General features: G+C 47.9%; 4 protein-coding genes across 12 annotated transcripts; all 4 read right to left on the reverse strand.

Moving 5' to 3' along the window:
* Window positions 1–2,258: 2,258 nt before the first annotated feature.
* On the reverse strand, window positions 2,259–30,933 carry SAMHD1 (SAM and HD domain containing deoxynucleoside triphosphate triphosphohydrolase 1). The gene is made up of 16 exons (XM_066198736.1): window positions 30,669–30,933; window positions 30,527–30,593; window positions 24,961–25,033; window positions 23,462–23,622; window positions 21,646–21,761; window positions 20,059–20,129; window positions 19,156–19,311; window positions 16,452–16,552; window positions 16,245–16,353; window positions 15,564–15,655; window positions 14,143–14,258; window positions 10,510–10,649; window positions 7,421–7,510; window positions 5,762–5,866; window positions 5,310–5,447; window positions 2,259–4,208 (listed from the first exon to the last, which is right to left on the reverse strand). Exons 1-16 carry the CDS (start codon window positions 30,931–30,933, stop codon window positions 4,086–4,088), a joined length of 1,923 nt encoding a protein of 640 aa, XP_066054833.1. The 3' UTR covers window positions 2,259–4,085.
* Window positions 30,934–38,133: 7,200 nt separating this feature from the next.
* Window positions 38,134–64,461, reverse strand: RBL1 (RB transcriptional corepressor like 1). 3 transcript variants are annotated; one of them, XM_066198789.1, is made up of 22 exons: window positions 64,330–64,461; window positions 64,091–64,224; window positions 62,904–63,104; window positions 61,521–61,585; window positions 61,301–61,429; window positions 61,036–61,196; window positions 60,244–60,293; window positions 58,408–58,591; window positions 56,826–56,992; window positions 54,819–54,931; window positions 54,179–54,282; window positions 53,496–53,633; window positions 51,782–51,946; window positions 51,475–51,610; window positions 49,576–49,842; window positions 47,175–47,353; window positions 45,179–45,355; window positions 43,738–43,809; window positions 43,469–43,553; window positions 41,585–41,751; window positions 41,010–41,174; window positions 38,134–40,258 (listed from the first exon to the last, which is right to left on the reverse strand). In XM_066198789.1, exons 1-22 carry the CDS (start codon window positions 64,459–64,461, stop codon window positions 40,088–40,090), a joined length of 3,162 nt encoding a protein of 1,053 aa, XP_066054886.1. In that variant the 3' UTR covers window positions 38,134–40,087. The 3 variants fall into 3 exon arrangements, with proteins under 3 accessions (XP_066054886.1, XP_066054883.1, XP_066054885.1); XM_066198786.1 differs by lacking the exon at window positions 64,330–64,461 and having other exon boundaries at window positions 47,175–47,299; window positions 64,091–64,143; XM_066198788.1 differs by lacking the exons at window positions 38,134–40,258; window positions 41,010–41,174; window positions 64,330–64,461 and having other exon boundaries at window positions 41,719–42,494; window positions 64,091–64,143.
* Window positions 64,462–67,946: 3,485 nt separating this feature from the next.
* CHD6 (chromodomain helicase DNA binding protein 6) lies at window positions 67,947–162,090 on the reverse strand. 6 transcript variants are annotated; one of them, XM_066199162.1, is made up of 38 exons: window positions 162,003–162,090; window positions 124,252–124,307; window positions 112,302–112,795; window positions 108,647–108,785; window positions 107,959–108,108; window positions 105,087–105,152; window positions 104,572–104,630; window positions 104,111–104,228; window positions 102,894–102,980; window positions 102,540–102,674; window positions 102,123–102,244; window positions 101,258–101,501; window positions 100,652–100,828; window positions 98,919–99,062; window positions 97,884–98,139; window positions 97,218–97,428; window positions 96,522–96,717; window positions 95,842–96,006; window positions 95,270–95,449; window positions 94,432–94,542; window positions 92,949–93,151; window positions 92,368–92,567; window positions 88,745–88,904; window positions 88,069–88,158; window positions 87,017–87,120; window positions 86,296–86,425; window positions 85,994–86,054; window positions 85,290–85,347; window positions 84,423–84,642; window positions 82,259–82,467; window positions 79,622–81,169; window positions 78,876–79,024; window positions 78,392–78,598; window positions 77,301–77,747; window positions 76,483–76,671; window positions 74,581–74,700; window positions 73,429–73,533; window positions 67,947–71,452 (listed from the first exon to the last, which is right to left on the reverse strand). In XM_066199162.1, the coding sequence occupies exons 2-38, from the start codon at window positions 124,282–124,284 to the stop codon at window positions 70,562–70,564; spliced, it is 8,178 nt and encodes a 2,725-aa protein (XP_066055259.1). In that variant the 5' UTR covers window positions 124,285–124,307; window positions 162,003–162,090; the 3' UTR covers window positions 67,947–70,561. The 6 variants fall into 6 exon arrangements, with proteins under 6 accessions (XP_066055259.1, XP_066055258.1, XP_066055260.1 ...); XM_066199161.1 differs by having other exon boundaries at window positions 102,525–102,674; XM_066199163.1 differs by lacking the exon at window positions 124,252–124,307 and having other exon boundaries at window positions 102,525–102,674.
* A 24,025-nt stretch (window positions 162,091–186,115) lies between these two features.
* Window positions 186,116–250,673, reverse strand: RALGAPB (Ral GTPase activating protein non-catalytic subunit beta). Of its 2 annotated transcripts, none has more exons than XM_066199259.1 (30): window positions 250,488–250,673; window positions 243,944–244,156; window positions 243,058–243,260; window positions 238,877–239,040; window positions 238,034–238,220; window positions 233,533–233,664; window positions 232,202–232,380; window positions 229,737–229,885; window positions 229,416–229,632; window positions 222,141–222,342; window positions 220,197–220,364; window positions 219,316–219,430; window positions 218,932–219,079; window positions 216,067–216,131; window positions 215,764–215,896; window positions 213,747–213,868; window positions 211,558–211,740; window positions 209,359–209,510; window positions 207,567–207,754; window positions 205,317–205,423; window positions 203,556–203,708; window positions 202,735–202,944; window positions 201,609–201,767; window positions 199,526–199,691; window positions 196,711–196,833; window positions 195,852–195,988; window positions 194,573–194,681; window positions 192,145–192,223; window positions 191,571–191,719; window positions 186,116–189,987 (listed from the first exon to the last, which is right to left on the reverse strand). In XM_066199259.1, the coding sequence occupies exons 2-30, from the start codon at window positions 244,124–244,126 to the stop codon at window positions 189,794–189,796; spliced, it is 4,476 nt and encodes a 1,491-aa protein (XP_066055356.1). In that variant the 5' UTR covers window positions 244,127–244,156; window positions 250,488–250,673; the 3' UTR covers window positions 186,116–189,793. The 2 variants fall into 2 exon arrangements, with proteins under 2 accessions (XP_066055356.1, XP_066055355.1); XM_066199258.1 differs by having other exon boundaries at window positions 213,747–213,880.
* Window positions 250,674–287,375: the final 36,702 nt, after the last annotated feature.

Genomic DNA, 287,375 nt, shown 5'->3' on the forward strand with positions numbered 1-287,375 from the left:
TCCCACCCAGAGCTCCATAATCTGTTGCCGCTTGCCTCACTGACAGGGTTTAGCCTCTATTCCTGGGGGCTGAGACAGGTCTCCTCCTCCTCATCCACCGCCCCTGTCCAAGCAGCAGAACCAGCCCCACAGAGGGATTCCAGGCAGGAGTGGTTCACGGGGTTCCATGGGAGGACAAGGGCCTGTCTGGTTTGACCACATCTGATGTATTTGTTGTGGGAGCACAGCTGAACATCCAGCTGAAGTATCACCCCGTGACCTCACCTTATGCCAACCCCTGTCCCTAGATCTGCAATTTTGTGAGGCCTGGATCCCATGGAGCCCCAGCCCACAGTGCTTTACACCCACACACCCTCCCAGCCCTTGAGAACCTGTGCTGAACCTCACTAGCCATTTCCCCGATGATTCCATCTCCCATGGCCAACCTGTGCCATCTCTCCTGCAGCTGGCACTTACTCCTTGCAGCACACATCCACACAGGCTGGGAGATTCACGGAGAAATAGGTGGGGATGGATTTAAGAGGACAGACAGGATTGTGCAGGGCTCAGGTAGACGCTACACTGACCAGCCCTATTTCCAACACAACCCTCTCATCTCCCTTTTCTCTCTACCCTTTCATTCTCTCTCCTCCTCCACCTGCAGAGTGCCACTGACCCCCTCCACTGTCCCAGACCCCCAGTGACACATGCCTAGAGCTGCCTGCAGCCCTTCAGGGCACCCGACTCAGGGCACTTGGCCCCTGTGCCCTGGTGCCACCCAATGCTCCCTGCTGAAAGTGGCTGCCCACCACCATCCCCAGGGGGACCTCACCCTCATGTCCATCAGGACCCTTTCCTATTCCCAGCTCTGCCTCACCCCTTGCCAACACAGAGCCCCTAACTTCAGGCCCATTTCACTCTTCTGCCAGTAGCACTGGGGTAGGATCTCCAGCTGGGTGAGGCTGGAGGCACCTCTGGAGGTCACCTCGCCCAGCCCCTGCTCCATCAGAGCCACCCAGGGGCAGCTGCCCAGGATGTGTCCAGGGGGCTTTTGAGTCCCTCCAGGGATGGACACTCCACCACCTCCCTGGGCACCTGCACCAGTGCTCAGCCACCCTCCCAGTGCAGAAGTGTCTCCTGAGCTCGGAGGGCCCCTCCTGTGTGTCACCTTGTGCCTCTGGCCCCTGGGGCTGTCCCTGGCCCTGTCCCCTCTGCAGCCTCCCCCCAGGTATTTATCCCCAGGGGTGAGATGCCCTGAGCCTGCTCTGCTCCGGGCTGGGCAGTCCCAGCTCTCTCAGCCTCTCCTCATGGCAGAGATGCTCCAGTCCCCCCATCACCTTCATGGCCCTGTGCTGGCCTCTGTCCAGTCTGTCCCTGTCTCCTCTACTGGGCAGCCCAGCTCTGGGCCCAGCACCCCAGGGCTGGCCTCACTGGTGGGGAGCAGAGGGGAAGGGTTCTGTACCTGTTGACAACACTCAGCCTAAGGCAGCCCAGGACACCACTGGAACACTCAGCTGAAGGAGTTGCACATTTGTTGGCTCATGGTGAACTCCTGGATCCTTTCCTCTACACTGCCTCATGGGTGGGTGGCCTCAGCACATCCTGGTGAAGGGAATGACCCTTCCCAGATGCAGGACATTGCACTTCCTCTTGGTGATCTTCAGGAGGTTCCTGTCAGACCCTTTCTGCAGCCTGGTAAGACCCCTCTGGTTACAGCACATCCATCCCTCTGGAGTACCAGCCACATCTCCCCATCTGCAAATGTGCGGAGCGTGGACCCTGTCCACCAGAAATGGGTCTCTGGAACTGGACCCAGCACCACCCCTGGCCTAAAACTTGTGCCACTGATAACCCACACTCTGAACCCAGTCCTCCAGCCAGGCTTTGGTCCAGCCCTGCCTGCTCACCCAAACACCATTTGACAGCTCACTGAGGCTGACACCACCACTGCTCTCCCCTCAGCCCCTGGCAGAGTCATCTCAGCACAGAAGGTGACCAAGTTGGTCAGGCATGACTTCACCTTCCCTTCCCCAACAGCTGGAGCAGCATCTAAAGCTTCCCTGGCCCCTGGAGGTGGCCACTGTCCAGAGTGTGGCAGGGCCAGGTGGCTGCACTGTGCACGAGGAGCAGTGGGATACTCCCTCAGCCCCGGCCCCACTGCCTGTGAGATGTGAACCAAGAACTCTTCCAGAGGGAAGCTCTTCCACAGACAGCAGGTAAGAATATCTTGGCTATTTGGAATGGTATAGTAAGACCATTTTTAATAAAATCCACACACTGCAATTTTTTAAAAGAATAGTAAAATCATAATATATAAATTTATTCTTCAGTGAGGCTCAGATGAACGCTGAGAAAAGGAATGCTCTCAGAACTTAACATTAAGTATAAACTTTTGGTTTAACATAAGCAAAAGATCTTTCCCAAGTATAAAGTGCACAGTTAGTAACAAATTAAAAGCAAACCCAATCAACAAGAACAAAAATATATCAAAATGATACTTGATCTTATGCAGACAAGGGAGATAAATGCCTTCACTTTAAGATATTGTTTCTTGAGGAACAGTAAGTTTTTTAAAAGCTTTCAAAGAGGTCACAAGCCCTGCTAACCAGTTACCTGGTTCACCTGCAGACCTGAAATACTGTTAGGCAGAAACAGCAGAGTTTACACCTTCAGACACATGAGCACAGGTACGTAAGAAGCAGAAGTATATTGATAATCATTTTCCCTCCCTCTAACAGCATCAGTTCTCAGGATAAAAAGGGCAAAGGAGACATGACAGGAATTCTGGAGTTCTCTCACAGCACCTTCCCACTGGGTTATTTTTCAGGACCTTACTCTGGCCACCCACACCTGACTGCCTGAGCCAGATGCCCAACCCTTCTGTCCCCGTTCCAGATATAAAGGCCACAGATCGCTACAATTCCTGAACACTACTGAACATTTTGTGTTTTTAGTTTTGTGGTCAGACTTTTTTAATCTTTGAGGTTTTATTTAATGAAAGCAGCCTTCCTATTAGACCTGAGTAAAAGATGAGAGGAAAATGATCTTCCTCGGTCACTTGTTCAACAGCACAGACATTCAGAACACTCACACCAGTACTGCCAGTAGAGGAAAACTGCAAGAACCCTCACAGATCTACAAGACACAGAAAAACGACACAGGGATGGCCATGAGATCCAGGAGAACAGGGCAGGGATACAAGAATGGAGGGATTCCTGATGAGCCTGTCTGCCCAGTACAGTGTAAAGCAGAGCCAAGGTGCACTTGGTGCAGGACGGGCAGAGCAGGGCAGAACCGTGCTGCCACTGCCCTCTCTCCACACCTGAGCCTTGGCAAACACCTGGGCAGCTCGGCCTTCCTGCAACCACTCACACCACTGGCTTTTTGAGCAGTCTTTGCAGGACAGACAGTAAAAAATGTAACATTCCATGCATCAAAAGTACACAATAAACAATAAAAGGCTGCATGGCACTGCAATGCATTGTTACTTCAATAAAAATTGTGGTCACTTGTAGCAAGAGGCCTGCACCAGCTTTTTGAATACCAGAAAAATAATCTTTAATTATCAAAACATTCCCTTCTCCTTTTTCTTTTTTTCCCCATGAAATAATTTCGCTGATTTTAAAGATACCACCCTTGGTAATTTCCTCTTGACCCCACTGTATTTTCAGAAGCATACTGATCCCTCTCTTCCTCAGACACTAAGAAAACCCCAACCCCCCAAACACCCCATCAAACCTGGGTTGGGATTTTTTCCTGCTAAGTCATGCAATAGCACAGCTAAGGAAGGAATCAGGACTAGACAGGGTAGTAAAATCTTGTAATAGCAATGAATTGCAAATTTTAAAGTTACTCTTGCTACACAGTGCCAATACATTCAAAAATAAATGAGAACTGAGTTTACTCTGTTGTAATAGGTTGTTTTTTAGAAGTCCATCTGGAATATGCACTTTAGGTATCTACATTAAAACATTCTGTATTGCAAAATGCATTCTGCATTGTTCTGTGGATTCTTCCAGTCCATCCAACCATCTTTTAGAAGAGTTGATGCTCAAATTTACTCATCTTCTGAGGAAGCAGACAGAACAGTGCCAAAAAGAAACCTGTTACTCATCAAAAGGAAGTCTTTGTTTGCAGCTGGGTTCGGAGGCTCTCCTATGTTCATCATCTGTCACATTATTCCAGGTTTTCTTCATTGGAGTTAGATGAGGAGCCACAACATCACCATCCTAGTATTAAAATTCAGGAAACATTAATTCACTTTTGCTTTCCATTCTAAAGCAGAGGAAAAACAGCCCACTCTCAGGTTTAATAGGAGAAAATCAATCCAAGGTCCCAGAATCTTTTAAATCAATAAACGCTGATGACTGTGCATCCCAGGGCTGGAAACTGCTGCAGTGAGTGGTAGGGAGACAAAAGTGCCCTGCCTGAGAAGGCATCACCATTGGCAGTCCAGTTCTTCCCAATTATCAGAAAATCTGGAAGGTCAACCGGCTGTATCCTGGTCTACAAACAGAATCATTAGAGTGTTTTCTCTGATGTCACCACAGTACCTCATTAACACTGCTGCAATCAACCTACCCTTGGTGCTGGGATGTGCCTTGCACTGTTTGAAACATGCAAGGCTGGTACAGCAGCTGAGGCAGTGGGGCTCATCCCAGTCAGATACTGCTGTTAATCTGTGCTCAGGAATTGCCAACACAGACGATCAGCTGCCTAAGCTCAGAAATCAGCTGGTGAGATGCACATTGCTGTGCTCTGCAGCACGCCAGGGCCTGCAGGGTGGATGTGCCTGAACCTGAACCATGTGCTTACAGGACACAACCACACTCTACAACCAGGGAGAGCTGTAGCTTGATCCATTTGTAAAAAGCCCTTCTAAAATTAACTGCTCTGAAAGACAGATGCCAGAAGAATGACGTAAGAATGGACTTTACACATTTTCCATTCCTGCATCCTCACCTAGGAACACTTATCTCCTGGGTGGCCTCTTGTGTTTGAGGATGCAGGTCTTTCCCCAACCGGGTCTAGTGGAAAGTGCCTCTGCCCATGGCAGGGGTTTGGAACAAGGTGATCTTCAACATCCCCTTCCAACCCAAACCATTCCATGATTCTGTGATCCTATGGTATTTTCAGGCGTCTCCAGCACTACTTCAGTGAAACCAAAGCACCCCCAGATGGGAGCCGTGATAAAACCAGGGGTTAGGTGAGTGAGTGAGTGCCTCAGCCACAAAGGCAAGGCCTGAATGCCAAACTTCTTAATGAAAAAGCAAGCTTATGGATGAAGATGATGAGCTCTAAACAAGAAACTTAGTAAGTGAATTTGTTACCTGTGGTTTGGTGAAATCGTTCTGCATACACCACTGAACAAAATACTGTTTTGCAGCTGAAATGATATGTGGATTCTGACTTTTGTAATAAACCCGGACAACCTGCTCCATAAATATTATGGGTAAAAGCTTTGAAACCTTGGAAATAAAACAGAAAAAAAACTTTAGCATTTCTTGGAATACAAATGGAAAGCAGTAAGCCCCACTACAGTCCATGAGTTTTATCCAAACCAATTGTGATATTCAATCTCTCAGTGTATGCCAATTAAATACTGTTCATAAGCAAAGTCTGTCAGGGTTCCAGATTGTCAGAGTACAACACACACTGAAGACCTGCAAGGCCATGGATCCCACCACCTCTCCAGAAATCCTGCACGAACAATCACACAGGACTGTGATCACTTCCATTACAGGTGGTGAAAATGCTTTTCAGAAGGAAAGTAAAAACCTACCTGCTCTTTACTGATTTTGACTGCCTTGGAAGGATCAGCCTTGCAGTAGAAGTGAACCTTATCAATTGGATTCTGTTCCTTCATTCCATAATCCATGCTGATAACCTTGCATATAAAACAAAGAAAATGGCATTTGTTAATCTTTGTCTTTAGTTTTCTCACAATAAACACACACACTCCACTCCTGAAAATTACAGTAATCAAATGAAACAGTAATTAACAAATTATTACTTAAAAAAACCCCTGGTATTTGTATTTTACATCTTTTCTCCTACCCCCTCTTGCTCTGATGCTGCCAGGTGGATATTCACATTTACAGTGACCAGCTCCCAGTTGTGGTTGGAAACATTAGTTTCCAGCACTGGAAGCGGACTGGTCCCTTGCCAGCCTGGACCCCCAAAACATACACCCCACAGAGGCTGCAGCAGATCTTAAAATTATAAATATGAAGTTTAGACAACATAATTCACATTGACCCGGTACACCAACATTTCTGTGGTCAGCAGGGACCCACTTCCCTACAATTTCAGTTTGTGGGATGGAAAAAGCCCAGGCAAATTCTTTAAAGCTCAGTGACTTGCTACAGTCTTGCCCAGTGAAGTGAACCTTCAATGCAAGGGTGCTTTAGGAGCGGCTTGTGATGCACTCCATGGAAAGCCACTTGCTCTTCCCAGAATGAACTGAGAACAGGGATTAAGCTGTGAGATGCTGCAGACTGCCCCAGCTCCCTCCTCTGCCTCAGGCTCCCTCCCTCCCACCACTGCTGGCTGCAGACCGGGGCACGGCAGCAGCTGCTTTGTAGAGCAGACAAACCCCAGAAGTGCCTGCTAGGCATCAGGTGTGCAACACCAGGAGCCTGGAGGTCACGGTGCCTCTTTTCCTTCCACTGGCCCCACAGGTTTCCTGCCTTCCTGACCCATCCAGTTGTAGGAGATACAGGCTGTAGTTGAATCACCCAGACTGGGCCTCAGCGCTGAGGCTGTAGGAGTTTGTGGCGTAGATAGAAATTCAGGGCCAGGAGTGTGGCGCAGTTAGAATTATAACTTAAGGTGTTGGCAAGGGTCAGAGGGTTTTCTAGTAGTTAGCAAGTATAGTAATTAGTGTGGACAAAGTAGCTGTCTTAAGAGTTTATCAAACAATAAGTGTTTGCATTCTTCTCTGTGCCGTGTGCCAATGAAAATTCATCTGTAACTGTAAACTGTGTAGTGTATAAAACCTGCCATCTTTCACACAGTAAACGGAGAAATGTAGCATTAATCATATTGATCAGATCTGTGTTTTGCTCTTGCCAACTTCCCATCTTTATCGGGGCTCCCCTGCGACTTTCATCCAGTGGTCCCCAGGCTGCTGCCATTGGCATCCATGTATCAAACCCCACGGGTTTCCCCACTGCTCCTTGTTGGAGTGAGGACAGTGACAGGAGAGCCCATTTGTCACCAGGAGCAGTGTACAGATGACAGCCCAGTGAGGCAGCCCACTGCCTGCCCCAGACCCTCCCACCACAGCAAACCTCCCACGGGAAGCTCATTGCCCTCAGACCCTCAAACTGAACCAGGCCTGCAGCTACAGACACCCTGTGGGTTTGTTCTTTCACCAGGGTACACAAGGCCCTCTGTGATTGAGAAGTTTATACTTGAACCCGCTCTGAGAGGTGTTTACATCAACTACGAAATTCTCAGCCTTTAGCTCCACATCTGGAGGATCCTTCTCTGGCTTGGAATTAGCAATGCTTTCTGCCAGGCCATTACTCTGAAAGAAACCAAACCAAAAGATTAACTCAGTAACTCAGATTACTTTCATGCACTCTCAGGTCTAGGTCAAGGCAACACAACATGTGACACGGTATGTTTTTAAACAAAACCTTTCAATTCTTCACAGCTTAACAAGACTCTTGCAGCAATCTGGTTTTTTGAATTACTGTACATCATAGCCATTAGTACAAAGCCCAGTTTTTAGAAACAAACCAAGCTTATGCAATTGAGAAGACCCAAAATCTGCCAGTCTGTGGAGGAGGAGCTTTACACCTGAGGATGGGGCACAGGGAGAGCAGGAGTGTGCCATCCAGAATGCTGAAGCACGAAAGCAGAAAATAAGTACTGTCAACCAACTGTTTTACCAATATAAATGTGTTGCAATTAAGTTCCTCCAAGTTGAATACTAGACATTTTCACTAACTTTTTAAATGAAGGGCTGCAGGATCTTATCCTCTAATAAAGCTTTTATATATATGCAATAAAACATTAAAAAACCACAAGAGACAGACAACCACAAAAACAAAAACAAACCCACAAAAAGTACTTCACTAAAGTACTCCACAAAAGCTGAAACCCGCAAAGAGGTTTGGTTTGGTTTTGGCCCCAGGGGAATATTCCCTGCTGACACTTAAGCTAATGCAAAGCAGAAGGGCATGGTTAGATGGAGAACAGTTGTCCACTGAAATGTGTGAGTCCTCATTCAAAGGCTGCGGCCTTTATTTAGGACCGCTGTGCTCTGGGGAAGATGCAAGGTTTGAAGTAGCAAGATTTCCTGGGAGCAACTGAGACTCATGGGAGTGCAGCCCAGGGCAGTCAGGAGACTGTCCAGGAGGGAAGGAATTCAGCTAGGAGCAGTTGGGTTGTTTTGGGGTTTTTTTGCTGCTGATTTGTTCATTGCAGAGATGGGGAGGCTGACAAGCAGAAAATCACACACATTGCCAAGCTGAGGCATGTGTGTAGTTTGTAGTGACTCAAGAAACCAAGGAAAGGTTTATTTAGACTGAGAGTACACTTGGAGGAAAACCTTGCCAGGGGGGAACTGGCTTGAGGCAGCCTGTTTGTAACTATTTCTACTCTGTAACAGAATGTATATGCATTAACTTACTTCCTATCTTTGCTTGCATCCTTTTGAAACTACCTCTCTGGTTTGCGTTAACTGGAAACTCAGCCTGAATTTAAGAGCTCTGAAGCTGTTTGGAATTTTCCCCCGCCTCTGGCCGGTTTGAGGACCACAGAACTGAATGGGGCTGGAGCAACCTGGTCTAGCTGAAGTTGTCCCTGTCCATGGCAGGAGGTTGGATGTGGACCCGGTATTTTCTGAGCCTGAGAATTGCTGAGCTCTTCCCAAGGGGAACTTTTCAACAGTTTTCTTTTTCCCAAAACAACCTTGTGTAAACAATATTCCTTTCCCATAACAACAGGTGTTGTTTGCTATTTCTGTTACTTAGCCAATGGAGAGGTGTCAGTCCCAGGGACCAATAACATGCCTTTTTAGCGCAGCGTGTTATAAAAGGGCTGAATGAATTGTAAATAAAGCTTCTGATTTCTACTGCCTCCTGACTGAAGTCAAGCATCTTTATTTCATGTCCTACTGTGACAGTTGGACTGGATGGCCTTTAAAGGTCCTTTCCAATCCAAACCATTCTGTGATTCTAAACATAACCCTGTGGTGTGTGAAGGAGCCGAGCAGACACAGCTCTGTCTTGTGCAGCCACTGCTCCCCTCCAGCACTGGGAGGAGGCTGAGCCTCTGACATTCCTGCCACAGGCACCACAGGAGGAAACATCCTCCCTCAACCCCTCAGCTGTGCACCCCGAGTTGCAAAGCACTGGCTGGATATCATTATGGTACCAACAGTGACCCAGTCTCCCTTCAAAACAACACCCTGGATACGACAAGATTCAATGCCTCTGGCTGGACTTTCAAAATGAGTTTTTCCTTTCATTAATCAAGCTTCTAAAAGGAACTGTTTAAAGGTGGAACTCAGAACATTTGCTCTCACACCTGTCTCCTTATTTGTTGGGCCACCTATGCCAACCTTCTCCTCAGAAGGGCAGAAACTTGATAATCTATGTACAACCATTTCATGTTTGCTTTCATCTATTTCCTCCTGCTTTTGTAATACCAAATCTTTAAACACTACTTTTTCTTAGAGAAAGAACACAAGCAAAACTTCTCTTCAAACAAAATGATGAACAGCTGCATCCAGTAGTCCTTTTCTAACCTTATTTTTTAGAAGAGCTGAATTATTTTTATGAAGGCTTTCTAGATACAGAAATCCACTTCTGGAAATCAGGAATAGAAATTCTTCACCATTATGGCTGAAGTTTGGGGATAAGTCACTGATGATGTGAAAACACAGTATAGCACATTAAAAGAGCTAAGCCAGCTGAAGCGAGCGCTCATATATCATTATTTTGAAATAAGACAACAGGAATTAAACTGCTATCTGCTTTGAAAAGCACTCATGAAAAAGACTGGAAAAAGTACATGCATGCTCATGCTTAGTATAGATTAACACCAAGAAATTCAGCAGCTATTATTCAGTTAGATATTTAATCTCAAAGCAAAGCACACAAATTACAATTGAAAGCAAATGTGTTCCTTATTATTTTGAAATTTTCATGAATATCAAATGATGGAACAACCTTCTCAATCAGTGGACTGTAAGAGTCTTTCATAAAATTTTGTATTTTTCAGAAAAGTTTTTCCTGAAAATACTTCTGCAATAATCAGCTTCTGAATTTCTACCTGTTGCCACTCTTCTGACTGTTTGTGGATAAAACTTTCCCCAATTTCTTACATGTTTCATGGCTCAGCTACTTAAAGATTGGAGGAAAACTTTTCACTCTATTTTTCCAATAGCAAATAACAAAAAAACAAAACCCATCAAACCAAACAAAGCCCACATGGAGATAGAGAAATGGATGGTCAGCAACTTCAAGAACATTTTTATGGGGACAGAATTCGGAACCTTCCACTAAAGGACATTACCTTTACAATTTCCTTCTTTGATTCAGGTCGAGTCTCCCCTAAAAACTTGTATAATTCACGTCGTTCTATTTTACGCAAAATTTCTCGTGCCTCCTCCAGTTCTGGATGACTTGAGTGCAGAATTTCCAGGTAGATACAGTCTGCCAAAGTTGCATTGATTTTTGTTACGTATGTCACAATCCAGTGTCACAGTAAAATGCACAAACAGGGCCAAAGGTTAAAGCAACCAGAAAAACTGCTGGTTCAGGAAAGACACTTTCATGGAATGACGGAACTAAGTCTAACAATAAGAACTCACAATATTATCTTAATTATCATTAGATTCACAATGGTTGTTGGCAGAAAAACTATCTCAATTCCCACTCTGGCAACATACTTCATTATTTCACTAGAAGTTACTTTCTCCTCTTATTTAGCTAGTCTAGTTTAGCAGACTATCTTGAACTCCACCACTAACTAGCTCAGGACATGGGTACTCTGTCTTGTAAAATTAATAAAGAATGGCCATTAATTCTTCAGGTTTTCTCAGACTTTGGATGCCAGCATCAAAATCCTCCCTCTCATCTCCACACGACAGAGACACATGCAGTGAGATTCTCACCATCAGTCGGAGCAAGACAGAGGTTTCTTTTGATGTGGCTTCAGAGCAGAAAGGTTATTTTAGGCTGTGCTACAGACTGCTGTTGCCAGGATGCTTCTGACCTGATCTACACCCCACGACTGCGTTCCCTGGCCAGGAACACCTGCGCAGCTTTCACACATGCTGCAAACACAGCCCTGCAAGAGCCCACTCAGAGCTGCAAGCGACCTGAGGAACTCCCAAAACGTTCTAGAACAACTTCTGAGTCATGTACCAAAACACCTTCAACTGGTTTAACGGACAAGGTCAACCAAAGCCAGGAACTTCTCCATGAGGAATCACAGACCACGTCTCTTCAGACAAAGAACAGATAATGCAGGGGAAATAAGAAGCCCATGAACATCTTCCCTGTGCAAAAGCAGCAGTGACAAGGAATGCTTTGCTGTCTCAGCCTTTACTAGAACTAGGATTTGCTGCCAAATCAGGAGGTAACACATAAAAAAACAACCGTGGTTTTTCACCCACCATGGAAGAAAGCCAGGGAACCCTCTGCTGCAGAACCTCCCAGAGGTTCATCATTTGAAGAGGTCCATAACTGGACAATTTCACAGAAGCATCACTCACCTGGGACTGCTGAAACAAGCTTCAGGAGTGTCCAGGTTGCAAGCACTTGTCCTAGTTTAAAGGACAGATGTCTGCCAAATAAGATGGGAACCTCCCTTGGAAAGGAAAATACGACCCCCTTCCCTCCAAATTATTATAACTTTGAAATTACAGGGCTTTCAGGCAAAAATATGGGAAAAGGAATAGCAGTTCTTTATATGTGTGTGTGTGTAACAAGGCAAACAACCAACAGCCCCGGCAGCAACAACAAACAGACCCAGAGACCCAGTGCCAGCCGTCTCCCGGCCGCAGGCACCTTCCCCTTTGGTGCAGTTCCGGGCACGGCCGGCAGGGGCGCTGGTGGCTCCCGGCCGGGCAGGGCGGGTGCGATGATTCCCCCGCGGCTGCAGGGGGCGCTGTGCCGCGAGCTCGGCCGCTCTCTCCACACGGTAACGGCGGGCGGGCGGGCTGGCGGAAGGGATGGACAAGGGGCTTCCTTTGGAAACTCGCGGGAAGCTGCCGCTCCCGGTGCACCTCTGGACAATGAAAGGAGCTGTAGCGGGAACCTCAGAAGCAGCAAGCTGGAATGGCAGAGGCGGGCAGACCCCCGGAGGCATGGAATCAAAGTGCAGCACGAAGCCCCCAGTGGTGGCAGAAGCAGCGAGGGCTCCCAGCAGGCACGGGGTGTCGGCTACAGCGTCCCAAAAGGCCCACAGCAACGCCAGGGAGCAGCGGGGCTGGGCAGAGGCAGCTCCCACCAGCAGCTGCCGCAAGCAGCCAGAGACGCTCCCTCTGCGAAGGGGGAGGGGGCCGGGGTCCCCTTCCCAGTGAGGTCGGGTGTTGAAAGGTCCCAGTTCAACAGCTGCTCCTGCGAGCAGAAGCTCACCCAGGTAAGCAGAAAGCAGCGCAGGACAGAACTCCACGGTGGCAGCAAATTCTCCCCACAGCAGCTGCCTGCCCATCTCACCTCTGATCCCAAGGGCGAGTGAGCGAGGAGCTGAGCCCAGCCCCTCATCCCCCAGCCAAAATCTCCAGGTATCTCTGCACTTCCCAAGAAAAAGCCCCTCAGTTCATAGATGGTAGCAAACTGCACCCTTCCTCCTCCTCCTTGGCTACATCTTTTGTCTCTCTTAACTATGTTCCCACCTCTTAGGCAACAAATGAGAGAAAATTCCCTGAGCGAAAAGAAAATAAAGGAAAAAATCGAACCTTCCATAGCACTTAGAGGCAGGAAGGAGGTTTAAGAGAATATACTCGTCCTTCGTGCTCCGCTGTACATCTGATGCTGGTACATTCCTCACATCACTCTCCCTGCTGTTCAGCCCTCCTTGCTGAACAGATGGTCCTTGCTGTGGCAGACTGTGAGAGGCTGGGCACAACCCTGCCGTCCTTGCCCTGAGCTGTGCTCCTCACCAGGTACCAAAGGTAAGTAGGTAGTTACAGCAGGACCTGCCAGGCCAGATGGCTCCCAGGAACAGGCCCAGCCCAGGAACAACTTCACATCAGTTCTTTTCTTTCTGCCCAGCCTTCCATTGCTCAGCAATGCAATTCACGTCCCCCAACAACTGCCCCTCAAAGCCAGCTTCCCTTGTCCTGCCCTGAGCAGAGGCACACAATGACAGAGGGGACACACAGCTCCTCACCACAGCAGCAGGTGTATGGTCAGACTGCAGATGGCTGTGGCATAAGAAGAACTGCCACCAGAAGGCCTTTAGCATAATAAAGGCTAAGGCACACAGGATTCTCTGCAACAGTGCCCTCAGGCCCTGTTGCTTCATACATGGACCAAAAATAGAAGTTTTTTAGTCTCTCTGTTGGCCAGCTAAGGTTTGGTGATGGAAACTCAGGAGAGTTGGCTTGGACGTCCTGGTGAGCTGTAGCTGACAGGTGCTGCAAGAGCGGCCAGTAATCAAGAGCAGCCCTGAGCAGGGCCTGCAGCACCCCTGCCCTGCATGCACAGAGCCAACCACAGAGCCCTGGAGCAGTAGCTCCGAACACAACCAGGGGAACACTGGGGCCCCACAGCACAGACCAGGAGAGGCAGGCAAGCAGGGCAGCAACCCTGAGATGCCATGAGAGCTGTTTGGAACCTGCTTTGGGAATAGCTTCACAGCACAACACACATTCAGTACTTCACCTGACAGAGCCACCTGTAGTATCATTAGAGCTCACATCCCACTTGTGACCAGTGCAACAAACTCAGGGCACAGAGGTGGGACCTTCTAACAGTGCTGAATCTGAACGCAGGTGGAACATAAAGTTGGTGCTTCTTTCTCTTTCAACACAGAAGCGTTTTAAACTAAAAGGTCTTGCTCTCCCAGCAAGATTTGAGAGCACAAGCATTAGACAGGCCAGGCCTGCCCCAGCTTCTGTGCACAAAAACAGTAAAAACAGCATTTTACAGGTTCTCATGCTCTTTTACTTAAAAAAATAATTCTGAGACCTCATACCAGTTAGTTTAGTGTAGGCTTCCATGTCCTCCATTGCTGTAGAAATCCGATACACTTTTCCTCCAGAGCCTCTTATTTCAAAAAATTTGTCTGCTTTTTGAAAGGCTTCTGTTATCCTAATTTGAGACAAAATTACAACTTTAGCATTATATAGTTTTGAAACACTGCACAGGTCAACAGGCAAAATGAAACAAACTAGTATGTTATAAACAGAAGACAACAGATGAAACTGTATCCCCAGCACACAGCAGACACTGATCACTGCAACATCTTGTCTCCAGGCTGTCACTGCACATTCCAACAGAGATTTACTGAAGACAGGTTCAGAACAGAATGTAACCTTTAGATGATCGAGCAAATCATCTTTGTTCTGTTTCAGACTCTGTTTACCATCACTGAGACAACTGCAGAACCCTGCAAGTGACATGGTCCCTCAGCTGCAGCAAGGCTTCCTCACAGAAGACCACACCCTTTTACAGACTCCTTGCTTCCTGAGTTAGTTGAGAGAGTACAAAGCATTGTAAAGGGAAAACATCACAAACACGTGGCATTTTCAGATGGGAAAATATGATGTTCTTCCAGATTTGCATGTACCTTGGTGTCATTTCCAGCTTGGACGCTCTTTTGGAAATTGTTATAATTATAGGAAGCCAAGAACTGAGGTTTTCTAAACTAAAAAAATGTGTTTTACTCATCATATGTAGGTATGGTCAAACCTGAGGATTTTTAGTCTGAGTTTTAGAGGATCCCTAGATCAGGAGCTGAAGTCTATGAAATGAAAGCAATCCAAATCACTCTTGTACTGTGTAATCCTTAACATCCCTTTTTACCAAACTCAACAAACAGTTACCCAGCAGACATGACCCTAAGGAAAAAATATTTGGGGATACAAGTATTTCTGATTCTCAAGAGAAGTAAAAAGAATAATGTTATAGGGAAAATTCTACAGACATCAACAAGAGAAGTAAAACAGCAGGTAGCCAGCTGAGTTGGTCGTGAACAAATCTTGCATTACAAACACAAAGCCAGGCCTCAGCTGAGCCACATGAGCCCATTCGTGACTTCACTCTGTTAGTAACCTTGCTCTAGTAACCAGGCAGTTCGAGCTAAATGGTTTCTAACTTCGGCAGTCAGCAGTTTAAATGGTTTAGGCAGACCCTGGTTCTGTGCTTCTTCAGCCCTTTAGTAATTTTCCTCTAATTTAATTCTACGTAGAAGGATGTTTCTGTCCTCCTCTCTTTCTGTTTGCTTTGCTAACCAAAGCCTCTATGGCACTCTAAGCGTTAAATCCTTTCACAAGAATCAGAAGTGGCTTTTATGCTGTGTCACACCTTCTTGATTTTCTGAATATTCCAAATGGACATGGACTGTTCCAAGAATTTAAAAACAAATTGAAAGGAAGGAAAGGAAAATATACTTGCATTATTTCAATGATGTTGCCAGTCTTATGCTGGTATGCTCTCCGGTGCAGACAATTCCGGGTGTGGAACATCTCATACAAATTTCCAACTTCCTGAATCAAAAAAACCCTAACAGCATTTACTTTTGCCACTGTCTTACTGGGAAGATTAAAACAATCAATCAATCAATCAATCAATCAATCAATTAATCTAATTAGTTGCCTCCTCCCATTCACAGCATAAAGCAGAATGATTACTATTCACAATTTCCAAATTTTAAAACTGGCTCAGGACACCGTAAGAGAGCAAATTGCTGACAGTGACCCCAGGCAGCCTGGCACTGAAGGGGACTCCTCATCCCTTTAGCAGCCCCTCACCACAGCCACATTCACTTCCTGTCCAGCCAACTTGCTGACAGCAGACCTGGAGCAGGATCATGCAGATCTGACAGGTCTGTAGAGTCTCCCCTGACAGGATCTGCCACAAATCCTTTCAAAGAGTAGTTTGCTCTGCACACCACCCCCCCCCCCCAACCCCCAAAGAGCAGCTTGTGAGAAAAACTTTCAGAGCAGCAACTACTTCTCTCCCTCTTGGGAGAGAAGGGAGCACGGGGCAGGACCCTGAGGACCCCCAGCCATGGGGTGCAGCTCCTCTGTGTGCCCCCAGGTGCTCTAACCCCCCCAGACTCCACTCGCTGCTCACCTTGTCACGGGTACAGATGTGCTTCTGGTTTTTCACTTCACAGACCCGAGTGAAGATAAGCAATCGCTTATAGTCAAAATTATTTGGGATTCCAAGATGATGGCAATCCCTAGAAATATTCCACAGAGTGTTTAACAATATGATCATTTTTGTACATACAGTAGCATTTTGTCAATGGGAATTCATAATAAAATGTAAGATCTGTACCTTGCAAAATAATCCCACTTGTCAACATCAATGCCATTTTTTTTATTGGCTACGATCTCATAGAGGAAACTTTTCTCCTTTGGTCGACCACGGTAGGGCCACTGACAGGGGAACCAGGAAGAAAAACATCAGAAACAACAAGAAATTAAAGTGCACCAACAATGTCAAACAGCTTTTTAAAGACAGTGGGAATACACTTTGACTTTGCTTGTGATAAACATCCAACACTGAGGTAGTGAAGAACACAAGGACAAGGAAAGAACTTCCAGAAGCTATCAGGCTTTAGAAATCCACAACAGGGCCTAAGAAGCTGTCTTCTCCAAATCTCAGGAAGAATAAACGCCATAAACACAAGTATTCATTGCCCATCATTCTACTAAAGGAAAGCCTGCAGCTTGAAATGAAAAAAAAAAAAAAAAAAAAAGCGTATATCAACAAAGAGGGGAAATTTTGGAATGACTAATTTCTCAGGGAATTAAATACACAAACATGTCACTGTCCTGCAATCTTCTGCAATCTACAACTTTACAGTATAGAACAGAGTTTAAAAACACTTACTTAGATGTTTTAAGCAAAAATTGTTTGATAGTCAGCTACTTAAACTCCTACCTCACAAGGGACAATTCAGCCATAAGGCAAACAAGAAATGAACACCAAAACAATAAAAGGTGCACATTTTCAAATTTAAAGATCCTTCACCTAAAACAATGCCATAAAGTGGCCTTGAAATTCTGAAAGTGGAAAACATTGTATGCAAACATGGCTTCCATGCTACCTGCACTACAGAAATACTAAAACTGATGTGAATAGCAATGGAAACACATGCAAGCAGCAGGAAAAAAGTACATCATGGATAAAAATGATCACAAAGAGCTCTGGTACTACAACATGTTCAGGACACTTCATGTCTGGTGCCTGAACATTGTCCATGTCACGACAGAGGCCTGGACCACAGTGCACAGCCTGCCAGTGCAATCTGCTGCCTAACACCAGAAGGGTGCTGCCATGTATCATGTGTGGCACTCCTCTTCCTGGTATCCTGCTGGAAAATAGGCACAGAATCCAAACAAGGCAAACCAGGCATGGGGAAAGAACCTGGCACAAGATGAATGCTAGTGGCAGGCACCAAGGTTTGTGTGCAAACAAGCCCAGCAGGATAAAAATCAGCTTGCGGATTTTGTAAATTAACGTCTTCTTCCTGTAGGATCTCAGACTCAATTTCACTATGCCAAGATCCTTGTATTTGCCATGAGATTGCCACCTACTCCCACAGCAGAAAATAATGAGCAAGAGTGAACACTTGTGAGTTACTTGTTTGGGACTACATATAAATTCTGATTAGGACCAGATTGTCCTGGCAAATCTCCCACTGACTTCAGCTGCTACCTGTTCTTTACTCTGGTGGCAACTGAATGAGTGTCCTTGAAGAGATGACAAAAGCTGTAAAGTGTAAAACAAGGGGAGAGGAATTAAGTCTTTCATAGAGTTGCAATGATTAACAACCACCATCTCTTCTTGCTTGCCTCTTGAGGCAACTCAATTTCTTCAAGTCTTATCCCCGCCTCTATGTTTGCTGGTGCAATAAATCCAAGCATTTTGCTACTGTCATCAAAGCCGTTGTGGCTCCGGCACCTGGGCCAGGCTCAGATTGTCACTGCCTCATCGCTGCCAGTGCCCAGTGTCATTATCCAGACTGGGGGACGCCTCCTTTACTCCAGGCCTAGCTCCCTCAGCTGCTGCTCATCATACTTGTGCTCCAGACCCTTCCCCAGCTCTACTGCCCTTCTACACTGCACCGCAGTGTCTTTCTTTAAGTGAGGGGCCCAAAACTGATCCCAGAACTTGAGCTGTGGCCTCAGCAGTGCCCAGCACACAGGCACTGTCACTGTCCTGGTCCTGCTGGCCATGCTATGGCTGGTACAGGCCATGTGTCATTGGCCTCTTGCCCACCTGAGCATATCTGGCTCATTTTCAGCCACTGTCAACCAAACAGCACCTCTTTCTTGCCTAGTCACTTTCCAGCTGCCCTGCCCCCAGCCTGTAGCAGGACCCAACATTTGGCATTGTGGAACCTCATATAATTGGCCTGGGCACATTGATCCAACCTGTCCAGATGCCTCTGTAAAGCCTTCCTGTCCTTCAGTTAAGCATGACCTGCATTTCCTAAACCCAGGCTGGCCAGGCCTGATTCCCTGGTTGTCCTGCACTTGCTGCATGATGGCACTTCGGATGATCTGCTCCATGACCTTCCCTAGCACCAAGGTCAGGCTGACAGCCCTGAAGTTCCCCGGATCATCTTTCTGACCCTTGTACATGGAGTCACATTTGCTGATTTCCAGACAAATGGGACCACCCAGGACTGCAGGTAAATGATGGGAAATACCTTGGTGAACACTTCTTCCAACTCTTTCAGTACCCTTGAGTGGATCCCAGTCACCAGTTAGGTTCCCTAAATACAAGTAACTTTCTACAGCTTTCCTCAGACCTGGAGGCTTTTGGGTAAGAATTCTCAGGGAGCTGTAAGGACATTAACACATCTGCCAGCATTGTAAGAAATAAACATAACACTCCTCCAGCATCGTGACAAGATTCCGAGAACTTCATGGAGCTAGAAGTAACATATAGCAGAAATCAAAATTATCTGTTCTTTCAGTGAAATAAAGACATTTCTTGGGATAACCACAGGAGCAGCACACTGACTCACCGATTTCACACAAGCAGTTTCATCTATAGGCCCTCCTATTTGTTCCTTGATGAAGAACATATCTTCCTCCAGAACAAGACCATAAAACTTCATTACTTCTTCAAGTTTATTGGAAGTGATCAAATGCTCAAACATTTGAACAGAAGCAGTTTCATGCTGTGAAAAGAACCCATCCAAATATTGTATTACATAGTTTAAGCATCTTTCCTGCAGTGTCACAGCTTTACTCCAAGTCACCAGCACTGCCTAGCAGGGCACATGGGCAGACCTGGGTGCTTTCCCAGTCATTTTGCATTAAACAGAACAGGAAATCACCTGGTCTACAGAGTCCAGAAACACACTCTTCAGCAGAGAGCTGTTAATTCTGTGTGTTGACAAACAGCAGCAAGGCAGTTACAATGCTAAAAGACCAAATAATCAATTTGGCTGTGTAAAAGATAAACCAGTTTATTAATCTGATTTTGCCAAGAAATTATAAACAGAGAGAGGCAGAAAAGGACTTTATTGCACAGTAATTCCTGAAATTCTGTTCAAAATTTTACAAAAATGGAAGGTTTGAATTCTAAACACTATTGAATATCCTGGCCTTGGACTAAAGCATTACACCGGAAAGGAAGCTGCCAGTTGATATTTTGCGAATGTAAAATATATTCTGCAGAAAGCTCTCAATACACATTTTGAGGCACAATGCTGGCCAAAAATGATCAGTGCAGCAGTAACAAGGATATCATCACAAGATAGGGAAACAACATTCTGATTTTCAATTAAGCCATCAAAATGATGCAATAAGGTAAGGCCAGATGACCACTATAGCCTCACAAGCACTGGAACCCTTGAAAGATTAATTATTGAGCCTCTAAAAATTTCAGGTTTGTATTTTTATTTTAATAGTGAAAAGCCTACCTTCCACTTCAAATCTGGACGAGTGAGTGGAATAAATCTTCCATCAAACATGTGTGAAAATGGCCCATGACCTTAAATATAAAGATCACACAGGCTTAGTCTGAGACACAGTTGTCAGCAAAAATTTCTTGAGCAAGCTTAGGATCTGAATTCTCCTGTATTTGGCTTTTCTTGACATTTCACAGAGTCTAAGACTGGTTTGGTTTGGAACAGAAATAAAAGATCATCTCATTTAGACTCCTGCCATGCACAGGGACACCTTCCACTATCCCAGGCTGCTCCAAGCCCTGTCCAACTTGGCCTTGGACACTTCTGGGGTGGGTCAGCCACAGCTTCTCTGAGCAACCTGTGCCAGGGCCTCCCCATCCTCACAGGAAGAATTTCTTCCCAGCATCCCACCTAACCTTGTCCTCTGTCAGTGGGAAGCCATTCCTCCTTGTCCTGTCACTCCAGGCCTTGTCCAAAGTCCCTCTGAGCTCTCCTGGAACTCCTTTTATGTGGTCTAAGGCCCCTCTGGAGCCTTCTCTCCTCCAGGCTGAACACTCCCAGCCCTCCCAGCCTGGCTCCAGAGCAGAGGGGCTTCAGCTCTTGGTGCATCTCCAAGGCCTCCCTCCAGCAGCCTCCCTCCATCCTTATGTTGGGGCCCAGGGCTAGTGGCAGCTCTGCAGGTGAAGTCTCACCTGAGCAAGGCAGAGGGGGAGAATGACCCCCCTCACCTCTGCCCATGCTGGGGATCAGCCCAGCACATGGGGGATTCTGGGCTGCCTCTGGTCCTGCCCAGCCTCTTACCCACCAACACTCCCAGTTCTTGTGAGGGCTGCTCTCAATCAAGTCTCTGCCCCTCCAGCCTGTCCAGGTCTCCCTGGATGCCCCATCCCTTCCCTCCAGCATGTGACCACAGCACACAGCTTGGTGCTGTTGACAAACTGCCCAAGGTGCATGGATCCCACTGTCCCCACAACTGACAGAGAAATCCAACAGCACCGGCCCCCACATGGGTCACTCATCACTGGGCTCCACCTGGACATCGAGCCTGCAACCACAACTCTCTGAGTGCAACCATCAGGTAATTCCTTATTCATCATTTATGAGGAAGACTCAGTTATAACAAGTACACTTTCCTAAGATACCTGGAGTACTACTGCACTTAACAGCCAGTTCCAGCACCTACACCACAGGCAAGTACTGCAGCAACACTGAGAATATTAATTACTCTGTGTGAGCTCTGAGGAAAAGAAATAATTATTAAATAAATGTTACAATTTCTGAAAGGAACACTAATCTTCATACTGAAATGTTTTAAGAGACCTGGAGAAATCACAGAAGAAAGTGGACCCTTCAGCCACTGAGGGCAGAACTCTAAGCACCATTTGGGAACAGGACAAAACACTAGCTAAGAGTGGCTACAGAGCCAAGTGGAATTGTCTCCACAGATGTACTCCAGAGCAAACCAAACAGATAAAACCTGTCTTGGAATATGGCCATGCACTGAGCAGACCAGAATAGCTCACAGGTTCTGTCCTCACAGCCAGCTTTTCATCCTGGTTAGCATTCCAAGAGCAACAACCCATCTTAGTTGTTCCTTACCCAAATCATGACAAAGCCCAGCAATTTCTACACAGAGGATGTCTCGCTGGGTTATATCCAGTTCTGGTTGTCTCTCTTTCAGTGTACGAACCAGACATCCTGCAAGGTAGCCAACCCTTTTGCAGAGGGAAAAGAAAGAAACATAGCAGTGGTTTAGGATGAACAGAAAAAGAGAAGTTCTCCTATTCTATTCTGCTCCATTAAGTCACAGCTCTTGTCTGAAAGGCAGCATACAAGGAATACCCACATCCTGACCTGCAGAGAATCACAAACTTCTTTCTGTAGTAGAGTTTTAGTCCTCTGAAAGCCAAAAAGCATGGGATACCATGCCCAAATGGGATACCATGCCCAAAACACAGAGACTCTACAGCATCCTGCAATATTTCATAACAAACAACTCCACAGTAGCTGTGTATGGGAACAGCACTGCACCACTGACAGAGAGAATCTTGAAGCACCTCAGCTTACATTGAATCCTTGAATTCCAGTCAGGGCAAGCTACAAAGGTCCACAACAGTCACCAAAGTATTTGGTACTTTTTTCAAACTGCTGCTTTAATAATAGCTCATGACAATTATTTCTCTTCTTCTCATTCATTTTAGATTTGAGATTTGATTTAGTCCCATTTTTTGAATGGGACCCTCTATTCTCATGACACAAAACCAGCAGGAACAAATACATGGCACATACTCCTGTAAACTGTTTATAACCTCTGCCCCACTTGCCTCAACAGTTCCCCTTTCAGAACAACTTAAAGCAAGACAAGGCTTTCATGACAAGGTAATAAGTTTCATTAGTCCAATTTTCACTGTTTGATGGCTTTTTACTAGACTAAGAAGCACACAAACTCACTTCTTCTATTTGTAACACTGCAGAAATATTTGAAATTACATACCAGTGGAGAACAACTGTCCAAAATTTAACTTGATAGATCACTGGAACTGTTCAAAAGAAAAGTTGCTGATACAACTGGAGTTTTCAGACTTCTGTTGTGAAAACTTTGTTTGTATTCAACCATATTTCTGTCTTTTTGGCTTACCAGATACAATCAATCCAGGCTGCCACATTCATATGACCCTTTTGCAAACGGCCATTTGAATCTCATTACAAGTAAGCCAGATCTAATCCACAAAATTTCAGCACCAACAAAAGCAACTTTAGGCTGGCTAGATCACCTGAATAAAAACCACTTACTAGCTTAATTTCACTGCCCCTTGAGATATACCCTTTAAACATGCTGAAATTTGGCATTCACCAGCTTTCCTGAGGAGTATGAATGACCGAGCAACACTCTATGAATCCATGCATCCATCATATTTCTGCTTAAGGGAATTATGCAGACATCAACCTGCCACTGATTGTATGAAGCACAGCTACCCACAAAGGCAAACATTACAGATCAAATGGGTCTTCCTGTGCTAGATGATGAGTGGAGATTACAACTGTCTGGCAGATCATAAGAGTAGCTACGGTATACTTACTAAGTTTATGCTTTAAAACTTGTACTTTGACTGGGGGAACATAAAGCACTTACAGTTTTTAGCTACCGTTATTCTTAGAATAATAAAGGGTGGGGAAGGAAATCTAATATTAATTAATCTTGTAGGTTTGTTTATCTGTCTTTATTAAAAGAAGTTCAAGGGAACAGCCCACAATCACACAGCATATCCAGGAACATTTGAGACCAGAACGCTCCCTCAGCAATTTTCACCCACGCTCACACAGCAGTGCCCTCCGGCTGGCTCTCCACAGCAGCGGAACCAATTTCAGGGATATCCAGATGCAAGAGATGCGTGTGCCAGAACCACCACCTTACCCTAGGGAGTGTTCAAAGCGGTTGTGAGAGGCTCCCGGAAAAACAAAGTATGTGCCACCCAGCTGCTTGATGTACCGGAGGCGCTGGAATTGAGGGGTGTCGATGATTCGAACAAGCAGGGGATGCAATTCAATGTGCCCATGAATAGGATCGTTAAAAACCTACAAGAGAAAAACAAACAACCAACCAAACAACAACAACAATTTTAAAATTTGACTTTGAAAAGAAACAGACACCAAAGTAAAGGGTATCTAGAATGGTCAGGTATTTGGTGGGAGAGACTGTTCATCTTCTGTAAAACAGACATATCCTGCCAACCCTATATCAAGATCTATCGCAGAATCATAGGATGGCTGGGGTTCAAAGAGACCTTGAAGATCATCCTGTTGCAACATACTACCATGGGCAGGGACACATTTCACTAGACCAGGCTGCTCCAAGCCCTGTCCAATCTGACCTTGAACGCTTCCAGGCATGGCGCATGCTCAACCTCTCTGCACAACTATATTTATCCTGGAGAACTACTCAACCTTTACACCAAAAAGATAAAACTGCTTATTTCACATAGCAAGAGAAGGTCAAAATGCCTAAAAAAATGTTATCTCCATCTGTGCAATTCCAAAACTTAACGTGCGAAAATTGCTGTCTTTATTAATCTGCTATTCCAATTAAAGCAGGATACTGCAATGTATGTCTGAGATATCCATTAAAGTGTTTGGTTTGATACTGTTAATGTTTTTAAAATCAAATGCAATTTTGCTGAGTGGAAATCATGACTTACTTTTTTCTTAAAACAAGGTGCAAATCCCCAAGATGACTAAAATATGAAAGAAATATTTCCTGATAAGCTCATACTTTTAGAGACATCTCAGTAACTACAGGGACTCAGGAGAGAAGGTGAACACATTTAATCTTTAATCTTTGCTGTCCAACTGCAGGCAAAACCATTCCATCACACATGTATCTTCATAAAATACTGAGGCAAATAAGGTTTTTCTGTGCTCTCTACCTTTGGTCACTGAGCTGGGAAGGCTGTAGCAGATAAGCAGACTGCTACAGAATGTGCAGTCCTGGCCCCAGTTAAACCAACACAGACCACTGGGAGAAACAGCTGGACACAGGAAACAGTGAAAGTGAGGAGGAGTCTGTTAACCCAGGCCTGGGGAAAAACTAATAAAATAAACCAAGGGGAGGCTCTACACAGATGGATGTGAAAGGGGAATTTCTCCAACACATGTCAAACAGCTCTTCTGCTCATTTAATCCCTTGCAACCTACAGGTGCCCACTGAAAGCTTGCACATGATGATTCTAGTATTTCTTCTATTAAAGTGGTTTTTCACAGACCACCACTACCAAGGGCCCAGAGTTTGCTGCTGTGCAAAGGAAAGGCACCAGCTGGCAGCACCTAGCCAAGAGGGGCGAGGCAGAGAGGAGGAACAGAGCCCTATGCAGGGCTTGGGGCAGGACCTGACCATGGTGTCGCCATAGCATGGGTTACCTTCATCAACTCCATGTGCTGCTGTTGCAGCTGTGTCAGGCACGCCAGCACTTCCAGTCGCTCAGCTGGACAGCTGGGAAGGAAAAAGAGACACTGAGAGCAAAGTCTGCAACGCACGTCCCTTTACAATTTGCAGCACATATAGACTTACTTATGCGAGTTCACATTACTTTAATATTCCTTGACAGAAGACTGCAACTGCAACTTTTTCAGAAAAACACTGACAGCATTAGCTACACAACATGTCTGTAGAGCAGTCTAAGTGCTTCTCTGTGGCAGCCCCCCAGGCTGCCACAAAGGGGATCACTCTCCCTCGGAGGATGCACAGCGCACGAGATGTTTTCAAGGTGGCAGGCCTTGCCCTCTGCGAGGTCTCTCTAAGTGACTCCCCTGTGAGTTGTGGCAAGGTTAACTGAAACACTCCCATGAGTTTTTGCTGCAGAATGCAGATTGTTCCTCCCTCATTTGTCGCTTCTCCATTGGTTTATTTTGGAGCTGTTCATTGATTGGTTGTTTTCCTAATCCATGCCCTGATTGGTCTAAGTTCTTGTTCCCGCCCTCAGACAAGTGTATAAAAGTCTGCTCCCCTGAGCATCTGGGTTCCTCGGACCCCAGGAGCTTCTGAATAAAGAAGACCCTAGGAAAAAAGAACCTGTCTTGTGTGGTGCTTCCTGGCATCACCTGACTTTCCCCTGGACCAAGGCTGCCTTGGCAGCCCTTCACAAGAGAGCTGAATCACTCTCCCCAAACTCGAGAGTGCCTGTGTGCCTGGCACATAGAGTGCCTTGTTAAAGGCGCTTCTGCCAGGGACTGCAGCGGCACCTGAAGGCCCACTAGGCTGCGGCACTTCTCCCACTTACACAGAACTGAGAAATAAACCCACCACGAAACTGATGAAAAAAATTGTGTAAGCCACACCTGGAGTCCTTTAAATATGGGAAAGACAATGTGCAGTTAATAATTGACATTTATTAAGGATGCAAAGCTTCCTTAAACTAAAATGTCAGTCACAACAAATGATTTTTATACAAATTTCTTGCAGTTAGTCAACTGTGTATTAGTTTAATTTTGTCAAATTAACTTGAATTTTGCATAAATTAATTTCAATTCCACCAGCCAAACCACTTCAGTTTTGCTGGTGGAGTTGAACAAAACATGTTCTGATTTTGTTGAGACTGATTCTTCTATTTTGCAAAGAAATTTTGCTGTCATTTTAAATAAAAGATTGAAGGTCCCCTTCCCAACACAGAGCTAAACTTCCAGGGCAGATATTCTGCTGTAGCCACAGCAGTCTAAGAGCACAGGTGGGACAGCTCTGGAGAGAGACAGATAATATGCTCTATCACACCTCCTTTTACTAACTCTGTCTGCAAGTCTTGCCCTTCAGCTAAATGTTTTCAGCCTCACTATGACAGCAAATACTAGCACGAGAAAATACTTTTTCTCCAGCAGTTAACCACCAAGATCAGTTTGATATCAGCCTTTCAACAGAAAATTTAACAGAAAACAAGACTATAAAGTGTCAACTATTAGGAAAAAGTACTGCTTGATGCACTACCTATTCTCATCCAAATAATTTAATAATTCACAATCACTAAAAATATTAAGGGCATGAGGTTTGAGCTGTTGATCAGCAGCATTTCTCTTAGCCACTTGGTATTGCTTTCCCTAACAGGGAGCTCCTGGGTTGTAGCTGCTGCTCGGACTGTGACAAGGCAGAGCTGGGGAGCACCTCTCCTGTGCAGGCAGGCTGAGAGAGCTGGGGTTGATCAGCCTGGAGAAGGGAAGTCTGCAGGGAGACCTCACTGAAGCCTTCCAATACCTTAAGGGGACCTATAAAAAGAGGGAGAGGGACTTCTTATAAGAGCAGATACTGTCAGGACAAGGGGCAATGGTTTTAAACTGACAGAGGGCACGGTCAGATTGGGTATTAGGAAAAAACTGATCCCTGTGAGGGTGCTGAGATCCTGGCATAGGTTGCCCAGAGAAGCTGCGGCCACCCCGTCCCTGGAAGTGTTCAAGGCCAGGTTGGACACGGCTTGGAGCAGCCTGGGGTAGTGGAAGGTGTCCCTGCCTTGCATGGTCTGAATGAGATGATATTTAAGGTCTGTTCCAACCCAAACCATTCCACAATTCTAAGATGAAAAGCACCCTTGGTGATGCCCAGACCAGCATGTGTTCCATGATACAACTCTGAGAGGAAAGAAATCAACATTGTGACCAGCAACTATTAAACTAATATAATGAATGCTTCTAACAACTTATTTTTCACACAAAATGAGCCAGGTTGGAAAAGACCTTTGAGATCATCAAGTCCAGCCTATGACCTAACATTATGTAATCAACTAAACCATGGCACTGACACATTCAGTCTTTTTTTAAACACCTTCATGGATGATGACTCTATCGTGTCCCTCCTGGGCAGCCCATCCCAATGCCCAATCACTCCTTCTGTTAATGATTTTTTTCTAATGTCTAGCCTAAACTTACCCTGGCACAGCTTAAGATTGTGTCCTCTTGTCCTGTCACTTGTTGTCTGAGAGAAGAGACCAACCCCCACAAGGCTGCACCCTCCTTTCAGGGAGTTGTAGAGAGTGGTAATGTCTCCCTGAGCCTCCTCTTCTCCAGGTTAAACAACCCCAGCTCCCTCAGCCACTCCTCATAAGGCTTGAGTTCCAAACCCTTCACCAGCCTTGTTGCCCTTCTCCGGACATGCTCCAGCATCTCAGCATCCTTCCTAAATAGTGGGGCCCAGAACTGGACACAGCACTCAAGGTGTGGCACAACCAGTGGCCCAACCAGCACAGGGGAAGAATCACTTCCCTAGTTCTGCTGGCCACACTATTTGTATTTTAATATGAATCACTTCCCCAAACCCAAGATCTCCGTTCAGATCTGTCATAACCACAACCCTTTGTGCCCCACACTGGGCACCAAGAAGGATTGTGGTGGATTAACCCCAAACGGGAACCCAGTCTCACACAGCCACCTCACTGCTCTGGTGGGATGGGGAGGAGAATCAGGAAAATGTTAGACCCTGCATGCTGGATCCTGGTGTGACCAATTGCCTGGATGCCCCACCTTCCCTGGTTTTGGTCCTCCTTCAGACATAAAACAGCTGCAGTGCATTTTTCCCCTGAAGTCTACAAGGTCAGACCCCCCTAAGCAAGACAAATCCTGTTAACACAGGGAACTGTAGTTTTCCAGGGCTCTGCAGGCAGAATTCCTCCAACAGCTAAAGCAGCATTACTGCTGGCTGCTTGGAAATGGTGACAACTGGCACTTCCTCATGCACTCCCCTCCCTGCTTTCTCCACACGCTCCTTCATGCCACAAGTCACAAGTACAAGAAAATCCCTTTCCTCTTCTGAGGAGGTCAGCCAGACAGCTCCACTCATCATCTGTGTTTAGCATGCAGCACACTACACATGACACGAAACATCTACTGCCAGCAACATGAGAACACCTGGGAAACCCACTGAGGTGCCTCCAGGCACCACTGGCCCAAGCTCTCACCTCTGAACATCCAGGAACTCGAGGAACGAAAGACATGCATTAAGTAGTGGCCTGCCACAGAGAAATGATCGAAGTTACCGCAGGACAGTGTGCCATGGACAGCAAAAGAATTGTTCTTAGGGCAAAGTAAAGATGTATACAAAAAGCAGAACGCTTGAGCAATTTCTCATCCAACTTTCAACCGTTTCAGCTTAATAGAAACAAGATGTCAGATCTCACAGAAGGAACTTATACAAAGTCAACAGTATCTTATACAAAGAAAACCCACAAGCCTGTAAACCCATCACCATCTGCTCTCTTCACCAACTGAGAGCTCTCCACAGCCTTGTGCCCCCATCACCTGTATCCCACACTGAGGGACTCCTGGCTATCCCATCCTGCTGCCCATGTTCAGCACTGACAGTCGCTGACTCCCCAGACTGGCTGCACATGTCCAATGTGTCCTGGATTGGACACTTGATGCTCCTTCCCTGCTAGAAGCAATCAGCCTCCTGGCAAGTCCTAAATAAAACTAGATACCAGCTTGTCATTTCAGTCAGGCAATTACCTGGTACTTCAGCAATAAACAAAGTCCTCAGCTGCTTTCTAGGACATCACAGCATTTCCATCTGCATACTTCAAACAGCTGCAGTTAAACCCCACCCCCACAAAAAGAGAAATCAAGAATACCTTAATGACTCCAGCCAGCATGTCTTACCTTTCCAAAGCACAGCCCTTCTGCCTTGTCACACTGTGTGACACCACCTCTTTATTCTCTTCCAATACTCACGCCCAGACACCCGCCCTTTCCCACTTCCCCTTTGCATGCTGATGTCTCAATAAAACAGAGAAAGAGACCTTCACCCCCAGCACAGCATGAACTCTGATTAGTTTTCAGCCAAGGACCCAACACCAAAGTGCTCTAACTCCCAGCAGAAAGCACAGCTCTGCACTTGTGTGGACCTACCAGATTACACACCCCAGCCTACCTCAGGGCCACCAACCACAACATCAGCAAACAGCTGGAGCCAGCAGGTGGGTTTGGAGACAAATTTGAAGGAAACAGTATAAACAAGGTTAACAAAGGAGCAAAGAAAAGACATTACAAGATTAAAAACCACCAGGAAGGATGTGGTGAGAAAGCGGGCTCACACCGCAGTAGAGGAATGCAAGAGAGGATCCCCAGTGGGGCAGAGAAGGGGCAAAGGGGCCTTTCCAACACACAGAATAGCAGGACAGATTCATACTCTCTGTTGTTTCAGAAAAACATATTCACCATCAGAAAGATTACAAGGGTTTTGGGACCAGTCATTCCCTCACTGCCGGGAACATCCTTTACACACTTTAGAACAGTATCCAGTGTCCCCGTGTTCGCACCAGGTGACCACTACCAGCCGGACTGCCTGCTCTGCACTGCTCAGGGCAGTGGGGACTCAGCCAGAGGCCCCTGTTCTACCAGAACACACAACAACACTTCTTTTTCCATAGCAGCCCACGCTCCTGTAGGCACAACAGAGAGCCAAGTCCCAGCAGCTGCTGCAAGGCTGACCTGTCGATGCCCTGGATTTCTCCCAGGGAGACGGGTGACACTCGGCCTCTCCTGAGCAGCACCTCCCGCTCTGTCAAACATCGGGCCCGCTGTCGTTCCTGGAGTTGGAGCAGCAGCAACTTCAGGCAGAAAAGTAAGTTCCCGTCAGAACCCCTGGAGCTCACTCTTGTGTTGCCAGCAACACTCCAAAGCTCACTGTGCTACCCAGGGGGTAGCAGGTTTAATTTTCATTAAGCCTTTTCTAAAAGATCGAGGTTTTTGCTTCTCACGGTTATTTGGGCAGCGAGCGACCGCGCCGTGCTTGTGCTGGGATCAGCAGGGAACGGGAAGTGCTCCGAGGGTCGGGGATGAGCCCCAGGGTGCCCGTCCCCCCCGCACAGCTCCGCCCGAGGCGCTGGGGGCAGCCGCCGCCCAGGGCCGCGCTGAGCCCGGCTCCGCGCGTGGGCCGCCGCTTCCTGCGGGCACGGCCCGCCCGCCGCCACTCCTGGGCCTCGGCCCCCGTTTCCCCGCGGGCGGCCCTCACCAGACGCGGATGAGCTCGGGAGCGCAGGCCGGCAGGTCCAGCAGCATCCTCCCGGTGACCCCGCTCTCTGTGGGAGCAAGAGAAGCGTCAGTGCCAGCGGCGGGACCGCACGTGCCCCGGCCCCGGCCCCGGCCCGCCGTACCTCGGAAGCGGCGCAGCAGGCTGGGATCGCCCACGCCGCAGCGGGAGAGGTGCTGGCAGAGCCGCTCCGTGTCCCACAGCCGCGGGTCGCCGCGGTCGCTGCCGGGGCCGGCGGGGCAGCGGGGCCCGTCGCACCGCGCGCGCTTGGCGGGAGCGCCCGCCGGGCTCCCCATCCCGCACCGCCACCGCGCAGGCGCCGCCGGCTCCAGGGGCCGGCGCGCTGTGACGTCACCGCCGCTCGCGGCCCCTCGGCGGCGGCTCGGCATGGCGGCCGGCCGTGCTGAGGGGTCGGGGGGAGCCCCAGCCCCGGGAGGAGCCTCCGCCCGCCCACAGAGCTCCCCTCACCTCGCAGGGCGGCAGGGTCCTCTCTGGGGCCCACCGATGCACGCTCACCGCGGCCACTCGGTGTGTTGGCGGCGGCCCTGCACTAGGGGATTCACGTGGACTACCTGGAACCCTGCGCCGGCACTGCCTGGTCATCCCAAATCCCAGCCATCATCACAAACGCCAGCTGCCGCATGCTGCTCCCAAAAGAAGTGATGCCACAGCACTGCTGCCTTCAAACTGCTGAAGGCACCCAAATCTTGAACTCGTTCAAGATCTCATTCCCAAGACATCAAGGGCCATGGAAACGGCCTCACCACAGGTGCCAGGTGCCCCATTGCTCCCAGCCATGGTAACGGAAACCACAGCCATCCCAAGCAGAGATACATGGGCTGATTTTTCTGATTTTTACGTATCTTGTTCTCATGTCATGTCCCAATATCCATGAAAACAGCTCAGCTGCCCACGGCCTCTGAGTGCCTCAAAGGCCCCAGAAGGGGCCTAAAACTTTGGCTCCCCATTACAGACCCCACAGAGCAAGGCTGGCAAAACCCCTGCTGCCTTGATCCACCCTGACAGCCTTCTCAGAGCTGTGTCTGCCACGTGTGGCTGCACGTGGTGCCCAATGGACGAGACACTCTCACCAGCGCAGCTCCTAGGGGAGCCCACGCACTGCTCCCAGCAACCCCATGGACTGAGGGGGTGCCAGGCACTCCTCCTTGGGAAAAGCCTGTTGCTCCACTGCCACCACCAGGCCCAACAGGGACATCCCAGAGATCGAGACCCTTGGACACCTTCAAGCTCCCTGTGTGACCCAGCAGTTCTATGATGCCCAGCACATGCTGTGCTCACTGCGATGCTGCGTGGGCTCCCACGGGGAAGGTTGCAATTCATCCCTCAGCAGTATACATACATGTGCCCTCTTTACATGGTCAGGTTTGGGAAACAAGGAGGGCAGTGGTGGCCTCTGTATATCAACGCCCAAAACTGTTTCTGTGTTGGGCAGAGCTAGCTCAAGAGGCCTTCAAGACAAATCCACTGTGGCACAGCTGTCGCTGGGAGGGAGGAGCCACAGCCTTGCAGGCACCAAGGCCAGGGAAGAAGGAGGGGCAGGAGGTGCTCCAGGCACCAAAGCAGGGAATCTCCTGCAGCCCATGGTGCAGGCCATGATGAGACAGATCCACCCTGCAGCCCATGGAAGACCCCACACTGGAGCAATTGGACATGCCCTTGAAGCTGTGGCCCATGGAGAGCCCACACAGGAGCAGGCTCCTAGCAGGAACTTAGCTGTGGGGAAATCCCATGCTAGAGCAGGGGCAGAGTGTTGGGTGGAAGGGGCAGCAGGGACAGAGCATTACAAACTGACCCCATCCTCCTTCCCCATCCCCCTGCAACACCTGCACAGAGAGGAGGTAGGATAGTCAAGCATGAAGTTGAGCCTAGGCAAAAAGGGCTGAGTGGGGAGAAGGTGGTTTTGGTTTTGTGTCTCATTATCCTACTCTATTTTTAATTGGAAATCAATTTATCTTCCTCAGTTCCTGTCTTTTTCCCATGATGGTGGCTGGTGAGTGAAGTCCCTGTCTCTATCTCAAAGCTGTTTTGTGGTATTTTCTCCCCACTCTGCTGAGGAGAGGAGGTGAGAGCATGTCTGAGTGACCTGGCAGCCAGCCACAAGCCAGCACAATGCATGTCTGGAGTTGCTGTGTCCTCCTCCCCACTTCCTTCTCCCTTTCAGATGTGTAGAGGGGAGAAAAAAAAATTACTGCAAAACCTCCCATCATCTTAATAATAAATAGTTATTTCTTTTCTTGAGGTCTCTGTTTCTGAGGGGCAAAGCTCACATGCTCTACTGTCATGTTACAGTAATTTCCTCTTGTAAGCAAGCATGCTGTTTTCTCACTTCTTGGCTTTCGTTAGCAAAGAACATGTAATGTTTGCTGTCTAATTTTCATTTGGCTGAGAGTCTCTCTCCATCCCCTCTGGGTATCTCAGCTGAAATGAAACGGGTTGAGCCCCACCTTTTTAGAGGAAACTTTTTTCTTGGAAGCAACATGAGGAGGCAAAACCAGGCAAGATCCATTAAGGAATGCAACCATACAAAATAAGTTCTACCTTCTCCATTTCCTCTATCCTACACAAGTGACACACAAATGTCACCAGGGCTTGCCCTTTTAGGGAATAATTGATCACCAGTCCATTCTTGACTTCTAAGCAGAGTCAAAAACTGCCCTACATATAGCTCTACCTAAATAAGCTTTTTGGGAAGAGGAAGGAGTTGAAGGACACACATCCTATCCACAGGCCCAATACATCTGGAGAGCTTATAATTTTTTTTTTTTTAAGGGAGCTCATTGCATTTGTGGCCTGAAAAACAGCAAGGAAGGATTATCCTCAAAGAACAGGACATCTGTCTTGGATACAGTCACAGTAAGATGATACGAACACACGGCACAGCAAGAAGACAGGGGTTATTAGTTTCACTCTTGGGTTGCAGGAAAGAAAAAGAAAAAATACTGCACTTGGGTGTTGTTCTGAATAGCACAAATTCCTTCATAAACAAAACACATGAAGGGAAAGGAGGAAAAAGTTATTTTTGGACTTGTTAGTGTGCAATAGAGGTGACCTGAGTGGCTGCCCATCCCTGCCTGCTGCTGTACACAAAGGAAACCCAGTTATCTCTGCGTAAGCAACATGGCACATAAACTCAAAATTATGCCAATGAGTCCCCTTACAAGGGTAAACAAAACTCAAGGTACGTGGTCAAATTATGGCTGAAGAGGAATTATTCCTTTTTCACTTTACAAGTTTCTTGTAGCACTTCCCTGGTGTTCATGGCTAAGATTGGAAGGCACTTAAAACCTTGTTCCAACTGCTCCCGCCATGGGCAGGAGAGCCCTCCTCTAGACCAGGTTGCTCAAAAACCCATCCAACCTGGTCTCAAACACTTCCAGGGTTGGGGAATCCACCACTGGACTGATAGACTCCCCATTGGTAGACTCCATGAAGCAGTGCTACAAACTTGCTAGCAAGGAACTGAAAAGTTCACAGCGAAGCCACTTGTGACTTGGCACCAGTTTGGTCCACAGCTTCAGCTGCTCGAGCCCCATATTTACACATCAAGTAGCTGAAATTTGTGTGACTAAACCCTTGCAGAGCTGTTTTTTCTGTGGCCGGGAACCACGAGGGATGATATGTAAGTGAAGACAGAGAAGGTCCTTGCAGTAAAGCTGCTGCAGCCCAAGCTCCTTGTGCCTCAGCTGAGAGGCAGCATTGGATCACAGGAGCACTGCTGTGGTATTCATGTGCAGGGGAAAGTGGGCTTCCTTAAACCAAATGTTGCCCACTGCCCAGCTGTACAAACCTTCAGGATGAGATACCACATGAGCCCTGTGCCCCATCAGCTCTGTCCAGCCTTGTGGCTCAGATGGAGCCAGGGCAGCATGAGCCCAGGCTGCAGGCGGGCTGGGAACCACAAGTGTAACCTGCCTCTGATGCATCTGTCCTCCAGTGCCCTTCTGGTCACTCAAGGAAGTTTAAAAGTTTTAGGAGTTTGGCATCGTGTTCATCTGAGACTAGTTTTTCAAGAACTGCTACTTGGGAGATGAGTTATGTGCTTATTGCTAACCTTGATTATTGTAATGAAAACAATCAAAGTGAATAATCTCTGTTTACTCAGCATCCTTGGCCTTGTGACACATTCAGCTTCTTTCATCTGAGATCCCAGCATTGCTTACTCATTTACAGTTTCTTCATGGCTTCATATTGTGTCCCCAGTTTCAATTTCTACCACTCCTCAGACATCAACAAAACCCCTTCATGAGTCACAAAACAGCAACATAACAAGAGTAATTCCTAACGGGAAATTAAAGAGAAAATCAGTTTCAATTCCCTGAGTTGTTTAATTGCAGTTTAACCACAAATTTTTCTTGAGGCTGCATCTTAGTACAACATTTGGGATGTGGCAACCGATTATTAACATAATGCTTATATGTAAAGAGATAGCAGCTTTTTGGTATTTTCTGCAGGGGTGTTAACAGCCTTTTGAATTTGACTCTCTAGAAAGCTGAGCTGTAGTAAACGTGGAAGCCTTCAAATCCACTAAGCATTAAGGAAGTGATATTTTCATTTGAAGAATTTGTGAAATCCCTCACCCCCCAGCAGACAGGATGGTTTCCAAGTCTGGAATACAAGAGCCTAATTTCTGAGTTCAGGCTGCCCCTGATGCTGTCCCCTTGCTGGCAGGCTTACCTGCAGAAGAAGTTTACAAAGATAAAAACCAAAAGCCAGCCAGGTTTTCACAGCTACAACCTTCATCATCCCCTTGCCTGGTAACTAATCCTTGGGTAAGATTAAGGGACAAACAGAAAAACCAAAGCTGGTGACTCCCATGGGCCACCCAGCCAGGACCATGACACTAAGTAACATCTGTTAATCACCCTTGTCTTTGTCTGACTTCAACTTGCCAGATGTTAACAGGGGACACCATACAGCTGGCACAAACTAGTCCAGAAAATTACTAAAATACTTGGATAACAACTTTGTGGGACAGGTACTGAGGGAGCCGACCAGGAAAGGTGCCCTCCATGATTTGTTGCTACCACAGAGGGTATCTGGTAGGTAAGGGAAGTGGCAATTGGTGCCCATCTTGGCCACAGTGACCACAAAGCAATCAAGTTTAAAATCTCTGATGACAGGAGGAAAACTTTTTGTCAGCAAAACTTCCACCCTGGCCATGAGGAGAGCAGAGTTCAGGCCACTCAATGCATTAAGTAAGGTTCCCCGCGGAAATGCTTTTGGAGGTGCTGGGGTCCCTCAGTGCTGGTAATTTTTTAAGCACTATGCCCTAAGGGCACAGGAACAGGCAATTCCCACATACCAGAGGTCAGGAGGTGAGGCAGAAGGCCAGCTTGATCAAGCAGGGATCTTCCTCTGGAGCTAAGGCAAAAAAAAAAGTATGGTCAGTGTGAGCAAGCTTGGTGACAGGGGAGTGCTCTGCCAATTGGCAGGGGCAATTTAAAGGACACAGACATCAATGGAAAGAATGGTCTTATTTTACTATGAATATTAAGGTAACACAAAAGTAAAATGATACAATCAATAAAACTACACACTCGGCTTTAGCAACAAGCAAAAATAAGCAATGTAATGGACCTAATAATTGCTATAGAAGAGGAAGGATAGTGATGGAGAAAGATACATCTCCTATTGCCTTAATACTCCACCATCATCCAGAGTCCACCGTCGCTGGGGAGACCTGTTTCACAGCAAGGACCTGGAAAACCCTTCCCAGCAACTGGGAAAATCCCACGCGATGCATCCACCCATAGGTGAGGTCTCCAAATTCATCTGAAAAATGAGTCCAGCTTTTATAGGCCCAAACCAGCAAGTCAAAATGACTGGAGTATATTTGTAGCGCAGAAACACCTGGATCTGATAGCACTTTTCCTGATCAGTCAGGGCCAGGGCTTGGCCACGGCCAAGCCCTCAGCTGGAAGGACCTTCCCCTAAAATATCCACAAAGAAGCCTCTATTCATGTCAGTTGGGAGTTTCTTAAAATGATACATTGCTTGCAGATAACTACACAAGGTTATGTGAAAGTTTCTAAAGCAGCCAGTTTGGTGCTAAACAGCTGGCATAAGCATCTCAGTCATCTATTTTTAGCTAAATAATACTGATGGTGTTAGTGACATCGCGCCCAGAATTCATCCTGTAAGTCAACTCTGGCTGAGGCCTGCTGCTCAGACCTAAGCACATCAGGGAAGAACACAGAGAGATAGGCAATCACCAACCACATGAAGTTGAACAAAGAATAGTGCCAGCTTCTGCACCTGGGACTGGATAACCCTAGGTGTCCAGACAGACTGGGGAACAAGAGGCTGGAGAGCAGCACCACAGGAAGGCACCTGGAAGCTTGGTGGAACAGGAGGCAGCAGTGCCCCAGCAGCCCCAAGGGCCAGCCCTGTCCTGGAGGACATCAGGCCCAGCACTGCCGGCCGAGCAAGGGGCGACTGCCCTGCTCTGCTCGGGGTTGGCCTCGCCTCGAGTCCTGAGGATAGTCTGGAGTGCCTCCAGGTGTGGATATAAAGCTAATAAAGAGCACATACAGAGAGCTACAAAGATGGTGAATGGCACAGAGGGGCCGTATGAGGTCCCTTGGTTTGTTCAGCCTGGAGGAGACTGAGGTCAGCCCTTATCAGGTCTGAAGCCTCCTTCCGAGGGGCAGCTCTGATCTCTGCTCCCTGTGACCAGGGACAGGACCTGAGGGAATTGAGCTATGCCAGGGGAGGGTCAGGTTGGACACCCGGGAAAGGTTCTTCCCCGCGAGGAGGGCTGGGCACTGAACAGGCTCCCCAGGGAATGGGCACAGCCTCAAGGCAGCCAGAGCTCCAGGAGCACTTGGACAATATTCCCAGGGCACAGGGTGGGGAACAAGATGATCCTGAAGGCCCTCTCCAAAGCAAGCCGTTTTATGATGCTATGATTGTTGGGGTGTCTTGTGCAGGGCAAGGAGTTGGATTTTGATGATCTTTGTGGGTCCCTTCCAACTTAGAATATTCCATAATTCAGTGACTCTACAAATTACAGATTAGTCTTCTAAAACGAAAGCTGTGGCAACAAAGAAGTTATTACAGCCGAGTCTGCACAAATTGGCCTTTTTTTCCTCGTAGAGCAGATGAACAAGTTACTTGAAAAGCTGAGTTCATGCCAGCTTTATGCTTACCTGGAGCAACAAAATCAGCATGACACCAGCTGGTACAGGTCTGAACCTGTCCAAGGCTGGTTCTGAAACACATCTGGGAGGAAGGAAGCCAGGACCTTGGCTGGAGTGCTCGGAGATGTTGCTGCAGGGTTCTCTCCCTTTCGGTGCTTTTTGGTGACTTCATACAATGACTCCCCTTCTCCCAGAGTCCACACCCGACTGAAATGCAAAACAGTAAAGAAACCTGTGGAGGAAACCTCAGACAAAACACATGAAATGTCATGAATTCTAACAGAAAAAAAATCTCAAAGAAATCTGAGGGAGCATAAAAATGAGGAAGGTCTTAGATATTACAGAAAATGCAGATAGAGGGCATTGTTTAATGAACTAGCACAACACAGCAACAGGAAATACAGCAACACAGGACACAGGTTAAAATACTTTTTAGTAGTTTATTATAAAATACAGATTTACATAGGAAGGCACTTTGAAACCGTTACAAAATTTCCATGTAAGCTATTGTTTTAGCTGTTCAACAAGCCCAAAATAGTTTTTAGATCACATAAAAAGGTAAAGAATTCTGAACTGCATCCAGTTGTAGTACATTCATTTTCCTAATGAAGAAACACTACACCTGACAACAGTTAATAAGGATCTTGGGTCCATCAGTTGTGTACTGTCAGCGAAGGCAGTAACAGTGTGGGGAGCAGAGACTCCAGGAGATCTAACCCTAAACTCTCATCACACAATACCGTGGAAAGACTGATGCTGTCATGCCTAACCGCATATTTCCTATCCAGAAAGGCTGCAATCCTCCACTTTCTATCTCAAAATCTGAAGACAAACATTAAAACTTGAATAAAATTAAAGGAAATTAAGTATCTACATGAAACCTACTCTATTTCCTCATACTGCAGCTCTCCATAGGCAAGCACCATTTTTTGAAAGTAAAAAAGTTTTTTTCAAAAATCAAATATTCAAGTAGTTAACAACTCAAAACAAAGTTTGTAAACTTTCAACTCCTTGCTGAGTAGTGTCCCTGCACACCTACACTTAGTAATCGATTTCTCCTTCATCACTGCTGATTCGATTCATTAGCTGAGGCTGCTTAAAATCACGGCACTGTTCTCCCCTAGAGCTATGGATCTCACAGCACATATTAACCTACCCAGCCAATGAAGGGAACAGAGCCCCTCAAGTAAGTCCTATGTAATAATTTTTTTTTCCAAGTTCAGTTACACAGAAACTGAAAATTAGAGTGCTGAGAAGTTTCTCTATGGCTCTAACATTAAATACAATTATAAAATAAGATCAAACTACTGATTTACAGTAATGAGTAAACCCTGACTTTTCTCCATTTTGGTAAAATAGATCCTACCAAATCCTTAGCGTTGAAAGCTCAGTCACATGAATTGGATCCAGGAATTCATACTTTTCCAGTGAATCCAAACCTTCAACAGCTATAAACCCTCACACATACACACCTCCTTATGTGATGGGCTTACACTAAGTGTAGATACTACACAACAGGCTAAAGGTCTTCAGGAAAAAATAAAAGTGATACAATTTATTAAATGAATATGTGCATTTGAACAGTTTTGAGATGGCCGAGCCCCAGCTGCTGATTTCAGCTGTAACTGTATTTCCTCACGGGTAAGCTGCCATCCGTATGAACAGCATTCTAGGGCAGGCTGCTCTGTGGCTTCCAACATGAAGCACTACTGGCTCAAGAGAAAGGGAATTCAGGCTCACAGAATTGTATCTCAGTGCTTTACCAGAGTCCAACCTAAGTCACCACTAATTGTATTTTTAGATTATTGCCTTTATTACTGCAAAAGCTACAGATATATGTCACAACCTACATTTTAACAGAAGTTCTGACAGTTCAAAACTGCTCAGCTCTTCCTGAGGCTAAATAATTAATTTCTTTTCTCTCCAGTTACTCCACAGTAAAATAATGCATAAAATTCTATATTCTTTTCAAATAAGGCACTTTGCAAGTTTCTTCTCCAAATACCAGAAGTTTGAGGAAACTTCACTAATTTCACTCATTACTTTATCACTCTTATTCCAACAATAAAACCGGTATTACAAGCTGAGTTACACTCAGTACTCACAATGCTCCAAATGAGGCTTGAGAACATCCAGTATGGCTTTCACAGAACACTCTTTTGCTAAAACAGCTCAGAGTAAGTTATAGCACAGTGTGGTCTTTGGGAATGAAGATCACTGGCATTCCCTACATAGCTCCTACTTTTTGCACCCTGTGGAAGTCAGGTTAAAGTTCAGTCTTGAAGGAACTTGGCAGTTGTCTATATACAAAACCAAGAAATAAATAGCTCAGCAGCTGTATCCAGCTCTGTAACTTAGAGATCCCACAGAAAACAGAAGTTTTTTAGTGATTTGCTCTTTCACTGACAACATCCTGCAGACGTTTTAGTAGAACATCATCATTTTCCTGGCAGAGTCGCTTTGTGGGGGATTCAGTGTCACTGTCAATTGTTATTGCTCGCTTCTTACTCCTGTGTTCACCTTGCTTTATCATATTGTTGATGTCCTTCAAACTCTGCAATCAAGACAAAAATAATGACTTACTCTGACTGCAGTAAAACATCCCTCATTCCCAAGCAGGATCTCTGTATAAAGAAAGTTTCAGTTTACCTTTAGACATTTTAGGAAGTTTACCTAGAACTTTCCATACCCTTCTGACAGTGATTGGCTCAGTGCCAAGAGAGAAGAGCCTGTTGGACCTTGTCACCGTTCCTCAAATCCTGTACCTCTCCCTACTGGCAGCAAGCCAAACTGTCCCTTCTAAAACATTAAGTATTTAGGAAGGAGCACAAAGGAACCAAGGGACTTTTTGGAGTGTTTCTATCAGGGTGTCATGTCAGAGGTCTTCTCAGACACCTGTGCACAGCTTTTCTTCTGTTTTCTGTAACGTTTGCTATTTTTCATTTATTAAACCTTTTACTTTACAAAACACCTCTGAAGAGCAGTCTCGCTACAATTATTTTAAGCCAATCTGCAAGGGCTGGACCCTCAGAGACTGATACATTTACACATGGCTCCCAACACTCGGGCCACCTGTTAAACTGTATCATCTGACTCCCCATCGAGCTTGCTCTATGTCTGAAATATCAGAGAACAACAGGTTATCCTGCACCTTTGAGTGCTGGAGTCTACATACAGAATTCTACCTTTCAGTGCAAAGTGAGATTCATTATAACACATCAGAACTGCACTAGACCACATCCCAATTAGGAGACTAATTAACCCTTTCTGAAACTGATCGCTTTCAGCCTTGTTTTTTTCTCTACCTTGGACGGGCTGCCATTGAATTTGTAGAGCAGAGAAGTTCGAGGTGTGAGGCAGGCGCCGTTCTTGTGAGGCGACACGTACACAGAGTGCTGCTGGGAGATGCGCCGGGGAGACACCGGCTGCTGCCGGATGCTGGGGAACGGCGACAGCGGAGGCGCTTCCATCTGCAAGAGAAGACACGTCTGCACAGCCGCTCAGTCAGAACATCCTGAGGGCACAAACTTCACAGAAGAGGAGATTAATACACTTCCAGGCCTTCTTTAGAATATTTAGAATATGTGACAGTGAAACAACAGATCAAGCAACAGAATTAATCTTCCAGATGCCTTACACAGACAGTCCACAGGCATTTAGGCAAATAGGTATGGCATCGACGTAAAGAAGCTGGAACTGGGTTTGCAAACTGAGCACCATCTGCATTTGTTCTTTTGAAAGGCTGTTAAAGCAAGTGCTAATACCAATACCTCCAACTATCTGACTTGACCCACACCAGGTGACAAGACAATTATTGACAAACATTTAACTGCCAGGAAAAATGACTCTGTGAGTATTAATTCCAAAATACTTTACTTACCACATGATCCTGGTTTGTGATATCATACTTCAGTGCAAACGACTTTACTCTTCCTACATAGACTGCATTGTAAAATTTAATAAGATCTCCTCTCTCCTCTGTTTCTGACTCACTCGAGTTCTCTGCTGCAGACCGTCCCAAGGAGCTGCCAGCTTTCACAGATGAGTCTAACAATAAGAGAGCTTCAGATTTCAAAACTACAGCATTGACAAACCAGGCACTTCAGAGTTGAACTTATGATGTCCAGCTGGCAAGAACTTGTCCATAAATTTACCAGTCAATGAGAAGAATTCAAGAAATGCGCTTGAGCCAGGAGCAGGGTACGCTGCAGGTGGTTATGAACATCAGGAGGAGCTACCAATTGCTGTGAGCAGGCTTGTGGGTTACGGCTAAAAAGGCCAGTATCAACCTTTATTCCAAACTTGGAAATAGTTGTAGCAAGAAACTGTAGCACAACTGACCCCTTGTTCCATGCTTATTTTGGGGAGTGGTAAAAAGCCATTACTTGCTCTTAAAACTAAGTTTTAAGCAGTCTGATAGCTCCCAGCTTTTGGCTTCTCTGAAAGTCTCTTGTGATCAGCTAGCGAAGAACAACTTGGTGCTCAACTCAGATCTGCACCAAGGCAGTCATAACATCATTTTTTTCAGGCATGTTCTGTGGGAAAGGTGCAGCCACACAGCAAGTGTTGTGTTAATGTTTGCTCTCCCTTAATAAAACTGACGTGCTACTGAATACAACCTTCTATGTCTCCTCCATTCTGCTGTCTGCCTGGTATAATAGAGCAACACACAATAGTCTCTGGCAATCAGTGCTCTGAGACAAACATCAAAAGCTCCAGCTGAGACTTATAAGTGACTCCTCTGTCTGTCTGCCTTCCTTCTCTCACAAGACAAGCACAGCTCCTGTGAACTGGTGTCAAAAGAGCGGGAGTTAGTACTGTGTAAAGGAGATATGAGTCCATAAACTGAAGAAAGTCTGGTAGGAAAAGCCAGTAAAGAACATTATAACCAAGTATATTTGTCTGACAAAATACCAGAGCCCAGTGTCACTTTAGACACTCCAAGTCATCTAGTAGCTCTGGAGGTGTCAGATAGGATTTAGATGAGATCAGCACTTTCCACGACCCCGGTAGAACCCTCAACAGGCCTTTAAAAATGGCTCTAATACTCATTAGGGCAGATGAATCCCACCCAGTGGGAATTTGCCACAAAGAACAAACTAAATTCCATGTGTATCCTGGCTACAGATCTGCACATGGGTTCATTTATGATCTGCTCTGCTCATAGGTTCATACATGGGCTTGTGATCTCTCACTTTCCTGACATGTCACTCAGAACAGGCAGGGCACAGTTCTCATGCTTTTCTCAAATACTACTCTTATCCCTTTTCTTCTCTTACCCAGAGCAAAGAAAGCATTACCTATTTTAAAGAAACCTGAATATAAGAAAATGGTGGTCCTGGAGAGTTAGCATTTTTATTTTCTGAAACAAGTTCTCCCCACTTCAGTCTTCAGAATAGGCGCTATTAAAAAAAACCCCACCATAATATTTCAGGTACTGTTTCTCTTCATTCTTTTTTTTTATCAGCATTGCCGTCCAAGAAGAACTACAGTATTACTGACATACTAAGGAAATACTTTCACCCTGAGCAACCAAATTTAAGTAAAAGATATTAAACATTCTTTCCAACTAGGAAGTGTATTTTCCATATCTAATACACAGGAGAGATACTTACAAGATGGTTACTTTTTCAACAATACATTTATTTTCCTTGAATACACTAAAACCCATAAAACTCGCTCCACTTCTTATTACTTGACAGTCCAGTTCTTTAAAAGCCCCAAGTATATTATTGAAAAGAGCTGATTCCTTTGCTGTACTCACCTTCTGTCATCTCCGTATCTGGGTTTGCATTTTTGTCCAATAGGACATCATCAGAACTATTTCTCAACAAGACACTCCTATAAACCTATAAGACACCAGGGAAAAAACACTCTTATCAAGGAAAGCAAGGAAGCCAGGAGACTAGATGAAATCCAACTGAACAGGAACAAGTATTACACTGCAGAGGATTTGACTTCTCTTATGAGCACAAAGACTTCAAAAACCACCTCTGAGCTCTACAGAAAGTAAAGGCAATACTACTGACTTACATGGCTGTTTGCTTGTGGCTGATTTCTGTAACTTTTCATTATGTCCTGAAAAGTTCTTTCCTCTTTGGTTACCTGGAAGAGAAAAGGCTGTTGAAGACCAAGTGCAATCATGAAGACTGGACTGCTCAGGTCCAGTATGTAGCTTTTTGAGGAGTATTACTATAAATACATAATTTTAAAATTTATCTCTGGTGATGAGAGCATGAAAACAACAAAGATTTTTCTTGTTGAGGAATTCCTTGTTTCTTAGCTACTAAAGCTTTTTGTTGCTTATGACACTTATGCATTACTCCTTTCCAAACTTTTCTTCCAGTGACACTTAAAATTAAAAGAAAGGAAATATTATAAAGTCAAAAATGTGTTTTGTGAATTTGAAACTGGATCCCTTAATTTTTCTAAACAGAAAGTGGGGAAATCCTGAACAAGACATTAGGCAGGTATGTACACACATGCAATTTCACCTTGTTTTTTTTTATTTCAAAATAGCTCATTTGTTAAAGTGCTTTGTTTTTCACTCATACCTTTGTAATTTTAAGAGCAGACAAGAACAATTTTTGTACTAGGAGCCAGGAGACAATGTATCAATGTCTCTGGCTAAGCTGTCAGGCCTCACACTGCACTGGAGGCAGCACTCAAAAGCCTGTATTGTAAAAGAAGCCCAAAACAACTGACAAATTACATGATAAAATACAGAGCACTGACTATTAAATGGCGAGCCTAACCCATGCTGCAGTTAAGAGCACAGGTAGTCACAATTTCAACATCAGTTTCCCTCCACACATAGTGCTCCTCTTCATTTGCTCTCAAGAAAAGGTAATCCAGCCTCCTGAATTTTGTGTCTCAATTAGGCTTGATGGACACTGTAACCATCAGCTCAAGTCTGAGTCAAACCAATAGTCCAGCTTCATAATCCAATTTAACACCACCTTAAATTAAAGCTGGCAAATGGAATAAGAAATCAAGTACAACAGGCCACCACCTTAATTCTTCAGCCTGAATCATCAAAAGCTAAAAGAATTTTTGGGAATAGAAACTATCTTACGTAAATTCGCTCCAGCAAATTTCTGCACCTGCCTAATTCTGTAATTGTAATGGAATTTTTAGTTCGGATTACAGAGATTGTCAAGATGATAAATGGGACAGAAAACAAACACAGGGCAATAAGACCACACAGTGCTTAGTCTGTGTCAACCAGTGCTCACTGTGAATGCTCTCAAGGAGAGAAGAAAAACTGTTGAGAATTTCCATAGACAAGCCAGTGAGCTAAGATAGGCAAAACAAGGAAAAAAAACATACTGGGACTTCATCCACTTCTAAGAAGGATCTTCCCCTTCGCCCAGTAATATGACAGGAATGAATCAGTCAAACTGTAAAGGCTGAACACACCCGATGTTTTCAACTGAACATAAGATTGCGCAAATTTCTTAAAACTACATGTTACCTTTGCCATGATATAAAAAGCACAGAGGAGGAGCTGGTCCAAATGCCTGTCCTTCATAAGATCAGCACAATGAACCAACGTGAATTCAAAACATGTCCATATCTTCCTGCGCAAGTCATTGGAAACATCCAGTTTTAAGCACAGATCACGCAAGCGCACACTTGCCAGATGATACACCTGGAAGGAAAAGACACGCAGTAAAGAGTGAAGCCAAACACGCTTATCCTGGCCTGTAGAAGTAAAAGACCTCAAAGCAGAGCTACTCTATAAGGGCCACAAAGATGATTAGAGGGAATGAGAGAGGTCTGGGAGGGTGGGGGTTCTTCAGCCTGGAGAAGGCTCCAGAGAGACCTCAGAGCTTCTTCTGTTGCCTGAAGGGGCTCTAGGAGAGCTGGAGAGGGACTTGGAACAAGGGTGCCAATGGCTTCCCACTGCCAGAGGGCAGAGTTAGATGGGATATTGGGAGGGAACTCTTCCCTGTGAGGGTGCTGAGGCCCTGGCATAGGTTGGCCAGAGAAGTTGTGGCTGCCCTGTCCCTGGAGTGTTCAAGGCCAGACTGGATGGGGCTTGGTCTAGTGGAAAGTGTCCCTGCTCATGGCAGGGGGTGGAATGATTTCATCTTTTAGGTCCTTTCCAACCAAAACCATTCTGGAATTCTGGGATTCAAAGACTAAGCTGTCCACTCTTCAGCTGTTGAATCTCTAATACTTGCAGAAAATCCACCTAAAAACATTATGCCTATAGCTTCTATACCGTATCCCTCACTAACTAATTAGGTACTTTCTTCATGTTGGAAAGCAGGAATTGGTAGTGTCATTTTCACTTGCTCTATTGAATGGGAGCAAGAAAGGGAAGTAGGGAAAAACTATCATCGCGAGTATGATGACCACTGTAAATGGAAGGTCAGAATTTAAAGACAAATGTAAGTCAAGGTTTTAGTTCTTCTGCATAACTAAGGAATTATGTTGCCTATGACATGGTTAGTCAAAACACGGCTACACCTGAAGCACTCCCCAGATGAGAGCAGAACTTCCAAAATGCAACATTCCCAACTGGCAGGTGGCTGATCAATTCTTAATCCTTTCTCAGAGGAACTGCCTGTCACTGGCAAAATTAAAGAACCAATAGTTTAGACAAAGGATGTGGCTTACAAGTGTTTCCAGAAATTATTTTTTGTTTTAAGATGTACCTAAAGATCGTTCATAGTAGAACTTCTAAAGTTCTCTTGTATCTATACAGATACCCTCTAAGGGGAAAACCTCTGAAAATAACTTGCCTAGTAAGAAAATAACAGCATTAAAAATATCTTCTATTATTTTTGAGAGAGACAAGTTTAGGGATATATTCTTTGTAGTCATCTAGACCAAAATATCCCATTTCCTCCAAAGACCCCACACAAAATTCACACTGAAAATGAAAGCAACTAGAAGTAGGTCATCTGAAGTTTCTCTGAAGCACACCCAGTTCCTAACTTAATCTTTAAAACCTGCATTATTTCAGACTCATTCTTTGTAGAAACCTTTAGCTACTGTGTTATTCATCACTGCTTTCTGAGCTTCTGGCCCAGCAAGACCAGCACTGCTGGGTGGACTTAAAAGTGGCAAAGGAGCATCTCCAGATGCTGGATCCACAGCAGTGCTGCTTTGAACGAGCAAGGCACAGGATAATCATCTCATGTCAGATCTGTCTAAGCCTTGCAAACGTGGGGCAATCAAAAGAGCCAAGAGAAGTAAAACCGGAAGTAGAGTATGCTTTTGATATTTATTTATAGAAGCTCCTAATTAAAAAGAAAAAAAAATCTTATGGATGGAAAGGTAAAAACTGGACTCTCCGCAACACTCAACATCTTTTCCCCTCTTCTTCAAGGTATGCAAGAACTGCATGTGCCAAGGGAAAGGCACATGAAGACTGAAAGTAATGGGAACTGCACAGGGAGGCAGGATCCAGCATGGCCACGAGCACAAGTACAGCACCACTTCTGAGTAAGGAGACTCACCTTCCTGTAGAACAGTGCCAAGGAGCCCGTTCTCTTCGGTTTGCTGGCCGCTGGCAGCTGCAGGTCTTGTGCTTGGTTCCCAGGAGGGTGGCAGGGAGCCTGCTCATCCGCTTTACATGCCTGGCCTAAATTAATCGAAATGGGGATCAAGGTGATTCCACCCATGTCATTTGCAATACCTGGAGAGAATACACATATCCAGATATAAACTGGTTGCTCTCCTCATGCTGTAGAGTCAAACAGCAAATCAAACTCATTTATAAACATTTGATACTAAAGACATCTCATCCTCTGCACTACAGTCTAAGAAGACTGTGCGTCAAAGTCTTCAGAAATGGTAAAAATTAGATTCCTGGTAAGGTTTAAAAGGAGAATCTGAATGACCTGTTCTAAAGCTTATCTGAAAGTACAAGGTTTACAAGCAATCACTGTTTCTGTATTTGGTTTTCCAGTCTTTTGGGGGAAGGTGAGCATTCTTTTTTTATTATTATTATTCTTATTGTGCATAATTGGCATCATATCCTATACAGTCCTCATTAGTTTCCTCAGTAATCAAAATCTCTTGCTGAAAATCTCCTTAAACATGAGTAGTGCAGAATTTTTCTTTTCATCTTGAACTATAGACCCAATTTTTAAATTAAGAAATGGCTATAAACTCATTGCTCATGTATCATTTTCAGAAATATTCAAGTATCACCTGTTAGGATGCAAACCCCTCAGGGTCCCATTCACACAGGCTCAGAAGTATTCAGAAATGTGAGGGCCTTCTACAACAACCCAGCCACTCTAGTTTTCTTTCAAGACCCCAGCAAGCCCAACAATCACCCAACTTCCACAAAACAGAAGTCTCACAGTATTTTGCTACTGTTAACATGTAATCCTTATTCAGATGTTCCAGAGCCTTTTGAGCTTATAACAGAGCAAACTAAAACAAATTGCAGTAAATCATTAATGGAGCTGAGAATCAAAGTACTGCTGAATGAGTGTGGTGTAACTAGGAGGAGCACAAACTCCATGATCTTTTCTTCAAGAGGAGAAATCCTCAGTGTGTTTTCCAGGAATCAGATGCCTCCAAGGAGATTATGTCAAAAAAAAAATTTTAGCTTTTTAGTTGTTGTTGGAGCTTAGGATTGCTCCATTTGTTTTCTTTCTCTCAGGGAATTTTCTCCCATGTGTTGTCAAGAGACAAAAAATTGTACTTAGGAGAGACAAAAGAAGTTGCCACAGCTCAGGGGAAGGGTGGGGAAGGGTCCAGCTGGCTACTGTCTTTACCTGGGGGGTTTTTCTCTTTGGAAGGGAAAAGATACCTCAAGATTTTGGCTGGGTGGTGAAGGGCTGGGCTCAGCTCCTCACCCTGTCTTGCTGTCCAACTGCTGTTCACTGGGGGCAGTTCGCTGCCACTGCTGGAGCCCAGCCTGGCACTGCTTCTCCAGCCATGGGTGAGCCTTTGCTCATGAGTGCAGCCACTGAACTGAGACCTTATTGGCACCCTGCCTCATTGGAAAGGACCCTTGCCATCTGTTTGGATGCCTCAGGGGAGAAGACTGGGACGCTGACCCCCAACCCCCTCCATGAGGGTGCATTTCCCCGCCTGTGTGAGGAGACTGCCGCCCTGCCCAGCCCCAGTGTGTCTCTGCTCTGCTCCGGGATTTTTTGCTACACCACAGCCCCCACCCCTGCCTGCTGGAATGCCCCACAGCCTTTGTTGCAGCTGCGGAATTTCTGATACATCTTGTTTACTACTCCAGGATCTGCTCGTGTCTGCTGTTCCAGCTGCTGCTCAGAGGTTCCCACTACAGCTCCTTTCATTGTCCAGAGGTGCACCGGGAGCGGCAGCTTCCCGCGAGTTTCCAAAGGAAGCCCCTTGTCCATCCCTTCCGCCAGCCCGCCCGCCCGCCGTTACCGTGTGGAGAGAGCGGCCGAGCTCGCAGCACAGCGCCCCCTGCAGCCGCGGGGGAATCATCGCACCGGCCCTGCCCGGCCGGGAGCCACCAGCGCCCCTGCCGGCCGTGCCCGGAACTGCACCAAAGGGGAAGGTGCCTGCGGCCGGGAGACGGCTGGCACTGGGTCTCTGGGTCTGTTTGTTGTTGTTTGTTTGCCTTGTTACACACACACACAGATGTAAAGAACTGCTATTCCTTTTCCCAGAGCTTTGCCTGAAAGCCCTGTAATTTCAAAGTTATAATAATTTGGAGGGAAGGGATATTCTCCATTCCAAGGGAGGCACCCACCTTCCTTGGCAGACACCTGTCTTTCAAAACCAACACAACTGTTGTTGACAGAGTACCTGGTTTTTCAGAAAGAAAAAGCAATACGCTTTCAAGATGCATGGTTGGTCTAAGCATATCTTAAGAGCAAAGAAAACATCCTAGTAGAGATGAAAAACAACAGTAATTCCTACCATGCAGTGGGATAGTGACCTTCTGTCTTGCTTTTCCTGGTCCTGGAGTGGTTGTCATGGTCAGCACTGTCTGGGCAGGAGATGTGGACACGTTTTCAGCACCAATGCTTGATGCTGGAGCAATTGTCAGCTTAGTTCCTTTCGCTGAGATTTTTTCCATCTGCATTTCTTTGGGGCTGTCATCTCCAAAGAGCCTTCTCTTAGCACTTCCAGCTGTAGGAGAACTGTAGCGCTCATGAACGGAGATTGGAGACAATGGCTGCATGTCTGGCATGTCAAAGAAGAAAAAATAAACCCAACAAAACCTTAACAACAGCAGCTTAATGGAAATACCTCTGCAGAGAAGGGGAAAGGATACCTTCCAACTACGCCAGCAGAGATCACTTGTAGCTCAGGCCTGCTCGCGGAGTTCACTGTTCTGAGGTGATAATAACAAGATCTACAGTCTGACTGACTCCTTCTGCAGTCACCCCAGACAGGGCAGTTCTGCCATCAGGTATCACATGGAAGTTGAGCAGCCACTCTGATCCACAGAGACTGAGGAACACACAGGATCACAGCTACTTAATTCAGTTAGCCTAGCAATTAGTAATATTTGCAAGTGTTACTCCTGTGAACACATTCCTCTACAGGAACCCTGACCACATTCCTTGGACATGCTGTCTTCCCTGTGTGCTGGCTTTTAAACTCTCTCTAAACTGCCCCCAGTCAGGTGACTCCACCCTCACACAGCCCCCGTTCCTCTCATGCTCTTCTGTTGCTTTCTAACATTTACTCCAGTAGTAAGCCTGAAGTACACAGCACTAACATAAAGTCTTCTGTTCACAGGCTTTTTGCATTTCTCCTGCAGTCTATGACAATAAGAGTGACAACAGCTTCCTATTTCCCATGAATCAGAAATTATCTGGATAACTGGCCAGGTAAGATTGACTGGAGACCTTACTTCTAACTGCCAAGATGGTTCTCTTGGTACCAAAGGTAAATAAACATTTCCTTCCCCCACCATCCTCCAACTGAATTTAGGAGAAGCCTCTAGTACCATATTCTCATATACAAAGCTGTGTCTCACACAGTCTCCCCCACATGTAAGACACCATCTCCAGTCTGGCTCCTCTTACGTCACTGAACCCTAACACTTACAGCAACTGGTTGTACATCCCCTTCCTAAGGAGTATTTAAAAAAAACCACCAAACAGTCTTGTTTGTTGCCAGACAAACACCGAAGGAGACAACACGACACAAGTCGAGACAACATGGACTACCAGTCCATGGTGCACCTGCAAGAACATATGGACCAGTGTCTGGGATACAACGAAAGCAGCAATTCCTAGCTAGAGAAGGACGCAAAGGAAACAGCAGTGCTGGCACTGCTTCTGCACCCTCACTGTCAGGAGACAGTTCTGTGTGAGATCCAGGGATCTGCAAAGAGCAGTTGTTCAGAGGACAGAACACTGTAGGCACACTGCAGAAAGCAGGAATAAATGTAGCTCTGTCATTACATTAAAAAAAAGGTTACCTAAAATCCAGTCAATCTCACTGAGCATAAACTAACAGAAAGCAAAAAAAAAAAAAAACAAAAAAACCTGCTCAAAAAATTTGAACATCAACGGACAATAAGTAATTAGATGACAACCCACCTCAGAGTAAGATCACCCTGGCATCAAATCAGCAGCAAAACCTACTCCAGTCCAGAAAGGAAGCACAGTCACCACTGTCTGCTGCCAGTGAGTGACAGCACTGGTTTGACTGGGTGCATCTAGACCTTTGCTTGATCAAATAAACTTCATGATTCCGAACACTCAATTCAGATTCAAGGTTGCTTTTTGCAATTACAAAGAGGTTTAAAACCCCTCTCCCCAAATTCACACATTCAAATAATATCAGAAGCCTTAAATGTACCTCGTCTTAAACTCCCACCAAGATCTGTCCGAACCTCTTTCACTCGAGGATGAATTATGGGAGACAACGGCATCATGGGCAAGTGCCCAAACCCACTTCCTCCATTGCTGGCCTCAAAATTACTGGGAAATATTACCTGAAAAACAAGAAATGTCGGTGTAAGATAACAAATTAATTTCCCTTTGTGACAATCTATTAATAGAAGATTTTCTGCAGTAATGGTCTCATTTGAACAGCTTTCAAAACTGGATAAAAAAAGTGAGAAAAAGAACATGAATTTCCTAGTAAAAGGAATGAGATCACATACTTCTTCACAGGTTGGGACTTTGTTTTCTGAGGCCTCAAGTGCTTTCCAGAGTGCTGAGTTCCGAGTCCAGGCCAGACTCTCCAGAATCTGTTCCTCTATGCTATTGAGGTGCTTCACCATGTCTCTGGAAAGTCCTTCCTCCGACCGAATCAGCACTTCAATAACCTGATGGCAATGACACACACACACAGAGCAATGCCACACTGCTCATGTTTAACACCATCAAACTGTTATTTATTTAAGGCTCCTGGTCAAAATGTCAACTCAGTTTGAGCTTCAGCCTCGTCCTCACATCTTCATCTTCCCCAGCCCTCTTCTGATCCCTCTGTTTTTAAACCCCTTTCCCAAAGCAACCTGGGAGCCAGAAGAGGACAGTAGATACGGCATCAGCGCAGAACAATCATGGGGTTTTTAGGGCCCTCTCTCACCACTGCTAACTGTGCACACACAGCACTTACCTGGGTGATGTGATTCAGTTACAGCTGCTCAGCAGGGGATGTGACAGCCCCAGCATTTCAGCTCTCCTTCCTTGCAAACAAGCAGCCCATAACATGAGGAGCTGAAAACCACTGCTTTAAAGTTAAATTTAGGAAGCATTGAGAACCCTTAACATGGACAAATGGGGGGTGAACAGAGCTGACTGATCCCCTGCAGTATCATATTCAGACACAAGATCCACCCTGTGTTATTCCTGTCAGAGGAGCATTCAGCCTGTTTTTCTAAACCTCCAGAGATGGAAATGCCATAAAAGTTTCCTGGAAGATCAATTGATATGTTCAGTTATTCCTGCTACAGAAGGTACACCAGAGAACAAAGTTACAAATAACACAAGTCTCTCTTGTGTGAGACCTTTGCGATGGCAATTTCTGTCCAAATAAGAGTGCTGCAAGAATATACATTGAATAGGTGAGAAAATTCAAATCAAACATAAATATGTTTCACAAAGTTGGATGTGCACCAGTTTTGATGGAGGCTACCAACAGCCACAGCAATACTGACAGATTTGCTACAGCTCCAGCACTGCCCTACAGATGAGGAGTAAAGGAAAAACAAAGGATAGAATGTGAACCAGCTTTCCCAAAGGCTTCCATTTTTTGGTTGCTGTTATCTAAACAGAACTACTTGATTTATTCAGAACTAACCCCAGTAAGCTGCAAGGCATCCAGCAAAAACCGGAGGCATATGCATAGATGATAAAAGGATTGAAGCAGTCAAAAATCAAGTTACACTGGAAGTGGGGGAAATGTGGTTATACAGAGAGCAAAACCAGAGAACACCCTGGTATTAGAAAGATACTCTATGTTCTGTTACATAAAGGAACAAGCCTGTGATAAGTAGTAGTGGCCAAAGGCAACATTTCAGATCTGTATCTGCTATTTCAGAACTACACTGTAGTCAATAAATATAAATATCAAGAAAAAATATATGCTTGAAGGCTTTAGTCTAGTAAAAGTGGATGAGCAGTATGTTACAGCTCAGTACTGTTAACAAAATGGTTTTTTTTCTTTATATTTCAGCTTCAGCTTTGGCATTACACCTTCCAAGCAATACATTTCAGGGCAGCCAGCATTTAGAACAGGCCTAATGCACAGTTATTATGAGTCCTTGTCTTACACAATTCCCTACAGAGGAAGAGCATCAACCTCTATTGACTCTCAATCCAGTAATATGCCATTTTTAATACAGATCCTGTCGTAAGCCAGTGTTTATTTACCTTATAGAAATAGAATGGCCTGAGGTCAAGAACTTCAATGATCCAGGGGAAGGTGCGAGGGGAGCTGTAAGCGAAGAGCACAATCTCCAAGCAGCATGCCAGGAGGGAGCGGTGAAAGAGATCCTGTTCCAGGAGAGCCTGGAGAGACACAGAAAATGCCATTGGCCTCAGATTTGGGAAACAGAAGTTGAAATTTTGTGGCGCTAACACTACACGGCTTATTGTTGAAAAGAAGCTGGCTTCTTCTCCCATCCACCACCTCCTTTTTACAGGGAAGCTGAGGAGACCAGAAGTAGAGTAACAACACCAAAATTACTACATTTTGCATGCTATGGACAAATGAACCGGCCTCCTTGCTGTGCATCATAGAGCGGAACAAATGCAGTGCTGCCTAGCATGAAGTATTGATACTGATCATTGAATAAAGAAGAAAATAAAAGTTATCTGTGATAACATAGTTGTGATTCTAGAAGGCAACACATATTCAGATGTTTAGTTGAGACAGTTATATTGGTTCAAATAGTAGAAGAAAAATACACTTTGGCCGCTCCCATGTATTTCCCCTTTTTAGTATTAACAATATACACAGGGTGCTTTACAGTGCATTGTTCTGGAACTGCCTGAAGATAAACTCCAAGAAACAGTTAAAAAAGTGTTCAAATCTTTCACTGTTCTTTACTTACAGTCAGATCCTTCCCATGCAATCTCCGTGTTTCTTGCACCATTATAGTCTCCAAGATTTTATAGTACAAGATCTCTGCCAGTTTTAATCTGTTTACAGCAAAATCTGAAATTTAAAATCAACAGCGATGAAATCCAATGCCACTGGCACAAACAGGGTTAAGACTAAACTGACCAGCACCTGTCCTCGTCCAAAATAGTAGTTCATGTACATACAGACTTTGCAAACAAAAAAAAAAGTTCAAAAATCCACCGGTCCCAAGTACAGCATGAAATTCCATAAATATTTTAAAGGATTATTTATTGTAATAACTTCTTGTGATGTAATTTTGGAATAATAATTTTCCTATTTGCTTTCAGTTTCCTTTAAATTTTAAAGCTAACAAGAATGCAAGTTTTCACTTGTTAAGAGTTGCTTTTCCATGGCTTCTTGGTTATCCCAGTTTGAACTGCAGCCTTGGGTTTACTCTGCCATACACTTTTATTCTTTACAGTGTACTGTTTGACAGTGGCAGTTATCTGCTTGGGCATATCCTGGGATAAAATCAGCTCCACTATGTTAAATACAGAAAACAGTGTAGGCATGCATTCTGTTTGCCCTGGTTTAGTATTTTGAAACACGCCACGCCTTTCACTCCATACCTATGTGAGATCCTGGCTGCTCATCCGTTGACTGAGTGTAGCTGCAACAGAAGGTCTCACCAATCTCCTTCACTCTGCTCATGATGCTTTCCAAGGGGTTGCGGGCACAAGACCTGAAGCCAAAGGCAAAAAAAGCCTTTGCATAAATTAATATCCAGTTAAAAAAAATAAATATCAAGAAATAACCATAAACAACCATAAAACCAAAATAAAAAGATAAGCCAATTATACCGAGCGTTCCTCATCAGCAAGAACCCACCACAAACATCAAACATAAACATGTATTGTGTCCTCTCTTCCTAACAGGGCCAGGGAGGATACGCAGATCCTGGAACAAATGCAGGAGAAAGCAAGAACTACAGCAGCACAGTGAGGAGAAAGATGAACCTGCCAGGAGTAAGGATGCTACAACAGGAAACCAACCAACCAAAGGCACTCATGACACCACACAGGCCAGGCTCAGTTTGAGGGAGCACAGAAAAGCTCAGAGGGAAGAGGCAGCAGCATCTTCCCATTTCCTACCAAGACTGGGAGAACTGATGAACTCCACATTGTCACTGTCACAAAAAAGGGCCATAGTATCTCTGGCTGGAGATCTCTTTCTGAATGCTTCTGAATTTTCCAGCAACTCTGTTTTAGAGGACAGTGGCCTGTGGCTGGTGTCAAATTAAGACACTAAACTACTCCGAAAAGCTAGAACTAAAATCAGCTAAGGTTTCTCTTTGAACAAAGCTTTCTAATTAACTTCAAAGCTTTTTCCATGGAATTTTCATTTTAAAAAGAAAATACTGAACAGCATAGAATATTACACAGTCCGAACTACAGTTCCTCCATTTCTTCCAGGGACACCATATATATACGGCAGTGCTTGCTGAACTCGTATCCAAGATGAGCAAAGTACTCATCACAGCTCTTGCCAAAGGTTTACTCAATTCCTGTTCCCATTTTAACATCTACCTCTCTCTTGACAGTCTGGTTTATGATTTGGAACAAATACATGCTTTATTAGAGATTAAAGACACATTAATGTCTTAATTGTATAGTATAAATAGTATCAGTCCTTACAAAAAAATCAAAGAAACATTCAAAACAAATGCATCCCACAGAGCACAGCTTTAAACTTAAGAACAAGTGCTAGCAAAACTTTCAAATTTACATAACTCCAAAGATGAGAACAGTAAGTAATATTTTTCACCTGTTTATGATGGTTACTTTAAAAGAACATTGGTTCTGCACGTCAAATATTAGGTGCTAATACTAAATGTCCATTTTGATTTGTAAAGATACACCTGGGAGACCTTATACCATAATACAGCAGGACCTTAACTTGGAAAAATATTAGGCAAACACCCAGCATCTTTACAGGTATTTACTATTCAATTGCTCCTTTTTATGAGCTATGCTCAGGGAAGAAGGCAGTAATCTGAAGCGTGCTGAGGGAACAGCCACCTCAACATCCCGAGTGGGAAACATGGCTGCTGCTATTCCAGGTCAGTAGTGACAGTGACCAGGGTCACTGTGAGGCTCATCCTTGTGCCATGGGGTTAGACCAACACACCTAGTAGCGTGAAGGAAAAATGGGCAGCCTGTAGGCTGCTTTTAGTTTTATCTTCCCAGCTGAGGGCAAAGACTGCAGCTTGTTCACCTGAACACTTCCGCCCTTCCTCCAAAACCTCTGCCAACATGGTTATTACCACATCTTTCAGTTGACAAGTACTTGTTTAAAATGTAAACAAACAAAAAAGGCATTTGGCTTTCAAGCAGACAGACAAATCAACATCAGCAAAAGCTGCAGTTCCATTAACACAATGGTGGTGACAAGTCACATGGGAGGGTGTGTGTTCAGCCACCCTTCTCCAGACCAGATCATCTAGAAAACAGAAGATCCTTCAGCAAGAAACAATACAGGAGCACAGACCAAAATATTCTGCCCCGAAGAAAAAAAAAAAAAAAAAAGCTAAAAGATGAGTTTCTGAGTCAATGAGCAGCTGAAGTGGACATACTCACTCAAAAATAGCTGTAAGTTGTTCACTTGGTGCATTTTTCAACCCAGCCACCATGCTCTGCAAACGGCTCACACTCTGTGTGGCCGAAGCCACAGGAGTGATGGTAGCTTCCTTTTCTCGCAGGTATCTTCTGCCAGTCAGGGGAGTTGAAGGTGCAAATGACCTTTTCTGTCAGACAGAGAAAAATAATAAATAGAAATCAGCCAACAATCACCTTCCAAATGAGCATCTCCTGCAAAATTCCTTCAAAGATTAAAATAACACCACTAGTAAAACCACGTGAAGGCATCATCGAACCTGTGAGCTCAGAAGTGACTAAAAATGAGCCAGTTTTCCCAGGACTCCATCAATGTAACAAATCTTTGAGCAGCCAGAAATTAACCCAAAGAGATTTTACAACTAAAACACAGTAAAACAAGACCAAAAATTTTAAAACCTGTAAATTTTTAGGCTCATTTGAACAGCGAAAATACAGCGTGACCAAGAGAAGCACACGTCTCCATTCTCAGACCCTGATTGCATCAGCTGGGTGACACAGGGAGTAGGTGGTAGAGCTGCCCAGGAGAGGTTCACAGGAGAACATTCCCTGGGAAATGGGCCTCCCTTCATCGAAAGGATGAAGTGGCACTGAGCAGATGGAGCTGCGTGGACTGCGCTTTACCTATGTGTATCCTGCTCTCTCGAAGTGACACAATGAAGTTTTTGGATTCAATTACCTGAACTGACAACATTATGAAGATACAAGGCAAATAATGAGAAAAGGTTAAGCCTGCAGGCATCACGCATGAACAGTGATATTATCATACTACAGAAACTGAAGCCCAGCTTTAATAAAACCCATTCCAAACTCCCATCTTTAATTTGCATGAATATGAAATACACTTATATTTGGGAGAAAAGGCCAAGACATATGATTCATTTACACTAGCACCAGCATCTTGGAATAAGAATTCTTCTTTTTAATTGACATGTAAATCAAACAGCATATGGTTCTTTCACATAGCCAGTACTATTTTCCCCTCATCCAAGATTAAAAAGTAATCAAGCAACTGTTTTCCTGCATGTCAACTTCATTAAATACATTTTACATTTTTAGACATACTGAAACATTAACTCTGTTTATAGGCTACTTTTTGTAATGAATAGAGGCTTTATTGAAGTTTATGCACGAATCTTATTTTCCGTAGAAGAGCAGGAAAGCTGACTTTTCCTTTCCTAATTAGGGAAATAGTGGGAAAACAAATTAATTCAGTGTCATGGTATGATTATGGGGTATAAATGAAGCTTGATCAAAACAAATATCTACATATCTGGGTATTAATTACTTACTGATTTTTCTTGGACAAAGCCAGACCATACATATGAAAGTGGTCTCATTCTGTTTAAGGAAGAGTTATTTGAAAAATTCCACAAGAAAGCAAATACCACCTTTTCTCCATAGCAAGACAACACTGAAGCCTGTATTCACTATCTTCCTCTCAGGAAGAAGAAATTTCAAGTCATCTCAACGATTCAAGGAGTGTATAAGGGCGGGAAAACTTGAAAGAGAACTTCAGGTGAGCTTGCCATGTTAAATGAATCACCTTTTCAAAATGCTGCTGCAGATGACACTCCATGTGAGCTCTTGCTGCCGTTTTCTCTCCTGGCACATCTGCAGGGAATTTTCGAGTACCAATTTCTTCTTCAGCTTCAGCTCCCAGGAAAACTCTCTCATCAAAGTCACCCACGGTCAGAACATACTCTTCATACTCTTTATTCAGTGCTTTGCTGAAAGAGAAGCCCAGGTGGGATACAAAAGGTTTAACTGCTGAAGAAACAAAGAAAGTGCCCCAGGGATCACAGGTACAACCCCAAACCAACACAGGGTCAGAGTTCCATGCTCTGGATAGCAGTGCTACTCCCACCTCCCCAGTCCTCCCTGCCTGCCCCTGGACCCAAAACCTCTCCAGGATCACTGCAGGAATCACTCTTCCACCAGCATTTGGATCTCAGTAGGAAAAGAGAAAAACCAATTTTGTTTTCATGCCAGTTGTGAATAAACCAGTGCGGAAGTGCTCAGCTGGTCAGAGGTTAAATCTGTGCACACACAGAGCAACCAAGGAGAACTGCACCCTACTCGCTCAGCTGGATTTCTGGGTTTGCCACTCTGTAGCCCATAATTTTCCTAATGGTGCAGAGGAGGGGGAAGCGAGGAGTTACCTGCCTGGGTTTTATTTCTAAAACCATCACTGACATGTGAGACCAAACAAATCCTTCATATTCTTTATTCCAGCAAAGTCAACTGGAAAAAAAGGAATATTTAATGCCCCCAAGGTTGCAAAGCTTTAAACATATCCTTGGGAAGTAGAATGGAACTTCTGGATGAAAATCAGAAATGGTTTGCATCAATAACCCTGCCTGCAGCTGGGCCAGGAATGCAGTTCCAGCACATATAATAATAGAATTAAACAATGTATTCATGACACAAGCAACCCTGTGATCCCAGAGGAAACCTGACTGTATCACACGTTTAGCTGCCCCATGTCTTTTAGGAAAAAGTAAAAGTTTGTGGAAAGTTGGACAAAAAAATACAACCCAGAGATGCTTACAAGCGTCAGACTACTCACAAAAGAACAGGGAGTACAGTAAAATTCCATCTGACAGTGTTACTGAAGGAATACTATTAATTTTAAAGTAGAAATACTAAGAGAAATTCCATGTTCAATGATCAAAGAAATGAGTTTATATCTAAACTGAGGTATTATCTGCATTGTTAAATAAATTGAGTCTTTGCACAAAATTCCCAAAGCAAAGCAGCAAGTTAAAAGCTCACAAACAAAAGGCAAAAAAAAAAAAATTAGTAGGTATTTTAAAAAAATATTAAAAAAAACCTGACAAGGATTTTCTATAGTTTGCATTTAAAGCAGCTTTCAGAGTTGCATTCAAAGTTTCTGAAACAACTACACTTGCCTCCCACAGAAACTGTTCACCTCTTTTTTGTGGTTTTGCAACTGTTTTTTCCTTTTGAGTCCGTCTGCCCAGACTTAGATCCACAGATTTATACACTCAGTTAGAGATAGAGAAATAAATTTAGAGATTTCCCTATCTGGGCATAAGACATGTCTAGAAACACGTGTGACCTTTAGAGACAAGGTTATGATTTGCTTTACATTATTCAAAGGTTACAGTTGCCAGAAAATCAGAGCAAGCAGGAAAAAACCTGACATCAAGAAAGAATCTCTGCAGCTTGAACTCCTGACATCGACCACACCTTGGATCTAGAAAGTGTTTCAGCCAGAGAGCAGCTTTAATGGTCAAATAATCAAAACCCATTAGAAATGGCAAGACAAAGGAACAGGAAAACTGAGATTTAGAACACAAAGGCCTCTGCTTTAGACATGAGCCAAGCCCTATGATTAAGAACAAAATCTGTAACTTACCTATTTTCTGTGAAGTTGCAAAGATCCAACAGACAATCTCCTTTTAAGATCTAAGAATAAAAAGCAGAAATAGCTTAGATAATAAAATCAAAACTGTTTCAAGTTTGAGGGCATGACGGTTTTAGTAAAAAAAGGAAAGGAGATTTAGGTGCATAACTGGACTCTCTGCCTAGACCAAAGGGCTACAGCACCATTACCAAGACAGAGTACAAAGCCCAACTGGATCCAAGCTCCAGACAAATTCACTGCTCAGAGCCAGCCCTGCAATGTGACATCTGTTCACTGCTGGGTTAGGGACTGACTTGATGAGCAACTACAAAGAAGCTTCCACAGAGCTTGGAAAACATTTCCAGGATCAGAACTAGACAGGACAATTTGTACATCCGCAACCTCAACCTCTCCTTCCAAAGCATTTTGCTCAACTTCAAGACAAGCAGCAGGACCCACACTCCCATGACAGACATCCCATACGATTATTTCACAAGGAGATCGCTTTTTCTTTGCCTGAAGAAAGCACCATCCTTCATGACTCTGTTTCACACTGCCAAGAAAGGAAAGCTAAGATTCTTCACTGACACAAAAAGCTGAAATAGAGGAGACCCTACAGCAAACAGCATTAAAAGTATCAGGGAATTCTGCTCCTGCTAAAACACAAAGAAAACCTGAGCCAGCCTGAGTTCCTTTGCTCATTAACAAGTTCCTTTGCTCATTTCCTTTCCTCTCCCCTGCGGAACCTGTAGGACTTAAATGGTCTTGAGACTACCACGTGCTCAAAAAACTCACGAGATGTACCTTCCTATCAAACAGCTTTGCAATGTATGGTTTGAAGTAGTGCTCCTTTATGCCTTTTGCTTCCACAAGGAGCCCGTCATGCAGCTCACAGAGCATGGCAATGATGCAGGGAGGATCCTCAGAGGCTTTGATCTCCAGAGTGTGGAATTCCACTGGTAAGCCTGGGAACCAGGAGGAGGGGGAAGACAACCAACTTTCAACTTCTTTTCAAATGAGCCAAGAGAACAAAGCACAGTTGATTGTAAATAATCTGTCCCCACCATACCTTTAAATGACGGATTTAGCAAATCTCTTCTGTGTGGACACAGAAGGACATTGGCAAAAATCAGGTCCAAGCAGCACAGAAGTAAATGATAGGAATTTACTAAATCATCTCCAATCATACGGAAATTACCTTTAAGAGACAGCACATCATGTCAAGCAACACAACAGAAGTTCACAGCTGGGAATGTATACAAACCATGCAGGCAAAGCAAGCAGCCTACCCTTAGTGTACACAAAGAGAGTCCAGCAGAAGTTGAAGAGATCTTTGATGCTGCATGGCACCCGCCTGACAACGAGAAAAATGGGGGGAGAAGTTACTCTTCAGTTCCAGGAAGCCAAACCTTGTTCTACAGTACAAATTTCATTCCATTTCCCTCCTCAAAAGAACAGCTGGAGCTGCTGCCTTAATTCCACACTAAGGCACAGTCTAAGCTGTATGTCCTGAGTTCAGCTCTCACTGCCTGAGAGACAGTGCCTGACCTGGCTACACAGTGTCCTGCACACCTCCACAAGTTCCCGACCCTGTTTCCAAGCCCAAGGCTGCCTCTGGCCTCTGAGCCTGACACGCTATCCTGCTGGTGTCACACCTCCCCCAGAACCCTCCTGCAGCCACAGGTGGGGAGGTGACAAAGGCTATATATATTCCAGTGATGGTTTTTCCAAAATATTTTACTAAAGCATCAGCCATCCCTTCAGTACAGGCTTGTACTACAGCTCAGCTGCTGACTCCTGTTTGGAGCAGAACTATCCAAGCCCATGGAGCTGGAAGACCAAGGAAGACATGACTCAGCCCACAGAGCAGCCAAAGCCATGGTGGCACCAACCAATACTGCTCTGAGAAAGGAACATGAACACAGCAGCTCCCCCTGCACTCTGCCTGTGGATGGGGAGCTACACTGGAGCATTGGACCAGAACAATTATCCATCCTCACATCCAGAGAACCCACATGAACTGACAAAAACACCTTGCAGATTCACAGCTTGGTTCCCTCAGACCCAAGGTTCCATTCTCACTACAAAGCTCTCACAGCTACATATTCTTGCAGGAAGTATGGACAAGCTCCTTCCAATAAGGCAGATGCTCCATGTGTGTGTGCAAGATGACACCACACGTTCCCAAATTCGTCATAAAAATGAGCACATCAGCTGTAACTTCCTCCCATTTGGTGTTCCCACTCATCTGGCAAGCATGGCAAACACCTGACAGTGTGGAGGTCACAGGGATGTGACAGCCCCCGAGCAGAGCGATCATGGTGTGATACCAACCCACTGCCAGCACTGTGCCAAGACAAAACACTCCTGTGCTACTTCAGCTCTTTCTGCTAAACGTTTAAAGAGCTGATCCCACTGCAGCTCGGAGCTACCCCACCTCATGGTACCGCTCCCCACCACACCCTGACATTCCCACTGGGGGACAGTTCCTCCGTTACAGCAGCTGGATGTGAAGCCCAGATGACCCGAGCTGCACCCACCGGGGTCAGGAGCGGCTCTGCATTCACTGCATTTCAGAGTCAGAGACCCCACCACTTTGGAAATTAATTTTCATAAACTCATATTGGGTGTAACTCCTTCCAGGGAAAAGTTACATCGAATCTAAAAAATACCTCTGTTTCCTGCTTCGATGCGGTTTGGAGGTTTCTTCATAAGGGTTTTGAAATATATCAAAAAATATTGGTTCAAACTTCTTGAAAATCACGGTTGACACTTCAAAATTTCTCTCCAGCCTCTCAACTCGTTCTCGGAATTCCTGGGGCAGGTTTGACATGTCCATCCATTTCTTCATTTTGCTAAAAAACTGAATTAAACTTAAAAGAAAAAAGAAAAGTCTGCTTTGAGCTTTAACTAACTTCCATTCTGAAATTTTAAAATGCCAAAATGCAACATATTTACTCCTTTAATGACTGACGTGATTACTACTGTAAGTTTACAACTTATTTTGATATGATTCCCAAACTGCATATGTTATCAGCTGTTTGCTCTTCATCACGCTGGGGTTTCTCCTTGACTCTCTTTAAGGCATGGGAACATTAATTTGATGTGGACGCTGCCAGCATGGCCGTGTAGAGCAGGGCAGTGGTGGACAGCAAAGTGCACGCGCTGCTCTGTGTGTGTTGAGGTGGAGGCAGGACAGGCAACAAAATAAGCCAAGAATGGATGCCTGTCAAAGTTACCTGCACAAAAACCTGTCAGCTGGGGATGTAAATAACCGACGCCCCCTCCAGCAGCTCAGCGGGGAGGGAGGGAGGTCTTTAAATGGAACGAGCAACATTCCGGCTCCGTGTTTCCAGGTCAGAGCCACAGCGACAGGGGAGCACAAGGTGAGTTCTGTGATCACCAGTGCTGTGTTCCCAGAAAAACCAACAGCTGCCAGCACTCCGTCGGGATTTGGCCTGAATCCTGAGTCAGACACACGCTGCACCGGGATGGCACGCGCCGAGGTGTTTGCGGTCTAATTAACTACAGAGAGAAACAACTGGCATGTGTAGAACTGCTGCTGGTCGGGCATAGATGTCTTCCCAAAGGCTGGAAGTTGGAAATTACGTATTTGCATCTAATTTCCATCTGTAATAAAAGCGAATTTACTGCTTTTACCCCGCCGCGGCTGGCAGCGCTGGGAGCGAAGGAGCGGCACCTGGATTAGCGGCTTGGGCAGAGCGGAGCAGGGCGCTCCCGGCGCTGAGCGCTCGGCCCCGGCAGGGGCCGGCCCGGCGGGCGGGGCGCTCACCTGAGGCGGGCGGGGCGCTCACCTGAGGCGGGCGGGGCGCTCACCTGAGGCGGGCGGGGCGCTCACCTGAGGCGTGCGGAGCGCAGGATGCGGGTCAGGGAGACGCCGTTCCCCTCCATCGGGCTGCTCCCCACGGTGGGCACGCGGCTCCGGCGGCAAGCGACGTACAGCGCGCAGACCAGCCAGTGCAGCGCTTCGCCCTGCGGGCAGGGGCGCCGCGGTCACCGGGGCAGCGCCGCGCCCCGCGGGCTCGGCCGGGGCGGGACCGCGCCCGCGCCCGCCCCCGCCCGCCCTGCCCCGCTCACCTCCAGGCTGTACGTGCCCCGTAGCGCCGTGAAGTCGCGCAGCGCCTCGGCCGCGCTCGCCGCGTCCAGGTTGAGCTCCCGACAGAGCCGCTCCACGGCGGCGCCGGGATCGACGGCCCCCGGGCGGGACATGGCGGCGGACCGCGCGCCAAAACCGCCGGAAGCGCGGGGCCGCTTCCGCCGCGGGGAGGGGGCGGGGCGGGGGCGGGGCCGGTTCCGCCGCGGGGAGGGGGCGGGGCGGGGGCGGGGGCGGGGCCGGGAACCCGCGCGGGGGCGGTCGGGGTCACCCGGGGTCACCCGCGGTCGCCGGGGGTCCCCCGTGTGCCAGCGGCCGCTCGGTGCTGGCGGCTGCTCGCGGCGCGTTTCCGCGCACGGCTCCGGGCCACGCAGCGCCCTGGGCCACCTGTGGGTGCGGCGCCTTCTCGGCGGCCTCCGCGCCCCGCGCACGCCCCCCTGCAGGGCCGGGAGCCGCCCCCGCTCCCGGGCCGCGGCCGCGCTCCCCGTCACTCGTGGCGCGGCCCCGCCTCGACCCCGGGCGAGGCGGGTGGCTCAGCGGTCCCAGGTGCCGGTTCCACTGGAACGGGCGCCGACGGACGGAGCCCCCTTGGGAGCGCTACGTGGCCGTGGGAATACCGCCCGCCCCCGCGGGCAGGGGAGCGGCTCCCGCACCACTGGAAGGGGCTGTAGTCACGCAGCATCCGCAGCGCTGTTCCGGGGATAGAGAACAGGGCTCGGAAACCCCCTGTCGCTGGAGGACGCCTGAAGCAATCCCCCTCCTGCCTGGAGGGCGTGGGACGGAGAACACGCGGAGCGCGCCCGGGGCGGGCGTGGCGGATCCCCCTCCCCGGTACCTGCGGTGATGCGAGGATGCTCAGAGGAGCGTGCGGGACCCGGCACCGCCGCACCCGCTCATTCGGCAGCCCCGGCCCCGACCTCCGGCCCCACTCACAGTTTCCGGGGTTCGTTTTCTTGAAAATGCCTTTTTGCAAAGCGCAGAGATCAGTTCGTGGGATCTGCAGGCTGGAGGGGCCGCTCCCTCACCGAGAATCAGGTCAGCTCCACGCTTTCCAAAATGTTACTTTCAATAAAACCCAGCCTTAATCCAAAATCTAAATCTGTTTGGAAAAAGATTTGCCATAAGAGCATGGAAAACTGCCTGTCATGAGCAGACAGGAAATGTGTTTCATTTGGAGTAATGAGGCTATGTGTCCCACAGGCTTATTTATTCCTTCTGGACCAGAGATGTGTCTTCCTCTGGGTCAGCCAAGCTTTGTTTTTTGTGCATCTCTTCCTCTATCAGGAATCTCTGTCCTTTTCTGGAGGGGAAAAAAGTCACTGTGAGGCTTTCCTTTAAAATTTTGTTTTCCCAAAGAGTAAAGGCCATTCCTGTACAATGTCACTCTGCGCTATAGCACAGCCAGCTGAAAAACTCGATAACCAATGTTTGGCAAGAGCCCAGAGAGAGGAGAGGCTGGAGCATCTGCCATGGCTCTCACTCCCTTCAGCTGCTCCTGCAACAGGTCCAGGACACTGCTCTTTCTTGAATCCCTCTGAAAGCTCATGCTGGGCTTGCCTGAACTGCGTTCAGGCAGGCTGGGACTGAGTTCCAAGTTACACCAGTAACGTCACATTAGGATGTGACCACTGGCAGACCACTGGCAAATGGAGCCAGGTAGTGGTGCTGTATGGAGTTGTTCATGAATTAAAATCCCACTGGAGGGAGAACAAGGCCACGTGGGGTGTGGGACTGATCTTCTGCTGGGCTGAAGCTCTTGCATTGTTTTATACCTTTTGAGGTGGAATCTTGATTCTTCAGGAATGAGTGCCACCTATGGCACTGCACTGATGGTCTCCAGCCAGCCCTGGGAGCACCGTGAAACAACCAGCATCCCAAAAAGCCACATGGGAGGGTGAGAGTAAAGTTCCTAGGCTTTTTGTCCAAATGTACAAAGCACACTGTGCAGATTGATGGGAAGGGGATTGAGAGAGAAGGTGGCTTTCTCTTCCCCCCCCTTTTCCAGAGCTGCTGCTCTGTGGGTGGCTGGGCTGACTCCTTTCCTGGCAGCACTGCCCATCTGTCCGGTGCCCATGGCCGAGCTTGGGTGCCATGGGCAGCTGTGCACTTGCACATGGGATGCGAGGCATTTGGGCACTTTACCTGCAGTATAGTGCCTGGAAACTGCTTTGGGGTTGTAAAACGTGAGAAGGTTCCTGATCTCGTGACTCAGCCCATGCTCCAGAGTCCTGGGGCCCATGTGGCTCCTGAAGAGGTGAGGAGTAAAACTGCATCGAAAAGCCCAAGTTTTATTCAATGCAAACCAGATGTCATTAGAGAAACTGCCTTCCGCTCACTGCTGACCGAGATTTCCAACCCCAAATCCTTTCTTGTAACTGTCAAGAGCCCAGAGTGAGGACATCTGCCCTTGGGATATGTAAAGCTCCCCCAGCTTCCCCTCAGTGCTGAGGAAAATTCTTCCTCCCTTTTTGTGACCATAACGGGAATTAGAGATCCTGTCTAAATGTGTGATGAGACTTCTCTGTGTCCTTTCAGATAAAAACCAGGCAGTGACAGCAGTGGGGATGTGCAGCTGTGCCTGTTTTAGTCTCTCACAGTCCGGGAAGGGGCACCTCTATCCTGTAAAACACTACAGGAAGCAAGCCGTGTCGACGGTGCCAATCCTCCACCACATCCACTCACTGCCACCAGCAGGTAGCACACCTTGTCTGAAGAGACAGACACTACAGGCACCACTGATGTGACAGCCCAAAGCCAGCACATGCTCCTCCATGGCCCTCCTCCTGCAGATTCTGCCAGCAAATATCCTGCATTATGGATGCCAAGCTGCAAGGCCACAGTGTGTGAAGCCAGAATTTAAAGGGAGACTCTGGAACTGGAAATTCCTAGTTCATGCTACCATTTTGCCAGTCTTTTCTGCTGGGTACTTTTTTTCTTCCCCAATGAAACAACAAAATACCAGGACAAGGTGCTTACGTAGGGCAGGTGAAGCAGTAAAAGCACTGGCTTTACTTAATGTCTTTCTTCCTGGATCTTTGAAGAATGGAGCTGCTCCTGCGCATCATTCCAATGAAACACTGACGAATGCCTGCTTTGCTAAAGCCTGAGATCCTTACATGGAAATTTAGGACGAGCATTTCACAAAGCTTGGAAGGGCAGAAAGCGCAGAGAGAGGAGCCCTGCAATCCCCGTATCCCATCTGCTGGGAGGGGCTATGCAAGTGCCAAGGGGTGTAACCGCTTGGGGAGTGGGAGCGTGTGTGTTGACTGTGGAGGTCTCTGGGCTTCCACCCACCCTCGTGGAAAAAGCAGATCAGCAGAGAGCCCTTCGTGCATCCTCTGTGCTTAAACTGGCCCTGGAGCTTGGGCTGCTCCTGGCATCTCGCAACCCATGTGGGACATGAGTTCCCCCGCGCAGGCAAGTTCACCCCAGGGTGCTGTGAGAGCTGGGGGTTCAGCCCCTCACTGCCAGCAGCCTGACTCAGAGTAACACACAGGGCACCAGGAGCAAGCCTAGAGCAGCGACCAGGCCACTGTTTGCAACAGCTTCTCAATGAATTTCTGCTGAGAAAAAGGCAAGTCACGTTTATCACTGAGTCAGGTGAATTAAACATTCACATATATTTGCTGAAAAAAAATTATATACATCTGTAGCAAGGCTCTCCCAAGTCTGAAAGATAAGCATCATCTAGTCACTAAATTAAAAAAATAAAAATCTGACTTTTAAATCTTTTTCTTTTTATCCATGTTCAAGAGCACAGACAGTTTATTTTGTTAGCACATTTGGTGAAGGATGTATGTGTGTGAATAGCCATGAAAACTGGTGAAAATTTGGCGTTTGTTTGGGATATGATGGAAAAGAAGAAGCAGCCAGTTAACGCCTTACAGTCTAAATAATCCACAGAGTATATCGGGGTTGCAAAAGGGTCACAAAGTAGCAAAGAGAAGCCTAAACACCCAGAGACATAGCATACATGTCTGCTAAGGAAGAACAAGGTATAGAACATGCTGGCTAATTAAATAAATTTCACTTCAAACCCTGTTCCTTATGCATGTAACCCTGGAAAAACCATCCCATAACAAGAAATGGACTCGGAAGAGATTTCTGTATCCATTCACAGTAAGGCTTTGAAGATATATGAAGTTTTATAGCATTTGTATTTTAAGGATTTAGGGCAAGTACATGTTCTTCCACTGAATAAAAACAAAGTTAGTACTTAAAAGGTTCAAAAATATATCAATTGTGACTTTTTTTTTTTTTTTACATAAATAAATTATATTGATTTTGGATTTAACAGCTGAAAAAACCCTTTCTGCTTCCACTGGAGGCAAAAACTGAACAAAATGTTAGTTAAATAGAGATAGCAGCACTTCTAAGAAATCTGTCAATAGTGATACAGTATCTATGCTACAAGAATGTTATTAAATAGAACACAATTATTGGGGGGGAGGAGGATTGCATTATGATTGGCTACATACTTAAAAAAAAAATCATCCAATCCAGTAAGGTGGGATTAAATTCTGTGAAAATATAAACCAACTGGTTTTTTGACCACGGGTAACAGACTTCTTTGAGATGCTAATTTTAACATGTACATAATTTATAATCCCAAATGTATAAAAGACAATGACAAAAAGCATCATAAATAAATAATGCAAACTGAAATAGTTATGTCAAAACATTTGGACCATCTGATAAATTAGCAAAACTGCAACAGAAAAAAAAAAAGTAAAAAATACAGTAAATTGTGACAACCAAGTGTGAAACTGATGAGTAGCACACTCCAACTCCCTCCAGCCTGCCCTTCACTCACCACTGCACCACTGTGGCTTTATTCAATTCTCAGACCACGAGCTGCAAGTAAGAACAACCCCAAGTGAAAGAAGAATTAAAAGAGTGAGGGGAAGGAGAAATCCGAAGAGTTGCCTGTGGAGTCATCTCAGTACCCAGAGCTGGAGCAGGGGGCCAGCAGTATTAAAACCCATCCATTTGAAATGCAGATGCTGAAATCATTCGGAGGACTGGAAATACTGTTCAACAGCAAACGGAATGGGAAGAAGCCAAAGTCATCTCTTCACAGTCCACCACTAGAAAGTAAGAAACTCAGGCTCTGAAAGTCTCAAGGGTCCTTCTCAGAGGACTCCCCAAGGAGGGAAGCTGGCCTACAGCCTTCTCCGTGTTTGCTGAAAGAACGTTGCTTCTGTGGTAAGGAGTGGGAAATACAAAAACTCAGAAAGCCTCAGTGTTCATATAAGAGCATTAAAATCAGTGTGGTCTGTTCACGGCTGGAAAAAAATACCTTTAGAGCACCTGTAATGCCATAGCTGAGAACTAACGCCAGAGAAGGAGAACTGAAGACAAGCAGAATGATGAAGGAACTGGTTGCTACAGGTACAGTAACCCCAGAAAGTCATGCAAGTGTGCAAAACCTTTCCAGCTCAAGCTGGAAAGTTCTTGTAACTACCAAGGAAAGGGCAACTAAACTCCACGTAACATAAAACCAAACATTGATTTTAAAAAATACAAAAGAATGTCTACATCATTTTTTCACTCTGCAGTTTGTCTCCAAACCTTTGAGGTGGGGGTGATCAGGAAATTATATCACTACCAGTTATGCTTTTCCTTTCAAAGAAATGAATATATGCATTTTCAATCATTAGTTATATACTTCTGTCTATACTACTATTCTAGTAACCATGATAAAATAGGGAAATACTTTAAATCAAAAATACACATTAGCACTTACTATAGCTGTGCTTTTAGCCCAAATACAGGCTTTTTCGTTCAGTGTCACTGTAGACAGAAATACCCTTATCTGTGTGTTAGACCAAGAGATAAACACTTTTCTTTTGCTATTGTTTTTTGCTGCTTTTTCTTCTCAAAGGAGTGAGCAATTTGCTGGGGGGTGACCAAGTACTCGATTTGCTATTGTCGGCTGGGATGATCGACTGGAAAAACAGAATGAGAATTCAGTGCCTCCCGTACTAGCTAGACAAGACTGTTTATCTAATAAAGTGGCAAGACCCTGCAACTATTAACATGTAGTATCATCACCAGTTTTTTTCTGACAGGGGAATTAGGTAGATAATATTACTCATGGAAACACAGGTTTATGAAGGTGGAGTGGGGTGAGAGGGGAAGTAACAAAGAGTTTATGGGATAAGAAACTCACAAGCCACAATCTTTTTGTGTTTTTCTTTCAATGAAACAAAAGTTCTAATCGGTATCGTGAGCTGCTTGGCGCTCCTCCTCTGCTGGTCCGTCCTGCTCCTTCTCTGCCACCGCTGGCAGGCTCTGCTCCACACAGTTTTGACTATTTGCAGCTTCTTTTTCCGGCAGCGAGACAGTTTCTGGCTCTGGATTTGCCAATTCCCCTTTCACTTTCTTCCTCTTCCGCTTCTGGCTCTCCAGGTTTGCTGCCTCTGAGTGCCTGGTTTGCTGGATGCCAGGCAGCGCCATGCCGATGCCAGGAGAAAGGAACATGGAGGGATAGATCAGTCCAGGCGACATCCCTGGGATAAGAAATGGGTTAAAAGCTACAGGACTACTGGTAGTTATTGCGGATTCTGTCTGATTAGAAAATGAACTAGGACCAGGCTTATCTTCAGCGAGAGGTTCTTTTTTCCCATCCTGGCTGCCCTGTTTCTCCTCATTGCCTTTCTCAGTGCTGCCTGTGCCACCTTTCGTTGTGCTTGTTAACGAAGTTGGAGCAGTTGCAGTGCAAGTTGTCGTCATCGGGGAGTTGAGGAGTCCTCCCACACCGAACATCTGGGGTACGGTCGCCATGCCCGGCAGCATCATGGGCAACATGCTCAGGGTGCTCTTCACATCCTCACCAGCAGGCACTGCTGCAAAGCCAGCAGGAAACCCGACCAGCCCAGTCAGAGGGATCCCTTGCATATTTCTCATGTTCTGAAGTCCCACTAGATCCATCCCAGCAATTAGTCCATTCATGAACAATGGTCCCATTCCAGAAGAAGAATCTGCTACAACACCAGGGCCTTTAAGGAGTTCACTCCGTGGCCTCCTCCCTCTCCGGCGTGGCCCAGTGTCCCGGAGCACAGGCTCGGTGAGGATGCGATTGAATTTGTTTTCCGGTAAGTAGCCCTGAAAATGAGACATAACAGAGAACACCCGACAGTTACTACTGCAGCAAAGGGAATCTGGCTTGTCTGTGCCCACATCTGTGTCCCAGATGGTGTTGGCACAGAAATATTTGCCTACATGATATGGAATTTGAGAGGTACACACAACTTTTCCCCAAGGGATGCTGCCAAATGCAAAACACCCTTGCTTTGCCCTGGCAGGATCCTGCACTCTCAAATGCTAGGGAGGGGAGGAGGAAGCGTGTTTTTACCCTGTTTTTCACCCAGCCCTAAGCACCAGCTGCTCACAACGCAAGAAGCACCAGGGCAGTGTGGTATCAGCCGCCCACTCAGCTCCCTACCCAGCTGTAATTGTGCCTTCAGGTGAAAAACTCCTCTTTGAGATGGGAAGGGCCAAATTTTCAATGCTCTGCAGGACAGCAAAGCTCATGGGATGACACGGAGAGTGGGCATGCTGTCTGAGGAGTTCCTGGTCAGAGCTTCACGGAGATGCCAGGGAGCATTCAGAAAGCTCATCTGACAGAAGAGACATGGGACCAAAACCCAGCAGCCAGAAGTGGGTGAGACCATCTGGCTACACAGAGCAGTGTGGGGGGATCCACAGCACAGCTTAACATTCCCTTTTTCAGCATCCTCAACACAGACATTTAAACATTTCCCTTCGTAGTTCTCTTGGGTTTCGATATCACCACTCTTTGAACCATTTGGAATAATAAATTTAGATAGGAAAAGTATTTCCTGTTGACACCTGTAGTGCAGAAACATGAATCAGATGCGCCTGGCAGTCTGCTCAGCACACCACCTGCCCAAGGAGGGAGAACCTTCTGGAAGCATCTTCCACTAGCATGTGGGAGAAGCTACACGGGGCCATGACTACCCCCAGGCTCTGCGGGGCAGCCAGCCCCAGCTCCTGCTGGCCTGAGCGCCCAGAACAGCCGGTCATCCTTCTGCATCCCTCCCCTACCAGGACGGGTATGCATTCGCAAAAAGCTCAGTGTTGATGGGGCGGAATGGTGATGGGATGCAGCCACTGGAGCAGGGCACAGTGGAGGTGCCCAGGCAGTGCCAGGCACACAGTGGTCTCTGTGGCAAAGAGTGCCCCCTCAAATCAGGGGAAGGAAGAGCTGTCAGCTCGCCCAGGGCTGGCTGCCCGGATGGGGCCCTGATGCCAACTTGGACATGGAGTTGTTTGCTGGGCAGTGGGACAGACCATGCCAAATCTCCAGTGCTAAGGAAAAACCAATTTGAGAGCAGTACAAACCTCTAAGCCAATAGATTCGCCCTCCAGCCCTCTGCAAGGGTGTCACACAAACCACTGCAGCCCAAAACCAGGCAGTAGGTGAGAGCGACTGCAGGGAGAAGTCTGGATCAGGCCAGCCTGTGGGGCAGGGCGATCTGACAGTGCTGTGTGTGCCAGAGGGAAGAGCGCTCCTTCTCCACAGGCCCTGCCACACCGGGACAGGGACTGGTGGATGGACAAGGTGGATGAATGTGGCACAGGAGGCTCCGTCCTGCCCCTCTCCCTACCTGTGCCTGACCCTTCAGGTCTGGTGACCTGTGGGGCCTTTGCTGGGCCCGCGGCTGCACAGGCAGAGGTCACAGGAGCTGATGAGAAGTGTCAACTAGAGGTGTTTTTGAAAATTTGACCCATGAGAATGTTTTGTCCACAGCCTGCCGTCCAGCTCCTAGAGCATTCCTCTTGCTCCTGCTACCCTAAGCATCCCAAGGCTCTCCAGCCAGGCATGCCGAGCCCCGCGCCCGGGGCGCTGCCCCGTCTCTCTGTGGCCCGGCCACAGGGCTGGCGCTGGCATGGCCCAACCTCCCGCTCTGCGCCAGTGCTGCAGCCAACCCCTCCCACACGCCCAGCCCAGGGCCTGCCCTGCAGCTCCCAGGTCCTCACTGGAGAAAGGTTGTGGGGATGGGGAGGGGAAAAGAAAAGATGACATGATACAGATTTCTCCGAAAGCTCTAACTTACTGAAAGCTTAACAATGTCAGCCCAGTCAGCTGCAACAGCATACTCCAAGTTTGCATCAAGCCACCTTGGCAATTCCTTCAATGCTGGTGCCGTGGCTCCCCCTAACTATAAAACACAGCAGAAGGATGACCTCTATTGCAGAGAGAGTTATATAAAATAATACAAAAAATATGATTACACTTCCCCTAGCTTCTTGCTTTGGGCTGCAATTTGGCTGGGGTGGAGACTCTTGCCTGGCTACACTTGCCTTTCTGCAGGATTTGGTGTGTGCCTGCTGCCTCCAGACAAACAGCTCAGGGAGAAAAGGCAGGTTCAGCCTCTGTGGCCCAGCCCATTGCCCTCCCAGGTACCAGTGATGGGGACAGAGCTTCTGTAAAAGCCATATTTAGACCTGGCAAAGTCCTCAACTCACCCAGGAAAGGCCAGCATGGGGGCAACAAAGGGGAACACAGATGCGACTGAAACAACCTTTCTGCCTCACTCTTTAGTTTCGCTTTTAGATGTGATTAATGTCACATCACCTTCTGACCTTGTACAGTCCTGGGTGTGTTTAAGAACTAAATTTCGGTGCAAAGTACCCCTGAATACCCCTTCCTGTTCACCGAGGTGAACATCATTGCCTTGGAGATTAAACTGCAGACAAGTAAATCCAAGATCCTTGCCTAGAAAGCAAGAAAAAGCCCTTCCAACCCTCAACTTTCTACAAGCCCAGCAGTGGGATGGGTATTGGTGTGTTTTGGCCTGTACCTCATAAGGAGGAACAAACCAAAGGTATTTGCATGGTAATGTTACAATTTGTGGCATATTGCAATGAACTCAAGGGGAACAATCAAATCCAGGACTGGAAGCACATGACAGGGCTGTACTGAGTGTGGCTTTAAAGTCAAAGGCTGTATCCCATTGCAACTGAGGGATCCGTGCCCCCTGGCAAGGATGGACACTCCCACATCCCTTACTTCACACAGTCACTTATTTCACACATCTGCATGTCCCTGGGCACACGTGTCACAGGATAATGTAGATTAGAGACCTATTCCAGACTTTTGTCTCATCCATAGGCTTCTCTGGATTAAATCTCCCCACAGGTGAGCTCAAGGTCTGCTAAGCATTTTGGAACACTGAGGGCAGAGCACAGAACAGGCCTTCGCTTACCCGCCGTCCGGTACCCTTATGTACCACTGGCACCCGCTCCTCTCCCGTCAGGGCGCTGATGTCCAGTTTGTTGGGGTCCTTGCAGCGCTGCCTCCTCTGCTTGGGCTTGTCTGAAAAATTCTGGAGTGTAAACAAGACAACATTAATGAGACTAGGTGGCCTAATGAGCCTGGCTGGCTACAAGCCCTGCAGGAGAGCAGCATGGATGGGCTCCCAAGGGACAGGGAATCCCTGCAGGGCAGGGACGGGAGCAGCACCAGCAGCACAAACTGGTCCCTGCCACAGGACCACCTCTCAAATGAGCAAAACAGATTTTTGTAGATAGAAAGGGGTCTCCAGTGTACCCCACTTAAGAGTGCTCTAGCCCTTTCTAACTCCCCTCCGCTCCTGACACTGCAGGTTCTTATACATGCATCTGTAAACAGGACACTGCATACAGCCAGTAAAGAGAGAACAGGTCTGTGTGTGCCACTTGTGTCACTCTCATACAGCCACCTCCTTCTCACCAGCTCAGCTGTGCTGTGCTTCCTTCCTCTTTTAGCTGTTTTCACCACAGAGATGCTGCATCATGTTTCTTTGGGATCAGAGCCCTCTGGAACCGCAACCTACTGAGTTACAGCCAAGTCATTGCACACCCACTGCATGCACCAAGCCCCACTGTTGATGTGCCTGCAGGGAAGGAGCATTATAATGAACAACTTGGATAGCACACATTCCTGAGAATCAGAAAAAAACCCTGAGTGCAGTTCATCCTTTGAACTGAGCTACTGCAGTACCCAAAGCCTCTCTCGATCCATCCTACCCGGAGAGAAGAGATACTGCAGGGCTGGCCTGAGCCACTGGGGGCTTGCTTCACCAGAAGGCATGGTCAGACTTGGCAAGCTCCAGTATCTCCCTGGAAGGCAAGCGTGTTGGGAAGGAGTGGGAAGGCACCTCCACACCTGCTCCTGCAAGTCTCGCCCTGGGCACACAGCTGCATGTGTCTCTCGACTTGGAAAAGCAAAGGCCATCCTGCTGAGCAAATGTTGGGCTCCTCACCTCTCATCTCTAGCAAGTTTCAAAATGCTAATGTCTTGCCTGTACTCCAAGCTTCAGGAAATCCCCGCCTCAGGCACATGATCCTCCAGGACCAAGATACAGTCTTTTCTGTTTTACCACCACATTTCTTCCTGCTCTGTTTCGTGGCCTGTGTTCTGCCTACTACATGGTCTAACAGGCTGAATAAGCTGAAACCTGTAGCAAACCAACCTGTGAAACCAAGAAGTGGAGGCTTATGAGACAGCACAAAGAATTAAGACAGACTGTGCACCTCACTCTGAGCCCCTGTTTTCTGAGAGCATCCACGGCCACACAGCCACAGCCTGTCATCTTCCAACACAGCCTCTTTGGTCTGGCTCTTAAAGAAAGCAGGTTTCCTCTTGCCTGGGAACCTTTAGTACAACAGCACTGCCTAAAATGACCCCAAGTGAAAAAGAACAACATAGACAGACCTTGAGCACCTGAAATCCATTTTCTCACCTCTGTCCCCATCCATCCCTGGCACTTCTGGAAGACACTGTGCATTGGGCAGATGGATGCACTGCAGCTGGAGAACCAACTGTGGGCAACAGGGCTCAGCTCCTGGAGAATGCCAGAGAGGTGCATGCCCAGGGAGCCCTGAGGGTACTGACAGTCCCCCATCTGAGAACGTTTGTGTTCTGGGGGAAAGAAGAGTTCTCCAGCAGCAAGTGCTTTTTGTTGTTGTACAGGGGAACAGCGCTCACATCTTAAACGTGTCATGAATCCCTGAGCAGCCCCAATGAACACCACAAACCATGTTACAAGAAAAAACCCAACACAAAGGGCAACACACAAGGCAGGCACACACACACAAACACACGTGCCATTGAAGGCTACCCTTACTGTGCCAAAGCTTGGAACATCGAGTGTGTAGTCAGACTGCTGCCGGAGCCAGTCAAGGAGACTCTTATTTGGGACAGCCTTCTCTTGGCTGCCTGCAGCTGGGACTGGCTGTGGAGCTGAGGTAGCAGCAACCGGCCCATCAGGGAGGGGACTGTTCTGAGGGGGCTGTGGCTGGTCTTCCTGAACATCCTGCCGTGGAAGGAGGAGCAGGGAGAGCGCATCAGCAGCGTGCGGTGATGCATGTGCACCCCAAGAAGCACAGCTCCCAAAGCCGGTCATCTGCTCCCATCACACAGACTAATCCATGTACTCCCAGTGCCTCTTCCTTAAACACCACCCACCACATTACATTTCCACTCCATCCCCAGCACTGGTGGTAGGGAGGGCAGAGAGAGCTGGGAGATGCTTCTGAACTCACAAGAAAACACTCCGAACATCAGGAAGACCAACTTCCCCTCAGATCACTCCTTAAAGTGGTCTAGGGGCACTGGTCTTGCTCCATTGAGTGAATCCCAGGACAGAAGGAGAAAGGGTGCAGTAGGATCTTGTCTTTCTCATGTGCCTTAGACAATTCCTGAGGTGGGACAGCTGCTTTTGATAATGCTTAAAAGGATTCAAACAGTCCAGAGTGCTGTAAACCAGGGGGATAACTTCCCTTCCTCCCTGTAATAATTTGCTCCTGCCTGGTCCTGCACAAACCAAGCTGTTCTGGAGGACGCTGGGCAGTGTCATGGGCAGCAGAGCTTGGAAGGGAGAGCTGGGTCATGAAACAAACTGCTGACTCTACTGGGTCCATGTGAAAGGGGGGAGCAACCCACCTGCAGCCTGTTTGGAAGAGGCCTCTCCTTCAAGAAGATGAGGTCCATCCCCTCGACATTTTTCCTCCTGCCCCGTCTCCTCCTCATGGCAGCATCGTCTCTTCTGAGGCTGCCGTTTACAATCTGTCCAGTGACAGGATGGATTAATCCTGCCTGTAGGATGCCAGACAAGTCCATGCCCAGTGAGCTCTGGAGGGCATTCACGGTCCCCAGTTTGGGCATGTTTGTGTTCAGTGGGAAAGGAGAGGAGTTCCCCGGGGACCCATCAGAGGCTCTGGACAAGTCCACTGCTGCCTCGCGCCAGCCGTTCAGCACAATGGGCGGATGGACATGGGCTGCTGCCAGCTGCTCCAGGCTCCTCTGTTTGGCATCTCTCTCCATCTCGAATTCATAGGGTCTCCTGTGCTTCCGCTCGTCTTTTGCAAAGGCAGGGCTCAGGAAACCTTCCTGTGTGTACCAAAGCCACAGAGGGTTACAGCTGCTGTTGCCCTGCCCAGGGACCACAGCTCCTCACACCAGCACTGAGCTAATCATCCCTGACTCTCCAAGCAGGCTTGAGAGATGTCCTTTCCCTGGGCATATCACATCTCTTTCCCTGTGTGGGGACGGTGCAGGAGCACCCTCGCACACACTCAGATATCCCAAGCTGTTATAACCACGGCTGCTCCGCCGGCTGCTGGGGACCCAGGCCACCAGCTTCTGTCTGTCCAATGTGACTGTTTGGGATTGGGGCACTGGGACTTTGGAGCTGAGGACTTGACAGGGCAGTGATCCCTGCACCCCTTCCTCTGGGATATCAGCGGGATGTCCCCTTTGACCATGTCAGGCGCTCCAGCGCTGACTCTGGAAGCACCTCTAGAGCCGCAGAAGCTGTGCCGTGGAGCTGCCAACAGCAGCTGCCTTCCAAGGAGGGCAGCAGAGCGCTGAGGAGCACTCACCAGGGGCTATCACCAGGGGACCAAGTGGCGTAAGCCGTGTATTATACACCCCAGCTGGCACCAAGGGGCCCCACTTGGGAAACTCCTGAGTATTTCTGGGCAATGTGTCACCTCAGAGTCCTGAGCCTGTCCCTGCCTGAGGGCCCCCCTCACCTTTTGTACCCGTGACATTAAGACCCCGTTACTGAAGCTGGGATCAGGGGCTTCTGACTCAGTGAAACTGCTCCTGCTGCCGGTGTTGCTGGCCACGGCTGGGGCTGTCAGCAGGCTCTGTGCCTCAAACTGCTGGCTGGAGGAAGGCCACTTGCCCTTCAGGATGGCGTGGCAGATGTTGTCAATGCGACTGATGATCACACGGTCCTGCAAACAGAATTGGATGGTGGCAAGCTAAAACTGGAATGAGTGACCTGTGTATGACAGCTCAGGATTAAAGTCAAGCCCAGTCCAGGTGATCTCAGCTCAGCAGGGAACTGCTGCTTTGGGGGGCACGCATCTCCATGGCACAGGTGCTTGGGAAGAGCACCTTGGCCAGAGCATCCAACGAGGTGTGCAGAGGAGCAGGAGGCAAATCTGGAGCTGTGTGAGCCAGGGCTACCCAGGAACACTTTGATACAAACTGTGCTCCCTTTAACCTCACCTTAGGCCACTCAGAGAAGGAGTAAAGTGTCTTCTCCTGCAGCAGCTGGGCAATGGTCGGTGCCCGGGCATCCTGAAGATCATCAATCTCCCCGGGCAGGACAGAAGCAGAATCCTTGTTCTCTTCCTCCAAGTACTTCCCTGGACCATCTAGAAAAGCAAGGGAAAATAGAGCCCACCACCACCCTGCCTTTCTCCCCATTTAGAGGTGGGGAGCATCTCCTCACACATTCCCACCCCAATGCCCAGCTGGCTCCACAAAGTCCCAAACAGTCCCCAAGAGTCTCCAAGAGAAGCAGCAGACTTGGATCAGGGCAGGCAGCCCAAGCTACTCAGGAAGAAGCATCACTCCCCAGAGATGAGTTTGGGGGGCTTGAATTGCAGTAGCCCCCCATTCCTGACCATTGCCAGGTGGGCAAGAAGGAGGGCACGTGCTTTTCCAAAGGGAGCTGGTCAACAGTTCCCTGTGCCAGAAAGGGAAAGGCATCCTGCATTCCATGGCATGCTCTTAGCAGAAGGGCTGCTGGGGCTCAGCACGGAGAGTTCTGGTCAGCTCTGCTGGCAAATGCAGCCCCCAACACCTTTTGCCCTCAGCTGCAGCAGCTAAAGGGTGCTCAGTTCCTACAGATGGGAGGCCACTCCACAGGCCGGCCAGCCCCAAGGTTTGGCTCTGCAGGGAGGACAGCAGGTCCCTCCCACCATAGCCAGAGATGACTTGTCAACCTGAGGGAGCTCTCAGGACCATACCTTGGCTCTGGTTGCTGGTGGCTTTCTCCCCGTCATCTCTGCTCTCACACTCTTCTTGCTTTATGCCCTGAGGCTCAGGGTGCGCGGCCTCTGTGCAGCCTGTCTGCCCCTCAGTGTCTCGGCCCAAGGGCTTCCCTCTGACACAGGGCAGCTTTGCCTCCCGAGGGCCCCCCTGAGGCAGAGGTGTGGGCAAGCAGAAGGGCTGGCTCTGAGCCTGGCCCAGTGAGTGCTGCTGGGTCCTCTCCTCATTCAAGCCACAGTTCTCCCTGCCCTCTGCCCCGGGGTCCCCCAGCCCCAGGGATTCCCTCTTGCCATTTATGTCTTCTAGGCAAGTGTCATTAGGTGTGGGGAGACCAGAGCTCTGCTCCTCACCCCCCAGTTCATGAGTCTCGGGGTCACAATCAACCCTGGTCCTGGGACCATTCAAGCCTTCCATGGTATCTGCTGCTGCCTCAGAGTTATCATCATCCTCTTCTTCCTCCTCATCTTCCTCGCTGTGGCTCTGACTTGGTCCTGACTTTGCCTCCAATCCTTTCTCCTGCAGCAGACTGATGAACCTCTGCTCAGGAGGAACCTTTAGTTCATAGTTATGGAGACTGGGACTGTAGAGCCCCACACTTAGGACTCTTTCCATGGTACCATGCTCGGGCAGCCCTGCCCCCGGGCTGGCAAGTGCTCCTTTCTGTTCCAAGCCTTTGCCGAGCTTGGCTGGGGCACTCTGTGAAGGATTGCTGTCGGGGGTAGAAGGTGAAGGCTCAGCTTCTTCATCATCCATTCGGTCAGAGCCCACCTGCAAACCCTCTAGAAAGGGAGCCTCTCTCATGGCATCTGCATCACAGCTGGACGGATCCTCATCCCCCTCCAGCTTGCTCTCCGAGAGTTTGGCAACGCTGCTTCCGACATCTGTGCAGCTTGGGCTGTCCCTGGCAAGGGAGCTCTGCTCACTGGGACAGGCCTTCTCATCGTACATCATGCACACCAGTGAGTCCGGCAGCGAGCTCTCATCGTAGTTACTGGAAATGATGTCCCGGACTTCAGACATGAATGTTTCACAGTTTGCGTCCAGTGGGCTGCCCCCAGCCTGGGACATGGTGCTGTCCATGGTTTCTAGCTTGATGTGACTCTCGGCTTCATTCTCCAGGGTTTCACAGGTCTGGTCCATCTGGCTGTACACGGGGGAACTGTAGAGTTTGGAGTTAGACTGGTAAAGGCAGCACAGGGTTTCTGGGCCTGGGACCCCTGTTCTTTTATGCTGGGCATAGTTTCTGTATGCGTCTAAAAAAGACAGCTGGGGGTCATTCATGATGTAGTAGTCAGTGCGGTTCAGGCCGTGCTTGGCGGTGCCAATCAGCAGGTCCCGGTCGTGTTTGCCACACTCCCACCACACGGGCAGGTAGAGGCTGGGCCGGCACAGCTTGAGGCGCTCATGGAGCTGGGGGCACTTGAGCACCTGCTCGCGCACCTTCCGCAGCAGCTCAATGCGGTACAGAGTCCTGGCAGCACGCTCTTCCGTGATGGGCTCCACGTAGATGTCAGGGTCTGGAGGACCTACAGTAGGGACAGCAAATCCAAGCACACATTATTTGGGTTGGCAGGAGTTCCTCAGAAGCAGTGACGAGCAAACTGAGTTTTAACCCTCGCTCATACTGCAGGTGAGATGGGGCCAGTGCCTGCAGCCACTGTTGAGGCCTTTTTTCCCAGTCTCAGTACCTTCCAGTCACGGAGTAAAACCCCCTGACTTGAGCAGCTGGATCAAAAGTGGCACCAGCTGCAAGGATTTCAGAGTCTTGTCTGAGCTCTGCTCCATCATCATCAGCAGTGCTGGAGCTGCCTGGACCGGCAGGCGGAACAGCTCCTGGCACTCTGAGCCTCTGGTAGCCCTTCAGCCCATTGTCAAGGCAGGGCAGCTTGTGCAGCTCTTCTGATGAGGAACACCTACCTAAGGCACAACGCACACACACAAGGAACTGTGCCTAAGACCAGACTCCGTGACAGATCTGAGGCAAAATGTTTTCTGCTGTTGTTGGAAACAAATAGCTTTGTGCCTAAACAGCCTCCAAGGAGATTTTCATCTGTCATGTTTCATCTGGTGCCAATGCAGGGCCTCTGCAGAGCACGCAAAGAAAATGGATGCTCTGTGCGTTAGCCAGGCTTCCCGAGCCTCTTGCAGTGGATCCAGGCTCTGTTTACCATGCAGCAGAGCTCCACAGTCAGCACAGGCATAGATGGAGTGGACTCTGTCCAACGGCAGCAGAGGGATGCTTGGAGTGCAGCAATACAGCTCACCCAAACATCCCCCAGCTCTAGCATGGAGCTGTTGCTTTGTGTGTGCTGCTTCTCTACTTGTCTCTCACATACAGAGGTTGCTGTCTTGGACAAAACTAGCTGTGATTTCCTGTGAGAACTCCAAGAGATTTGCAGGAGTCCACAGGGCTGCTCTACCCTTCCACTGTGCCAGGGAGGCACTACATGGTGGGGACAAGGCAGACTGCTGCAAGCTCACGGCCTGCCTGGCATCTCACTGCTTCCAACTGTCTCTGAAGCTCCTCCCTTGCTCTCCTGCTCCACAAGAGCAGTGGGATCCCTTCTGCATGGACCTACCATTACCCCTCCATAGGCCATGCAATTTTCACTCACCATCCTCTTTCCACAAAGGGAGACCACAGACATTCTTGCACATGGCCACAAAGCTGTAGAAGTACTTCTCCAGGCTCTCATCCGTCTTCTTCTCCAGTCGAGAGATGGCTCGGAACTGGGTCCAGTCAAAAATTTTTTTCTCTTGGTCATAGATAACCCCAAAGGAGGAGACAGTGCGGTAGAAATCTGCCTGCTCCCTCCTGGTCCACCTGAGGAGCAGGGAGGAGATGGGAACACCACTGAGACACGTTCTGGGCCCAGAACAGGCAAAGCACCAGGCTACAGAGAGCACTGTCTAGTTACTGACCAACAGTTTTGAGGAAGGTGTCAGGAGGGGCACACTGGGGAGACCACCACAGCCCATGACGCTCTGCCCTCTGGTGCACAGGGAGGAGCAGCAGAGGCCATGGGCCCTCTGGCTCTCAAATCACTGCTGAAAAACTCTTCTTGGCTGTTTCAATAAACCCCTGACTGCAGCTCTGGGCTGTGCTGCCAACATGGCGCAGGCTCCAGCAGCTTCTGTGGAGGCACAAACTCATCCCATCTAATCCCTTCGTGTCACATCAAGCCGTTCTACTTCCATGGAAATGTCAGTTCTCTGTACCAGGAATTACAGAGGAAAGATATGTCTCATCCAGCCTCTTCCAGAAGGAAACTGAGACTGGGGCGTGCTGCTGTAAGGGTCCCAGTAACAAATACCACCCACCTTCCTGTGGACTCCTGAGTGTCAACCCCTCCCCACCAGAGGAGAGTGGCAGAGGTGATGGAGGAGTTCAGTTACAGTGCTCTTAGAACACAACTTTCATGCTGGCTTGGACCCTCTGAGCTTTCATCTTGTGGGGACCACTCAAAGGACAGAGATGGTGAAGTGTCCTGGGCAAATACAGCCCCAGGCAGAGCCCAGAGAAACAGCCACGGAGAACAGACCTAGGTGGACACAGCAGGGCAAGTGCAGAAAAAGGGGAGCACTGAGGCCTGAAGAAAGCTTCTGGTCAAATCTCAGCCTCTGAATTGCAGCTGTGAGCCAGCACCAGCAAGCAGCTGAGACATGTCAAAGGAAAGCAGACAGGGTGATAACACCCACAGCACTCTCCAAATGCCCAAAATACACCTGGGTGAGTATTGCCACCCCTGTTCCCAGGGGCTGCAGTCATGTTTAATTTCAAAAATGAGAAGAAGAAGAAAGTTAATAAATATATTAATGATCCAAATCAAGGAGCTCAATGGTCAATTTGTCAACAGGCCTCAAATTAAAGGCTAGTGGAAAATTCCTGTAAGGCAATCTCCCCTACAAAAAGCCCAGAGAATTAAGGAGCAGGAGATACCGGGCTGCTGTGATGTCCACACACAGCCATTGATGCCCCCACCTCGTAGAGGGGATGATACAAAGAAGTCCAGAAGAAGAGGAAAGGGAAGGTGGGCTGGAGCAACTTGTACACAAGGAGGCCAAGACCAGAGCACAAGGCAGCACACATACCATGTGGTGTCCTGCGGCAGGGACAGGTTCACAGGAGGCTAAACCATTGAGGGCTGGTCCCAGTCTCAGAGTGGCACGGGAGACTGCCAGCAACGGCAGCAGAATCACCCTGTGCACACCCTCCCAACGACCGCAGCCAGCCACTCAGGGTGCTGGGACACTCCCAAACCCCTCCCACTTACTGCAACACAAATGAAATGGGAGCCCAGCACAACCAGGATATGTCACCACTGGGCTCCAGAGGCCACGAGCGGGAGGCAAAGCCAGTGGTGCGAGAGCCACAAGGGTTGGAACGGCACTGCTCACAGGCTGTGACAGTACTCATCTGTCACCCTCATCCACAGCGTGTCCCAAGGACACAACTCCCCTCTGCTGAGGCTGTCCCCTGGTCCAGCACACACTGGATTTGACCCTGAAGAGCTCTCCCCTCACTTCCTTTCGGTGTCACCACCTGCTACCCACAAACTTCAATTTGCAGTGGAGGCTGCTCCTTGGCTGGGCTGAGCGCTGGAGCAGCAAGGCTCCCACGGCTCAGAGCACATTCCCTGCCCAGCAAGGACCCATGTGACTCCATGCCCTGGGCAGCTGACAGCACAGACAGCTCTGGTGACATTTAGCTGGGTCAATTCTGGGGGCCAAGGAATTCAAGTGGGCTAAATCAGCTTTGTAAAGGCTCTGCTGCTTTACCTTTTCTGCATTTCTTTGTTCACCGGGTCCATCTCAGAGGCCCTCCGGAACATCTCATCCTGCAGCCAGTAGCCATGGTTACCGGGCACCAGCATCTCAGTGCGGGGAGGTAGCTCCTTGCGGTTGCAGCGCTGGTAGACGGTGACAAGTCGCCGCAGTCTGGCCGTGAGAGCAGACGAGACAGGCCAGCAGGATCTGTCTGAGTCAGAGCCATCCTGGGCTTCAAACATCAGCAAGGACATTAGTATTTAGCACACATGAAAAGCCACAGGTTCCCACATCCTCTGGCAAGCTTCAAGAGCTTCCTCCCACCTTCTGCTTCCTATGGGGAGCAGCAGCAATCACAGTCATGAGTAGGGGGCCATCCCTGGGCCTGCTGGCTCACAGCCTCACCGTATTTTAGCTTCCTTCAGAGAGAATCCAGAGTCCCCTGAGATCAGGGTAAGAATGATGGCTCCAGGCCATGCATGGGAGAAGACTGCAGCTCCCTGCTCAGCAGTGGGGCCAGCCAGCCCATGGCATGTGCCAACACTGCCCACTGCAGAGACCTCACACACTCATCTCATGCAGGCAACTGCATGGATAAGAGGAGGCTAATGGCTTCCAGTCACCCTGGGGCTTTGGCTGGAATCACTCAGAACCCTGTCTCCCCTGCCACAGGACCCATCCACGGGTCACCTGTGAGTCTGCGCATGAGAGCTTCTGCCCAGGTTGAGCTGCCTCACCTGCTAACACAGAGCAGTATGCCCCTCCAGCCCAGCAACGTGTTCCTCCCACCAAGCAGTGTCTGGGGTAGCACTCAGGCTCGGCTGTGCCACACCAAACCCTGGGAAGCCATGGACCACACTGCAGGAGACATGGCCTCACCTGCCGCTGGCTCATCCCGCTTCTCACTGGCTTCACCCACCCCAACAGCCACGATGTCCTGCAAAAGGAAACGATCAGAGAGGGCTCAAGCCCACACAGAACCCCCTGCACCCACAGCCCACCCATCCTTGGCAGGGTGCAGGGAGGTGGGATGGGCAGGGCTGTGTGCCCAGTGCCCTTGGGCTCCAGATGCTGTGGCTGTGCTCAGCAGGTGGGATCAGAGGTAACAGCTCAGAGAGGCCATTTTGGGCCTGGGGGGAAGGATCACCACAGTGACAGAGGCTGTGTGACTGCCTCCACTGTTCAAACAACCCCTGCACTCTCCTGTGCCGTCCCATTCCCTAATTTTCCTCTCCCCCAAGACCATTCCTTTTGGAACATTCCTGACTCCTCTGCCAGGGCCCCACGTGGCTCCTGAAGCCAACCAAGACTGAGAACCAGCATTCCTGGGCATCCCCAGCCCTCAATACCCCTCAGCTCCCCACGAGGAAGATACTGCCCAGGTCCACAGGTAACACAGAGCAGCAGAGCGGAAGCTGTGCTCCAGGGACCAGAGGCAATGCACACAGGATGGGGCACACACAAGGCAGACCAGCCATGCTAGCTCCCTACTGCCCTGCAGCAGAGCTGATGGAGCCAAGCCTGCACTACAAGGCAGGCTGGGCAGCATCAGATGTGTATCAAACACTGTGAATCCCACTCACCTCCTGTTTCGACAGCCCCTCCAGCTTTTCTCCACTGCCCTCTTCTTTTTCCACGCTTCCCCTAGGTGAGAGAGTGAACAGTTCCTGGTAGTGGCAGCACAGCCCCTGTGGCTGTGCCAGTTCTCCAGCACCAAGAAGCGAAGAATTGGAGCTCATGTCATCACTCCACCTATTACTGGGAACCAGCTCCCTTCTGCCCTCCCCTCTACATGCACAGAAGCACAGCCTGCTCCCTCCCTCCACTGCATCGCCCCAGGAGCGAGCCAGGCTGCTGTGAGAGCTTGGCTCCATCCCCTGCCCACCTTTCGGCAGCATCCTGTGCCCCATCGCTGACGCCCTGCTCGGCAGAGAGCAGCTTCTCATCTGGCATGCCCACCTTCTCCAGGAAACACAGTGCGGGGTCCGCCCGCATGGCGTTGTACCGCTCGTAACCTGCCACGCCATCAGGACAGACAGACAGCACAGAGCAAGGCCTGAGCCTGGTTCACAAAAACCTCCTGCTTCTGTGACACAGCCCCCCACCTGGCTCTCACTCCCTCTGTGCTGCCGTGAGAGCAATTCTCAACCCCAGAAGTTCACAACACTTTCTCAAAAGCTGCTAACGGCTCTGCGGTCCCTGGGCAGCAGGCAAAGGGAAGGTCGGCCTCTCCATCCCACCCAGCAGCAGCACAGCCACCACGAAGGGTGCAGCTGGGGCAAACAGCCCCGTTGTCTCCTGGAAACCACACCAGGACTCCATGACCAAAAGATCTACGCCTTTCTACCCGCCCTCACACAGCAACTGCACAGTGCTCCTGGCAAACCAGAGTCTACCACGAGATCTGGCATGGCCACCCTGGGCACCATGGGGTGCCTGTTCCCCACCCAAACATGCTGCTGGCACCTGGGGAGAGCTCTCCTGGCCCTGTGTGGCTGTGGAGCACGACCACGGCTCTGGCCCTTGCACTGACATGATATCCCCTCCAGTACCAGAGGCAGTCATTCCCTCACACACCAGCACCCACCAGACAGCTGGGTACACACCGTGCTTGAAGACGCCGATAAGCAGGGATTTATCAGCTTCGGCATTCCACCAGTCCACTGGGATCTCCACATAGTCAATGTCTGGTAGCAGCACATCCAGCTCCCTGTGGCAGACATGGTATGAACACCCCTCTCCCGGCTTCACCAGACACTGAGGGGCACTGGGCACTGCTCAGAAGGGACAGGGAGAGGCAGGAGCCACCCACTGCTTGCTGGCTTGGGGACAGCAAATGAACACTGGCCTGGGACCCCGCCATGACAAGGTACACATTTCCCCGGAGTCAAAGAGCTGGAGCTTGCTTCCACCACAACCTGCTGCCCTCCTGCTCCTCTTTCTCCAGGGCAGTGGGTGTCCCCACCCTCTCTCCCCTCCCACCCAAGCAACACCAGAGGACTGAAGATCCCATCTGACCCAAACAGCATCTCTAGGGGTAAAACACTTCACACCCACCAAGCCAAAAAAGAACGGTGTCTCCCCACATACACTGGTGCTGATGGAGCTGTGCTAGGGAAGGCAGCAGGCCCTACTTAGGGAAATTAAGCTTTAAAGCTCAGCATATCACGCTAGTCTGAGAAGTACTGAGAGCTGAGTCTTTGCAGAAAGGTCAGGAGCTGCCAGGCTGCAGGCTCAGTGCTCATTACAGAGCCTGTGGGTCCCACTGTTCCCAGCGCTAGGAGGGACTGCAGGCCACGGCGATGGGGCATGCTCTGCTCTGAGGCCTGGCCCTGAGACTGGCAGCAGTCTCTGTGGACTCCCACTTGGATAAGGGCCCATTTGTCAAGCAGCACACAGACCCATTTTCCTGCAGGGTGTCCCTGTAAGTCCCCACCACCCCCAGGCTGGTGCTATAGTCTCAGAGCTGCCCCAGCAGGGCTGCCGTGGCTGCACTCTGCACAGGCACGGTGGCTGCCTGAGGGTGAAGTTTTGCCTGAGGAAGACCTGGGGTCTGATTCATCTGGAGTTGCAGGGAGCCCAGATGTGGCTGGGTCAGACACCTGTGACAGCACTCAAGCCCAAGAAGCCTCGCAGGGGTCCACTGTAAGGTCCCTACCTGGCAGGGGTCCCTTCGAAGGCTTTATCCGCAGCCTCCCCCAGCACTTCAGCCTTCAGGTAGTAGAGCATTCGCACCCGCAGCAGAACCCTGTCCCGGGCGGCAGAGAGGTCAGCAAGGCCAGCAAAACCTGCTCCACACCATGCTTTCCCACGCTGAAGGACCCACTTCCATAAAGCAGGATGGGCAGCGACTACGCAGTGTCATGCCACACTGCCCAGCCCTGTGACCTACTGGCCAGAGGGTCGCTGCTCAGGACGTGGCTTCCATGAGCTGGAGGGGAATGAGGGAGGTCCAGCAGTGGGAGCATGGTGATCCTTTGTGGGCTGGGAGCCCTTCACAGCTCCCTCCCACCCTCCCAACACTTAAGGCCCTCAGCCCACTGTCTCCATGTGCCAGTGTAGGCCCCCACAAGGGGGAACGGTTTTAAACTAAAAGAGGAGAGATTTAGATTATATGCTAGGGAGCAATACTTCACTCTGAGGGTGGTGAGGCCCCGGCACAGGTTGCCAGAAAAGCTGTGGCTGCCCCATCCCTGGAAGTGTTCAAGGACAGGTTGGACAGTGCTTGGAGCTTGGGATAATGGAAGAAATCCCTGCCCTCAGCCAGGGTAATGTAATAATATGTTCTTTAAGGCTCCTTCCAACCCAAACCACTCCATGATTCTATGACTCACTTGTTGCAGTGTTGTTTGAGGTGCTTCTTGTAGCTGTCATCATGGAGCACCACCTCGGGGTTGCAGGTGGCGAGCCAGTCTGCGTTCTTTATCTCAGGAAGCAGCATCTGGTTCTTTGTCTTCTTCCCCTTCCTGCCTCTGGGCACTGGTGCTGACAAGCCTGTAACAGCGAGCGGCAGCCAGTGAGCAACACAAGCACCACTGGCACAGCCTGGCACTGCCACCAGGCACCTCTGGTGCTGGAGGCCGGGTGGGGCATCAGAGCTGGGAGCTGGAGGAGCCCACAGAGAGCTCCTAGCTGCAGCCTGGAGAGCCAAGGAGAGGAAGTGCACGGGACAAAGGCAGAGCATGGGAGAGTCCATCTCTGTGATAAACTTGGGGATCACCACAGAAACTGAGCTGCTGTGTGTTCTCAGTGCAGTGCTGAGCCCAAATGATTACATGGCCCCTCGATGAGTAAAAATATCACACAGAAGGGATGAAGCATGGAAGGGACCTTGGTCCTCGGTGTCTCCAGTAGAGACACGAAAGAATGAGGCAGGCAGCAAGAAGGTCAGCAGGAAAGTTCTATCTTTAATTTTCTGACTCCATCTTATATATAATTCTTTCAGAAGGCACAAGATTGGCTGCATAGGTTGCCACCTCTTTGACCTCGTTGGTGAAGACCACCATCAGTCACCTTTCTCCTCCCAGAGAAGAAATGTGTAAACAAAAAGATAAATTCTAAAAATATACATTGTCTTCTTGAAGCTGCGTGAGAACAAAATGCAAACTCTGAAAAGCAGGCAAAGTTGGGGCGACACCTGGGCATAGCCCTAGGAGACTTACTTAGACACTACAGCCACCTCTGAAGGTCACTGTATGGGGACAGTTATTCAGGACAAGAGTTTAAACAAGAAGCTCCCAAATGATCAAAGAGCAGCAGACCTGCTGATCTGATCTGTAAGAGCTGTTTTCTTATACCGTGCATCTGGAGCAGGGCTGGGGGGAACTGGATCGCTGCAAGGGGGCTAAGGTACCAATGGGAAGGGGAATGCAGTCCCATCTGCCTGACAAAGATAAAATGAGATCCAGTGGCTGGAGAAGAAAAATAAACACATTTCAACCTTGAAATAGGGTGTGAGTTCACAGCAGAAAGTGGAAACAACTCCTGGTAGGGTCACTGTTGTTTGGAATCTCCAGAGAGGGATAAGCTGCACCCCCCACACCGGGCAGCTGCTCTTGAGGTAGGAACTGCAGACATGAAGGGGAGAAGGGGAAAGGATGCCTGAGCAGTCCCATCCCATCTGTCTGGTCTTGTGACACCAGTGAAGAAGAGAGAGCATCACCATGTCATAAACTCCTGCATAAAGTCTGCAGCTGCATGACAGGACAAGGGCTGTGGCCCAGCTGGCTGCTGGAGGCCTGCAGTAAGCACCAGGCCTCCTGTCCCCAGCACTAAACTGGCCTGATGAACTCTGGGCAAATGCTGCTTCCTCAGCAGCTTGGCCTGTTCCAGGATGAAAGGCAGGATGGTGCTGGATCAGAGCAGAGCTCTGAGTTGGACTGTCTGGGTGCTGTGCTCACCCCTTTTGATCACATGGGTGTGGGATTGAGAAGAGCTCTGGGATGCCATAGCAAGGGCTGAAGGTTGCTGTTCCTCTCTGCACATCAGGAATGGGGCATGACTTGCCCAGTCAGCCCTCTGCAGACATGAGTGGTACCTGAGGCTGCCTGGGGAACCACAGCAGTTGCTGCTGAAGAGCTTCTTGACTGAGGAAGGAGCACTGCTCTGCACTGCAGTGTTCTGCTTCTGCTCCTCTCCAGCTTCTGACATCAAGCTGAGATGTCATTGCTCCTCTGGCCCAGACAACATAGAGGTTTCACAGGTGGGAAAAGCCACTCTAAAGAGTTGATGGAGAAGCTCCTGGTCGCTTTGCTGGTCAATATTCAATATTCAATATCAATATTCAATATTGCACTAAAGCAATCCTGACCCTCTGCTGAAACCATGGTTTGTTTGTTACTTGGCATTATCTGAAACAAGCCCACTCGTATCAGCAGATTTGCTTCTGACTCTTGCTCTGTTCCCCACAGCAGATTTCTCAAGACCATTCCCAGCTGCTCTCAGGGCAGGGCTGTGGGGCAAAGAAGGAAGCAGGACTGTCAAAGTGACTCCCATTGCAGGAGGTGACTGGAATAACTTATGGCAGCCACCAAAAGCCACATCCTTGGACCTCATGCTGCAAAATCTAGTTGGACACTTCCAAGCAGAAGGAAATCATGATGTTGGGTTTTAAGCACCAACTATGATGCACTTGGCACTCAGCAGCATCACTGTTCTAGAACAGTCTTCCCTGTGCTCCACCATCTGGGAACAGAAGTCCCAGGTTTCAGCCCAGCTCCCTGATGTTAAAAGCAGTCTGGAGAGTTCCAGGCCCCCTCACTACTCACCTTGTGCCACAGATCACAAGTACAGAACAAGCAGCACATGGCTGCTGGGCTCTGACTCCGAGGGACACTGTGGCTTCCCCCAGCCCTACTCACCTGTCCTAAGGGCCACAGGATCCAGACACTGTGCTGCAAGGTCAGCCAGAGCGCTCTGGAACAGCAGACAGTGACCACGTGTCCCAGGCCACAAGCCCAGATTCAGGGAGCCAGCAGCCACTCTGTGCTCACAGATTAAGACCAAGGCCCCATGGCTGCCCCATTCACAAGATGGGCTCTATGACTGCCCCAGCCCCAGGGGAGTCTACAGAGAGCAGGCACTGTGCTGCAGGTGGAGACCAGTCTGGAGTGTCCATCACTGAGCCAGAGATAGAGCAGGGCTGGGAAGCCTCTGGGTGACCTGTCGGAAGCTGAGGATACACTGGGAACTTCTACACAACAGAATACAGACACCTCTAGCCCACAGATGCAATTACAAGTCTGACACGGGACATGACATGTGAACCTCAGACACACTGCCTCTGAGTAGAGAGAGCACAGCAAGACCCAGGACAACACAGAGTGAGAGAAGGCAGCACCACCTAGGGAGCACTATGCATTGTGTAAGTCTCAGGACAAACCAACACTGCCCACCAGGGCAGGCACTGCAGACCAGTACTGTGGGACAAGCACCATGACAAAGGGAAACAAAATCACAAAATCACAGAATATTCTGAGTTGCAAGGCACCCACGAGGATCATTGAGTCCAACTCTTAAGTGAATGGCCCATATGGGAATCAAACCGACAACCTTGGTGTGAGATGCATGTGCAGCTGCACCCCCAGCTTTTCCTGGTGCAGCTGCCCGTACAGCCCAGAGGCACAGGCAGGGTCCTGCACTGTGTCCATGCTGTGCCCCGGGAGGCCCTGAGGGGCAGCCTGAGGAATGCTCATGCCCTGAGTGGAATCAGCACCCTCATCCCTATCATGCCCAACATGTTCATACGGTCACCGGTGCTGACAAGCTCATTGCCCAGCATCTCCCTGCACAGGGGAACGACGACGGTCGTTTCTCCGTGCAGAGAGAATTGCAGTGCTGAAGCATGAACACTTGCAGACTGCTTCCATCAGCTCTGCTTTGAATTCTGCAGCCTCAGTCCCACAGGCTGGCCCAGGGCAACAGGTACAGATGCAATGGCAGAGAGAACACGCAATACCTGAGTGATTCTGCAGAGCCTGATTCTGGCCGTCCTTCGTCGGCGTGATGAGATCCCAGATAAAACTCTTAATCTTCTCATCCCCCTTGTAGTGTTTGACACAATACACCAGCAAGGCCCGACAAATCATCTCCATGTCCTTCTCATTCAGGTGCCACTTGAACCGCCCATGGGTCAGGATATCTTTCCAGCGTCCCCAGCTGAAACAGCAGGAACACAGAGTAAACACACCTGTGCAACTAGAGACCTTGCTGGCACCTCCCTCCAGGAACTTCTGTGGGGGCACAGCCCTGCCAGATCCCCTGATGGATGTTTTGCCCACATATTACAGGAGCAAAGAGGGAGAGAGGCTGCAGGACTAGGGCAGAGGCAGGAGCAGACTCTGGAAGTGCCAACTGCCAGCTCATGCTTCCTCCTCCTAACTCTTCCATCCCAAACATTTGCTTAGAGCCCAGGTCACTGCTGGAAGGAGGCAACACAGCAAGCAGGACAGACAGGAAGCAGCTGGTGCAGCCAGTGGGCCACATGGGCACTGGGGCAGCTGGAGGCTGTGGTTGTGCTTTCACAGGGGTGAGACTCACCCAAATATGAGCAGGTTCTTCTCCACACGGAAGCACTCAGCCCGCAGGTACCGTCGCGTCTTCTCGTTAAAGCGCCGCGAGCGTGTGGGTCGCTCATCTGAGTCACTGTCCAGCTCAGAGAACTCCATCAGCTCATCCTCTTCGAAGGAGTTGTAGTGTTTGGTTTGCTTCCGCACCCGGGGTCTGTCGATGACCAGGCTCTCCTGTGACGGACAGAGCAGAGGGCGTTCTCAGGTACAGACAGAAACACTTGTATGTGCTCTTCTGGCCCCTGTCACCTGGGCTCTGTTCAGTCTCTGGCTCCTAGTTTGTCAGTCACATTCCCATGGTGAAGATGGAAGGCTTAACATCACCTTCCCACTTGGATACCTGCTTCAAGTTACCTGTGTGAGTTCTGCCTGCACAAGTGACAACTCCTGGCCAGCACAAAATTCAGCCTGACTGACGGCGGGCTGAAAATCAGACCCTCTGTGCCCAAACTGCTGATTGCCAGCAGCTGACTCAGCTCTGAGTCACTCCTGGCCGTCTCCGCACTGCCTGCGACAAGGGCTGCGCTGAAGGCAGTGTAATCTCTGTGTCAGAGGGACAGGTGGGCTGGAACAGGAAAAGCAGCTTCCAAGAAGGTGCAGGAAGGAGCAATATGAAATTAAATAGCACGTATCTGCCCCCTCTGCTTACCCCACCCTGTTGGATGAATTAATGCCATGTAAATCTGCCTGGATTTCAGGCACATAGGACATACACACAAACTCTCCTATTGCTCCAGCTTGAGCAGTGAGCTTTGCAGAGCTGCAGGGCCTCCCTCCTGCTGCTGTCTAAAACCATCTCTTACAGCACTGCTGCCTTAGCTGAAATTATGGCAGCCCCAGGGCTGCACTGGAGCCAGTGGCAGCACCCTGTGCCTGATGGAGGAGCTGGAAAGCTTGAGCTGCAGCCAAGCTCATCCCCTCAGCGGGGCCAGCAGAGCATTGGGACCCCATCTGTCCCCTCCTGCCTCTTGACAGGCAGAGGGACCAATCTGCCCTCATGAGAGGCAGCAGAGGGGCAGCTCCAATCTCTGCTCTCTGTGACCAGGGACAGGACCCATAGGAATGACTGGACCTGCATCAGGGAAAGTTTCTTCCCCCAGAGGGTAGTCAGGTACGGAACAGGCTCCCCAGGGAATGGGCACAGCCCCAAGGCTGTCGGAGGTTTTTGCCAAGAAGCACTTGAACAATGCTCTCAAGCAGAGGGTGGGATTGTTGGGACTAGTTTGAGTACAGATTGAGTACCCTGAAAGATCAGGGAGACCCAGATCACCATGTGGCTGAAGAAATCAGGGCTTTAGCCAGCATTCGTGGGTCAGTCTTCCCTTGCAGTAATTCTTCATGCCCAACACAAACCTCTTCAGGAGCCCAGAGGAAGCATTCAGCTCCCACTTGGACACCAGGCCACATGGTGTCAGATCAGTTGAAGGACACATGGGCCACAAACTGCATCCTACCTTTTCATTCTTGGCATCTGTATCGAGCTCTGCTATCTTGGCCCACTTCTGCCAGAAGTTGGGGTCATCTAAGGAAATATCCGTTCTGTTTCCTGATGCTACAAAGCTGGCCTAGGAGAGAAAGAAGAGGAGTGAACAGGGTGCAACCCACCATCCGGGTGTGCTTTCTCCCATACAGAGATCCCCCACTCGCCTGTCTGAGTGCACGGTCTTGCTGCTGAGGGATGTTACACTCTAAGCTGATATGTGCCAGAGGATATGATACACTCTAAGCTGATATGTGCCAGATATGTTTGCCTAAGGGAGCTGAAGCCCTCTGTTCTGCAGTCATGCCTGACCCACTGTAAATGGAGCCTGGGCTGTGCAAGAGGAGGAGGGACAGATAACCCTTAGTGGCCCCAGCAGGCACCAGCCAGAGCAAAGCACAGAGCTGGCTCCTCAGGCTTTATCTGGGGGTTTTGTCAGGCCCCACAGCACTCAGCTTCCATGGCACAGCAGCACCTGGCTTCGGGCACCATGCAGGTGCCCCGCCACCCTGGGGTCCCTACGTAGAGCCAGACCTCATGGCTGAACCCTCCCAGGCAGCCTTCCATCACCTGCCAGGCTGGTGGCCCCTCCTCAATGCTCTGTTGACCGCCAGAGAGACAGGAGACCACACCAGCTACAGTGCCCCAGCAAGGTCTCACTCCTGGGCACAGTGGGACAGCAGAGCTTGGCCTCCATGTGGACATGTCTCCACACACAGGTAGGAGGTCGGCTGACCACTACTCCCCTGCATGTTCCCCTTCCTCCAACCCCAAAGGAAATCCCCCTTCCCTCCCAGTGGAGCACAGCACACCTTTGCAAATGTGGACCCCTTCCCTTCAGACTGGATCGTGATGGTCTGTGTCCTGCGCTGGAGGATCTGATCAATGTCTTCCTCACAGAACTTCGACCCCTCATCCTCCTCATCCATGAGTGCGCCATAGGCACCCTTCCGCAGCAGGTCCTCCACCTCCATCTTGGAGAGCTGTTGAACCTGCCCAAAGCACAGGGGCATCACCAACCTGGCCAGCAACCATGACCACTGCACAATAGGAGAAGGCTCCTCTCTCTACTCCAGGAGAAAGGGCCCCAAGCCAATCCAGACTTGATGCTGTTAAAGCAAAGAGGTCACTTCAAAACTCTTCCTGAAGGACTGTCAGGAATTTCAGTCCATGTCATCCCAGACACAGCATCACATATTCCCCATCCTCACGGTAGTGCAAGAACAGCCTGGCAGGCTAAAGAGCAGCAGTACGAGTATGTGGGACTGGGCTCTCCTTCCCCAAAGCCTGCCCAATCTCTGCTCTGACCTGGCAGTGACTTGCAAGAGGAGAAGAGATCTCCTGCAGAGGCTCCCTGCAGGCCCTGCTCCAGCAGCCAACCTACCCCATTGGTGCTGCCCTTGCGATTGATGTCCTGCAGCACAGCTTTATCCAGACCCAGCTTCAGGCTGGCCTTGTCGAACATCTCCCGCTCATAGGAGTTCCTGGTGATGAGGCGATAGACCTTCACGGCCTTGCTTTGCCCGATCCGGTGGCAACGAGCTTGAGCCTGTCAGTGCAGGGGGCATGGTGTCAGTGCAGGGAGCCCAGCGGGGTGAGGACTGTGCGGCTTGTGGCACCCTGCAGCATCAGCATCTACACTCACCCACCTGACCCACAGTCACCTCCCACCCACCACAGCACCCTAGCTGACCTGGCAGGGCTCTGGCACAGCCTGCACAGCTGTGGAGCAGGAATGGGAGATCCCGGCACGCTCAGGCAAGGACACAGGGCTCAGGTTGGAGCCTTGGCTCTCTGCAGATGTGGCACACAACATTGTACCCACTCCAAAACCAGGCATGGACACAGCGTGGCCTGCTCTGTGGCCTGTCTGTGCTTTCAAAACCACACTGCGATCTCCCCCATGTCCTGTTCCCTCTGCCCACATTCCTGCCAGCTATCCTGGTACGGCACCTTGTGCCCAGTACAGCTGGTGCTGCTGCCCTGTTCTCCCTGCATCCTATCACAAGTGATAGAACTGTGCCTCAGGACCTCCTGACAGCCTGGCCCTGCCCAGCCCATTACCTGCAGGTCATTCTGTGGGTTCCAGTCGGAATCAAAGATGATGCAGGTGTCAGCAGCGGTCAGGTTGATGCCCAGCCCACCTGCCCGTGTGCACAGGAGAAAGACAAAGCGATCCGAGTCGGGCTTGCAGAAGCGGTCGATGGCAGCCTGGCGCAGGTTGCCGCGCACCCGCCCATCAATGCGCTCGTAGGTGTACCTGCTCAAGAGGAGGGAGAGGGTAGAGTAGAATCACAGTGGGGCCTGAAGAGGCTGCAGCTTTCAAATCCCTTTCTGCTTCTTCTCCCAGGCTATGTGGGCACACCAGCCAGGACTTACTGGCAGGGCCTGTGCCCAGGTGGAGGCCCAGGCCCCATTAGCCTGGGTGCACTGTGGTTGTTCCCAAAAGTTGTGTCTCTTACGATGACAAAATCATCACAACCCCATGCATGGTGTATGGATATGGGGCTCACGGGAACCAGGACCAAGGGGAGGATCTACTTCCACCTGGTCACTCTGAGGACTAGCCCTAGACTACACAAAATGAAAGGTCTGAGCTGCTCTGGGGTCTCCGCACCCACCAGCAGCAGACGGTAACTTGGATCCATCGGTATGTGAGCATGGAATAGCAAAATCCCCAGCCTGTGTTGTGGCCACTCCGTGTGCAGTGCATGGAGGTACTGTGAAGGAGCCGTGGTGAATGCTGGAGCCTGTACTAACCGTCTCTGGATGAGATAGTCTTCAAGGATGTCAAGGCAGCGCACCATCTGTGAGAAGATGAGCACCTTGTGCCCACCAGCGATCAGCTTGGGAAGCAGCTTATCAATGAGAACCAGCTTCCCAGCTGCCTGGATCATCGCCTGCAGCTGGAAGTCAGGTGCCTCGGGGCAGTGCGTTTTACGGAAGTCTTCCAGGATCTTCTCCTCTGCCCCTGCCAGGTGAAAAGGGATGTGAGCTCTTGGCAAGGCTGGCAGTGCAGCAGCCCAGGGCAGCAGGAAGGGACCACATGAGCAACAGAACCCATGCAGTCAGAGCTAGGGAGGTTGGCTAGAGACCTCCTGCAGACCCTCCACTCCTGGGACCGAACTTCTTCAGGGCTCACATCAGCCCTTGGCAGAAAAAGTCAGGTTGGGATGTTGGTCCTGTGTCAGAACATCCCCAAACACAGTGAGCCTCAGGAGACCCTGAGGTGCCCATCAGCAAGCAGCCCTTTGAGGGAGCTGGGCTGCCTGGGAAGGCAACGGGGCAGAGCACTGCCACACCACCAGCAGACGGCACCAGGCCTGAGCTGGGTCCCCAGCTGGGCAAGCTCTGTTGGGAGAGAACAGTAAATGTTGCAGAGATACCTGTGTGTCCCCCCACACAACTCCTGTGCACAGCCCTCACCATTGATGAGGTACGGATGATTGCAGCATTTGCGCAGCTCCATCATGGTATTGATGAGGTTGGGCATATTGTGCTGGTTGGCACCCTTGGAGAGAAAGGAGAAATTCTTCTCCAGGATGGCCCGGTAGTATTTCTTCTGGATATTGGTCAGCTCCACCTCAATGATGGTCTCCTGTTTGGGTGCCAGATTCTTCTCTACATCATCCTTCAGCCGTCGCAGCATCATGGGCTTCAGGATGGACTGCAGCTTCTTCACCTGCAGAGCAAGCGCAGACACTCACTGCCCTCCCTGCATGGCAAGCACATGGGCCCAGCAGAGGAGAGACTGGAGAGCAGAGAAGACTGGAGCCTCCCCACGCTGCAAACCCACTACAGGTGATTCTGGAGCAGCTGCTCAGGAGCCAGCCAGGACAACTTCAGGGGCTGGAGTCCTTGGGGCAGGCATGACCAGTCCCAGGCTATGAACTCCCCATGCCTCTGCTGCCAGAAGCCTTAGGTGTCTGATGCAGGAGGAGAGCTGAGAGTTTGGATGGTAGCCGAGATGGCAGTTGCTTCATGCATCTGTGCCTGCTCCCAGAGAATGACAACTTTTGCACAATTTCTACATTCAAAAGGCAGTGGGACAGCCCAGGCAACTAAGCAGCTTGCCATGACCCACGTTCAATGAGAGCTTTGGAGGAAGGCTCTCCAGGGGAGCCTGACAGGGTAATTGACACATGGACTTGCTGACCCCCCCCCCCCCCCCCCATTCCCCCTGCACTGTTGTTGGTCTCAGGGACAGACCAGGTGGGAGAGGCAGGTGAGCTGTTCTACCCAGACATGCAAGGGCAGCAGAGAGTCAGTTGGGAGCAGACCACTGCAGGGATGGGTCTCCTCTCCCCAGAGCAGTGTCACGGGCTCTGTAACAACTCTACTTCTCCTGGTATGAGGAGTGCTATCCACTTCCATGAAGCACATGTCTGAAAGCATGCCTGGTTTGGTCACCAGTTGCCCCAGTGGCCTGTGCTAAGTCACCGGTATCATTCTTCCAGGTACCTGCTCCTCTGTCTTCAGGTCTCCAAACTCCTCCAGGAAGGCTGTCTCTGAGGGGAACTGCTGTGGCTCCAGAAAATTTAGGAGGCTGAAGAGCTCCTCTACCGAGTTCTGCAGGGGGGTCCCTGTCAGCAGCACCTTGTGCTCCTGGGAACACACAGGAAAGAGGTTGAGGGCTCAACCCCATTAGCTGGGGTTGAAGGTGTCCCAAGAGCACAATGTTTTTTGTCTTCTAGCCTAAGAAGCACTCTGGGTGCACACAAACACACCTGAGAGGCTTCCCTGGCCACAGTGACAGTCCTGACCAAGCCCCCGCCACACAGCACTGTCTTGTGGCTCCCAGGATGCTCCTGTGCACATGTTCCAGTCCAGCTCTGTGCAACAAGAGCCAAACCCAAGATCTCACACTGCTCCCAGGCTTCAGCCCTGCTCCGGCACAAGACCCTCAGGTAGGGCTGTGCTGGCACTGGACAGGGATGCTGACAGAGCCCAAGTTTCTGTGCAGCTGGGAGCAGTATGTCTGTCTTTGGAGCTCAGACAGAGCAAGAGGAAACATGGCCCTGAGCCATGGGACACCAAGGGGCAGCAGTGGCCTGCTGCTAGGGCCAGTCTCAGCAGGGTGCTCCAAAATCAGCAGGGGCTGGTAGTACTGTGCACTGGGAACAAAGGGGAGCTTTCCTTACAGGTTCACCAGGTAGGTACATGTGCAGTATAAGGAGATGGGGTCCAAACAAACCCCAAGACCTGGGGATGTGAGGACCAGATGACCCCTCAAGGAGAATGCTCTCCCTGCCATGCCTGACAGCATAGGCTCGGGCTTCAGGCACCACCAGGTGCTGGTCCTGGGTGCACCAGCTCCTCTATCCCAGCACTGCCAGAGCCTTGGGCTCACTACTCAGGCTAATCCTCCTGCCCAGTCTAGTGCAGGAAATGACCTCAGGAGTGGCCAGCTAGGAAAGAAGGGCAATTGTAAGGTGGGAGACTCCCACAGGACTTGTACAAAGGAAGGTGATGGTTTAGAAGGGGAACCAGTAGCAGCCCTGCTTTGACCCAAGCTCACAACCCAGCAGGGCCCTGCACAAGACACAAAGTTAAGGGAAACAGCAGGGTCTTTTGGAACTTGTGGGAGTCATGAGACTAGTTATTTTAAGAGGCCTGGCCCAGCTACAGGTGAGTGAGATGGAAGCTGGATACAGCTGGAAGATCCAAAAAGCCTGTTGGCCCTTGGTTCAGCTAACAGCAGCACTGCTTTTCCCAGGGCTGGAAAAGAGCTGGACATCAAAATGATTTCTCAGAGCAGCTCACGGAGCCCTTTGTTAACCCACCCCTGACATGGACTGGTCCTATGTTTGCACAGCAGTAAGAAACCAGCTCGAACACTACAGCCCTGCCCAGTGTAGGGCACAAGGCACACCATGCCTGCGATGCTGTTCAGGGCTGGCCAGCAACTGTCCCCATGTGCTGCAGCAGCCCACACTGTGCTGCAAGGCTGGGCAGGGCTCTGGCAGGGAGCACCCCCAGATGGGAAGGCACAGGGGGAGTTAATATTCCACTTCGGCAAAAAGAAGTTTGTGAGGGCTGCAGGGCACCAGTGCCCCATCCATCAAGGGGCCTCCTGGATGGTTTTCCTCCTGCGTGGCACAGGGCTTGAGCTGCTGACAGTGGTATCTGACTGCTCAACACGGCCATCTCCAGCCCACCCTGCTCCCAGGTGAACCCAGGCAGGACATGCTCACCAGGGCCATGAGCTTCAGCCCCTCCAGGAGTTTGCAGTTCCTGTTCTTCAGGCGATGTGCCTCGTCAATGACCACACAGCGCCACTGGATCTTCTTCAGCTCTGGGCAGTCCGCAAGGATCATCTCAAAGGTAGTGATAACCACCTGGAACTTGAAGATCCCAGGGAGAGGGTTACCCTAGGGAAACAGAAATCAGACTTTGAGTCTTGCAGGGTGGCAGGACACTGTCAGACCTCCTGTCTGACAGTATCAGTGTGAGCATCTGACTCTGAGCTGGAATTTCCCCAGCTCTCTCTCAAGCATTGGGCAGGTTTCTGCAAGCCTCCTTGATGGCCACAGGCTGTGTCCCTCCAAATAGACACGGCCCCAGGGCAAGCACATAGGCCTGGACAAGAACCAGGGCTATGCTGCATCCTCCCCGTTCTGCATGAGTCATGCCTGTTCACTCATACACAGTGCAACTTGAACCCATGCCAGCAAATGGGGCTGTAAAGATCACTTTTTCACTCTCCAGACGAACAAGCTCCACAGGCAGCTCAGTGCTTCCCAAGTAAAGGAAGCCAAGGCTGGGGGACACATCCTGGGAGAGATGTGTGCGTCAGTCACCTGTGTGTCCCTGTACACCATCTCGTACTGCTGGATCATCTGCCGGCTGATCTGGCTGCCATGGTACACAATGGCGTTCATCTCCGTCCAGGTGCGGAACTCCCTCTCCCAGTTCGTGATGGTGGAGAGAGGTGCGATGATGAGGAAGGGGCCATGGATGCCCATCAGGAATATCTCTGAGAGGAAAGTGATTGACTGGATTGTCTTCCCCAAACCCATCTCGTCAGCCAGGATGCAATTCTTCCTGCAGAGATGGATAGGGTCAGGTCAGTGTGGCTCTTGGGGGCAGAAAAGACTCTCACCAACTCTTTGATGGGATTTCAGGCACACCACCTCTGTCCACACTTCTCTGACCCTGCAGCACAGAGCATGGAGGGACTCTGATATAGTGGCCCAAATCTGTCTGGGTAAACCCGCCAACTTCTTATAAAATCATGGATTCAAAATCAGCATGAAAGATGCTATTTTGCAGGTACACACAAGCCAGGGAAAGATGCATGTTGTGGCCTGCTGCAGCTGAGAGGATATATATTCCATCCTGCCTGCCACACAGTGGGTCACCAATAGCCTGGTCAATACCAAAAAAACAGGTGTATGTTAGAACCATAGCTAGGTCCTATTACCTCCAAGACTCATCAGCATTGACCAGGGAGAAACATTCCTCAAGACTCAGTTGCAAAGCTAAAGCAAATCCACTGTTTCTGGCAGCTGCCTGCCATCTCCAGCACTTGAAGGACCCAGTGGCTGCTCTGTCAAGCCCCTCTTCATCAGCTCTGCTCCCCAGCTTCGCTGTTCCCATGACAGCACACACAGGGCTTGCTCCCAGCAGGACAGCTCATGGCAGCACTAGGCTCCGGCCCCTCACCTGTTATACCAGTTAAAGAGCAGCCAGTTCATTCCCTCCAGCTGATACTCCCGCAGCTGGTTGCTGTTCTTGTACTCCCGGGACTTCTCCAGTTTCTGCCAGGACTCAGACGCTGGGCGCTCCTAGGAGGGGACAGCAGGAGCGAGGTCCATGGGAGATGCTAACGCCCAGTGAGGCCAGATCCTGCTGCTGGGGCTGCACATCAGGGAAAACACTTCAAAGCAGTCACTGACAGCTGAGTCACAGCAAGGGCTTGGCCTCTGGAACCCACCCTCACATCTCCAGAGGGGAGGATATAGGGCTTGCACTGCAGCACCAGGGACAAGGTCAACCCTCTGGACTGTGGCAAGACACAGCCAGTCCCTGCGCCCAGGGCAGCGAGCTGCCAGCCGGGTACGTTACCTCAGGGTACGTTACCATGTGCTTGATTTCTGGAGGGATTTGGAGGGCTTCAAACTCTTTAATCTTCCCTGGGTCGACATCCTCCTCCAGCTCCCAGGTGCTCTCCTCATAGGGCAGCGAGCACCACTTCACCAAGTAGTGAGTCACCTCCTGCAGCATAGAGAGAGACAGACTCAGAGACAGGGAGGGCCAGCAGCCCTCCATCCACCCTGTGCCAAGGGTTCTCGGGGACAGGAAAGGCTGTGCAAGGGAAGGCTGGGAAGGCTCAGGGTGCTCAGAAATGACCCACAATGTACGCCATGAGGCCAGGCCTCCTGCCAAGTCTCCCTCCTTCCCTCTATGGGGCAAGTAAGAGATGCAGCTTCTCACCTCCCCAGTGTCAGGGTCTTTTGTGTGAGCCACCTCCAGAATTCGATCTACCTCCACGTAGTCCGGGTTGAACAAATCCTCATCAGGCTGTGATGGCAAACAGTAAAGCAGAAGGTAAGTTCAAGGTGATTCCAAGGTTAAACAGATGGGTACAAGTAAACAGCTGCGGGGCATCTGTTCCCTGGATGCTGCTAGCTGTGTGCAACACACCAAATGCCCCGGACACAGGTACAGACATCTGTCTCTGGGCAGGGAGGATGCAGGAGCCCGGCAGAAGGCAAAGCTTTCTTTGGAGCAGTCACATGCTCTGTGCTGCCCTTGCTGGGAGGCAGGAATGTCCTCTCCAGCCTATCTGGCCCCAAGGTACAAGTCCTATAGTGTCTGCTCCAGCTGATGTGCAGCATCCAGAGCTGTGACAGCCACAGTCCATAGCACCCAAGGAACCCCAGGGCTGCAAGGAGTGACATCTTGGTCTCTGTCTCTGCCTCCCTCTTGGCCCACCTAGCATAGGCCTTGGAGAGACACGGCCTAGGGCTTGGGAAGGAGAAAAATCAGGCTTCTACGCTCACATCTCTCCAAATCCCAGTTAGTTACAGGAAAAGTGCATGTGCTCCTTGCTGAACCATCAGTGGTACAGAGTGTTCCAACACATGATTTTTTTTTTTTGCGTCCTGAGAAAGACCCCAAACAGACTTGTGAGTGAGAAATTTGACACACACCCCCAGCTTTCCAGCTACAATGGAGAAATTTTCATAGCCTACTGGCCTGATTTACACTTGTAAGGGGCAGTTTGAGGAGATCCAACAACTACCTCTGGAGCAGCAAGTTAAATTACAGAACACCTTTCATACTAAGCAAGATTTATCTGCTTATAGAACAGAGCAGGCAGGAGCTCCCCTAAGCCCAGATATTTATAGTTCCCTCTCTCCCACAGCATTTCTGCTCCACCACAGAAGCACCTCCAGCCCTAAATGCTGCCCCGCCTCCCATCAAGCAACTCTTCCAGAGCTGGCAAGTGATACTTGTCACCCTGCTCATAATTCCACCAGTGACACTACAGGTGTCCAGGGCACAGTCATGGACCCTCAGCTTCAGCCTTGGTGCCTTTGGGCCTGGAGATGGACTGGTCTCAGCAGCCAGGTGTCAGGGGCAGCTCCTGGCCTGCTCAGCCATGACACTGGGGTCAGGCACAACTGCTCACTGCGCTCCACTCTCACCTCTGTAAAAATATGTTTCATCTGAGCCTGCTTGTTCCGGAAGCGCTTTATCTTCTGCGAGATCCTGGGGTCTTTCTCCAGCTCCTCCAGTGTTGCCCATTTACAGTGGAGGTAAGAGCTGCAGGGGGGGAAAAAATCAACAACACATGACCAAGAGGCCTTTGGTCCCAAACCCATCCACCACACGGAGCAGCGTGGATCTCCCAGCGATCCAGAGAATGCCCAGCCCATGCCTATGCCACCCCAAAAGGGGAAAGCCATACCCCAGGACCACGCCAAGACCAAGCACTGAAGCTGCAGCAGCATCCCTGCTTCCCACCACCACGGTGATCAGGAGGACAGGGGCAGGAAAACAGGGATGCTGGGGCTGCAGCTAGGGATGGGATGGAGGTGGGAGCACACAGTCCTTGCTCCTGCATGCACAGGGCCCACATAAAAAAGCACCACAACACTGCACGTACAAGTTCCTGTACTTGACGTAGAACTCCTCTGTCTCAAATGCCAGGCCTCCAGGATGAGCCTGAAACCAAGGAAAGGAGAGTAAGTGACAGTCAGAGGCTGTGCAGAAGCTGGGGGGGGCATGCTCAGCCATCCCCTGCCTGGCCACAGGCTCCTGGGACTGAGCCCCAGGGATGGTGAGGACAGCCAGGCACTCATGCTGCTGCTCTGGAGACACAGTAGCCCTAGGGAACATGATGTGAGACCACCCTTAAGCATGGGGGACTCCAACACCTTCTGGGCATCAGCCCAGGCCTGACTCCTCTCCAGAGACTTTCCGTGCCCAGGACAGGAGACGCACCACACTGATCCACAGCTCAGAAAGGTGCCAGTCTGAGCATATCCCAGCACTCCACCACCAAGAGCAGCAAGAGCACCAACTGCTGCAACAACTTATGTCCCTGCTGCACAGGGCAGACAGGTCCCATCCCTCCTCTGCTCAAGGACTTCCAGCCCCCCTGACATCTTTGCCACTCACCTCCTTCTGCACCATCCTGGAGGCAAGGATCTTCTCAATGATATTGGCATCATCCTCGGGAGGCTCCTAGGGACAGGACAAGAGAGCTCTGTTTTTCTGGTTCATCATGTGCCCCTGGCACTCTCCCAGCACAGAACAGCTGCTTGCTCCTCTCTCAGTTCCCCAGACAGGCAGACAGAGTTGGCACTGGGAGCTGGGAAAGCTGTGCTTGGGGAGCCCTTGCTGGGTGCGAGAGTGTAGGTGCTGCCACTTACACTCACCCTTTTCTGTCCTCTTCAAGTCAGCCAGGCCACAGAACTGTTGGGTTTGCTGTGCGGATCCTTCCAGCTACACCAGGGCAGCCAGAGAGGGTGGAAAGTCTCCCAAAAGAGAGGAGGGAGCTTGGGGCACCTTTGCCCATGGACTCAACAAAGGAAATATGCCAAAATATTCCTGCTCCACGGCACTCCTCATGCCACATTCTGGTCATGCCTTGGCAGTTATACAGCCCCACGGTGCTGTAAGGCCCCAAGGACCTCAGGAGAGCAGGCAGCATTATCTGTCAGGCCCTGCCACATGTCACCTGCACACTACCATCTGCCTGTGGCCACAGGACATGGGCAACAGCACCTCACCCCACCACTCTCCATGCAGCTCTTCCTGGAAGGCTCAAAGTACCGCCTCCTTCCCTCTGCAGGCTTCTACTGTCCCCAGAGATTCACCCATAGATCCCTCTACTGGGACCCAGGGGCTCCCAGCACAGCCTCTCTCGCTGAACACAGGCTTTGCTGCAGGTGACCCCAATGCTGTCCTGCTGCCAGCTCTGGGGAGGTGGAAGCTCTCCTGGCTGTGGCTGTGCCAGGACCAGCCACACCGAATGCCAAGGGACAAGACAGCCAGGCTTGTGCCTGTCTGTGCTATAGAGAAGACACACAGAGGAAGATTCGGGGGAGATGACAGCCACCAAAAACGTGGAGCCTGCTTGAGCATTAGAAATATCAGTTCTGCTTTGGCTCAAAGATAGTACAGCAGAAAGAGGAGCAAAGTGCAGAGCGGAAAGCAGAAGGACTCTGTTCATTCCCTTCCGACGGATGCAGAGTATGGACCAAGGCAAAGGAGCCCTGAGGCGTCACTCTGCAGACTAGAAAGTCTCAAAGAAAGGCATGGGGCAGCCTGGGGAAGGACAGACAAACAAGCCATCCCACACCACTCACCTGAAAGTGTCTGAGAAAGCCAAGACCATGCCCAGGGCCACAGCAGCCCTTCCATCCCCAGCGCAGAGGTGATTGCTGCCTTGTCACTGTTCTTGAGTGCACGGAAGGATGTTGAACCCAGCATCACAACAGAATGAGCAGGGAACAGCAGTTCTGCCTGGGCCCCTCGGCTGCCATCTGAGGCCCAGAGCAAGATTTCTGCCCTATCTGGGGAACTCTGCCCTACACTGGGTTAAGAGAGCTCAAGGCAGCATGCAGAAGTGCTCCTGCCACAGTCACTGTGCAGTGCCTGCTCCCCCATGCCCAGACATCCACCCGGGCACTGCTGGGCTCTGCTTGACCCTCCCACGGAGGGTTTGTGTGAACATGGCCATCACACCAGTCCAGTGCCCTGGTGCTGGGAGCTCCCATGCTGATCCACAGCCCTTAGACAGGCTTCCGCTGGTCTGTGGCTCATCGCTGGCTGCCCGAAGGCTGCTGCAGGAGCCCTGCACTGCCCAAAGAGCTGTTTAGGACTATGTCCAGGATGCAGGAGGAAGGCTGCAAGTCCAGGCCATGGAGAGAGCAGTCCTGAGGTCGCAGCACTCACATCCTGCCCTGCCTGTCAGTTCCAATCTTGGGAGCAGCCACTGGCAGGCCCAGCTGGGCAGGCTGGCCAGGCCTCAGAACCACCACCTAGCCTGGCTGCTTTGGACATCAGACTTATTGACCCATCCGGAGCAGGACAAACTGAGGTGGAAGTTTACGACTGACAGGAAACAGGGTGGGAGCGTGGTCACATGCCAAGGGCAGCTCATACTTGCTGCTTCGAAAATCTCACTTGGAGAGACGATTGCCAGAAGCCCAGCTGGGACACAGCCTCAGGCAGAGCTGAAGCAGCACCGGCAGTATATCCTGTGGGTGTGTGGCAGCACCAGGCCAGGCACGGATCATCAGGTCAGGGCTTATCAACAGAGCTAACACCCACCAAAACCTTGAGGGGACTAGACAAGGTAACAGAAACACCGTGAAAACAACTAGTGACCGTAATTAATTTAAGGTGGCAGCTTTCTTAGTGACCAGAGAGATGGAATTAGTTGCAGGATCCAACACACAGTCACAGACAGGCAGGAAGGAGCAAGCAGCACCCACCAGGAGCCAGCACTGAACCAGCGGGCAGAGGCAGAAGGATAGCAAAGTCCAAACTGCAGTAGCTCCGGGTGGTCCCTGCCATGCTGCCCAGATCTCTGACATGCTTCCCAGCAGATCAGCTCAGCTGGCAAGGGTCAGGCTGGCATTGCTACGCTCTAAGGCACTGACGGAGAGCAGCAATGTGGGCAGAAAATTATGACCTGGCTCCTACAAAGCCCTCAGCTGGCAGGGACAAAATAATAATCATCATGGACAGGAGCTACAGAAACCAAAGGCAAAGGTGGGCATGGGCAGTGGGTAGGAAATGTCCAGCGGCATGTCACATTCCAGGGGCCTTAGTCTCCAAGCAGAAGGGGGACAGTTGGCCAGCACACCTCTTGTCCATCTCACAGTTCCTGAAAAGCCAGCCTGAACTCTCCCAGACAGGCATTCTCTCACCCCATCCTTTAGCTGGGACCCACCACTTCCTCAAGCCTCAGCACTGACATTTTGGGATACCCTGCATGAGGCAGATCCCCCACACCCTGCAGTCCCACACCCAGCACTACCTCTGCCTGCCATGCCAGAGTAGAGGCGGAGAGTGCAGAGGTTCGTCCAGCTCCCAGCACAGCAATTGTCTCTCCATCATCATCCACAACCTTGAAATCCAGGTCCTCGTTGTACTTCCTCCTCTTCACCTGCCGTCCTGAGCGTCGTTTCTGTTTACAGGATGAAAAAATGCAGTGCCTGGAGGCACGGGCAGACCAAGTACCCCCTCCTTGCTCAAATGGCAGAGAGAAAGCCCCAGGGCTGCCAGAATTCCTTCCAGACCCTCCCCTGCCGCAGCAGGATGGGGGTGGTTTGGAAGAACAGGCACTTCTTGAGTTGCTGAGATCTCCATGATGACTCAGAAAGCACCATCAGTCCCCAAGACGTGAGGCAGAGGAGCCCTGTAGAGAAGCAGGGCATACAGCCCCCAGGCTACAGGGCCAACGTGTCCCCCTGTGCAGTGCCAGGAAAGAGAGCTGCCCAGAGCTGTGGTGGAGAGGGACACTTAAGGCTGAAACACGCAGGGCCCAGGTCAGCAGTGTGCACCCAACCTTGGGCCAACAGCTAACTTCAGGCTGATAGAAGCTGACTACACTACACTGCTGAACATGCTCTCTGACTCCTGTGCCCAGAGGCCTTTGTTGTGGTCCCACTGAGAGGTAGCCAGGATTTCACTCACTGGTAGCCAGCTGAGAGCTTTGGACATACCTGGCTGTCAGCTGACTCCGCAGACTCCTCTGGGCTCTGTACAGATGGGCTCAGGAGATCCTGATCCAAATCCAAACTGTTCACTGGTATCTCATTTTTCCTCTTCCCTTTTTTCTTCTTCTCCACAGGGATGTCTTTGCTGCCAAGGCAGACCAACAGTTAGATCATGTCCTGGGGATCTCAAGAGAGAGACAGCAGGCACCCACACAGAGCACTGCCTCCACCCAGAGGCAGCTCAAGGCTCTTGGGACCTCCCCCAGCACTGAGGATCCCCAGTCGCTGATGCTCATTAAGCACACCAAATGTTTCTCCATCCAGTTCCAGAACACTGGGATGAAAGGGTCCAGCTGCCCTGCCTGCTGTGGAGGTTGGGTGCTCTCACCAGCCAGGGAAACAACCCCATAGGGGCTGTAGGAGCTGGGGCTCATGGGGTCTAGCACAGGCACAAAGAGGCTCTCTCCACTGCCAAACTCCATATGCCAGGGCAGCAAGGCGCCTGCTTGGATCACAGCACTCCCAAACACACCCTGTGCTGACCAAAGTCAGAAATAAAGTTCAGCAGCTCCAGAGGCAATCCATGTCCTGGCACCCTGGAAACAAACCTTCAAGCCCAGTCTGAGGAGAACTGGCCCCACTGCTGGCCACCTCCTGCATGTGCCACAGAGCCCTGCCACACCCCAGTAAACCTTTACACCAAGCACAGTTCATGGTTTGTATTCCTGAGTCACAGCACTGAGCCCCCTCCCGGGGCAGCTGAGCAGACTGGTGTGAGCCTCCAGCTGGAGGGAGCTAAGCCCTGTGCTTGCCACAGACACGGGTGGATGTGGATCCAACTCCCACAGGCGCAATGGCCCGTCACAGCAGTCACTGCCAGCTCCAAGGGCCCACTGGGAAGCTCTGTCCCACCAGTCAACTGTCCTCCATGCTCAGGTCACGGAGGAGATTTGGGCTCTGCTTCCATGAATCCCACCACCTTCCTGAAAAACATGGAAAGACAAGCCCAGTCCCACGGCATGTTCTCAAATGTAAGGGCCACCTGCACCCCTGACTGCACAAGGAAAAGGGACCAGGAAGCACCACGGGTAAAAAACAACTGCTCCCAGTGTGCCAGTCCATCCTTACCCTCTGCAAGAAACACTGTTAAGGGAATGGCTCCAAAGAGCTGGTGCTTGTCCCAGGGCTGAGAAATGCCTCCTTCCTCACTTCCCGTCCCACCATTCCTTCCCTCCACATCCCAGATCTGCACAATGGCAGAGGAACCATTAGTTTCAAAGTGATGCCAAGGTTCTAGCTCCATTTAATGAGAAAAAACCTCTGCTTGTCTGTGACTAGCAGAAAAAAAAAGAGTAAAAATCTGTAGTTTAGGCCAAAAATGCCCTGGCCATGCATACATGCCTAAATTAGAGGCCTTGAAAATGCTGTGCGAGCAATAACTCCCAAGATATTGATTTGTAAGTCACAATTAACAACTGCTTCATTCATGAGTCAGTCATTGACTATGATTAGAAATAATTTAGAAGGAATTATGTCACCATTATCTGCCACTTAGAGGACTCCCAGCAATCATTCCATCCGCAGAGAGTACAAACTAACTAAAGCCTGCCGCTCGCCTCTCCCCTCTCTGTGCAGCCAGGGCCCCTCAGGCATCTCCCCAGCTCCACGTGGCCATGGGGCACAAGGGAATACACAGCCGTGCTCTCTGCAGAGCTTCCACTCTGACATGCATGGCCATCCCTCACACAGGGGGGTTTGCTGGTGGCTGACCCAGAGCCCAAAGCAAGTCTGAGAAAAGGCTCAAAGAGGGGCAACAGAGGCAGGGAAGTTGTAAGGAGGACCCAGGGGTTGGACTTTCCAAGCGGCAGAGCTGGAACTAGGTCCTCCTGGAAGGTGCAGATGAGTGGGAGGAAGTACCACAGGCTCAGGCTATACTGCGATAGAGCATCAGGAATGCAAAGAGCTTTGTGGAGCTCCCAGATTGCCACACACAGTTTCTTCTGGTTGCATGATGTGTTACAGGGTTATATTACATCGTTTAGTTTGCATGAAGCGGCCTCTTCACCAGGGCTCTGCTGGTATCCGGCACAGCAAGTTGGTTGCCTTTCAGCCCCCCGTGGTATGCCCAGAACCTGCTCTGCCCACATAGGAGAGCCAGGGTTTCCAATCTGCAGCTCGGGGTTACCCTGCCATGAGCCCCATCTCTGGCAGGGGGATCTGTCCGTGGGCTACTCACAACAGGCTGCACAGGCACGGGTTGCCCTGTATGTAATAGTCAGCACGCTGCGAAGGTACTGCTGGCAGCCGAAGGACCGACAAGAGCCATGAACGCCCACAGAACCACAAGCCTCCACCGCCTGCTCCTCCCCTGGCTTCCCCTGCTTTGGTCTGGTCCCACAGGTCCCGCTGCAGGGCCAGATCTCTGTGAACTGCCTATATGGCAGGTCCTTACTGGTGGAGCAGAAGTGTCACTAGGAAAATCTGAGAGTTGCATCCCTGATTCCAGGACCCTTCTTGGGGCCCAATGCTGCATTCACATGGGCTTCATCCTTCTCTTCCTTGTGTGCAGCCCTCTCCTTCCCTCTCCACCTCTATCCCTCTGCTGCAGCCCTCCTTGGTGCCTGGAGGAGCCTTTCCCTCACCCTCCCAGCACTGTCCACTTGATCCACCCATTCCCATCTGCTCTGGCTCACCAACCCATGACGAACACCTGCAGAGCCCCAGGTTCAGGAAAGAACACAAGTGACAGCACTGCATGGCTCAGGGATCCACTGGGGACATGGCACCCAGCTCTCGTCCTGCTGAACAACCCACACCCTCCTCTTGTCCACAATGAGCCCACACCACTGGCCACCCCAGTGGCAGCTCCACAGCCATGGGCTCTCCAGGATCTGGCTGACAGTGAGTCCTGAAGGAGTAGGGCTGTGGAAGACCAAATGACATTGGTGCTCTTGAGACCTGCTCTGCTCCCTGCACACATTCTCCATTAAAAAGAAATCAGAGCTTCTGGCCAACCAGCCTGTTAATTAAAAGGCTGAGGAATTACCAGAGGCGGCGGCGCTGGCTTGTGCAGTACAAGACAGCCCTCAGGCCTCCCCCCACTGCTGGCTTTGAGTGCCAGCACAGCTCCAGAGCTGCCAGGAGGGACAAGTCTTCCAGGAGAGGGAGAGGGGATGGGATGCACTCCACCATCCTCCCAAACCCGAGCCAAGGGGAGGCAGGCTGCTGCCCTGGGTGTGCACAGACCCTCATTTGCACAGAGTCCAGGGCCGAGTTTCTCTCACTCACATACCCTCTTGCCCAGGCCCCAAATCATGTATGACAGGCTCTCTGACACAGAGCACCGCACTGTCCTGGTGAGACACCTCCCTAAAGCCCCTTTTGCCCCAGGACACTCGACACAAAGGCCAGACCAAGAAGAGGCCAAGACTCTCTTGTCCTCTTACCGATCTGGAGTCTTGCAGGGCCTCACCCTCAAAAGAGCACCTGCCTGCCCCATCTCTGCATGGCCAGAGAGCTCATCCGGGCATCCCAACCCGCACATCCAGCCTTCAGACCAAGCGCCCTGCACACCCAGGGCTGCTCTCTCCCAGATGCAGCTACTGCAAGCCCACAGTCCTGTCCAGAGCAAGCACGAGGTCAGGGCCACACCATCACCCACCTGATCTTCTTGGGTCTTGATCTGGGGGCTGGCTCAGAGCCACTCTTCTTGTCTTTAGGCTCCTTTGGGGCTTTGGGTTCCCGAGGTTTCCGGGGCTTCTTAGCCACCTCCCTCTGCTTGGGCTCCTTCGGCTTCTTAGACTCCTTCACCTTTTTAGGCTCTTTTGGTTCTTTAGGCTCTCTCCTCCTCTTTGGTTTCACCTCCACAGCTGCTTTATCTACCCCTTCCTGCTCTCCGAGATCCTTTTTCTTCCGTTTCTTCTTCACCCCTGTGCCCCCACTGTCCTGCATCCCGTTCTGGGTGCTGGTCCGCTTCTGGGGAGCCCCGTTGGGCTCCTCCTTCGGGCACTGGCACTGGCCACCTGTGTTTGTGGCTGTCACCGTCACCTGATGGGGCACCTTGTCCTGCTCTTCACTGCTGGCAAAGGTGTCCTGCGTCTTGCACTCCCAGGCCGACGACATTGGGGAGAGGCTCAGTGCTTTCAAGCTTGGCGGCTGCGGAGAGAACACAAGACGACAGGTGAAACAAATGCCACAGTTGTAAACAGCAGGTGCTCCGGGGGAATCACAGCCCCACGAGGCTCCAATCCCCAGTGCAGCATGGCAGCATCCCTCAGCATTTGGGAACTATGGCTAACAGCCACCATGAGCAGATGCAGCTCAGCATGAGGAGCCCCCTTTCTCTGCCCAACAGAGGCTGACAGACAGATGCCTTTTGGTTCCCCCCTAGCCCACGCAGGTCCCAAGCAGAGGTGGCTGGCCCCAGTGTGTGCCCCAAACATTGTTCTGCCTTTGATCAAACACTCCAGACTCCACTTGGCTAAGACAAGAGCAACCTGTGCATCCAGACACATTCTGTTGCCCAGAACCAGAGACTGTCCCAGTAGGGCAAGGAGATGGAATTAGGGATGCCTTGCAGCCTACAGAAACAAAAAGTGGGCTCCCAGGTCCATCTGGGGCAGAGCTTGAGGCAGAAGAAAAGGGTTCACTGCTCCTAGGAGCTGCTGGGGTGCCAGGGCTCCCTCCAGGCCAGGACAGAAGAGCTGCTTTTCCTGCTTCAGCACTTTGTTTCCCATGAACTTTCCAGCAGTGAACACTGAAAGAAATTGAGCTGCCTCCTAGGTGTGCTTGGCCTCAGCAGGCATGACCAGACAGCAGCACTCAAGGGCCCCGCTCTCCTCAAAGCAGCAGGAGTGCCTGTGGTGAGGGTCCAGGCCCATTGTGCAGCAACCTTCACTCCAGCAGAGCAGCCCAGGCTGGCAGGGCTGGCAGAGGACAGCCCAAGAGAGGGAGCTGTGGGTGACAATTCTCCATGGGAACCAGAAACATTCCTTGCAGCAGATACCAGAGCAAGAGTGAGCAAGGGATGCACAGAAGAGCAGGCAGAAGCACAGTTGTGTGCTGCAAGGATGGGGACAGGAATGTGTCAGGTTCCATTTCAGCTGCTGTACCAGTCAGCTCCCATCCCCAGCACCCCAGCTCCTCCTAATGCATAGCTCAGCCATGACCAGAGGGAAGCAGTGGCCACTGCTGGACTTGATCAGCACTAGGGAGCTGACCAAGCCCAGCAGCACAACAGGCTGGAAAGCTGGTCCTGCAGCTGGGGGCTGGTGGCTGGCTGTACCAGGAGACAAGACACGGGCCCTTCCTACCAGCCTAGAGGTGTCAGCTCCTCACAGGGAAGCAGTGGGGCAGCTGGTGTGTGGCCCAGGAAGTGCTGGGCAGCAGGGACCGGGGCAGTGCTTGCCCCACCACCTCACACCCATGGCTGCCCCAGGCCAGGGGTGCTGCTTCCTTCACAAGCCTTTCCCTGGGGCTGAGATGGAGGTGCCAGTGCCTCTGGCAGCAATGCCCTGGCTCTGCAGAACCTCGGCACCATCAAATTCCTCAAAGCTGTGAGAGAGAATGCAAATCTTTACATCTTACAGGCTGAGGGCTGGAGCCCATCCAGGGTTATCTAGGCACAGGGCGCTCTTTAACACTCAGACTTCTGATTTAGATTAGATGGAAGCATTAAATGAAATAGGCTACAAGTGGAAAGGCTCCTGATGCCCCTGCAGCCACCCATGAGTGGGCTGCAGGCTTGGCTGGCACCGGTCTAGCAGGCTGCACCAGCATCCCTGCCCACGTGCAGCTGCCTCCAGCCCTGGCCCCTGCTGCCATCTGCACCAGCAGCCTGGGATAGGGCAGCAGCCATCCTGCCACACGCACCAGACATCACAGGGCATCTCAGGAGTTAAAGGGAACCTATTCAGGACCAGGAGAAAATCAGCAGTGTTGATGCTACTTCTGAGGCCATTGGATGTGCAACAGGATCAGTCCCAGCCTGTGCACTCCTCAGCTCTTGCAAGATGGGGATCTGCTGTAACAATTTAGAATCATACAATGGCCTGGGCTGGAATGGACTTTACAGATTATCTACTTCCAACACCCTGCTGTGTACAGGGACAACTTTCACTAGACCAAGTTGCTCAGAATCCCATCCAACCTTGACTTGAAAACCCCCAGGGATAGGGTAGTCACAGCTTTTCTGGGCAACCCCTTCCAGTGCCTCATCACCCTCACAGCAAAAAATTTCCTCCTAATATCTAATGATAGGTATATATCTATATACCTGTATTTCCTCCTAATATCTAATCTAAATCTACTCTCTTTCAGTTTGAATCGACTCCTCCTCGTCCTGTCACCATATGCTCCTGTAAAAAGTCCCTCTCCATCTTTCTTGAAAGTCCCCTTTAGGTAGTACCCCTGATAAGGGCAGTAGAACAGAACAGCATTTTACTCACTTGATAAGGATAGTAGAACAAAACAACATTTACTCTTGTCAAGGACAGCAGAACACAACAACACAGCCTTATATAAATAGATAAAGGACGTAACTTAGGCAAACAGAAGTCATGCAAAACGCAAGCAGGATGCCAGCTCAGCTCTGCAAGGCTGACAAAGCAGAAGCTACACAAAAAAAACGATACTGTGTTTACTCAGAAGTGGGGGTCAAGGAACAGCCACCTAAAATGGACACCAAAAGTTGAAGATGGACCCCAAAGAATCATGGAAAGACTTCTGATAAGACATGCAACTATGTAAAATAAAGCCAAGGAAGTGGAGATAGCTAATGAGTATGTAATCAGTATGTCTGATAAAATCCCTGTTCATCCAACGCTTACCCACTGGAAGAGAGGAAGGATCTCCCCAGTGACCAGCAGGCAGCAATAAAGAATGCCTGCTTCTAATACTCAAAACTGCTTCTAATACTCAAAACTCCAGACAATTTCGATATCACTCCTTTAGGTAAGCCCCCTTTAGGAACTGGAAGGCTGCAATTATGTCGCCCCTAAGCCTCCTCCTTTCCAGGCTGAACAAACCCAATTCTCTGAGCCTTTCCTCCTAAGGGAGGTGCTCCATCCCTCTGATGGACTTGGTGGCCTCCTCTGGACTGGCTCCACCAGCTCTGTGTCTGATGCTGAGGACTCCAGAGCTGGATGCAGCATTGCAGGTGGGGCCTCACCTGAGGGGAGTAGAGGGGCAGAATCCCCTCCCTTGACCTGCTGCCCACTCTTCTTTTGATGCAGCCCAGGACACGGTTGTTTTCTGAGTGCCAGCACACATGGCTGGGCGTGTGCAGCCTCTCATCCACCAGCACCCCCAAATCCTTCTCATCAGGGCTGCTATTGATCTGTTCCTGCCCCAGTCTGGACCGATACAGGGACTGATACTTGACCCACACTTCCTTAAAGATCTGCCAGCTCTGTTCCACTCCCTTGTCCGAGAGTGCAGTGTCCCAGGGAATCCCACTGACTATCTCCCTCAAGAGCTGGAATTCTGTTTCCCTAACACTCAGTGTCAGCACCTTGGCCTGGGATCTCTGTGAGCATCCTGTGTCACAGCCTGCCATGTCCCAGAAGCAGTGCTGGTCCCAGTCAGCAGCGACTGCCTCCATCTGGAGCAATCAGAAGCCTCTGGAGCAGGCCCTGCCATGAAGAGGCCATCAGATGCCAGCACATGGGCAGAGAAGGCAGGGAGACGAGGCTGCATCCCACCAAGTGCTGCCAGCCCAGAAACCATACTCCCAAAGCTGCTTGGTCTGTTTTGAGGGGGAAATGCTTCATGTTATGCTACGGAAGCCCACAGAAAGCTCTGGCCATGCATGTAGGACTGTGCTGCCAAGTACAATCTGCAGTGAGAGCTTGGCGCACCGCCATGAGCCAGGGAATGGGTTTTTTCTACTACCCCTTGATGAGGTTCAGTTTATCCTGGCTTCTCGTCAACAGGAAAAGTCTAAGAAAGCAATGCCAGCTTGTGCTCCTGCATGGCTCCAAAGCACCCTTGCTGCTTTGCCTGCGGCAGCCCGGCTGGCTCCTCATGGCAGGCAGGTGCTCACTGTCCCCGGGCAGCCGTTGCCAGAACATTGGCTGCTGCCCCTGTGCTGCAAGGGAAATCGCCTCTGCTTCCAAACGGCAAGAGCCTGAAGGTCTGATGTCCCACTGATGGGGACACAGCATCCACTGCAAGGAACTCTGCTGCGGCAGCAACCTCAGCCTGAGTGGCCTGAGATACAGGTGCCCATGAGCCAACAGGCTGCTCACTGCTGTGACTGGACTACTGGCCACTGTGTCTGCAGCCATGGCCAGCACCGACATACCATCACACTCAGACCCTCCTTCACAGGGGAAGAACACACAGTAGCAGCAGGAGCCTACACCTGGCAAATCATAGCCCTGGGACATGCTGCAGCAGGGCAAGGCAGGTGGCTCTGGGCTGCTCTGGACCAGCCAGGAGCAGCTCTAGGCAATGCTGACCCTGAGGGGGCAGGAGTGGGGCAGGGCAGGCAGTATCTCTGTACCCCATCAGCCCAGGTTGGTGCAGTGACAGACTGCACCCACACCACAATGAACCCACCTGTAAGCTTGGGTGCCAAAGCACCTGGGGCATTCAGTACTACAAACTTATAAGGTATTGGGGAAAAACCACTAATTTTGGTTAAATCCTGCTGTCCTCCTAAGTGGCTTCTACTTCTCAGGGTGTGAGGGTTCTCCTTGTCACACGCTCTATACAATTCAGTTTTGCCATCCTCTCCCTGCAGAGCTCTTTTGGCCCAGCTAAGGCATAGGTGACAAGTCACCCTCTCCTTGCAGGTGGGCCAGCCCTCAGGCCACCTGCCTTATCCTGCTCAGCATTTCTTCCAACCCCACTGGCTATGGGGTGGCAATAGGAAGCACATAGTATCAGAAGTACCACAGAGTAGTTAGTAGGAGGGTTTCTGCTCTCTTCCTTTTCCCTTTACAAACCACTGAATGCACCCTGGGACAACCTGTAGGCAGATGCCAAACTCTGCAGTGCTTTACTCAGTCCACAGCAGTCTCCTCCAGGAGCAGGGACAGCCCACAGTAATGGCACACGCATGCCTGGTTCTCCCATACTTTACTGGGCGCATCTTGAGGCTTTCCTCAACTTTTCAGCCTCCATCTCCATTTCAGCATCTCAGATGACTGCAGGAATCAGTCAGCACCTTTCTTCCCTGATTTGTGCTGTGAAAGCAGCAACATCTTCCCTGTACTTGGCTTCCTTGCCTTTAACCATTCAGTAATTCACAGAAAGACCTTTCTTCAGGATAGTGCTTCACGTGTTCACAAGCATTCGGTGAGAAACTTCCTCAGCTGCCAGTTGGGAGTCCATGAGCCTTGCACCAGCCCTGTGACTCAGTTATCTTTAAAATCCCCAAAAGATTGCAAGGGCTAACTCTGTTTTGCAAAAGTCATGTTGACTATTCACCAGTGTAGTATTTTCAGAAACAAAGTGTGTACTATAGTTTCTAACCATTTACTCAATACCTAAGTGAATCTATTGACCTTTAGTTTCAAATTTACTCCCCTCTCCCCTCCCATGGCCCTAACGGGTGATGGCCCCAACACTATTAGCAATTCCCAAATCTCACAATGTTTCTTTAGAATTCCTCAGTCAAAATGGGTGGCTTATGTTACTTTGCTCAAAAATGTCTTTACCACATCCTTCAAGGGCAACCCTCTGATGCCTCTGGCATCAAGAGATGGCTCTGGGTAGAGTGCCTATTTGACTGAGCTGTTCTGCCAACGCTCAGTTTCCACAAGCCCTCTTTTGACTTCACCATATTTACTCTGTGACTCCTCTTAAAGGCTTTTTAAATCCTGAGAGAGTTGGAAAAAGATTTGTTAATAGACTCCATGTCTTTAGTAGTTCCTAATGTGATGGCCTACCTTGCTACAGGGGTACTTACTATCACTTTTTAAAACTAAATAGAAACATAATTTTCCATTCAACTGCCCATTCTACACCTAAGCAAGCAGATTTGTTGCTCCTGGGTATTTTGGAGGGGGAAGAAGTAAAGATGATGACTTCCAGATTTTGGTAGATGATGCCCATCTCTGAACTTCTGGTAACCCAATCAAAGCAGCCTCTGCTTCCTCAGAACATTTTTTATCCCTAGAACTACACCTTTACACTATCTCTGAACTGGCTTTTTTTTTTTTTTTTGTGATGATTGTAATGATTTCACATTTCCACAATACACTACAAAATGGGGAGTTTTATTCACAGAGGAATCTTCTGTAAATTACATTTCATACAGTCCTTCAGCATCAGCTGGAGCATGAAGTCTTGTTCCATGTGTCTAACTACTGTAAAATAGAAGGTCAGGAGAAAAAATGTTTAAAACCTCCTCAGAGAGCTGTGGAGGCTAGCAGAGGGCACTTATAATTGCACGACCCCTAGGGCAAATGCTAGGGCAAAGTCAAGGTCAGGGTGGCCCTTAATGCTGTGGTGTGCCTCCTTAATTTAAAATTTTGTTTCATTTATAGTCTCATTTTGAATGCCAAGTTTTTATTCAGGATTTGGGGGAAAACACTACCAGGAGGTGGGTGGCAAAGCAGCCCATGCCCCTGTTACTTGAAGGGCTCCCTCTCCTCTCCCAAACTGCTGAGCCTGTGGGATGCATTGGCTGCTCTAGCCCACAAAGCTCACACAGAACTCCCAACCCTCTGCAAGCCCCCCAGCAAAGCTGGGTTTGCAGGGATGTGAAGGGACAGTTTACAAACTCCCCATGGCACATGCACGGGAGCTGAGGAGCAGTGAAATTCAGCAGTCTTTTCCCCACACCTGCTCAGGACAAGGCCAGTGGGACTGCCTGTGGTGAGCCAGGGACAAAACCCGCAGCCTCACCTGCCTGTGCCAGGTACCCGCAAAGGGAACAACAGCAGAGAAGAGGAAACTCCAAAGAGAAGGTGGGGAGGGGAAGAAGCAACATCTGCTGCCCCATAAAGGTAGCACTGATTCACACAGCTTATGCACTTTCAGCAGCAGCAGTAATAATAAAAGTAATATTAATAATAAATAATAATAATAGCAATAATAATAACTGTGAGAGGCAGGAGCAGAGAACCTCCTCTGGATCCACATGGTAGACGTCACATGGCAGGACTGCCAGTAAATGTGATGGGGATGAAGGAGATGTTGCATTTGCACTGCTGGGTGTTGGAGCCTGATCCATACCCAAATCCTGCACTATCCCATGAGCTTGGGTGTGGGAAGGAGAAAAGACCAAAAGCTTCATGCCCACCCCATAATCGATCCTGCAGGCTTTCCTCTCCAAGAGCAGTGCTCCCATCAGGGCAAACCTCTTACACAGCCTCAGGATCTGAATGGCAGCTCTATCCAGTAAGGAGGCCACAGAGGAGCTCTCCCAATGGTCACAACACCAAGAACAGATTCACCTACCCTGGCAACCAGGCTCAGATGACATCCAATACAACACAGCCTCGCCAGGCAGTGTCATGGCAGCCAGCAGAAGTGGCCATGCCACATGCCACCTTGCACCCAAGTGCAAGCCCTGACAAGCAAGCCTCGTCAGCTGCAGGCTTGGCCAAGCTTTCCTGCAGCGCACCAGGAGAGCTCTGCAGAAGCCTGCATTTGGGTCTAGGGCATGCATCAAAACCCCACAGAGATCTGTACTGTATGTGTCCACAGGGACCCTGACTGTAGGGGTCACCAAAGGTTTCCTTGCTCTTTAAGCAGAGACTGATGCCTGGGGACTGCCCAGCAGCCCCACTGCCCATTTCCCCCCCCAGCACTAACTGAAGCCACCAGCCGGCCTGCCACTCCAACAGCAGCCCAGGATGGGCACCAGGACACAGCTCTGCCTCCCCGAGATGGTCAGGCTGCCTGCCACCAGCCCAGTCCGTCCACACAGCTGGTTGCAGAGCCCAACAGGAGCAGAACTGACAGTTTCTTTCACACAAAGGGTTTTGGCAGGCTGGTGAACCAAACACTCCAGCAGCCCCATCTCCACCAGCGGTGTGCACAGTATGGGTTGTTGTGCTCTGGTTGCTCAGTGTCTGCACCCCTTGTTTCCAGCTCTTAATACAATGCCTCAAGAAGCTAAAAATATACAAGTGCCACCTTCCATCATGTCTCTGAGCAGGTCTCTCTGCAGTCGCCATGGGATGTGCGTGATGGAGGTGGGGCCTGGCTCTGTTCCCAAGATGCTCCACCACGACGCAGCTCTCAATAACTACAGCTAGGAAGCTCTGACTGGGCCAGCCTTGGCAGTGGGCACGAGTTCTCACCACCCCAGCAGAGGGAATGGGTAGGGCAGAGGGCAATGCTGCTGCCCTGGGCTGTCCAGGCTGTCCTCCCCACTAAGTTCTCTCTAGCAGGGAGGAAAACCTGTGCAGCCCTTGGAGTCTGGGGGAGACCCAGCACTCTTGGCTGTGAGTGCAGAAGGGCACCCAGGCAGCTCACTGCTCTCCCCACCCTTCACCCTCACTAAGCAAGTGCCCAAAACTCCTCCACGCACTCAGCACCGGAGGTCATCAGACCCGGCAGTCTCACCATGACAAACAAGAAGTACACAGACACAGCCTGGGACAGAGCTACAAGTGCCCTCCGGCTTGGACAGCCCCACCCCCTCGTGCTGGCTCCCACTGCTCCAGCCTTGGAGAACTCTGGTAAAAACCCCCAACTGCATTTGCAGCACATGAGACAGCAAAGCTCACTTTCACATACACGGACTCATAAAATTCAGGAAAATCCTTCATTTTATGCAGTGAGTGCTGGAAGCAAAGGCAAGCAGAGCTCTCCCAGATGCTCCCAGGGGCCTCCCTCTAGGAAGGGCTGCCCAGCAGCCACAGGGTGCCTTGCAGCCCTGGGCCATTCCCCACTGCCTCCCACTGCTGTCTGCACACTGCAGGGGATCCAGCCAATCCTGCCACTTCCAAGCCCAGGCTGGAAAAGTCAAAAGACCCCTCCAGGAGAAGGCAAAGGGGTCACAGGGCCTTCCACCTCTGTCTCCAACGCAATTCTGCTCTGCTCTCACAGTCCATGCCGGATGGGAGCATTTCCATGGCTATAGAATAAAGAGATTTAGAGGCACTGTGGGATAACTGCATTTATTTCAGTTCATTATTTCTCTGGTTATTTAACAAGTCAGAGTTTGGTAGAAATAAGGAGTAGAAGACCCTTCAGTGCCCAGAGACAAGCAGCATACAGACAGGAAAGGCAGCCCAGGGAGTGATGGTGCTGAGCCTTCAAAGGAAATCCATCACTTGTCATTGCTCTTGGGGGTAAACAGGCACTCCTGTCCCATCTCCAACAGCAGACAAGGCACCCTGGCATGAAAACTTGTAAGTCATGAGACAAGTGACAGGTTTCACGAGTTAGTCACAGCTTGGTGACAAATGTACCAGATTTTTGTGCATTACTAAGGAAGAAGAGCTGTGGAAACACAGCCACTGCCTTTGCTAACAACAGCCCTGCAGACGAGTGAACCAGCTGGAAGCGCCCTGTACCCCAACCCATCATAACTGGCACAGGAAGAGAGGCACTGCTGCAGGGGGCACAAAGGGAACACAAAGAGGAACTCCTCCCCAGACAGCCCACTTCAAGACCCCATCTCTCCAGCCCAGGTTTCCTAATCCACTGGCAGTGGATGTAGGCAGGACAAAGCACTGGCCTAGGGCAGCCAAGGGCTAGAGAAAGGAGAGAGCACATACAATACTTTCTCCCCAAGGCAGCTGGCAGCTCCCCTGCCATCCCTCATCGACATAAAGGGTACCAGCATTTTGCAGGCCTTTTCATTCTTGGGCCTGATCCTACACCCACATAATGACCAACATGGAGCTTCTGCAGGTGAGAGGCTGGCAGGGAAGCACATGATTTTTGAGAGCCTTGGAACCACATAAGCATCTCATCTTCTCCAGAGAGACTGTGCAACGGAAGGCAACAGCCCCCCTTGGTGCAATGAGAACTCTGTTAACAAGGTGTGGGCGCTCCTGAGCTCAGCTGCCCAGAGTGATGTGGCATGCCACCCCTTGCTGGTTTTGCCCCTAGTGCTGCTCATCAGAGCATTACAGGGAGTCACCCACCCCTTCACCACCTCAACAGGGCACTCAGAATGCCCTCAGGAGCCCTGCTTGGCCAGGCTTTCTTACAAACACTGCATTTGGGAATGCTGCACCCCACCCTGTGACATGCTGCAAGGTTTGTCCTACACTGCTGCTGGCTTAGAGAGCTCAGGAGATGAGCAGCTGGAACTCTACCCCTCCTTGCTCACACCACATGCTTTTATCTCCCTCCCAGATTTTATCTGCAGCAACAGCTGTAGAAAACCATTTGTCAGCTGAGCCCTCTAAAAATCTCTAGATGGTGGGGGAGGATGGTTTTGCTGTGCTTAAACCCCATGTCATTTCAGTAATCCCATTTCCAGAGCACCCAAACCTGCTGTTTTAGCCCAATGAGTGGCATGAATTTCTTACCTGGGCTTTGCAGACAGCAGAGAGAGATCACAGACCCACAACCCAAAGCACCCTGCTCTCCTCCAGGCCTTTGCCGTGCCCCATCAGGAGCAATCCAGCCATGCTGGTACACAAGAACTTCCATGATCCTGTCCTCCTCCTCACTTTGAGGGTGGCTCTGCTTCTTCACAGCATCTATAGGACACGCTGCTGAACTCATTACTTCCTACAGTACTGGTGCTCTGAACACACACCTTCTAATATCTGCAGTATTTGCCTTGCTGCAAGCCCAAAACAGCACACTGACCTCTTCAAAACACTTCCCTCCCTTCTTCCTCCCATCAACCTATCACAGCAGTGTGATCTGGGGTGCCCTGAGCAGCACACACTGCTTCAGAGATGGTTAGAAATGGCACAGGCTTGTGCTCTCAAACAGATCTATCCTTTAGCTCAGTGCTCACTTTAATGGTTTCCCATTAAAAGCAGCACGGACACAAATCAGCTCCAGGCAGACCAGTTTTATACCTCCAGCCATATTTCAGCCCCGCAGGCAGAGCGATACTCCGTGCATGTAACAGGTCTTCTCCCGTCAGCAGAGTGCCAACGGTCAGGCTCTTTCCCTGCACACAGTTAATACAGAGACCACTGACTCATAAATCTCCTCTGGGAGCAGCAGGTTGTTATGATCCAGTGCAGCAATCCAGAAATGACAGCTTTGTGAGACAGGATTTCTCCTGAATAAGGGAAGAAAATTCCCCCCCATCCAAGTTCTCACAGCCCCCAGACATGATCTTCTGGAACCTCCCAGCTGCTATTAGTCCTGGGGTATCATGTTAGTAGCAGCAATCACAGCAAACGTGGTTTTGTAATGAGATTACAGCAAGAACAAATACTATGGACTTTGAAACAAAAAGAAGGGCTGTTTCTCCACTGGGGCAGCACCAAGTCAAGAGCATTTCCACTAATGAAGATAAACCCCACCTTGTCCAATGGCCCCTTCAGGCTCACTCACGCTGGAGTGCAGCTCAAGTCAAATTTCAAGGAGCTGAGTTGCACCCCTGCCTGGAAATTCAAAACAACACTCCCCCAGCCTCCTTCGCACCACACATCAGTCGCAACAATTTCCAAATGGAACATGGTCCTCAGGCCTTGACAGCGGAACTGGGAGAAGGAGAGAGGGTCACAAACCTGCTTTTCTTTTTTCTGTATTTTCATTATCATCAAATCTGGGATGAATGTTATTTCTGCAAGACACAACACAGAAAAAATTCACAATGACAAGACTGCTGAATCTGAAGCACTCCATATCTTTCTACTCACCCCTCCAGGAGGCTGAGCCTACCCCGGGGCTGCTCAGAGCAACAAAGCTGCCAGAATGAAACTCTCAGGGACAAGCTTGGGGACATCTGCTCTGCTGAGCCACGGCAAGAGCGTAACCACAGAGCCACAGCTCAGGGCTGCCTGAAACCCACTGGCCAAGACCAACATGGCAGCCACAGTCTCGGCAAGAAGAGGCACGTGTGGGGTTTGCACAGAACACACTCCAACTCCTCAGAGCCCCAGGTATAGTCCAGGCCTTGCTGAGTCGGACACTGGCAGCCCTGCAGCAGCAGAGGGAAGAAGTAAACAAACCAGTCTCTGCCAAGCAGCAATGACAGCAGAAATAGACTAGAGAGGATGCAGGAACTTGACACGGGCTGCAAGCCCATGACCACGGAAGAGCTGCTGTGGGGAGGAGGATGGGGCAAGGAAGGATGAGATGAGCCATGTCTCCCCACAAGCAGCCCCAGGTGCAGCGCTGGGCTGGCTGTGTCCCCAGGCCTGTGTCCCTGCAGCAGAGAGGACACGGCATGAAGTGGCACCCACCTTGCAGCTCATGGGCAGGATGAGCTGAGGGAGGGGTCATTTCCAACAACTCCCCCACCCCAGGCCCTATCTGAGGGGCTGCAGTTGCAAGTCCAGCTCTTAGCAGCACCTTAGTGCCAGGGGGAACCAGGTCCCCACATTGTCCCCCTCCAGTGGACCAGTAAGGGGTCTGTGGCAATGCAGCACCATGACAGCTCTCTGGGGCAAACAGAGTGTTCCCTCAGGCTCCCTGCAACCGTGGCTGTGGTCCAGCTTAGCCAGCAGAACTTTTTAGCTCGTGTCTGCAATGGCCACAGCTCCCAGACACTGCCAGAGCAGCTAAACCCAAACACAGAGGAACAGCACCCAGCACCCCCTCGCAGGCTTCATGCACTCTTAGGACCAGGCCAGATGGTGAGCTGACACGCACATGCCTAGGCCTGATTTGTCTGGGCACCGGGCATAGGTTGGACACTGCCAGAGGCAAGAAAAAGCTGGCCTCACCGTCTCCCTCCCACCAGTGCTGTGGTGGCAGGAAGGCCAGGAGCAGCCCCGCCACATGCAGGGTCAGCATCAGAAACAGTGCTGATCCTGGGTGCATGGGGCATTGCTGCAGCTCCCCAGGATGAACATGCTGAGCCAGTCAAGAAGCCAGGGTGAGGTCAGAGTCTGTGCCCTGCCCACTGCAGCTTCAGTCACAGTATACTCAACAGAGCTGTCAGCAGTAGATCCTTTTCGGACAGCCAACCCTCAGCAGTTGTCTGCTCCACAGTACCAACAGGTGCCAAAGAGCTCAGAAGTATCTGACAAGTGTTTTAAGACAGAAATCCCACAAACACCTGCCTCGACTTTCCCTTCGGTACCATGCAAACCCCACTCCATGAGACGTGAGCCAGGCTCACTGGCACAAGGGTACAGCTTGCACTGCTGCCAGCCCACAGGCCGGCCCCAGTGACCCACCCATACCCCCCCAGTCTATCCCTCCTGGCAGGAACACCAAAACCCAGCAGGTCCTACAGGTGGGCAGTGCACAGGCCAGCAAGAGGTGACCAATTCCGCATGCTGACGCTGGTCCATGGCTCATGGAAAAGAAGCAAAGGCTGCTAACTCTGATCCTGGCCACATGGCACAGGTCAGGCCATCCTAGCCCATACCTAAGTCAAGCCAGGTGGGAGCAACGAAAGGCACAACATGAGCAGGGAGGAGTTTCATGGCATCTCTGAACAGGATGGCACAGGACTTCTTTCTCATGACTAAGTGTCTTGGGGACGGTTTATTATCCTACATAATTTTGGGGGGTTTTAATCTGTTTTGATTTGTGGCCAGGGTTGGCTGCTATCCATGCCCCACCCCCAGCCTTCTTGGCTCCGGGACTATCACCATGAATGGGAGCCAGGCTGGGGTTTCCAGAGGGAGCTGGGGGTGAGGCGAGAGGCACTTCTTCCTTTTTCCGCATGAGCTGTTGGACTGATCACGCAGCTGGTGCCTCTGACCAAAAATCCTACTGTTTCTTTTGGTTTTTGGTTCTGTTTTTTTTTTTTTTCCTTCAGCACTGTGATTAGATTTCCCAGCTTGTTTTTTCTGCTGCTCTGCTGTGGGAAGTCAGGAAACAATACATGCGGCACCAGGACACAGGAACACCCTCGTTTTCTCGCTGAGGACTGGCCCCCTGCACAGCACAGATGTAGGGACCAGCCAGCACTGGTGAGAATCCCACAGAGCCTCTCCCTTGCAGTGTCCAGGAGCTGGGCTGCTGCTCCCCAGCTCCCCCCGCCATGCCCCTGTTCCTGCACTGGCGTTTTTAGCTACACTTTTTACCCTCAACCTGCTGGGAGGTCCCACGGTCCAGCTGCAGCTGCAGAGTTTCTTCTACCTCTTGCTTGCTACCTCTGGGTGAGCCTGCTCTGCTGCTCCAGCTTGTTGCTCAGAGGTTCCCGCTACAGCTCCTTTCATTGTCCAGAGGTGCACCGGGAGCGGCAGCTTCCCGCGAGTTTCCAAAGGAAGCCCCTTGTCCATCCCTTCCGCCAGCCCGCCCGCCCGCCGTTACCGTGTGGAGAGAGCGGCCGAGCTCGCGGCACAGCGCCCCCTGCAGCCGCGGGGGAATCATCGCACCCGCCCTGCCCGGCCGGGAGCCACCAGCGCCCCTGCCGGCCGTGCCTGGAACTGCACCAAAGGGGAAGGTGCCTGCGGCCGGGAGAAGGCTGATAGTGGGTTTTGGGGAGTCGAGTAGGGTTCCAAAATTTCAATATCTACCATTTATTGAACTTTGTTCTTTCTTTCTTTTTCTGTGCCTTGCAGGGACCCTTACTTTTTTGTTAATAAACAGGATTTTTTCAGTTTCATTCCCTGGTATTCATTTCTCTCACTGGCAGAAGAAAAGGGAGTTACTGAAGCCCTTTCTCTTTAGAGGAAATGCCCATTCTAGGGTGTTTTCTCCTGAAATTTGTCTCAAAACCAAGACACTAAGCCTGTCCTGTACAGCCCCTCCTGTACTGCTACAAATATGTCCCAGAACAGCCCAGAAAACACAGGGCTAAGCCAAGCTAGAAGACTGCAGTATAGGTGCTCTCCAGGAAGGACCACGCAGAGATTTCAGACCAAGTGGGTGCAGCAGCTCAGAACAATCCTGCTGGGCTCCAACAGTGAGCAGTCCCATCCCAAGGGTGTGCTTGGAGCCAGATGTGTAGGAGACTTGGGTTTGGTTCATTTTTCACAGTGGTCTCTGTGCTGCAGGAGGCTGCAAGGTGCTCAGTTTACCCCTCCTTGTCAGCAGCACAGGAGCGCACTGGTCTTCCCCCACCTGCCTCAGCTTGTCCCCCAGCAGGGCCTGCCAGCACCCACTCAGGTGAGCTGCTCCTACCCCAGCTCTACTTCCCAGCCCTTCCCTCACAGGTTTTAGAAACACCGTATCATAGAATACGCTGAGTTGGATCGGACCCATAAGGATCATCAAGTCCAACTCCTGGCCCTGCACACACTGCCCCAAGAATCCTGTCATGTGCCTAAAAGCATTGTTCAAATACTGCCTGAAATCAGACAAGCTTGGTGCAGTGACCACTTCCCTGGGGAGCCCGTTCCAGTGCTCAATCAATTTTCTGCTGGAGTAACCCAGAAGATGGATCTGGGGCACTCCAGCTCTTGTGGGAACTAGCACTCTTCCTGCTCTCTGCTTTCTTTCCATCATCAAAAGGCTGTGAAATCCCTCAGAAGCCTGGCAAGGCATGGGATGCTTTCTGCGCTCAAGGAGGTCTCCCCACTACCACCTTGCCCCGAAGAATCACTCTGTGACACTGAACTCTAAGTACCTGGCATGCTCCAAGGGTCTTTGCAGGCCAGCCAACCTGCTGCTCCCAGAGCAGAGCAGAACTTACACCACTCAAACAACTTCCAGGTTGTAAGCCGAGCCCTGGCACCTAGCATTACAACTCTAAGGCGCCTGTGCATGTCTCCAGGTTATACAGCTGTGGGTTTAGCACCAAGACAGAACCCAGCAGCACAGGACTCTCCCACAGCAGGAAAGCAGGACACTGGTAGCATCCATCTGCACCCCTCCTCCGGGAACCACTGCATCTCACCAGTGCAGCTCTGTCCACCTCCAAAGCCTGGGGAAAGGCCACTGCCAGCCCAGAGAGACTGGGGGGCATCTGTAGCCCTCTGCTCCTATCCAGCAGAGCTAAGGTCCCACATGGAGCACCCAGGAGGTTTCACTGAGACCCAAGAGATGCCAGGGAAGGATAAAGGTTCAAACACTGTCTGCACAGCAGCAAAACTTCTGGCAAGCTAAGGTCAAGATAAATACTTTGCTAGACGTTCCTCATCATGGGGCTAGCCCAGGCTGGAAGTCTCTCGTTGGATGGCCCACAAGAGGCCTATCACTCAACTCTAGGTTTTCAGGGTGCTTATTTTTTTTTTTTTAATAAATAATCAAATGAAAAACCATATATTGTGCATCACATATATTGAGTGCTCCAGCATGCTCATTGCCTTTTGTAGTGTTAGCTCAGGCACCTGCAGCAGCTGGATGAGGGCTGGAGGATGCTCAAACATTCCGTGCTGCAGTGAGCGGCTCAGTTCTGCTGCCTCCAGAGCTCAGCAAAGGGCTGCAGGACCCTGCTGCCACCAGCCCTGGTGCTGTCACACAGCCCTGGCCCCTGCTCCCACGGGCTGCTGTTCCAGCACCCCCCACCTCTTCCTTCCTAGGCACCCAGCACTCAAGTAGGGGCAAGATCCCAAGCAGGCAGCACTGGGCTGGCAGGACAAAGGCTGCAGGCAGGGAAGGGGAGCCAGTTGTTTAGAAGAAAGAGCTTTAGCCTTGCTTCATAAACCTCAGCAGCAGCAGGCAACCAAGCACAGCTTCTTCACCAGGACAGGGGGCAGGGGCTGGGCTATGCCACACATCCAGTGCTCCCAAGAGTGACTGTGAGGGACAGGGATTTTCCTTGGCTCTCCAGCAGAAAGGAGAGCCAGAGCCCCGCTGCCAAAGCAGCCATCTGCCTGTAGCCTGACATTCTTCTTCCCAGGTGTACTGGTTTCGCACAGCCTGGTTCTTGGTAGCTGGGGGGCCACAGAAGCTGCTGGAAGCTTCCACCATATCTGGCAGAGCCAATCCCCGATGGCGCTGAAGATGGACATGCTGCTGGCCAAAGCTGGCCTAATTAGTGAGGTTGATAACACCTCTGTGATAACAGATTTAAGAAGAAAATCGAAACAAAGGCACACAGTTTTATCTTTTAGTTCGAGAACCGGAGGAGGTGAGAACATGTGAGGGAAACAACATGGTGACACCAAGGTCAGTGAAGAAGGAGAGGGAGGAGGTGCTCCAGGCACCAGAGCTGAGATTCCTCTGCAGGCCATGGCGAGGACCATGGTGAAGCAGCTGTGCCCATGGGGATCCACAGGGGATGCAGAAATCCATCCATAGCCCATGGCCATCCACAGGGGATGCTGAGATCGGTTCACAGCCCATGGCCATCCATGGGGGATCCAGAGATCAACCTGCAGCCCACAGGGGAGGTGCTCACACCGGAGTGGGTAGATGCCTGGAGGAGGCTGTGATCCAGTGCGAGGCTCAGTGGAGAGACAGGGCCCCTGCTTCCAGGCTGGAGCAGCCTGTCCTTGAAGGACTGCACCCTATGGATGAGTGACCCACGTTGCTGCAGTTTTGGGAGGTTTGTGTGCCCATGGGAGTGACTCATGTTGCAGCAGTTTTGGGCAGACTGCTGCTTGTGAGACTGGAGTCACGCTGGAGAAGTTCATGGAGAACTGTCTCCCGTGGGAGGGACCCCGTGGTCTCACAGAACAAGGACTCCTCTCCCTGAGCAGCGGAAGGAAACCTCAAGTGATGAACCGACCAAATCCTCATGCCCTGTTTCCCTGTACTGTCAGTGGAAAGAAGGGAGGGGTTTGAGGGAAGAAAATGCATTTTAAAAGCTTATTTTACTTCTCATTATCCTCCTCTGGCTTTGTTAGTAATAAACTCACTTTATGACTTTAAGTTGAGCCTGTTTTGCCCTTGAAGTATTTCTCTCGGTCCTTATCTCAACTCTTGAACCCCTAGTTAATTTTTTTTTCTCTCCTCTGCCCAGCGATGGCAGGAGAGGGTGAGCAAGCAGCTTTCGTGGGTGCCTGGCATTGGGCCAAATGATGTCAAACCATGGCACAAGGGCACCTTTGGACCAGGTTGTGGGGCAGGATAACCTGCCCACTCCTAATATGTGTTTTCTCCAGGGTGTACAACATGACTCATGAGTAACTTTTCCCAGGTTGAAGTCAGCATCAAGGAAGGTCTTCTGCAGTTCCCTGACTATGACAGGCTGCAGACCACCCTTGACTTTGGGGTTTACAAGAGGCAGCACAGAAGCCCAGCCACTAGGAAAGCAAAGCAGGGCTGGCAGCACTGGCACACAGCAATGCAGGAGGAGCTCTTGTCCAGCCCACTGGCATGCTCTGAATGGGCATCAGGACCAGGGAAGACAAGAGCACGGGTTAAAGATAGGACATGAGACAGCAGAGCACAGGAGGGGGTGTTTCTCCCTGACCAAAGCAGAGCAGCCGCTTCTTGGCACAGACCTTTGTTTCTACTCAGACCCACACCCACAGATAGCTGCGGGGGACACAGCCAAACCCAGAGCAGCCCCCTGCACAGCGCCCACTCTGATACCAGCAAGAGGCAGCTACCAGGCCGTGTGCCTCCTCCTCTCAGAAGCAAGTGCCACCCAGAGCCACAAACAGCCACTTGCCCTTGGAAGGGAAGTGCCAAGGAGTTCTCACAACGGGCCACAGCCCAGGATAGACTATGCCTGAAAGCACTAAGCTCAGGCCACAGCCAACATTGGACAGTCAGGAACAGAATGGGCAGACCCCCCTCTCTCTCAAAGAGCCAACAGGAGACATCTGTAGGTCTTTTTTCTTCTGTCTGTGCCCAGCTTGAGCATACCAAGGTCTACATAGGCATTACAGGCATTCACGCCCCATTGCTTTCAGAGCCCAGCTGCTTGGCACAGCAAGTACTGCAAGAGACAGACCAGCCCCGGAACAGGGTAGTTCCACATTCAGCAGTGGTCCCAAACCAGCAGAAACATCTTCTGTAGGCTCTGACCTCTTGTTCCAGCTAGCGACAGGCACAAAACCGTATCACAGCCACCATACATCCATGTATTTCCGAAGAACTGAAGCCATCTGTCTAGATAAAATAAGACTGAGATATCAGCTAGATCCAGAGGAGACAATTTAACCTCTAGATCCATTTCATCTGTTCAAGGGTAGGAAGGCACTACAGAGACACCTGGACAGACTCAATCAATGGGCTGAGGACAACTGTGTGAGGTTCAGTAAGGTGAAGTGTCAGGTCCTACACTTAGGTCACAGCAACCCCCTGCAGCTCCAGGCTGGTGGAAGAGTGGCTTGACAACCATTTGGCAGAAAGGGACTTGGGGATGCCAGCAGTGTGCCCAGGTAGCCAAGGAGGCCAGCAGCAAAAATAGTGTGGCCAGCAGGACTAGGGAAGTGACCAATCCCCTGCACTTGGCACTGGTGAAGCACCTCGAGTACTATGTTTTGGGCCCCTCACTTCAAAAGGGGACAAAAGGACGTTTTGGTTCTGGAGCATGTCCAGCGAAGGGCAACATGGCTTGCGAATGGTCTATAAAAAATGTTCTGTCAGAAACAGCTGAGGGAGCTGGGTTTGTTCAGTCTTGAGAAGGCTCACAGTGGGAACTCATAGTTCCCTCCAACTCCCTGACAGGAGGTTGTAGTGAGGTGAGGAGTGGTCTCTTTTGCTGTACCAGCAGCGTGAGAACAAGAGTAAATGGCCTTAAGATGAGACAGAGGAGATTCAGATTAGATATTAGAAGAAATTTTTTCACTGTTAAGGTGGTCAGGAACCAGAAAAGTTGCCAGGGAGGTGGAGTCACTATCCCCAGTATTTAAGAAGGGGCTGGATCAGGCACTGGGTGATGTCATTTAGGGGTTACAGTGGTAGTGCTGGGTTGGCCATTGGACTTGAGGATCTTAAAGGTCTCTTCCAACTTTGATGATTCAATGATTTTAACCAGGATACCCACTCTGACCATGTGCAAAGTCAAGAAGAGGGCCTATAAAGCCCCTACAGGTGTCAGGAGAGAGCGCCATGTCTCCTGCCTGCACATAGAGCTGGCCGCAGAAACGGCACCCTGGAGAGGATGGCAGCACCCCAGGTCCTCACGAGGCCCTGCTCCAGCTCCCAGGCTGACATGCCATTCCAGTGTGTGGAAGGCTCCTTTAAACTGTGCTGGCAGGGGCTGGAGTCACTGTGGACAGCTGTGACCCCAGACACCAGGGAACCTGCAGCATTTTACACACTGTACTATTCATAATGCTCAGCTGGTTGAAGCATGGTGTTAATAATGCCAAGGCTGTGGGTCTGATCCCTATACGGGCCATTCCTTTAAGGGCTGGACTCAATGATCTGTGTGGATTCCTTCCAACTCAGAATATTCTGTGATAATCCTATGGAGCCATCATCTCATCCCATCATTTCCTAGGGGACAAGCTGGACAGGAGGAAAGGGACACAATCATGTCTGCGTGGTGCTGTGGTCTGCTTTTGCCTGCTGCATACAGGGCATCCTGCCTGGCCTCAGAACCAGGAACTTGTCCATCATCCTAAAGGGGAGCATACCACCTGCTAAGGAGCACCATCACACTGGTATGGGGATATATATGAACAGAGAACCCCACTCAACAAGCTATTTCCATACTAATTAAGAATTTGCAGATTAAAGAGAAATTCTAATCTCAAATGAGACAGCCCAATTTTCTAAATAAGCTTATGGTTTTCAGAGGGAGACCAACACGTTGTCACTAGCACATCATGCAAGTGCTGCAGGCTTATCGCCACAGTCACAAGTGGAGAGTTTTCATTCTCCATGCTCAAGTTTTTATGCTTTTTTACACCTTTTAACTGATGCATGCCCCACCTCCATGCTGAGACACCCCTGCACCAGGCAAGCATCAAGCACTTTAAGCAGCCAAGGACAAGTCCTCCATGAGGCCACAGCACAACCTCCTCTGCAAGCCCCTAATGCCAGGCACCACACACACATGGTAAGCACACCAATGCAGCACACGCTAGCAGGCTGACCATGCACTAGGAACTGTCTTGTTGCATTTCAAGAGAAGAGCAAAGCAGTGCTGAAACATGTGCTTTGTCCCTCCTCATGAGCAGCCCAAGTCGCTGTGGCACAGCCTCTACACAGCATCTGCTGCTAGTAATGACGTTTTCAGTTACACAATTTGAGGCACATCAGGTTACTATTCTCCTCCCTTGGATTTATTCTTCTGAAAGCACAAGCCATTCCTACACCAGACCGAGTCCACCATGCCATTATTTCCTCTTCCTCTTGCCTGGGCTCCTCCAGGAGTTGCAGTATCGGTGCAGAAGCCAAGAACATTATCAGAAATCCCACAACTGAGCCAACACCAATCCAAGACCAAGCACCGACCATGCATTCTCCCTCTCCTACCAGCCTTCCCATATGAGTGGCTAAAGTCTCCTCTGCAGCTGGAGGACAGATTTTCCCAGTTCAAAGGCTGAGGCACACTAACATGTGCTCCCAATACCCTGTGGACACGCAGCATACTCCAGCCATGCAGCCCCAACACCAGTACCTGTCGTGGGTTTTGTATAATGTCGTGGGTTTTGTAAAAAACATGCTATTCTATTCCATCTGGGTGGAGCAGAATTGCTTATCTTTGCCCAAATGGGTCAGTGTCACTTATCAGATGGTGGAGTGCTACTTATCTCTCTTCATTGTTTCACTACTCCCATGGGAATATCTTCTGCTAATGAACCATTAAGAGCTCATCAATGACATGACACATTAAATCGTACTATTGTAAGATGCTCCACACAAAGAGGAAAGGCCAAACCATCCTAACTTAAATAAAAAAAAAAAAAAAAACCACAGTGCCACTCAGTATCCGGTTTTCCACCAAATCCCTAGAGAAAGATCAGACCCATCTCACCACTACTAGACCCTTTTTCTTCAACAAGACCACCTCTACTCCAACAAAACCACATCTGCCACTCCAGAAAAGCTTACTTTAGACTGCTTCCAACACCCTGACCAACAGGGTGTCAGGTTGTATTTCTGACTCTGTCAGGGTTTTTCTAGGATTTCTTGTTTGTTTGCTTGCTTATTCCTCTGTACTACAACATCTCTATTTTTATATCCGTAATAAAGAACTGCTATACCTACTCCCAAAATCTTTGCCTGACAGCCTTTTAATTGCAAATTTATAATAATTTAGAAAAGGAAAAAGAAGCTTACACTTCAAAGGAAACTCCAATCCTCCCTGGCAGATACCTGTCTATCTAAACCAAGACAGTACCACAAGCACTGTGAAAACAACCACAGTTCTCTGTGAGGAACGATCTCCTATATCCCATTTGTACATCCAGCGCATGTCCTGCAGAGCGGTTCACCTCCGTTTTCCCTCAGAAATGGGAGAAGATCTTCTCAATATTATCTTAAGAGGAAAAGGGGCACTGAAAATGAGCTGACAGCAAAGGCACAGAGAAGCCACAGTGGCTCTGACTAGTCAGCCTGTAAATGGACAAGATCTCCAGGGCTTCAGAAGAACTTTTAACAGGCACTGCAGAATCATTGCTTACCAAGTCTGGAAGAGGAGGTCAACATATGAAGAAAAAGGAATAAAGCTCTAGAGTGGTAACAGGGATAACAGGGTAACAGGGATATATACCCAAAGGCATGTGCAAATTACTCCCCTCAGGCTGGCTTAGCCCACAGTGCTTGCAGGGCATCTGAGCTGGAGCCTTGGGAGTGCAGAGTCTTGGCCAGGGTGTGCTGCATTCAGCACCCTGCATGACATTAACTCATCCACATAAGCAGAGACATAGGAACATGCCGCCTGGAAGCCACAGCACATGGGAGGTAGCACTGCCTTTTGGAACTGTCACAGACAGCTGCAAGCAGCCTCAAGGACTGTCCAGGACAAAGCCATCACAGATGGGCCACTGCTGAGGATGCTTTACAAGATCATACCTGACAGAAAGACAGACTGCCATTGCCTATATCCTGTTGCATGCCAGAAGGAGAAGCGGATGCTGGCATGAAAACCAAAGTGCCTTTCCAGACTTTCCACCATACGACGTCTCTACATCAAAGTATCCAATTTCCTGTTTGCTCAACACCACCTACTGAGAATCTAGCTCTGAGCAAACAAAATGCACACTTGTGCACTTACCCTCAAGTGCAACCCGACTGATGCATGTACTGGGCAACATAAGCACAGCACCAAGGACTTCATTTGTATGTGCAGCTGCTACAACACTTTTAGACAGGAAACTTGTGCTCCAACAGCCACCCAGCAGAATGAGAGCACTCAAATGAAGTCAAGCCAAGAGATGCTCAGAGCACCCTTCTGCCCACATGGTGGGAGCAGGTATCAAGTGGATGGCACCCAAGGAGTAGCTGGATTCAGTTTGGAGCACTACAAACAGGTACTAATATGCACTGCAAGTGCAGCATCCTGGCAAGCAGGACTCATGGCTGGTAGGACTCATTGCTCCTACAGGGTCCTGCTCTGTCCTGATACCTGCAGCACCTTGCTATCACTGTCCTGGGTGTCCCCAGGTTGCTTCAGCAACCCACAACAGTGTACACTTCTGCAAACACAGCCTCACACGTGCCAGGCAAGGATTTTACAGCTACATAAGCAACACAAAGCTATGAAGCATGGAAATGAAACAAGAGGTGCTCGGACGATACCTTGACAGCATCAAACCTCCTCAAAGAGTCCAGCTCACATGGGCTGCAGTTCTCGCACCTTCCTCTATTGCTCTAAACCACTATGTTCTCTTGAAATTCGCTGCCCGGGTGATACCCCAGCCTCAGTTCATGATTCTTCTACTCAGACATCTTCCAACAGGCAAGCTATGGCACCATTCAACACCAAAGCCCCTACTGGGGTCGTCGATACGTCACACAGCAGGGCCCTGCTCCTCTGTGCTTCAGAGTGCCTCCTCTCCCAGCTCTGTCCTGAGCTCCTGTGAGGGACAGTGCTGGAACAGGAAGCCTGGCTTTCTGCACCTACCTTGCTTCTATCTTAATATTGCTTTGTATTTTTATTTCTATCCTGTATAGGGGGCTAAAAAGAGCAGACAGGCAGCCCCACGGTGCAAAAGCAGGAGGAATGCTGCACATGACAGACCCCAGTTCTCCTGCTGCTCTGCATAACCGTGTGGGGGCTGTGCTTTCGGGAAGGCCAGCCTGAGATCAGAGAGGCCTGAAGGTGGAAGAAACACAGCACTCGCCCTTTCTGCATTCAATCCTCAGGAAAATCCAAACCCAAAACTCTGCTTGGAGTGATCAGCAACTCCACAGCACATCCAGTGCTTGCAAGGGCTGGCATGACTGAGCAAATGGGGCAAATTCAGGAGGCTGGGGAAGGCTCCGAGTAATTGGTACCCTAAGGAAAAGCTCCTTGTGAGATCAGTTTGTCCAGCATGAGGGTTGCTGGGACACACTGCACCTCACTTCAGAGCACATTGCTAAGAGGAGGTACCCAGCACTACCAAGAACAGCTTCCAGATTCTTTTCTCCAATTGTGCTTTCCCAGTGAGAAAGTATCCCTGGCTTTTTAAAAAACTTCTGGAAGCACATCCCTGGCCACACTGGCTGCCCAGAGCAAGGACCAGCCCAGGAGAACATTTCACAGCCCCTCTGTGAGTCAGATTAGGCAGCAGAGTTACCACAGCATCAGGTTGACCCAGCACACTTTGTTCTCAGATCCACATTTGCCCCAAGAGTAGAACATGTCTGAAATACCACTGCTACTGTCTGATCTGAGAAGTTCTTGGGTCACACAGCAGGCTGGGTGAGATGCATCTGTGGCAGCACCCTCCGAGCAGGTCCCAGTTTCCCCATATGCACCCACTCCAGTGTGTCCCACATGATCACTGGCATTGCATGTGAGGTCCACAGAGAAACCCCCAATGCCACTGTGACTATGAGCCTGCAAGAAACATTGGAAAGTCACAGTGCTGGAAGCAGGAAATCTAAAACAAACTGCCACAGGACACCAAGGAATTCCTAGTATGTGGTTTGCAAAAATAGTTACAATGCTAGCATGCCTGCAGCTTGTCACAGCATGGAAAAAACAGCTCTTCAGGGTCCCACCTGGCCCACAAACAGATCTCAGAGAACCTCAGACACATCCCACAGCAGTCTCAAATCCACAACTCAAAAAAATCCCGATTTAATGTGATACGCGCTTTTTTGGCCAGGTTTTGAAACTCTAAAGACAACAGAATCTCAAACAATACTCTCTAATATTAATTGAATTTACATACAGCATAGCTAGCAGTCTGTAACCACAGCAAGTAGCATTCATTGTTTTGCTACTTCAGTCTGGCTGGGAAGATGCTGCAACACACCCCTCCCTGCCTGCAGACTGAGAGTAACCAGAAGGAAATCCTGAAGGATCAGCTCCAGCTGCACAAAGCCCCCAGACAAACACTAACGTGTCAGCCCAACAACCCTACGTCCAAAACTGACAGTGTTTAAATTACTGCAGAAGAATAAATAATTTCTCATATTGTCTTGGGTTCAATGCAAGATGTATTCTATTTCCCAGCTGTTAAAACTGGATGGGGAGGTGTTTCTTTCCTCATAGCTCTGGGGGAGAGGGGCTGGATGGCTTCTGTTAATGGGCCAGCTGTCAAAACCAGGTGGGGCAATGTTCTTTATGTCTTCCAAGACCCATCCTCCCTCCGGGGAATATCTGCTGTTAATGGGCCATTAAGGCTCACCATATGACCGATAAAATTACATCATCCCATTGTGAGATGCTCCACCCAGTAGGAGGAGCCAAGCATTCCTACCTGGATAAAAACTGAGAGTCAGAACAACAGGACAGCTTGTTTTCCACTAGACTCCCAGAGGAAGACTGGACCCATCTCAGTACCACTGGACCCTTCTAGAGGATCATCTCTACTCCAACAGAACCACATCTGTCACTCCAGGAGGACTTATTTTGGACTGCTCCCAACACCCTGACCAACAGGGTGTCAAGTTGTATTCTAACTCTGTCAGCATTTCTAGGGGGTTTTTTTGTTTGCTTGGGTTTTTTTTGTACTACTACATTTGTGTTTTTTAATATTCCTAGTAAAGAACTGATAGTCCTATTCCCATATCTTTGCCTGAAAATCCCCTTAATTGCAAAATTATAATAATTTAGAGGGAGGGGGTTTACATTCTCCTTTCCAAGGGAAGCTCCAGCTTTCCCTGGCAGACACCTGTCTTTCCAAACCAAGACAAATATTTATCACCTTGTATGATAATGACAGTGAGCTGTGTGTGAAGCTTGCCCAGATCCAGATCATTTTGGGAATGACACCACAAGTGAGCCTGCACAGGTGGGGATGTGGACTGCAGGAGAAGACCCACCACAGCCAGCCCTGCACTGAGGGCTGCTAACAGAGCTCCTTCCAGAGCCCAGCCTGGGTCCCCCAACCCAGGACCCTACCCAGGCCAGCTGTTAGCTCTGAGAATAGCTCAGATCAGCTACAGACAACCAGATAATTGTCCTGGGAAATGAAATACCAACTATTTTCAGTTTTCTGGGAGCACTGTTGGGCCAGGGGAGGCAGGGTGCTGGCTACCCAGCCTGGGGGGAGGACAGCTTGACAGTTTGTTATATCCTCTTATTGTTGCTTATCCCAAGGAAAGGAAAAGGTTTCCAAGAGGGTTTAAACCTCAGACTTGCTTTTTTAAAACCATTTTCCAGACTGCAGTTTTTATAGGAAAATATGAAATTCGCAATTTTTCCACCCGAGGCTCAATCCTGAAATTTCCCACTCCTTTTTGCCGAGCAGCAGAGAGCAGGTGCAGCCCCAATGTGACGGGAACACAGCACTACTGGCCAAAGCTCTGAGGAGCAGCCTGGATCAGAGCTCATACCCCTCATCACAGGCACTCAGCAACCTGCTTTTGGCTTCCATCAAATCTTTGTAGGGTACATCGAAATGCCATATGATATCCCTAAAACTGTTTTACAGGCTGAAAAACCATTTGTCTTCATAAAGAAGCTCCTTTATGACAGCATGAGATGTCAGTTCCAGACAGTGCTGCCTCCACACCAGGGCAGCAGCAGAAGCATCTGCTGCCCACCTCTCAAAGCAGCACCTCACCCTCTCTCCAGAAGCCTGATGTCTGGGGTGCCCATGGACTTTGCTGTGTTTCAACCACACCATCTCACATCTCAGGAGGATATTTAAAGGATCACCTGGAAACACCCAAAATGAAAATACCATGGTGAAGGTCTAACAAGCACTATTAACTGAACTGTAGGTGGCTGTTCCACAGGAAAAAACCTGCCCAACAATGCTGCATGCTAGTAGCAATGCCATAATCCAAATCCGAAGCTTGGATGCAAAACTAGGAAGAGCAGCCAATCTGTGCTAACATCCTTCAACAGCCCTGCTGATGAAAGGCATGGCTGCCTGTGGGAACTGACAGTGGTCAGAACATGGATTCTTGAGCTCCAGGCAGTGGCTTGAAGCCTGTGGCAAAGTAGAGTACAAAACTCTCTCAGTCTGGCCTGCAAAATCATAAAGTGGAACCCAAAACAATCCTTGTAGATACCATCCTCCTGACACCTTGCGTTTTTCTAACTTGTTGTTTACTTGTAAGAAGACAGTCGAGAGGTGTTGCTCTAAATGACCTATCATATTCATTGTACTGAAACACTGTATAAAAAGAATCTGTCTTTCAATAAACTTTACTATAATGCCTTCCGAAAAAATCAAAGTTCCATGTATCGTTACTCAGCCGTCCTGAATCGTACCGATAAGCTGCCTGGCATCCTTGTGGAGCAAATGAGAAGGAAGGACAAAAGTAAGTTAATGTTGCCGAATCCCTGTCTGACTGACTTTGAAACAGCAGTTTTCTGACTTAAAACAAAAAAAATCCAGAAATATGCACATAAAACTTTAAGGAACCCCGGCTCAACGCTGTTCTGCATCACTGGCCACCCTGGGGAACAGGTCCTCCACGTGCACAGAATAGCTGTGGGAGTGAGGCTGTAACAGCACTACCAGGGCACAGAACACCTGGCCTGGGAGAGGCCACCCCCGCCCAGCCTTGTCTGAGCTTCAGATGTGAAATTAAGATTAGGGCTGATGGAAAGCCAAAATTTATAGCTCGAGAGGGGCCAGAAAGGGCCCACTAGAAGAAAGAAGGGGCTGCTAAAGACCTATGCTTGCAGACACCTTCCTGAAGAATGCCCTTGGCAATAAGATTAGAGTTGGGGTGATACTTTGAGACAAAGTCCAGAGCTGTAGCTGAAGCAGGGCTGCAAAAGTACATGGCAGCTTCCAAGAATGCTGGGCTGGGAGAAAACACTGGTCCAGGAAATTGGTAGAGAACTTCTCTACAGTTTCTCAGGAAAATCAGGGCCATGGCTGAGAAAAAGAAAACCCAGAGGTGCTGAGGCAGCAGAGCTCACCTGAAAAAAAGAAGCAACTGCATGAGGCCTCACCTGGGAAAAAGTGCCCCATTAGGAAAATGTCTGCTTAGCTAAGGCTCTGCTGGAAAACCAGCATCGGGCTCCAGAGTCTAGCACTCATGGGGCTGGAAAGGGAAGGCAAAAGGTAAAGAGGCTGGCCTGGGAAATAGTTTGGAAGGTTCCCTCCAGTTCAGCTGGAAAACAGCTCAGGTCAGGGTCTGGACTGAAAGGAAAAGTTACACCATACCTGGGGAGAGGGGCTGCCAAGAGACCCATGTGAAATACCTTTTGCCAGGAAATAAATGGCTGCAAGCCCTTCCTTATATCCCTTCCTCACAGCCCACAGGCAAAGACGGGGTCAAGCTCAGACACAAAATGCCTGGTGTTATTGCTGGAGCAAAGCTGGAAAGCAGCTGCCAAAGACAAGTGAGAGCAGCCCAGAGTCCCAGGATGAGCGAAAGCTTCGGTGTGAGCCATGTGTTAGGGGTCTTCCCTGCAGTTCTTCACAAAAAGTAAGAGGCTTGAGTGAAAGCCAGAGCTTACAGCTGAGCCAGGAATTCAAAAGCGAGCAGGAGCTGGCAGGACAGCTGGGCTGGGTCAGTTTTCATCCAGGCAATGGTTGTGCAGCCTTTTTAACTGCTCTGTGGAAATGAGTGTTAGTGCCAGGATTAGGGTTAGGGCTGTGAGAGGGACAAAGCCTAAAGCAGCACTTGGACTATGGCAGGAAAACAGCCGCCAAGACACATATGCTGGAAGAACTCAATCTGGCTTTCCACCTCTAAGGCTCAGATGGAAAGCAAGAACAGAAAGCTAAGGCTGACAGGAAGTGAAAGCTTAGAGGTGCATTTGAAACACAATTAGAAATGGTATGCCAAAGATTATTTTAGTTTGTCAGGAGCCCTTGTCTAGGAATCACCTTTTGTACAGCAGTTCTTGTCAAAAGGTTCAGCTAAAAAATAAGGTTCAGAGTAACACTGATGGACAGAAGCAGCTTTGACATACAGCTGAAACATGGATGGCAATGGGCTGCCAAAGGGAAGTAAGAACCTGCAAAGACTGGGACTTAGAGAAACCTTTGGTCTGGAAAACAGCTCAGCAGCCTTCTCTAGAGTTTCCCCAGAAAGGAGGAGCTAGAGTTGAGAGAAAGCCTGGAGCTGCAGGCAGAGCTGGGAGGGGGCCAGCAGAAGGAAATGGTACAAGACCCATGCTAGAAAAAGTCTCAGGTCTGCCTACCCGGCTTCAGGGCCATGTCCACCCATTCCCAAGAAAAGGAAGGCTAGAGACAGGACTGAAGGATGAGAGCTACTGTTGGAGTAGGGCTAGAAGGTGGTTGCCAAATGCTTGGATGGGGAGAAGTTTTTATCTGTGCAATGTCTCTGCAATGCCTGAGGGTCCATGTCTCAGGCTCAGGAGGAGAAGGAGGACAAGGCTTCAGAAAAAGACATTTCTCCATTTAAGTCAACACAAAGCCTGTAGGGGTTTATCTTGGTTTGAAAGCATCTGCCAAGGAAGGTTAGAACTTCCCTTGGAATGGAAAATATGACCCTCTTCCCTCTGAATTACTGCAACTTTGAAATTACGGGGCTTTCAGGCAAAGCTCTTGGAAAAGCAATAGCAGTTCTTTATATGTGTGTGCGTGTAACAAGGCAAACAACCAACAGCCTCGGCAGCAACAACAAACAGACCCAGAGACCCAGTGCCAGCCGTCTCCCGGCCGCAGGCACCTTCCCCTTTGGTGCAGTTCCGGGCACGGCCGGCAGGGGCGCTGGTGGCTCCCGGCCGGGCAGGGCCGGTGCGATGATTCCCCCGCGGCTGCAGGGGGCGCTGTGCCGCGAGCTCGGCCGCTCTCTCCACACGGTAACGGCGGGCGGGCGGGCTGGCGGAAGGGATGGACAAGGGGCTTCCTTTGGAAACTCGCGGGAAGCTGCCGCTCCCGGTGCACCGCTGGACAATGAAAGGAGCTGTAGCGGGAACCTCAGAAGCAGCAAGCTGGAATGGCAGAGGCGGGCAGACCCCCGGAGGCATGGAATCAAAGTGCAGCACGAAGCCCCCAGTGGTGGCAGAAGCAGCGAGGGCTCCCAGCAGGCACGGGGTGTCGGCTACAGCGTCCCAAAAGGCCCACAGCAACGCCAGGGAGCAGCGGGGCTGGGCAGAGGCAGCTCCCACCAGCAGCTGCCGCAAGCAGCCAGAGACGCTCCCTCCGCGAAGGGGGAGGGGGCCGGGGTCCCCTTCCCAATGAGGTCGGGTGTTGAAAGGTCCCAGTTCAACAGCTGCTCCTGCGAGCAGAAGCTCACCCAGGTAAGCAGAAAGCAGCGCAGGACAGAACTCCACGGTGGCAGCAAATTCTCCCCACAGCAGCTGCCTGCCCATCTCACCTCTGATCCCAAGGGCGAGTGAGCGAGGAGCTGAGCCCAGCCCCTCACCCAAAAACTTGTGGTATCTCTGCCCTTCCCAAGAGAAATCCCTACAGCCAGCTGCACCTCTCCCCCCCCAATCTTGGCCACTTCCTTTGTCTCTCCTAAGTTTCCTCGTTATCATCTCTTAGGCAACCAAGGAGAAAAAGGAGAAAATTCCCTAGGAGAAAGTAGAAATAAAAGAAAAATCCTAACCTCCAACATGGTGCCAGGCTCCTGCCCTCCTTCATTCAGGTGCAAAGGCAATAGAGTACAGCAACAAACAAAAGTTTTAAAAATCAAATGTTTGTTTTCAGAGGCTGATGGTGTACTGAGGCTGGCTGAATTTTTACAAGGACAGATAAAAGATCAAAAATCTGTAACCTCTTTCTCAAAAACAACACCCATTTTTGTTGAAACCTTAAAAAGAGCCAGCCTGAGGCACTGCACAGATTTGCACTGCAAAACAGTGAGAGCTAGACAAGGATTATTCCAGCTGCACAGAGGAGCTTCATCATAAAGTGCACCAGCACCACCTAAAATTGAATTACATTAAAACATATCTTGCGGAAAGGAGCCGTAATTAGACTGGCTCACAAATCCAGCAGTCCCCACAGCCAGCAAGCTAAAAACAGCATGCGTTAACAGGCAAAGAGGACAGTGCCCACAGGTTATGTATTCCAAGAGCAGCAAAGGGGATGCATCTGCACCATTCAAGCTGTTCTCAGTTTACATTCTACTTGCCTTTTAGGAGACTCTGGTCTGGTGGTCTCTCACATCTCAAACTCCATGTGGTTTTTGCAGTGCATCCCCCAAAAAAGGCTACATCCCCAGTGTAATTCCATTGAACACCAAAATACCTGACAAAAAGGTGTTCCTCCTTGTAATATAACACATGCACACACGTGAGGGTGAGTCAAACAGGACCAGTTCTCAGGGTCCCAAAAGGACGACCACTTTGGGGGAAATGATGCAGAGAGGTGAAGCTTGGATTCAGTGGTTGGGCCCCTTGAGACAAGAAAGACCTTCAGGGAACACGTCCAGAGTAGAGCAGCAGAGCTGGGGAAGGATCTGGAGCACAAGGCTGATGAGGAATGGCTGAGGAAGCTGGGGGAGATCAGCTTGGAGAAATGCTCCCTGGTACCAGTGTGGAGCCAGGTGGACTCTTCCACCAAACAGTAGGATATGAGTAAATGGTCCCAAGTTGCATCAGGGGAAGTTTAGGTTAGAGATTAAGGAAAAACTCTTCACCAAAAGGGTTGTCAAGCACTAGCACAGGCTGCCCAGGGCAGTGCTGGAGGGATTTAAAAGATATGTGGCTTAAGCACCTGGGGACATGGCTGAGTGGTAGCCTTGGCAGTGTAATGTTTACAGTTGGGCTCAATGATCTCAAGGGCCTTTTCCAAACTACTTTGATTCTGTGATTCACAGGAAACCATCAAACAACCTCCAAAACCAGTAAGGCATATGGCAAAGTCAGGGGTTACCCCATCTTTCCCTTGGGGACACATCCAGACTTGTTTCAGCCTTTCCTTCTCTCCAAAACACGGACATGTTCCCAAGATCCCCAGAGAACCACTGCCAAGGACTGGGCCCACAGATGAGTTCAGACGCACAAAATTCAATCTCTGAGTGCAATCTTTGGTATTCTCCCATTGCAGACTTCCACCAATATCCCTTGAAGCATTCTTTGTCTCAAGATGTTCCAACAGCCCCTCAGTCACGGACACATCAAGGCAGTTCAGAAAGGAAGTTTTATTCATAGCTTTTATCCAAAGAGCAACTTTCATTTCCTGAAGGGAAATCTCATCTGCAGCACAGTGAGGAAGGTGGGAGTCAGCAGCTCTGAACGCAGTTCTAATTTTGTTTTGCCTTTACTTCCAGGGTCTGTACTATCATCAAGCTCTGTCCTCCCTTCTCTTTGATAGTTCAGGTGTCCCCAGGTCCCCCAGCACAGGTGTTCATGTCCACATGCCTTGGCTGCAGCTCAGAAGCTCCCCCAGGCCAGCTCAGCTCCAGAGCTGCTCTGGGGCAACATGAGCACAGCCCTGTCTGTCCCCCCAGGTCATGTCCATACATTTGTCACCAACAGGCAAAAGGGCCACACACCCAGACAACGCAGAGGCCTCAGCATCTGCAGAAACTAATGGCATGTACCTGAGAACACACTTTATGCAGCACAGCAGCAAAATTTTTTACTTTATTACAGCACATTCCTGCAGCACAGTGCCATGTACAGTTGCCTGGAAGAGGCAGGTGACAGGTTTCTTCAAAGGGGAGAATGCACCGACTTTATCTGTGGAAATAGGCTGCAGCTAGGAAACAAATACAGTTAAAACAAAAATCAACACCCAAGGTCCTTAATGATCCCCTTCAGAAAGGCAAATAAAAAGGGGCATGTGGCTTTCTCTAAGCACAAAAGGACCTGGGATTCAAAAAGGAGCAAAGCTCACAAGCCACCTCTGGAAGGACAAGAGGCATCCACAGGCCAGTGTGGGCATGTGCACCTATGTGCCAAAACCACTGGTGATAACCCATGTGGAAAACCTGCCCTTTCTTTGCCCTTGTTAAATAGGAATTTTGCACCCAAGTCCCTCCAAAGCTGTTGCAGCAAAGAGCAGAACTAGAAAAAAGCTTTGGACACTGCAAACTTGTAATCAGGGACACACCACTACACAGAATTCCAGAATGGTTGGAATTCAAAAGGGATCTCTCGAGATCATCTTGTCCAAGTCCCCTGATAAAGCAGGTTACACCTTGAGCAGGTCTCAGAGGATTGTGTCGAGGGAAGTTTTGAGTATCTCCAGAGGAGACTCCCACTCAGTACACTTCAATTCCTATTTTCAGCCCATACCTGTGGCAGACATTCAATGCGAGAGACCCTGATCCTCTGAAGCACAGCAAGCTGGGTCCAGTGGAATGACACTGCTGAGGTGGCAAGGTCCTCCAGCAGATAGTTTTCCTGGAAAGTAAGGGCACACTGCCAGCCAGGACCACATAATGACACTACAGATACACAACACTCCGCAAACACAGATTGGGGTCCATGCCTCAGCTGTCCGCCCTGAGCTAAAAGTGCACTTAGTGGAAGGTGTCCCTGCCCATGGCAGAGGGTTTGGAAATATATAACCAAAGATTCCTTCCAACCTATTCTACGATTCTTTGACTTAGACATCAGCAGCTTTTCCAGCTACTTTTCCTACACGGCAGAATGGAAGCACCCCTTGGTGGCTCATCAGTGACATTCAAGAGGAACAAGAACCTCGCTCTTCAAGCTGGAGATCCCTTTGCTTATTACAAACCAGACAAGTGCTCTAATACAGTACACCTAACTTCAGGCATCCTCACTGATCCCCCGAACTACCTAGCACTAGCCCACTGGAGATGTACATTCTCCAGAAGGACCTTGTCTTCCAGCTCCCTGCAGCCAGAGGGCTTCCCCTTCTTCCCAGGTGCAAGAGCAGCACCTGGCACACACAGAGCAGACTTGTCGCCCTAACTTTGCTTGCTTTTCAGAGTTTGCATTTTGTTCCCACACAGCTTCAAGAAAACAATGTATATTTTTAGAATTATCTTTTTGTTTACACATTTCTTCTCTGGGAGGAGAAAGGTGACTGGTGGTAGTCTTCACCAACGAGGTCAAAGAGGGGGCAACCTATGTAGCCAATCTTGTGCCTTCTGATGATTTTGTATAAAAGATGGAGTCAGAAAATTAAATGCAGAACTTTCCTGCTGACCTTCTGGCTGCCTGTCTCATTCTTTCGTGTCCCAAAGTGTGATACAGGCTCAGGGAGGGGAGGTGCCCAGGACAAGGTATCACTGCAAGCAGCTCCTTTGAGATAGATGCATCAAGAAGTGATGCATCTCCACCTATCAGCAGACTTCCAGTGATGCTTCCTTCAAGTGGGGGGATGCAAGCCTCGCTCACCTTCTCAACATCATCGAGCCCTTCTCTCTCCTCCCTCCTGTAGGTCTGATGACAAGAAGGATCCTTTAAAAATACAGATGTTGAACAGGCACAGCACTTTGTATGCAGCCCTGAAGGACAAGCAGGAAGATAAAGAATTCCATAGCCATGTTATGAAATTACTGATTTTCAGACAAGCAGGTCTGCTCTGCTGATGCGCCTCAAGAAGAGCTGCATCTCCCCAGTGCTTGGGCACAGTTTGAAGAAGAAATCCGTCAGGGGTGCCAGGTCCAAACCTGCTGCCCAGGCCTGCAGGCCAGTAGCAAGCTTCTCATGGATGGCAGCTAGCCTAGGGGAAATTGTGTGGCTCAGCACTGCCTTGTTGCTCTGGTACATGAGGATGTACTAACCTGCCCTGACAAACACTGGCAGAGGTCACAGTACAGACTGATGAGAAGTCTTAGAAATAAGAACTGCAGGCAGCTCCCACAGACACAACACAAGGGTCCTCCTCAGCCCTGCCGGACATAAGGCAGCAACAAAGGGCACCAGGCAACAGAGAGCTTTCAGTAGCCTGTCTTCCAAGAGTCCTGGTCTGTCTTTTGCTCCACACTAATCCCAGTGTCATCAGCAGCTGTCCTTGTGTGCTCACACCATTCTGGAGTGGTGGGGACACCCCACTGCCTCACATAAGCTGCAGAGTAGCTCTCTCAGGGAAGAGAGGCTACTCCAGCCCTGGCTGCCCAAGAGTTGCTCTGCTCTCCACCACCCGCTGTCATTGAAGGAGCAGCCCTTGGCTCAAACACAGAGTAGTGTCTCATGCCTGGTAACAAACCCTACAGCCTTGAGGAAAGGAAGTAGCCAGTAGCCATTCCCTACCATACAGGGATGATGTGAGCTGAGTCATTCCTCTGTCAGTGTCAGGCATCACATGGGGCCTTTTGTAGAGCCGAGACATCGAAACGTTGCTCTGGCAGGAGCTCTCAGACTCCTGACTCGAGGTCAGAGGCAGAGGAACAGCCTCAGCATCTCATGGTGTACCCCGTCCCAAAGCCTGGAGAGCCTCACACCAGCTCACTGACCAAAGCATGTCATGCAAAATGGGATCAGAGTGCAGCGTGTAAGGGACCAGTCTTACAAATGAGAATCATTCCCAAAGGAGCCAGGAAAGGTCCCTGCATCTGCCTGAAGTCAGCTGAGAGACGTAAGGACTGGCCATTGCTTGCCAAGAGGTTTGCTGCGCTCCCCTGCTACTCCTGGCCAATCACTAAAAGACCTACGGAGTAGCAGATGACAAATCAGAACTGAGGATCTGGGAGGCTTTCCCAGGCAAGCTGGAACAGAAGGCCCCAGGCCCTGGCAGCACCTCCACATCAGAGGAACCTCCTCAATAGCTTTGCAGTTGGTAAGGCAGACAGCAAGCCCAAGGACAACCAAGCAGGGCCCAAGCATCAGCCACCCTCCCCACCTGATGCATCCACGTTGCAGGTGAGCAGCAGTAAAGGACTCACAGGTCTGGCTGGGACACACCAAGAGCAGAACCTGGAACCTGCACTGTTCTTCTTCTGCTTGGCTTGACCAACAGTGTTTTCTGACACCAAACAGCAGACACACATCTGCAGTCCTCTGGTGCTGTTTGAGCCTTGCAACCTTATCAGTTCCTGTTCCTAAGCAGGGCTGCACAGGCACATCTCAGCCAGCAGAGCTGCCGGAGCTTGAAACTTGAGTGTCTGCTGCAATCTAGAGGGACTCGGGGAACTACATTCCTGAGGGCTGCATGGAAAAGAGGCTCCGCAGAAACATCTCCCTGGCAGCAGATTTAGAGAGGTGCTCCCATCACTCGGGGAGTTCCAGGCAAGGGAGACACGCACTGACAACACAACTGCCTGCAAAACACTAGAGGCAGAGCTAGGGGAGGGGTGAAAGAGAACCACAGCGCTAAACTGGCACTTCTCTCCCTGGCTCCTCCCCAACAGCTCTTTGCAAGTTGAATCAGGGAGGGCTGCACGGTCCAGCAAAGCCTCCTCCAGCGGGCAAAACAGCAACCCAGCTGGCTGCTCCTCCACAGCACACCCCATCACCCGAGAGCATCTCTACAGGATACTCTCTGAAGTAAGTACCCAGTCCCCGTCAACAGCTACCTGTCTGCAGCCTGTCATACAAGCAGCCTGGCAGGCAGAGCACAGCTCTCCCCCCCACAGCCTGCTGCAGCAGGGTTTGTTTACGTGTCTGCAGCTGCTCTGTGCCTTCGCCATGGGAATCCAGGCTGAAGCTCCATCCGTGCCGAGCGAGAAGCAGCCTCACCGCACAGCCTCGTGCAGCCCGGCAGGCACAGGGCCGCGGGGGGTACGAGCCCCTGAGCCCCTGGAAACGGGTCTGCCGGAGTGGCGAGCTGCATTCCCAGCCTCTGCAGTGCCTCCCCCACATCCTGCCTCCAGCCCTCCGCTGGGGGTAGAGAATGCCAATCTCGGCTTGTAATTTTTCCAAGTTAAAAATAACCAGTAGTTTAGCAAGAGAGAAGCAGCAGCAGCAGCAGCAATGCAGGGGGCTGTGGAGTCTGCAAGCTCACTGCGAGGCAGCACGGCATATATTCCCCTTCCCAAACAGACGCTGTGGAGAAGCAGCTTCCCAGCTCTGCTCACACAGCTACTGAAAACAAGATTCCCTCAGCATCCCATCAGGAGAGGCTTTGCCAAGCAGCCAAGCGATCTTCATTTCAGAGCTGCCGTAACACTCCATGGCACCGTGGGGGAAGAGGGCACAGGCCCCTCACTCCTGAGCAGGACACACAGCAGGATGAAGGAAGCAAGGGGAAAAAAGGGAAGTACACAGAGGTCCAAATAACCCAAAGTAAAGGAGCAAACATGCATCAGGTAGGTACACATGTCCAGGACAGGCAGAGCATCACACCAACAGCCAGGCCCAAGGGACACAGCCATGCTGCAAGCAATTTTCTGTTCTCAAAATATTTTAATCATTAAAAAAAGAAGGCAAGGGAGGAATGAACTGTGTTCTCTGAGGGGCCAGGAAAGCCCAGAGGTCTGCTGATAAGGACACCAAAAGCACATAGCAAACCTGCAGTACCTTCCCAGGACATCCAGCTTTGCCATCCCACAGGTGAACAAGCAACAAGACTTTGACAGGCAGGCAATAAATCACCACAACCTCCTTGCCACTTGCTCCCTTGGAAAAAAGGAATATGGTGATGCTGCACAGCATTCCCCTCCAAAAAGCCTGTTCAACATCAACACTCTGCTCCCAAGCTCTCAGCCCTACAGCGACAGCCACGTCAGAGACCCCGGGGAGACACCTGGGCTCGTGCCAATGCCTGTCCACAGAGGATGCTCTGTTGGCACCCAACAAGCAAGAATGCACACGCAGGCTGGATACAGCCCCCGGTAACGCAGCTTCAGTCAGCTGCACTTCATGACTCTCATGACAAGCTCATGTGGCAGAACCAGCAATAGCTCCTTTTTGGAGGGTTTTCAGATGCAGCTCCTAACCCAAGACCATAACCACAATGACCTTCAGCAGCTGCACAGTGCCAGAGGGCTGAGAACCGAGAGCTCATTCAGAGTTCAGCGAGCACAGCAGTGAACAGGGACCAACAACAAAAGGGAAGAGAAAGCAGCAGAATGGTTAAACCCCCTTCAGTTTCTTCAATGAAGGCACATCATGAACACAAAGCCATGCCTGGCCATTCAACATGCACACAAAGATATGCACTCCAGCTTGCTGCTAAAGAGAGGAAACCACATCTGAGCTCACCATAAGGTGTATTTCTCTCATCACCTCCATGAACAGCCCAAAATGAGGGGACACACTACTCCCAAGTGGCACAGGAGTTGCAAGGTGGCTGTCTGCAGAGCGGGGACAGCCCCAGTGTCAGCTGTACCCCCTTCTCCATCATGGGGATGCACCCAGCATCAGCTGGGAGTCCTTTCCCATGTCATCATCCTGCTACCCTGGTATGCAGGAGCTACCAGGAGCAAGATAGGTTTCTCACACCTACTGTGTCTGTTGCCTTCTGATCTGCTGGCCAAGAGTCTGACTCCAAACAGTTGTCCATAAGCCTCAGGCAGTGGATTTTAATCCTCAACATCAGCAAGGCAAAAAAAACAGAGGAAAACCAAACCAAATCTCTACAATGCAGTACCTATGCAGTCAAGGGAGAAAGGAGACAGGCCAAGGTTGCCCAGGCTTGTAGCTGGCACCTAGCAGGCTGGCCTCCCACAGGAGTGACCACCCTCAGTGCCAAGAGGCACGATTTCATGTGCACTGCTGTGCAGGAACACATGCAGCACTCCTGCACACCACAGTGGTCAGCAGTGGCTCCCTGCAGAGCAGTATCCCACCAGCATGATCCATGTGCCTTGTCAAGAGCATCCTCAGCTCAAGCTCCTAACACATTTGCAAAGCCCATTGCATGTCACCCATGTAGCACTTTCCAGACCTCTGCTACCCATTAAATACAAACATGCTCCAGTGTGGCATCCAATCCAGGGCACCACACAGCCCAAATTAACTGCCCTGTCTGCCAAATCTTAATAAGCCATTCCTCCATCATCAGTGCCAAATTTTCCTTCCACTATTCACCAGCCCTAGCATGCTGACCAGCAAGCAACAAGAAAGGACATGAATGAAGTGTCCACGGAACAGATAATGACAGTAGCCATAAAGATTTCCCACTTCTTCCATCACACTCCCAGCACCTAATTTCCTACTTTAAAATAAGAAAAATGTAATATCTGTATCCACATGCTAGATGAGAATCCTGAGCTTCAGAAGCCAATAAAGCCTATGTCCAAGTGTCACTTGCACAGCGTCCTGCACAGCTCTCCCACCCCTCAGGCACCCTTCTACAGGCCAGAAGCAGCCACCTCACAACCCCACTCCTGGCCTGTGGGAGTCAGAAGCTCACTGCTCACAGGAGCTCAATACAGTGGCATGACCAGCTAGCTGGCAACCAAAAATATGCCTGGTGGGCAACTTCTCTTAGCATGGGACAGTCCACCCAATCTGCTACTCCACAAGCCAAGGCAGGTGTCCTTCAGCTGCCAAGGAGGCTGTGGAAAGCCTCTGGTCAGAGTGAGAACAGAACCCTAGCTACATTTTAAATAGAAATGGGCAAAGAAGCTCTGAGGACACATTCTTAGTGCTGGAAGTAGGCTCTCTTCCCTGAAGTGCCTGGCGGTTACCCCTGGGTCAAGAGGGAATTGTAGGCTTAGCTCCTGCTAGCTTCCTGGATCACCAGTCATGAGGAGCCAGACTTCCCAGCAGTGTAAGAAAAAAGCCTCTGATGAATTACTGGGCTCAAGGGAGCACAGGGGTTACTGTCAGCTGCTTCAGAGGCTTCATGCATCAGGGCAAAACATCCAGCTGCTCTCCAGCTACCAGGAGGGATATAGTGGTTTCAGCAAAAATCAGCACCCTGTGCACTCTGCACATTTTCCTGCTGCCTTTTGTGCCTCACACACAAGTGCTCAAAGCTTCACTTAGCTGTCCAAGTCCATCTCCAAGGTCACTGTTCCTACAAAGATGCAACCAGGCACATAATTTAACTTTTATTAGTAAGAGAGGTGTACGAACGCCAGCCCAACCAGTAGGCCTTGACAGCTAGCCAATTCAAAGAACATTTTATAAGGTTTGAGAGATTTAAACCAAACTGCACCAAACTCACACTATCCCAAGGCAGACGGCCAAAAAATGAGATGGCATTCTTGAAAGTACAGATCTTCTTCTTTTGCTGTTGTTAACATCCTGCACAGCAAACTCAAGCTGTCAGAAAACAGCTTTGCCACACTGCAAACAGTTCCTCAGAAGCAATCATAACCCTTTGTGCCTCTATTTTCTAATGCTAGAATAGAGACAAAAAATCAACATTGACATCAGGACTACTGAGAAGGTGAAGAAAACACAATACACCTCGAGACTTGGCTGTAGGCACATATGAAGGACACATCTGACAACCTGAGCAGATTTCATGTCGAGAAGGCACAGCAACCCTGGCCACAGCCCCACATAGTGATGGAGACCCCACTGCAGAGTCCAGACATGCTGAAAATCATTTCTTCAGGAATTTCTGGCAGTCTGCTCCAGTTGTAGCTCCCTGCCACAGACCTCCACAGTGGATCACTCTTCCCCCTGCCAGTCATTCACCTGATGTCCCCACATCCCCATTTGCTCCTGTTATCTGCTGACTAAGATATTCCCCATTGTTCTCTTGCTATAACCACAGTAAAGAAAAAGGGTGAAAGAAAAAGTTGGTACCCTCCTGCTTCATGTAATGAGTAGCCCACGGAATGTGTCCAAGAAAACACATCCAAGGAGCTGAACGAGATGTGGCCAAATCACCAGCAGCTGGGCCACAGTTACAGAGTTAGCATTTTAAGTATTTCCAAGCCCTCACAACAGGATGGACACCACTGCTTTACCAAATGCCTCATCTGAGCACAGGTGGCAGAGTAGCAAGGGGTGTATAGTGCCTAAAGGGAGCTCAGGGCCAGCCTTGCTTTGCCTTCCATGGCCACATCTCAGACCACAGCTTGTGAGCATGGGCATTGAAGGCTGAATCCAATGTACATCTTAGCGTGTGATAAGTGAGCAGCACTTCTTTGGGCCAGGCAGCACTGCACCCTGGTCCTAGGGATCTCAAAAAACAGGTGATAAAGGAAGCTCAGCTTGGTCTGTGCCCTCACACACAGTGAAGGCTGGAGGGCATAGAAGCGATCTCCAGGAGCAGAAGGACATTTTGCTACACTGCTCACTCTCCAAACAGAGGACAGCTCCAACACCAGCTTACACAGGCCCCTTGATTGATGCTGCCCTGTTGGGGAAGAGCTCCTGCATCCACCCTGTCCTGCTAGCACTGCAAACCCAGGCAACCCACTCCAGGGCAGGGCAGAAAGGTTGGCTGGCAGACCCCTGCCTGCAGCAAGGCCAGGTACTGGGGGAGCCAAGCTGTTCCGCAGCACCCAGAATGATAACATCCCAAATAACCATGGTCTGACAGTTTTTGTATGCGGTAGGGAGGTCCCACATCTCATAGCATCTGTACTGCCTGGACACCCTAACAAACCTAGCAAACCTCGCTCCAAAATAGCAACAGATAAAATCTGCTGTGGTCCTGGCCTGAGAAGGTATTTTGAGAGAACGGCCTCCAGAGTTCAGATGCCATCTATAATGAGACATTCTTCTCAATCATCTGTTTCCTTGCATTTGTCTTTTACACCATCCCAAGAAAGACTAAAATATGGGAGGCTGAGAGCAGTGCCAAAGAGAAATTCTTTGATTTCTCTTGTGCAAATGCTTGGGGTACAGTGATGCCAGCTGCTCAGCTACAGGCAACGCTTGGCTAGCCCTTTTAAATGGTGAGCATACAAAGGCCTGCCCAGACACACTTCAAGTGAAACGCTACCAGAAGCACATATGGAAAGGTAACCCCTTCTTGCCTCTGCTCATAAAGCCCTTTAGTTAGAGACCAGTTCAGGGAACCATGAAGAGATCATCAACCACAGCTGCATGAGTAGGGAAGGCATGGGCAGGAGGGTTTCCTGGCAGAGGAAGCCAAGCCACTGTCATTCATGCTGGCTGCAGAGTCCCACCTTTGCAGAATACCTTTTTCCAAAGAGAATTGGAAATCCAGAGCACACCAAGCTTCTTCCAACAGCACACAGGCAGAGCTGCTGTAGATCTCTCCTGGACTCAAGCTGCATTTGTTCAGGGCACAAATACAGAAGATGCCTTGGACACTCCTGGCCAACCAGCAGCATCATCATGGGGTCAGTCAGCCAGCAGGCAAGCACATGGCAGCAGCTGCATCAAGCTACCAAGAAACTCTTGTCCCTGTTTGCCTGCCAGGTCTGTAGACATCGGTCTCCTCTGACATGTAGCAACGTGGAAGCCAGGTAATCCAACCCTGGACAGAGCAGGAGAGCACAGTTCCCACATACCCATGTCCCAGGCTACTCTTACTGCACATACCTGTCCAAAGTCCAAACCAACATGGTTTCCACATCTCCTCTCCCTCTATACTTGGATAAGCCACTCATATTCTGAGCCCTTCCTTCAGCAGGCATTGCTGGAGGAATAATCATGCAACGAGGTCCAGAAATCCACTTCTGCTTTGTGTCTGTTTCCCTCTTGCAGCTAAGGGTGACAGAAAGAGCTGGAAGTAGAGCTGGATCCAGGAAAGGGTTTAAGAACGCTGTCCTCAGCCCTAATGCCATGCTCCACTCAGCAGAGCAGCCAATGGAGAGCCTGTCTAGAAACCAGAGAGCAGTATCTGCAGATAACTGCATTTCCACACAGCATGCCCTGTCAGATGTGGGCACAGCTGTACGTATTCAAACACATAGCTCCTACAACCTGCACAGTCATACCCTCAATTCAGAGCCCTTGAAGAGGGCTCTGAATTGAAACTGCAACTGCCAAAGCCCCAAGGAGCCTGTGCCCACAGTGACACACTCCTTCCTTTGCCTTCAGGATTCAGGACCTTGGTCCTCACACTCAAAGCATAATGTGACACTGGCCTAACTCCAAGCCAGCAACTTTATTCTCTGACAGAAACTCTCACCCTCCAGGAGCAAGGAGGTGGAAAAGTCACTGTGACTGGCCCACAGATCTGCAACCGCAAACCTCAGCAGCTTCACTGAAAGCGTAAGCCTTGCTTCAGCCAGCCTCCTGCAACATCACTGCAAACAGAGCCCAGTCTCTGTGTCTGCGGTGGAGGAGAGAAACCTGCTTTTATGTATGCACCAAAGTGCATGCCGGGAAAGGCTCAGATACTCTGGTGAGGGGCACCCTGCAGGGACTGAGAAAGATCACTGAGAAACAGGGCTTTGCTTGCCCTGAAGTAACAAGCAGAGAAGCATACAAATAGGAGCAAGGGGCTGTGCATTCGCACACCTCACTGCACTCCTTCTGAGGCTAAGCAAACACAGGGTACAGCAAGGATGCACCAGGCATTTAAAGAAGTCATCAAAAATGGCTCTTTTCTGATCCTCAATTAACAGACATCGAACACTTGAACTTCATTTTATCTAAAGTATATTCTAAGTTCAACCAAAGCAGATGAAAGACAGAGGGTTAAAAGTGCTCTGTGCATAAGACCTAGAGAACTCAAGGCAGTGGCTCACACAAAAATAGCAGCTTTCACAGCACATCTATAACAAAGCACTAATGTTTATTCTTGTATCTAGGACTAACTAATTCTGCCTCGATGCACATAAATAACAAGGCATTAATATTTCTTAACCAATATTTCACCTATCTATACGTCAAAGAAGTGGAAGTCCCCTGTAACTTTGCAGCACCCTCGTTCCTGCATGTAGCTCATTGTTAGTGCTGGAATTCACCTTCCAAGGCAGCCATACGGTGTAAGCTGAAGTGCAAAATGAAAATACATCCACAAAACAAATACCTATTTCCAGTGCAATAGGGAGGGAGCACGACTCCCAGCAGTGGTTGCTAACGGGGCGTGGGGGGAGGCTGGTAGCTAAAGTCCCTCAATTAGCTAAAGTCCTGCTTCTACCTTCAAAGAAATGCAAATGAGATCTCCTGGAGGAAGAGGTGGGGGTCTTACATCCCAGGGGGGTTTAACACTAAAGGCAGTAAGTTCTTTCTCCACACAGGTCCACTGACAGTCACAGGGACACAGCCTCCCCCAGCCGACCCCACCAGGGCTTTGCATAGGCTTTTGACTGGGGACCCCACACATGCCCGTGCCCTTCCTACCTATTTTCCAGTGCCAGGAAAATAGCTCCCAGGCTGCAATTCAAACAAGTAATTTAGGACCAGGTCAGACAGTGAATGAAACAACCTTGCCCATCCACTACCTGTCCCTCCCTTGCAACAACGGGCACGTTAACAGGACATGCAGCCAGTTCTGGGGCCTAGAGTAACCCCAGCCTGACCCTTGATACAGTCTCCTACTCTAATAAAAAGCAGGGCTCCACAGATTCCACACTTTTATAGAAACATTTAGAAAATACTCTAAAAATTGACACTGAAAAGCATAACTTTTCCCTGCTTTCAGCACAGTCACCCCAAAAGGAAACAATGAATTACCTGCATTTCAACCCGGATTTCCCACCACAACTGACCCAAATGGCAGAGAGAACCAGAAAAACGTCAGGAAACTTCACCAGAAGAGATCTAAACTTAATCTTATCAGGAAAAACACACACACAAAAAAAATCCTAAACACCACAAACTCCCCCTAAAACAACCAGCATAAAGTTGGGGAAAAGGCGTGCCTGCAGAAGGCATGCTGCACCTCAGAGCACAGATGTTCATAATATCATGAAGGAGCATCCCTCAAGGGGAAACCAGGGGTGGAAAATATGATGGGCACCCCATGGCCAAGCCAACATCTCACCCTCACAGTAACACCCACACTCCTTGAACCATTCCCAACACGCCTCTGCAAGCACATTTCCAGCGCCCACACAAAAAGCTAAGAGGGACTGGGACTTGGTTCCCATGCTTCTCATTTTCCTTTCTGGACTGAAAAAGTGTGTTTTGCTCCTGTTAGAGCAAGATTTATACTCAGCACAGGCTGAGAATGCCTTGGAGACAACAGGCTGCAGTATGGAAACAGCATGCACCCCTCCACCTCAAGGCAGTATTTCCTCCACAGAGAGAAGGTCCTCACACAAAGGATGGGTCAAAAGCTCCCATGACCCCCACCTGGTGCTAACACAACCCAGCACCTCTCTAAGCACTGGACCCAGGGGCAGCACAGTGCAGGAGCTCTACACTCAGGCACAAACGCTTCCAGCTTTTAGCTGACTTCCAAAAGAGCCAACTGTGCTCAGGCATTCCCTAGAGAACAATCATAATCTCTCCCCAGATATCTGCCGGGGACTTCCCTTAACTATTAAAGCCCAGCCACAGTGTCTCAGGTATACCCTAACTCTTAGGCTGACTGGACACATCCAACATAACAATGCTAAAAATTATTAGCCACATATTGGCGGATTGCTACGCTGCATCCCAGATTTTCCCATATAAGGGAAAGTTGAAGGCATTGTCCTATCACACGGAAAACATATTGCACCAGCCTGAGATATTAGGAACAAAATCAGTCTCCTCATGCACAAGCTGACACCCAGAGAACTACGTTTCTCCCCTTTTGCTGCCAGATTGGTCAGCTTTCCCCAGCTCTGTTATCCCACCAGGGGCTGGAGGCTGGGAAAGGCACTGCCCAGCGGGGCAGTCACAGTACGGTGCTGCACAGGGCCCAGCACTTCCTTAGAGGATTTAGATCCCACCATCACCATGACTGGCAACACAGGCACTGACACCTCTCCCACAGTCAAGGGTAATTCTGTTTTCATGGGTTTTTAGAGTGCTGAGAACCCACCACACAAACGCTGCATGTCACTAACATTCTGCTGCAGCAAACGTCGCTGCCCCACTGCTTACAGACCATTCACTCCGACCATCTTCCCTCCCCTTGACAGCGCTTGTTGGCTTAAAACAACCACTCTGCCTCTGCTTTCACAGACCAGGGTAGAACCACCAACACCAGAGGCCGACTCCATAATCCAAAGCGGGAAACTTGGAATAAGCAAGGAGAAATGCATTCACTGCTACTTGCAGGAGCAAAGAAACAAGCCCTCTCAAGTGCCCCAAGGCCCAGTGAGACATCCAACCACTGAGCATGACAATGTCTCTTTAAGACAACCTCAGAGCAGCCTCCCCACGCATGCCTGCTTTCCAGATCCAACACTGGAGCTGCACTCCCGCACCAAGGGCGCACTCTCAGCACAAGGCTGATCAGCTCTTCCCCCTTAGTGAGGGTAAGTTTCTCCTGCTCACTGATGAGGACGATATCAGCTCTTATCTGCACAAAGCCCAGACAGGCCAGGACACCGGAGCAAAACAGAAAGGCCCGCTCTGGCAGCTTCTCAAAAAACAAGTCTCACAAAGTCACCCAGCTCACAAAAACAAGTTCACGTGCTTGTCCAAAAACCTCTTGAAACAACACAAACCACTACAGTGAACCTCTTTATATCATCCACCTGTAAAGTTTGGAGAAACTCTTGATAAAATATTAAAGATCACTCAAGGAAGACTAGATCTTAAAAATTACTGTGATTATACTTTTGGGGTGGAGAGAGGGGCAGAGATTTACTTCCAGCTGAAGAAATGCAGTAAAAAGCACTCAGGAAACTAGAAACTCCTCTGAGAGCCTCATCCACCAAGCCACTAGAAACCAACAGACCCCCAAAACACCCACAGCACTGAGCCCTGAGTCTAACATTGGAACACCTAGGGCCAGCTGCTCCAAGACAAGCAGCATGGTCCCTCCATGCAATGGAGGAAGAGGTAAACTCAAGCCATTAAAAAGGCATATGCTACTAAACCAGACAGCAGCACTCAGAACACAGTAACAAGGCCCCTGAGAGCACCTTCCATGGGAGATGTGCATTATTCACAGCTGCATAAACACTGCAAGAGCTGCCTTAGTGTCAGACTCACACAGGGTACACCCATACTGGCCTGCAGCAAGGGGCTGCAACTGCCTCCTCAGGGACAGGGCAGCCTGTGTTTCTACTGGCAAGAATGAGAATAAAGGAACAGGCAGGAATAAACAGCCATGGCTGCAGGGTGGGCTTCAAACTTAATCGAAGTGCAAACAAACCAAGATCACTCATTCTCAAAGTCCTCTCCTTGATTTCAGCTTTCGTTTGAAGAATAAAAACATGTACTTTCAGTTCTGCTGCACAAGGCACACACATGCACTTTGACAGGATCCAGTTCTCCTAATTACTGCATTTTTCCGCTTGAAGCACTTGAGGGGCGACATTCAACGAGCTTCACCCCCCTGCTGTCATGCTGCCCATCTCTTCAGTGAAGGCAGTGCAGCAGTACGTCCAGCACCCCTGAAGGACCTGCAAGAACAGGCAGCTGTACCAATTCAGAGACATGGGCTGAATTAGCATTCCCAAAGACAAATTTCTACTTTGCTGTGAAAGAGGAAGCAATTTTCAGGAAAGGAACCCAGGGGCAGCCCTAAACTAAACCAACCCAGGTCAAGGCCAAAAGCCTTGGGAGAGAAATAACTTATTTACTCCAGGAAGAATTTACTCCTAGAGCAAAATACGCTGTTATTGCTGCATACTTCAACAGTTTGACCAAAACTACAATTTCTCTGCAAGGGAGCACAGCAGAGTTCCTGCAGGAAGGAGGTAAACAAGGGGCAAGGAGAGCCAAGACAGCACCCCTTCCCATACCATCACCTGAACGGGGCCCAAAAGCAACGGCAATACTTCACAGCAGAGAAAACGCTCTCTGAGAGCTCACTGTTTCCTCTCCTCCGCCAACACTCTAATCCAACTAACTCCACAGCACTTAAAAAGATACTCTGCAAATAAAGGGGTCAGGGATAAACATCTAACAAGACAACAACATCTGTCTGCCCCCCAGGAGCAGGGATGCCTGTGCCAGCTGAGGGCTGGAGGCTTCTGTCCAGTGCCATCGGACACTGCACAAGCACAGCCCGTCATCTCCGTCTGTCTCCCCTCATTCTCCAACCCCAACATTTGCTGCATTTCCTGAGCAGGACGTAAACAAGAAAAAAGACTGGGCTTTTGGCTAGAAGCATCCCGACTCCCTGAAGAAACAAGGCAAGCATTTTTTCATAGCAAAATTACCAAAATACTCTACCATATCAAAGGCCAGGCAGAACCAGCTCTGCACGTGCTGAGGCAGCCTTCCTAACCCCGCGGTCCCCGACTTCACTGCGAGTTCAGTGTAGTTGTCAGCAGGCCAATCGATAACCAGAGGGAGACCCGCTCTCAGGCGGATGCACCCCCGCAGCAGCAGCCCGAGCTGACGATTTCACTTCCTCCTCCCGTATTGTTTGCGTGCGTGTCTCTCACAGCCTCCATCCTACAAACCTCATTGATCAAGGCTAAAATCCACCTCCATCGCCAGTGAACACCACCGGCGAGCGCAGGGGAACCCCACAGAGCAGCCACCGACACGCAGCGGGCGCGATGACTGCGGCGAGACGCGGCTCCGCCGTGACTGCGATGCCTCTGTTGTGACATGGCTGCGATGTCACAACTGATCCGCGTCTGCTCCGCGCGCAGCGGGACGGAACCGCGGTGACAGGGACGAGCCCGCGGCCCGGCGCGGTGGGAGCGGCCCTTCCACCGCGTCTCCCCGCGCCCTGGCTCGGCGGGGCCAGGCAGCGGGCGGCCCCGCGACCCGGGGCCTCCAGCGCGCAAAGGGACCCGCGCCCCACGACTGCCAAGTTTAAAGACTTAATTAACGATATTCCTGAGCACCGCAGCCGAGATGCCGGGGGGAACTGCGCCCCGCGGGGCCGACTCCGGCACCCTGCACCTGGGGGGGGCCGCTTCCCCCTCCCCGGCCGGGAGGAGCCTCCGCGCAGCGCCGTGGGGAGCCCGCCCCGCCTCCGGCCCCGCACGCCCCGGGACCCGCCGCCGCAGCCTGGGGCGCCCGGCCCGGCGCTGTCGGCCCGGAGCCGGCAAGGCCCGGTCGGGGGTACACGGCGGGGCCGGCGAGACGGGCCGCGGCAGCGCGGGGGTGGCCGCGGCCCGAGGGGCGGGGGAGGGCGGCGCGGAGGGACCCGAGGGCACCGCCGCCCCTCCCCGCGGCCGGAGCCATGACAGGGCCGGCGGCCTCCCCGGCCCCCGCCCGCCCCGCGGCCCGCGCCGCCGCCGCGTTCATTCATAGCACCGCCCTGGCACAGCCTTGCCGCCGCCCTAGCCCCGCCGGGCGGACGAACCCAAAGTTCGGAGCAGAACTTACCCAAAATGGCTCCGCAGCCTCCCCAACACAAACAGCTTTTATTTGGTGAAGTTTAGCCCAGCACCCTGCAAGGACACCCTAACCTCGCCCGGGCCCACCCCCGCAGCGCGCCCATTGGCTACCCAGAGCCGCGCGCCACCGCCCATTGGCAGGCCGGCCTGTCAGCCGCGCGGCGCTCGCGCCAAGCTTGGCTGCAGCGCGCCCGCCGCTCGCTCCATTGTGCTCCTGTTTGCACCGATGAGAGCGCGGCGCTGATTGGCCGCGCCGCCGCCCCCGCGCGCCGCCGCCCCGCCCGCGTGCTCCACGTCCGCGCCTGCCGAGCGTTGCCCGGATGTGACTCGGGCCCGAGCCCCGCCCCGGGACTCGCCCGCGCCACAGCGGGACCTGCCCGCCCCGGCCCCGGGACCTGCCCGCCCCGGCCCCGGGACCTGCCCTCACCGGCCCCGGGACCTGCCCGCCCCGGCCCCGGGACCTGCCCTCACCGGCCCCGGGACCTGCCCGCCCCGGCCCCGGGACCTGCCCGCCCCGGCCCCGGGACCTGCCCTCACCGGCCCCGGGACCTGCCCGCCCCGGCCCCGGGACCTGCCCGCCCCGGCCCCGGGACCTGCCCGCGCCGCCCCGGGACCTGCCCGCGCCGCAGTCTGCCCAGCCCTGCTCTGGGGCTGTGGCCGCCCCGTTCCCGCAGGCGCTGCCGCCCAGGCCCGCCGAAGTCCTCGAGGTGCGAAGGAGCCCGCGGGCGGGCCCGCATGGGAGAGTAGCGCGGGAGCGGCCGCAGGCCTGGGAGGAGGGAATGCCGCTCCTCGGAGGTGTGCTCCAAGAGATGGGCTGGGAGCAGGCTCAGGGTGGGTGACCCAGCTCTCCAGGGAGAAAGTTGGCATGGAGCAACCGGCAAGGTTTGGGCCCGGCAAGTTTCGGGTCTGGCACCAGTTAGTGGTGAACCAAGCCCGCTGAGCTGCCAAGGTGGGTTTTGCATTGGAATTCCTCACAACCAGACCTCCTTGGGATGCCTGTTCCTGGTCACACAGTGTTGAGGGCTTTGACCACAGTCGCTCCTCCACCTCAGCACCCTGGACCAGCAGCACCCTCACTTCGGTGGGCTGCAGTGCCATGCCTGCTGTTCTGCCTGGGAAGGTGGGAACACTGGGGAAGAGGAGCAGGGTTGGTTCCATCCTCCCTGCTGATGCAGAGATGATGTGGCACCAAAAGAAACGCTGCTGAAGATAATTAGCTCTGCTGAGACTCAGACTGATGAACTGAGTACAGGGTAGTCCTCATGCAGCCATACTGCTTGCCAAGCCCCTTGGGAAGCTGGCACTGCCCTGTGCATGGAGATCTGCTGGGCAGCACCACTGGGCAGTGCTGGTGTCCTTTGCATGCACCTGTCACTGCGCACTTGTAGATTAAACACAGCGAAGGGACATGGCTCCATCACAAAGCTACACCCACCCCATTCCTGGGCTCTTCCAAGTCCCCCACACAACACTGTGCTCTTCCCAGTGAAGCAGGTCTTCTTTCTCTACAGCATTCCCCTTTATCATTTCTTGCTTGCTCCAACCCACATCTCCACCCTCCATCCTTTCTCCTCCCTCAGTCTGGCTCCTTGCCCATGGATGGACACTGCTGAGATCTCACGTGTGTATTTTGTCTCCCCTCTCCCCAGATTCAGATTCTTTCTCCTTATATGGGGCCAGCACATGTGAAATATTCCTCTCCAGTGCCTTCCCCTTGCCCTAGTCCTACCTGCTCCTTCTCTAGCCACCAGTCTTCCCTATACCTGATGTGTTCATCCTACACCAGGCAACCTTTGGCAAATCAACATCATCCTGTGCTGTATCTTCTATCTCCAGAGCAGCACTTCAGCCTCAGAGTGAAGAATGCCTGTTAACGTGGAATTAATTGGTACTTTATGACCAGGGAACCAAAACACCCTATTTGCAGATCTAGCACTTATTGCTCAGTTGGTCTCAAAAGAAGTGGCTCATTGCTGTACAAGGAAAATGGGCTGGCCAGAGGTTAGGGATGGGGAAAGCAAGGCACAAATTCCCTTGCCAGTAATGGCAAGTATCATTTGGAAAGATGTTGTAACACCTTTGTTACAGAATTGCAAAGGTTTTGATGGAAGGGGACCGCTGGAGGTTTTATCAGGGGTTTCCAGAGGTCTCTTTCCAGCACCACATTGATGACGAGCACAAGCTGAGATCAGCCATGGCTCTGCCTACCTGAGCCATAGCACCTTCCATGGCCAGACATTCCCCCACTTGTCTGGTGACCTGTGTCAAGGCTGCACCTTCCCAAAACTCTACCTTAAACTTTCATGACTTCATGGTGACTGCTGCTTAATGTATCACCAGGCACTGCCAAGATGGTTTTGAGTCCATCATCCTTGAAATTGCCTTATCAGTACTTGTAGACTGCTGTTGGGTCAGGTCCTGCGACCTCTTCATTAGGAAAAAGCAGCCCAGCTCCTCCACCTGTATTCAAGGGCCCCCTGTCCCCACCTTGGTTGTCCATCACTGATGTCTCTCTTGGCTTCTCAATTTTGTGGGTTTCAGTACAGGGGAAAAAAAAAAAAAAAAAAAAAAGGTGTATGATTTTATAACAGAAACTCATCTGCCAGTTCAGTCTTAATCCAGGCCATGTCTTTATAATTTACAGAGTGGGATTGCTGTGTTTTGGACAAGGTGATTTAGGGAACTGTGCCAGAGTCAGTAATTCATTGTGCTTGCAACCCCCACACAGGACTCAGGAGTGTGCCCAAACTGTGGCCTTTCCCACCTGGTCCCCTCACAAGGCCAGCATGAGCTTTTTTTTTTTGAGTGACCTCAGTATCCACTGTTGCCAGTACTAGACCCTCCATCAGTATGTTTGGAAAACAGGATTAAATCCTGAGAAATCCCCCTGGGCTCAGGTTGTAACCTCCGTGAGTGCAGCTGAGCAGAGCTGGGGTCAGGCATCACCTGGAACACAGCATTGCTGCCAGTACCCATCATTGTAGACAGTCTTCGGGATAACTCTCTTCTGATTTGAAGAAATAATAGTAGTTGTAGTAGTAATAATAATGATAATAATAATGATAATAATAACAATAATAATAATAACAATAATAATCCAACATTTTAGCATTTACGAAAAGGGATTTTGGCAGTCATCCCTGGGTAAACTCCTCTGGGCTCAGGATACCTCCATACCTCACTGCCCAGATGGAACCTGCCTCCTTCCAGGGAGCTCAGCCAGCCCTGTACCAACATGCATCCTTACCTGCATCCTTACCCGCAATGTGCTCTGTGGACACTACTGCACACCACATGCACAAGCATCCACTGTGGCCCTGATTTGCAGGTGTTCCCCACCCTGAAAGAGAAACTCATTACTGTTATGTAGTTCCCTTGAAAGCAATGTTACCTGGAATCAGGAAAAGCGAAATGCAAACAAAGGTGGTTACTCACAGCATCAGCCATCCCCAGGTGGGTGGTTGTGACCTGTATCACGTTCCTTGTGTCACTGGTGCAGTGACTCTGATCTGGCAGCCCCTGTGTGCAGCACTGTGAGGAGGAGCGAGAGCTGAGCTGCCACCAGGGGCAGGGGACCTCCAATGTCACATGCCACTCACAAATGTCACTGATTTTTTCAAGCCCAGATTTTGCAGCAGAAGGTGCAGCCTTCCCTCAAGAGCGCTGGGTTGAGAGGCACCGCAGCTCTGTGCCGTGCCTGCAGACAGTGCTAAAGGCGCTGCATGTCCTGGCCAGGAGCCCACAAGACTTCCAATTCCTGCTTAAGATGCAGCAGCAGTGTGGATTTCCCGGGCTGCAGCATTTTGGCCAGGCGAGTGCATGTGCCCAGCTGGCACACACAGGCCTGGGCAACCCTCAGGCATCCACAAGCACAGTGCTGGGTATGCTGCCACCACAGGGACAGGCCCTGGCAGCTGCAGGGACAGCTTTGGCAGCAGAAAGGACAGAGTCCCTCGAGGGTGAAGAAGTGCCAGGCGTTTCCAGACTTGTCTCGTTCCCTTACAGAGAGGGGTGCTCCAGAGATGCCTGCAGGGCAGGCTGGGTTTCTGCAGGGGCAGGCAGAATGAGTGGCATCCCCTCTGACTGATCTCCCACCCCATGACACAAACCCAGAGGGATAAAAGTTTCTTTGTGGTGGCAGCTCTCACCTGGGATCAGGACAGGTTTTGGAAGCTGGCTGAAGAGTCCATTAAAGAGGCAGCTAATTGCTGTTAGTTAGCCATAGGCATCTTGTGGTAGAGGGATGCAGGGTTTTTTCCAACTCAATAAATTAGTCTGAGCTGCTGGCATAGCAGCCTCTCACTTGTTGTGGCCTTCCTCTATGTTTGCACATTCCACAACATCCTTTGCTTGCCCAGTTCTGGGGAGGCTGGTGTGTCTCCAATGGTTACCTGTAGTCTCCTTACAAGCTGGTAGCTTTGTTGGAGCTCTGGAGGTTTTACACAAAGAAGAGTCTTGCCAGGCTGTGCCATTTGTCCTAGCATAGGGATCCCTCAGGTGCTTTCTACGGGCATCTTCCCGTGCCAATGAATGGCCACACAACACGAGGTCCAGGCTGGAGGGGAAGCTTGACTCTCATTGCCACCAAGGTGGCTCTGTCTGATGTCCATCCTGGCTTTCAAAATGAAGGTTAGAAGGAAGTAAAGACCGGGAGCTTCAGTTGTCCCATCCCTCTTTGATGATCCATTTGTAAAGCGAGGCAGAAGGGTACAGTTGTCCAGAAGCTGTCCTGAAGCTGTCCTGCAGACTTGACAGTGGACACACAAGATAGTTTCTGAATGGACCATAAATGAGATATGTTAAGATGTACACCAGCAAAGAGTGCTGGTTTTACTGCATGCTGCTTCTGTAGATGCAGATTTCAATAGAGATTGCTTATGCTGATAAAAACCTGGGCAAAACCATTGGAATCGTGCTGGAGTCATCAGCATGAGCAGACCATGTCCTGGCCATGGCACAGGGTCACAGCCAGCCTGGGCATGCTGCACCTGGCAGTCAGGTCAGCTCAAGCATCCTCGAGCATATTCTCCCCATACACAGCACAGGCACTATCAGGAAGTGCCAATCTATCACTTCAGACTGGAGTTTGTGTGTGACAGGGCTGTTGGGCTGCTCAGCCTCTGCTCATCTGCTACCTCCATGTGGGCCAGGGGGTTTGTGCACATACCCCAGTCCAGGAGTCCTGTGTCTGGGAACCAGCCATAGTGCAGAACCATTTCAGGGTCTGGAGATGCACATGGTCTCTGGCCTGGGGTTCAAAGGAGGGATGAGGAGTAATTACCAGAGGTCACATCCAATCATGTCCTGTCCTTTAGAGCAAAACCTAATGTATCTGGCTGTCTGCTCAAACAAACCCCCTTAAGGTGGTTCAGGAATATCAAAAAAGTAATTTGATTTGGGAAAGATTAGCTCTGCTTGAAGTGAAGGTCAATTCCTTTGGAAAATGCTTTGGCTAAAGCCATCCCTGCCTGCATCAACCATCTCACACCCTTGAAGGGGATATTTTCTAAAGCTGGGCATCCATGGACCCATGGCCCAGTGCCAGACACAGGGAGAGCTACTTGTGGCCCAGCACCCAGTAAGGCTTGGCCATGGGTCTGCAAACGTGCTATACAGAGATTTACCAGCCCCTGTTGATCATGCTGTTACATCCCAAGAGCAGATGCACCCCTGCTTCTTGTGCTGGTGGCCTTCCCTGTGCACAAGTCCCTTGGCTGTTGTCATGGGTCCCCTTCAGCAGTGGAGGAGTCAGGGCCATTTCAGAACCAGGAGCCATGAAATTGAGACAGAGACTGTAGTCATGCCAGCAGCGAAAGCATCAGTTTTATTTGCAAAGGGCTTTTGGGGAGATTTGCTTGGGAGCACTTGATGGTGGGCAGTGACCCCCAAGCTGCCTGGTCAAGGGGGACGTGTAGGTCCAGCCACCAGGTCCCACCTCTGTCACATTGCAAAGCGGGTAGGAAGCAGAGCTCAACAGCCAAATGCCTGTGGTGACGCAAACTAGAGGATGGAGCTGCCCTTGCAGCCCTTTCCCACCAGCTACAGCCATGGTTCCAGGCAGATCCAACACAGCAGGAAGGAGAGGAAGTTCCTCTGATGCTGCAGCACTTCTCCTTCCCTTCTCTGCTGATGGAGCACACCTATGCCCCTGTGAAACACAGAGTCTGCAGGCAGCTGGAAGGGAAGGATCAGATTTTAAAGCCGCTGTGAAGCCTGTGATCAGCCTTGAGTAATTAACCATGTCATCGAGGCAGAATCCAACATCTTCCAGACTGGTGTGACAGAGTGAATTAGGGCAGAGTGAGTTCCAGTGTGAGATCTGAAGAGCACTCTGAACTCAGCTTGGACACATCTGGGGCACCACAGGACTCCCCAGCTCCAGGGGTCATCGTGGCCTGATCCTTGTGAAAACTTCAGTGTGTCAGGTGCCCTTCAGTGGAGCCAACAGCGAGGAACTGGGAGGCTCCTCAATGGGCAGCTGAAGGGGTGACCAAACTCTGCATAGGATTAGAGGTGCCCCAGCCCAGATGCCTCTTGGCCCTGGTTTTGCCTGTTGTCTGTAGGGTTATTCTGCCTGTGTTCCCTCTGCCCAGCTGTGGCAGAAACAGTCAACCTCCAGTCTATGCAGGAGACCCCGGTGTTCCCGTGGCCTTGGTCTAGGGATTTGCCAAGGTAGGCTGCAGCTGGAAACTCCTTGTTCAAGGACAGAGGTTTCTGTGGATGTGGTTATTTAAGGAAATTCCCTTGTCCTCAAGAGCTTGTATCAGATAAATTATCTGATTGTTGTTGTAAATTTTCACGTGGGATTATTTGGGATTATTAAGTGGTCTCCTGGGCTTTGCTGCTGCAGATAATTGATGTCAGGGAAGGTGGGGTAGTGGGCACAGGGCTGTCATTCACCATATTCCTACATGAGCTCTGTGCTTTGTCGGTGCTGTAAACCTGAGGTCTGTCCAACACTGCATCCTGCCCACAGCACGGGTGTAAGATTGTGATGCCTCATACAGAGAGGACTTGGGAGCCTCCTTCCCCATGGCAGGACCCCACATGCTACATGGGAAGCTGTGCCACAGGTCTGTCCCCAGAGCACAGTGTCACAGCCCACCTTATCCTGCAGGCAACTATGGAGTGAAAATTACGCATAAAATTTTAAATCTATGAAGAATTTACACCTAATCTTTTACTGCTGCTCTTCTGCAGTTGCAGTCCTGGACCGACAAAGAGGGCTGAGCAGGCAGCTGTGGTGTTCTGCATCCTCCTGCCCTAGGCTGTACCAGCCTTGTGGACCCCACGTGGTGCTACCAAGGTCAGCTGTGGTGGCAAAAGAGATCACCTTCATCTGGTCAGACCTAATCCCTGGGGCACCTTGTGCAAAGCAGCTTTACCTGGGTGGAGAAAGATCCACCACCAGCAGTTTTCCAGTGACATCCCCTGGACTTAACTTTTTGTTCAAGTTTTGTGGCCCTTATTACTTTGGAGCTGCCAGCTCGGAGGTTCTTCTGAGCACTCCTCCAATTAGTGAGAGTGAAGGGTGCTTAACATGCTGCTTTTCATTAGTCAGATTGCTGAGCATCCTTCACCCATCTCTGCATGAGGTCTGCTCATCCAGTACATGCAACGAGAGCAGAGGCATCAGCCATTACTGCCCCTGGACTGAGACAACAGAAATTGTTTCACAAATTCAAATTACACAGCCCTTGTCTCTATAAACACTGTTTCTCACTCCGCAGGTTTTCCTCTCACTGTCCCCAATAGATTTTGTTTCCAGACAGGTTTCCTCACCAGGCTGGTCTTTTCCCAGACTCCCATTGAGCACCCAGTATGGCAAGGGGTCTGCTGCCCACATGAGCTTCATCTGCTGTGTTTTACCCCAACATTTCCTTCCTATGACTTCTCCATCTGTCAGTTCCTGGGGGAAGCTGGTTTGATATCCCCGGTGCCAATCTGTGTGGCTCTGTGGGATGGTGATAGTGGTGCTCCCATGGCCCATACAGACCCATTTAACCCTTTAGGTCTCTAGTCCAGTTCTACATCTGCTTCTTTGCAGGCCATAAAGACAGCCATGCCCCTGCTTTAAGGGTTTTCCAGATGCTTGTGCCCAGAAATGGTTAAATCCTGGAAACAAGGGAGCCTTTGGGACCAGTTAATGCTAATACCAGGTTATACCATGCTGTTGTGGACCCTTAGAAACCTCAGCAAGGGAGACTCCAGCCCCTCCTTCTTATGACTGGGAAGATTACTCCCTCTGCCTATCTTGATTTTCCCTGTCATAATCTAAGCCTGATTCTACTTGTGTTTTCTGGCACGGGCAGATTCCTTGTTGTAGGATTCATTTACATTCCAGCAGACGGCTGCTGCAGCCCCCTTCACTCCCAACTCCCAGTTAAACAGTCCCACATTTGCTGTGTTTTCTTGCATTTCAGGTCTCTGACATCCTTATCTGGATCCTCTCCAACCAGCCCAAAGGGCAGTGTCCACACATAGCTGCCTTCTCCAGCCACTGCTCCCAGCTGCTGTGGAGAAGGGAAGAGCTGCCTCCAGCAACTCCACAGCCCTCTCATGGTTCTACATCCCAGTATTGTGTTTGCCCTTTTTTTTTGCTGTTAGCCCCCTGCTCTGCAGTAATTAATTAATAATGTCAGTCCCTCTCCCCAGAATTGCTTCTTGCAAGTGAGTAATTTCTTTGTTTATATGACGTGCTGGCTATGCTGGGATGCTGCCAGTATGGGGCTGTGCTCCCCAAGCCCCTAGCTGTCCTGCTCCCCAAGCCTGTTTATCTAATTTCTCAGTGAGGTGTTGTGTAGGGAGAGTTTGGGGTTAGGAATCTGCCTTCCAACATAATCTCCATACTTCCTATCTTCTACTGTGCCTGTAGTTGTGTATCTCATGATCTCACCTGCTGACAGCCGCAGTCTGAAGCCTGAGCTGGGACCAGCACTCATTTCACACCAGGGTTAGGCTGGATATGATCTGCCGCTTGCTGCTGAGATGTTTTTATGGACCTGTGTCAAAGTCTTTTGAACATCGGGCATACACACTGTGTTTCCTGTTCTGTCAGAGGAGAGAACCAGACCAGGTTTGCCACAGTTTGCCCTGAGAAGCTGGAGTTGGCAACTGCTCCCCAGTCTTCCACCCTTCAGGATTCTGGGCTGCTTTGCTACTTATCCTTGGGTTTCCCAGAGGTCCAAAGCAGCACTGAGCACTCAGATTTCTCCTCTTTTTAAAAAGCCACACACCCTTCTGCTGTCCCAGCTCCCCAGTTTTGCCCTCCTGCTCCCAGCTTTCCTGCTGCCTGCTCTGCCTGTATCCACAAAGGCCTGCCAGACCTGCTGCCTGTACTGCTCTGCCTCTCCAGGCTCCCGAGCCCTGCTCCTGGCAGGATTGTTGCCTCACTGGTGCTGACTGCACACACTGGTTCAGGCTGAAGCCCTGAGGCTGTGAATGCTCTTGGCACCGCAGTATCCATCATTCCCCTTTCTACCCCAGAGCATCAGCCCTGGCTTTACCTGTCCCCTTCCTCTCCGTGTACTCTCACCACCTTGCCTGCTGAATCCTTGTCGTAGGTTAATACAGTTTGGTTTTTTGGTTAATGGAATATTGCCCTGCCAGCACTTTGCACTTTGTTTTAGAAAGGACAGGGACCTATCAGGGGCCAGTTCTTTCTATTGGCATGTGGTTTGGCCACTGAGAGAGTTGAGGGCGGCTTTTGGTAATACCCATGTAAAGCTGAGTGTGCCCAAGCCAACCCCTTTTTCCTCTTCCAGCTGGCAAGAAGTTAACATCACTTCTCAAGTCAGAGGCCCAGGTCCAGGCCTCCGGGAGCCGCTGCCCACCCCCAGCAGCAGCCCGAGCCAGCTGTGTCCCCTTTTCCTCCCTCAGCTCCTGATGTGGGGAGGAGGCTGCAGGTCGGCGGTGCTGGCCCTGCGCCGAGGGCTGCTGCGGCCGTGCCCGTGGCTGGGCTGCCGGAGCCGCTGGCCCAGGGGAGGAGAGAATCTTTCTCCGGAGCCCCAGGGAGCTGATCCAAGTTTGAGTCTGCTTTGGATCTGACCAGGGGTGGGGGAGAGTCATCTTATCAGCGTTCCGGAGTGTGCTTCCCTCCCACCCCCCACCATCACCTGCTCGGCCTTGAAGTTCCAGACCAGGAGTCACCTGGAGAGAAAAGAAAGACTCTGGGCAAAGACATTCACCCTTTCCCTCCTCCGTGGAAGACAGAATGATTTAAAACAAAGAGAGACAGCATGAGACAAAGTCAGCAAAAGAACTGAGACTGTTGGAAGAAGAGATGGAGGAAGTGGACATTATTGACTGGACGTCTCTGGATGTAAACCATGGAGATATGGACTATTTCCTGTAATATCATAATGCTGTTTGGGGGAATCCAGGTCCTAGACAAAGGTTGTGTGTATTGATATAAATGAGATTTAATTGAGAATTCTGAACAGAGTAAGCCCCTGCTCCTGGAGTAATAGGAGGTCTCAGCTTCTGAGACAAAGATGATTTTAGAGAGAAAGTGATTTTGAGGTCCCGGCTCCTGGACAAAAGGGAGGTCTCTATGTCTTTTGAGATAGAGACAATTTTAGAGATAGAAGAAGAGAATCCTTGTTTATACTAGAAGAAGCATTCTTAAAATGGTACCCCAAATATGCTGAGGCCCATGAGCAGCTTGGGAAACTGTTAAATGGGTGGGACTGCACAGATCTGCAAAATTCCAGGTGGTTGCAGGTTTGTGACACTGAGACCCACCAGACCTTTTCTTGTGGCACATGTCTCCATTAAATTCTAGAGAGACTCCTCTCCCAAAGTAATGCAAGATTCTGTTTAAATGGTTGCAACTAACTGAAAATCATAGTTTTCTCTCTATGTTGTGTGGGAAAGTGAACAGTTTGTGGTGGAGGAAAGGGTTGGTTTAGAAGTTTGTTTTTTTCTTTTCCTTTTTCCTTAGTGTGTGTTAATAAACTGTTTACCTTAAGTTGGGGCTTGTATTGCCTTTTTCTCCCAAATCCTATCTCCCAGAGGTAAAAGAGAGTAGACCCTCAAACCACTACACTAAATTAGGCAAAACAGAATTTGGTGAACATGAAACCACTACAATCATGCATCATGCTCTCATACCCCAGAGGTTCCTATTCCCAGTCCCAAGCTCCAGCTCTTTTTGCTCTGCAAGACAAGGAGTTCTTTCATGTCTCAGTGGCACTCATCCCACTGATTTCCCCCCACAATCCACATCCACACCCTAAGGTTAGAAGCACAGTCATAGCCTTTCTCTTCTACTGGCCTCTTCTCAAGGAAAAAAAAAAAATCAGTTTTAAAGCCTTGGGAGTGTTTTCTGGACAGTCTGTCCCTGCCGTCCTGGTACCACAACAGCTACTTGGGTAGAGACATTCTCCATCACCCTGATGTCCCAGGTTTTGGGTGAGCCTGGCAATCGCTCTTAGAAAGCCCCTCAGCTTGGCAGGATGGCATCCAAGCTCTCGTTGGATTGCAAGCTAAATGTATCCAGCCTTCCTAGACAAAACAGTACATTTCCCCTTAATCTGCTGCCTGTCTTTCCAGAACAAGCTTCATCCTTCTATATTAATATTCCAGTCACGAGTCTCAGCCCGCCAAGCCTTTGTTATGCCAATTAAATCATAATCTTGATTGCACATTTAGACTTCCAGCTCCTTTTGTTTATCCCTTTGGAGTGCCCCAACAGGGTGGGCATGCAGTAGGCTGACCCCTGTTCTCCTCTGTGTCAAAGGGCTGTGCTGGGCATGTCACATCCTTCCCAGGTCTCCTGTGGCTTCTGCAGTCAGCAGGTGTGCAGCTTCACACCTATCCATGTGTTAGGGCAGCTGGTGGTGCTGGAGTTGGCCAGGCTGACACCCCTTTCCCTTCCACCCAGGTGCCAGGAGGTGAGTGAGGGTGGCCAGGGAGGAAACAGGGCATGGCGGAGCAGTGAGTACCCAAACTGGGCTCTGAACAGCATCTGTCTCCATGCAGCAGCCCCAGAGCTGCTGGAGGCAGCTTTGGGCAGGGGTGCCACCGGCTGGGAATGGTCTGCACTGCAGGGATCAAGGCAAGGGGCTGGTGGGAGGGATGGGATTCCCAGGCGCCTCTGTGCTGGCTGCAGAGACTGTGATGGTGCAAGAAAGTCCATGTGTCCATGTGCATGTGAGTTCTTTTCAGCCAGTAGCAGAGCACTGGAGCCAGGAAAAGCCATGTTTGAGTTATTCCAGCTGCAAGGCTGCGCTTGGACATTGTCAGTATCCAGTGTAAATCCAAGTTCTGGGCATGCTTCCAGGGGTGTGAATCCTCTCCTGGAGCTTTGTGCTTTGTCGTTAACACCCGATGGAAAAACAAGGTAGAACAAGGTTCTTTGCTCTGCAGTGAGGGGATAAGGAACAAGGGGCGGACACTGAGATGAGCAAAGCTCAGGCTGGGGCTGGAAGCTTCCAGTGCCCCGTAAGTCATCCTGCCATGCTCCAAGCTAGGGTCTCCACTGAAGATGAACAGGAAAGGAAACAAGAGTATTTTTTAAGATCTGTGCTGGAGCTGAATGCTGTGGGATAGGGAAGTTTCCTTTTTGAAAGCAAAACACACTTTCATTTTCCTTGACACCACAAAATAATTTCTTACCTTTGGATATATCACAGCAATACTTAGAGAATGAAAAAAAATCCATTCCTTACCATTTTGTTACAAACAATTATTCAGTGGAAATTAATGGTACTGACTATTTCCAGTTCCCTATGTGGACAGAGGGGTGGGTCCCACCACAGACAGCACCCTGGAACAGCACCCCAAGGCTCCCTGGCCCTGTGCAGCCCTGGCAGGTGTGTGGGGTGGCCCTGGGGCATCAGCTCTGTGTCACTGATGGGGAAACTGAATCAGGCAGCAGCCTGTCAGTCAGTCGGTCACTAAATTTTGTATCCACCACATCAAGGGCTGGTGCTGCTGTTCCTAAAACACTGTCAATGAAACAGCTCAAACCCAAGAACCACCAGGGTGTCAGTTCATTACTAAGCCCGGTGCTGGCATGGAGGAAGGGCCCCACTCATCCTCATTTGTCCCCTTTGGGGGACTTCTTACAAGGAACAGTGATGCTGTGCTAGGGGGAGGAAAGACTTAATCAGGCCCTAAGCAGGTAAGTTGTGGGGGAGGAAGAAAAAAGGGACAGGGCAAAACAGAAGCCTCCAAGAAAAACTTCAGACACATATTTTCGGGGCAAAAATGTGGGTTTCCCGCAGGACCAGTCAGGCAGGTGGGAAGGAATAGGGGCATGAGGACCAGCCGTTTCCAGACAGCAAGAATAAACGTCAGGGGAGTGGGAGGGAGGGTCTTGGAGTGTGAGTGTGCTTTGGAGAGCCTCCAGTACCCTTTCAGGGTAAGAGACCCTAAAGGATGACCCCAGCCTCAGCCCAGGGTTGCAGCACATCCAGGAGAACACCATACAACACTGTGAGGGAGGTGACTCTTGGCATTGTCCCCAGCTGTCACCCTGCCCCACCACTTGCCAAAGGTGCCCCATCCTCCCTGTCCCCCTAATCCCAGGTGACCCTGGCTCCTGTGGCTGTGCAGGGAGGGGTGGCACACGGCGCCCTCTGAAACAGTATTAGCTTGTCAGCTGCTGCTCCCCTGCCCCCAAACACTGGTTGCTTTTACAGCCACTGCCTGGCTGCAGGAGGCAGCGTGTGCTGGGGCACCTCAGCAAGCAAGGCACAGCTCCTTGGGACATCCACAGTGCCATCCCCAGTGCCAGGGCAGCCTGGCACCAGCCACCCCCAAACAGCCCTGCTGTCCCCTCCCCATCACGCTGGCTCTGCTCTTGCTCCCCTCGCATAGCAGTCGTCAGCCATAAATGTTGTTTTGTATCCCAATGGCCAAAAACTGCTTAGGGAGGGAATTACTACTTAATTACACAAAATTACGAAGGAATTTATTTTCAGAGTTTTATAGATGGGTAATGCAGTGGTTGGCTCTCACAACTGAGGGATGAATATTATGCGTATGTTAAGTGAAGTTTTACAGATGTATAGTTATGCTGTTATGGTATGTTCTCCCCGTAGCCCTCTTTCCTCTCCCCCTTGTATTGCTGCCACTGGATGCCCTCGGGCATTTAACCAGGAGGGCAGGCACATTACTAGGAGGTGTGGCACGGCAACACCTGACCTCCAACCAAGTTGCAAGAAAGTGATCTCCACCAATGGATGGCAGAGAAGGAGTTGACTGACAAGACTTTGGGAAGGTCCAGGGGAAAAAAGGCAGAGCAGCCATTTTGTAGTTGGGCACATGGTAGTGTAGTTTCATGCTCCCAGTGCTCTAATTTTTCGTTATTCAGTCCTCTGTTGTATTTTGTTAAGGTTTAATAAACTTCTGAAATTTCTAAAAGTGAGCATCATTTTCTCACAGAGTGATAGCAGGTCAGGTCTGATGTGAATTCCTCCTCACTGGAGTATTATTCTCCCGGGAAAAGAGAGCAGTTTCTGTGTTGGGTTTGTGCTGGCACCAGGACACAGCTCACCAGAGTTTTGCTGCAACAAGTTTCTGCAGAACGAAGGCAGGTCTGTGGGTTGCAAACAGCCACTCTGTGTGGTCCCCATGTCCCCAACCTTGCAAGAAACCTGCAGAAGATGGATGTGCATGATGGCTCTGGACCAAATTACTAATCTCATCCCCAGGGTAACCCAGCCTGGAATTCTGGAATTATCAAGAACAGTGGCAGCAGCCATACTTGTGGTGGATGTGAGATTTAAGGCAGAAGAACTCTGGTATTTTTAAGGGAAAATGGCTCCTGGCAGAGTGTACTGACCTCCCAGAAAACCAACTGTGTTCTGGGCTGCATCCCCAGCAGCGTAGGCAGCAGGTGAGGGGAGATTCTCCCTCTCTGCCCCACTCCAGTGAGACCCCATGTGGAAAATGAGGTTTGAACAACTCCTAGATGTTAAAGTAGTTACAAAGTTATAAAGTCAAGGTAAAAGTTAGTTTAAAAATTGTAATGATAGTATTAAAAACTGTTTGTACACATTTTTTTATTCTCTGCCCTAAAACTCCTACTAACTTTTCCCATTGCTTCCCATCAGGTAAGACTGCTGCTGTTTCCCCCCCGACGTTGCCGCTCCCCCCTCCATTTTCATTTCCTCACCAGGCTTCCGTCTCCTCTCTGCCCTGTTGTTCCGGACGCGTCCATCAGAGCCCTACTCTCCGCCTACTCTCCATCTACTCTCTGCCCATGCTGATCCCCCCTGCTCGCCAGTGCCAGCCCGAGCACGTAAATTAAAAAGCCCAGCTGTATGATGGGACTGAATCGACACCAGAAGCCCCTGTGGAGACGAGCCAACTCAGAATTTAGATCTGCAAAGGACAGCACTGACCTGGCAACACCCAGAAGTACGTATGAACAATCTCCTGTATCTCGCTGTAACTTAAAAAGTACTTGGAGAGCGGGACATCCCTGGACTTGGTGTGAGCCAAGACAGTTCTTCGGAACTCCCGCGAGAAGAACTCCCACTTTGCGGCGAAGAGCTGCAGAATGGATCGCACCTCCTCCTCAGCGGTGTAACTCCGAGCAGGAGCAGCGGAAGCCACCCTCGAGACCCCCACTTCCTAAGAGCTGAAATCACTAAAGGCAATTAAGGAGGAAACATGGTCTCCTGCCCATTTATAACACCTTACCTGCAGAGCTGCATCCAGCTTTGGAGTCCCCAGCGCAGAGAGGACTGGAGCTGCTGGAGTGAGTCCCCTTGGAAGCTAGGAGTTTTCCTTTCTCTCAGGGAATTTTGTACCATTTGTTGCCCAAGAGATGATAATGACCAGTACTTAAGAGAGACAAAAGAAGTGGCCAGGGTGGGGGGAAGGGTGCAGCTGGCTGCAGCCTCTTAGCCGGGGGCTTTTCTCCTGGGAAGGGCAGAAGTACCCTGACAGTTTTGGCTGGGGGATGAGGGGCTGGGCTCAGCTCCTCGCTCACCCTCTCGGGCTCTCGGGATCTGAAGGGAACGGTCAAGTTGCTGCTGCCGCAGGGAGAATTCGCTGCCAGTGTGGAGTCCAGCCCAGCGCCGCTTCCTCCTTACCCTGGGTGAACCTCTGCTCGTAAGAGCAGCCGATGGATTGGGACCTTATTCACACCCGATCTGACTGGAAAGGACCCTCAGCATCTACTCGGGTGGCTCAGGGAAAAACACGGCGCCGCGAACCCTTCCCCCTTTCCGGAGGGAGCATCTCCCCGGCTGCGTGCAGCAGCTGCTTACAGAAACGCGGCTGCCGCTGCCCAGCCCCGCTGCTCCCTGCCGCTGCCTCCGGCTTTTCGTTATAGTCCGACCCCATGTCCGCCCGCCTCCCGCGGCTCCTGCGAACGCTGTGGAATTTTCTCTTACAGTTTATTCGACACCCCAGGTGTGCCCGCCTCTGCCGTTCCAGCCTGCTGCTCCAAGGTTCCCGCTACAGCTCCTTTCATTGTCCAGAGGTGCACCGGGAGCGGCAGCTTCCCGCGAGTTTCCAAAGGAAGCCCCTTGTCCATCCCTTCCGCCAGCCCGCCCGCCCGCCGTTACCGTGTGGAGAGAGCGGCCGAGCTCGCGGCACAGCGCCCCCTGCAGCCGCGGGGGAATCATCGCACCCGCCCTGCCCGGCCGGGAGCCACCAGCGCCCCTGCCGGCCGTGCCCGGAACTGCACCAAAGGGGAAGGTGCCTGCGGCCGGGAGACGGCTGGCACTGGGTCTCTGGGTCTGTTTGTTGTTGTTCGTTTGCCTTGTTACACACACACACACACATAAAGAACTGCTATTCCTTTTCCCAGAGCTTTGCCTGAAAGCCCTGTAATTTCAAAGTTGCAATAATTCAGAGGGAAGGGGGCCATATTCTCTATTCCAAGGGAGGTTCCCGTCTTCTTTGGCAGACACCTGACTTTCAAACCAGAACAGTCCAGATTAAGAACACAGATTCTCCAAGGGCTGGAGCACTTCTGCTCTGAGAGAGCCAGGCTGAGAGAGCTGGAGGCACTCACCTGGAAAAGAGAAGGCTCCAGGGAGACCTTGGAGTTCCTTCCAGTGCCTAAAGGAGGTCCAAGAGAGCTGGAGCGGGACTTTAGACAAGGGCCTGGATTGCCAGGACAAGGAGGAATGGCTTCCCACTGCCAGAGGGAAAGGTTGGATGGGATACTCAGAAGAATTTCTTCCTTGTGAGGGTGGTGAGGCCCTGACACAGGTTGTCCAGAGAAGCTGTGGCTGCCCCTGGATCCCTGGAAGTGTCCAAGGTTGGATGAGGCTTGGAGCAGCCTGGAATAGCGGAAAATGTCCCTGCCCAGGGCAGGGGGCCTGTACTAAATAACCTTTAAATGTCCCCACCAAAACCCATATGTGATTCTGTGTTTCCCTAAACACTGTCCGTGGGTAGGGCTGAACAGGCCTGTGCAGGCTGGGCTGTGTCCTCACTGTCCCTTGTGAAGCATGAGGCCAGAGGCTGAAACTCATCTTGTCCTGGCTGGGACCTGCAGGCTGTGCTCCTGACAGCCACTCTCAAACTGTGATAACTGCTCCACATCCTTGATTTCCCCCTCCCAGCATGGCACTTACCTTGCCACTGTGCTTTTTTTGTTAAACATCCCTTGTCATTATTCCCTTGTCATTGCTCTTTGACCCAGGGCAGGTTCTCCTTGCAGGGGACCAGGCAGGGTCCATCTCCATAAGAGCAACACAGTCATCAGGGGTCCTGGTTAAGCTGGAGGGGCATGTGAGGGGCTGTAGGACTGGGCTGGCCCTGTTTGGACATGTTCAGCTCCAGTGAGGAAACTCTGGGTTTAGGGCAGGACAGGAGCTTGTTATGACCCATCTCTAAGGCAGGGTGAATTCTTGTTAATAAATCCCTTGGAGTGAATTGGAGTGAAATAATGCTGAATGACCAGTGTTATACGAGGCAGATTTATTTTTTAAAAAATTAATTGTAGCAGAAAGGTGGTAGATGGGGGGTTTTTGTTTTCCTATAAAAGTATAAAAATAACATGAAGAAAATATATGAGCGAAAGAAAGAGAAGGAAAGGACAAGAGTAGGTGGTGGAGAGGACAAATATCACCACCTGTGTTTCCAGTGAAGAGACTTGATCATTGCAATTCCAATGTCTGTGGTCAGAGTAATGGTCACAGTTCCATTGGGAGTGGGGTCTGTGAAACAAAAAGCCAGATTTTATACATCCAAACTGACATGGGGATGCCTATATCCTTCTCCAGAGAGGAGATCCTTTATGTTTGATATAAAAGTATTGGGCACATGCAACTTTCTACTGCAGAGTTCCTGAAAAGAGTCCAGGGCTACTGGGGGATCCTTGGTGGTATCAATCCCCCTCTATTCATCTTGCCCATTCCTTGACCCCACTTCTGCACTTATGCTGTGTTGTGCGGTCACCTTGGACCTGAACAGGAAAATTGGCTCCAGAAAGCTTCTTCCCTACATCTGTAGGGCGCCTTACCAGGCTTGTTCTGTTCCACCTTGCCAGTCGTCAGTGTTTGTGGCATAACAATGCATGCACTCCCCTGTTCAGGCTTCTACAGAGCTGGAGAAATGCCCAGTGCTCATCCCAGCCATCATCCTACTCCCTTCCCAGCTGTTGCCACCAAAAAATGAGGAGCTTTTCTTGGTATGGAGTTGTCAGGGGTTTTTTAAACATGTCCATGGTGAGCAGGGACCTGGAGATAGTATTTTGGCTGTCCCGGGCAGTGCCACAGGATGCAGTGCCTTGTGCCCGCTGGGCTTGGCACTTGCTGGATGCACCATGCGCCTTCCCAGGAGGGAGCTGGTGCTGGATCTGCCAACATCTCCCTCTTCCTTGGATACATCTGTTCCCAGAAATGCTGGACAAGGGACTGAGTAGCTGGCAGGGGCAGTGTTGTCACCACTGGCTTCTCCTGCAGTCACATCGATCACAGACCAGCACTGTCTTCAACAGCTGCTCTGCCTCCAGGGCAGGTGCCAGGCTTCGATGGCACTCAGGGGACCTCAGGGGCTCAGGATTATGGGGTGATGGGGTGATGAAGTCCTTTGAGGCTAAGGAGTTGCTTAATTCCAGTTCTTGCCCAAAGCAAGGTCACCAGTGCAGTTGGAGTGGGCTGCACATCTCCCAGGATGGAACCCGTGCCGCTGCAGGAGTGTCCTCAAGGAAACAAATCTTGGGCCTCGAGGTTTTGGAGTAGCTCTACTGTGAGGAGAGGGCTCAGTGGACTCCGTGGTTCCTGTGCTCTGGGCAGGCAGCCATGTCGGGGGTGGGCTGCTCCCTCTCCCCCAGCACACACCGGTGTCCCAATCTCCAGGAGGCTCCAGTCTGTGCCCACGTCGGCGGGAGCTCCAGTCTGAAACGTGGCGGCTGTGCCAGGTGACCGGTTCCTGCTGCATCCCAGCCCGACTCCTCCGTCCTGCTGCTCCCAGGGCCCCTCTTGCCCCGTCCCATCCTGCAGCAGGCAGTGCTGGCTCTGTGCTCTCCGTCAGCCCAGTCCAGCAGGCAGGCGTGGTGCCAGGGCTGTGACACTGTGCTGGTGCTCAACCAGGCGGGAATGGGCTGCGCCTGCAGCAGCTGGGGCTGGGCGCTGTGGCCCCTCTGCCCGGTGACTCCACGGCACCTTGAAATGCTGCCTTCATTCCATCACCGGCAGGAACCTCATCTGCACCAGTGAGCCAGAAGTGTCCCTATGGCCAGTCCTCATCCCTGTTCAGACCTCTGGGGTATTACAAGGCCATGAAAAGCCAGCTGCCGGGAGAGTGGCCCGTCCTTACACCCCAAATTCCCCACTGGAATAAATACAGCTGGTATTTATGAGCAAAAGGCTGGAGGGAGCAAAATCCATGCCCTGCCCATTGTGCCTGTGCCAGGGAAGGGACCTGGGTGCCAGAGCCAAGCTGGGAACACCAAACGCCCAACATCCCCCCCCACCCAGGAGCCAGTGGGAAGTTGGGAAGCAGCTCTGGGAGCTCTTGGAAGACATGTTGAGTGTGGCCTGAGCTCCCCAAATGCAGCAGCTCCTGCCTGTGGCAAACACCCAGATTGGCATGACTGGCAGCCCTCAGGGAGCAATGGGGGGCTCTCAGTATCCCCCACTGTCTCCCGGCAACCAGCTGGCTCTCGGAGCACAAAATCTCCGATGGAAGAAGCAGGAGGTTCCAGGGCTCCCTCTGCACCAGTGCTGGTGCCCCAGAGGGCCCATGGCCCATGTCTGACAGGAAGAGTTTCCGCACAGCACCATGAATGCTGCTCACCCAACTGCTCCCAGTCTCCCACAGGGTTCCAGAGCTCTGGGTGCTCTGGATGGCTGGAACAGAGCTTGGGATCGTAGGGCACATCCTGAACAAGAAGGCCCCTGGGGGAGAGGGCTCTACATCACACTCTACATCACACCTCTACATCACACTCCCCCCACCCGAGCCCCCACAGCCTTCAGCAGGAGTCCTTGGTGCCCTGGCTATCCCACCATCCCTGACCCCCTCCCGCCTGCCTCCCATAGCTGCCGTTAAAATAAATGGACAAAATAAACCTAATTTGGACTGTAACTCTATTTTCTCAACCTGAAAGGCAGAGTCCTGTAGTCAATCAGCAGCCGGTCCCTACAGGCTCCTGCTGCTGGGAAAGACAGAGCTGTCGCTGTGCTAATGAGTGAATTAGCTAATGAAAACAGTATTTAAAATAATCACAATATTTCTTTATTTGCTTGTAAAGATGACATAATAAAAGATAATTAGCAACATGTGAAACAGTTCTACTACTCAATTTTCTCAGTTTAGCTAATTAATTATCTTAGTAAAATGCATCATTATGGCTAATTTTAGAAAATCCAGCAGCTGCAAGGTCAAAGTGCTTGGAACAATTTCAATTTGTAATTGGAAGAAACATTAAAGTGAGTCAGATAATCTTTTATTAGATAATAATAATAATAATGAATCACACAGGCACGTATATTAAGAGGCAGAAAATGCACTGAATCATTTCATAACGCCATCAAATGGGCTTCATTAGGGGCTGCTGTGGGAGCAGGAGGGCAGTGGGCCCTCAGCCCTGCCTGGAGGAACGTGTAGCCCAGTGCTGGCTTGGGAATGCCTCTGTTGGGATGGGGCTGGAGCACTGTGGAGCGTCTGCCCTGCGCCCCCCTGGCTGTCCCTGCCCTTAGCCTGTGCCAGCAGCCCCCCGGGGCCTGGGCAGAGGGGAGTCCCAGCAGACCACCCTCCCCCAGGACTGGATGGAAGGGCTGGGCAGGGAGCCCCAGGGCTCACCTGAGTCTGCAGGGTGGCTGGGGGAGGCTGTGGAATGGCAGAAAGGCACGTGCTGGCAGACGCCAGCTCCTGGTGGGAATCCCCCAGGGATGTGGGCAGTGGATACAGGGCAAGGGTGGAATTCAAACCCCAGCTGGGGGACAGGCCTGAGACACGATGGAAGGGAACCCAGGACCACTGTGGCACTGACCAGCAGCCCTACATGCTGGCCCCACACCCATGCTCTCGCCTGGGCTCTGCCCTGGTGAGAGGAGTCTTTGCCACCCAAAAGCAGCCTGTTCCCCCCCAGCTGTGAAGGTGGGGATGCCAGTGTCCGCAGATCTTCCTGTCCCACCGGGACCAGCTCTGGGGGCAGCCAGCAATGGATGGATTGGCCCATCTCTGCCTTTCCAGTAACACCTTTTTTAAGGATCCCTGGTGTGAGCCCGGAGCTGCAGTGTGTCACCCCTTCCCTGCACCCTCTGCTGAGGTGCCAGGCACAGCTGGGCCCTGTGTGTAGGGTAGGTGCTTAGGGTACAGCAGAAATATAATAAATCTATTGTTTATTAATGTTAATTATAATCTATAAAAAGAAATATAACAAAGAAGAAAATCTCATGGCTCTTGCAGGAAGGAGGAAACAGGTTTTAACCTCACTGCTCACCCAGGTGAGCCTCCACCCAACTCCCATGGCTGCTGCCCACAGCATCCAGAAGGCACGCCTGCTGGGTATGAGGGGGATCCCCAAAGCAGCATGAAAAGCCAAAAGCCAGGGCTGAGGTCCCTGAGATGCTCCTAGTTGCCACAGCAACATGCCGCCTTCCTCCATGATGCTGTGATGTTGTCATGGAGATGACCTGACCCACAGCCCGGGATGCCCAGTGGCCCCAGAGCCCTGGGGTACACAGTCGGTGTGGCCATTGGGCAGCTCAGTGTCACCAGGGACATCCCAGCAGCACTGATGTGGGCCAAGGGACACATCATCAGCACCTGCCTGGCCTGGCCACACCCTGCCAGCACTCATCACTGCAGAGGTGTGCTGGAGATGCTGGCAGCCCTGGCTCAGCCCAGTTCCACCTTCAGCCACTTACCGCCCTTCCGACAGGCATTTGTTCACTGCAGGCATTGTTCACTTTCAACATCTTCTCAGTTTAAGGCAGTAACTAAATTACATTTCACCCTGGAAAATTATCTGTACTGCAATTTGGCTTCATTTGTGGTCAAAACCAGCCTTCCTACAGTGAGAACAGGCATCTTGGGTGCCAGTGTGCCATGCTTCTGCCTGCTTAGGAACTTTCTAGGAATAGCTGATGAAAATAGAGGGCATTGGGGAGGAGTTCTCTCCTCTACACTCCCGTGGCAAACTGCCACCAGCTCCTCTGCTTGACGCAGGGTGCTGCCAGCTGATGTGTGCCCCACGGAGCTGCTCCCTTTCATTAATAACAGAATTAATTAGAAGTTAATTCTCATTTCTGGCTGTGGCAGAGGGCACAGCCCTGGCTGCTTCACACTGCGGCCACTCCTGCCTCATCCCAGGATTCATTATTTCTGTTCTTGCAGCAATCACCTGGTGATGCCAGGTCACTCCACTCACATGGAATGGAGCACCTGTGGGGCATGGGGAACCTTTCACAGAAACCAAGGAGCTGCTTCCAGCAGGGCCCTCCTGCCCCGAGGACCTGGATGCCACAGAGCCACTGGAGCTGCCTTTGGGTTCCTGGGTTCACAGAGGAAAGTTGTTCCTCAACGTGCACCTACACAGGCCCCATCTGCCAAACACCATCTGCTCCAAGATTGGCTGATGGAGACCCACTTCCAATCCAAAACCTTAGGTGTGATATGCAGCTTCCCAAAGCAGCTGGGAGTATCGATCCCTCCCCAGTGGGAAAGAAGAAAGCATCAGGCTCCAAGTCAGCCCCAGAATGCCTTTCCTGCCCCTGGCCCAGGACTTAGGGGCTCCAGAGGAAGACACTAAGCTGTTTATCACTCATGTTTGTGATCCTTCTAGAGACCACTGTGGCAACTGCCTTCACCTTCCCTGAAGCATTGTGGTGAGGAGCTTGGGTGGGTGGCACCAGCTAAAGTTACTGAAGATGAAGGCAGCAGGAAAACAGACCTACACATATCCCAGCTTGAGGTTTCTGGACCAGTCACTTCAGTGTTTTTGTTCCAGTCCCCACGTGGGGCAGCTTGGGCAAAGCACCAGAGCTGTGCAAAAGGTGAATTCCCAGGGACAGCACAGGGCCCCTGCCTGTGAAACAGCCCCTGCACCACCGCAGCAAGCACGCACACAAGTCCTGCAGCCCTGACCTGTACTGGGACCTCATCCCCTCCTTAAGGAACTCAGAGATGGTCCATGGGGATTTGGCTGGATGGCACTGGCAAACCCTCTCTAACCCAGCCCAGTACTCCAGGGCTCACTGGGTGCATCACCCTCATGGGACATGGCCCCACTGCTGCCCAGCTCCTCTCCAAATCCAAAGCCGAGTCATCTTATATCCTTTCTCCCCTCTTTGCCCAGACAGCAGAGCCCTCATCCTCACAGGACTCCACACTTGAAGCATACAGTTTTCCCCTGTCCTGGGTGCGTGTCCGGAGTGGCGGCAGCACAGGGGGCCCACAGCTAAGATGGGAAGCAGCACATGGAGTGACGGGAGAACAGTGGCATTGCAGGAGCATCAGGCTCCCGTCAAAAGACAGTCTTTCATGTTTTCACTCCCCGGACTATTGAGATGCAACATGATTTCCTTACCTTTGAGCCTCACTGTTCCCAGAGCTACTGAGGTGCAGAGGATGTGCAATTCGGCTAACTCTGTCTGCTGTTGTCCTGGGAAACATCTCCATTGGAGAATTTCAACCAAGGTTTTGGAGAATATTAAAAATGGACCGGTGCAAAGTTACTAGATAAGAATCTTTAAAATTTATTGAACTAATTGTGTTACATTCAATATTTGATTTATTTCTCCCGGACAAAGAATTGGCATAAATACAAACAAGCCTTTGTGTGCCTTCCCTAAACAAATAAGAGATAAACTACTAGAGACAACAGAACATAGTTCACATCTTCATATTTACATTTTACCTTTACTTTACAACTTAGCGCCAGGAATATTTACAGAAAAATACAATAAGAACAGAACGTTCATGTCTTGGCAACATACAGGAATTCATACAAATTGTCTATGATTGAAGCACATGATATCTGGCATTCTCACTTCTAATTGCTCTTGCTAAATCCAGGGGGAAAAGGGCTGTGTTTGCCTTCAAAGGTATCACTCAATTGCACGATCACAAAAATGCATCAAATTTGTCTGTGAGGCTGAAATTTAGTTCCCTCCTCTTCCTGGGCATGCAAAACCTTGTGAAAAGAAACACTGTGACCTACAGAGAAGCCAGCAGGTAGAGCCCAGGGACAGCCGGGGCTGCTCCTCCCTCCGGCTCTGCACGCTGCTACCCACAGATGCACCAATTTCCACAGGCAGTCATCCACCTCTCCGGTTTGCTGTAAGGTTCTAATGCCTTCCTAGAAGTACTTTTAAAAGAATGGCTTTTCTTTACAAGTGTCTGTTAAGGTACTAAAATGTAATTTCAACACTGTGTTTGTGACAGTGGCCACCTCCTGCTCTGTTAAAACAACCCAGACTGAAAGGTTTGATGAAGAGTCCCAGTTTAGTTACTGTGGATGACCTGCAGATTGGGGGTGGGGGGGTGTCAGCACTCATCCCCTCTGATGGACAGGGATGCTGACCCAAGCCACTTGACTCAGCAAGTCAGAAATTTTATGCAGCAGTTTGTGATATAAAAAAAAAACAAACAAACAACTGTATTCTTGCCTAACTCTTGCAAATAAACCTCATTTGCTCTGACCCTTCAGGGGAAACACTCTAAAGACAGTGCTCTGGACTAGCTAAAGGCATTGGAGTTTGGTCAGACTTTGAGAGGAGATGGATATAACTCCCAGACTGGTGGGGTGCATTTTGTTATGAAGACTTCCACACATCCTGGGGAAGAAGGGACAGTCCCTGCAGGCACCCTGCACTGGCAGTCTGCCCAGGATGCTCACTGCTGTGATCAGCACCCAAACCATAAGGGATGGCAGCACAGCCCCTCACAACATTTTTATACTGAACTGTGACTTTCCTGAAGGCTCACTTTTCCAGAGAGCCAATCCCACCACTTACAGCCAGGTCACACCACCTGTAATCTGCTCACTAGCTGGTTCTACAACTCAACTGACCCATGTTCTAAACATCCACCCCCTAGCATTGGGAGTGGCCACAATGTGACCAAGTTCCCTTCTTTCCAGACTCCTGCCAAATCGTACCTTCAGGCAGTCCACTTGGCTATCCCTGCCAGAAAACCGCTCAGGGTTTGTCCCAACACCCATCTCTCCATCCATGACTGCTCCCAACTCCCTGACAGCAGCACCTGGTGCAGCTGTGCTCCATCTGCCAGGACTGTAACACTCAGCCATGGAGACGGGGTTGCTGTTACACTATCAGTGTGCAGACACAGGGATTGCTCAGGATGTTTACTGGTTACACGTGTATTGCTCATGCCTTTTAAACCAGTGGGCTCAAGTTTCTTCGGCCATTAATTAGATCCAATAGGTGCATTCACAGTGTGGGTAAATTTAGCGTGTGTGCATTAAATTGCTCCTGGCAAGAGTTTGGCAGAGGAATGAAGCTGTCCAAGTCCCCTGCATAGCTTGGCCAATGCACCCAAATGCTGCCCTGGAGCTCCTCCTGCCATGTGCCACCCGGGCAGCAAGCATCCTGCCACAGGAGTTCTCTTTGGGTGGTTTCATTTTTTCACTTTTTATTCATCTGCATCAAATTCCAGAGCTCCTGAATGAGAAGTCAGTGCACTTGTTCCCTGCAACAAACACACGTCACCTTGGTTGACCACCTCAAAGTCCATTCACATGTATTTTTAGGGGCCTGTGTTTCCATGAACTCTTTGTGAAAAAATGACATGGAAAGCCAGGAGTGAGATCTGTCCTTGGTAGATAAGTCATAATAAAACAATTAAAACTGCTTCAGGTCAGAACTATTGCAAAAAGTAGCTCTGAAATATCAAAATTCAGTGCCTGACAGGTATTACTACAATGCATAGCACAGCTCATTAAAACCACTTTGGAAATAATGTGAAGGGCTCCCCAAATTCCTGTTAAGTCATGCTCTTCCATTATCCAGTGCTGGAAGGATCAGGATTCCCTGCTGCTGTCAGGCTGCACCTCCCCAGAAGTGTCAGCCACAATTCACTGCTGCAACACCAGCTGGGATATGCCAGGAGTCAGAGGCACTCCCAGGGCTGCCCACACCCACCACACCTCTGAGATCCCAATATCACACCTGTAGCTGTAAACTTCTTTTCCCAGCACATCCTTTGAGTCCTGAACACATCAAAGCCACAGCCCGATAATGAAAACTCCTGACCCAGGTGGAAGGGAAGCACAGCTGCTGAATGTGAGAACATACAGGAGATTCAAAACAATGTGAAGTTATAACCTCAAAGGGGCTTTCATGGCATTGAAATTAATGGGAAAAAGAATTTGTGAATTTTCTTTTTGAGTTGTTCAGTCTGTTTAACAGGAGCTTCTGAAAAGTGTTGTAGAAGCTGCAAAAACTGCTCATGCTATAAATAACAGGGAGGAGGCAGCCCCAAAATCTCAGATTTCAATCCAATGGAAGGAAGGCAAGTGATGTTAATGCTTTTTATGGAAATGGTGAGTAGGAGATACAGACACTTCAAAATAAATTAAGTAGATGCATTAAAAAAAAAATAAAAATAAAAATCAAGCTACTGAAATTAAATGTGACATTTTGCAACAGACCTGGAAGTCATAACCTTGCTTTTATAAAACCAAAAGCTCTTATCCAATAATAGCTCCTTTTGGAAAGTCAGTTAATTTCAGGTGGTGGTGGCTGTCTCACATGCAGATGGACCCACTCGGAGCCCTGGAGGGAGTGGCCACTTACAGCAGCTGGGCTTTGGATTTCAGGGCCTACTCTTTCCAAGCAATCTTCCTCCTCTTATTTCTGGTACACAGATGGGTTACAGCCAGTGAAGGATCTTGTGTTGAGCACTGAAGAGGGACTGAAAATGTCTTTGAGAGCGGGAGAGTTAATGCTCTGGTACAGACTCTTCCTCCAAGGAAAGATCCTGCTCCCTTACCCTTGGACATGCGGGTGCAGCAAGGTGGCTAATGGCAGGTTTGTTTGTATTCTTATTCCATCCTCATATGCAGACGGCTTTACTTTGATTGTTTTCCCCTCAGAGCAAGACACCTACAGTTCCTAATTAGTCTGGAAAGGATGACTGAGTGAAGACATTATTTTGCTAGCATCCAGGAAGACTGGAATTCAGTAATCTTCTGAGGGTAGGTGAATCAAGTCAATATCCCAACTGCAATGTTTCAGATTCATTTCTCATTCCTCCCACATGGTATCTGCTGACTGGTGCTAGAACATGATTTCCTGAATTCCAGAGGGCTGAGAAAATTTGTTGTTGTTATTTAACTATTTTCATTAGTGTAGCCACCAAGCTCTGATCTAATTGTCCTGGAAGGATAATGACCTAGGGGTTGCAGTTCTTGAGCCCAACCTCCTGGAAAAGCGAGGTATAAAACTCTGGCTCCAGCTGCCTGTTGCGGTATTTATTGACAATATCTGCTATTTTCTGTTTTCGGCGGACATGAGGGGGGTTGTATGAATCACTTTCCAGCCTCTTTCTCCGACAAATATTTATTACTGTCTGTCTTACTAAAAAACCTGAAAAAGAAACAACATTTGAATCAAGTTTAAATTCAGTCCTGCAACCCTTCTCAGCCAAAGACAATTTTGAGTTCTGTCCCATCTAAACCCAGGGGAGATGTTCAGCCCCACCAAGTCAAGAACTTTTCTCCATCGACAGTTGATAACAGCCAGCCATGGTGCCCATGCTTGTCCAGACCTTCACTGTAAAGGATGAAGAAAGGGACTCACGCAGTGGTACCCTAAGCTGGCTGGAGGAGGAGGAGGATTCTCTGCTTTACCAGAGCCAAGCAGCTGCCTGGAACAGCACCCTTGGAACAAGAGGGCAAACCCAGGGCAGTCAATACTAGAGTCACAGTACCACAGCCCCAGCTACGTCATATCTGGACCTCAGTTGGGCCCTGAGGTCACACCAGGTAATTCCAGGGGAGGCTTAAGAATGAAAAAAGTACCTGCCAGTACCTTTTTCCAGTAGAAATTGCAGAGCCTTCTCCTTGGAGAGGAGATGAGGAAAGACCTGATGGGTTGTGGCTGCAAACAAATTTCTCTTCCCCTCACTGCCTTCCCACTTTTGTCACCCCTCTGTAACTCACACTGCTGGATACATATGGAGGAGGAGGTGGGGAATGGAAGTAGTAGCTCTCAAAAGCTGGCAGTAACTTCATCTCATTTTATTCTGAAAGGAAATTTCTATGCCTCTAAGGAAGCAAGTATCCCTTACCCCCTTTGCTGCTTCACAAGCTCTTTCATAAAGACAGGAACATTTAGAGGACCTCCCTGCACACAAACTACACCTGCTGAACTTAGGAGATGAGAAAAATTTCATTACATTAACAGTCCTGATGCAGCAGAAAAACAAGCCCAACTCTAGGAAAACATACCTGATAAGTTTTTCAGTAAAAGCCACTGTATCAGCTGAATTCATAAATGTTATTTAAGGGGCAAGGTCTGGCTTCAGTTTGCCAATCACTGAATTAAGCATACAAACCCCAGAACCTGAAAGTCACCTCCAACAGCAGCTTTATGGTTATGTACAGGTATCCTATCCTTACTCTGTCCTGTGTACTGCTCCTGCTGGGTGGAATTTCCAGTTACTGAAGCTAAATAGCACCAATACCAGGACAGGTCCGTGAATTCATTCAGGAATAGAGGAAAAGGCAGAAGGCACACAACGGAACCAGTTAATACAAGACTGCATGGCACTGAACACACAATCAAAAATGCTGTGGTTTTAATCCGTGTTTCACTTCTAAAGCAGAAGGAACACACAGTATGCCAGCAAAGTAACAAATTCCATAGCACCCTCTGGTGCACCTTGGTTCTCTGCGCTAAACACCAGAGTCACATTTTGCTCTCCTTTCTAAACAGGCCCTGTTCCTAGTTCCAGCGCTCTCTCCTGCTATCCTGGCAGCCAGGCACTGTCCACCTGCTCCCTCTGCTGTTCCTGCTCCCACTGCTGCTGCAAAAAGCATGGCTTTCATTTGTTCAGCATTGCCTAACATTTTTTCCAGAGAAAGATTCCAGACCATGTACTTTGCCAATGCATTATTTTTTAAAACGTAAAATATAAACACGAACATTCCTAAAACCTTTTAGCTTACCAAGAGCTCTCCTACTGACTATCATTCCATCCACCAGTGGGATAACCATGTTGAATTTCCCAGTTGCTCCATGTAGTTTTATCCTGAATAAGCCAGTGTTTAAAGGATGGATGAAGATCACAGGAACTTCCTTCTCAGGAATGGTAGATCTTAAGGAAAAACCACAACTGTTGAATCAGTTTTAAAGCACTGTTTCAATTAATCTATAGAGGGAAAGTGACCCCTCTAGGTGTTAAAAGAAAGTTTTAAAATGCCTCATGGCTAAGGCAGCAGGATCCTGGGGCATGCTCTGGACCCTCAGAAGGGCTCTTTCAGTCATGTTGTGCCTATGATGTCTGTCCCCAAAGGACTGGAGAGCCCTGCAGCCAGGGTACAGTGTGTATGCAGCATTAACCACCTCACAAGGGAGTCAGTCACGAGGGAGACTTATCACAGACACAGACATTTTCTGCACATTCTCTGTTCTTTAATTTATATTTTATCTGCAGTGATATGAAAAGCTCTTTCACTTTTTCAACCAAAAAACAGTCCACTGAGAAACCAATAAAAATTATGAAAATAAGAGCGGCCTTACCTCAGGGAAGTGCTACTATTGGCTGTGGTTTCCACACCAGTGCTAGTCTCAGATACCAGGTCAGGGAGGGGGAAGTTTTCTGTAAGAACAGAATGCACCAAATAAAGTTTATTTGATATAGTTTTGGATTTGTTTTTCTTGTGTACAAGGAAAGATTATTTATCATCAGTCAAAACAATGCAGTCCTCAAGCATTTATACCACTAGTGTTCTTGCACAGATAGTGTCTTTGTTTGGCTTCCAGTTTCAGCAGTCATGGAGGGTACACACACCTCAGCCATCTGCACTCAGCAAATGAGGTCCCAAACCTCCATTCTCTCAACCCAAAGGTCAAAATCTCCAGAGGAACCGTGAAAGCAGGAAGGAAATGAACTACTTCAACCACAAAAAGAGCTTTCAAATTATTATCCACTGCATCTTCACCCATCCACAAGTAATCAGCCTCCAGAATACTGCTAGGAGCATTGAACAATGCCAACCACTCACACCTACAGTTCCCTTGAGCCCTCATCCCACAAACATGATATCCTTCCTCAAGCCCAAGCTCTGTGGATCTCCACCACAACCTGCAACTCTGGTGCCATGCACTTGGTAACAAAGACTGGATAATGAAGGTGAATGAGGAAAAATCCCTTAAGGGGATTTGGCACTTCCCAACACCTTGTTCAGGGGTTAAGAGATGTTTAGATTTTCTCACAGCAGTACAGTTCAGGCAGCAGGACAGTGCTTGCAGCAGAAGGAGCCTAAGGCCCAAACCCAGATGTTGTCATCAGAGCTGGGATGCTAAGGGTACATAACAGCTGGAACAAGCAGAGGGAGAGCATGGCAAGCCATAGACACACTCTGAGACGGAGCAAGAGGGAGGGCAGGCAGTTGGCATCGGGATGATAACCTTGACTACAAAGTGACAGCTTTTCACTGTCCAGACTCAAAGATGTACCGTACCAGAAGCATAAGGTAAAAGCCAAGAACATAAGTAGCATATGGCAGAGCCTCTGGGCTAGGAGTCACTTCCAAGAGCTGCCCTTCCCTCCATCCAACTGCCAGGCTTACTGAGGTTCACAAACTCACTTATTCAGCTTGAGGCCCAGAACTCTGGGAGATTCCTAGAGCTCCTGAAAGAAACAGTCAAGCAGAAGCACGCCTGTGTAGCACAGCTGTTTGCCCCTGCAGTGAAGGGGTCAGGGACACCAGCTGGGAACACACTCTGGGCCAATGTCTAGAAAAGGAAATGATGATGCAGAACTTGCTGTCTGCCTCCTGATCTCAGTAAGGCTCTGAGGGACATGCTGTGGACAAGGTGGTCTTCCTGAGAATTTATATCTACACTTAACAGGAAGCTTCCTCTTGATTGCTGCTCCCATTCCCTTGGTTGCTTTACTCTGGAAGGAGCTAAGGCCTTAATTAAGATCCACCCTTACTGCCAGACTGGGAATCAGGATTAGAAATCAAAGACAGAATAAAGCAGCAGTTCCTGGCCAGTCTTGCAGACACTGCTGGGCTAGGCCAGTGCACAGAGACTCTCACATAGCACTAAGGCCAGGCCACGGCTTGGAGCCAGCACAGAAGAAGCTCCTAGGGACAAAGAATTCCTTAATGCTGTTCACCAAGGCCATGCCATGGCTGTAACAGAATAAGCAAAGCTGGGTCTCTCCCAGAGCAGTTAGTAAACACCAAACTAAGAAACAAAGTTGCATGAGGAGCAGGAGCTTGCCTGAGCAACACAGCAGAAAGGGAGCATGAAGCAGGCACCCTGAGTGCAGAACAAACCAGCCCTCCCCTGAAGAGAGAACATGGAGTTCCGAAGATGCCATCACACCAAGGAGGATGATGATCCCTCCAACACAGAAGCAGCGAGTGTCAGAAGCCATTTTTTAAAAGGATAAAAACCAGATCCACTCCTAGGAGACAACAGCCAAGGAGAACTCAAAAGCAGAGGAACACACCCACCTTGGGTGCTGAGCTTAAGAAGCTCCACGACAGCATTTCACAGGCACTGTCAGTGCTGAAGGAAACTTCAGACCTACATATGCCACTGATTCGTGTACATCCTATAGATCACAACTCAAATATTGAAGAACTGATTCAGAATCTTAGCACTGTTACAGACTTCATTAATGAAGACTTATTTTGATGGCAAGGGTGGTAAGGCCCTGGCACAGGTTGCCCAGACAAGCTGTGGCTGCCCCATCCCTGGAAGTGTTCAGGCTGGACGGAGCATGGGAACAACCTGGTTTAGCGGAAGGTGTCCTTGCACTTGGAAGGGGTTTGGGACTAAAAAGCTTTAAGTTCCTCCAATTCAAACCAGTCTGTGGTTCCATGATCTAGCATTTTATTAAAAAAACAACAAAACAAAACAAAACCCAACAGTTTTTCCTCTCGTTCCTGCCCTGTTGCTACTTTAGTGAACAGTTAGGAGCTGTACATACCTATATCATCATAACGTTCCACCCAGACCACATACACTTTCGTTTCAGGTCCCATTGGTGGAATGGTTCGGCCCTGAGGCATCCTCTTGGATCTAGAAGTAGGACTGAGCTGTTTTGAACATAAGGGAAGAACAGCATTTGCAAACATCGCGAGTCCAATAATGCAGTCAACAAGTATTTTCTAGCTGTTCCTCAGTCATTCACATCTCAGCCAGGTACAACCTGTCAGCTATTGAGCAGGGGCAGCTGTGCTGGGACTACTCACTGCAAGCTGGGTCACCAAGCTACTTGCATTCTATACAAACTTATATATATATATTCAACTTTGACTCAGTTACAAGTTTTTCTTATGTTCTTGAAGACCTTAAATGAGTAACTAAATATACATTCGGAAGTGAATTCTAAACAAGTAATCAGCAGTAATAGGTGTTTCACTTCCAGATATAACAGTTCATGGTTTTCTGCTTTGTTAGTGTACAAAAGCAACTTCTGGTACTCCAGACACCAATGACACACTGTTTTAAACTGGGTAGGTAGGAAAAGTGTTCATGTCTATCCATCCTCAACCTCCAAGCACGGATTTGAGGCTGAATTACTCTGTAAATACTTCATATACTTTTTTTTGCAAGCATTTCAAGATTTCAGGATGCACAGTATTACCATTTAGCATGTCTAAGTTTTATATTTAAGTAATGTAATCTTGCTATGTCCTACTGCAGATGAAAATTCTGGCAGGACCAAAGCAGATATCAAAGATTAATGGCAAAGAACAAGTAGCTCTACACACCAGGAAACCAAATCATATACTATCAAAAATCCTGAGCACTGCCAATATGCTTCTTGAAAAAAAAAAAAAAAGAAAAAAAAAAAGAAAAAGAAAAAAAAAAAGGGAAAAAAAAAGGGGGGAAAAAAAGAAAGGAAAAAAGAAAGAAAAAAAAGAAAGAAAAAAAAGAAAGAAAAAAAAGAAAGAAAAAAAAGAAAGAAAAAAAGAAAGAAAAAAAGAAAGAAAAAAAGAAAGAAAAAAAGAAAGAAAAAAAGAAAGAAAAAAAGAAAGAAAAAAAGAAAGAAAAAAAGAAAGAAAAAAAGAAAGAAAAAAAGAAAGAAAAAAAAGAAAGAAAAAAAAGAAAGAAAAAAAAGAAAGAAAAAAAAGAAAGAAAAAAAAGAAAGAAAAAAAAGAAAAAAAAGAAAGAAAAAAAGAAAGAAAAAAAGAAAGAAAAAAAGAAAGAAAAAAAGAAAGAAAAAAAGAAAGCACCATTTTTCAATGCAAGTTTTGCCTTACCCGCTGAGAGGGATTAAGATTGTCTGTATGACTGGGGAAGAGTTCAAGTGTCAGAGACTGCTGCTTCAATATTCCTGGCAGCAAATCCATGTTGGAGTCACTTTCTTGGTCAGAGACACTACTTTCCAGTGAATCAGCTGTAAGCCAGAAGAAAAAAAGGAAGTGTTTGTTTATTCTTCCACCAAGAAAACTTAAGCTGTCATCATATATAGGGTTTTGATACTGAAAAAATGTTGTAAGACTTTTGAAACTAGACATGTATAGATGTATGGTCAAGTCAATATAGACCTCCTAAGCAGGAAGATGAGTTAGGAGACAACTGCCAGTTATTCCAGAAACAGACTGCCAATAAAGCACTCCCTATGGACTTAAACACATCCCAGCAATTTCCTACAGAATACAGTCTCCTCCTTCCTATGGCTACACCGTATTTTATTCCAGGCAACTTTAAGCATGCCAAAGATGCCCTGAAAGCTGTAGCTTTCTCTACTTAGCAGTGGAACAAACACTCCTCCATGTGCTGCAGGAGCACAAAACTGACAGGAAAGGAAAAAAAATAGGCATCACCAGTTAATGGTGAACCACATGTTCAACCTAAAGCACCCTGGTAACAACAAAACTTCCATGGCATGCCTGGACATCTACTGAGGCTCAGACTGAGAAAGGCACAGAACAGATGCCACATCACGAAGGAGTCTAAGGATTAGAATGCTGTAATTTAAACATCCACACCTTTCTGACAAGGATCTTGCTGAACACACTATTTAGTTAATTTATTGAGGTTTTGCTTCTGAAAGAGTTCTCAAACAAAAAAATGTTGGTTTTATTTTTGTATAGAGAATGTACAGAGAGATCTTACTCAGAGATTCCACTGGTGATGGGACAACAAAGGCAATTTCTGTCAGGGCATCTGCATAATACAGCACCTTCTTCTGCCCATTGAAGATACTTGCCCCAACATCTTCTGAGATAATCAGATCATCTGAAATGGACAGAAAAGGAAAGTTTAGCCAGAAGGAAGTTCTACTTCTTTATATACTGCATCAGAAATGGCTTTCAAATACAAGGTGCAATCACTGAGCAGAAATCATGCAAATCTCATTTTAAAATGAAAGGAGTCAAATCTCATGGCTAACAACCTTTCTTAGATAAATGTTTTTACTATCTTGAAGGAAAAGGCATTTTGGGTTGGGAGTGTCTTCATTGTAAACACATTTCCAATGTACTGGATTATTTATTTCCTAGTACCCTAGTAAGCACATCTGCCACAAGAATACATCTACTATCTATTACTGAGCATTCCGTCTAGCAACATCAATCAGTTAGTCATTCTATTTCCAAAGGATTCTAACATTTATCACTTCAGTCTGACACTGTTCTAGAATTCAAGCCACTTTCCCCAGGTTCTCTTTGGTCTTTTCTCCGTCAAGCAGAATTAGAAAAAGATCTGTCTCCAATCAATTCAAGAAAGCTCCTCATTCTCAGTCCCCACTGATTCCCTCACCACAACTGGCCAACGCAGGCCTTCAGGATAGAAAAAGAGCTTCCCTCCCCAATTTCCTTCCCCATGTCACCTCCAGAAAAACTAGCAAGGACTTTAAAATGAATTATTTCTCTGCTCCAGTCTACAGAAGGGTTCCTGGGATAGCTGCCTCAGAAAAGTCACTGGAGCAGTGAAATTCAGCATACTGACAGCGAAGTGGCCAGAGGCATGTTGAAGACTCCAAGTCGTTCTTCAGCATCAGGAAAAGGTTCCCACATCTCCAGTGCACAAGCCCCCAAGGAGCAGCACCACAACTCGAACCCAGCTCTTTAGGAATTTCTTTGATTTTTCATTCCCATGAAATTATTTTAACCACAAGTCACTGGAAGCTATTTTAGACTCACAGAATCATTTAGTTTGGAGATCATTGAGTCCAACTGTTAACTCAGCCCTGCCAAACTCACCACTAACCCATGTCCCCAAGTCCCACATCTGCACAGCTTTTAAATCCTCCTTTAAGAGTGCCCAGGAATGGTGACTCCACCACTGTCCTGGGCAGCCTGTGCTAATGCCAGACCACCCTTCCATAAAGAAATTTTCCCTAATATCCAACTTAAACCTTCACTGAGGCTGTTTCCTCTCCTCCTGTCATTCATTACCTGGGATACTGACCCTGACCTGGCTACAACACCTTTCAGGGAGTTGTAGAGAGCAAGAAGGTCTCTCCTGAGCTTCCTTTTCTCCAGGCTGAGCCCTTCCCAGCTCCCTCAGCTGCTCCTCAGGGTTGTGCTCCAGCCCATTCACCAGCAGAACCAGATTAGAAGTAACCTGCCATTCCTCCCTTCCATTCCTGAATGCTTTTTCTGTTTCTTCTTCTCTGAGCTGGTTGAATTAATTCAGCTATTTGTGGTCTGTGTTTTCATTCAAATGGCTGAACAATGTGAGTTGAAAAGTCCACATCAAACCAGGTCCCTTGCTAATTCAGGGACCTGTGTTCTGCAGTTGTTGTGACACAGCCAAAGGGAGGCCAGAGAGCTCGGCCTCTGGGAAAGCACAGCCTGACCGTGTCCTGAAAGCAAAATTAAATCCAGACCTGGCCATTTTGTAATCCATCCTGACTCGCTCAGAGAAAGCAACGCCTCTGTACTCTAACCTCTCCCCAACGCTTTCAGCCTTCTGTGGTTTGTACTTTTATTCCATAACTTAAGGGAGAAGCCTCCAGCTGGCTGCAGACACAGGTGAAGGGCACTCCTAAGACACAGTGAATGGACAGCAGAGCAAGTGCTGCTTAAGCACCTGCAGCTCTAATGGTGTCACATCTGATGCCAACATCAGGCCAAGCATGATGAACAAGCTGCACCAGCCTTACCAGTGTCTTTGGGTGGCCCACCAGAGGCTGTGGCTTTGGAGATCACCCAGAACAGGTCTGGACCTTGGAGCAGTGACACTGAAACCAGCCCAAGACACTACCAATTCCAAGGGAATCTGATCAAGTTGTGCAAGGGAGAAACTAACCCAACCCCCAGTTTCCCATCCTGGGATAGCAGCTCACATTCCTGAGGATCACTTTGGGTGACAGAATGGAGAGAGGGTGGTATATGACAAGCTCAGGGGAGGAGTTGCTCTAGTGGAAAAAAGCTGAGTCAGTGAAGCAAGACAGAGAGCCATGTATGGGTTCCAACACTTCCAGGACCTATAAACAGCAGCTTGAGTCAATATTTCATTTTAATCTACTTACAGAAGACTAAAAAAAAATAATAATTAAAAAAAAAAAAAAAAAATAAAATCCACACAGTATTTCAAGCCTATTTGCCAATACACAGAACAATCTGCAACCAATTTCACCTGAATACTGGTTTGGAATAATGGAATAAAGACTCATCAAATCTTAAAAAATATAGTCCAGAAGTTTGTTTGTTTTTTGCTGAGGCTACTTCCTCCCAACAACATACAGACAATTTTGCTCACTCTGACTTGAGGCTTTATTTAATATTTACACACTTCTTTCTAGCAAACATCATTTATCAGAAAACCTCCAAACAAACAAACAAACAAAAAATACCCCAAGAAAACAAACAAAAACAGCACCAGTGTTCAGATAGGTACACAGGAGCAAGAAATTTGTTTTTTAAAGGACCCTAAACATTTTAATTTACTACAAAAGACATTTACTATGTTTTACATGTCTTACCTTGTTCAGGTCCCTCTTCATCACTGCAGCTGTTGATTGACCAGCTTGTTGAGACGTGACCAGTCCACCCAGGGTGCTTCCCAACATCAACAGACCAGCCAAGAGACAGCAAGAACTCCAGGAAGTGGGGCTGAACAATTTTGGAAGACTCCATGTTCTTCAGGATCTGAAGCCAAGAGCAGTACCATGTTGGTACAAGAAGCAGGAAACAGGCCTCTTCCTCCCCAGCTTCTAAATTAATTTTTTGTCACCAACGTGGTTTTGCCCAAATACAGTTACAGAACAAGCCTGGAACCCCAGATTTTCTACATGGACTTTATTCCCTGCTCCTCAGCATCCTCCTATCCTGCTTGGCCTTGTCCTATTCCATCAACATGACTTTCTGGCAGCATTTTCAAAGCCTGTAAAACTGTGAATTAAAGGGCTGGAAATGGCAATTTTGAGACTCAAGCACTCATCAGAAAAACCACTGAGTACTCAGTGCAGAACCTGCCTTTGCACCAAAGGTAACACAAGGGTTTTCTAGACAGTTTTCACTATTAGACTGAGTTAGGAGAATGGTATTTTCCTCACTACTCACCTGTACACGACATAGAGTGATTTAAAGAACAGGCCTCACAGCACATTAAATTATGAAACAGATTTTCCAAAACAATTTTCAGCAGCATTGAGTGTGCGCTTTAATCAAACATCACACTGTACTGTTCACGTTAAACTTTAATTCTGCTTCTGACAGAGATCTGGGATGTTTCCATATGTAAAGGCAATTTTTACCTCATTCTGACCAAGTGAGAGTGGAGCCCTTCACCAAACAGCACACAAGGACACATGTGATTTGGGTATCAGAACCATTTGGGTCAGTGGAACAAATAATCCATTCATCCTTTCCGGGCCATGCAGGAATTTGTTTAGCGGCAGAGGCATCAATCATTTTGGCGTGTGTAGGGGCAGAACACTGCGGGGACACAGGCCCCAACAAAGCAGAAACTGCAGGGATGGGCGCTGGAAGGAAAGCTCCCAGGCTGGAGGCTTTGTGTAGCCACATAGTCCTGACACTCCATCCTAAATGCCTTGTACAGTGCTCAGCAGTGACTAGACACACTGCAGCGAAGTATTATTAATCCTCATTATTGAGCACATTGAAACCATAGCTGTGCTTCACAACAAGTCAGGGTAAGTGTGAAACATAAGAGCTCTATAAGAGCATATAAACATTCTGCCAGCTCAGCAAGTGCACACCTCAGCTCAGGCAAACCTAGCATATCTTGTTTCATAGCTGACTTTGCAGATGAAAACACTGTGCACTGGCTACTCTGAATGACAATTTGTAACACCCACAGATGATCCTGGTTTCAAGAGTTGTCTCCCACACCAACGTGGAAGGTGCTGCGGTGTCAACTGTACATTCACAGTGACATGAGGAGTTGGCACAATGATTTATTACAGAAGCCATGCTCCTACTTTTTACTGTGAGAGTTATGAATGAAATGAGAAGGTACTAGAGAAACATCCTTTCCTAATGAGCTCATTAACCCTCTTAGCGAGTTTCTAGGTCACAAAAGTCACAACTTAGATTTACACAAATTAACCTGATTAACCTAATCACCTTTGAATCTAAATATTATAGCATAAAGACTTACAATGCAATAATACTTCCTTACTAGCAGAAAGTTTTTCATTCTTTTAACATGTGTTTAACATTAGAATGAAACCAAACTACCTTGACATTGCTCATTGCTGGAACAAACTGCAACCTTTCCTGCAAGCTGAGCCAACAAAGCTGAAATGCCTTTCTGATCTGAATCTTTGAACTCTATAAATAAGGACAATAAGGACAGAATAGATAATAAAAAATACTATTAATATATATCTTGTCTGTATTTAAAAATATATTAAATTTGTTACAATAATCCTAAGTGTGAGCAACATACTTCAACCTTCAGATGAAGGGAGTATGCAGTGACTTGTAGCTCGCACTGGTTCTGATACTCCACTTTAGTCACCAGCAGTGATGCTTTACTCACTTGGAAATTACTAAAAACAGTACAATATAGACTAGTTGGCACTCTACACTTTCACTTACCTCCTGGCTAGTTTTCTGGCCTGCCTTCATGTAGAAAATGAAAACAGTATCAAAAGGACGACAAGGTAACAAATCCAAGTAGCCAAGGTCATCAAAAAACCCAGGAAGAGCAGAGTCAAGTGCAATCAGGTGAGGGGGTAGACGACTGTTAGTAGGTTCCTGTCCAATAGACAGAGTTCAGCAGTTTAAAACCCCATCTTCCTTAATTGAAAGGTCTTCATGGCTTCAATTGCAACCCATTAAAATATAAAAAGACTATTTCCCTTCCCTAAGAGCAAAATTATACAGGGATTTTTGATGTGAGATAATCTTGTCACTGTAAATTAGCAACAGCAAGCGTAACAGGTTGACAATTTGTTGCATTCCACTTTCATTAAATAAAAGTGGTACTTTCCAAGTGAGAGACATATTTTGCTCAAGAAGAGCACACAACAAAAACAGCAGATGCTTTCGGAATATCACAGCTATGAACACAGTTGCATGTGCAGTTTCAGATTAACTTAAATAGCAGTAATATCCAATAATATACTGAGCACTTTCACACATCATTTTCGCAAATGCTCCACAGTCTACTTTTCCTAACAGCTCTCTGGAAGGAAAAGCAAAAAATACATGCAAGAATCCACAGGTAAGAGGCAGAATTTCAAATTAAGAATATGGGTCACCTCTAAAAATAATTATTTTAGTTTTAAAAAGAAACCCCTACATCTACTATGTACCAAGTGTTTACGTATGATTAAGCCATCTCAGCACAACCAACTCTGAAGCAAAACTTCTATGGCAGTTTTATTTCAGAGAGTCTTTAAGTACCTCCCCAAAACCTAACTCAAGTTGTGAAATGATTTTAAGTGTGAACATTCGAGTGTGATAGCTTATGCATCTACTGAAAACAAAGACACGGACACCTATTCAGAGCATGTTCAACTTGAGGCCCAGCTTTTCATAACCCTGCGCTTAATCCTGGAACACTGGAATCTATCCCTTGATTTGATTAGACTGCAGCTGAACAGTAGTTTGAACTACACAGATGATCTTCCACTAACAAAACTTATTTTTACCCTTTTCTCAAAAGCCAGATAACATGGGATCAGGAGGAACTGGACAACACCAAGAGGTATCAGATCACCTTCAATGCCTCTAACGAGAGGAACCCGAAGTGAGAGAGGAATAAACGTGCTGTCTGGAACTCTTGTGCTGGTGGCGGGGGCTTACACTCCGTGATGGGATCAGGAAAGCTCTTCTTCCGCCACTCCTCTTCACTTCTCTGATCTATGGAAGTCTCAAAGACAATCTGCTGAGCCATGCCATTCCTCAGCTTCTCATGGCGCTCTTCGAGCTGGAAAAATTGCATGAACTGCTGATGTCACCAAAATCACAAAGATCCACTAAGAAAACAGTTCCATCACTTAGGAAAGCTCTACAGTAGCAGCTGCAGTCCACTATCAGAATGGTTACTAAAACACTTTCAAAAAAGACATTGCAACATTGCAAAATGAGCACCTAAACACCCTGTTGGCACAGGAGAGCTCTGTGAATATCCAGTATCAGCTTTGGCTTCCCCTATTCAAGAGAACAGAAACTAAAACAAATTAGATCCTGGGAAATTTTAATATTTGAGACATGCACTCTTTTCTTCTCCCAGAAAGGTCCCAAAAAAGACCCTTCCATTTCCCCAGAAGCAGCAACGAAATGCAAGTCATTGCTTCCTACAGGATATTAGTATCAGTAATGAAACATGTTGAGCAGTCTCTCCCAAATAACATATCCAAAGCATTGGCTTCTTCCTGGAGAAGTGCATGGATTTCACTAATTTGCAGAGGTTATGATTCCATTAATAAGGAATTGGACAAGCCAAAGAGTAAAACTATTTACAGTAAGACATAAGTGCATGACTCACGAGCAGACAAAAACCCCAAGAACAAAATCAAGTCAGAGACAGTTACTTACTTCCTGATTCACGATTTCATGTAAATCAGGAATGCTCAAGTCAGCTTTCACAAATGGAATCTTGTCCACTTCTTCAGGAAAAGGGCGGTGTTTCACACTGTACTTCAACCCCACATCATTTTTAGGAGCTGGTCGAGGTTCTGGTACAAATGTCTGAGAAAAAAAGGTTGCTTTTACATTCAAGTTATTGCATCACGAGACAGTATTATAACAGATGAAAAACATTTCCTCTCCCCTCCCCACCAGAACTACACTAATCTATTAGTGAGCAGCATCATTAAAAAACATTAAATACTTCAAACTAATAGACCTGTATTAAAAACATGACTGTAAATTTTGAAAAGACACAACTGTCCATTTTGAAATCTATGAACCCTGCTAAGCATCTAGCCAGTAAACAGTTGCAATCACAAAAAAACCCGGCAAGCTTACATGGCAAAATCTCATTTTCAGCCTGTTCTAACTGTATTCAGAGAAAGCTGGCAAGTATTTGAAAAGCTCCATTTCAATCCTCCTGACTGTGATGACCACAACAAGCCAAGGCCTCAAAGAGAGCAGCAATGCTGTGAGTCAGGAGATGCACTGCCAGAATAGCCAAAGGACTTGCATCATGGATCATGATGCAATTCTGACACTGCTACTACATCATGTTCTAGACTGTCACTATGTAATTCCAAACTTCAAGTTACCAAGGAAAGCAACAAATGATCTAGGTGCAGGTTTAGAGGCGGTGCATCAGCTCCAAGCAAGGAAGACCCTTCATTGCATCTTCAGTGTTGTTTCTTAAGTTTACTACTAATTACTGAGTTTACTACTGATTACATTTCAAAAGAGCAAACCATTAACAATTATGTTATAGAATGCCTTCAAATTGGAAAAGTTCCCTTAAAACTGGTGAGGTCAGCAGTCAGACCATGGTTTGCCCTTTAGTGTAGGAGGTAGCACACCTGAACTGAGATTATTTAGCTGAGGGTCAGCTCCACAGATAGCAGAGCTCCAAACACATCCTGCATGGTCTTCCCAAAGGCTGCTTTGCAGAGACCACATACATCTAAATGTGAACATGCCAGCTGAGACTGACAAGCCCTCATTTCAGCTACATCACATGATCCTCTTGTACTGAGGATCATGGGAAGAGTTTAAAGAATTGGAGAAGCTCACAGACAGAAATTTTAATGACAAGAGTACATGCTCCATTAGACAACTGCAGTAAGAAACTTTACTGTAAAATAAAACTGAGGTATTTCTCCTCCACCATCCCTCTCCAGAGCTGTTCCAGAGTTCATCTAGATAATTTTTTTTTTTACAGCAGGTTTACAGCTATCTGTGCAATATCAGGCTTTGTAGCTTGAAGACCTATTCTCTCTTCAGCACCACATGCTACACTTCCAGACTTCACTCCCTCTGCTGCAAGGGCTTTGCCTGACACCTGAAAACTAGCACCAACATTCTGGCCTACACACTTAATACACTGTGCCTTACCCCATCACTTCAGAAGATGTTTTCAGAAAAAAAGAAAAAAGAGAATGTCCCCTCCCTTGAGCAAGTCTGCAAGTAGAGAAAGCAACAGCACCTTCACAGCCTGTAGTTAATCACAAGTGGTAAAGAGTTACCAGAGATACAGCACATTACCTACAGCTAAAGGCCCCAATGGCTCAGCCTTAATGTATAATCACCAGCTCTGGGGGACTGTCTCACATTAGTGGAATTTCTGCTGAACATCTCTAAATAAAAGATTTCTTTACAGGCTTTGACAGAGACCTTTTGATTTGCTTTAGCTCCTCTTGGTAAAAGACAGAGTTGCTGGGCCCAGGCAAATCTTCCAGATGTCCCACGGATCAAAATCGTGACAGAGGGGAAAGAGTCATCTGCAAAGCACATGGGTTAAGAGAATAAGATATCATCATATACTGCAAACAGTTCACTGTGCAATCATTCAACAAGAAGAAAATGGAGGCATGACAGCAGAGGTTTTGCTTTCATGGTTAACTCCTCCCTGACCCTAAAGAAAACTCCTGGTGAGAAGCAAGCAAATCTCTCTGCAGCAGCAAAGTCCTAGTCTGCTTTGTCGGTTCAATACTTGCCAGCTCAGTTTCATCATTAAAAGCAACTTTCATCCAAATTCATGCAGATCACCATTTCTCTACAAAATACTCCCAAGGAAATCAAAGAAGATTGTCCAGTCACTGCCTGTTTAGGTGAGACAATGACCATATGGAGATACCGATTCCAAGACGCTTCTATGACCTTGTGTAAAAGTTCCTCACAAATAGCAGCAGTAAGAACAGTGGAAGGACAAATGACAATGCTCAAAGAAAGACTCAGAAGATCCTGTCTCCACATCATGTAAAATTTTTCCTCACAAGGAATAGGGACACAGAGAAGTTGTCCCACTTTGGAAGACCCACTTGGGCAAAATCAGATTATGTTACCCTGGTCCAAATCCAGTGCTGGCCTCGTCTACAGCAGGAGGTCAGACTACAGAGTCTCGAGGTGCCTATCTACTGGCACAATGATGATTTTAACATTCCAGGGATTTCAGTCTTCCTTCAAGATTTAAAAGGCCACCGATATTAGTCACGTTTGATGAGATCATCATACTTCATCATAAGCTTTTCTTCTTAAAGGTATTTGCATTTATCTTTTGTGCACACAAACCACACACTGGCACCATCAGGCAACTAGCAGAACTCTATTCCTTCCCCAGTATTCTCTGGGAAGTTCAGGGTGCAGCACAGCCTATTCACACCCTGTACATAAGCGCACACACACAGAGAACCCAAAACAGCTCCTTAGTCACTGACTTCCATGATCTGCCTCAGAGCTGGCCTGATGTACTTATGCATTATGGCAATTAATCTCGTAATTCAAAGGGGATTTGTAAGCAAGTTATACACAGCAAGAAAAGATAATCTAATATGTGATAACACAGTAACACATTTAACAGAGGCAGAATGAGCATGAGGATTGCTTAGCCATTCTAGCACACTCTAACCTACTCCAGTCAGGAACACACTTGCTCTAACACATAATGAGGGTGGACATGTGGCAACAGCTCCCGGCATTATCACTTCCTGCAAGATCTGTTCAGTGATTCTCAACATGGTCCAAGCACTCTGGACTACAAGTCAACTTCTCAGCACCAGTTCATGCAGTTCTGTGCAATTTCTGCTTTCAAGACTGGTTTTTAGGCTCCATACTAGCTACAGATGAAGAAAATATACTGGGGACAGCACATCAGCTCCAACAGTTAGTCTTTAACTGAGGTAGCATGTTAGGGAACTTTCATCTGTTCTATTAGGTAACACCATGACACGACTTATGGGAGATCAGTTGTTCTGTTCAAAGCATCATTTAACACCAGATTTTTGTAATAAGTTCCTGATGGTCAAAGTCTATGAGGCCGAAATGAGTAAGACACAGCTGTGAAAGCCAGCACCCTGTGACAAATCTCTTTTACAGAAGGTGTCATTGACAGAACAGGATCAGACATGGCAAAGTTTTAACAGCTCCTAAGCAACTAAAACCACCTGAGCTGAAAGCACCCACAGAAATATGTAGTAATAGGAGGCCTAAAGCAAGCAGCAGCAATGGTGCAAGCATAAAGGAGACATACTAACCAAATGTTAAGCATTTACCCCTATCAGGTCTCCTATACTCTTTACATTTTTATTCTAGTATGAACAAGGATGTTTCAAAATATAATGTTATTGCTTTTGTCCATCACCCATTATTTCAATGGCAGTCAGCAGCAAGTATATGATCTCACTGGTTGAAAGACTTGGACAACTGCATGAACAATTTGGATAGGCTTGTGTATGTTTGATTATCAGTGGCATTAAAGTTATTCCCACCACTTCACCCCAGAGCAACACTCTGCTCTGTGTGCCCACCTACAGACAGGAAAGCCCCTGAAATGTGAGTGAGACACTTGATGAAGTACCTTTGTTTTGCAGCTCCATACAGAAGGTTTTAGCCTGAGAAAGAAGGAAATGGGAAATCTGAACTTACTCTGTTCATTCCCTAGAGGCTGCTCCAACATGGCCAGGATGACACTGTTATCCAAAACAAAGTAACGGAAGCTGTGCTTGTTTATGGTAGGGAGACGGGAGTATTTAATTAACGTGGTTTCATTCACCAAGCTGCAAGGAGAAGCAGGACCACTAGGAGAAGGAAATGCTCCAAGTAACTGCATAATGCTGTAAGTGAGAAAAACGGTGAGAGTTATGACAGATTAAGTGAACTGTTCCACCCAAGCACAAACTTTCACTCATATTCTTCACCTGTATCTTGACCTAGCAGTTACATTATCAGGGCACATCTGCCCTCACCCATCAGGTTGTTTTAAGATAACCAGCACCATCAGAAAAACATGCATAAAAACCTACAAAGAAAGGTACTTTGCCTATAGAATAAGCTTCTTTGTAATCTGGGTTATAAAAATATTAAGATAGGCTTTAAAGCATGAAAATCTGTACCCTTTCATAGCTTTCTGTTCATTCTTAAAACATTATTTCTCCAATCATCCATACTTTAGTCCTTTCATATCAACAAGCAGGACAGACATGGCAGTGCACTAGTTACAATTGCCTTTGCTTTCCTCAAGTACAGATTACAGTAACTTAAAACCCATTAAGGGGTTGGGACCCTAAAAGATCCAGGATCACACAACCAAAACTACCCCAGAGGGTAGTCTTCCCTGGAAGAAAGCCTCCAGGTGGGGTCCAACAGTGCTTACCTCTTTGGAGCCACAGCCTTAGGAGGCCCCTAGAAGCCCTGTTTGAAATAATTTGAAGTTGTACAGGATCTCACTAACACTATTAGAAATTGAAAATTTCTATGGCAGGAACCAGTAATGAGAGTTGTCCAGTGTCGGACTGAAGTTCACGTGATCTAAGTCAGAACTTTATCCTTAACACAAACATCCAGAGCAAAATAAGGTCTATAGATTGCCTTCCCCATACACTTTTCCACTTCACTGTGAAAACACATTCATCTCTCTAAATTAAAAGAGATACTTTCAGGCAACAATACAGATTTGTCCACAAGTTCCAATGAGTAGATGCTTTTTCTTAGAAATTGCACAGTTGTTTATACTAACAGTAACGTTTATAACAGTTGGATTCTAAAGCAGAGCAAAAAAGAAAGCAGCTATGGCCTTTTGCAAAACATATTTATCCTCCCCATCCTCAATCTGTCCTGTCTGCCACTATGCTGATCAGCCTATAACACAGTGCTTTCCAACTTCTCTGGAGCAAATCCCAATTTTCTTCTCTGTGCTTCCCTTCCCCAACCCACACATTATCTGTTACTGCATTTCCAGCAGAATCCTTCTAATATATTAATATAGCCCAACACTGTGGGCAGGAAGCCATCCCATCGTGCTCCAGCATGTGCCATTCCCTGTTGTCACACAGTGCTTATCAGTTTCCTAACCAGAGTGGGGACAGCGTATGTTGTCAGGCTGAGGAGAAGAGGAAATGGGAAGACAGGATCACTGGGATAAGTGAAAGAGAGAGGGAATTGCTGTCTGCAGAGAGGCCTGGCCAGGAACAGAACACCAGGGCTGGAGGATGGTCTGGGTTTTGCTGTACAAGGAGGAGAGGAAGCACAAGGGGAAAAGAGTCACCAGAGGGATCTGTTTTCTGTTAACACCTGCATGGGGAGGGGGAGAGATCTAAGGCAGAGCACAGTCCTGCCCAAAGGGCAAAGAGAGAGAACTTCTGCCTAACTTCCTTAACAGTCTTGTTACATCAGAGATGACCAGCTGTGAACTCCCTATTAAACACTCTCAATTACATACCATGTTAGTGTAGCTTCAGCAGCATCCTTCACTCGCATGGAGGCAGGGTTTGGCTCCTTATCTCCTTTGTACTTGACCTCCTGTTCACTGTTTTTGGATTTACTCCCTGAAATGCCCAGCTCCACAATCTCCAGAACTTCTTTTAAACAATCCTAAAACACAAGAACCACCTTGAAGCAGAAGTACTTGGATAAACATACCCAAAACCTCAGGGCAACAGCAATATATCATTAAGTAAAAAACACTGCTGGTAATATAAGCTCTTTATTTAAAGGCAGAAGATTACTCCAACACTGTTAAAATAAGATCACATTTGCTATAGAACTGGTATTTTTTCTGTTTGTAGATGTGTACTTGTATTATCTATTTATATTCTAATGGTAAAAAGTGCTCTGAATGAATAAATACACAATGTATTTCATAGCATACATACCAAATTGCCAAGAGGACTATTATGAATGCAACTGAAAAATGTAAATATAATTAAAGAGATAATAAATGCATTTCTGGGACTCTTTGCAAAAGTTTTAAGTTCTAAGCATATTCATTAGAATGAACTCATCTGGAAAACTGCAATAAATCCTTTTCCAAATTTTTCAATTGCCAACATCTTTCATTAGTAAAATACATCATGTTATCTAATTCAACAAGAGAAAAATAAGAACATTCTAAAAGTACATTATAAAATCTTCAATAAATCTATCACAGGAGAGGCCAACACTCAGTAGAACCACAGATATGACACATCAACTCTGTGCAGAAAAAAATAACCCGCTGAGAATACTCAGATTGCTACAACAAAGGTTCAGATCTCAGGGCTTGAGCTACAGCATAACAAAGAAAGACCTCTCCTGAATAAATGACTAAAACTGAACAAGATTGGTCAGGTTGTACCACCAGAAACCAGACAGGATTCTATGTCCTGGCCTTTGTCCTTCCTTATATTCGTTGTTGATACAGAATAAAAGGTGAAGAGAAAAATCAAAGTTTTCTAACAGAGCAAAATTAAACAGCATTGGGCTGAAAAGACTGCCCATGAAGAACGACAGCAGGAGTTTACAGAGTAGCATTACAGCAGGTGAAATTTAAAGCAAATATAAGAGAAGGCACCTGGAAAGCTGAATTTTTAATATTTGCAAATGGAGGGAAGGGTGATATTTGCAAATGAAGGGTTCTCATCTGACTATCGTGATCCAGGAATGAGCTACCCAGTGTCCAGTACATAATGCACACAGTATGTAACACTATCTCCTTACAGTGGCAATTGAAATAAAAAAGACCATAACAGAATGGAATAAAGCATTATGCAACTGAGTCAACACAACCTGTGCCACATCCAGGGAACTTATCTTACTGCAGTCACCTGCTGCCATGCCAGTACTCCAAAGCACATGCAGAAAGCATCTTTATTTAAAGTTCTACTTGTGGGTTTTCAATCTTCTTTTTTTTTAAAAAAATACGTATTTTTGTATGTTACAGAATAAACAAAACAAAGATAAGTAATGTTCTATCTAAAATAACAAAATAAGATAACAAAATATTACATAATGCACACATATCTATTATCTATAAAAACACAAAGATTACTAAAGTCGGCTCTGAAAGAGATTAACAATGAAAATGTGCATTTAAACTTTTTCATTTTTTCTTAAGCAGCAGGGCAGAAGGCAATTGAAAACATGTCTCATTTCTTGCTCCTCTCAAGCTTCCCAAGTAAACTCCACCTTATACTGACCTATGCTTTGCTCAGTTTCTAGAAAGATCGGTGAAACAAATTCTGATTATCAAAATATTAGCATTAAAGGAATTCTGTTTAGCCGAGAAAATGCTTTAGTCAGGTAAGAGCTGAGAAATGAGGAGAGTCATGGCTACCTGCAGCAGGTAGCTATGGGTTACCCCATTCATGTCTATATTTCTCTTTTGGTTTTTTCCAGGTTTCTTTTCTCTTCTTCTACTTTCACAAAGAAAGACGAAAGATTGAGACATTGCTATAACTATAAAGATAATTTTAAAGCCAAGCACAGTATTGGTGAATAAAGATCAGGAATTAAAGTTCAGAAGTATTTAGCATAGAAACCATTTTTGAAATTCTTAAGAAAGCTATGCAAACCACACTATTTTAAAGTATCGAGAACAGACAGGTTGGGCACAAAAGGCATTTCAGATGCAGCACTCAATTTATCCACTGGAGGATCTGACCTTCTCATCCAGCATGTCGGGGTGCTCCGTCAGCCAGACACAGAGGCACTGGAAAGCTGCCACGATCATGGAGTGCAGATCCCGGGAGTGCAGCGGGGCTGGGCGACTGCACTGGTAGACAATGTAGCTGCACACGGAGCTGATCGCGCGCTTCCGATCCGAGGGATCGACCACCACCTTCACCTGCATCAGCAAGGGCAACAGGGTAAGAACTCCTCCACAAAAATCTTCGAGAGAAAAACAGCTTTTGAAACTATTCTAAATACAGTTTTAAGAAACAGCAATAAACAGATGAGCTCTTTTTTGATTATAGCTTAAAATTACGAGAAAAATTATTTAACGGCAATGGATATTGAAACTAAAAGTAAAGAAATGCTGCAGTGAGGTGTGACCACATAGCATGGCCTGGTTTCAAAGAGCAGGGGTGGTACCAGTGTGGCTTGGTAAGAAACCAATGTAAGCTTAATTTGTAGTATTGAAATTTTTTTTCCACAAATGCCTCTTCTTCAGCTCTAGCAACCCATTCCGTATCTCCAAGAACCCACCCACTGCCAAGTCTCCCTTCCATAGGGCTTCATTCTGCTCAAGTAACTTTCCCCTAGACATATTCTCAGCACAGTAAGTTTCACCACTGGTAAAAGGAACAAAAAAATCCATCCTTGGACAAGCAGACTGAAAAAAACTCCATAACCTCTTCCCTAAAACTCACTGCAAATACCCCCCTCTGCTTCGTTCCCAGCTCAGGGCTGCAGAGAGCAAGGCTCCAGATGAGAAGGTCGGGAAACACCACAATGAGCTATGAGGACCTGCACTGTAAGGCTAAAGAACTGAATTTCTCCTTTCTTTTCTCTCATTCACAGCTTGTGACTCAGCAAAGGAACAGATGGATTTTTCTACTCTGTAGCATCTGACCATGGAGGAAGCTGGATGGACTTGCTGCTGCCAGCATTAAAGTCTGTACTCCACAAATGGGAGTGACAATTCAGAGCCCCAGGATTTAGCTAAAACATCCTTCAGAAGATCAAGATCTACAGCAGAGTCCCCTCAAGATAATCTTATGAAAGGCAGGTTTGTGAACCAGCACTTCTGCAGGAAACAAGATTTCTGACTTTTCTAAGTCCCACAAATAACCTGGTGCTGAACAGAAACAAGACAGGGCAGCCCCTTCCTGAGAAAGGCTTTGGGATTCGTCACCTCCAAAGATACAAGCAGAACAAGTCCCCACAGTAGTTGTGCAGGAAGAAGTGATCATTTTTTTTCCCACTTTGTTGTAAAGGGGAAAGATATTCCAGGGCAAGAATTACTTCAGTTGCATGAGAGTTATACAGAGACTACAACATTTAGCATTAACCTGGGGATACATTTGTAGAGATATTTCCACATTCCCATAACCCTGCAAGAAAAAAAAAAACCAAACCAAATCAAGAAGACTCTGGCTTAACCACACAAGCTACAGAAAGCCCTGGTTCTGTATGGAGCTCTATAAGATCCAATAATACACATTAATTCATTTCAGAACATTTTCAAATACATTCTTCAGTTCATGCTACTGCAATAGTGAACAAACACCCAGTCCAATATGGCTTAGTGCTGATTTAAAGCTCTACAAACTGCTTGAGACACACATTAAAAGAGATCTGTTGAGTTCCTGAGGGATTATGACAGGAAGTGCTGAATTGTCACACCTGGTTATCATGGCTGTGCTAAACACACTGGATTTTTGCTTAACAAAGGCCATGAAGTCTAGTCTGGACACAAGAGCTCTCAGGCAGAAAGGGGCATTGTGCATCTCAACTCTTCTCCCTCACCTAGCAGCCTTAGTTGTTATTTGTGTTGAATGAAGAACTGTGTGCAGATAAAGCTCTGAAGAAGGGAACACTTCATACTAGCAACACACTACATTTTGTCAAGTTCTAAAAACTATTACCAAGATGAAAAGAAAGGGGAAAAGTGGTACAACAGAAGTTTCAGATCAAAGACATTCCCAGTCCACATCCTTTGAGCCACAATGTGTTTACACTGAGAGAAAACTACCTACAACGGCAGTGCTGTTTCTTTTTCATTTCCAAACAGAATAGTTGCTGACAAACTCAGCCACAGAAATCTGTTCTGTGACATGACTTTCACCCAGGCAGGACTACAACCACACTGTGAGAAGGGGCCAAAACACACCAAGCTACATATCTCACCTTTGCCAGTCCAGAGAGCAGCTCCAGGGCAGCCAGAGAGATACTCATGTCCTGCCTCCACTGGGAGTTGAGCCTTTGGGTTACCAGGTGAATGCTGCGGATCAGCAATCCGGCAGCAGTATCTGTATGAAGAGCTAGGATATAACCCCAAAACCACACACCACAGGGAGGGAAAATAACTAAGCATTAGTGACAAAAAGCAAAGCACAGGCACAAGGCAAAGCAGCCACAATACAGACACAAAATAAACTCTAACCATCTCAAAACTGGTTTATGCCTTTTGCACAGGTTAACTCCCTCATGCACTCTTCAGGCATTTTACAGACCCATTCAGACCAGCTAGCTCAATTTAATTTTTTTAATACATTTTGAATAATCCCAGAGCTCTGCTGCATTTTAGCAGCAGAACAGCCAGCTTCAGATTTTGTTATTGTACTTTAAACTGTCAGTCATGCTATGTCTTTTAGTTTCTGGAAAATATAGGCATTGGTAATGTGTATTAAACGTTAGTAACTGTACTGAGGAACTACGAAGCACATGTAATTTCAGATATCTGTATCAGAAGTTAACCATTCTTTCCACACCTAATGTTTATCAAAAAATGCACTAGTTCAACAGACATAGATAATATCAACTGTTCTCACTTCAAAATACTACAAAACATAAATGCTATCTGTACTTGTTAAAACTGAACTATGCAAATTAATGTCAGAAAGAAAAAACGGCTCAATGACTAGTTTAAAGAGACATGAGAACTATGACAGAGAAGGTATATCCTTCCCAAAATTTAAATTACCTTATTTAACACTCAAAAACTAAGTCCAATGTCATACCAGGAGCAGATTCAAGAGTCTACTATGGCTAAACAGACACAATAAATGGTCTTGTATTCAATTTTCTCTTGTTTGAAGCGTCCAGTGGAAACATAAATTCTTTTCAAAGGCTCCCTACAACCTTACCTTCTGTGCACAGGGAATTTAAAAAATCCAGTAAAAATGAATATACTACAAAAATATATTTCTAGTTATGTCATGGTATGAAGACTCTGTAATTCAAATATTTGGAAGATTTTTTAAATCTTGCAAATGAATATTTTACAAGAACTTGCCAATGAAAACCCACATAAATTAAACATGCAATTCAACTGGTATAAAGAAAACTAGCACTTTGATAATTTCAAACAAGCAAATCCTGTAGGGAAAGCACCAACAAGCTTATATGAACCCCTAGAATATACTGAAACCTTTCCTGATAATCTTCCTCCTCCTCTTGCTATTTACAGAACTAGATAAAAAAACACCACCAAACAGTTTTGGTTGGTGATGATAGAATTGTCAGTCTAGGCTACAATATAATAAAGGTGACTTGTTCTCACATTTAATTGGCCAGCATCAGTTAAACTGAAGACCAAAGGAGCAAATGATATTGCAGGACCTTGACAGTCAGACAGCTTACCTCACACAGCTTACCACAGATTTAGAACATGGATTTTACTATAGAGAGTCAAAAATGGACAGTACAAGACATAGGAAACTGAAGTTAATGACTAAATTCTACTGTTATAACATATGACATACCACAAGCATTCTGCTTACTTGCTCTATAAAAGCCAGAGTCCCTGAAATGTTCTTTAAATGTGGTTTAAGAAAAGGTGCTGCAGAGGTCAGGCGAGCATCTGGAATGCTATCAAAGCAATTAATTTACACTTGATATACATATATCCCATTCTTGTTGACAGAAACTAAGTGTCCTGAAAACATAAGTTAAAGTAAAGTTTGCAAACACCTTTTTCAAAAGCTTTTACATTCTGATTTTGAAAATGTTAAGAGTGCTTTAGTAGGGTTAAGACAACCACTGGAAGAGCACATGTGAGTGCACACTTGCAGCACACAGCTGGGCTATCTCCCTGGCTTCAAACACCTGGGTACATTAATGCTTTAGCCAGAACTAGAACAGAAAAGCCAGAAAACATCACCCTGGCATACCATGACAGGGCTTTCCAAAGAGCTATCCTTACCATAATCCCTCAGGAGGGCCTGTGCTGGCCGCTCACTGTCAGGTGTCGTGGGCTCTGTGCTGCCACCACTTGCAGTGCTAATGCCACTATTAGTGCGACTGTGGCTTTTGAAGAGGTTGTTTTCACCACCATTCTGCAAAGTGAAAGGCAGTTAAGAGAGATGAAAAAAAATTTCTGAGTTCCCCATGCTCTCAGATACAGAAGATCAAACCTTGAGATTCTACCTGAGCCCCTTTCAGTAGCAGGTAAAGTGAGGAATGCATTCTTTCTGAAGAAGTAACTTCATAAACAAAACATACTCACCGTTTCCATCTGACAGCCAATGGCTTCTAGCAGTGCTGAATCCTGAACAATATTTAACATTGCACCTGCAGAATCAGATAGCAGAAGTTAACTATGGACTACAGGAGAATTCACTACTAAAAATTACCAAGCAGCACAGAAGGTTTAATGTAGAGGTTTGCAGCCCTGTTTTACAGAATCTCTTATTAAAAGACAGGACTTGCTCTGAGCTTAGCCATCTGAAGCAGATGAAAGCTGAGACACAGAGTGCTTTCAGCTGTTAAAAATGCTTTGAACACAGTCGAGAAAAGACTGAGAGGGATCTCATCATTACATATCAATATCTCAAGGGTGGGTGTCCAGAGAATGGTGCCAGACTCTGTTTAGTGGTACCCAGCAACAGGACAAGGAGTAATGCACAAACTGAAATACAAGAAGTTCTACCTCAACACGAGGAAAATCAACCTTCCACAGAGGGTGGCAGAGCACTGAACAGGCTGCCCAGGGTGGTCATGGAGTCTCCCTCTCTGAGGACATTCAAAACTCACCTGGACAGGTTCCTGTGTCACCTGTTCCCGGTGACTCTGCCTTGGCAGAGAGTTAGACTGAATCATATCCAGAGGTCTCCTCCAGCCCCAACTGTTCTGTGATAGGTAATTCCTCAGTTTAGAAGGATTTTGGCTTCACAGAAGGGCTGGAGTGTTTCCTTGTCTCACCCCAGACTGTGCTAATTTAAAAACTCAGGTTACATTTAAGGATATCCATCAGAAGGTGAGTACATAATCTGAGGAGGGATACACTGAAATTCCCTCTGCCTGTAAGTTCTCACCAGCCTGTCACTTTCCATGCTCTAATTTTCATCAGTGCCCAAAATACTGTATTCAAAAAGTTGATGCTCTTAACTGCAGGGGTCACCAACCCCACTGCATCCAAGCTAGCCGGGACAGAGCTCTCTCCTCAACATCAGGAAAGTTTTAATTCACTTAAATCAAAACTGCTGATGTGTCTTAGCTAAACTAGGGTGAACAGCCTGTATCTGCTTGGCAGCATCACGCCTAGATGATGAGGGAAAAAGCAATAAGGACATGGACCTGAAACTGGCTGACACTGGCGCATTTGGTGGCTTCAGTTTTAATTTTCTGATCCTTCCCCTGCCTCATCCATCAATGAAGATTCAGGAAAACACAACTTACTCTATGAAGGAAAATGACAGGACAAGGGGGAATGTTTTCACACAGAGAGGGCAAGGTGAGGTGGGATGGTGGGAAGAAATTCTTCCCTGTGAGGGTGGGAAAGCCCTGACACAGGTTGCCCAGAGAAACTGCGGCTGCCCCTGGATCCCTGGAAGTGTCCAAGGCCAGGCTGGACAGGGCTCGGAGCAGCCTGGGATAGGGGAAGGCGCCCCTGCTCAGGGAATGGGGGTGGAATGCATGGTGGAATAGCAGGATGGAATGACATGAGCTTTAAGGTCTCTTCCAAACCAAACCACTCTATGATTCTATGAAATGCACCATTCACTGCCAAACATTTATTAGCAGGTGGAAACAAACCCTGCTTTTGTTGAGAAGCTGGTGGTACACCTGAGAATTTCTGGCCAAACTGGAGATTCATGAAACCCCTCTAGCTAAAGCCAGCAGGAAATAACTTCACATATGGAAACAGGAGCTTAAGAGAAGGAATACAAGGGCAGGTGAACCGGCAGAGACTAGCATGGGAATAATAATTCTCAGCAGAAAAGCCATTTAAGGTAGAGCACCTACCCAGTTGGCTGCAGACAAACTAGGTGTGGAGGGGGCATTGGACCGCAGGGGTGGGAATTAACAAAGCATCACCCTGAGGTGTCAGACACAGTACTGGAGGTGGGACAACCTCAGGTGCACCAATGTTCTGAGGGTCTCACTTGGAAACCACAGATATCCTCACCCCTTTACCAGCAGTGGGTGCAAATTATTCTTTCAAATTATTCCCCTCTAGTCTTCAGCGAGAAAGGAAACTGCCTAAACTATTGCAAGGTAACCTTCCAAAAGTCTTTGCAGACTTTGATTTGTTTCCCTTCCCTTAACTATGCATTATTTTCTTGCCCTCCTCTGTTAACCAGGTAAACTGCCTGCCTCTCAGAACAAGACAGACCTCTCTCTCACACCACAAGACTGCTGGTATTTTAAACACATAAAAGGAAAGTGGTAAGGGCAAGAACAACATCATGTTGAAAAGAGCACTTCTAAAGAGAGAAGAGTAAGGGGGGACAAGAAAGAATAATAGGCATGTACATTTGTACTTATCTGAAAACATATTTAACTTGATAGATCATGCACTATCCAAGTTTTCATCTTCTACTTCCTGAGTACTCAGCATAATGTTAATCCACTCACTACCTCCAAGAACAGTGTACCAAACTGTGCATGGTGCAGCTCCACATTCTATTCCAAAGCTTTTGTCTGAGGATTTACACACTGCTAAACAAATGTCATCTGTATTTTGCCAATGTTGGACCACCAGTCACCAGTATGTCAATCTGTTTCTTAGGTTTAACCGTATCAAAATCGAAGGTTTTCTCTGAAATCCATTAGACAGGAATCCTTCCTAAAATTATGACACTTTACCTACTTCCATTTCTAGTTATGACTGACTTTCTGTGCTAGAATGTGCTTTACTTTTGCCTCTACTTTTCAAGTACTACTCCACATTAAAAAAGAGCAACTAACAAAAATGTGAGGCTTTTTAAGGTGTTTTCATAGTATGAGGAAGATAACACATATGACAACCTGCCAGGAATATAAATCATCTTCTTGCAAAGCAACACATCACTAATAACCAATACTATCCCAGGACAGATTAAGACAGATAGTTCTATAATACAGTAAATAAATAAAAAGCTGAAATAACCTAGTATCATTTGAGTGTTGTTGGGATCAGTTTCTGTTTGCAAAGCTCCTATAAGGATATTTACAAGCCGCAGCTTCAAGGACAGGAATGTTACTGGCTTATCATATGCTGAGCTGTCATCATTGCTGAATTTCCCTTCCAGGACAACCTGAAGAAAAAATACACTTATTTCAGTATCAACTGAAGATCATGTCAGCAGGGTTTCAAAAGTCAGTGTTCACAGCACATATTGTTACTGACACCCTGTAATATGGTCTTACTGTTTCACATTCACTGAAAGAGTTCCAGTGCTAAAGGAAACACCCAATACAACCCACAACCCATCCAAATCCCACTCCCAGGAAAAGAAAAACAGAATGCAAAACATAGTGATAAATGTACTACCTCAGACTTTATTGTTCCAAAATGATGAGGGAGAGGCAACAGAGATAGCAAGATGTTAATGGAAGCTCTTCTTAGCTCTGTGGGGTTTACATAGATTTTAAACTTTGAGAGTTCCCTGCAAATCAAAGCATCAGACAGTTAATGAACTTTTCACAAGAGCCTGGAGCCGAACGTAACTAAGTTAATATTAAATATACACCCACCCAGTGGTCTTAAGTAATTTGCAATATGCAACGTAGCTGTTTCTTTCTAAGACCGATCCTAAAGAAGCAGTGGCTGAGATTTAAGTCCAGGAGATAAATAATGCTTTTTGTCTACTTGCCTAACATCAAAATGAAACAGGGTATCAAGACATAACACATACATTGAAGAAAAGAATGCAGAGAATACTATTAAGTGCCTAACTTAGCAAAACATTCAGAAATCTATAAAGCTCTGATAAGAACCTACTCCAATTTCATCTGTCTAAATTATCAACTTTTCTATTTAATAATGCTTGCTTACTTACTGAATACACTGCAACAACAGCCACTAATGAATATCTTGTGAAAGTTTACTTTAATAGTAAAGGCTTTCAATATATTTTTGGCATATTTCAATAGATTTTCCTATTCTTAAAGGCATTGCGTCATATCAATGAGTATGCAGCTAACAACTCACATATGTCATTTAAAATAAGCACTATTATTGCTTTAAAGAAAATTGCATTAAATAAAACTGAAAATTTGAGCTTACAAAATGTTGCTATTATCACCATCAAATACACATACAGACAGTGGGCCCCACATCACAGAATTTCTTTGGTGACATTACACAGGAATGACAAAAGACAAACATCTTCCAGCATCTCTGATGATGTTTATATGGAAATGGCAATTTACCTGTCAGGTAAAATAGTTTCCAAAGCTGAAATGAAGTAGGGAACCACAACATCAATGCCTTTCAGGTCACAGCAGAACAGAGGAGAGGAGTTTAGAATAACACTGGCAAGAACCGGGTGGCAAACGAAATCTGCTATCTGCAAACCCTGAATTAAAAGCATGTAAAATCTGACAAAGAAAGATAAGATTTAATTATTTGCACATAAAATCATCAGAACCCCACATGATTCTGCAGCCAACTATTTGATCTTGTCTATATAAAGTACGTTTCAAAAGTTTCAAAAATAGAGCTCGGAAACGTTGATATAAGTCCTCCCTTATGTTACTTGAGCACAGGCAAGCACACCTGACCAGCGTAATAAACCCTCACAAATGACAGGTATTTCATATGAAAAGCCAGCGTAGCAGTTTTACTGAAATCTTTGACTTGTTGCAACACACAGACTGGGAGTTGAGTAAGCACAACCAGCTGGCTACTAGCAGCAGATCACCTGCTCTCCACTACTCCCTGCCCATAAAAGGGTGGGAGCAAGACCTGGATTTTAACACCCCAATCGGAGAAAAATACAGTGAAATCTTGGGGGGAGGCAGAGGACAGGATGTCAGGACAAGACACACTGATCAGCAATTTGGAAAACGAGACCAATCATAACCATCATAGCCACTTCAAATGAAAAATCAAGGGCAGAAAGCCAGCTGCTCATCATCCTAGAGCAGTTAGCTTCTTTTGCAGCTTCTTGTTAGAGAACATGTATGCCCTCTTAAACAATTCAAAAGTCTTGCAGACACAGAAGAATCCCACCGACTGGCAAAGAAAAATATGAACTATCTATACAAAAAATACTGCAACGTTCAAGAAATAAAATTGTTCAGTCTTCTGGGAAGTTTTAATGCCATCTGGGACAAATTTACCTGAACAGTTCGAGAGAATCATGATTTAAAACTGATTCTGTACTGTTGCAGGATTTTTTAGAGTGTGGGCATGCAATTTGAGCTACCCCAGACTGGGCCTCAGATTCACGGCCTTTGAAGCCTGTGGCACAGTTAAAAATTCCTGATTAAGGTGTTCACAAGGGACAAGGGGATTTTAGGTATTAATAAGTACAGTTTGTAGAGTGAACATTCTAGCCACCTTACGAACAAGGTAAATAGTGTTTGTTTGCATTTTTTCCTATGCTGTGTACCAATGAGAAAATACTTGTAACTGTAAACTATTTCTAAGTGTATAGAAGCCACCATTTGGAACAGAATAAATGGAGAACATATGAGAATCATATTGGTTTGGACGTGTGTTTTGCTCCAGTCCAGCTCCCCAAATATTTAAAAGGTTTCCCTGCTTCACTGTACCTCTGGCATTTGCTATTTTACATAACAAAAATTTGTGAAAAAGGTATACTATGACAGCAAAACTGCTTCATTTTTTCAGAAATAAAACTGAACAGAGGTAGTTCAAACACAGCTGTTTTAAATAATGGGCTATTACTGCATTTCAATACTCAGAGGGTGAAAAAAAGCAACTACAAAAAAGCAAACCAAATGATGTGGTATTTGACAACACAAGAACCTTTGTGGTCTAATAAAGTGTACAAAGTCTTTGGCCTGCACACTTATTTTTCCCATCTGAACAATATTCAGTGACAAATTAAACAAAAATACAAGAGGCAAGAAAGCACCAAAGAAAATGTTCCTTCCAGCTGGAGGCACTTTAAGGTACTCTCCTTCAACTGAAACTTGAAGAAAAGCCAGTGAAAAGCAGTATCAGGAAAATGTGAGAGGAAAACAGCACTGGGCTTAGCTAGGAATCCCACCTCCAGCCTCTGAAGGCCAGCTAGGTGTTTTTAAACTGGTAACACAGGATTCAGACAGTGAGTGAATGCTATTCACTGGAAATTAGTCTGCATCATAAAGTTACACCAATAAAGCAACTGGAAGATAGGTTAGTACCGGGATAGGTAAGCTGGTAATATTTCCTCCCCAGTCTTCTTGCTACAAAATATCCTACACAGTGTCCCGCATGCCTCTGCCCTTCCTGCTTCATAGTTGTCTGGGAATTCACTTGCATCAAACATGGGGTTGGAAGCCATAGTGTCTGTGGACATTTGGGATCCTTTCCGGCGGAACTCCACACTAGCCTGTGTCGCTATAGCTGGGAAGAGAAAAAACAGTGTTTCACTGTGTGTGATAACATACAGAATAGGCTCATGGGATCCTGGACACAAAGATCAAGTCCAATTTAGTAGTTAACATGAAGCTATTAGTTCACTGTATTTGAGTCAGTGCCTCTGTTTAGGAAGTATTTGTGGGTGTACCTAACTTGTTTTCTTCACAAGGATAACAGCAACTGACTTTCAGACCTTCATATCCTAGAGACTGACCCAACTTCTTGCTGGGAAGAGAGTGCTTATATCCAATACTAGCTTCCTACCCTCTCTGAAAGGGCAAGGATCTGCATCACCTGGTTCTTGTCCCCATAAAAATGAAATGCCACCTTCCCTTGCTCCCTTGAAAAACAAACAAAAAAATCAGTCAACAGTAATAGGTGCTATTACTATTGACCTCCAAGGAAGCACTTAACTTCCAGCTGACCGACTCATCTCATGCTGCCCTGAACACCAAGCAGCTTTGACCCAGTTTTGCTGTACAAACATACTTATTAAAGAAATAATCAAAAAATTTTAAGGCCCCATATGCGAAAGGGAAGGTTGTAGAATCTCATTCTCCTAATTTGGTCCCTCTCTCCTCACATGATCACTAAAATTGCCAAATAAATAAGAGAGCTTCCAGACAGCAGCTACCGTGGGCTGGCCATCTCCTGCTCCCTATCCTCCACGATCCTCTCAGAGGGTCCTAACCTGGTCCTGCCCAGCCCTGTGATCCCCCCCACAGGCCAGTTCTGCCAGTCCACACCACTCCAATCCATGTCTTCCTGGAGAGATTTCTGGTCTCCCTCCCACACAGCAGCATTGTGTGAATATGAGACCACTCACTCTGTTGGCTCTATCCTTTCTTCCAGGATAGCTACCAAAACAAAATATATACTGCACTCAATGTCATTTGTTTTTCAATTTTTTCCCCCTCTTCCTTGGACAGCTTTGCTCTAGGATTGCTAACATCTTAAAGAGTGTGTTCTTGTTTATAGCTAAGACTAGATGGATTTCCAAAACTTTTATAAGCTACAAAAGGAAACAGCAGACAATGTGTGTTTCTGACATAATCACACCTGTGTGTTTCTACCAGCAAAGAGAACAACTCCTGTCTCAGCTCTGGGACACTGGGGAACAGCAGGTTCACAGTCAGCCTTGCAAACAAAGGCATGTTAACACTTTAGCAGTTAGAATACCTGATAATTTACAGATAGGGTGCTTTTTTGTTTTGTTTTAAAGAAATGTCTTAATGACAAGTGCCTACTCCTAATTTTTTGTTCTCAAATTTATCATTTAACCTACATTTACCTCATAAATTTTCATTGACGTTAAGTAAAAAATAAGTACAAATCTTTATGCATCTTCCCATGAGCCATTTTTAATCCTAAATAAGCTATCCAGCAATATACTGTAGTTGGAAAAAAACACTACATGCACAATGCATACAAATCAAACACTAGGTCTGTAAAATAAGCTTTAAGTAAAAAAAACATGGTTAGTGCAAAGTCCTGAAATTCATGACATGATCACAGACTAAAGTACAGAAAAGATGGGACTGATTCAGGCAGATTAATTTGCTTTTGCCAACAATCCTCCCCATTCAAAAACACACACAAAAAAAATTACTCGTCTTTTTCAAGTAAAAGTGCAAAAGCTACAAGAGACAATGAGAATGAATTTACAAATAAAATATGGGATTATGGAAAAAGAAAAGCATGACCGCAATTAAGGAAAAGCTACTGGTTCCTACTTACAAGATTTATAAGAAAGAAGAATTTGGATAAAAGATGCTGCAAGATAATAGAAATAAAATGGAAACAAATCAAAGGACAGCAGTAGTTATAAAATACTTTTAAGATGGTGAAATTGTAATATAAGTTAAGAAGCTTTTAGCTTTTTAAAAAATAGATTAAAAGCTTTATGATACAGCAAGCTCGTTAAACACATAGGAAATTGGCATACAGGTCCAAAATTATGGTTTTGAAAGTACCATGCAAAACAATGAACAAAAAGTTACAAAATACGACTAAAATTTAGAGCTGTTCATATCAACATACACCAGTTCTTTAACATGTATTAACCCTTTTTAGCTCACAGACCTGTCCCCATGTCACATTGCACATGGAGCATACACCACGCTATCCTAAGGCTCCTCTAAATTGGGGTATGTCTTGCAGGGAGAAAGTTACTTACCTGCTATCTCCTCACAGCAGTACTCCTACTTCCAAACCAGCAACGGTATTACAGCTCCCATTTCCCAAAGCCAAATTGCCAACAACCAGAATACCTGAGCATGCCACCCCGACCACCAACTTCATTAACAATCTTCCAAAGCAGAAACAAAAGGTAGAACACTCACAGAAACATTAACATCTCAAACAAAGTCCTGAGAAAGAAAAGAGTAAGAACTCCAGCAGCCACCAGCTGGGGAGAGCTACTTCTTTGAACAGGCAGGGTCAGACCTGTAACCAAGCCTCTCAGCAGCACTCACTATGACCCCAGACAGGGCTGCTTAGAATTTGCTTCTAGAGTCCCACAAACATTCTATGGGACATTAATGACAGTAGGGCCAGAAGAGGTGAGGGTAATGATGTACCCTAAGGCTCCCCCACTGCCAACAGCCCCTGGGTGACACCAGCAAGCCCCTGAGGTGTCTCCTTCAGCTGCTATAAACTGCACAGCTGGCAACCTTTAGGTACAAGGATGGAGAATGAGCCCATCAGACTGGAAGATTCCGCTCCTGGAACGCTGGCAGTAGGTGCTGGTGAGCCTCTCCCCATTTTCAGAGGCTAAGGACAGTAGGTAGCAGTAGCATGCACCGTATGGCCAAGCTTGTCTGAAACACATCTTGCCAACTGAACTTGCCCTGGCACAGATACACATACCCCAAGCTGTCACTCTTGGTTAACCTCATACAGGCTGTGTAGCAAATTTCTTAACGAATGTGTTATCTATCACAGGGATCTATTTATCCCACATTATCAGCTACATAAATGCCACACACTCACCTGATTCTAACAACTACGCCAGCAGGATCCAGCTGCTTTCAAACCACCTATGCATCTTCCAACAGGCCATTTTTACTCTCTCATCACAACACGATGATGCTTATCACCTCCCCACCATAAAGCTTCACCATTAAAGTCTGCGTGCAGAAACTAAAACTCGATAAGGACACTCAAGGCCCAAAAGCATCATGTCAATGATGGAAGATCATTGCTCTGCTTCAGAATCCAAACAATGACACAGGACTACCTTGCAGGACAGAGCTCAAAGAGCAAAGAAGACAACTGCTTTCCAGGTTATAACCTCCACCAGTAGCCAACTGTATACAGATGACTTCCAGTTCATCTTGAGAGAGAACAATTCTCTCTTCCCAAAGACAGACAAAACCAGAACAACCACAAATATGGAATACCGACAGTTTTCCATCCAAGAGTCGGTACAAGAAGTTCACCCATGAGATGACAGAAAATTGAGTATCTGTGACACAGCAGTTAACCTGACAGAATCAGGACAGTTGAGGTTGAAGGGGCCTCGAGATAGTCAGCCCTCCCCTGCAAAGCAGGGTCAAGCAGAGCAAGTTCAGTTACCTTTCTATCCATTTAGACAGTATTTTCACCTCAAGACTTACAAAAAGTTTGACATTTTTTCCACCTATCATTTTTCACTACTTCCTTTCTGGAGGTTAAAGAGCTCCAGTGGTAAAACGTGAGATCCTGGGACAAGGAAAAAAGGAAGGGTAGAGGGGCAGTCATTCACATCAGCCTTGATCAAGTGCTCATTATTTCCTAGAGCTCATCAAAAAGGTGTGCTGTAAGATGGAACAAGGACAATGTGTTTGGCCATGTGTCTCAGCAGGATTTGTTTAAAAGAACAAAACTAAATTCTGAACTAGAGCTTGAGATCATGACTCATCCACAGGGCCCCTGGTAGGCACTGCACTGAGCTCATAAATCTCTCTAAGGCAATCAGATCACAGGGATTCTCACTGAGGCTGTGCCACGTGACAGAAGAGGACAGAGAAACACACACTAGAAAACACAGCGTTCCAAAAGAGTCCCAGGGCACAGAGTCTCTACAGGACCAAGGAGCAAGTTGCAATACTTTTGCCAAGTGGTCCTCAGTCCCTCCAGCTGGCAGTGAAACAAAAAAGCCATATTAGACAGCCAAAAGAGAAAAAATTCCTAACTACATGGCACTGAAACAAAGCAAATATTGGAAGGGTTTAAAGCTGCTGAGATCTTACACAGCCGCAGTTTCAGACCTAAAGAAAAACCGTGTGTGTGGGCCACTGGAAGACAATACTACATGGCAAAGCTGATTTTAAGTGCAGACATGTCCCAATCAAAACATTTAAAGCACCCATGAAAATAATAGTGCTTCTTGAAGTTAATGCTAAGATTATCAACAGCAGTGTCAGACATGGTAAGAATATTCAGCTAGCGGCTGAAGTGTCATGGCTACAAAGGATAGCAGATGGACCAACACATACAGGAATAGCCAAACTACAGCTGCAAAGCATCAGATTTATTTTGGATGTCTTTCCTAAGGGTAGGGACTGTGGCAGGTAACCGCCCTTCTCTGCTGACCCTCCTCCTTCAAGACACAACTATATTGGGCAGCAGGAGCAGGTGGATTGTGTGCCTGATATTTCTGGATCTGAGAGATTTTAGCCTGCTAGCAGCTGCTAACTTTTTCCCAAGGAAAAATTTCTCAAGAAAGTTTCTTCCCAAAACAATCTTGGCAAACAACTATCCTTTCTCAAAACAATCTTTCCCCAAGTAGTGTTTTGTTGTTTCTCTAGTTAACCAATGAAATTAGAACTGTCGTTCCTATTCACCAATCATGTTAAATCTGTATCAGAGCACCTTATAAAAGGCAGTAAGAATTGAACAATAGAAGCCTTCTTTTTTTATGCTTTTTGCCTTCTGAAATATTTGCAGTCTTTCTTTCATGTCCTACAGCAACAGTGGATGGGCACAGTGTGCAGATCGGATTGTTACTGATGGTCCCCCTTTCTACAATGGGGGGGTCCTAATACAGACCCCTCCTGGCCCACTTCACCAGCCAGCATAGCACCTCCTGTCTTATGCTCTTCAAGGAGGAAAAGACTTCACTTAGAGGCATCAGGCATCACAGGTCAGATTCCCAGAATAAAAACTTTATGATTTGGATTAAAGGTCACTCAAAAGACACTGATGCTTCAAGTCAGCAGAAAGTCCAAGAGCCTGGCCCTTTACACCTCTTGCTCATTTTCCCACCTTAAGCAGAGGCTGAGCAGAAGGATAAATCAGCCAAACAGAGTTTGGAGCCTCTCTACAGCATTTCAGAAGTAGGGGTCCATACTCACTTCTCTCTCCTTCAGCCAGCCCACCTTGGCACTATTGTGACCAGTGACCTTACACAGCAATAACCATCCTACAAGGGCAGCAGACACTTGACTAAATTCCTATAAGTTAATCCTGTCTTCTAAATCACTAAAAAAGCAGGACATGACACAGAGAGGGTCCTGGGAGTCCACCAACATCATTGTCTCAGAACCACTGCTGCTAATACACAGCAGATCATGTGATGTGCAAAGACTGGTCTCACTACAGACAGCTCAGAAGAGCACAGAGGAGGAACAGATTTAACTCAATTCTGAACAGTTGTCTCTAGATTTCAGAAAGCCAGAAAATATCCCTGTAAGGCTAGTAACACAACAATTTCCTGATTGCCGTTAGGTGATTTAAGACATTGCATATATGAACAGAAGGCCCTGGAACCCCTTTAAGGAAGTTAAACCTTTTGATTTTGGATGACTGTGTACTTCTGCCAGCATAACACCTCTGTTTAGAGCTGACACTTTTGCATAAGCACCATCTGAGCTGACATCCTGCCTTTGGAGGTTAAGCATTTCATTAAAATCGCTCAAGAAACAGGTTATGTCAAAATTAAAATGATCTAATCAATCTGAAAAGCACTAAATGTAATAATACATTAAATGCATATGCAACCGAACACACCCTCAAAGGATGCCTTGCTCCTTCCTAAGCTCAGCTGCTTCTCTAGTCATGAGTCATAGGCCTTTTACAAAGAGATTCCAAACTCCTACTACAGAAATCCACAAAGAAAACTTTCAAAAACCATGTGCTACATATCTAAAACACCTTTGGAAGATCCCAAATCCTAAGCTTTCACACAGGAATTTGACACAATAAACAAGGAAGATCACCAGTTTAACTGCAGCTGTCAAGTCCCACTATACATCTAATTTGCTACAACAAATGTCTTCTCCCCTATTTTTCTTAGGCCAGTGAGTTACTGACTGACCAATTGACAGATCTCTTGGAAAAGTTAGAAGACATTCAAAACATACAAGGAACAGGAAAAATGCAAAGAATTAGAAAGATTATTCTTTTCTGAATATTATCCCCAAAAGTAAGATGAGAGCTAAAAAACCTCTCTGAGCAGAGCACTAATTCTGCTATGATATCTCAAAACATCTAACCCCTGCAGCTGAGCAAAGCACAGGAGACAAATTAAGTTTGGCAGTTAAGGGTTGAAGACAGGAATATATCAAGTCATTAAGGGAAACACACAGCAACCATAACTGATAGACAGCAACTCCACTAGCTATTTTAAGGACTCCTGTTTTCTTAACACTCTACAAAACCAAGAAGTACTGCTTTGTGCACTATGTAGAGCAATGCAGGACAGTTTTTCAAATATTAAAGAGTCAATATAAATAGTTCCTATATATCATAGAGACTCAAGCAGATTTCAAACTAAAAAGTGAATCCTACCATATGATTTCCCTCATTTAATAGCATTTTCCCCAGTATCATAATTGAAAGTGCCATGCTTGTTAGAGGAAAGGAGTATTTAATAGTAAAAAGTGGGCTTTTCTAAACTTTGAAATCCCCTAACAGCTGCTCAGCTAATAGCAGATGCCGGCTCAGCTCAAGGGATTAACTACAACAGAGCACTTCAGATTTTACTCTTTTTTGGATTATATATGTGTTAATCTTGCAGGTAGGAAATGTCCATAAAACAAGGAAAAAAGTGTACATATGTTTTTTGTGATATTTACCAGTCATGCTGCTGTCTCTGTTTATTCCATTATGAAGTTTACAGTGAACAAATGCTGCATCAAATAACCATGATCCAAAGAGGTTCAAGATGCTGTTAACCTTTGGCCTGCGAGGAGCTGGAAGTGGCCGAGGCTCAGAGCTTGTCTGGTTTGGGCTAGAGAGTGGAGAAGTAGAGGAAGGTTGGTGCTGCACTTTTGAAGCATGTGCAGTAGTTACCTGTTTGAACAGAAGAACACATCAGCTCCTAGAATCAAGGAAATTACGTCCTCTAACTGAGGACACGATCCAAAGGGTCAGCTACTCAGAGTAGGAAATCTTACAGTGCTGGTTTTCATCGTCACTTTGTTCACAGTCACTGCCCGATGCCTCCGGTTATGGGGTGGAGTGGTGTTGGTAGCAGTGTTCTGGGGCATGCTCAGCCTGTTCACTGGCGTGGGTGGTGCGCTGTCTGAGCGGGGTCGGGAAATGCCTGTAAGGCCAGGGATAAAGCAGGCTTTCAGCAAGAATTCCATGGGCTCACAGAGCAGGCTATTAGTAAGCAAAGGAGCCTTTGGGCAATAGCCATGCCTCCCCCTGTTCCCCAAAACAGCAGTAGCAACAAAAACATCTCTCCCTGTTTTGCTATTAGCAGAAATAAACACAAAAGCAAAAGAAAACAGTAATTAAATAAGATAAGCAATTGATTAAAAAACACCAAAGGACCCCATACCTTAAGGCTGTGGGGAATGGCAGATAGGAGGAACCAGTCTAGAAGCAGGCAGAGGGAAAGGGGCAAGATTCACTTGCCAAAGAAAATTTCACAGCTCACTTTTGCCAGAATTCAGATGCCTCTCACCTTTGCCTTTCATTCCCAATCATAACTCCCACACCTTTTTCTGAGACATCTCTAAGATGTCTGGCCCTTAAAAGCCACCTTAGCTCACTAATTTTAGATGAAACCCATCCACCACACAGCTTTCCGCTCAGTTTGAGCTGAACCAGCTGCTGAACAGCCAAATACTAAGGTGGTACACAAGATAAGAGTAAGAAAGCAGAGCAAGCTATAATTTTCTGGCAGTAGCAGGACATTAGACCAGTTTTTATCCTGCTTCAGGTAAATTCATGGTGTACAGAGCTCTTCCCCATTAAAATCAGAAGCAACTCAACTTCTGCAAAACTTGAAGTGACAAACACCATTTCTGCCCATTTTAATGAATTCCAACACCCTTGTGTCCATTTGAAAAATGAAGTGGGGAACCGAAGTGCTTGAGAATTTGACACAGATTTTTTTGACAATGTTAATTAAAGCACTTCAATATTTTTCATAACACATTACAGAACAATTTCCTCCTGCTAAATCATCAGTGTTACACTCCAGGCAGAGTATGCACTATGAAACCTATTGTTTTGGTACATTTGGCTGGAAAAGAAGATGCACTACTTCGCCAAACACATCATGTGAGATGAGATGTGAGACCAGAGAGAACAAGACAAAACCCAATGTTTTAGCACTTGTGACAGAAGGTAATGAGCTTTCTCATCAGCCTTCGCTGAAGAGCTTTCTGCAGCTCTCAAGTCTGCCTGAGCACACTCTCCCATTCCATACTTACAGCCTTAATTTAATTTTACTTAAGAAATCTCCTGTGCCCCAATGCATTGTAGCCTCCATCTCTGCACTCCAGGTGGGCTATTATCACTCTGGGTGCTTTATCTTGCTACAAGATCTCCAGAAGTCTTAGGTGTCTGATTCATAAAACCACAGAACAGTTTGGGTTCAACGTGACCTTAAAGACCCTCCATTCCATTCCCAGCCATGGGCAGGGACATCTTCCATTAGATCATATTCTTCCAAGTCCAGTCCAACCTGATCTTGGACACTTTCAGGGATTCAGGGGCAGCCACAGCTCCTCTGGACAACCTGTGCCAGGGCCTCACCAACCCTCCACAGGGAAGAGCTTCTTCCCAATATCCAGTCTAACCCTGTCCTGTGCTCCTAGAGCCCGCTCTTCTCCAGGCTGACGGTCTGATTCCACTGGTAGTTTTTTCCATATACTGTTTACATTTCTGCTCAAGTCTCCTGCAATCTCACATCAGCTCACACTTAAGGCAGATGACATTTGCTTGCACACATTTAAGCAGAAAAGCAGCAGGAGACAGGCAGCTCTTCCAAGTTTACAATAGCATGTATTCCCTGAAGAATTTTCAGTAGGTCTGAAGCATACTAGGTATTATGCTTTAAATTTCAGGTACTCCATCCTGTTACTTAAAACTGACCAGCCAGAGCTACTCAGTTACCAGCAGACCCAAAGAAACATGACTTTTCTACTCAGCATTAGTAGTAACCAAACTGTAAACAAAGGAGAACTCTCAAAAAGATCTGAAGATGACAGCCCAAATTCAACACTTTATAAAACAGGCACACAGCAATTGCCACAAAGATTAGAAACACGGTGGTGAGTACTCACAAACATGCTAAAGCATAGCACTGGCATTGGTGGTTAGATGGAAAGAGAAAAGAAGCCTTGTTTGGGAAAGAGATCTCTGGTTTTATTTTATATTTCTGATTTATTTATTTGTTTTGCATTTGAAACTAAGGCCATCTACAACTTCATGCATTCAAATGTTACTGTTGTGTATACAATTTTTTTTAGAAGTAATCTGAAGTCTTCTTCTCATCAATTCCAGGATATACTTGCAAATGATAAATTGTTATTGGTGTATTTATGGAGAAAACAGATTAAAAAAGAATAAAATAATGATTAAGTTAATATTCCTAGTTATCCAATGGGTAAGACAAAAGCATTACCTAGGAATGCATCCACTAAACAGCTGATTCCACGCATGGCACGAAAGAATATTTGAGGCAGATGTTTAAGGCAGGGGTACTGATTCAATTCTTGAGTCATCCCACTCACATTCAGAAACTGCTCCTGAAACTTGGGGGTAGAGCTAATAATGGCTGGGTTACTCAAATCCACAGGATTACTGCACAGAAAAAGAGCAAAATATATGTTAGTCAGTTTAAGAACAGCTTTTAAGATTTTAAGAACGCTTGAAGATGCAATAGTTTAAGGCATTTAAATAATAATACAAACCAGCCTCCAATACCAATACATTTTAGCTGTTACTCCATTACAGGAAGGCAATTTTTAGTTCCTGAACTGGCAGTATATAACTATCTTCAGTTCAAACATTACCCAGACACACTGAACAATTTTAGTAAAATAAAACAAACCAGAGCACACATTTGCTAGACTAATTATTGCAGCAGTATTAATTACTTATGAAGTCTTTTGAACCCAGTTAAGAGTTTCTTATATTGTTAAAGTTACTCTAGAAAGGTAAGCAATGAATTAAATATAGTCAAACAGTGATAAGAAGGGGTGTGGATTGTCAGTTTAAGCAATTTTTCCTGACTGACTCAAATCCTGAAACAGCAAATCTGTAAACTCCAAATTTGAAGAGTACAATACTTGTGACGTTAGTACTACAAATTAAGAGGGATTTTTAATTAAGAAGTAAATTTTAAACAGTCTAATGTTTATCTAGCTTTTACTATTAAATGGTATTTTGAATCAACTGTTTACTAACCTGGCCATTGAGAGCATTAATGTAACACTATGTCCAAAAGTCTTTAAAACAAAACACAGCATTTCGTTCACCTGTGCATTTAGGAATGATTAACATGTCTGGTAAAATTAACTATATAGATTTCTTCATAAAAATAAATATACAAACACCCATTTTAAAAATAAACTGTAGGTTAAATTTAACCTGGAGAACAAGTGGAAGTTGTATGCATCTCCCAGAACTATTGTTCAGCTCTTCCTGTCTGCTATCTCAGAGAAACAAAATTCTATTGAACTCTTGTTTTTCAGATCCTCCAAAATGCCAAATAGCTAAAGTAGTTTTTAATTAACTGAACCAGTTTACATTTTGAAAGATCAGAGTTCAAAGTCGAACAACACCACTCATGGCCTGCCCTGAGCCGCTGCATGGCACTGGCACAACAAGTCTCTCATTTTATTCTATTTAGATGCTTAATCTTGGCAATCTCCAGAGAAATGTTTCATTTGTCATGCAAATGTATAGAGCTGATGCAAGAACAGGAACAATGAATGGCTGTAATTACAATACCTCAGCATATGTAAAAAGCGAAACCATGTCTGTGCAACGCACTCATTATCCATTTCAAGAGGAATCAGACCAGCATCTTCATCGGGAATTTTGAATGGAGGAAATGAAGGTCCATATGTAAAACGCAGCAACCTAGAAAGAAAGTCAGACAGAACTGTCCTACAGCTCATACTCCAAAATTTAACAGGGCATTTGAGCCCCAAAGGTATCAGCAACTCACATGTGAGTCCACAGGCAACAATGCAACATCCCAAGTTTTCCTAGAGAACCCCACTTTATACAATCAGCCCTCTTACAGCCTTGGATGGTGCACACCTGGAGCCTGACTAAAGCTCCTGCCAAACCGAAGAGCTATTAAGGCACAAGACCCCTCACCAGTTCTCCCATCACTTAGCCAGAGGGGTCACCAGTTATCATAGCCACAAGAACATCTGGCAGGACTCAGATGTAAAGGAAGAGGGATTTTTTTTTAAGAAAAAATTCAGCCCTTATCCTCACAGCTCATTAGCTCAAGCTTTCATAGCTTTTTTAGCAGGTCATATTAAGTTGCAGTTCTAAATTCCAGCTTGTGACTGATGACCTACACTGTACCCCAGCACCCTGAGCAGCACACACTGTTGACCTACAAGCAGCAGAGGACTTGCAACCCACAGTTTAGTGAGTTCTACAAAACACATGCACATCTGCCAGAGGCTGGGATCTACAGACCAACAAAGAACAAACCAGTGGTCCAGTGCCATGAGAACAATGCTTGGAAAAATGGAGATTTTTCCAGAGAAGAGCTGTAACTACCTGGAGACTCATCAATGACCTTCACTGAGCTCCTGCTATCTAATCTGACCTCTACTTCATACCCAGCTTCACCAAATTAGAGTTCAATTTCCCTGATCAACATAATCTTGATGTTTTCCAAAGGAATGGAAGAGATCTGCGTTGTACCCTTGCAATAACCCAGCATCCCTAGAAATCAGTTTGCCTTTCCCTAAGCTAACTTCCTTGCAATGGTCAGGAAATTACCCACTCATCCTTACTCACTTATAAAGCCACATAGTTTTATAAAGTCATTACAACTATGAGAAGAGGAGGAGAAAACTAGTCTATGGCTGACTCCTAAACCAAGAGTCAAACAGGCTGAATTTCCATTTTCCACTTCTCCCAGCAGTGTGCACTACAGTAACCTGCAGCCAATTAACACAAGTGTCTGAAATCACAGCCTATTTACAGTACCTAGCCTGGACAGAAGAGCAAAAGAGCTTTAGAACAAGAGGCCTTCTCCAGACAAAAGGATGATGAGGAATTCATTCAGTGCAGAAGCTGGTGGTGCAGCTGCAGTGACAGCTGCAAACTGAGCTCCCTGAAGGGAGGCTGGGAAATGCCGACCCTGTGCATAACAAAGGGCACTGGACCTGTGGCCCAGTCAGGTGCACAGACACTGCAAGAGCTGAGGGCTAGGGAGGAAGAGCCAAGACTTGTATGAGCTTGGACTGTGAGGGGGTAAAAGCCCAGGAGTCTTTTGTTGGAGCTGCTCCTTGGAGGCACTAGCTCAAGTTGTTTCTGTGTTACTGTGCCAGGAATAAAGGGCTTTATGGAACAAGACATCTGAGACTCCCATGGGAAACCTGGGGTCGAACTGGTGAGGAAAGCTGGTCTGCCTGTGAGAGTGGGGTGTGCAGGGAGTCAAACGGGCACTCGTAGGCTCACTGGAGCTGCTGCTGCAAAGGGGCTTCAGTCCCAGCAGTTAAAGTCACTGGTGGTGGAAGAGTGACTGCCAGAGTCTTGGAAATGGTCAGACTGGGAAGTTTCCTTAACACCAGAAATACACACATCTGTACCAGGTAGCAAATGCTCTCCAGCGTGTGTCCACTCACATTTAGTGCCCAGAGGCAAGACCCCATGGTATGCTTCTGCTGAGGAATTACGTGGCTCTAAAAGATCCAAAAGAGCCTGGGCCAACCACATGCATGGTCATGCCCCACACCACCGCCTGGCAACACAGTGCACTGCTTCAGTTCTCCCTATGACTACAAGAAACCAGTTTTTCAAAGAGCATGATTAAATCTTTAATGGGACATTTTCAAGAATTATTGAAGAGAGAAATAAAATTTAAGCTACACATCCAAGACAGTTAATATATACTTAAAGCAATCTAGATGGGGTAAAAGTAGTATCTATTGGTATGGCAACACAATTAAGACTCCAGTTTCATCCTGCTAAAAACCATAGCCAAGGACACAAAGTAACACTGCGCATCTGTACAGATTTCCAAATACAATCTTCCATATGCTTTTAATTTGAAACATTTACTCTCAGCTTATTGCTAATAACACAATTCAAAGAACTGTTTACTAAAACATTTTAACTGTTCAAAGCTGGAGCCTCATTGAAGTATTAAAAATGCAGCTTAACATACCACTGAACTTAAAGCCACTTCACAAGGGACTAACTTTCCATGTATGAGGCATAAACCAACAATACTGAACACAGACTAAAACATTCCAGAAACCCTGCAGACTCCTGTGCGCCAACAGAACCAAGACTGTTAGTCAACAGTGGGGGAGAAAGCGTAGGCACAGTGTGTGGTGCGGAACACCAAAACATGTTTTGAGACAGAGCTGTTCTTTTCAGATCAGTGAATCATGAAGTATTTTCCGTTATGTAACGCTACATCTAACAAGCTAAAAATAGCTAAAGAAATAGCGTGGGAAATACACAGAACTCGTACTGCAGCTTTATTTCCCAGGGGCTTAACAAATAGCTGCATAACCAGGAAAAACCTATCCACACTTCACATTTTGACAGGTAACTCAAAGCAAAATTTTTCCAAGTTACAATAAACCTTTGCAGAAAAATACACTATTGACTATTTCACAATGCAGCAATTTTAACACACCTTTGAACTTATACAGAAATAAGTTAGTGATACTTAAGGAGAGCTGGAAGGAGACCCAAACGACCTACCTACAAGCAATTAATTCAGTTCTTTCTTCCAAGAGTCTGAGATTTGTCCCACAAAGACTTTATACCACAAAGACCTCAGCATTAAGGATACTGAAACTCTCCACACTGTTCAGAACCTTCTACTACAGACAACACTCTCCTGCAACCTCCAGATGTGAGTGTTCCCTCAGTCACTTTGCAGATGACACCAAGGCAGGCAGGAACTGACCTACTAAAGGACAGGAAGGATGTCTAGAGGGATTTGGGCTGGCTGGATCAAGGGACTGAAGCCAATCCATGAGGTTCAACACGGCAAAATGATGGGTCCTACCTTTGATCCACAACAACCCCAGAGTCACAGGTTTACAGCAGACTAGCTGGAAAGTGCCCAGTAGGAAAGGCCCTGGGGGTGCTGATCAACAGCAGCTGAACAAGAGCCTGGTGTGCCCAGATGGGCAAGACGTTAATGACACCTGGCCTGTATCAGCCATGGTGCGGCAGCACGACCAGGGCAGCAACAGCCCCTCACTGTGCTGGGCACTGGTGAGGTACCTCCAATCCTGGGGACAGTTTTGGGCCCCTCATGGCAAGAAAGACATTGAGGGGTCTTATCAGAGAAGGGGCCAGAGCACGAGGAGCAGCTGAGAGCTGGGAGGCTCCTGCTTTTCAGCCTGGAGAAAAGGAGACTCAGAGGGGACCTTCTCATTCTCTACAATTACATGAAAGGAGGTTGGAGCCATCAGAGGGTCAGCCTCTTCTCCCAGGTAACAAGGGACAGGACATGGGGAAACAACTTAAAGTTTGTGCCGAGGATGTTTAGAGTGGATGGAAAAGGTTGTCAGGCACTGGTACAGGTTACCCAGGGCAGTGGTGGAGTCACCAAAGGGTTTTAAAAGACTTGTGGATATAGCCCACGAGGACACGGGTTAGTGGTGGGCTTGGCAGTGCTGTGGGTATGGTTGGATTTGATGACCTTAGAGGTCTTTTCCAACCTAAACAATTCTATCATATATGATCCTTACTGTTACTATACCCAGCAAGACTCGGTACAGCGCTTCTCCCCTGCTCTCCAGAGCAGAGACCCTGTGGTCTGCCTCTGGCCCATCACATCTCCACAGCCAGGACAGAAGTGCCAGGCAACTGTAACAGCTTCAGCTCCACAGGGTCCAAGCAGAGTCCAAGAGTCACCTCAAACCCAGCAGCATGAGTATTAACAAGCACCTAATAATTTTGATGTGATACACACACATTAACGCTACACTAATATTCTTGAGTCACTCCTCAAGGCACATGATGAAGAGTCACAATGGAGACCAATACACGCCACAAAGTGCTAAATATCACAGAGGTGCTAAGCTTACACAGGAACTGAGAGAATCCAACCCAGATCTTCCCTTGCAGAACAAAGGAATACACGCACAATCCAAGGATACAGCAAGATCTCTCACTTTGTATTGCTTATGCACTTTTGGATTGCCGTGCATTCCACAAATATGCAACTCCAAAACATGTACAACCATTATTATCCCCATACATGCATTTATTTTCATGGGGTTTCTCCTACCTGGAAGTAAGGGCACAAATGACCTTGCTCCACTGTTCAACTACTGCAGGATGATGTCGCCAGTTAGCCACCATCTCTTTGGCAGTTTTCCAGTAAGGAGGTGTTGGAAAGCACCGCGTACAAGCGAGTAACCATACCTCAAACAGCACGCCAATTAATTTCTCAGCCAGATTCTCAGCAATGCCACCTTACAACAGAAACCAAGCACACCTTCAGTTAGTGTTCCATCCAAATAATTTCAAATAGCTCCCCAAAGAGGTTTTGGTTAAAGTGCATTAAGATTAAGCCTTTTTTTTCGTAATATTTAAGAGTGATTCTTGATTGCTTCCTACAGCCAATTAGCCTTTTTGCAAGACCAAGTACAATAGATAAAGTCCAGCCACGTGTGTGTAATAAGGGACAGTAGGAATCCACCACGCTTAGGAAGTCTTCTGTTGCACTGTGTCTACATTGAAGGGGTTTTTTTTTGTTGGTTTTTTTTTTTTTTTTAATAGGTAAAACCGACACTATTATTTTGCACTAGGCAGGCTGAACAGCAAAACAAAGGGATTTCAGGGAAACAAACAGGGAACAACATCGTCTGAAACTGTTCATATCAAACTGTTCCTGTATAAAGTCATTGTCCTGCAAAAATACTTTGAGGAAAACTCAGCTCCAAATCATTCAGTCTTTTCTGGCAATGTTTTATTTTGGAATAATGGGGCAGAATTAGGAGTGAGCTACTGTGCTTTGGTAGCCCCTTAAGAGCTTTTAATGGGATCCCCCATCCTGCTGGCAGCTGAATGTCAAGAAGAGCCAGAAGTTTTTTCAGTAATTGAACCAAACTGGAAGACAAACATGAACCTTGCACAGTTGGAGCTGCTAGAAGAGTGTCATTGATCTGAAGAAGAAATAATAACAAAACCTCCCAGGTTTCTCTTGCCATAATTGTCGACTCGTGCGCCAGTTTCTGGACAGCTTTCAAAACCTGCAAGCACAGTCTGATCTGACTGGATCCTGGGTCTGGCCTGCAAGAGAAGAAAACAATGCTCGAGAAACAGAACTATAGGGTGATGTATTCAGTAACATGAACTTTCAGCAATTACAAAAAGAAACAAGTATTACTGAGCGAGACCCAAGAACATGAGCCAATATGCTTCTGTGCACCTCAACTCTCTCTTTAGGCATCCTAACTCTGCCTTAATGAGCACAAGATGCACCGTAACACTCTTCTCCATGTGAGGCTCAATACGTAGAGCAAACACCAGAGCAAGTGCAATTCATCATCTCAGATTTATCTTGCGCCAAACAATCACAATCCAGTTGAGATATCATGAATTACTACATACATAATTCAGAAATGGCAAAACCAGGAGAACACACCATCAGCAAACTAATTTAAATTCTTCCTAGTTCTCCTCGTTTCCAAATCAACTCTTACCCCTTCTTCCTTTAGTTTGATGTTCCTATTTAATGACCCCCTTCTAGATCTTCTTCTGTTAGTAGTTAGGAGTAAGAAAAAAAGGAAACAGCTTCGTATTTTCTAGGTTTTTCCTGTAGTAATAACCAGTGACACTGCTGAGCCACCCAACACAAAGTTGTGCAGAAGCAGCAAAAACCAGCATCATCTCTTCCCATGAGTTAGTCTGAATAAGGCAGAACAGCTACAAAACAGTAACGTGACACATTCTGGATAGTATCTGAGAACGGTAAAAAACCTGAGGAAGCATAAATTTTAAAGGGTGAAAGAGGAGATTACACATTAAGAGTGTGCAGTACATGTAAGGCATATTTCAACCTGTGCATCATTTCGTCATCCCTCCTACCACCACTGAAGGAATGACAAAAAAAAAATCATAAAAGTATTATGTTCCACAGGACTACTAAGTATTATCAGATTCCTACCAAACATTTCCAGCGTGGTATAACCCACAAGCCACGTTGAATAGCAAGCACCACAAGAATGTGCTGGTCCACTAAATACTATTAGCTTTTATCTTGACAGCATAAATGTTGTATTACAGTACCGGAAAAAAGATAACAGAGACAAGATAACACCTACTGCAAAACTGCACACTACTAGCCACAGCTCAGGACCTCAGTGGGTTGCTGGATGCTAGTGCTAGATCATAACCCAGGGTCTCTCAGTAGAACAACAAACTTTGGGACAAGTGAGTTCTGCCTTGCTTACAGCAGTATTTTTTGCCTGAGCAACAACAGAGCAGATTGTTTCAATTGAAAGATTAATCTATATAGGCTTGAAGCTTCTAAGGCTGCTTCAATACTTGTTTACTTAATCATTTAGTGAAACTGTAAAAAAAACAGGGCTTCTATGCAAGCTGACAGGATACTTCTGCGCTAATCTTGTAAAGGCAACTCGAAGATTCCTGTCTATCTATGACTTCCTTTTGTCCATAAAGTTGACCCAGTGGCAAGTTCTGCTTGCACTATTTCTGGATTTTTAGGTGTCTAGATTTCTACAGACCATGGCCTTTTGGCCATACTCCTTCAGAAGTACTGTTCCCATGCTTTCCTATGAGAGGCATATGAAGTTATTACAAAAAAAGTACTTTGGCAGTCACATGTTCCATGGTCTCTCAAGCAATTCCAGACATATCTGTTGCAGAAGACCTGGATGTCTGTACCTCACTCTCCTGGAGAGGCAATACAGGGGGAGAGAGTTCTCATATTTCTTTCCAACAGTGTTTGTGGAAACTTTATCTGACAGCAGTAACAACCACTACTGCTTAAGTCATCTTTAAGACCTCTTGGATATTCTAGGGTTGCCAGAAATGGAAAGTCTGGGGGTTACCTGGGGACTACTCAAATATGTCAGCGAAGTTTTTGTTTCTTCAGGATAGACAGAAGGCCAGTGCAAGAGGGAAGGAGGCAAACACCCTGTCTCCCATCACTGCAGCAGATAGAGATAAGGTAACTTGACTCACCCAGCCCTCATAGTTTTATTTTTCAGCACCACACTATTTCAGGGACTGTGCATGTAAACATTTGATTCAGCTGAGCACTCAGACTAGAAGAATCTATATACACCAGCTCTGTATGGGTGTACACAAACTCCTGAGATGCCATTTAGACTGAAGTCCCCACTTCAGACTGCTGCATTTCACATCTCACCTACACGTCACCGTCTTGAGCCCGAAACCTTCACAACTCTGGGCCACCATTTTAAAGGCAGCCAAACCAACAGCTACATCATCTCCAGAGAACCAGGATGAGGAAGGAAGTTATTTTAATCGCAACCTTCCAGTGCACACAGGCTTATAATAAAGATTTAATATCTTCAACACAAGAACAGATTTTTCCAGGAGACAGTTCAATACAGGTTGCTATAACAGCTCCTGGAAAAGTTTTCTACATGAGCCCATCGGTATCAGCATCCTGCATCAATTGGGTAATTATTCTCCTCTTCCCCACCACAGACACCTAAGTCTGAATCTTTGCTTTTATTCAAGGCAGGTATGCACAATTCAGTTCTGCATTCCATCTGCAGTATAGAAACTCCTCCTGTTGCTGGAGTGAATACTGAACACAGCTCCCTGGAGGGCAAAACTTAAAAAGAGAGTAGGGACTTGAACATCACTTGAAGTGTTGACAGCAGCAGCCATGAAAAATTAGTGTTTAAGATACATCTCAGAGGCTCTCGAAAGAAAAACTACAGAACAGCTATACTACAGGGACAAAGTTTATATTAATGATTTTTCAGCCCTCTCTGTCTCTAGGTGTTAATTATTTCATTCAACAGCTATCACGTGTAATCCATCAGCCTTCATCGAGGTCCAACAATGATTGTGGGAGAGAAGGGTGAAGTGGAAGCTTGTGCCAACAGCATGCAAGAAGCTGTACTACTGAGCTGCCTGCTACTAGGGCCCCGGATGTGAAAGCAAGCAAAGGATCACAGAAACAACTATTTAATGGACTAGTGAAGAATTCCTTCTCTGCTGTGCCAAGGGAATAAAGGATCCCAGATGGCAGACTGCATTCTGCACTTATTAAAACCTAGAGACAAACTCCTGCCGCAGTCTAATCCAGAAGCTTGCTTTCCCCTCAGACCTGTGTCATTGCCTTGACCATTCTTTAATGGCAATTAAATGCATTTTCACTACAAGTTAAGAGCAACAACAGCTAAGAGTAGGTGGTAGACCTCAAAGCAAAGAACTCTTCTCAATTTGCAAAATTATTATTCAAAGTCCTTTACAAACAAAGCCTTTAGTAAAGTGACCCAAGTACAGCTGAGTACTTTGAAGGCTACCTGCAGTGATACATATTTAATACTGATAAATGCAGATGATCTGATACTTATGGACATATACTAAACATTGATCTGAAGTTAAGCACCTTTTCAGAGGGTGCTATTATTTAATCTTATTCATCCAGTCCATATGTGCAACTACAGCAGGTAAACTTGCCATAAACCATAAATAAGGTAATGATGTTTGCACACTCTGCCAATGTAGCTGTGTACAAGACCTAGAAACATGTCTATCTCAACAGCATCATCCAAGGATGTCAGGCAGGAAGCACTCTGCCATAGGGTTTTTCCAAAACTACCAGTGAAGGACAGTCAGTGTAACCATGCACATTTAACAGGCAGCAAGATGCAGGCACAGAGCAGTCACGTAGTGCAAGATCCTTCAGTATATCACAAACGTGGTCAAATCTTGACTAACAAGGGCTGGCACTGCCATGATGTGCTCTTAGTTTATCTCAGTTTTACACACTGAAAAGTAGCACACGGTCAAACAGTGATGCTCTGCGGCTTTTCCCCTTACCCTCCAGTCATCCAATAGAAATCTTGAAGCTCTTAGGACAGTAAACATTCAAGGAAATAAACTACCTATGATTCTAATCACTTAACCACAGCAGCAACAACTAAATTTGCTACTGCAAAATTACAAAAGACATTTGGAGAAACATCTTCCTCCTAAGCTTGCAGCAATAGCAGTCTTCTTTGACTCAAGAGCCTGCATGCCTCATGAGTCTTCTGACAGGTTACCTGTTGACTATAGCTTGGAATCCCTAACACTCACCTTGGTACAAAGAGATTTTGGAGATGTTTGAGAATGCTTTGAACATAAAGGTTTGGTTCCTTAATAACAGGTAAAGGAATGGAGTCCTTAGGTAATACAAGAGCCATAATCCAATCTGTATACACATCCACACAGTATTTCACAGTATCGCCATCCAAAGGGAGTGTTAGTCCATAACAAACCACCTCCATAGTCCATTTTACCTAACAAACACAAAGCAAAAATTATTCAAAATAAACATTTGTAAGCAGGTACTAGTCAGAGCACATTAGTTCTAACTCAAACACCCCCCCCCCCCAAAAACCAAAACCAAAACAGTAGTTATGTTGTATGGGCAATTCTGTTTAACATATCCTGCAAGAAAACACCAAACCATTAACTCTCATATCATGATATTATGAAGAATATGAATAAATGGCAAATCACTCTCTAAATCCTGAATCTCTTGAATCTAAACTGTAAAGAGAACTCTTTGGAACACACAAGAGCTGCTAGCGAAAGATTTTCAAATTCTAATAAATACTTGTACTATAGAAAGACTTTTTTTTGGAGTCACATACTGTTACTTCAAAACTGAAGGTAATCAGAAAGGCTTTCTGTTAAATGCAAAATTCCTTGGGATTGTTTTGAGGTTTTTCGGTTGGTTTTCTTCAACCTAAATTTCCTGTACAGTAGCTCAGAAAAACATTTACTATCAAGTCATGAAGTACACTGTTGCTGTGATCCAGTTGCTAATAAAAACCCTATGGAGATTACTAAACTAAAAATGTAACACACTTCATAAAACTTGGGATAATAAGAGAGAAAAATAAAAGAGGCTACAGAAAACCATTAGACTGTCGCTCTTGCATGAAAGAAACTATCATCTCCAAGGAAAGACACTTACTTCTTTGTCTGTTTTTAGTAAACTCTCGCTTCCAACAGATGATGTAATTAAAGCTTGTCCAAGAGGACGCACCACTGCATTTGCAACTTCTCTCCCCACATTCTCAGGATAGCTGTGAAGTACACTGGTATTCCCCTGATCATTTTGAATGACAAGATGCAAGGATCTCCACTCTGAGTACATAGTGCCTCTATGCTACAATCCAAACAGCACCTAGGGGGCAAGGAAGAAAAAGAGATAGTGAAAATGACTATGATACGACTTAACAAAACTGAAGCTGTGTATCACGATCCAGAACCTTGTAAATTCAAGATGCATATATCCATTTCATAGATTTGACAATCCAGAAGATATTCCAAATGTTGTTCTTCAACCTTAGTATGTTCTTCACACAGACAAACCTTAATATAGCTTGATTACAGAGATTACAGCAAGATTCAGTTCAGGACTATCAGCCCATTTTAGATAATTAATCCTGAGAAGTGACTTCACCTCACACTTCTGCTTGCACCATCTTTGCAGGAAAGATGCTCCCATTTACACAACATCTTCAGGTAAGTAGAAAACAGTTCTACAAGTATTCTGCTCATGAAGCAATGGCTACAATTCATCCCTTGTTCCCTTTTTCACCTCGACAGCAGTTAAAAAGAGACACCAGGAAACTACCAGAGAAACCTTAGTCATCTGAGAAGACAAAAATTCAGCCTCTTTTACATTTGTAAGGTATTTCTACAGCAGGTACTACTCAAAACTGGTAGCTGCAAAATGCAATTGAGTAGTAATGAAGAGCGCCCTTTATTTGCAGAGAGTTCAGGACTGGCTGAGCCTTAGTGCATCATTAGCTTAAACTCAGCATCACTTTACAGTTTCATCACAGCACATACAGGTTCCAAATCCACAGCATTGGGGTGCATTTCAAATCCTTGTAAAGTCAGTACACACAGAGAGTCACTCCGTAAAAATCCACATTTGTCCCACAGATTCCAGACAGAAAAGCCACTAAGAAATTTCCCAGGCAGTGCTCCCAGAACTAGACACAGTTCTCTTTTCAGTAACGATCCCAGCACAACTGCAGTGGTGCATTTCCTCTCATTGCCATTTGAGATCAGAAAGCCAAGCTGACCATGAACTAACCAGGTTTTTGCAGGGATGGGAGCTTGGACTGGGTATTTTGGCATTGCTGTGAAACCTCAATCAAGAGAGGCGATTAGAAGCAGCAGAAGTTAAGCTGTGCTCCCACAGCCCCTTTAAGCAGCAGCACACACACCACCACCACGTTGTACAGGGGCAGGGCTGCAAGACAAGTCCGAACCCACCGCCCCTGGAACAGGTGGGGCAAGGCAGCACCGATCATGGGACTGCACTGGGCAGCTCAGAGATACCCACCATGCACGGCCAGTTTTGATCCACACATCAAACATAACCAGAGATCTGATCTAACTCAGATGAGAAACATCTGTGCCAACACAACAGAGTGGTGAGGACCCACGGCCAGAGGGGTGGAAGGAACATCCCTATGACAGCAGAATGCTTTGTATAGGCTCACAACAACTTTAAACTGCTGCTCAAGCAGGTGGTACCACAGCAGCCCAAGCCACCAGAACTGGGACTGCGCCATCTCCCTCTCCTCCTCCTCTCCCACCAGAATCAGCAGTCTTTTATCCATTATCTGAGCCAGCTGACCACAGGAACAAGGAAAACAGGGCTGGCACAGGAAAAAAGCAAGGAGTGTTCAAGAGACATAGCTCAGAACAGCTCAAGCTGTCACTGATGGCACTCCAAGATCCATTTGCCAACTACACTTACCTGGCACAATTTGGAAGCCGGTTATACAGGGAATATTTTGTATGCTTCCCTTTAGACATCCGTTGGCCCAAAACTAAAGAAGACACCAGACCTGAAAACACACTTTCCTAGGGAAAAGCCTATTTCAACAAGTCTGCCTAGTTAGCTGACTCCCCAGTGTTTATACCCAAAACCTATGCAAAAAGCCTGATGATTCCTTTCAAAGGAGACAGAAAAGTGAGACAGCAAGATCTTGTTTTCCTACTAAATCCTTTTTGGTTTGAGGCAGCAATCACGTGTGCTTCTCTGATAGTGAGTTAACCAGAACAGCAGCAGTCTGCAGGACGCACAACGCCTACATACTTCAGGCACCTTCCCTCCTCTGGGAGCTGAGGCAGGGGGAATGCTCGAGTCACTGAGGTCAAAACCCTTAGGCTTAGAGAAAAATGGAAATTCCATGACACAGAAAAGTCACAGGCACACAAACCTCCCAAAATCAAACCAAACACCCAAAGAAAAAACCAAACAAAGAAAAAAACCCACACAAAACCAAAATACCAAACACCCACAAAATCCCAATCCTCAGTAATGGCTTTGATCACTGCTTAGCCTCACTATTTATGTTTCCATACTGGTATATTTTCCTTTCATATCCTATAGCCACAAAGATGCTTCATCTCCCCCTTTCTCTCCCACCTGAACACCATCTTAGTCTCCAGCGCGTGTTTGGAGTAGAAGGATCAGAAGTGATATATAATCCGCTTTCCAAGACTCCCCCCCCTTCTTTATCAGCCCCACAGCACTTTGCCTTTATCCCCAGAGCAGAGTCCCTACCCCCTATTCCACAAGCCACTCGAACTGGAAATGGCTGCAATCTGTTAGGATCAGAGTATCACTAAATCTATCTAGTATGCAGCTTCTTCTAACTGGACATGAATTAAAAAAGGCTGGAAAATCTCCACACAGTGATATCCAAGATAATGCTCCTGACAGATTCCGCACACTGACAGCTTCCTAACTTGCTTCAGACAAAGAGCACCTAATGCTGTGCAGCAGCAGGACTCCCTACCTTCCAAGACACTCTACTTATCAGTAACTACTGAAACAGCAACAGCAAACTGAAGACCAAAAAAGCAACTATCACATCACATCTGATTTTTACTTCTGTTCCTGCAATGCCTTTGTATTTCAGCTTCAATAAAGCACCTTCACTGGCCCAACTAACATCTCCCAAGTTTCATGAAGCTCCATATTCGCACTTCACATACACATACGTCTTACTGGGGTTCAAATAACTAAGGACTCTCAGAATGCTGACTAAGACAAGGGGTGAAAAGAATAATAAATAAACCCCCATTGTGCACCAAGCAGTTTTACACACTCTTCTACGCTATATGTTCACTGTATGTTCCTGGAGGCTGGACTAAATAAAACATCCTCACACTCTCACAGACAGACCTGGAAAGAAATCGCTGGGCATTAAAAGTAGCCAAACAAAGGAGACATTCATTTACTATGAAACTGAGCATGACTTCCAATATTCCCTAGTGTGGTAAATAATCTGGATTTCAACGTATTTCCTCCCAGTCTGTTTCATTTTAGGAACTCCAGTAGTTATCACCATACAAACCACTGAAACTGGATGTCTCAGCATTGCAGACTCAAGATCCTCAGTTCTCAAACACTGCAGAAGCCAGTGAGCACAAAAGAATACTGAGTCCATAAAACAAAAATTAAAGTTCTATTTCCAGTTTCCAAAGACTTAATATGAACAGCTGCAGCCAAAATATTTAAACTCCTGGATCACTAAAGTTAAACAATGAGAACTAAACAGAGCCACATTCAGCAGTTACTGTGACGGAATGTGCAAAAGGTCCAAGCCTGAAGCTGAGGTGTTTGGAGCATGTGCAGGGGAGAGGTCAGGGAATCAGTACCCATGACCAGAGCAGTTCCTCAGAAAACATGCACTGAGGGAGGGAAGTGCTGGGGGCAACATTTAGTCTTTTGTGTTAGCAGCTTCAGATGTAAAACCAAGTATTTTCCTACAATGCAAAAGAACTTCAAGCATAAAGACAAGCTGTCCCAAAAGATCCTTCTTGGCTTTTATTAGAACCAAAAAAGCAGAGCAGACACAATGGTTAGTAGTACAAGAGATGCAAAGACCATCAGCAGAGATATGCTCAAATGTGCAGGCCCCTGAGCCTGCCAGGGAAACTTCTAGGCCGTTGGAAGAATCTACCATAGGTTTCAGGAAAGCCTCATACCTTAGGGTGAGCAAAAAGGCTTCCCCAACGGTGCTCTACAACATTATGTTAATTTACCTCAGTTTTGCTCTTCCCATTGGCCGGTGGGTCTCGACCACCTCAGTTGTTCATGTATGTCCCTGGTTCTTGAGACTACCCCTTTCCCTGTTTCCCTATTGGTGGTGGTATCACTGATGCTCCATCCTTATGTCCCCTATAAGTCATTGCCCTTTGCCCTGCCCTTGTACTGCCCCTTGCCCTTTAGACCATGGGGTTCCTGACCCCATACTTAACCCTGGGCATTCCTTTGATCTTGGTCATTCTGTCCCTAAAACCCTTCAGCGTGGGTCTGCAAAATAAACTTTGTCGGAACTTTATACAGGAGACCCTTCCTGCCTTTCTTTGCTGAGCTAGCCGTGGGGTGTTTGTGTGGACCTGAGTGCCCTGCCTGTGTGCCTACCTGAACAGCTTCTCCAGAAGAGATGCTTTTCAGAGAGAGCTAGCAGCAACCACCACCCATCTCCACACTGTTACACTCAAGGAAGGCTGAAGGTCTAATTGAACCTAAACCAGAGAAGCAGCCACAACAAAAAAAAAAAAAAAAAAAAAAAAAAAAAAAAAAAAAAAAAAAAAAAAACCACCTACATCAAAATTCTGGGATATCAGATATGCTTTTCAAGTATTTCCTGGAAAAAAAGAAAGCCTTCTCATTTAACATGGCCTCTGTTACCTAACAGTACTAACATCTGCTCTCTTGAGGAAACAATTCTTGTCAGAAGGCCATCCTGCCACAACCCACCTTCCCCCAAAGCACAAACCAGACATTTACAAGCAATTTTTCTCAGTCCTGTGACATTCTCAGCATGAACGGCTGCTATATGCCCACCTGTCCCACTGCCCTCCAAGTTCATGTTGGAGAAAGAGAGTTAGATTTAGCTGAGACTAACTGCACCTCTGGTATTAAGTCTACCAGGCCTGAGGAAGCACAGCCCTCCTGGTAGCTCAACTCTGGAGTCATCTAACAGGTCAGCTCTGTCTAAGGCATACACTGTGTGTAAAGGACAACAGCCAGAGCAGAGAGCAGGCAAAAAATAAAAATGGCAAGAACCAACTAGAAGACGTATCTGAAAGACCAGCAGAAAGTTGGTATTTTAAGTATTTTGTTAAAGAAAAAAAAAGTATGCATGTCAGAGTTACTGTTATATTTTCTAAAAAGTCTATATTCAAGGCAAGAGGAGATGAGGCACACAAAAAACGAGGAACTTCTGTCATCCTTTCCCAAGCCATTCAGCCACAGCACTACTAAGGATCAGGGAAGAGAATCACAGCTGCCCTTGCCCAGAGAAAACAAATGTGTCAGATTTTATTGCATTACTGTAGCAGAAGTTAATACGGGAATGCGCAACACGGAAGGTTGATTCTCAAACATAATGTACCATTTTAAGCCACAGGACTCCAGTCTCACTACCTCCAGCACTCCCAGTTCACGGATCCCATCGCCTCCTTAGCTCCCAGGAACACTGCTGGACGCAGCCTGGCCAAAGCAGGAGGCAGGGCACCTCCTATAGCGAAGGCCACTGCCTAGAAGTTGCATACTGTTACAGCTGAAGATGAGTAGAGCCACAGGAAAGCAAAAACATCAGTCAGTTTTGTATGTTTTGGTTATTATTCTGCTTTTAAGCATCATTACTCAGACATCAATACTACTCTGCTTCTCATTATCACTCTCATTTTTAACAGTAGGTTCGAGAAAATTATCTTCCAGACAGGTCACCTGAGAATTGAGTAAGTTTTCAAACCCCTCATTTGTGCCAAAAACTATTTAATGAACTTGACCACGAAGGAGGGCCCTCGACTGAGAAAATTCTTTACTCAACAGTTTATTTTACACTGGCCCTTATTCATCAGTCCGGTTTCTCGTGAAAGCTCCAAACTGCTCAAGCGGGAAGGACTCTGGCAGGCACAGCCCCCTTATTCCGAGGAGAAGCCTCGCTGCAGTCCACTGTTGGCCAAGTAAATACTATCTACTATCCATTGGGCCGGGAGACCAAAGGAGACAGGGAAAGCAGAATGTCGAGAGCCCGGGAGGCACCAGCGGGCTGTTGGTCGGACTCTGCAGGGAAACAGCGACACAAACTTTTCCCTCCCTCATGCCCAGCTCCGCTCGCAGGATCCACCCGGGAGAAAGAGCGCGGATAACACCTCACGCTCCTCCCAGGGACCCGAAACGCGGTTCAGCTCCAGGGCCGGGGCAAGGGCCGCGAGGGGCCCTGGTCCGCGGGGGTCATCGAGAGTCGCACCCGCCCGCCCTGCGGTGGCTCCGCAGCGCGAGCCAGACGCGAGGCGCTGGGGGCCCCGGGACGGGCTCGCCCGCCGCCCGCCCGGCTCGGGCCCCGCCGCGGCAGCGCAGAGGTCAGCGCGGCGGAGGCTCCGGGCGGCGCCCGCACCACAGGCCCCACGGGCAACGAAGCTGGCCGAGCTCGACAGCGCCGTGGCGGGAAGCCTAGCCGCCTTACCTGCGCCGAGAGTCCGGCAGACATGTCGGGGCGCGCCGCTCCCTCAGGCCGCCGGCGCCACGGGGCCGCGGCCACACGGGACCGGGAGCGCCGCTCGTTGCGCTCGGCCCACACCCGCTTCCGGCAGCACCACAAAGCGCACGGCGGGGCCGAGCGCTGCGCATGCGCCAGCACGCTACACTGCGACTCCCCACCCCGGCACGCAACCCCCGTGCCGGCGGCGCCGAATAAGTCGCAGGGACGTGCTGTGCGCATGCGTGCAGCGGCTGCCGCCGTGCCTGGCGCCGCTGTGGCGCTCTTACTCTTAAAGGGGCCGCGCACGCCGGCCTCGCCCGCCCCCCGGGCTGCCCTCGAATCGCGGAGGCTCCGCCATCTCACCGTTCCCCGGGCGTTGCGTACGGGCCTGGGGAGGGCCTGTGCGGCTCACCGGGACTGACCGCTCCCAAGCCCTCGGGTGCGAGGAGCTGCTGCCAGGCCCGTCCGGCTCGAACACCGTGGGCAGCGACCGGGAACCGCCGGTGCCGTTCCGCAAGCCTGGCCCCGGCTCTGGCTCCTCTTCCACCGCCACCGCGGGGTCCGCAGGACGCTGCTGTCCGGTCCGGCCTTGCCCTGCCCTCAGGCCCCGCTTCTGCTGCGCCGCGGCAGCTGCAGCCCAGCCCGGCTGTGGCTAGGAAGGGACAGCGACAGCACCAGCTCTGTTTCCTCAGGCCATGTCTCGCCCTTCCCGCGATCTTCATTTCCGTACCGCCTTCATTTGTTGCTCCCTTATGCCGTAGTATTGACTAGTCTGCAGGTGCTGGATGTGAGGGGGGGATTCTGCCCCTCTGCCCACTCAGGTGAGAGCCCACCTGCAGAGCTGCCTCCGGCCCTGGGGACCCAGCATGAGAAGGATGTGGAGCTGTTGGACCTAGTCCAGAAGTCGCCACTGGAGATGGTCCCAGGGCTGGAGCCCCTCTGCTCTCGAGCCAGGCTGGGAGATCTGGGGGTGTTCACCTGGAGGAGAGAAAGCTCCAGAGAGACCATAGAGGCCCTTCCAGTGCCTAAAGGGACTCCAGGAAAGCTGGAGAGAGATTTGGGACAAGGGATGGAGGGACAGGACAAGGTGGAATGGCTTCCCATTGCCAAAGGGCAGGGTTAGAATAGATTTCTTTAGTGTTTCTTTATTGTGAGGGTAGTAAAACGCAATTTTCTCAGAGAAGCTGTGGCAGCCCATCGCTGGAAATGTTCAAGGCCAAGCTGGACAGGGCTTGAAGCAATCTTGTCTAGTGGACAGTGTCCCTGTTTATTGCAGGGGGCTTGGAAGAGATGGCCTTTAAAAACTCCTTTCCAACTACTCTCTGATTATGTGAAACACGGCCAGTGGAAAAGGCAGCACAGGGCACTCTGCAGGGAGCATTGCCTTGCTTCACAGCCCAGCACTGTTTAGGGATGATGAGAGGGCCCGGTGTCCTGAGAGCCCCTGGGAATGGGCCATTTTACCTCACTCCTTTCTGCAGCTGGGGAGTGGCACCATCTGCCCACCCGTATCACCCCTGGGGACACGCTATGTTCACCCCTCTGCAGGGTCCTCTGCTTTCTGCAAACACTCCAGCAGGTGCACTGCTGGGAAAGTCAGCCCGGTCTCACAGATTCCTTATGGGCTGCTCCACAGAAGCCAGGTTTCCAGGTCCTTTCTTCAGCACTTGCCTGCACTGTTTTTTATTCTTAGTGCAGCACTAAGATGTTAACCTAAACAAACAGGAGTCTGCAAAGTGATTTTTAACCTCTTGTATTGCCATCCATTGAAGGAACACCATATATCACAGTTGTCATAGGTTAACACAGTTTGGTTTTTTGCTTAATGAAATTTTGCCCTGCCAGGGCCTTGCACCTTGTTTTAGAAAGGACAGGGACCTATCAGGGGCCAATTCTTGGCTACTAGCGTGTGGTTTGACCACTGAGAGAGTTGAAAGCAACCTTTGGTAATACACATATAAAACTGAGTGTGCCCAAGCCAACCCCCTTTTTACTTCCAGATGGAGGGGAAGGTAAGACAGCTCTGAGGGGTGGCCAAGGCTGGTCAGGCCCCGCTGCTCCCCCCCATGGGGGGGAGCCAGCCCTGGTCTGGCCATGCCTCTGGACCTCCCATCAGCTGCTGGGGGTGGGGGTGGAGGCTGCAGCTTAACATCTACTGAGCTTTTAAAGCTTACCCCTGAGCCAGCCAGGGCCAGGGGAGATGGTCCCTTTTCCCCCTCCCCCAAACCCCATGAGACTGGGGGTGGGCAGGAGGCCCCGCTATGTTCCTGGCTGCTGAGATCCCTGACTGCCTGAGCTGCTCCGATCTCTCCACGTGAGCTTCTCCCCCTCCTCCCCCATCTGCATGGCCTTGAAGTCTAATGCCGCTGGGAGAAAAGAGGACCTGGGCAAAATTTAACTCTTCCACACACATGCAATATTTCACACAGATGAAATTTCCAAAGCCCTAACTTTTTCCTTAGTTTCCTTAGAGACGGCCAAATTGGAATTGGAGACATGTAAAGGGACAATATGGAGATCTCAAAGTCAAGGAAGAGTAACTACTTAGGTGGAAGAGATGAGAAGTTGCCTTGGTTCTAGGCTGAAAAATCTCCTGTGAGTTGTGGTAACAGACTGTGATATGAATATTGAATTAGAAGTTGTGATTTGGTGATCTCATAAGAGGTTTGAACGAGGAGAGGAGAGGAGAGGAGAGGAGAGGAGAGGAGAGGAGAGGAGAGGAGAGGAGAGGAGAGGAGAGGAGAGGAGAGGAGAGGAGAGGAGAGGAGAGGAGAGGAGAGGAGAGGAGAGGAGAGGAGAGGAGAGGAGAGGAGAGGAGAGGAGAGGAGAGGAGAGGAGAGGAGAGGAGAGGAGAGGAGAGGAGAGGAGAGGAGAGGAGAGGAGAGGAGAGGAGAGGAGAGGAGAGGAGAGGAGAGGAGAGGAGAGGAGAGGAGAGGAGAAGCCCCCTGTGCCAGCAAAAGAACTGAGAAGACATCTCTGTTCCCTGAGTTGAAGAATCCTTTGCCTTTGAAGTTGCCTATCTTTAAAAGGTGCCACCTCAATATATATGTGTGAATCTATGACTCATATGTGTGGTCACAGGAAAGGCTACGTGGATATGGGAAGTTCCACGACTGCAGAAGTTTCCTGGGCGGGCTGCTTTTGTGTGAGTTAGAAGTCACAAACAGACTCTTTCTCTTGTGGAAAGTTACCAAACAGTAGGAGAGACTTCTCTCTCTCAAGGCTGAATGAAAGACTGTTTTATAAGTGCTACTGACCTGGAGTTCTGAGTTTTGCCTCTTTACATTGTTTGTGGGAAATGAAGAGTTTGTGGTGGGAGAAGGGGTTGGTTTAGAAATTCATTTGTGTTTTTTTCTTTTCCTTCTCTTAGTGTGTGTTAATAAATATACTGGATTACCTTAAGTTGGGGCCTGTTTTGCCTTTTTTCTCCCAAATCCTATCTCCCAGAGGAAAAAGAGAGTGGGTACTCAAACCACTACACTGACTTTGGCAAAACAGAATTTGGTGAACATGAAACCACCACAACAGTGCAAACTGTTCTCCATTTCCCTTTCCTGGCAGGAAGACTTCTGGTCTGCACATCCTGTGCATGAAGGCTGCTGACAGCAAGGGATGTGAGTTTCATAATAGAGATTTGGTCAGTGCTTTTACTCTAAATCTTTTCCTCCTCTTTCTTCTGCCCTCAAAGTGGGAGCAGGGCCCTTGCAGGACACATCCCTTCACAATGCCATGAGTCTCTGGTGCCTAATTAATTAAAAAAAAAAAAAAAAGAGAGAGAGAGAGAGAGAGAGATATCTGGAGGGGTTAATGAGGCTGCTGGTGGTTGATAGAATGCAGCACAGATGGAGAGGACTGAATGGAAAGGGCATTTGTGTCTTGGTTTGAAAGACAGATGTCTGCCAAGGAAGACGGGAACTTCCCTTGGAATAGAGAATATGACCCCCTTCCCTCTGAATTATTGCAACTTTGAAATTACAGGGCTTTCAGGCAAAGCTCTGGGAAAAGGAATAGCAGTTCTTTATGTGTGTGTGTGTGTGTAACAAGGCAAACGAACAACAACAAACAGACCCAGAGACCCAGTGCCAGCCGTCTCCCGGCCGCAGGCACCTTCCCCTTTGGTGCAGTTCTGGGCACGGCCGGCAGGGGCGCTGGTGGCTCCCGGCCGGGCAGGGCGGGTGCGATGATTCCCCCGCGGCTGCAGGGGGCGCTGTGCCGCGAGCTCGGCCGCTCTCTCCACACGGTAACGGCGGGCGGGCGGGCTGGCGGAAGGGATGGACAAGGGGCTTCCTTTGGAAACTCGCGGGAAGCTGCCGCTCCCGGTGCACCTCTGGACAATGAAAGGAGCTGTAGCGGGAACCTTGGAGCAGCAGGCTGGAACGGCAGACACGAGCAGATCCTGGAGTAGTAAACAAGATGTATCAGAAATTCCGCAGCTGCAACAAAGGCTGTGGGGCATTCCAGCAGGCAGGGGTGGGGGCTGTGGTGTAGCAAAAAATCCCGGAGCAGGGCAGAGACACACTGGGGCTGGGCAGAGGCAGCCTGGTTCCTGAACAGGGCTGAGAGAGGCTCCCTCAGAGGGGGAAGGGGCTCGGGGTCCAGGGCTTCCCGAGGCAGCCGAGAAGATGGTGAAGGTCCTTTTTTAGTGAGGTAGGGTGTTAATAAGGTCCCGGTGCAACAACTACTCCCACAAGCAGAGCTTCGCTCATGGTAGGAGAAGACAGCAGGAGATGGAGCCTCACAGTGGTGGCAAATTCTCCCTGCAGAATCAAAGCCTGTCTCCCCTCCGATGTCAAGAGATCGACAGAGAGCTAGGAGCTGCGCCCAACCCCTTCCTCCGGCCCACATCTCCCAGTATCTCTGCTCCCCAAGAGAAACTCTTCAGGTAATAGAGTAGCCAGCCCCAGCCGTCTGCTGAACCCCGGCAACTTTTTTTGTCTCTCTTAAGTACCAGTCTGTTTTGTCTCCTAGCAACACGTGGGAAAAAATTCCCTGAGAGAAAGAAAACAAAAGGAGCAATCCTAATCTCAAACAATTTGTTAGACAAGAGAGGCTCAGAGCCAACAGTGACATGTACAGAGGTGAAACTCTGCAAAGCTGGCTCATGGACCTCCGTTCCCCAAATCACAGTCTGCTTGCTGTGCCCATCTTCCTCTCTGCCCCTCACCTGCTAGGTGAGAGGAGCAAACGCTCCTTCCAGTCTTGTACATTGAGCTTGAGAGCTGCAGAGGGAAGTTGAAGTTCACCTGTAGCAGCCCATGGAGAGCCACCTTTCCCTGTTGCACTCACTGCGTGTGCCTTCAAAACCACTGAGAGTGGCCTCAGGGCTGCCAGCTGCTGCTGTGCTCCCTCCTAGCTCTCTGTAGTTCACCCTGTGTGGATTCTCTGTGAAAGGAATGAGGAGTGTCGCTAGAGGACACGAAATGAAGGACACTCACACACTCAGTTTGTCAGAGCAAAAAGAGGGACGGTTTATTTTTTCCTTGAGTATATATAAGTTCCAGACAATGACCAGAGATTGGACAATGAGGTTGACACCTCTTTGACCCCACTGGTCAAACTAGAAGTCCATCAGTTGTCCTTCCTCCAGAGAAGTATGTAAACATCAAGAACAGTTTTCAAAATTAGAAAGACAGTTGCCATAACATCACTTGAAAGTCTGTAAGAACCTCCAGTAGAAAAATACAAACATCAGAAGGGTGAGAAAGATCAGAGCAACAAAGGCGGTGTCTTTACAAACTGTGGGCCTGATGTTAGATAGGGCTCGATACAGAGAGGTGAAAGAGGCAATAGGGGGAACGTTATAGGTGGGTGATGTGATGATTGGCTCTCCCAGTTAAGGGATGAATATTATGTGTATGTTAAGAGAAGTTCTGTTGATGTGTGGTGTCTTGGTTTTGGAAGACAGGTATCTGCCAGGGAAAGCTGGAGTTTCCCTTGGAATGGGGAATGTAAATCACCCCCCCACTCCCCCTTTTCCAATTATAAATTTGCAGTTAGAGGCTTTCAGGCAAAGATTTGGGGATAGGAATAGTAGTTCTTTACTAGTATGTATAGCAAAAGCAAACAAAGCAAACAAAGCAAACAAAAACAACTACAGCAATAATAACAAAAACAGTACCAAGAACCTTGAGGACTTTGCTTTACAAAAACCCAGGACAGTTTAGTCTCAGTGCCCCTGTAGGATCCTCAAAGCACTAAGCTGCAACAGTGGGAAGTCCCGGTCTGGTAGCTGGGATGGCAGGGTGTCCCTGGCAGGCAAGGGCAGGATGTCCCAGCAGGGCAGGGGGGTGCAAGGTCAAACTTTAGCAAAAAGAGCAGTGCTGAAGAAGCCAGGACATTGGGGCAGGGCTGGCCCAGCTCCAGCAGGGCAGCTGGAGGAGCTCAGAATTCCAAGGCATGCGAATAGATGATGGTAAATTTCTCAGAACTGGACTTTCTGGTGATAGTGAACTCCTCCCGCAGCAAGCAGTTGTTTGTTCTCTCTCTCTCCAAATGCCAAAAGCCAGTGAGACCAAGCTGCCTCCAGCTTTGTCCTTTACCTGCCCCAAAACTCCTGTTATCTCTGCCTCCGAGCTTTCAGCCACCTCTTGTTTTGGTCAAGCACCCTTAAGTACCTAGTACTTAGTCTCCTAGTAACTTATGGGGAAGAAAAATACTTTAGAGCAAAAAAGGAACAAACCAAACCCCTAACAAATGGTTATGTTATTGTAGTTTGCTGTTTAGATGTCCTCTGTTCTCCCCATAGTCCCCTTCCCCCCCGCCCCGTATTGTTGCCACCGGACAGCCTGGGTTGTCACGGACAGGTGGAGGGAGGGCGTGTACATGTACCCCTTGCGTGGGGCAGTTGGGGACAGCGAAGGCTTGTTGCTAGGGGGAGGACGTGGCATGACAGCACCGGTCTCCAATCAAGCTGCAAGGAAGTCTCCACCTGTGGATGGCAAAGAAGAGCTGAGTGACGGACTTTGGGAGGAGCCAGGGTTGCCTGACGCAAAACCCTGAGTATAAAGGGCAGAGCTGTAGCAGATACGGACTATAATTGAATCACCCAGACTGGGCCTCATCCTGAGGCCCGTAGGAGTTTGTGGAGCAGGTGGAAATTCAGTGCCAAGAGTGTGGTGCAGTTAGAATTACAACTTAAGGTGTTAGCAAGGGTCAGAGAGTTTTATAGTAGTTCCCAAGTACAGTAACTGGTATGGACACAGTAGCTGCCTTAAGAGTTTATTCAACAATAAATGTTTACATTCTTTCCTGTGCTGTGTGCCAATGAGAATACACCTGTAACTGTGAACTATATAGACCGTATAAAATCTGCCATGTTAGATGAAATAAACGGAGAACGTAGCATTGATCATATTGGTTGGATCTACGTTTGCTCTCGTCCAAACTCCCCGGTTATTTTAGGGTCACCTTGCTACTTCTGGCGCCCAAAAAGGCAGGGACCCGGAAGTTAAATGTGATTAGATGGCATGCCTTTGTTTTTGTTTTAGTACATTTTTAGCTTCAATGCTGTTTTGAAGATGCGAGCATCTGAAGACTCTGCACTGCCCCTTTTCGCTGGTCAAACCGGGGTGTGGAGCAGTTTGAAGACTTTGCAGAGTGTGGAGCAGTTTGAAGACTTCGCGGGGTGCGGCGCAGTTTGGAGACTCCGTTTTGGCCCTTCCCGGGGCTGAAATCTACGGAGCCGGGGAGTTTGGTCCACGGCGGAAAGATCGGTATGCCGCGAGAGGAGGTAAGCCGCAGTGGGAAACAAAGACTGAGTGAGTTACCATGGAGACAGAACTAAAAGTGGCCACACGGCTTTTGCGGAATCTCCTCTCAAAGAGAGGTGAAAAACTGAAAGTGACTTAAAACAATTGGCTCTGTGGGCCAAGAAAAGAGAGAAATTGACTAAGCCGTCCCTGGTTTTCAGCATCTCAGAATGGCGCAAAATAGGAGATCTAATGTGGGACACGGCGATTGCAGGTGGCAGAGACGGGAAGGTCGCGAGTGAAATGGGGGCAGTCTGGGAAAAAGTCGTAAATACCTTGCAGACTGTCTCTGCTGAGAAAGAAGCCGCCGAGACTGCCATTCGTGCTCTGGAAAGTGCGGAGGCTGAAAAAGCAGATCCACAGCTGCAGCCGCGTTCAAATGTTGCGAAATTCTTAGGACTTTATAATATGCACCTGATGAAAGGTACATCCGCGCCGATCAGTTCCAGCCTTCAAGATGTCCTGGATCATGTGACACAGGCAGAGGAGGTGTCCCCACTGCTGCCCAAACTGACTGGGCATGAACAGGAGATAACTCCATGATCCTGTTCGGAAGGTGTGGCAAATGACATGGGTTCAGGCAGAGCCGAAGGCGGGACAGAGTCAGTTCGAGGGGCGGCACTCCAGGGCGGAGCGCAGGGCGGAGACAGCAGCGGAGTGGAGCGGCCCCCTTTCTCTCCCGCGTGGGGGGAGTGGGCGCTGCGGGGGCAGGCAGCGCAGCAGGGAGAGCCGTCGCCGTCGAGCGCAGCAGCTGCAGCGGCAGAGACAGCGACAGCACAGCCACATCACACCACGGCAGCAGTGGAATGCCCTCTCCCGTCTGGGTCGGACTCAGACGAATCAGAGAGTGAAAGCCCTGTCCCTTTGCCTTGCAGCAAAAAACAGCAAACCAAAACACAAGGTGCAAGTGAATTACATCGAAAGATACCGAAACTTGAGGAATTATCACATCGACAAGACAAACTAGAAAACCAAGCGCCAGCAAATCCTCATGTGTCCTTGCCTGAGTTTTCAGAAAATCCTCTTGGAAAAGACTGGTCTTCAGTTGTGAAAGACACCATTCTAGATGGAGATTGGCAGGCTGCCGGTTCTCTGTCCTGCCCAGTTGTTGTCGGCAATGGTGTGGCCAACTGGCAACCCCATGATTGGAAAGTGCTCCAACAAGCAAAGCAGACTGTTTCCACATATGGGATTCGATCTGAAGCAGCAAAGAACATCATGCAATACATTTTTACTGCTGACATCCTGTGTCCTGCAGATTCTTCAAGTATAGCATCACTGCTTCTGACGCCTTCACAATTCCTCGTTTTTGAGAGACAGTGGAAGCGCTTGGCAGTGGAAGAAGCCAACAAACACCAAACACCAGGCGATCCTTTTTATGCAGTGCAACCAGATATGTTAACAGGACACGGGGCTTATTCTACGGTAAATGTACAACTTACAAATCCTATAGAAATGCATCAGCTATCCCAGACATTAGCTCATAGAGCTTTGCTGCTGGTTCCAGATAAGAAGAAACCAGCACCTTGTTCTACAATAAAACAAGGAGCGACAGAACCATACGGACAATTCACTGACAGGTTGGCAGCTTCTTTAAAGGAAGCAGCAGGTGTCCCATCTGATGTGCAAGAACACCTGTTCCGTTCTCTGGCGTTTGACAATGCCAATTCACACACCAAGACCATCCTGGCCACACTTCCTCAAGGCTGTCCAGTGGATGAACTGCTGGTGAGAGCCACCCGAGCCGAGCAAGACACTCAGACTGCAGCGTTCACAGCAGCCGTGCGAGACGCAATGCAAGAACAAGGTCACATCATTGCAGCAGCCTTGTCAAGTAACAGCTGACAGTGACACCAGAAAAGAAAATACTGCAATCACCTCCGTGAAAATATCTGAATTGGCTGATCCCAGATGTGTAGATTCGACATCAGAAACTTACCCTCAGATGATCACCTTGTATGATGCTCAAAAAACTGTTTGGACATTTGCAATGAGTTTGCACCCTTGTAAGAATCACCAATGACAATTTGCAACCATTTCAAGGCAGTGATGATGTGATGACTCCAGCCCTCGACTTTGTACCCCACACAACAAAATGCCCTTGTACACCTTTTATGAAAAAAAAAAAAAATCCAGAAGAAGAAACCTCCCTTTTTCTCATTATTTTTCCATGGCAAAAGAAAAAGGGGGAGAGCCGGTACCGGCTGGAAGCTTGATTCAACAGCAAGCCATGAAACATTCCATCAATGTACAAGAGCCATGCACCGATGATTTCAGATTCCCCTGAATGAAGCATACAAGCAAAGAAGCAAAGGATTTTGAAGGAAATGCAGCAAGCCCACCGTAGTATGGGGAAAAGACCTATTGTCATGACTCAGAAGTGAATGTTTGATTTGATGTACTGTGTGATTTGTTTTAAGTGTAGGCATTGTTAAGTGTAAGTTGAATTTAAGATTAAGATTTATAAAGTTTAGATATATGTTTTATAAATTTAATGTTGTACTGCCTGCAGGTTTTAAATTGTTCTAGGTTTCACAGTGGTTTAGGTTTTGTTAAGAGGTTTTTAATATACTAGCTTTTCAATTGTTCTAGGTTTTATTAAGATATACTATTTTAATTTAAACAGTTGAGTCGTTGTGTCTCAGACAAAAGAGGCTTCGAAGGAAACAGCAGTGATGGAGCACTGAGAAGTGGCACCTGTTTGTGTGACTGGAAGAAGACACAAGTTTTACATCAGAATTGTTATAGATTGTAAGCTGTTTTGTAGGATTTTTGTGTTTCATTTTAAAGTAATAAGTTTTAAGATAATAAGTAAGTTAAAGATAAGTTTAAAATAGTGAGTACTGTGAAGAGTTTTGTCTTTAAAAATCTATTCAGAGATATCACTCTAGTATAAAGGCAAGGTCTTGGCCACACCTTGACTTTAACTAGAGGAGATGTTTTTATTAGCAAACCCAGATGTTTTCTGCGCAAAAAAGAGAACTAGATACTGTAGCAGATATGGACTATGATTGAATCATCCAGACTGGGCCTCATCCTGAGGCCTGTAGAGGCTTGTGGCGCAGATAGAAATTAGTGCCAAGTGTGTGCCGCATTAGAAATTTTCACTTAAGGTGTTGCTAAGGGTCAAAGGGTTTCATAGTAGTTAACAAGTATAGTAATTGGTGTGGACATAGTAGCTACCTTAAACAGTTTATTAAACAATGGGTGTTTGCATTCTTTCCTGTGCCATGTACCGGTGAGATGTATCTGTAAGTGTAAACTATATCGAGTGTATAAAACCTGCCATCTTACACAGAGTAAAGGAGAAACGTGGCAGTGATCATATTGATCGGACCTGCGTTTGCTTTGCTGACTTCCCTTCATTATTTCAGGGTTCCCCTGCGACTTCGAGATACAAGTTGTTTTGACTTGACAATTTGACCTTGTCAATGACAGCTGGACAGACTTTGGAGTGAACTTGGGAGCCTTGCTCGAGAAAGGAAACCCACATTTTCACTGAGAAAAAGTTTTTCAGCTGTTGCAGAATCTGGGACAATGAGATAGTGTTTTAGTAATCAGTAGTCATTTAACTTTGCATGTGTTACTGTTGATCGTTGTTGGTTGTTTGTTATCAGAAACATTTTAAGTTATTGTATTTAAGATTTTCTTAATGGTTTCTAGTTTTAATAGATATGTATGTGAAAAATAGTAAGGTGCGCCTCTACCCCAGTCTGGCTGATTCAAAAAGAAAAAGGGGGATTTGTAGCAGATATGGACTATAATTGAATCACCCAGACTGGGCCTCATCCTGAGGCCCGTAGGAGTTTGTGGAGCAGGTGGAAATTCAGTGCCAAGAGTGTGGCGCAGTTAGAATTACAACTTGAGGTGTTAGCAAGGGTCAGAGAGTTTTATAGTAGTTCCCAAGTACAGTAACTGGTATGGACACAGTAGCTGCCTTAAGAGTTTATTCAACAATAAGTGTTTACATTCTTTCCTGTGCTGTGTGCCAATGAGAATACACCTGTAACTGTGAACTATATAGACCGTATAAAATCTGCCATGTTAGATGAAATAAACGGAGAACGTAGCATTGATCGTATTGGTTGGATCTACGTTTGCTCTCGTCCAAACTCCCTGGTTATTTTTGGGTCACCTTGCTACTCAGAGCAGCTATCTTGCGGGCAAGCATGTGACAGTCGGTCACACGTTCCCTGCATGCTGCCCTTTTTCCTTATCCAGTCCTTTGTTGTATTTGTTAAGGTTTAATAAACCTTTTAAAATTTTAAAGTGAGGGGTTGTTTCTCACAGGGAACCATAAATTCCATAGGAATTCCACTAATTGACACAGACTGTTATTCACTCAAGGCTGTGCTACATCTGTGGATTTAGAGAAAAAGAACAGAGACACAAGGAAAAAGATGAATGGGGCGGGTATACATTAGAAGGGGGTATTAAGCATTTCAGGAAGTCTGTACCTCTCAGCCAGTGGGGAAAGAGAGAGGGAAATGCAGCCAGGAAATTAGGATAAAAAGGAGGCTGCATCCTCTAAAAATTTTGAGAGACCCCATGGGGAATGCCCCATGACCTCTCCCTTTATTCAAATAAAGTTACTGGACTCCTCTGTCTCCTTTTTGGACATAAACATCTGGTGTTTGTGGATTAATTTTCCTGGATATCCATGTGTTCTCACAAGGCTCATGCACCTTACCATTGTAGTGTAATCTTTGTTTATGTATAAGAGAGCTCAAATTACTGTCTCTTTCTTCTCTGTCCACTCAGAGTTCTCTCTTCAAACCAAGCTGCAGCAGCACTATTCATGGAGCACAGTGGAAGATCCCCATTCCCAGCAAGCGCATGGATCCTGACGTGACACTGCTGGGCATTGAGGGACTGGTAACCCACGCAAGCACTGTCCCAAGGGATGCAGGCCTTGTACCCTGATGGCACTAGGGCATATTCTGTATGCCTGCAGTCCTGTACTCCTTGGATCTGATTGGCAGATGGTTGAATCCACATGGTGCAGTAATTGCAGTCATCCTTTCACCCTCCCATCCAGGGACACGGACTCTCTGCTCCTGGTCAGTGTATTCACTGTTGGATCCCTGTGGTTTCAATCCACAAGTGCCCTCACCAAGATCTGGAGGAGAGGTGGTCTCAGCCCTTCTTCCGCATCTGTAATGGTGAAGTTATCAGCATGATGCAGACATTCAGGAGCATCAACCTACTCCAGTGCAGCCTGAATAAGTCCACGACAAATGGTAAGGCTGTGCTTCCACACCTAGACAGTTGATTCCAGATGTGTTGGATACCCCTTCACGTAACACAGCTAACTGTGGCTTGCACTCTGCTACCACAAGGACTGAGGTAAACATGGGAAATATCAGCTGTGGCATTCCATTGGGCTGCTTGGACTCTAGTTGGTACTGGAGCTCCAGTACCAACATCTGGGACAGCAATACATGGTAGTGCTTGGACTGTTGAGGTCATGATAGCCCACTTCTATCTCTCTACTCCACCCAATTTTAACAGTGGCCATATCCACTGGTTTAAAGAGTGAGTAGGTCCTGCTGATCACTCCTTGTCTCTCCTGCTGTCATTCAGCTCATTGCTGGGAACCAGGGAATGTCAGACAGTGAGTTATTGCTGCCAGCAGCACCTGCTGTTCTTCAGCCTCACAGTAACCCCACAACAGAGGCATCCTCCTAGATGCCAGGGAAGGGAGACAGCTACTTAATTTGCCCTGTACCCACAGCAGCTACACCAAAGACCCAGCATTAACTTTTTTGGTCCTTGAATAACCATCCCTTGATGTAGCCTATGCAAAGGATACATGGGCCTCTGGGCTGGCTGTCATAGGTTGCTTTTGCCATTTGTGCCCTGCTAAGTTCACTTCAGCCTACAATACAGACAACAATTGGGCTTCACTTGCTAATTTCCTGTCGGGCGATTGAAGAGACAGGGTCTCCATGGTTTGTATCATGAAGCCAAATTTTATTGAACACACTGCTGGTTTATATACCTTTCAAGCATGAGCTAAAAATAACTACTTGCTTAAACAATAACAACCATAACAACAATATCTATGTTTCTGAGTAACATTGCTTAACTATGTTTAATATTGCTTAACTATGCGTAACTGTGGGCTAGCACAGACTTGTACAGGCCTGTACTGTCTTGCATACATACATTCACCACTATTTCTTCCTCCCTCAGGGTCCTGCCTCGCTTGCCAGCGCTTGTGGCCCTCTAAGCACACCTACTTCTGTAATGAGTTCAGCAGTACTTTGAGTCCTGCTTCTTAGCTGTTTTCCCACAGTTTCCTTCAGCTTTTATTGCTGAGCTTGATGCCATATGGCCTGGAATGCCCCTTTGATCAGTAAGGGTCAGCAGTCCTGGCTGTGTCCCCTCTCAACTGCCTGTTCACCTGCAGTCTTGCAGCCCCTGGTAGGGAAAATCCATCTCTGCAAAAATTGTGGCACTTGGGCCAGGGGTGATGTATTTCATCTTGGAAGGACAAGGAGACACCCTTCACATTCCCCAGGGTTTGCAATGTGTGAAATAGTTTCTTGGCCGCATACAGAACCTGTGTGGAGCCTTACCCAGGTTTCACCACAGCTTTTGTTTGCTGAGTGCTAACTATTAGCCTCTGGCCACTCCAAAGGTTCTACATGGCTGCTGGACCACACACAGCTGTGTGCTGGGGTTTGCACACCACTGAGTTGTGGGGCACAGAACTCAGAGGGGAACCTGGTAGCTCACAGGGCCATGACCTCAGGCTGCACTGAGCCAGAAAGGCGGGCTTGGTAACAGTTTTGTGCACACCAAGAGCCTTTGGTGTAGGATGATAATGAGGCATAAGAGTATATTAGGCACAGCTGAACCTCTGACCTGATAGCTCTACATTTATTTTTTGTGGACCACACATTTTATAACACAACCACTAGGTATGTTGGAATCTAGTCCATGTGAATTGTTTCCTTTCCCAGGTGAAGGCAAAAATATACTGAGATTCCAGGTGCACTGGAATAGGACAAGGACTTCACACAACTTAATTGCCGTAAACCACTTGGCACTAGCCAAAGCAATGTGGTTATCATTGTTGAAGGATCAGGAACTACTGGCTGTGGTACAGTCACCCATTTATTCATTGCTCGCAAGTCTTGGACAAATCTATTTTTTTCCATCCAAACCTAGTCTAGGGTTTTTACAGGCAAGGTTGGAGTATTACAGGGATACTCATGGGGAATTCCAAGAAAAGACCACATGTGTTGGGAGAAGAGAGGCCAGGGAATTAGAAAACTAGGGTTGATATTGGGTGGGAGCTCCCTTTGCCCACAGCTGTGCCCACCAGAGCTTAAAACTGCTGGTAGTCACCACTTGGCAGTAGCAGCCTGCGCGAGCTGTGTTCTCATCCTGCGACCCAAGAGGATCTGATGGTGTGCTGTGAAACTGTCTTGGGGTGATTTTATGATGGTGCTTTATGCCCAGAAGACGACTGCTGTAGCTTTATGATGGAGCTGGGGGCGGGGCCGGGAGACTTGGGCTCCGGCATGGGCTCTGTTCAATCTCTCTTTGGCGTGGCCAAGGGCTGCACGGATTGTTACTTCGTTGCCCTTTTTGCTGTATTAATTTTCACAAAGGAGGCAAGAAGCTTCTGGATTTTTGTTTGTTTCCCTTCCCCTGGCCTGGAGGCTTTTTCCCTGGCAAATCTTTTAGGAAGCTGCTCCTTCCTTCCTTTCCTTCCCTTCCTTCCTTCCCTGAAAAACAAGTTCCACTCTCTTTTAAAAATTTTTATGTTTAATAAAAAATAAAATAGACAATTAGGAGACATAAGAGCAAAAGTTCCAGCTGGGGTGCCTCACCAGAAAGCACACCTTTCCCTTTCAATTACTGTGTTTTTAAGGATTGCCGTTTTACATTTTCAATAGATATTAAAACATTATTTTCAGTTTCAAGTATCCCCAATCATCTTATTTGATAGATCTATTTGTGAGTCGCTCCACTCTGTCTTGGTAACATGGATCTTGGCTGTTTTAATTTTGATAAAAAACCTGAAATCTAGCAGCCTTCCGGCAGGGCTATAAGGTGATAACCCCTCACCCATAATTCTTGGCCTGGTCAGTTTCAGATGTCACAAAGAAAAAACCCAATCCTCTTACCACTTATTTGTGTCACAATCAGAAAATACACTCATCACTTTTCTAAATTCCATTAACAAAACATAATACAGTACAATTGCGAAAAGCCAACTTTATAACATGCATTTATATCCCTCCCTTCCTTCCTTCCTTCCTTCCTTCCTTCCTTCCTTCCTTCCATCCATCCATCCATCCATCCATCCTTCCCCCCTCTTATTTTTTTCTCTCTCCAGCCCAGGAAGCCTGCAGGGCAGCTCCAGCTAGTTCAAACCCCAGAAAAACCAACCCAGTGAAAAAAGGGACATTAAACTCCACCAGCTTTGCCTGCTGCAAGGAGAAGAGCCACACCAGAAATCCAGCAGGTTCACAGCTGCTATGAACTCTGTTCTCCTCCCCTCACAAAGACAGGCAGCTGCCATCTTTGCCTCTTGGCCACGAGGCGAGGTGAGCTTGGGCTGTAAGGTTCAATTTTCTTTTTTTCTTGTGCTTTTTGGGTACCTTGCTTTGTTAATAAACAGCTTTACTTTTTTTCCCCACTTTCATCCCCTGGTATCCATTTCTTTAGCTGGCAGAACAAAAAGGAGTTATTAAAGCCCTCTCTCTTTAGAGAAAAACACTCACCTTAGAGTGGTTTTTTTTCCCTAGAACTTGTTTCAAAACCAAGACACAAACACAACCCTGACTGACAAGGTAGAAGACAGCAGTGCTCAGCCAATTCTCTTCATCCAGGATTGGAACCACAGCTTTCAAAAAAAAAGGAACAACATCAGAGGGAAGACCATTGTCGTTCAAAGAACCAAAAGAAAATATTTGTTTTGTTGAAAGGCCTTTTTGCAACCTAGAGATTGTCATCCATTCACTAATCATACTACTAATGCTGCTCTACTAGTTACACTCTGACAAGTCCTTTTGTGGTTTACACTGCAGGCAGCAGAATCTGGGACAAAATATTACATAAACCCAATGGAGAATGGGGAAGTAAAAAAAAGCAGTTTTCAACTTTCTCTGGAAAGCTCCTTTCAAAATTCATGGCTCATTTTCACATCTCATTTGAGATGCATTGGTCAGTAATCACTGCTTTCTACCTGGTGTGAGAAACAACACTCACTTTTAAAAATTTAAAAGGTTTATAAAACCTTAACAAAATACAACAAAAGACCGAATAAGGAGAAAGAGCAGCACAAGGAGCCTCCATGACCAGCAGCCACACGCTCATCTACTAAATGAATGTTCTCCTTTTTATACCCTTGGCCCCACCCAAAGTCTTGTCAGTCAACTCCTTCTCTGCCATCCATTGGTGGAGATCACTTTCTTGCAACTTGGTTGGAGGTCAGGTGTTGCCGTGCCACACCTCCTAGTAATGTGCCTGCCCTCCTGGTTAAATGCCCAAGGGCATCCAGTGGCAGCAATACAAGGGGGAGCGGAAAGAGGACTTCGGGGAGAACATACCATAAGAGCATAACTATACATGTATAAAACTTCTCTTAACAGACACATAATATTCATCCCTTAATTGTGAGAGCCAGCCATCTCATTACCCATCTCTACACTGGCCAATGACTCAGTGGTGACAGCTGCAGGCAAGGGGGCATCACTCCGTGCCCCCCACCTCAGCCCCCTCGCACTTCTCCCAAGCAGCACATTGGGCACCCCAGGGTGCCACCACACATTGATTTTGTGGAGTGGGCAGTGGGAACAGCTATCAGGGAGCAGCAACCTGGCCTGGTGGAGGGGACAGGGCTCTGTGCCAGGCACTCTGCTGTCTCCTGGCACCCAGATGGACCCCTGCCCTCAGTTATTGGGGACCTCCAGTCTCTCTGCTTTAACACTGAAGTATTTTCCCTTCTATAAAATCATCATGACCCATCACTATTTCTACCAGACTTTTTTTCCATCTTACTGTCCATCACATTCTCTGGAATAGCTTCCATATGTTTGCCTGATAGAGACGGTAAAATCAGTGGTTCCTCAAATCCCCTTTGAAAAGTAGAATGGCATTTGCCATATCTCAGTCACCTCCTATCAAGGGCATTTTATCCTGTGGTTGCATAAGCAGGTAAATGACTAATGTTTTTTTAGTCTACAACACAGGAGTATGACCTAGTGCAAGCAATTTCTTCTTATGAGCAATTTGTCCCAAGACCTCTTCTACTTACTTTAGTTTGAAACAGATTTTCTAGCTGATTCATTCCACATTTAAAAAAAAAAATAAAAATCTAAGCCAATGAATAGCCTGAAGCTGTTTTGGAGTAAACAGCACCGCAAAGGCTTCATCTGTCTTCTCGAAAACCTTTCAGATTTTTTCTAGGCATGAACCTCAGTGGTTCATGCTCCAACTAACCTGTTGGATAGTTAGCAGACAGAGATGGAGATTATCTTGACTTTGGGCCTCAGAGGGATTTTTCATCATACCCTTGTCCAGCTGCTCGTCCTGGGGTGTGGGTCTCCCCCTGCCCACATTTGGCACCCAGTTGGGCAGAAGGCTGGGAGCTTCCTCCTAACCTTCCTGCCCAGAAAGACACCACTGCTCACAACTGCCTGCCTCAGAGCCTGCTCTGAGCCCTGTGAGAAACAGGATGTTTCCTGCGACAAGATTTGTCACATAGGTGTTCTGTAGAAGTGTTGAGGTGTGACTGAACTTCAGAAAATGCCTCTTTTAGTAAGCATTTAATTGGTTTCTTATTGCACTGCACCGTGCATTTTCTGAGAGGATGTCTTCTTTCATTCATGTTTTAGTTCACTAATTATTTTAAAAACATTGAGTGTATTTCCAATGCAAAGCTCCAGCCCAAACTACTCAGTACCCAGGACTATGCACTGAGTTATGTCTATATCCATTTACATGACTTTGATATATATTTTACATATCACATATATAACTCATATATCAACAGCATATCATAGATAACATGTATAATCTTAACCGTTCATTTACATACAAATACATTTATATGTATAGCTTTTATCTGGCTATTTCGGCTGCTTCCTCAGCCCACTCTTCTGAACCTGACAATACCACAGGTGTCTTGTGAAGATTTTCTTCTCCTTCACTGTAACCCTGGTGACATTGTCCCACTCAGATTTTTCTGTGGCAGTTTAGGAACGGATGTGAGGGGTTTTTTCCTAAGGAAGTTATAGCATGGATTGGCAGCTTGGCTGACCAATAGAAGAATTGTTCATGCCTCTATTGTCCTCCCCAATAGAAGAATTGTTTAAGCCTGGGTCCTCCCAGGCTTAAATCAGAGATCCTAGGTGACTTGGCCCTTTTTCCTACTTCGGGCCGGAGAAGGTAACACAGCACAGAAGAGAGGCCCAGGCTGGCCAGGCCTCACTGCTGCCCACCCCGCTGGGGGGAGCCAGCCCTGGTCTGGCCGTGCCTTCTGGCCCCCCATCACCCGCCGGAGGTGGGGCTGGAGGCTGCAGCTGAGACCCCTGTCTGCCTGAGCTGCTCCGAGCAGCTCCGATCGGTGTGAGATTCTTCCCCGCTCCCCCTTCCCCCATCGGCCAGGCCAGCACCGGCCAGGCCAGCACGGCCTTTAAGTCAGCCGCAGCCTGGAGAAAAGAAGACCTGGGGAAATTTAACTTTCTTGGCACAGATGAAATTTCCAAAGCCCTAACTTTTTCCTTGGAGAGAGAGATATGGCCAAACTGGAGACACGTAAAGGGACAATATGGAGATCTCAAAGTCAGTAAAGGAACAGTGACTTTTTAGGTGGAAGAGATGACAAGTTGCCTTGGTTCTAGGCTGAAAATCTCCTATGAGTTGTGGTAACAGACTATAATATGAATAGGCTAGAATAATCCTTTAAATCGTGGACAATGTGAATTGGGGAGATGATTTGCGGATTCTTTGAGCAAAGGTATTGGTGATTTACTGAGTGAATATTGAATTAGAAGTTGTGGTTTGGTGGTCACATAAGAGGTTTGAACAGAGAGAGGAGAGGAGAGGAGAGGAGAGGAGAGGAGAGGAGAGGAGAGGAGAGGAGAGGAGAGGAGAGGAGAGGAGAGGAGAGGAGAGGAGAGGAGAGGAGAGGAGAGGAGAGGAGAGGAGAGGAGAGGAGAGGAGAGGAGAGGAGAGGAGAGGAGAGGAGAGGAGAGGAGAGGAGAGGAGAGGAGAGGAGAGGAGAGGAGAGGAGAGGAGAGGAGAGGAGAGGAGAGGAGAGGAGAGGAGAGGAGAGGAGAGGAGAGGAGAGGAGAGGAGAGGAGAGGAGAGGAGAGGAGAGGAGAGGAGAGGAGAGGAGAGGAGAGGAGAGGAGAGGAGAGGAGAGGAGAGGAGAGGCCCCCTGTGCCAGCAAAAGAACTGAGAAGACATCTCTGTTCCCTGAGTTGAAGAATCCTTTGCCTTTGAAGTTGCCTATCTTTAAAAGGTGCCACCTCAATATATATGTGTGAATCTATGACTCATATGTGTGGTCACAGGAAAGGCTACGTGGATATGGGAGGTTCCACGACTGCAGAAGTTTCCTGGGCGGGCTGCTTTTGTGTGAGTTAGAAGTCACAAACAGACTCTTTCTCTTGTGGAAAGTTACCAAACAGTAGGAGAGACTTCTCTCTCTCAAAGACTGAATGAAAGACTGTTTTATAAGTGGTACTGACCTGGAGTTCTGAGTTTTGCCTCTTTACATTGTTTGTGGGAAATGAAGAGTTTGTGGTGGGAGAAGGGGTTGGTTTAGAAATTCATTTGTGTTTTTTTCTTTTCCTTCTCTTAGTGTGTGTTAATAAATATACTGGATTACCTTAAGTTGGGGCCTGTTTTGCCTTTTTCTCCTAAAATCCTATTTCCCAGTTGGCAAACAAAATTAGGCAGGTGTGAAACCACCACATACATAATGGTGTCAAAACCTGGGACTCAGATAAGCGAATCAAAACCACTACATTTTCAGAAAAAGAGATGTGAAAAAATGCATTCCATCAGTCACATTCCCACATTTCCCAACATTTCCACTGCACATCTCTAACACAGAGATACACTACTACTGAGCTTTTACTGCTTTTGTTTCTATTAATACTTACTAGGAAGTGAACACAGAGAAAGCAACTACTAAACAAGTAAATGCTTACTGATGGAAAGGTATGGATTTGTAATGGAAAAAGGAATCTGATGTCTGTTTTCTAGGCTGAAAGACAGGCAGCTACTCCTATTTCCACACAGTCAGTGTTCCCAGCTGATGTGTCTGGAGCAGGGTGTAGCTTAGCAGAAAGGCAGTTTTGCTGAAAAGGAGCAGAAGTACCTTTCGTGTTTGGCTGCTGGACAGGCGTACGGTTCCTTCAAACATGGTCTGTGTCCCTCAACCACAAACCGGCCAGCCTCAGCCTGGCCCTGTTTGTACTGTGAGCTGCACTGCCCCATAAGCATCTTCAGTAAACAGTCAACGTGACAGATGTGCAGTGGTGGTGTGGAAGGTATTTTTAACATGCCAATGAAAAAAGAAGAGTGCTCCTTTCAACTCTTCTGCTTCCATGAAAGCCACAGAAAGACACAAGTGAACCATGGGCCATGATACAAAGCAATGAGGTTTGTGGAAAGCAGCTTTGCCCTCTGCTCTCAGCGTTACAGTCTCTGTCTTATGGGGCACAGCAGCCTTTTGCAGTAGTTCTTTGAGCAACTGGTGTAAGCCAAGGCACAGACAGCATGCAGGGAGCTTTCTGGGTGGAGTAGCACACTGCTCCATATCCTAGCTGTGACTGAAGGTGAGGAGTCATCACCTGTGTAGCCTGGCATAGACGCTGGACAAATGGAGCCAGCAGGAGAGGTCCATCGCAGCAAAGCGGAGCTACAGGCAGCCCCTGCAGGAGTACAGGCTCCAGCCAGGAGCTGCTGGGGCAGCTTTGCTCTCGGCATGAAATTGGAAAGGCATGGAAAATCAGCTTCACTGGCCCAGTAGATCTGAACAAACCTGGTGAGGCCTGGGGATGCAGGGATGGCGTAGTCATGCTTGTATCCCACTACTTGTTCCCATGACTACTGCAACAGAAGGCAGAGGCCTCTGCTCAGGACCCGCCCCAGGTTCTTCACTGCCTGTCACCTGATGCCTGCTGGCCCTTCCTGGTGCTTAGTGGAAACAAGCCATCCATCAACTGGGACAGCCCTCAACAATCAAATGAGTCTCCTGTGGGAAAATCAATGGAATAGGCTCCCTTCACTGTGCACTGAAGCACTGCTGCATGCTTATTTCTGTGTTGTCAGAAGAACTGTTAGAGAGGAAAAGGTTAGATTTTAAACTCCTTGCAGAATCAGGCCAATCTCAGCAGCCTTCCAGCCCTGTTAGATGCTTTGATGGGGACTCAGTTTTGTCAAAGCTGTATCTCTGGAAGATACTCTCTCCTCAGAGGTGGCTGAAGGCAAATATGCAGAGATGTTCCAACATCTTTCATTGCATCAAAAACCAATAGTGTTTTGGAAAATGTGACTTGGATTAGTTAGAAGAGAATCTGGCAGAAACAGACTGAATTCTAGGTGTTATTTTCCAAATTCAACTTTCCTACGAATGCAAACGCTCCATTTAGCTGCACTAAATGTGCACATTGTGCAAGTTACGGGTGAGGGTTATGTTGGCTTAAGATATATCACTTTTATCACTTTTAGTGAACAACTGATTTTTTCTATAAATCTTGAAAAATAATTAATTTAATTAAAATACAATACTGTTTCAATACTGCCTTAGTATTTTGAACTACAGACCTGACTGGAGGGAGTAGTTGCTTCATTGCTACTGATCTCCTAGATCGGTTCGTGTAAACTGTAGATTTTGACAAGAAGGAATGTTCAGCCAAAGCTTTGTGAAGGATTCAGGCTGACATGAGAACTTTTGCAGCTAGATATTTCTTGTTCAGAAACAAACAGAAACCTCTGCTCTCCTGATGTTGATAGGGACAGTAGAACAGAACAGCACTTACTCTTATCAAGGACAGTGGAACACAACAGCACAGCTTTGGAGAAACAAATAAAGGATGTAAATCAGGCAAACAGAAGTCAAGCAGGCAACAAATTGCAAGCAGGATGCCAGCTCAGGTCTACAAGGCTGACAAAACAAAAGTTACGCAAAACAACAATATTGCACTTACTCAAAAGTGGGACTTGAGGAACAGCCACATAAAATGGATACCAGAAGTTGAAGATGGACCCCAAAGAACTTCTGATAAGACGTGTGACTATGTAAAATAAAGCCAAAGAAGTGGGGATAGCTAATGAGTATGTAATCAGTGTGCACAGTAAAATCCCTGTTCATCCAACACTCTTCAAACTGGAAGAAGGATCCCCCAAGTGACCAGCTTGCTGCAGTAAAGAATGCCTGCTTCTAACACTCAAAACTGTTACAAAGTTTCTACCCAGCAGATTCAGGGGGGTGCAGAAGGGATGGAACGGAAAATAGTGATAGTGAGGAAGAATCAAATACCCCAATAGCCCGTCATACACGAGGAAGACTGGCACCAGCATGGCCTAAGGCAGGAAAGGGCATATTAAAATCGGGCAAGCAAAAAAAACCCCTTATTGCGCCACTGAGGCAGGGAGTAGGAGCTGAGGGACCTGTGTTTGTGAAAGTACCTTTCTCGCCAGCCGATTTGGTTATTTGGAAACAGTCAGCCGAAACCCATAGAGAAAACCCAGATAAGGTAGCCCGTGTGGTTAAGATGATAATGAAAACCCAGAATCCTGATTGGGAAGATATTCAGGTAATATTAGATACCTTGATGGATGAAACAGAGAAGGATATGGTGATTCAGGCAGCAAAGGAGAGGGCCAGGGAGGACATACGAAATGGTGTGGTGACAGGACATTGGAAGAGAGAGTGCCCAAACCAGTTTAGCCAGACTAGTGATCCTCAGGTAGACAATGCAGTCGGAATCATGGTTTTATGTGAGCAGAAGCCAGAACCAAAGGAACCTATGGTAACCTTACTCTTGGAAGGGAAAGAGGTCAGGTTTCTTGTGGACACCAGAGCTACACATTCTGTATTGAATTATGTGGAAGGACAAATTGGGAATAGGTCAACTGTAATTGTTGGAGCCACCTGGAGGGAAGAAATTCGGCCATTTCTGCAACCCCTAGATTTGAGCTTTGGGAATAAAGTTTTAACACATGAATTCCTGTATCTGCCCAAGTGCCCAACCCCACTCTTAGGGTGTGATTTATTGGCAGCACTTGAGGCAGTAATTACTTTTGAGAATGGTGAACTTGTAATGAGAATACAACACCTGAGTCGAAAACAGGAAAGATTTTAATGATAAAAGAAAAACCAACTCCTAAGATTCCTAAGGAAGTAGAAGATGCAGTAATTCCCTCGGTATGGGAAATGGATGTACCTGGAAAATCTAAGTTAGCACAGCCAGTGCACGTAGAATTGAGAGTGCAAATGCCGTACGGATCAAACAATATCCTATAAAAACAGAAGCAAGGCAGGGAATAGCAAAGACCATTGATAAATTCTCAAGGTATCAAATTCTAGAAGAATGTGAATCAGAATACAATACTCCAATATTCCCAGTAAAGAAACCCAATGGTGAGTATAGACTCATATAGGATTTAAGGGGCATAAATGAGATAACCAAGGACATTCATCCAGTAGTTGCTAATCCTTATATATTGCTAGCACCCGTGAAAGAGATATATAAATGGTTTACAGTAATTGACTGTCTTGGTTTGGGAAGACAGGTATCTGCCAGGTAATAAAAAAAAACAACAACTGGAGTTTCCTTTGGAATGGAGAGTGTAAACCGCCCCCCTCCACCTCTTTTTTTCTTTTTCAATTATAAATTTACAATCAGAGGCTCTTAGGCAAAGATTTGGGAAATAGGAATAGCAGTTCTTTTCTAGTATGCATTACAAAGCAAACAAACACAAAAAACCCACCAAACAACTACAGCATTAATGACAAACAACAACAGTACCAAGAACCTTGAGGGCTTTGTTTCACAAAACCCAGGGCAGTTTGGTTTCGGTGTCCCTGCAGGATCCTCAGAGCACCAAGCTGGAACAGTGGAAAAGTCCCGGGCTGGTAGCTGGGATGGCAGGGTGTCCCGGCAGGCAGGGGCAGGATGTCCCGGCAGCGCAGGGGGTGCAGGGTCACGCTGTAGCAAGAGGAGCAGTGCCGAAGGAGCCGAAGGCGAGGCAGGGCCTGGACCAGCTCCCCGCGGGTGGCCGGGAAAACTCCGGATTCAGGCCGAACCGGTGATAGTAGATTTCCCAGGACTGGATCCCTTTGGCCACAGTGAAACTCTTCCAGCCAGCAACAGCCGTTTCCTCTCTCCCCGAATGCCGGAAAAAGAAGAGCCTGCAGCTGCCTCAAGCTCTGTTTTTTACTTGTTATCTCGCCCTTCCACCTTTGTCCACCTCGTTGTTTCGGTTAAGTACTCTCAAGTATCCAACACTTGGTCTCCTTGATAACTTACAGGGAAAAAATTCTTTAGAGAAAGAAGGAACAAACCTAACCCTCAACATTGACTTAAAAGATGCGTTTTTCTGCATACCCCTTGACCAAGATAGTAGGAAACTATTTGCCTTTTAGTGGGAAACATCCCAAAACTGGAAGAAAGACTCAGCTTACCTGGAGTAGATTGCCGATGAGTTTCAAAAACTCACCAACCCCATTTGGGAGACAGCTGGCAAAGGAACTGGAAATCTGGACTAAAGAAGGACAGGTACCAAGAGACCAATATCTACTACTCCAGTATGTAGATGATATCCTGATTGCAACTGAGGAAGAAGCAACCTGCATAAAGGTAACAATTTAAATCTTAAATTCATTGGGAATGGGAGGATATAACGTATCCAGAGAAAAAGCACAGATTTCCCAATAGACTGTGATTTATCTGGGAAGTGAAATCTCATGAGGGCAGAGAAAACTAAGTACTAATCACATCCAAGCCATTTGTGCTATTCCAGAACCCCAGAACCTACATGAGCTGCGGATTTTCCTTGGAATGACCGGGTGGTGTCGCCTGTGGATCATGGACTATGGACGGATTGCGAAACCCTTGTATGAGGCTCAAAAGACGCAGCCGTTCAGCTGGGGCAAACCACAGAAGGAGGCCTTCCAGAAATTAAAGGAATCACTAACGACTGCTCCTGCGTTAGGGTTACCTGATCTGTCTAAGGGCTTTCAGCTGTATGTACATGAAAGGCAGCGACTGGCATTGGGAGTCCTGACCCAACGATTGGGCAGCTGGAAAAGGCCGGTAAGTTACTTTACCAAACAACTCGACAACATAAGTGCCGGGTGGCCTTCATGTCTGCGGGCGGTGGCAGCTACTGTGCTATTGATACAAGAAGCCAGGAAACTCATGATGGGAAGACATATTGATGTCTGTGTGCCACACATGGTAACCACGATCCTGGAGCAAAAGGGGGGCCACTGGCTTTCCCCAAGTCGGATGATGAAAATCCAGGTAACCCTGACCGAGCAGGATGATGTTACACTAAAAACAACTAACCTTTTGAATCCAGCTTCATTCCTAGGTACTACAGCTGAGGAAGGCCCGCTGGAACATGACTGCGTAGAAGTAATTGAGTACACCTATTCAGCAAGAGCAGATTTGAAAGACATCCCTCTGGAGCAACCAGAATGGGAACTCTTCACAAATGGAAGCAGCTTCATGGAAAACAGAATCAGACACATTGGATATGCGGTAACCATAATTAATACAGTAATGGAGGCAAAAGCATTACCACCAAACACATCTGCCCAGAGGGCAGAATGGTTGTATTAACCAGGGCACTAGAACTAAGTGAAGGGGAAACAGTCAATATATGGACTGACTCCAAATATGCCTTCGGAGTAGTGCACGTACATGGAGCACTATGGAAGGAAAGAGGACTGCTGTCCTCCCAAGGGACACACATTAAACATCAAGATGCAGGCCTACGACTGATAAAAGCAGTACAGAAGCCTGAACAGGTGGCAATCATGCACTGCAAAGCACATCAGTCAGGCAACTCCAGAGTTTGTGAGGGGAACTGGAAGGCAGATTGGACAGCCCGCCAGGTGGCGCGAGAGGTGCAGACAGCAATGGCATTGACACCATCAAAATTTAATGTCTCTCAACTTAATTTGCCTCCTAAGCCAAAATATACAATAGAAGATGACAGACTGGCACGTCTGCTGAAGGCACAGAAGAATGCAGAAGGGTGGTATGTAACCACACAAGGACAAAGAGTGCTTACCACCTTGGTAATGAGAGAAATTTTACAAGTGAAACATAATGAGTGTCATTGGGGTGCAGAGGCATTGGTAAAATTGTTGACATGTCGCCTAATCTCAGGACAGATGCAAACAATGGCTAAATCAGTACTGTCAAAATGTGAAATTTGCCTGAAAAACAATCCAGTGGCTAGGCCAAAGGCACTGCTAGGAAAAATTCGAGTAGGGATAGAACCAGGAGATTATTGGCAGGTAGATTTTGTGGAGCTACCAAGGACTCGGGGATATAAGTATCTGATAGTAGGGGTTGACACATTTTCTGGATGGCCGGAAGCCTTTCCCTGTTGCATCAATCAAGCAAAGGAAACAGTTAAGTAGTTATTACAAGAGATTATTCTCAGGTTTGGGGTGCCCCTAGGGATATCATCAGATAGAGGCCCACATTTTGTAGCCACAGTGGTATGGGAGGTGAGTAGCTCATTGGGAATATCTTGGGACCTCCATACACTGTGGAGGCCCCAGTCAAGTGCACAGGTGGAGAGAATGAACCAAACACTGAAGAGGCAGCTCAGTAAGATATGCCAGGAAGCCAAATTGCAGTGGCCACAAGCTTTACCAATAGCATTTCTGAGGATTCGGGTAATGCCCAGGAGTGGAATGTCAGTTAGTCCTTATGAGATATTGTATGGGAAACCATATGAATCTCCTGACCCCAATCCAAATGTACATATCACAGGGAAACAGGATGTGTATAACTATATTCTGTCTCTCGGGAAAACTCTAGCACAGCTTTGAAGTGTCCTTCTGTGGAACAGGCCACTGACTCTTGAGAATCCAGTCCACGACATCGAACCAGGGGACGAGGTGTACATCAAAACCCGAAACGAGGAACCACTGAAAGAGAGGTGGACTGGTCCCCATGAGGTACTGCTAACCGCCTTCACAGTAGTCAAAGTGGCTGGAGTGGAACCCTGGATACACTACACATGAGTGAAGAAGGCCCTTCGTGGAGTACAATCGTGGGCTGATCAAGCTGTAGGACCAACCAAGCTGAAGATAAAATGTCTGTAACTGTTCCAAATGGTATCAGTAACCATGCTCATGCTCATATTGTGGTTAATGTTAATTTTATGGATGCTAATGTCACCAGTAGGGATTACTGTTGCTTTGGGATATGGAATGCAAAAGGGTCAATCAATTTCTCTTCATTCTAGGATGAAGAGAGAAGTACAAGCAGGGACACAGGTAATAGAAGTCCCTGAGGGAATTCAGGCTGAAAATGTGATGATTGGATTGGTCAAAGAGTTTGCCAAAATGCAAAATACCGGTAGAATAACAGCCTGTCTGCTGATACCAAAGGCAGCAGGGGACCAAATAAGTTGGGGAATCATAACATCAAAATTACCCGATATAAAAGGGAACAAGACAATTAAATGTAAACAGATACCAGAATCAAGGATTGTGGTCAAAGAGTTCTGGAAAATAACCGAGAAGGCCTATATGAGACACCTGAGTAAACAGGACTGCATTTTTAAGTCATGGAAAGGTAGGACAAATCATAGAGTGGTGGGTTAAAGATCAAGATCTAGCAAAATGGGAATGCTGGTTACCACACTACCAAAAGGTTAGAGAAAATGCCACAGAGACCATGGTGATGTGGAAGTGTGAAGAAAAGGACTGGAAAGGATTGGAGCCCTGGGACAGTGCATGGTCAGTGAGTATACTCCAGAAGTTCCAGTATATGGCAAGCACTCCTTGGTGTATTAAATGGAAAGGCCCTGAGAATGACACAGATCCAGCAGTAATAAACACAGATACTAGTAGTAGAAGGGAAGAAAATAAAGTAGGTTGGTGAGGGTGTGATAAGGTTTATGATTGCACTTATGATGATCTGGAGGTAAAACAATGGTCACCACTGGCAGTAGCCCTACGAATTGGTTGTGCTTGCAGGAGAATCAGACACAAACAGGGCAGGTTAGAATCCAGAGTTCTAGTAGGGTGTAGCACAGGTACAATCCGAAGTCCAGGACAATTCGTATGGGCCATGAGTGATGTTACATGGACAACACACTTGTCTGTAGACGGGGAGGTAAGAGAAATCACTATGGGCCTTCCCACTTTATGTCCAATTTGGAAGAGGTCTCCATTTAATGGGAGCCATGAGCTCCTGGAGACAAGAGCAAAATGAGATGTCCCAAATAATGAGAATCAAGATGACACCTGGCAGGAACCCTCTAGTGGAGTAAAATTCATGTGGGCCTTAGAGTCTCTGTTTGGTCTTGTTGCAAATTATCGAAACAGAGAAATGTTGTATAGGCTCACAGGTCAGGTAGACAGACTAGCAAGAATCACACGAGAAGAATTTAAAGAACTCAATGTGCAATTACAAGCCACCACCAAAATGACTTTGCAAAATCAATTGGCTTTAGATATGTTACTCCTGAAAGAACATGGAGTGTGTGGGTATTTAAAAGGACAAATTGACCACTGCTGCATCCACAACTCAAATGTAACTGCAGATATAGAACATGATATCAGTCAGTTGAGACAAATAGAGCATGAAGCGCAAGAGGAACAAAAAGATTTAGCTACTACCTGGTTAGATTAAATTTTCAAAGGATTAGGATGGAATGTTAGTTCATGGGTTTAGTCTATCCTTGAGAATCTGATAATTTTATTAATCATATTTCTAGTCATCTGGTTAGTTTATAGAATCCTGAAAAGAGAAATACAGAAAAGGACGTCCTGGAACAGAACGATTATGAAGGCACTAATATGAGATAAAACTACACATCCAACACCGATGATCCAAAATAATCTCCACAATGCAGTCCATGACAACCCAGGATTTGAAGACGAGCATCCCGTCTAGACTCAGAAGACAAATGGACTGTATTAGATGAAAGCATTTGCATGTTGGAGTGAAATACTTTCAAAGGGGGAAATGATAGTATAGGGTTAAAATGATTTCTAGGGTAGCCAGACTGGGAGGGAGGCAAACACCTGTGTGACTGCAGCTAGGACATTATGCTCATGCTATTGTTTCAGCTAAATCAAGTATAGCTTTGCCTAGGTAACAAATCAAAAGGGGAAGGGCAGGGGATAAGTATGATTGTACGTAGGCCGTAAGATTAGATGTTCTCTACTTAGGACAGATGAAACTGTACTGAAACATAGACAACATGATTGTCAATTGTCTGATAACCAAATATGATTATTATCCTATACCAGAATCATGAGAATCGATTGTCACAAATTCATACTCGGGTAAAATCAATGGAACAATGGGATTTAATAGTTAACATGTATACTTATATAACAACAAAGTATAAAACCTTGTCTGTTCTGAGTTTCGGAGAGCCAAGATTTGGGTCTCAGACCCCTGGCTCGGAGAGCTCTCAATAAAGCACCGGCATAATCATTTCCCGTGATTATGTTTTTCCGACGCTAACACGATGGCTTTTCCTGTTGCTAAGTGGGGAATACCAGTGTGGTGTGACACATCTCAGAGCTGTAGGAAATGCCTCATTTTCTGTGAAATGTATGTAAGGCCATTGTCTGTTTTAATGGTATGGGGGATACCTAAAGCAGCAAAGACTGATCACCAATGTTCAACAGTATCTCAACCTTTTTCTCTTGTGTGTACTGTAGCTCATATAGCTGATGATATTTTAGATAGCCAAATTCAGGGATGTGTGTGACATCAGTTTGCCAGATTTGCAAGGCACACAATCCACAAGGATTTACCCCCATCTGCAGTGGTGCAGTGTGGCAGTCAGCACAGGTGTTAACTATATTGCGAGCCTCTGTGTTTGACAGCTGGAATTGCCACTGTAAGGCTCGGACACCTTGGTGAAAAAAAATCATGTGATGCTTTTGCTTGTGCCAACATATCAGGCTGTTGTGCTATACAAGCAGGACTAGCTAGCCAATCTGCTTGAGCATTGCCCTCTGCAATGAAACCTGGTAAATTTGTATGACTTCTAATTTGTAAGATGTAATAAGGGCAAGTTCTGGCTTGGATAGTATGGCACAGAGTTTTTAGTGAGTTAAATAGTTGTTCATTGTCAATTTAATTTAATAGTGTTTGGTCTAATCTCTGAGTAATATCAGCTACATAGGCAGTGTTAGTTACAACATTTAGAGGAATGTGGGGAAAATACTGGAAAGCCATAGCTACAGCCTGTAGCTCTACTAACTGAGGTGATCCACTCTTGTAACACTCCGATGTTTTCCACTCACCTTCCTCTTTTCATGTTACAATGGCTTTTCCCATTTTCCAGTAACCATCAGTAAACACTGTAACACCTTTTAGGGGCGTAGGGCTATTCATGGGTTTTAGAGACAGTGCCATTTCCCCACTTAACTTCAGTAATTTATGGCTCGGTAAATGATAAGTAATTTGACCTGAAATTTTTTGCAAGACATTTTGCAAGGCTGTGCTGTTGGTAAAACACCACTCAAATTGTTGTGTCACAGGTATAATAATTTTTGAAGGATCTCTGGCATTCAATTGAAAGCACCTTTGGTGGCATTTAATAATTAATTGTGCAATCAGCTCAAAGACAGTGGGTGCCAACATTTTTGGTTGAGGAGGTAAAAACACCTACTCTAGAATGTGCAAAGGATTGGGCCAGTGAGTATTCTACTGCCCAATAATACCAGTAGGGTGAAAGTCAACAATGAGAATGAATGCAGTGATACACACTTCTGAGTACATCTGGTGGACTTGTCTATTTGTGATAGCTTGCTCTACTGTTTTGAGAGTGGCTTTTGCCTCTGGGGTTAATTTTCTGGGGGAAGTTAACTTAGGATCACTTTTCAGGAGGTTAAGTAAGGGTGTTAATTATGTTGGTTAATCATAGGGTTTAACCCAGTTGATGGTACTTAAAAGTTTTTGTGCATCATTTAGAGTTTGAATTTTAGTTGAAAGTTGAATCATTTGTGGCTGTATAGTTTGTTTTATTATTTTGAATCTCAAATATTTCAAGAGTGATTGCTGCTGCACCTCCTTTGGTGCTACCTGTAGCTCAAATGTTTTTAATGTTTGCAACAGACTTAACCAAATCTATGAGGGTTCTTTTTTGGTTTGGGTTGTAATCAAAATATTGTCTATGTAGTGGTAACAGTATGCCTTTAGAAATCATCTCTCGCTGATGAGAGTGCCTGTGCAACATACCATTGATAAATTGTGGGCTGTTTTCATGCCTTGGGTAAGAGCTCTTCATTGATAACATTACACTGGTGCTGCTTTATTAATGGAAGGTACTGTAAAAGCAAACTTTGGGGTACTGTCTGGGTGTAATGGAATAGTGAAAAACCAGTTTTTTAAGTTTACAATCAGAATGTTCTAGGAGGCAGGTATCATTGTAGGAGACGGCATACTAGGTTGCAAAGCACCTATGCTGTTGATCATAGAATTGATTTTTCTTAGGTCACGGAGCAACCTCCACTTACCAGATTTCTTTTCTATAACAAATACTGGGGTGTTCTAATGGCTCATATATCGTTCTATGTGTCTTTGAACAAGTTGCTCCTGTACTAGGGTTTTTAGGACACCAAGTTTCTTTTTTTCAAGGGATCACTGCAGTACTCACAGGTTGAGTAATAAGCTATTTTAGAGCTAATGTGGGATACCTTACGCCTTCTAATACAGTGGCCTCTGTTAAAAATCTGTTGCTACTTGGACCGTCTATGCAGACAGAACATCCCTCCCCTACAGTTTAAGAGGTGCAGCACTAATGTTTGGTCGAATTGTAGCTGTTTGACCCTCAGTATTTTTGATCAACACAGGTTTGCTGCTCAAGCAGCTCTGTGTTACCTCTGAGGCCAGTGACGGCAGATCCTGCAGGTGTGGTAGGCCACGATGAAGGCCATGTGTTGGCAGAGATGATGGTGATGTCTGCTCCTGTGTTAATTATCTCACTGACTTTTATCTGCAAAGGCCTTGCTTGAGGCATCATAACATGTAGTTATACATGTTATGTAACATATAGTACAAACTATATTAGGGTTTTGATCACTTACAACTTGAGTCCAGTACACTTGGGGCTGTTTTGTTGATCTGAAACCTTGGTCTCTTTGCTCCTCAGAATCTGTTTTGGGGACAGAAGACTTTAAAATAATGAGTTGTGCAATTTGGGTTTTAGCAGGGATAGTCACAGGTGGAATACGGGTTGATACCATGGTATGCATCTGTCTTGTAAAATTGGCATTTATGACACAAGGGTGTATAAAGATACCTTGCAGCATGGCACTGGATCTTCTTAGAAGCAGTGCACTCAGTCTTTTTCCTATGGGCCCCTGGGCCTTGAGAGGAACTTTATGTACCTTTAATGATCTTATGGTTATTGGGATTGAGGTGGAAACATCTATGCCAGCTGATCTTGTTTTTGCTGTGAGTTGGTCACACAGGCTTGTATTGGAGGATGGGAAAATACTTGTGTTGCCACACGATTCCCTTTTGTGCTTGGTTTCTTGTTTCTTGAGTCTTTTAGAGATTGTCTATCAACATGAAATTTGGACTTGCATACCTTAGTCACATGTCCAGACCTCCCAAATTGGTTGCAGCTTGCATTTATACCTCTCCATCCTTCAAACATCTGCTGTGGAAGGGATTTTTGGGGAGAGTTTACCTTCAGGTGGCCTTGTTGTCCACATCTGTAGCAGTGGGGTGTCAGTTCTACTGTAGCTGTAATAGAATTAGCTAACATATCTATGTTATATGAAATAGTTCTAACCTTAGCACACATATTAATCATTTCTTCTAAAGATGGATTTTCTTTAGGTAATGCATCTATAATCTTTTTGCCATCTTCATTTGTATTATCTCAGGCTAGTTGTAGTATTAATTGACTCCTTGCTTCACTGTTTGTTATTTTTTTATAGTGTCTTGTAAACTTTCTATGAACTGTATATATAATTCATTGGGGTTTTGTCTTACGCTCGAATATCTTTGGGTTGACACAGACATGTTTGTAATTTTCATTAGAACTTGCATTCTTAAGTCTCTTGCTTGGACTAGTATTGAGGGATTCAGACGTGCTTGCGTTTGTGGATCCTCCATGGGAGGCAGTCCTATGAGTTGAGAAATCTCTGCTCTAAAGTATGGGTCTTGCTGTGAAGCTCTTGAATTTAGCAGTTCTTGTTCTTCTGCATAACACCTCTAGGCTGATTTAAACATCATATATTGCACTGGGGTACAGAGTAATTTTGCAATTTGCTTCATGTTATAGGGGGTTAATTCAATAGCAGAAATAAATTGAAGTGTATTTGCAACTGCAGGAAATCTCAGTCTGTGCTTAGCAACTAGTTGGCATAGTTCGGAGGAGATTTGTCAGTTAAAGGCTATATGTTTGTTGGATGTAGTCTCATTACTTCGCAGAATTGGGAATGCTGCAATTATCCCCCCTCTTTGCTGCCAGTCCTTTGATGATAGTGAGTATATGGGCAGAGAAACTAGTTCAACTTTCTCTATATCCCCACTTTCAATTGCCTTTTACTTCCATCTAGAAGATTATTGGGTCTCAAGTGGGGATGGCTGCTGCTTGGAGCATCGATAAGGCTGGAGCTTGCACTGGCAGGGTTGAAGGGGCTTTCTCTCAGGGGCTGGTAGTAAGGTGGTATCTCGGGTTCCCTTTGTGGGAGTTTTGTATATTCACAAACGATGTGGCCTCCTTGGGTTGTTCAAGCTTTGGCTGTAGGTGCAATGATGCTGTGGCAGTGGTGGGAGCGGACCTGGGACTGGGAGCAGAAGTGGGGTCTGTCACTGTGGTGCTGGTGTTTGTTGGTTTCAGTGCACTTTTAGGTGTGATCTAGGGACAACATCCAGGCGCCCACAGTGACTTATCCTCGGGACCTGCCCATGAATTGCAGTGGCAGGTGGGTGTGGCCAATGGGGGTGGGGCTGTAGGCACGGTTTTGAAACTGAGAGAATCAGCTCCCTACAGAGGCAGTTTGGGCGTTTCCATGATGACAAGGTGTGTGGGCAGCTCCAGCGCGAGTGGCTGGGCTGATCGTGTATGCGTGCAGGTGGTGGGGGGGCTTCCTTGGGATGTCACGACACTGTGGCAAGGTAATGGGATGCTCACCCAACATGGCGGCACGGGGCAGCGCAGCGCAACATCTTGGAGTGGCCACCGGGTGGTCTGGCACTGCACAGCATCTTGGAGCAGCCCCCACGTGGTCTGGCACAGTGGTGCGGGGTGGCACAGGCGCATCTCTGCCGTCCAGTTGGAGTTCGCTGCTCAGTGAAACTCTTCTGCCTGCTGCAGTCTGGCTGCCCATTTGGAATGTGCCGCCTCCCTGGGCACCACCAGCCGCAGTCACATTGCCCCTTGGTGGGCCACTGCATGCCAGGATTTGTCTGCCTCCCCCGGCTCTGCTGTCCGCCTGGGCTGTACCAGCTGCTGCAGCATCGCCTCGTGGTGGGCCCCCCTGCACCGCTCGCTGAGATTGCGCAATCCAGCTTGGCAGGGCAAGGCATGGTTGTAGGACACTTGTTTAGCACAGCATGGCACAGGGTGGCCACTTCCTCCGCACACTTGGAGGGGAGGCCATGCTTCTTGCTGCCTCGTTCACCATCCATTCCTCGCTATGCGTCCCAGCGTCTATCTGCCTCAGTAAGTTTAAGATAAGTTTCTAGGGTTTTAGAATTTTAACTGCCCTTTGGTTGCTTTTGAAAACTGCTTCTATTATAAATCTCTCAGTCTGCGCCAAATTATTTATATCAAGCGCAGTCTCTTTGGCTGGTTGTAACCCTCAGTTTTTACTCCACGTTAGCAAGTCTAACAAAGTCTCCTCTTCATAGTCTATGTTATAAATGAATTTTTGCCAATTCAATATCAAAGAATTTATTTAGCAATTTTCAAAATCAATCTGAGACAGCTACAATAAAATTGGACAACATTGATAGAATGTTGGATGGACAGAGGAGCAGCAGCAGCGGTGCTATCCAACCTTGTACACAGATGCTGGTTTTCAGAGCACAGATTTTATGAAGTTTTTCTGCCCTGAGGCAATGTCTATTGAGAGTCCGCAAATAGCGAGGTGACCCTAAAATAACCACGGAGTTTGGGCGAGAGCAAAAACGCAGATCCGATCAATGTGATCAATGCTATGTTCTCCATTTATTCTATGTAAGATGGCAGGTTTATATACAGTTTCACACAGTTTACATTTACAGGTGTACTCTCATTGGCATACACCACAGGAAAGAATGAAAACACTTATTGTTTAATAAACTTTTAAGGTAGCCACTGTGTCTACACTAATTACTGTACTTGCTAACTACTAGAAAACCCTCGGACCCTTGCTAACACCTTGAACTATAATTCTAACTGCACCACACTCTTGGCACTAAATTTCTATCTGCGCCACCAACTCCTACAGGCCTCAGCGCTGTGGCCCAGAGGCCTCAGCAATGAGGCCCAGTCTGGGTGCTTCAATTACAGCCTATATCTGCTTCAAATCCCCCTTTTTCTTTTTGAATCAGCCAGACTGAGTTTAAGGTGTAACTTAACTATCTTTTACATGCACGTAACATTATTCTAATCCTAAACATACTACAAATAAAACCTTATAACAATAGCTATATAAACTATCCTTTCTGACTTCACATTATAAAATCAACTGTCATCACCTTCCGAGTTGTCACAGGATTCTCCAGGCGGGTCATTGTGGTCAGCATCGGTATCACTGTCAGCTGGTATTTTTGACTGTGGACATGCATGGGTAAATCATCTCGGCACCCAGGCAGGACCGTCCCTTGCTGAAACACACATGTATCTGCGACCGTTGAACAGCACAGGACTTGGTCTCTGCCATTCACCATTTTGCATATTTTTGTGATACACATAAAGTCCTGGA

The sequence above is a fragment of the Chamaea fasciata genome, unplaced genomic scaffold (assembly GCF_029207755.1).
Source record: "Chamaea fasciata isolate MVZ Bird 193981 ecotype frontalis unplaced genomic scaffold, bChaFas1.0.hap1 SCAF_17, whole genome shotgun sequence".
Taxonomy (NCBI): Eukaryota; Metazoa; Chordata; class Aves; order Passeriformes; family Sylviidae; genus Chamaea; species Chamaea fasciata.

Coding starts and splice junctions, on each gene's coding strand:
- SAMHD1 (XM_066198736.1), bottom strand. CDS start 30,933: ATGCCGAGCCGCCGCCGAGGGGCCGCGAGCGGCGGTGACGTCACAGCG. Junction 23,623..24,960: donor AGCACATGGAGTTGATGAAG/GTAACCCATGCT, acceptor TTTCTCTTGTAG/GTTTTTAACGATCCTATTCA. Junction 20,130..21,645: donor TGGGCTTTGTCATGATTTGG/GTAAGGAACAAC, acceptor TTTATATTTAAG/GTCATGGGCCATTTTCACAC.
- RBL1 (XM_066198789.1), bottom strand. CDS start 64,461: ATGTCCCGCCCGGGGGCCGTCGATCCCGGCGCCGCCGTGGAGCGGCTC. Junction 61,586..62,903: donor CATCGAAGCAGGAAACAGAG/GTATTTTTTAGA, acceptor TCTCGTTGTCAG/GCGGGTGCCATGCAGCATCA. Junction 41,175..41,584: donor TCACAAACCAGGATCATGTG/GTAAGTAAAGTA, acceptor CTTCTCTTGCAG/ATGGAAGCGCCTCCGCTGTC.
- CHD6 (XM_066199161.1), bottom strand. CDS start 124,284: ATGATAATGAAAATACAGAAAAAAGAAAAGCAG. Junction 88,159..88,744: donor CTCAAACAACACTGCAACAA/GTGAGTCATAGA, acceptor CGCCCGGGACAG/GGTTCTGCTGCGGGTGCGAA. Junction 73,534..74,580: donor ATAAGGGTACCGGACGGCGG/GTAAGCGAAGGC, acceptor TGTGTTTTATAG/TTAGGGGGAGCCACGGCACC.
- RALGAPB (XM_066199258.1), bottom strand. CDS start 244,126: ATGTACTCAGAGTGGAGATCCTTGCATCTTGTCATTCAAAATGATCAG. Junction 202,945..203,555: donor ATGAAATCGTGAATCAGGAA/GTAAGTAACTGT, acceptor CAATTTTTCCAG/CTCGAAGAGCGCCATGAGAA. Junction 189,988..191,570: donor AGTCAGTAGGAGAGCTCTTG/GTAAGCTAAAAG, acceptor TTTCTTTTTCAG/GTTTTTTAGTAAGACAGACA.